Below are 210,780 nucleotides of genomic sequence, written 5' to 3'. Positions count from 1 at the left end.
ATCTGTATCAACGTCACTTTTACTTCTGCATCAAGCGACCAATTTCTCATTCCATATGTGCTTCGACAAGTGGAGGGTGTACCAATCGATGTCCTCCACCGGCTAGACCTCAGAATGTCTAGTTTAATAAGACCACGAGAGCTTTGTCAATCGTCACCCGGATCGCGATTGGGCCGCCTGCCTCTAGCTTCCAATCCGTGCTAATTCAGTGGCTGCCTCCTTTCGCTCTTCCTCTTCCATCGCCACTACTATGGGGTCCATGATGATGACGACATGATCATGTGGTGGGGCAACGGGTTCGGGTTGAAGACTTGTCACGTTTGTAGCAGGGATGGCTACAAGTAGCAGGTCGAGGTTGTTGTCGACAACTTTCTCGGTGAGATTAGCATAGCAAACGAGGCAAATTACGTGGGAGGCGAGCCAGGCGACGCAGCTGCAGGACGATGGCTGCTCTACATCATCCTGCAATTGCGTCAATGCCACTCTACATCTGTGTCGACGAGAGGTGAGGCAAAGGCTTTGTGTCTCGTCAATGTAGATGTAGAGCAACACGACGCCGATGCAGACTCCTCACCTCTCGTCGACGCAGATGCAGAGCGGCACAGATGTAGAGCGACGATAGAGGAGGAAAAGGAAGGAGAGCAACGATGGGAGGTGAGGTAAAGGATAAGAGAAAGAGGACGAGGACGATGGCTGCTTTGCATCGTCCTGCATCTGCATTGTTGCCACTCTACATCTACACCGAGCAGCCAAGATCTCCTTTCATATGTGCTTTAGAAGTGAATGGTGTACCGATCGATGTCCTCCACAGGCTGGACCTCAAAATGTCTAGTTGAATGAGACAATTGGAGCTTCATCGATCGCCACTAGGATCGCAACCAGGCCACCTCCTTTGGCTTCCAATCCATGCCAATTCTATGGCTGCCTTCTTTCGTTCCTCTTCCGCTGCCACCACTATGGGGTCCACTAGAGATATAATGCAAATGCTCATTGGAGAATGAGTTCACTAAATGATCTGTTTGCGTAATGTTGGATAGTTAATGATACCTCATTATTAGACAGCAATTCTGTGGTCCCAATTATGTGTCTAGTCCTTAGACTTGAGACACCAAGGATATCCTATATGAGTACTCAACTCTTTGATACCATACTTAAATTTTAGATCTAACATAGCTAGTTATCGGGAGTGATAGCCAACCTTACGAGGGCAATTGAGTATTAATAGAGGATCATTCGCTCTCGATGTCATGAAAGGAATGTCCCGTATGTTCTCGCTCAAGCAAATCCCTAGCTAGGGCCATTCGGATTAAGAGAAAAGTTCTCCGGGAGAATCCGATTAGTGTAACACTCGAGTAGATTCTATATGGGTCTGACAGCACCATGCCCGGTATATGGTCTCTGAGATATTAAATATATAAGGAACTATAAATACACGGTAGCTGAGGGTAGATAGGTCCAATGGATTAGATTCTTCTGTACCATCTGAGGACTATGGCGTAGTGACTTAGTACATCCATAGTCGATGAGTTGAGTGAATTATTCTGTGGATAATAATTCATTGAGTCAAAAAGAATTCTAACAGGTGCAACTCACGGTTAGCTCAGTATTGGGCATAGAGGGTCACACACGTATGGTGAATGATGTGACGAATAGAGGATTGGACATGAGATGTCCAATGAGCCCGTATTTTAATGGATCCTTGGGTGAGACCCAATAGAGTTTAGAATAGTTATTAGATATTGATCTGATATACTTTAAGCCCAAGGTAATTAAATGAAGATCTAATACCCATTATGACAAGATCAATTAGGGTTAGCAGTAAGAGCCCTATATAAATAAGAGTTGGGGCTACATAAGTCATAGGCTGGACCCAATAGCCGCCACCCTCTATTCTTCTCTCATTGCTTCTTCCTCAGCTGACTGCCCCTTCTTTGGTGTGAGAGGGTAACAATAATGACTGCGTCTGCTACGTGATGGTGGTGGTGTACGAATGTAAGGAAAGTACGCATCACAAGAGGTGGTGTGTTGTCGCTTTATCCACTATACAGATCATCACTAAAGAGGAGAACGCGAGATCCCCTTCGTCCATGGATTGAGATATGCAGATTGAGGATATACGATCTCCCCTAATTGAGAACGTTGTTTTCAATTTTATGAGTTTTCGCTCCCGATCGTTGCACGTGATTCGATATAAATATATTTTTAACAAATCGATTTTTTTTTTTTTCCGTTGCACATGTGATACTCTCTTGGGTTTCCTAACACCATAGTGTGGCAACGTCTTCATCCGCCACCATCATAATAATCGATTGAGAAGTTTTAATTAGGACATAACAAAAAATATATAATTAAGATGTTAAAATTATCTTTTTATCATTCATACACGTACTGTCATGTCACGTGCTGTATCTTCCATCGGTAAAGCCGACAATATTAGGACAAATGAAATTTAAATTTGAACTATAAAGGTTTCAATATAATTTTTTTTAAATTTAAAAGTCGAAATACTAAGGTCTAAATATATAATTAGTCATTTTTTAGCAGATGAAAATAACGTTGATAATCCTTAAACTAAATAGTTGCAGGAGATGAATGCATCACCCGTAGGACGACAGTCTGATCTTATGCAGGAAAGTGGTTGCGTGCGATGCGTGCTTCTCTGCCTGCATCAATCGAAAACTCGCTGTCTGCTTCCATTTAGGATCGCAAGATACTTCGTTTTTGTGTAATCAAGATTTGGTGTGGAAATGAACCTGAAGAATTTATCAAGCTTCAGTTTGCATTTAGTAGTATTATGAATCATGATTACACATTCAATTTTTTTTTAGAAGGTAGAATAATCTTATCGATCCAGTTTGAAATTTGTTTCGGATAACTCGCGAAAGGTCCAATCTTTCAACCATGGCGTCGATATGCTTGTTTATTCAGAATTCTATTTTACAAATATTTTTTTTGACATTTTCATTTGGCTTAGCTGATTTAAATTTGGTCAGATTATCTACCTTTGTACTACTCATCACTTGTTAAAGAAAAAAAACTATTTTTTGTTTTTAAATCAAAGACCCAATGATCGTAGAGGAAGAGGCTAAATATCTCTTATTTTATTTTTATTTTCACTAAATTTATCTCTCTAATTGTATATAAAAAAAATATATAATTGTGTCCTCAAACGTAATGAAAATAAATCGCTTTCTTCGACTGCATATTAAAATTATTCGTTTAAATATTAAAAATAATATAATCGCTCAACTCAAGTTAGATCAATCCAAAGCCCAAGATACCATTTCTGGATAGATCCGACGGTCAAAACCAAAGCTCACGAGACTCCGTGGCATTTCGGTAGTTCTTCCCATTACTTTGAGCAAATGGAAACAACGACCGTGAGCGCCGCTAGGGTTTTTGACTATATTAACGTCGCCTCTGACGTCCAAGAGAGCGCTCGGAAGGTCGTCCGCGGCGCGGCGTTGTTCGTCTCAGGATCGATGGGCAACTTCAGGGTAATCCCATCTGAACAATGACTCTCTTCTTGCTCATCAAATCCTTCTCCACCGGCAATACCCCGATCCAATCAAACGAATCGCGGATCGTTGCTTCGGTTCCTCATGTTGTTTGATTCGAACATTTCAGAGTTTGTTATAGAAAAAAGTGACCTATTATTCTCCATAGGATCGATTAGGGTTTAGGAGAAGATGGATATATCAAATGTTGCATTGATTTTGCCTCTTCAGATTTCTTTCCTCTTGTTGTTGCTGTATTCTTTTTTGGTCTGTAGTTGATCTGTTGATGTCTGTCGATGGTGGCAGTTTCATCAGTACCAGGTGGTCGGTCGAGCCCTCCCGACCGAGACGGAGGAGCACCCAAAGATTTACCGAATGAAGCTGTGGGCGACGAATGAAGTCAGGGCTAAATCCAAGTTCTGGTTAGTTCTCGTGGTTCTTTCTTCTGCTTTTACGTACTGAATGCCTAATGCCTCCTTATGTTTGATCATTATTGTTAATCGTTTCATCCTCAGGTATTTCTTGAGGAAGCTGAAGAAGGTGAAGAAAAGTAATGGCCAAGTTCTCGCGATTAACGAGGTTTGTTGTCTTCTTCTTCAGCAACCGCTTTTGCAGAAAGCATATGATCGGCGGCCTTTTGTTTCTTCTTTGGACATGCCTATGTGCCTTCATATAAAAGTAGTCCTTTTCTCTTGCTAACATGGTCAATCTCTCATTACTTTGATGAGATCATGGGAGGCCTTCATGGTATAAGTACTCAGAAAATTCTGATCCATTTGTTGAATCGATACAAATGGGAAATGTGATTATAATCGTGGATAGTGATTGATAATTTAAGCTGATTTGTTGACAGTCATATTAAGATGGGCATGCATATTCATCAAATGTTAGTCAAATCAATTTATCTGCTGAATGTAATATAGCAAGTGTATGAGGTGCTAAATTTTGTGTCATTCTAATTTATGATGCTTGAGAAGTATGTTCAATAAGGAAGAATTAAGTTTCTACTTATAAAATCCAGCTACACTAACCAGATTCATGTATGCCTCTTTTCTGTTTTGGTCTTATTTTATTTTTAATTGTTCAATGTTTCTGTTTTTTCTTTTACTTCGTTGTTTTTGGAGTGCCTGTAACTTTGTCTGATTTTGGTCATATAGTTGAGAGAAGATTGGCATGACATCTGTCTTTTTATATTTATAGTAACAAGTTTCTATCTTACTTATTACCAAGATTAATAGAGGATAGGTAATGCGTACCTAGAAGCGATATTGCTTGAACAACTAGGAAAAAATTTGTGGACAATTTGATCATCTTCTTTTACATGCAGACATAAAAATGAAAAAAAAGGAACTGAAATTCCAAAGTGAACTGCTTTAATATGGATAAAATTCTTGTGGAGGTTTTGGGCAATAGTCAATAAAGGAACACCTTGTAATTATTGAACCAAAATGTTTATTCTTCATCTTTGAATTGATTCTTGCTCTTTATTTTGTGAATTTGAGCCAGATCATGTTCTTCATGACCCCACAAGTTTTTCCTAGACTTCTTTGTCAATATCTGTATACAAACCAAATTTAGATTTCAATTAACAAATGTATTGGACATAAAGCAGAGAATCCAATCTGACTATATGAGATGCAAATTACTTTTCCAGATCACATCAGGATTTAATCAAACAATGGACAGGCAATGAGAAAAAAATGGGTTAGTACCTGAATTTTGGTTGATTACTTCTATTAACTTAAAAATGAAATAGAGGGGAGGGATTGCTTTTGCATTTTATCACAATAGTTTACAACCCCTTAAATGCCATTTTTCTCCACTGAGGACTCCTCTCTGACTGATACATTGGATGGATAACTGCCATATCTTGAATTAAGCACCACTTCTTTCTAGGAAGAAGTTGATTTCCTTGTGCTGGTGGTATACTAGTTTCTATTGGATTGGAGACGTTGTAATCTATAGATTGTCATTCTAGTTGGTTAATAAATGGTAAGCAGAAATTTTTTGGGAAGCATCATCACCTGTGCAATCAATAGTGTGCCATTAATGCTGACAATTAACCTTTTAATCTCTCATTTTGTAAGCTTTTTATTATTTTGTTAGTTTTAGAATAAATAGGATGTTTGGATAAAAAATGCACATTTCTTTTGAACAATGTTTTTGGCTTTTGGTTTTCTTCTAGGTTGTTTTAACTTTTCCTCTAGGACTGAATTTTTTTTATTATTATCAATTTTTGTGGTTAATGTTTCTTAAATTTGATTTTTATTTACTTCCAGATCTTTTCTATTGTTTTTTCTAGTGCTGAATGTTTATTATTGTTTCCATTTTTCTGGGTTGATGCTTCTTTATCTGGTCGATGGGTCTCCTCATTTTGCCCATTCGATTCGTTCCCTTGAAGCTATAGTAATGTTCTATTCAATCTTGTATTATATTTCTATGCATCTGGAGTTGATTTGGGCATCTAGATGTAGCAAGATTGAATACACCTCAGTCTAACTGATCGGTTGTGGGGATGCATTTTGTTGTCTGATCTCTGTTTCCTTCTAGATTTTTTTCCCACTGTTTTCTGTCTGACTTTTTTTTCCCCCATTTTTTCTAGGTTAATGCTTCTTGATGTGTTCTTGGTTTTACTTCTCTATCTTTTCTACTATTTCTTCTAGTACTGGAAATATATAAATTTTTTTTTTGGTGTTGATGCTTATTAATCTGCTTGATGAGTCTCATTTTGCCCATTCAATTCGTTCCCTTGAAGCTATAGTAATGTTATATTCGTATTTAAACTCTCATATTGTGTTACTGTGCATCTGGAGATGTTTGGGCATCTTTAGATCTGGGGAGATTGAAGACACCTCACTCTTAATTGATCGGTTGCGGGGATGCATTTTGTTTTTATACATTGATGTTACAAAGTCTGATCTTGCCTCCTTCTAGATCTTTTCTGCTATTTTTTCCAAAACTGATTTTTATATTATTTTCAATTTTTTGGGTTGATGCTTCTTAGTTGGGTCTTGATTTACTCTAGATCTTTTCTATGACTTTTTTCCTAGAACTGAAATATTTATTGTTTCCAATTTTTTGGTTTAATGCTTCTTAATCTGGTCGATGGGTCTCCTCATTTTGCTCATTCGATTCGTTCCCTTGAAGCTATACTAATGTTCTATTCAATCTCATATTTTCTGTGTCTGGTGATGATTTTGGGCATCATTAGATGTGAGGAGATTGCATACACCCCAGTCTAACTAATCTGTTGCGGCCATGCAGTTTGTTTTTTTATATTGATGTCACCAAGGTCCTACAGGTTTATGTTTGGTCTTTACAAGCTCGTAGTTACTTCTTGTAGATGCTAACTGTGCTGCCTAGACTTTCACGTGGGTCCTTGATCGGCCATTTGATGTGAAATGTAGCTCCCTAGGCAACCTTAGGCGGCCAAAAGTTTCTGCTTAAGACAGCATTGCCTACTAATGATGCAATGTTGTGCTGGAGCTAATTTTATGCTGTTTCGGCAGATATTTGAGAGGAAACCAACAAAGATCAAGAACTACGGTGTCTGGCTGCGGTACCAGAGCAGAACAGGTTACCACAACATGTACAAGGAGTACAGGGACACCACTCTGAATGGTGCCGTGGAGCAGATGTACAATGAGATGGCATCCCGCCACAGAGTCAGGCAGCACTGCATCCAGATCATCAAGACAGCCACCATACCTTCCAAGCTGTGTAAGCGTGAAAGCACCAAGCAATTCCATGACTCAAAAATCAAGTTCCCTCTCGTCTTCAAGAAAGTTAGGCCCCCTTCCAGAAAGTTGAAGACTACCTACAAGGCTTCCCGCCCTAATCTTTTCAAGTAGGAGAGGAGGATTGGTTGAGGTGGCCTCTTGTTTTACCTTGTTTTAAGCATCGTTGGATTGTTTTGGTAGTTCACCAGACTTTGAGAGCTTAAGCACTGCAATCAGTCTGTTTATCTAATGGGCTTCTGCAGCACAGCCTATTTATGATTTGGATTAAAGTGGACTTAGTGCAAATTTGGAGTGTTTTGTTTTTGGATATGAAGTACCATGAAATGCTATTAGAACCTGAGCGGGCCGTTTTGATGATACCGTCTCATGGTTGGTTAGGATCTCTTTGTTTAAAATTTTAAAATAATAAAAATCATGCCGATTATTTATGATTTATAAGCAGTATAAACCAAATTGTTGTTTTAGACGGGTGTTTTCTGTTGTCATTTCTGAAGAATTAGCTTCACTTAAAATATTCTTTCTTACCTCTTAAACCAGGTTCTCGCTAAGCAAACATCGTTTCTATAGGTTTTCGCATCATTTATATTAATCAGTTTTAATTATAAAAATAAAATATTTAATTTTATTTATTTAATTATTTATAATTTTATCAACGATACAATATACGATAACATGTATAACAATGATATAAAAATGATAAATAAAAAGATAATTTTAATATTAAGTTGACGATGACTCTATTAGGGGCTGCGGGTGGTTAGTCTTGCTGATGTCAATCTGAAAATCGACGATTGATGTGGAGGCAACGACCATGACAACAATGACGGTTTGATGATGGTAGTGGTGGGTCTCAGGAATGTCCTTGGAGACAGGTGGGGTGGAATCTTGGAGGTGGAGCTTGAGGGCGACGAATGGAGGTGAGGCAAAATGAGAGGAAAAAACGACAACAACAAAAGTGTCACGGAAGAGGATGAGGACATGACTGAGGAAGGAAGAGGACGAGGACTCTACCTCCTCCTTTTCCTTTCTCTTCCCCATGTCTCTCTTCTTCTTCCCCTCCTCCACAATGATAGTGGCGATGGGAGAGGATAGGGACGAGGTGAGGGAAGGAATCAGGCATCTCGACATGGCCAAGGGAGGAAGAGGATGAGGATGATAGTGTCATAGAAGAGGATGAGGACCATGACTGCGTTGATGCTATCTCTCGCAACACTATCATCTTTATCCTTTTCCTCCTCTCCATTTGTCTCACTTATCGTCGTTGCTCGTCCTTCTCTTCCTTCTCTCCTCGCAAGAAGTCACAGAAATCTCTCAAGCTCCACCTTTAGGACGCCATCCCGCCCATCTCTAACAACATTCTCGAGATCCATCATCACCATCATCAAACTGTTATCGCCCTTGCCTTGGTCGCTGATGTTTGGATCGACAATGACAAGGTCGACCATCACATGGTTTTCATCGCTTACCACTATAACGATTAACTAAAAAAATTTAATTAGAGTATAATAAAAATTATTTTTTTGCCCATCATCTTCATATCATTTCTACATGTACTTTATCTTTCCATAAATTTGATGATATTAGGATAAATAAAGTTAAATATTCTACTTTTATAACTATTGAGATTCTAATATAAATTTTTTAAATATATGAATTGGGATACTAACAAATTTAACTTCATGGATAACCTGGAATTAGCCCCCGTGTAGCTCCACCCTGCACCATCGATTGCCACGAGCATATAGGAATCCTACGAGAGAAAGCACTCTCATCAAGTGATGATGGGTGGTGTAATCAGCAAGCGTCGCATGAGACGAACAAAAACTGACAGGTTGGACTTGCGAGCAGCATTTAGCGGTGTTGGCCTCCGAGGACGAGGAGCAGAAGCACGAAGAGGACAGGAGAAGACTAACGGAGCGGGAAGACCAGGAGTGTGTTGTTTGGGTACCGAGTGCCTAATGGAGTGCATGAGTCGATGGAGGAGGAGAAAGTGCGACGAGAGGTAGCCGTGCACAAGTGGAAGCATCTCTACCTCACCATAAAGGCTGAGCTTGATGATCTCATACAAAGGACTCAGGGAGGTAAGTCGCTAACGTTCTGACATATTTCTCTCTACGATTAAATCAAGTAAGGATTCCACGGTTGATTAAATCTTGCACACGCACTCGTTTGTGCAAGTTGAAGAACCCATGAGAATTCACCATTCTTGTCAATCACCTCCTCTTCCTTTGTCCGTTTCACTAATTTAATTCCTACGCCATATCTATAATTCTCATGACACCATGAAAGAGATACTACCAGAGATAACACAATAGTAACTCTATTTCATTTATTTATTCAATAATTGCTCAAAGCCATTTGGCTAAACTTCTTGGATACGATCCGTTGTTCTAATCATGCAAGTCATCTGGAACTGTTACTTTTAGCTACTCTTTAGCTTGTCAACATACATGATTTCTTTTCCAAGAACTTCATCCAGATCTTCCAAGGAAAATCTATTTTTAGCAATGATAATAGGCATTGAGACTGTTTCAGCAAATACATGTGTATTTTCCTAAACTTGTGACAACAAATTCCACAATTTTTTCCTACCATTTACTCAAACATTCATGTATTTCTTGCAATTATTTGAACTGGTAATCAGTTCGCAATTTGCAAAGGCTGTTAATGTGGCCTTTGCAGGGGAGAGATTTGCTTGGGGAGGTCAAGAAGGCATGATAGTACGTCTTCGGCAGGAGTTGGGAGACAGGGAGGAGACGGTGGAAACACTGAGATCACACAACGGTAATGCGAAAGGTGGTAACAAAAAAGGATAGAAAAATCGACATGCAAAGGCAGAGCCCGAGAATACTCAGCAACACTAAAGTGCCTCTCAGCAGATAGAATGCTGCAGGATTATGCTAATAAGCTGGCAGCATAGATTTCTTGCTGAAGGAGATCTAAACCACAAGACTCGAAGAATGATAGTGCTCCAACGAAATCTTATATCTGAGACACATGTAGTCTTTAAGTTCCCTATATATCCTATGAACATCACATTGAACTTATAGTGGATTGCGAAGATTAAAATGTAGGTTATTATCATAATTCAGAGCATTAAAGATGTTATTTTCACAAACACTTTAATGATCCTACTGATAAATTGACATGGGAAAACGTACCTCCTTGAGTAGTTGATGATTTTGATTTATTCATTCGGAGAATGACATAAACTAACAAGCAATGGAAGTGTTGCATTCACATCTTTAGATGACCACTAAAATTGAAGGTTAAAGGTTAAAAAAAAAAAAAAACTTAAAATAAGTTGGACTACAACTTTCTGATTTACATCAAAAAGAATTTTTGAGGTGCTACCACGTTTTGGAGATGCCTCTCTCAGTGGTCCATCTGTGGACCCAACCCCTGCTAGAAGATGGATCAAGTCCCAGTCAGTTCGATAAGGGAGCAGGTGCTGGCATCATTGAGCAGGAAGGTTCAAGAAAAGAACTTTATGTTAGTAGGATAGAATTGAAGCCAGGTCTTCTTTTGCAACAACTCTGACTAACACATGTTTTGACTATTGGGTGCAAGCATTTATAGGGCTTCTTATGTGGGAGGTCTCCCACTTTATGCTGATTGCTATTATAGGATGTGGTGTTTTATTTTGATATATGTCTTTATTTTGGTGATGCAGATGAATTAAGGAATTATTTAATTGTGGTCACGATCAGATAACCCATAAAGGGAGGGGAAGAAATTAAATCAAGTAGATTGCTAGAATCATGTGATACTATAAGCCCTGAGACATATAAAGTAGATCTTAACACTAGACTCTCTAATAGTTATGATTAGTGAAGGCCACAGAAGAAGTTTCCAATGCAGTGAAAGCTTAATAGATGAGGCAAACATTTAACGAACCAAACAAATTGAAGAAAAATAAACAAATCAAGATAAAGTGACAACGTACCTTTTGTCTCATCCTAGAACAAACATCAGTGAGGACCTTTGTTGTCAACCATGGCTACCAACAAAAGTGGAAGTGCCTGTACATAAAACAAAAAAGGATAATACAAAAAAAAAATTCAGACAGAATTTAGATATTTTTCTAAGAATATCATAGTCAATATCTTAACTACATGATCCAATACCAACATTTCATATGAAATATACGATTAAAGAATTTTACCACGTATAAGAGAAAAGGTTATACTTTTATTGTGGATAGTAGAAACACATCCATATTTCAAAAAGTATTTTCATCTAAAACTAAAACTTCGCTGGTTTTTTTTAACATAAATGGTATTTAAAATGAATCCGGATGGTTTTATACAAACCTACCAGGACAATGTAATCAACAAATAAACACAAGATTATTAAGAAAATCAAATCAACCCAACTATCAAGCATAAGTAGTTATGCATTAGTTTGTATGAACTGGCCATAAGTCAAAATGGGATTGGGCAACAACTTGGAATATGTACAAGGTGCTTTTCTAAATAGCAATCAGACTAGCAACAAATCATTCAAGATATATCCATGTCAACTAAAATAAGTGCACTTGGATATAGGGACATACAGAAAGTCATACAAAACAATGACATATTTAATAGTGTTCTTACCATACTAGAGCAGCTTTTAGTACAATAGGCATGGCGGTTCATATTGCATTTTGTAGTTTATCTAAGTAACATGTATAGTTGCTCATGGACATACCCAATGCACAAGACTCTCGTCAATGCAGGCTTTAGGGAGGATTAATATATGCAGCCACTTAGAGAGAGGGGGTTCCGTGACAGGAACCCTGCTCTCCCAGTTGCAAAAGAACAGCCTTGCCATCGTACCAAGACCCAACCTCTAGGACAAACACAATAACAGGGTGAATGTAAAGTTGCTCATGAGCATGGATAATTATTATTGTGCTAAAAAAAAGTCCATCTAGAACAAACACATCAAGATAATTGCCGGAGCTTTGTTTGAAAATTGCACTCATCAACAAGAATGGCCATGAAAGACCATATAAAGGTGAAAGGTAAAATGACCGCTAATTCTCCACACAGTTTTCTTAGTCATTTTTTGTTAGCTCCTATGTTTTGAGTTATGAAATCAAGAAGGAAGACTTACCCCAAACAACATTCTAATTGTCCATAGTCCATACACAATGCTAATGAAGGTGGCAATGTGGCTATGTTGACTCTTGTCACCACTAATGACCTTATTTAGGAGGTTACCTACTAAAGCTGATAGCTTGTGATGACAAGAGTATTAAAGAAAATTTTCAAAAAAAATTCGATGGTTTGATGTCAAAGATGTCTAATCAACACAATGAGGACATTTGCAAGGAAGATTTTGTTTTTACATTGTTTCAAGACACAATAGGCTATAGCAGAGAAAAGGACATTCGATCCTGTTCTCCAATTGGGCAAAAGTATTTTGTGCATCCAGGTTTTCCACACCATTATAAGGCAGGTCAGATAAAAATGAACTTCGAGAGTGGAAGGCAGATGGTTATAGTTTTCAACTGTCATGTTTCCCTAGATGTTGATAATCATTGTTGGCTTCTTTAGTATATTTGCAAGGTATTTAGTCTATCCCAAGCTGGTAACTATTTCTTTTCCCTGAAAACAGAATACTTATATAACAAGGAAAGCTACAAAACAAACTTTTGGCACAAAATAAAATAAGTGTTCTCAGACACTAGCTGGGGGGAAGGCAAGCAAACACTAAATATAAGATATAAACATCTGTTTAGTGGAATGGCATAGTCAGATATGAGGATAACTTGACTAGAATGCTTGAATAATGCAAATAACTTTACATGTTTGTGGATAAAGATAATTGCTTCCAATGAACAATCTAGTAGTTGTAAGATTGAATACTTTGCATGAGTAATTGTGAATTACTCAAAAGCTACAAGGAGGCTAGTATGTGTTATAGGTATGGTTTTAAGAACTAGTTGGACTGATCAAAGCTGACTAGTATTTACCGGTCCAATCAAGAACCGACATTCAGATTGGGCAATTTTGTTTGGTCCAGCTCGAAATTAATTTAATGTTATTTTTGAGTTTTGATAGTGATAGTTCTTCAAGTCCTTTAATTCCTCTCTCTCCCCTCGATTCCATCTGCGTCGTTCCACCTGTTGTCTTGTGTCGCCTGCTGCCTCATCATCTTTGGTATTTCTCCTGCTCCTCCACTTCCATCTCCTCTCCTCCTCTTTTATCTCCTCTTCCTCTTACTTCACCCCTCTCCTTATCCTCCCACCTTCTCAAAATCAATTGACATATTGGTACACCATGTGTCAGTATGCTGCATATATTGGATCCATGTCAGTCTGACCAAGGATGACTATGGGTCCAGTATCAAGATTTAAACTCATGGTATAGTGCCTCAAAGGTAGAGCAACCATAAAGCTTCCCAGAAAGGACTTAATTGGTGGTTGCTATGTGATTAGGTTGCTAAATTTTGCCTCCTCTGGTGGTTCTACCAAAATAATCTTGAATCTGGCTTAACTAAATCGAACAATATAACACAAAAGGTAACGATGCTGAATAGAACATGTTCAAGAAGCATTCAAGCCATCGATGGACCTATGCATGAGCTTCTTCAGAAAAAAATAACGAACACGAAACAGAGGCAGCAGCCATCCACTGCCTCTGCAGCGACGTGAAGGCAATCGACGAACCAAATCGCTATTCTTTCCTACCTCGAACACACACACAAAGTCATCATGAGAATCTCAACATCAAAATTAGACGACGCCTCTAATCTCTCCTCGGAACGTCCGCTTAGATTAGCTTGAAACGGCAAACAAGAGAAGGGAGCCTTTGGATTACCAGAGAGCGGCAAGGAAGGGGAGATCGAGGCCGAGCTGCCAGTGGCGGCGGCAACTATTCAGCACCCATTTGGAGTAGGTCAAGATGGAGGGGCCGAGGAGAGTCTGCAGGAAAGATCAAGGCAGCTCCGTCCAAAGCAGGGGACGCGGTCTCTTCCTCTCTTCTCTCCTCTCTCCTCTCTCCTTCCTCTTCTCAGGAAAGATCGCGAACAAGAACCCTAGAATTTTCCCAGAAAGCCGAGGAACTCGGAGTTCTCTGCCAGCTTGGTTAAGACGCGAGGGCGGGAGCCGACGATTCGTTGCTTCGAAGAAGTGGCAACGCCTCGTCCTCTCTCGAGGCGATTGGTGAGCAACGTGGGTCCCATCGACCCGCCGACGTCGCCATTCGCGCGACTAAACGACAACCGGTCGCCTAAAATTGTATTTCTCGAAGCGATTCTTTTCTTGAATAAATAATTTGATTTTGTTACAGAAAATAATTAAAATTTTATCAACTTCGGAAGAAAACTACTCAATTACGCAATACCAAATTAAAATAATAAGAAACTAAAAAAAAAGAGTAACAGATCCAGTAAACAAATCTGTTAGCTTTGTTTATGCGTGGTGACAATTTACCTAAAACCTCATGCTTGGAGTAATTCATCACATATCCTCTTTGAAGAGAAGCCATCACCAACGGTAGAACACCTCACAAAAGTATTGCCCATAGTAGATCAAGTTCCAAATTTCCTGGCACATCTCAATCAAGTAAAACCATTCAGATAGATGCTTCAAGTAACTCGGTGCAGATTCATCTAACATAAGACTCCAACATAACAGTGAACACACTCGTTTTGTTACATGCGATCAAACACACAACGACGCAGCAAACGTACTCCGCTATGATCTCTCGAGAAGTAGCTTTCATGTCCAGAAGGATAAATAAAGATAGAGATCTTAGTACATCCATATTCTACAAAACTTGATAGGCAACCCATCCGAGTAGCCTGCATCGCGGTGTCCTCTTGGACTAATCGTCCAAGAAGACTACTTAGCAGATTTCGACTTCCATGAAGTTCTAGGGGGTTTTGATTCAACCAGTCAGCCTGAAATATAGGAACATCTGTGAATGCTATGCTAAGATGACAGATAAAGAAGAAATTATCATCCAAAGCAGTATTTAAAGCCTAGTGTCACCTCAATGAACAATTCTCATTTATGCAAGATACTTTGTAGTCTTGATCAATATGAAATCAATGTATGCTGACTCATGAATGGATTCGAGCTAAAACTTTGAGTACTACACATAGACTGATGGAAGAGGATACCTAAAAACAGGCATATGAATGCATATATTCATATCATGGCCAAAACATGTTCAACAAATACGAACAAATTGCTGTGTTCACCTATAACAAAAAGACCACAGCATATATGCAGCCTATATTCTCAAGCACAAAATCTTTAACAAGTTCTGCAGTCTGCCAATTTAAGCGATTGATGAGAAATAAGAAAAAAGTTACTCATCATTCAGAAGGTACAGCATACCCATTGTTGCCTTCGACGTTCCCATTCCTGTTGCTGGTTCCAGCTTCATCCAGCACTTGACTCTGCAAATTGCAAGTGATACACAGTAAGTTTCTGATAGAAATGTGATAACAAATATATCATACTTTTTATACATATTGGTAATCCTCCATACTAGCATGTAGAATCTACGAAAATGGATGTTGATATAATGAAAGACGGACAAAGATAGGTACCTGGGATTGCACTAGAGGGCATTGAAGGTTAAGAAAATGATGAAAAGGATCAGCAACATGTGGCATTTGACCCATATTTGGGCTTCGTATGTTAAGTGTCTCGGACAGATGATTTTGCTGATTGATCGCTTCGAATCTGGCTTGATCAGCAATTGGCATAGCAGGCGATGGATGGAACGATGGCATTAATGGTGTTGTGCATGTTGGTCTTGGGCCGAATTGAACTGGTGGATGTGCAGTAACTGGCGGGCAAGGGATGGGTCCAAATGGCAGTATTGGACGGGGTATATTGCCACCAGCCATGTCAGTTCCCATTCTCATCCCCAGACCCATCCCCATGCCCATCCCCATGCCCAGTCCCATGTGCATGCCCATTCCCATGGGGGGCATGTATGTTTGAACGCCCGGAAACATCACAGCGCCAGGGTTGCATCCCATGGACATCATCTGCAGTGGTTCCAGACCATAAAAATCCCAGTCAGATAGCATCATGTTTAAAGCAAAGGGCGACATACTTCAACATGGTAGCAAAAACCCAAAGCTGAATAGAAAGATATTGTTTGCGGTTCCTTGTCAGTGGCAGTGGACATGTCAAACTCACAAGTACACTAACATATGACAAATGAGAAGGAAGACAAACACACTGGGTGATCTGGAACCTGATTTGCTTAACATTAGGAGACCTATTCCATGCTTGAATAAATCTTCACGAAAGTCTAAGAAAATAATTATTAATCAGTAAACAATCGAAAATGGCATTGGTAAATGCGGCTTAATGAAGAAGAAATCAAGTAACACCTATTCCACCAAGAGATCTATTGCAGTGCAACAACTGAGAAGCAGGATACTACAGTGATCTATCCAGAGCATACTTTTCCCAGATAAAAGTCATTGCAAAAAACCAGTGTAGTAGATGGCCATAAATTTAGGTTCCCAGCATGATAATCTTGCTTCTTATACAAAGCTGAGCATAAACAAGTTTTAGATATCTAGTGTGGTCAAATTATCCTCGGCAATTAGTAGCAATATGATCTAGCATGCCTTTCCAAAATCCCAACTTGCATATACCAGGATGATCAAGCTAAAACTATAATATAAGATTCAACAGGGAGATTGCAAAATGTTATTCAGTCGATGAATACGCGCGAGATATGACAACAAGATCACCGTAGTATACGATCATTCAGTTTCTCCTAATCTCTTTATTAATTTGCAGTCGTAATCACCATCACAACAAGAGACTAGAAAAAAAAACATGTAACGTGAAGCTCTGATGCTCGAGAGAGAGCAGACGAATCTGAACTGATCAACCACATGACGACAAACTATGAGATTATTCATCATCATGCATATAAAAGATACTCGCAGGCAGCATATTGTGGATGCCCCAGTAGGACACAGTTTCTCCTGGCTTCCTTGAGGCTTTCCTAACCAAAAGAGGCTTTTCCAGTTACCAGTCAATTATTTCATGCTCAAGTTATACCTGGACTTGGAGTTGAAGAGATTTCATATATTCAATGGCCTCATCTAACGTCGAAGCTTTGTCTGACTGAAATCAAAGAGAAAGCAAAAGGACTTTTAAAGAGAGGACTGCGTGAATTTTTCAGAGTACATTAAAGCTCTAAGGTTAGGACCTTGTTGCATCTGGGTATGAGTTCCTGCAAAGCCTTCATCTTCGCATTGATCCTATCCCGACGCCTCTGCACTTACAACTCATATGACTAACATACTGTATAGCCTAGAAATTGGTCAAAATTCATGCATTCATGTGGGCAAAGCAAATGAAAATAACTGGTTTAGATGAGCACCCTCTCAGAGAGATTGTGGATCTCTGCGGCACGTAGCTTTCTCACTGGTCTGTATCGTGTAGGGCGGTCTTTCCTTCTTTCACCGGATTTAAATTCATCACCCTTTCATTTAATAAAATAACATGACATATGAATGGCAGCTCAATAGCCCAGTTAAAGGTCATAGGGAGGGGAAAACAAATACAAGAGTAAACTTGGCTTGAAGATACGCATTTGGACATCATAAAACGTTTGCTTATTGCTTTTTCATGGAAAGATGATAAAACTTTGAAGTATAGCAAAATTAAATCGAGATGATGTGGAACAAGCAAATGGAAAGTATTTGTCAATCAAGGCTAAATAACAAAATTTTTTTGTATGAACATCCAGAATTCCTAGTGGTCGTATGAACATCCACAAAAACCCCACACCTAAACACAGTTGATCGAAAACCTTTTTTTTCCTTGCACATGTCTATGCTGTAAGAAAGCATAGCTAATCTTCTACATGTCTATGCTTTTAGTAAATAACATTCTTGCCCCAGAAATTAAGCACAACACACATGACTTCAAATATTAAGTGGAGATTTATATTCATCCAAGAAACACAAACCAACCATTACTGATAAATAATTAAGTTAAAAACAAAAATATAAACATCTAAAATTATAATACTCTAAAGAAACTTCTTAGAGGAAGTAATAAATAATCAACTAGAAAATCACATATATACGACCAATTTAACTACAGGTACTAAAATCAAATAACTCGCATGTGTATATGCGTGCAATTTTAAGTCCACAGCAAACGAATCCGTGTGAGCCTAATGGGTCATGGCCGCCAATGGAATGTTCAAACAGACGGTTCTGTTACGTCCAACGACCCACCGTACGCTTACCGCCAAATCAATTGCCAACGAAAGTTCTCCAACTTACGATCAGGAAGAAGCAGAAAAAGAACAAAACGAAAGAGGAGGCGGTGAGCTGACCTGCTCAACCTGGCGGTCCGTCTCTTCCTCCCGCGCCGCACTCACCTTCTTCCGCTTGCGCTCCGCCGTCCCCGACGACGACGCGGACCCCCGTGGCTGGTCGTCTTCCACGATCACGACGGTTTCCGGAGTCTCGCTCGACCCCATCGCCGTCGACCCCGCCACAGGAGTCTCGCCCGGCGTCACCACCGTCATCTCCTGATTCGCCATCATCGCTTCGAGGTCGCCGCCTCCGCTCTCCGCGTTCCCGATCTGGCAGTTCAGCCACGAAGCCATTTCGTCATCCTCCATGAACAGTCGGCTGGCCGCGTCCGCCCAACCACCGCCAACGGCGCTTGAGGAGCCACAAAAGGCCACCTCCGCGGCGGAGCGATCTACCGGATGGGTCATCAAGCCGGTTTGCCAGATTAACTCCATCAATTCGTCTTCGTGGCTTAAAAAAATATTTTCCCTTTTTAACATATCAATCTTACAATAGAATTAATTCCTTCTTTCTCGTTTCATTATAATAAACCTTAAGAGGAGAATATGAAGGACCCACCAGGTGAATGCTTTACGGCGGAGATTGGCGGCGGCGGAGGAGGCGTGGGGCTCGTTGCCGTGCTGGAAGTCCGGAACCATGCGATTCATGTCGAGAGAAAGGGAGGGATGAAATCTAAACTACGAGTGAAGAGAGAGATATATATATATATATATATATATATATATATATATATATATATATATATATATATATATATATATATATATATATATATATATATAGAGAGAGAGAGAGAGAGAGAGAGAGAGAGAGAGAGAGAGAGAGAGAGAGAGAGAGAGAAGGAACAGAAGACAAAAGAGCTCTCCCTCCTGCTTGCTTCACTCATATTCCCGCCCTAAAACCCTGCTGTTATATTAAAGTTTGGGTTTTTGGGGAAAAGAGAGAGGGGGACGTTTGTTATCTTCTCTTGGAAGGACATGCAAGGAGGAGGCGGCGACAGAGTGTTGAGTCTGGTTGTAATGGACGTAGAACAGTTGAGAATGGGGGATCCAGAAAGTTCCATCCTTTCTAGTGTTGAACCAGGAGGTAACAGTGCGCCGTATTGACTATGTACTGTGAGGGAAGGGGGGAGAAGCGAGGGGGGCATAGAGTTACGGGGTACGTACAGGACGGAGCTTCGAGTCAGTTGAGGCGATACTGTGGACGGGCAGCTTCATTGGGTTAGGACATTTGTGAAGGAAGCCGACGACGCCATGATGAAGATTTTGGTAGCTTCTGAAGGGGAATTCATAAGAGAGATGTATTATCTGATCAGTGTCCTACCCAAAAAAAAGATACTTTCCCCGGTTAGAACGGCGAGTCATCTCCCAACACTTGCAACGAAAGTTACCGCAGCATGAAGTGGCTCAAAAATCTACCAAATTCCCCACAATTTGTATCTTAAATAAATATCTTCTCTAGACTTATCTTAAATAAATTTGTATTTTAGTGAAAAAACAATCTCACACCTCCCTCTTCCCTCTTTCTAACGTTGCCACGACCTACCTGCCCTAAACTGTCACCATCTCTTACCAGGTTTTCTCAGTCCCACCGAGGTTCGAGCAAATCAATAAATGGTTCATACACGACAAACACAGCAAGCAAGCTCTTCCGAACTACAAGATTTTTACTGATATCTAAAATATCTTATCATAATTAAATTAGATAAGATAAATAATTAAGAGAGTTTCTTTTATTAACAGGATATCTAAAATATCTTATCATAATTAAATTTATTTTACTGATAAAAAAATAATAATAATAAATAATAATAATCAAAATCTAATCAACGACCACTATTCCACACGATGGTCGCCGAGGTGGATATCATACATCCTACCACTAGTGTGCCTCCATTGCGACTGTATTGACTTCTCTGTCCTTCGACTACGTCAGTTCTGTGCAAGTCCGCCCAAATTCTCTTCCGTAGGACGTCTTGGGGCAGAGTGGGTCGAGCGCGAAAGAACTGTGGAGGCGAAGGAGATAGGCATGCGCTTGCGATTTGCACTGCAGGGAGACAAAACAAGAGTGGCGGGAGACAGTATCGCGGTGCGTACGTGGAGGAAACAGGGGATGGCGCTCTGTTTCGGAGGTGAAGGCTAAATGTCGGTTTCCGATTCTCCTGCCGTCCGATAAACGCAGGATTTCTGCCCTTTCCCTATTTTGGTTTCGGGAAGGAGCGGTATGTCCTGTCCTTTTCCTCGGGGGTTAGGGATTAAGAGGAGGCGACACGCGGAATCCCATCGTCTTCTTCTTCTCGCTGCCGCCTTCTGGTTTGGGAGCAGTGAAACCCACCCGTTGTCGAAGACGGGGAGTGAATCCACAAGGCGGAAGGGGAGTCTCAGCTGCAACGGTTCTTAGCACACGACACGTATGCCTTCGAGTCAGTGCTGATTCGATAATACAACACGTATGATTTCATGTCAGTATGATTTCTGATTTAATGATATAAAAATCCCAAAATACAAGTCCGGTATCTCATCTCTCTCCGACGCTACACTACTGATTCGATGATACAAAATCTTAAAATTCAAGCTCGACACGTATGAGATGCTGATTTGGTGATACAAAATCCCAAAATATAACTCCTATGTTTCATATCTCCGCAATGTTACATTATCCGAGTCAGTCAGTGTTGATTCGATGACACGACACGTATGATTTCAAGTCAGCAATGATTCAGTAATATAAAATTTTAAAATATAAGTCCGACACATATGAGATGCTGATTTGATGATGTAAAATTCCAAAATATAAGTCTGACATATTGATTCGATGGCACGACGATAAGCATAAAAATCTATAATATATTATATTAAAATATAAAAATAATTTATATGTCAAGATTGAAATCAAATATATAGATCTATGTGTATCTTTTGATGCTTCAGTTATATTATATATCTTATTCAATTATAAAGAAAGTACCATAATAATCTAACAGACACGTATGATTTCAAGTATGTGATGATTTAGTAATATAAAATCTTAAAAGATAAATCTCACACATCATATCTCTATGACGCTATATTATCGAGTCAACGCTTGAGTCAACGTTGATTCGTAGCATGACACGTATGATTTCAAATCAGTGATGATTTGGTTATACAAAATCTTGAAATACAAGCTCGATGATAGAAGATAAGATTTCCCCAATTGTAGAGGAAATTTCTTTCTGTTTAGAAAAATCCTCTGTTGAGGAAAATCCTTTCTCCTAATTTGTATAAACAGGAGAGGGAACATGTTAATGTATTGAAGCATTTTTATTTCTTCAATAATTGTTCTTTATCTTCTATTCTTTTCTTCACTCGACACGTATGAAATATTAATTTAATGATATAAAAATCTATAATACAAACCCCGTACATCATATCTCTGCAATGCTTCATTATCCGTTAGGATAAATCTATAATAAAAATAATCATAGACGTTCCTAACTATTTGGAACCAGTAGCATATTAACAAGTGTACTTTTCATAATATTTATCTTGAAAATATTTATTCTTCAAGTTACATATAATTTTATCTTAGGATAAAAACAATTATATATATTTATCTATTTTTTAATTGGTAGATCACTTTCAATAATTAAAATAAAAATTACTTACCAAAATATGATCCATCTCATATTCATGATTTTTAATATATCTAATGGGGATTCTTTTGATAAAAAAATTAAACCTCTAAAAAGCGATATGAAATTAGATCGTTAGAACAGAGAAAGAATATAGATATTAAGGATATCGAATGACATATTAGATCATTCATTATTTAACTCACATAAATTCATATTTATATATAAAATATATATATATATATATATATATTTTATATTTTTATTAATTAGTTATTTTTAATATAATTATAATATATTTCTTTTGGACCTTTCTCTTATTTGGTTAAAAAAGAATTAGGGTTTGATCTATATCGTTGGTACGTTATAGACTCTCGCATCATTAGAATAGATGCTCTGAATTATGTATGATGTTGGATCTGATGTCCCTTTCACTACTATTGATTATGTCTTTTTGTAGGCTATACAACTTTGTATCCTATTTGAGATTAAACAAAAGTTTAAAATTTATGATTGACGAACGGTATGGTATTTAGTTATCCCTATTTAAAATTAATTATTTTGATGTGACATTCTAAGTTTGGTATTCACAAATTTGTCATAATAAAAATTATATATATATATATATATATATATTACAAATGGTAAGTAGGGTAAGAAAATTTTGATCTCGAACTCAACGATATTAAAAATTCTAAGATCCGAAATCTAAAATAAGTTAATTAGATACCCTATCAGTGCATAAATGTGTGTTAATCATGTTGACCGATATTCAAACATTTGGCTTAGTATCCATTTTTTTGACTCAATGTTTACCCTTTGATAGTTTGTATTTAAGTCAAAGTATCTCTTATATTACCTATCTAAAAAATATAATTAACTTAATATTAGTTGTTTGAATTAATTAATTTTATTATGAGGCTTAACAACAATAGGTTTCAAACTCTTAATCCTTGAGTGAATATGATACACCATTATGAATGTAAAAGTTTGTTCAAACTTGATAGAAAAATTATTAAATAGTTAACACGTTGTCGCCACATGTCATCTAAGTTATCTGTCTACGTATACAAAGTTTCAAAGCAGAGAAATACAAACTCCCTTATCTTTGCTTCCTTTATACCAATGAAGGCGATCATAAGCTTTTTTTTCTCTTTATGATAAGGAAGGTAATCCTAGACTCTCTTATCTTCGTTTATGAAGAAGAAGGATATCTTAAACTTTCTTCCTCTCATTCAAAATATAAAAACACATCCTGAATAGGAAAAATAGGGAGGACTCACTCCTTTTGAAATACTTTAACTCATATTTGGGGACCTCCGATGGGGTCGAGGAGGAAAACCCCTCAGTCACCGATTGCTTGTGTAGGACTCTGACTCATCTAAAGAGTACCTTAGGATGACCCATAGCTCCCTTTATCAGATAAGTTACACCCTAGGAAGACCCCGACCTTCATTCAATAGGCAAGCCGCATCTCGGGATGACCGTAGGATCGTCACCGTAAGTCGACAACACATCGGGAGTCCATCTATCATTTTAACTCCTCAAACGAGTTGAACCGTCGCTCGAAGAGGGAGCCCTCGAATGGATCTTTGCCTTCAAGATCAAACCATGCCATGTTAGCTCCCAAGTCAATGGCATCAAAACAATAACATTTGGACTCAGGACAAAATGTGGCGTATCAAAACCCTATTTGATAAGTAAGTTTAATATAACATTATAAACTAATATCTTAATCCTCAACCTTAGTCAACCACATATTAAGTCTACATATCGACAAAATGCAACAATATCCACGGTATGATGATGTGGATACTAACTATATAAGATGAAAAACGTCCATCCTCAAAGTCAACTATACAATACTCATGCTCGTGACAACGACGTCACGGCGCTTTCCCCGTAGAACTCTATTCATACATAATCGATAATGCGTAGATAATTAAAACACCAAGAATTGAAGAATTATAATTTTAAGTGATATTTTTTAACCACTTTTCGAAAGACTTGTAAGTAACTATTTAGTTTTAGAATTATATCCACACGATTTAATGCTACAATTATCGAGATAGCAACTAATTCAAGATGAGAGAATCTCAAATTGGATGAAAACACAATCAAGCACTATCAAAATTGCATTGTCCAATCGATGCTATCACCACGGAGACAAATTCATGAAATGCTGATTTCTCTAGCATCATTCAAAAGATGCTTCTAATTATAGTAAAACTTCATGCGATAGTTGCAAGATTAAGTCGGATGCCCTCTGATCATCGTGGTCAAATGCATGTCTTCCTTTGGCTGTGATTTTGCCTTATCGATGTCCTCCAATTCATTGTCAAACCTTTTCCATTCATTCAAGTAAGAAGCACATCAACTCTTAATCAACAAAATAAAAACGAAGACCATGAAAGCCATTTGCAACTCTTACATTAGGGGTAGCTCCATTGGTGGAACCCAAGCATGGTGGGTTGCTAACGTTCGGCTCCCTCTCCTCCACAAAGACTACGAACATAGAGACAAAAAATATTTGGTAAATCAATCGATGCAAATTTATTCTCCTCTGTAGATGGCTTGATGGCGAGAAGTGTGAAGGGTAGAGATGAAGATTGAAGAAAGAATTTATCATGAAATGAATGATATAATTCATTAAGGTAATATGTATTTATAAAGGTTTTGACAGAAAGATTTTTTTAGTTATGTTAAATCATATAATCAAATCATATACTCAATTGTGTGATTGATCTTCAAATCATATATTGATTGATCAGGTAAGGTAAGGAATACAAAGTTGTCATTCCATATTTATCTTTATCATGATATTTTATCATGCCATTACAAGATTGAACTTCCATCAATGATGTCAATTTTGAATTGATGCAATTGAAATATCGAGAGTCATTGTGAGGGATTCGCTTGTTAGTCTGAAATATGGATATGAGAAACACGTAGTTAAAATCTAACAAAGTAAAAGTCGATGATAATATGTTTTATGCGTGAGTGAAATACTAGATTGACCCATAGATGAGTGGTACCGATATTATCATAGTATATTATAGGAGTGGATCGGGAGGTGATGCCAAGTTTGTGTAACATATTGGTGAAATAGTGATTGTGATGATTCAATATTCATCTTTAATGGTAGATTTTACAATTGTGTTCTATTTTTTTAAAATTTTAATTGATTAAATTTATTTCAAAAAAGATAATATAAGTTACTGTAGATGTTCTACCATTCCTATTGCCTACTCAATTAACATCGACAAAAATATAAAGATGAAGTAATGAGTATTTAGCAAGAAAAAGTTCATGATTAAAAGTCCCTTTAAAATAACGTAGGACACATTTTAGTACAAACCAATGTATAGTGGACGATCGATGAATGAATTGTGATAATTTATTGACTACAAATAAAATGTCTAGACATATGAAAGATAAATATTGTAAGGAATCAAACACTTGTCGCTATTGTATAATATCCATAGTAGGACTATCATCATAGAATTTGAGTGACTTAGGAGTAGAGAGTAGGGTGACGATTTTTTTTGACATTCTGCATGTTTGTTTTGATAATGGATCTCGAATTTACTTCTTTTGTGATAAGAAAAATCCAAAAGATATAAACGTTAATTCCAGTTACTTTCATTTCTAGAAAATAGCTTAAGGTTCCTAGGTATTTGATGAAGAATCGATCTACCAATTAGTTAAAAAATTACTTGATCTTCATGGAATCATGGAATTATTATTTGTGATGATAATATCATTTACATAAACCGGTAGATATATACTATATCCCTTTTATTATCGTAGGAATAAATATGTGTCTAGAGTTAACAAAGTTGATTGACATAAAAAAAAGAGTCAAGTTCGAGCTATATGGGAGGATTACTGTATAAACATATTCAATTAAGGTCGCATATAAGAAAGCATTTGAAATATGTGGATTAGTCTCGTATCAAAATTGAGTAAGATCAAAATTGACTTATAAGAACTTAGAAAAATATATTATTATTAACTTAATCTTAAATATTTTGACCACACATACCAAGAAATCTAATACTCACAACTATCACCTCCTACAAGTTTGTATGGGTTTCTTTCGACAATCGCACGCAACATGAAGGGTAGAGAAGCTAACACACTGCTGCCATGATGGAAGGATGGAGATTACTTTTGCTCTTTCTTGAGAGACGCACGGATGACGTTGCAGAAGACATTGAAAATGACGAATGTATACGTACTACTGGAGTAGTAACTCGAAGGTGAAGTGAGAATCTTTTCGTTTGTGTTTAGCCATTTGGCGTTACACCGAAGATCTCATGCTAACCAAAAATTATTTTAAGTATTATTATACAATCAAAAATTATTGCCAAGGAGCAATTTCCAACATAGAGATTCCTCTTAAAAGCGCATCAATGAAACTTTATATGATAGTAGATAAGATTTATACGAGGAAACTTTTTTGAGAAAAATCTTCCCTTTAACGAAGCTTCTTCAATAATTCTTTTATACGAGGAAACTTTTTTGAGAAAAATCTTCCCTTTAACGAAGCTTCTTCAATAATTCTTTTTTCCTACAATATTATCTTCTATTCTTTTCAACAATACCATCGTTCTTATTTATATAATATTTTATAAATAAAATTATCCTCGATATTTAGTAAGTGAGTCTTATAAGATTTCAAATCCATAATTCCTAATAAGTAAATATAATACATCACAATCAAATCAATATTTTGATTATAAAAATTTATCAAATGAGATTCAATTTTTTTTTTCGATCTCATTGAAACATCCAAGTTAATTAATACAATTATTATACAAATGATATATCTCAATTTCAAGTTCATGTGTGAACCTTATACGTGTTATTTGATGTAATAAAAATTTATTTTTGTTTTTTTAAAAAAAATTAAACCTTTTTGATAAATTAGTTTAAGACATCATCATCATACCATTATCTTAAGATAATCCTAAACATATTTAAATCCTCAATCTTGACAAAGTGAACTTGATATAACACCATCAAACTAATATTTTAAATACTTTTTCTAATATACACTTTCTGACAACATTACACCAATGACAACCAATAATTCAAGTATCAAATTATGGATTCATGCGCACTAAGAGGCTCATCTGTACAATAAGCAATGCTTTCTTCCGCAGCAGAGCAGAGAAAATGGTCATACGTCCATGACCTAAGCAAACATACCAAAAAAAAAAGAAGAGCCATCATTCATCGTTCAGTTTGATTTGCAACCTATAATAGAATACAATGTCAGAAAAATACTTGAGAAAGAAAAAAAGTCGCAGCCAGTAATCTTAGCAAAAAGACATAAGGCGGTGCAAAGTCACTGAGCTAAAGGAATCCGACGCAAAGTCACTGATCTAAAGGAATACGACGGATCTTGCAAACCAGGTGAGCAGTTGGAATGTCAAGCTGGCTTCCTCCATCCGACTTGAGGAAAGCGGGAAGCAGGTCTCTTGGAGTTGCGAGGCATGTGTGGAATGTTGCCAGAAATGGGGGGATGGCCATGGAGAGAGCTGAGAGGACGTTGCTCAAGTACTCGATATCAGCCGATAGCTGCTGAGCACCTCTATCACTAATGTATTGAATTCCTCGCAGCTGCTCCATGAAAAGGGCAGTTGCACCCTCGGCCACCTAAACAAAAGAAAGTGCTTAAATGTGTTAGGACCTGCATCAACCCAAAAATAATCTCCAATGATATTGACATTAAATCCAAAGAGGAAAGATTTGTGTAGAAGTAATGAACAAATCAGAGATCTATAGTCTTTACTTCAGTTTTTCCTAAATCCGAATTCAACTAGATCTCAGGAAATGGAGATCTACAAAAGTGCAGAACAAAGAAGATCAGAAGTTATACCTTGAACATCCATTCTGTAGCAAAAAATTGGGCTTCCTCGGTTCCGGACTCACTGCTCGAGATACCTTCAGCCAGTGGCTCTAACTGCTGTGGCAAAGTAAGAAGATATTCTCCCACACTAGTGACATAGGCCTGTGGATAGGCGCTAAAGCTTGGGAGGGGAAGAGAACTTTGCTCCTCTACTGATGACCAGATTGGCAGCCGTGATACGTCACTTAGACGTTGCCGCACTTTTGATATAAGAACGTCATAAACAAGCTCATTTACCGTATCAGAAAATGCTGCCACCCTTTGGGAGGTGAGAGGAAGGGCATGAAACCTTGGATCTTTTGACTGCAAGATATAAAAAGTAAGTGATTTTGGCCTGTGAAATCACTTTATCTTTCTTTACCCTTGTACAGGAAAAAAATGAAAGACTGAAGGAAAGATCAGTCTAGTTATAATTTCATGGTCCAACATTATGAAATGAGTCGAAAGAGAGGTCACACAGTTATGTATACCTAACTAGAACTTTCTTTGAGAGAGAGAGAGAAATCTAAGTATGTTTAGTTCCAGCAGTCAAGTTGCACATTTAATCCATTGATTGTTTTGATATACCAGTTGCCAATGATGACAAAAATTCACTGCTAAAGTTTGTTGGTCAGACTTCTAATGCGTTAGCATTCCCCTTATCCTTAAAATGAAAGATCCTCTCTGCGAACTCCAGTAAATATTTCTAAATGTTTGTAAAAAAAAATATTGAGAAAGAAAATTAAACTTTTAACACAAGCCCAAACTAAAGGATAATAAAGATCATTCGAGAACATATCATTTTGAGATTACTGTTCACAACAAGTGTTTCTATAGTTGGAACATTCTAGAAGAAGTTAGAAATGTATGGATTAACAAATAATTATCCTAGAGCATCATATATGATATGCACTGTGACCGCGAAATACTGGCATGCAAAAACATTCTGTACTGTGGCAGTAAAGGCATATGCATGGCAACATGCTATGATATTTTAACCATTGAAGCAAAGTTGTAAGCCTGAATCATGACATAATTGAAATTAAATATGGAACATGTGGTTAAAGAAGACATGTGAAAAAAATAAAAAATAAAAGTAAATCATTTTAATTTATGCCACTAAATAGAAAGTTGTTGAACATACATTCCTTAGAAGTTTCCTATTTGTAAGTATACCACTTTAAATTCATGCTATATTTTCATGTATAATTCTGTGAAAACCTAGGGAATTTTATAAGCCATTATAATCCAACTAGTGAAGTTCACTTATTCTGGACTCTGCTAAATAAAACTAGAAACAAGTAATGAAAGATACTTCTTAATCTGCTCAAATAAAAAGATATAAAATGCATTAGGATGAAGAAAGACATGGCTAAATGAATATGGTAGAACTAAAGTATTCAACAACAAAGAGAGAAAAGAGAAACCTCTGAAAAACCCAAATACCTGCTCCAGAAGATTAAAAAGCTTCCTAGCTTTATCAGGTGCATCAGCAAGGCGCAGAGCTGCCACATCCAAACCTGCCCTTGTTGCAAGGTTTACATCATTCTCACCAGTGACAGCTACATGCGATTGCTCCAAACTTGATCCAAATACAGAAAGAGACAGGGTTGTGCCAATCCTAGCTAGAGTAGCTCGTAAAGAAGCTTCGAAAACAGATGTTCTGCTCGTTAGGCAATCAGCAACAGTAAGAATCTGTAAAGATCCTTGGACAATAGACCACTCCTCCTCTTCTGAGACCATATCAACAACCCGTGCTGCTCCTTCCTTTTTAAGACCATCACTTTGTGCAGGACTATCAACCCCACATATAGTTCTCAATGATTTTAATGTATCTTGCAAATTCGAAAGATATTGAAGCATTATGTCATCAAGGGCCAGTATAAGCTCATCAGCCTCAGAACCACCAGTGAAGTTAATGCATCTTTCAATGGCTGCTTCGAGAAAAACAATAGTTTGTGGGATAGATTCCTCCATTCTTCGAACTGTTTCACTGAGTTCTATACCTTGTGCGCCCACACCTCGTGCAACAGCGCCACGGATATCTATTCCAGCAATCTCAGAAGAAAGGATAGCACGTTCCATTTGACCATACCTAGAAAACAACCCAATTTGTCCCTCGGATATTAGTTACTTCGGATTTGCTTATGCAGCAGATACTCATCAACAAATACAGATTAAAATTTTGCTGCAAACTGAAGCAAGGTTATAAAGGTAAGAACACAAAAGACTTAAAAGTACGCACTTCAGTTTAAAGGTTTCATAAGGAGAATAAACAGCCTTCAAAGTTTTTAATAGAATGTGAAGATCAGATTCTGAAAATAAATGCTGAATATTCTTTGCAAAAGCTCCAGTCATGTTGTGCAGTTCAATTAGAGACTCAAGATGCCTGCTTAATATTTTAGTACCCTTTGGCACGTCTCCAGACAGGATGTCTGTTATACCTGCATGCAAATAAAGATAGAAATTGTTATCCATAGGTCAATTGTATGGTAACAAAAACATTGCTTTAATCTGAAAGTAGTTGTCAGAAAAAAAAAGCTATTTTGAACCATAATAAGAAACTACAATGTAGTGGTTGGTAATGCTTTTGAAACAAAAACAGGTAACTACAACCTTAATTTGTAAACCTGATCTCAATCTTTTAAGCAGGTGTTTGATCCATAACCTAGACAAATTCTACACAAAATTGACTTGCATAAACACTTTAAGTCATCATTGCAGATAGAAAGATCTACAAGAAACTTGAGCAGTTAAAGCCCATGCAATCAGGAACCAACAAATAGAAATTACTCTAAGCCTACTAGTGTCTACGAAACAATGAAAATGACAAGCTTTGCAATCGAAAGCTTGACAAAAATTAACCAACAGCCAAATAAAAAAATACTGGCCAACCAACCTCAATAATATCCCACTTGAACAATGAAAAGAAGTCCTAGACCAAAATTTTTTGTCTCCTCATCTAGGTTATCATGCAAGCCAAACTTGGAAGCAGCAAAAGTTTTTTTTTCAAGTCAACCTTGCTCAAAACACTAGTAACATCACCACCAACCTAATAAGTTCATATTCAAAATTAATGTTACAAATCTAATGTGGATATTCTGAAATCTGAAGAACAGATCAAATATAATGTGACTAGCAAGAATTAAATAACTTAAACAATACTATAGATTTGCAAGTTGCAACATCTTGCCAAAGCTAAAAATACATAACATTATGTGCAGGTGGCATCTAATTGTCATTATTCTGAAAAAAAAAAGATCATATGTCAGTAACCTTTACTCAATGCTTTGGTTTCAGGAACAACGTCACCAGTTGAAAGGTTGATACAAGCCACAAAACTTGCGTTCAAATCGGACATGGTCTCCATTAGCAGTTTTGGAACAAGAGAAAAATAATCATCAGGTAAAGCATTCATGCACCTGCAAGTGCCATACTAGTTAGCTCATAGCACATAAAATAACAATTTTTGTGAGCATGACTTGGAAGTAGAAAAGATTAGCAGTGACTGCATGAGTAACAAAATATCAGGGAACGCCACCCAAAAAAGCAAGAGAATATCAACCAAACAGAGAAGTAGAATTCTGACCTTCGCTTCATTTTTAATTTTTTTGTCATGTACATTTTTGTATGAATAACATCAGAGACGATTATTAAAATGTTCATACTAGAATTTGCATTGATATTATTAATGTGACTTCTCCCTCTAAAGGTGTTATTTGATGCAGGACTACTACAGATTGTCTAGCAAGTAATAGCTCGCCTAGGGGAAGAGACATTTCTAACTCAAGGGTTTTCTTGATTACAAACAGAATTGAACTATCTTGGTTTGAAAGGAAAACATAATAGGTAATAGACGATGAAGGAAAAAAGAATACAGATGATGCAGGAAAGAGGATCTAAGTGTTCTGAAAATGATCAGGCAATTCATTTGACTTACAGGGGATGCAGGGAATCCTGATATCTTCAGTAGAAATTAGGGTCCTTAAGAAATCAACAACAAGCTATTTGGGCCTATTAAATCTTGTATTACCTCATATGCCAACTGAACAAATCATGAAGATAAAGGCAGCTATGACACTTAAAATAAGGAGTATTATCAGGATTTCATTCCTTCTAATGTATGGTAATTCATCACTTGATGCATAAAAAACATAGCCAATCATCAGGTTTCTGACAAATATTAGCTTGCTGATTTCATATTCACTTCTTAGTCAGAGAAGTTCAAGGAAGCACCTAATCATATAAGGCAACTTTGTGATGTATAACCATCAAGCTTTATAAAAAAAATTTAGAAAAGTTTATTCTAGGAAAAAACATAAACAAAAAGTCATCAATTAGTTGGCCAAGATATTCTAAGAGTTGTGTTGAAAAATGAAAAGTTCTTTAATCTTTCTAGGGACTCCTTTTTGTATTAAGTGCACTCATTTACTATTTAGGTATCCTAAAAGTCACATTTTAGATTTCTAAAAGACATACTAATTCCCTAGGAGATTACTCTTGGGAATCATTATCTTAATTAATTGTATCAAGGCTTCTAAACCCCTATAAATAGTGGATCGAACATTTCAGATTTGAATACAAAGAATTGCATTTTCTCTAGTCTCTTACTCTCCTCTCTTGTCTCACACTTCTCTTTCTTTCTCTTCCTCTCTGTTTCTCTCTACTTCCCTACTCTGTTCTACATCACTTTGTCAATATTCTGTTAAAACACTACCAAATTTTAATAGTTTGCAGTCAAACAGGCTGTCACTTTACAAAAAGAAAGCTTTCAATCATAAGACAAAAAATGATGTGATAGGAGAAATTATCATGAATTTGGAAATAGTCCACTTAAAGTATTTACTAGCGGACTTCATGATATTTACTACATAATAAAGTTAAAGAATTGGATTATAACTTACACTCTAGTTTATCAACAAATAATGATAGTTCTAGAAGGGCTATGTCACAATAAGGTTACTCCTTCACAACTTGGGTGACTCTGATTTGAGCCGTGGAAACAATATTCCTACTTGCAAGGGTACGTCTCGATTGCTACCTTTCATAATTTTCACACTGTTGGATGCATTTGTTTTGAGAATGATGCAAAAGTGTTCTATCAATGAAGAAAAGAGTCAAATGAATAGATAATGATAGCATCTCAAATCCCTTCTTGAGAAAGAATATAGAATTAAGCCACAATGTCTAGCAAGGTCACTACACCAAAAAATATTAGAGGAAACTTAGGCTAAAACCAAGGAATTAGTTTCCTACAAAATAATAAAAGTAGGAGTTAAAAAGTTCACCTATAAGTATATGCTACAAATAACGTTTTTTGTTTATACAATAGGATAGTATGATGGATTAAAATAAGCACTAGTTGCACTTTAACATATCGATCTACATAGTTCCTTCCAAGTTCACAAATGTATAATGTCAACAACTGATACATCAAAAGTTCCAACAGGTAAACTGTAATCTCACCAAGCAAAAAGTTCCAAATAAGAATGAAATCATACCACTTCCACTCTTGTTCGAGGTAAAGCAGAACCTCATCATAGAAACTTGGTAACCAGCTAGAAAAAGAAATAGGATTTGTATATTCATGATGCTTTTCTGTTTCAAGCCTGTGAGCTTGTTGTCTTGAGTCAAACCTTTCCCAGAGTTTTTTCAAGGGCTTGATGCCCAACTTAATATACTGCAATTCCAACGACTTGAATCTTCCAATACGAACAAGTATTCGCCGTAAATCTTGAACAGCGTCAACCTTAAATCATATTTCACAACATAGTCTAATATAAGTGAGCATGTTACATATGCAATTTAGAAACCATAAATCAAATATAAATGCACATAAATCAAATCAAAGAGAAAGGTGAATGGATACCTTGCGATTTTGAAGAGCATCAAATAGACGAGGTTGGACCATTTCTTCTAGCCTGTCTTCCAGGACTTCAAGTTGCTTCCTCACATTAGCAAATTCTGCAACCTGGGATCGAGTGCCTTTTAGATGTATGTGATCCAACACAAAACATGCTCAACCGAACAAAATGATGGAACCATGCAAAAAGACAGAGAAGTTACCTCGCCAACAGCTGACAAGCAATGCCTCATGTTGGCCAAGGTTTCTGCTGCCCGTGGAAGATCCCCACTTGCAAAAACATCCTCCACACTGGCACTCAATTGTGTCAAGCCAGCAGCATCCTGCTCTTTCAGAACGAATATAATTATTCATTCTGCACCTAATAAACAGTTGAACAAGTAATAACTTTTCTCCCCGGCACACGATAAAATTAACTAGCCATATGGCTCATACCTGCAGCGTCTCATATGCTGCTTCCATCCGCTGCTTGACGATATCAATCTTAGCAATAGCAGCTATAGACTCAGCAGAAGTGCCTTCAGCCTGCCACCAAAACACACACACACACACACACACACATCATCATCATCATCATCATCATCATCAGATACAAATCGTAAATCCACAATCCGTGGTTTAACTCCTCGCCAAACTAAATTTCTGGTGCATCAAGTCACTATAACGGGTATAGTGCAATTGACATATCGTGTATCCAGTTAAAATATGAAGTTCTTAGGTGGAAAAGCTTTGCATATGTTGGAAATAAGTACATTTTATACGACGTCATTATATTCAATTAAGATCTGCTGTATGAATGTCGCCAGATCCAGACTGAAATTATCCAACTCCATAAATAGTAAAGGCACTACGAGTTGCGTGAGAAGTACGCGTGATGGAGTGAAGATGAGAGGGTAGAGGGGAGAGGAAGGGCAATGACCTTGCTGAGGGCGAGGAGGATGGAGGAGACGAGGGAGCGGAGGGAAAGGGCGTCATCGCGGAGGCGGAGGACGTCGCGGCAGGCAAGCGGGACGCGGCGGAGGGCGTCGGCGCTCTCGCGGTCAAGGGCGTCGGCGATCTTGTCGGCGGAAGTGCGGAGGTTCTCCTCGAGGTCGGAGAGGTAGCGGTCGAGGGGGTCCTGCGGGTGGCGCGACTCCAGCGCCGCGTTGATCCATCGCTTCGGATCGAAGCCCTCCTCCCCGAACTCCCCCACATCCACCACCACCATCTTCCCCCTTCCTGTGTCTCTCTGCAGCTCCGACGCACGCCGCGAAGCCTCTCTCTTATTCTGCCGGTCCACTCGGTTCCGTTTACATGGGCCGTGTACACCGATCTTGGGCCTTCCGAACGGCCCGCCCTCTGGTAACAATTTGAGCTCATTATATCAAATAATGCGTACGTTGACATATGGATTCCGATTTAAGACTCCAACTTCGGTAGAGATACGTTAGGAGGTGATGTGGGGTGATGTGGGACGCCGCACGCTGCACACAAACCCTTCAGCATGTATTCTGCTGGCAGAATTGTTTTCCAACTTCCGCAAACAAATCTGAAGAAAACAGAAACATCACTTTCCCAACAGGAAGGGAGGCGAGACGGACGGCGAGGGAAGTTAACCTCCATATCTCAGGAATCCGCGCCCCCCACCTCCCCAAATGCTGCCGCCCCTGACTCGTCCTGTTGTGAAACCCCCGATGGCCGTGGCCGCCGCCGCCTTCCTCGAAGTTGACCGCTACGCCCGCTTCCCACTACACCTCTCCCTTTGCGCCAAGGCTTTCCCCCTCCCTCGCCGCCCGCCGTCCGTCCTCCGCTTCCGGCTCCTTCTAGTCCGCCCCTCTCGCCGCCTCTCCGCCGCCTTCCTCCCCATCGGCGGTTCCGCCGCGCCCAAGGTCGACCACCACGACGAGGACGCTCTCGAGGTGCTCGTTGATCCCTTGCTACTAGTTAAAGTTTCGGTTATTGGCATCAATTCGATTGTGGTGTCCTTAGATTTATTGGCCCGACGGTCCAGGGAGTGGAGGCTACGGTTTCGGAGCAGCACGGGAAGCAGGGGAGCCAGCTGCGGAAGCGGGTGGTCTTCGGGCTCGGCATCGGACTGGGTGCGGGAGGAGTTGTGGTGGCTGGGGGATGGGTGTTCACGGTGGCGGTGGCGGCCGCGGTGTTTGCCGCAGCCCGGGAGTACTTTGAGTTGGTCCGGAGTCGTGGGATTGCTGCCGGGATGACACCGCCACCAAGATACGTGTCGAGGGTTTGCTCCGTCATCTGTGCTCTCATGCCCATTCTCACTCTGTAAGTTCCAAAACTGTGTTGTCCCACAGTCTTTTCTTTCTCTATCAAAGCTCTGATTTCCTTTATTGGTTAGAAGGGAAGCAATGAATTGATGCTTTCTCTTAGAACAACACGAAATGACCACGAAAGAAATAAACTTTTAGCTGCTTTTGTGGGGTTATCATAAATAAGCTTGTTAAGATGTGGTCTTTCAATAAAAAATTGAAATTATGATTTTAGTGAAAATTTCCAGATGAAATGCACTCTCCTGGACTGAGAATTACATGTTCACACTCTTCATTTTTTGTTTATACTTGAGTTTATCATTTTATGAACTATGCATTATCATGCTTGACTTGTGCTATTGTTTTCTTGTGTCTGCTATAGTTAATATTAATCTTCCGAATCTAGTTGTTAAGATTCAACCATGAGGAGTAAAGACATCTTCTGATAAAATCTACATGTTGAGATTGATGGAATACCTAAAATTTTTATATAGCTGCAGGTATGACCTTAAGCCTTTGCTTATCAAGATCATCATCTCAATTTCATCCAATGCTTTTCATCTCATTGTGTTCCTCTGTGAAGCATGAATATTGATACAGCTCTATATAAAACGCTGATGCATTAAATTTTAAATATATAGGATATGCTACTACGTGGTTGATATTTTAAGTATTCTGATTCCCAAGTAACGTTTACGAGTGTCACCTCACTAGTACTCTTCTTTCCAAATGATTGTTGAAACTTTGAAGCGTTAATCATAGGCTGTAGTTTGCATTAGCTTATTACTCTTCTATAATTATTTATATGATTTTTCTGTGATGGCCAGGTATTTTGGTAACATAGATGTTTCAGTCACATCATCCGCTTTTATTGTTGCAATGGCATTGGTACTACAGAGAGGAAATCCACGTTTTGCACAACTAAGCAGTGCTGTTTTCGGCCTCTTTTACTGTGGTTATCTTCCTTGTTTCTGGGTGAAGCTTCGTTGCGGTCTGGCAGTTCCTGCATTAAACACCAGTATGTCATTGTTCTTTTTCATTATCCTTTCTTCTCTTTTGAATTCGTATTTAGTGCTTCATTTTGATATACTAGAAGGGGCCTCCTGAGTTATCATGCTATCTGCTTAGCAAGTGTTAGTTGCAATCAGATTCTGTTTTCTGCAGTTTACTGTTTTGAATGACATTAAGGATATTAGAGAAACTAATAAGATGAGAGCAATCTGTGTGTGTGAATTCAGTCGATTCTAAAATAATGCAAAAACCTAGATCAAATTGCTTATACATGGGCCTTTCTTTAGCACTAGATTCTATTATTATAAGATGCGGACCTACTGTTGGTTTGACTATTAAATACTCTAATGTTGTTATTAAATTCTCTAACATTGTTATATTGCGTCCAAGTTTCAAATATTGATAGTGGCACTCCTAAAATGGACATTTACTGTAATTGATAACTTTTAATGTTTGGTACCATGCAAATGAAAAAAATAAAGAAAGTGACACTTCTGAGTTTACTTTGATGCAAAAGAATTCTGAAGCTATTTACAGGATATTGAAACAGATGTCTTGTCCAAAGATTGTCATTTCATCACACAGGGAGTTGATATATCTTTATCATAGCATCATCTCATGTTGTCTGGTCATCATGCCTCTATGCCGGCCTCAACATGTCTGAAAGAGTTAACATAGTGCATGGTGACACAGTAGGCATGACAATCCTTGGTCTAAGGAACCCAGAGTGTCATTTTCAATGGTACCACTGTAAGTATCTGTATCTTAAGTTTCAGAAAGTTATTTTCCAATTAAACAAACACCAACAGGAAAGTCAAGTTCGATTTTATTATGACTTTCACTAAAATCGTAGTTATCAAAGAGACCAGGGGACCCTTGAGATGGACTTGTTGTATACCAGGCTCCTTGGTGGTAGCCTACTAATGAACTTTTATAAGGTTACCATCATATTCTGAAGTAGTTACACATAATGTGAGTTTCGTATTATTGGAAATCAACATTGCATACCTTGGCTGTAATAAAAGTGAAACTACAATATTCTAGAGTAACACAAAATGCTTGGATATTTATTACTTGTCTTAAAAGCAATTAAACCAAAAAGTACAAACAAGTCTATTTGTACAAGAATTATCTCAAACCAATCAATATAAGTGATATGTCACAACAATAACAACGAAGTTGTAAAATCCTAACTATTTGGGATCAGTCAGCTATATGGATCTTTTATCACTATTGAGGTTTGTGAAAAAATAAAAATTAAATTAAGAGAATTAGTGACAACTTTAGAAGTTAAAAGAACAATTTTCGAAGTCAATTTTGAAGATGTATTAGTGACAACTTACATACATAATTGTAGGACTATACAACCAAATGGAAAACAATCGACTATAAGAAGGTATAGCCATGAAGTTTATTTGACATCAAAAAAACCTAATGCATGGAGATGACCAATCTATGTGTGATTTACTTGACATTAGCTTCTAAGACGGAGAATGCTTTCAAGTGTATTGGTTACTCGAAATTAAATTTAAATGACTTTTCATGGGATAAAAGTGGGTGGTTTCATAAACTGATATTGGGAGGTCAGAGAAACACTCATTTGTATGTTTAAGGAATTGATTGCAAATTTGGCCCATTATATATTATTCTGATGTACTTTCCACTCTGTTTTATATGTTTTCTTTCTTAACTCTTCCAATTATTTCTTATATGATTTAATTATTTTTTATGATATTTTAGAGTTTGTTGACTTATTTCAATAGTTTGACAGAATTAGGACGTGTATGGCCAGTTGTCCTTGGTGGGCAAACTCATTGGACGGTTGGACTCGTTGCAACCTTGATATCTATTAGCAGCATAATTGCAGCAGACACATTTGCCTTTATAGGTGGAAGGGTACATTTCTTTAACTTGCTAAACATAATCAAATTGATGCACAACAGCACATTTACATGCACATTATTGTGCAAGTGGTAATTGCACACTGTTTGACTACAAACTTCTGTCATATCTAATTTTAAATTATGTATCAGAACTTGCATAAGAGCTTGTTGCTTGCTTTGCATTTCAGTTTTGCTTCTCTTGCCCCATACAGGAGGCAGAAGAATTTCCGTGTTTGATATAACATGCATACTTATCATATTCAGAAGCTACAAGGATAATAGATGCATTCTCTATAATTTGTAGGCATTTGGTCGTACACCCCTTACTAATATTAGTCCAAAGAAGACTTTGGAGGGAGCTTTTGCTGGTCTTACTGGCTGTATATTGACTGCTGCGCTGCTGTCAAAGATTTTATGCTGGCCTACAACATTATTAAGGTAAGATTGGAAAGGAATTGAAGTTGATATTACACTAATTTCATGCTTATTTTATCATGTGCTTCGTACGTACCCTGAATCTCTGAACTGGCTTTTTATCATCTAAAGACTGATCCATTTCCTGTTTAGTATGTCACTCGTGGCCTTTTTGTTATTTGGAAATGAGAGAAGACTAATTCATTTGATTTTGAGCTGCTGCCTTATCACTCTTAACTCTTGTTTGGTTTAGTTGTCGACCTACATGCATAGTCTCCTTGCACTATTCTCGTACACATTATTGCAGTCTACTGACACTTGAGACTGGGAGGTCCTGTTCCGTTGTATTTTCTGTACATTACCTTTGTGACTATTTTTTTGATATGGGATTCTTATTGCTGATTAACATAAAACTGGCTCACAGTTTTTATGTTCCTCAAAAGTTTCAACTGCTATTCCTTGGTGCACTAATTTGTAAGTTATGTTACATCTTTTTAACCCATTGGATAGTTTTATAAGATTTTCTTTTGCAAAATTGTGTCCAGTCACTGAAAAGGCGCCCAGGCGCTCAGGTGAGGTGAGGCGAGGCCCAAGCGCCTCGCACAATAGTCGGGCGATGCACATCAGTAAAGCACTATTTGGGCGCCCAATTCAAGCAAAGCAACCGAACCAGGTTATCAACTCTGGTTCAGTTGAACCAGATGATCAACTCTGGTTTGATTGAACCAACTAAGCAAAACAATAAAACCCTGCCCCCCGGCCCACTCCCCCTTGCGTGCGACCTTGACCCATAAACCCTACTTCGCTGCCCCGACAAACCTCTACTCCCAATACTGCCTTCGTGCGCAGCCGCTGTCGCCGACACATAGGTCCGACGCTTCCTCTACCATCGACGGATGGGTCCAAAGGTCTAGCTTTCAAGTTCCCTCCGCCGTAGTCGCTTTTGTGTGCAACTCCTTCCACCGCCAAGGGATAGGACCGTAGCTTCCTCTGCCATCAACAGACACATCTCAAGCTTCCTTCACCCATAACATTGTCATCTGCAACTTATACCGTTGTCACTGTCGCCGTCTGAAGCTTTCTCTATCACTATTGTCGTCGTCCACAACTTCCTCTACCATCATTGTCGTCGTCCGAAAGTTCCTTTGTCACCACCGCCCTCTCCTTTTGCACATTTCATCGTTGGTGACTCTTTTCTACCCCTCTAACTATTGTTAACAGTGGATTAAATACTATTAATAATAGATTGTTAATCCTTAACTGATATTAAAATTACCGTTAAGTGTTAACTACTATTACCATATAATAGTCCCTATTTAGCATTGTTATGTTTGAAAATGACAATGTTAATTATGATGCTGATTGAATTTGATGTAAAGCTTTTTTGTTTTGAGTTTTTTTGACATTTTTGTTATTAGAAGATCAATAATGTAACTTGATACTTTAGATCTTTTTAATTTAATGTCATATTTTTATTTATATTATCATATTTATCAATTGTATTATATTTTTTATATTTTAATATTTTATAGTACCTCACTTTGTTTGGGCGAGCACATAGCACCTCGTACATTTTTGGACCTTAGTTTAATGCCTAGCGTTTTTTAAAACACTGGGTAAATGTGGCTTGAATTGGCAAAATGATGACTTTAATGGTGCTTAGTTTGTCGGTTGTGTAAATTCTGTCATTTAGCAGTTGAACATATCATATAGCAGTTATTTTTTCGAAGAATGTCCTTGAGTATGCTTTAGTTTATTGACGTGAATCAATGTTGACCAAATTTCATGAGTGGTGGTTAGGTTTGGAAAGAACCGCAGGTTTTAGGATTGGGATCAGTAAAGATCAGCCAGGTCAATATGCATTTGGTTTTGGATTTTTATTTTTTAGTTGTCATTTTTTGGTTGGGATTCGTCAAAAACTACTGGTAGTTATTTGGTATCACCCTGAAAGTCATCAGTTATTAGGCAAGATTGCATTTGGTTTTCTACTTCCATCCTTTGTATAATTTTCTTTTCGCAGGTGATATGCCCTTGGCATTCATAGTAGGTATTCAAAATGTTGCTTCTAGTATGCCTTCCATGACATTTGATGAACAATTAACTCCAGAAACTTCAAGTTAATTAATCAGGAGGTTGAATGTTGTATTTACTCTCCTGCTATTTTCTCAATTCTTGCTTTTCATTTGGTTAGATATTTATTCAATTTCTTTAATTGAAATATGCATTATGTTAATACTTTTCATTGTCATCAGTGCATCGGGTTTTGGAGTTCTAAACTTCATGGGGTCTTTGTTTGGTGACCTGATCGAATCCATGATTAAACGTGATGCTGGTGTTAAAGATTCGGGATCTCTAATTCCTGGACATGGTATTGTTCTTTCTCAAAGATGCATGAACTTATTGTTGATAGCCACATCAGATTTAGCACCCAAAGATATTAATGATGCATCATCACTCGGTAACAAAACCCATATCAGGACTAGTATGCCTTGGACCATCTTGACTGGTTGGTTCCTTCTCACAAATCTGTATACTCTTCCAAACAACATTAGGCCCATTGTGCATGCGTGTTTTCTTTTTTTTATTTTTTGAGGCCTTCTGCTACAACCTTGTTGGAAAATGTCCCCCAACCCAATCCTAAATTTATTGCTCATGGGAAACGGGGGAGCACATGCTACCAATTCAAGATGTGGCAACAAACTCATTACCCACTGATATAACTCCACTCTTAGATAAGAACAAGAAAGAACAAGGTGTCCCAACAAAAACAGAATGAAATTTACTGAACAAGAAGTTAGAGTCTAGATAAGAACACTCAATTTGCAGAGCGTAAGATTACATCCATTCATCATTAAATCAGCTAAACCTTAAAGGTCCAAAGATTTAGACTGAAAAATTTTGCAGTTCCTTTCAGTCCAACTGCTAAGCAACGTATACTCATTTGATTATGTGACCTTGCGATGGACTGTCAATGTCTTTACCAGCCAAGTTAGCTAACATCTTTTGTGTATTACGTGAGATATTTGGTTAGTTGCATTGGTTCTCTAATAAGTTGTGCTCATCATCGTCATAGTGACTCAAGGATTGGAATGCCTCGTAGGAGATCCCTCATAACTTGTACCAAGAAGAGACAACACTATCTTTTCTGTTCTAGTGATTCTTTTTTCTTTTCTTACTGTCCACTTTAATTTCATGTTGTGTTATGCTATTAGTTCTTATGGTGAATTTAGAGGTCACTTTTATCATTTTTTTACTGGTTGCTAAATGCCTCCCCCTTCTTCATTTTCCTACTCCTTTCTAAATTTAATGACACATTTTCCACGGCTTGAGTCTGCATTGAGAAAACAAACAATCTGCTGTGATCCTTCTTCACCTTTTTCTTTTCACGCTCCCCTTTCCGATGTTTAATACAATGCAATTAAGATCTGGAGTTCCTTTACAGACTATTTTAAGACCTAAGAAAAAGTTTCTTATATGTGCAGGAGGTATCCTTGATAGGGTGGACAGCTATGTGTTCACTGGTGCTCTTTGTTACTCCTTTGTCAAGATTATGCTACCTCTCTTTGGTGTTTAGTCGGCAAGATTCAGATGCTGAGGAGTGTTCAAGTTTTCATCATGGAAGAAATCCAAGTGAGAATAAGCAACTGCTTCTGAAACAGGAAAGAATATGGCACTCTCAAGAGGAAAGAAGTTTTGGAACCAGTTTGCTAGTTGTAAGTACAATGTTTTGGTTGAAGGTAACATCTCACTGCTGCAGATGGCACATTTATTTTTTTCTCTCACATATTAGATTATTGTTTTCATTATTCTCCGGTATGACCCGGCTGCTCACAAAACCTGAGAGGATCACACTGTGTATAAACTCATCATCATCTAAACATCTGTATTATACAGTGAAAACGATAATGATGAGCTCATACAATATTTATTGCCAATACCGCAAATTATTAGTTAGCTTAAAATGTAAATATACTTTTAATTAGATGAACTGAGGGTCTATTTTAAGATCTAAAAATTACTGACTTGATTTATATCATGCATTTTTATTTTGTTGCATTTAGTATATTCTTTGGAAAATATCGAACCATATTAATCATACTTGGATGATCTTAATTGTTGATCTCTATATATCTTTTATGATTAGACTCGGTGAGAAAGAAATATAAGATAGATAAGAAAGTAGAAGATCTAAACCCCTATCTTGATTTATCTCGATGGTGTCTTTCGATAGCTTCCCCTTCTTGATGATGATGGAAAAGAAATAAACGGACAATTAGCAGCATATATCTCCAATTGGAGGGAATTTGATTACATGAAGCAACAAAGTTAATTTTAGACAAAGTACTTGTCCTGAAATCTCGAATCAAAAAGCATATCAATTTAAGTTGATGCTAAGTGGCACGATCTCAGTAGCATAGAGGACGAAACCTCATCATGATTCCTAGGTTTCTCGGCACAATCTGGGAGAAAAATAAGGATTGAGGATGTGAAACGGGTGATTTCACATTTGGTTTTGAGAATCCAAGGAAGATCAACCTAAAGAGGATGAAGGGGTCAACGAAGTCCCAAAACAAAGCTAAAAGGTTTCATAAGAAAGCGAAGGAGAAGTGAAAGCTCGTGAAAGGGTATACTTAAAGCCGCTCGATGGCTCAATATCTTTTTCTCCGCCTCTATCCATCAGAAGAGGGAGAGGGAAATGAGACATTCGAGCAATCCATAGCTCTCTCAATCGGGCTGTCATATCGGGCGTTTTATAGCCGGCAGAATTGCACGAGTTTTGACGTGATGGGAAGAACAGAGCATGCGACGCTCCATTGGGAATTCACGCGCACAACACTGTAATCATTTCTGTTGGCAGTTAGTTAGTTAACATTAAGAACAACAACTTCCTGTAAATAAATTAGAAGGGTTAACTAACAATAATGGAAGCCAATTGATGTTTTCCTTCTTCTATTTTCTGAGAAGAAAGATGAGAAAGAAACACTTGTGTCATCTCTATCCACAATAATTCTTGTTCACTTTCTTGTGGGAGAGAGCATTGTGAAGTCTTCTTTTAGTCTTATCATTGGAAGTGGTCCAAAAATGGTGGGATGTCATACTTTGAATGTGCTTATTAACCAACTTGATTCCCATGCAATCACTTTGGACACTTGAGCTTATAAGCATACTGATTTCTTTTAATTACTTCGTTCAGATTATTCATCACTCGATCCCTCTTTATTTTGTATGTTTATTCAATACTTGTGCAATCATCTTCTCTTTAATTGATTTATGCCACTTTTTCGAGCTCATTCACAGGAGAGAATCTGTCACTAGAATACCTCCTCCTTTAAATATCTAAAAAATAAATTACTATTTTTAAATTAGAGATAAATATATATTTAATACATTTTAAAAAAAAAATAGTATCATATATCTGACTTCGAGGAATAATTTTATAGTCCTTAATATTAAATTATTTATTAAAAATTATTTAAAATTTTAGATTATTTTTTATGTAACTTAAACTAATTATTATTATTTTTAATCAAAAACTCATATTAGACATTACTGCATGCGGAGGAGGGGGTGACAAATAGAACAATCTATTGGGTTCTCCTTTCCTCATCAAAACAGCGGCATCACGATCCATCGGAGAACGAGGAAAGAGAGGAAGAGGATCGGGTGAGGATGGCGCGGCGTGCGAGCTCGAGCTGGTCGGAGAGCTCCTTGATGCGGAGGTAGCAGGCACGGGCGTGGGCGACGGCCTCGGCCTCCAGCTCTCCCAACTGCGCGCACAGGCTCTCCTCTGCCTCCTCCGCCACCCTCAGCCGCGCCCTCGTCTGCTCCAACTCCGCCCGCGCCTCCTCCTCCCTCGCCCTTCGCTCTCTCACCTCCTGCTCCAGCTTCGAGTTCCGCCGCTTCAGCTCCTCCACCTCCGACGCAGGCGCCGCCTTCCCCAGATCTAGGCCTTGCCTTCCGGCGCTTTCGGTGTGTACCGCCATTGCAGGAGCCATCCCGCCGGGTTCTCTTACCTGTGATGACAGAAGGAGATGGGACGACGATTGGGAATCCCAATTTGGTGGTCGATCGAAATGAGGACCGATTTCGTTGGGCGATGGAGGGCGGAAGAGGCTCCGACTATATGGGCAAGGGGATGGGAACGGAAAACATGTCCCGGTTCAATGTATCCGGGGCGAAGGGAAGGACCAGGTGGGCACGTCACCACGTCAGAACGCGCGACTAGAACCGCCGAGGCCTCGCGAACGGCCCCTGAAGAGATCGGGTGGTTACGACGACCGCCGGCCCCACTCGATAAGAGATATTTACGGTCCCCGACTGAAGGCCCCACCCGAACTGGATCGCGGATGACGTCAGACAAGGCGTCATCTAGAAAACTATGATACATTGCCTCCGCCGAGACACCGAACAAAGTAGGTTTCGTTCTCATTGCTGCGTTTAGCGGGACCCACCTCATATATAGCAAGAGGAAACCGCAACATTCTCAGGCATGACAAGACCCCTCTTCGGAGAGCGATACAACACATGGCAAGTAAATTCTCAAAAAAATTCAGTGTAGAGCTTCCAACCCCAATATCAAAAAATCCAAATTAAAACACGACCACTTGGTTGCATTTGGTCCTACACAAAAGTTTGAGTGCGGGGACGCATCCATCTCAACCTTGGGATAAGCCAACACAAAGCTTTATATTGCGAGATAAGAAAAACTTGATCGAGCTGACATTAAGAACCTGACTCAAACCATCTTCTGACTTTATGACCAGAACTTGTAGCATCTTTCGTTTTGCTTGAATCATGGTGTGAAAATTTGGAACGGTACTGCTCGATTAGTATGTCCAATTTATCGACTATTTCTTCCCCTGACGAGTCCGTTCTACTCTTTGCTTTTCTAGCTGGCTTATGTTGTTCTGAACCACCATCAGGTTTGGTGTTTCTCTTCCTTTTCCGAGGAATTGTTACTGTTGTCTTGTCAATAGGCTTTTCCATCTGCAATGATCATATCATTATCTTTCGATTGCCTACAAAACTTAAAAGGAGAGAAAGTGTTGATATGCTAATTGTACCTGGTTCTTCTTATTTAGTTGCTTTTCTTTAGCATGTGTGCCTACTTGCATCAAATTCGATTGTGACTCTGACTTCATGTGCTTAGAATTAGAGGGTGAATCAGCCTTTCCACCTTTTGAAGCCTTCTTCTGTTGCTTATTCTGCTTACTTTTCCCAGCCTTGACTTCTGGATTAGTGTCCTCCTCAGGGGACTCTCGCTCCACTGTCGTCCCTTCACTAGGTTCAGATACTTGGGATGATATCCTTTGCATCCTCTGGTGCTTTGCATTTTTTAACTTCTTACCCGCTTTATCTATGTCTGTCTCTGTGGTTGGAGTCGGAAACCTTTGTTGCAAATTTCTTTTCCCATCTTCTGACTTAGCATTGTTCTCCTTTATAGAATCCAGTTTAGCTTTCTGTTGTCGTAGTTTCTGAATGTTGTCAAAAGCAAACTCTACAATAGGGCGATGATCAGGACCAAAAGTTTCTGAGCAAACAAAATACAAATGAAGTTAGTACAGCGACTGATGTTCAAACCTAAAGATCTGAAACTAAATAGAATCTGCATAAAACGCTGAAATATGGTCAAGTGGGTTTTTTGAACCTACAGACACCTCCCAATGGTCTGCATTTTGCTTCAATCGTATATGTGCTCTCTTCACATACTAAACCAACATCCGTACCAGGTAGTACTACTCACTATAATTGATATCACAAGACAAATGTAAATGTTGATAGATATACATGTAAATATACATGTATCTTTAATCAAACACATAACACTTGTAATTCCATAATTCGGAACATATATAGAGACATGCTCCAAATATTAGGAATATGATTCCTCCCGGTCTACTGAGCTTCGAAGAAGAAGAATTGAAGTCCACATGGAAAAAGAGAATTAAAAATGTGGCAGTGATCACAATTTTGATAAGATACTAGTTCCACATTTTTATATGGAATCTCTTTTAAAAATGGAACTAATATATGGAAAAATCACAATTTCAACTGAGATTCCATATACTAGTATACTAGTTATCTCAAGTCTTTTCAAATGTTATCTCATGTAAAAGAGATTCCATATACTAGTTCCAAAACAGAAGACACTAATCTAGAATGCATGAGATAACATTTCAACTGTCTATATACATTTAACCAAAAAAATCACAATTTTGCTACTCAGTAGGTCATTTATGCAACCTGCTCAATACACCATCATATTAAAGGAAAAAATTGTACACCATATTATATCTTACCAGGATTGTTATTCAGAACCCTCAGGGCCACAAGTGCATGCTGATGTTCTTTGAAATCAACAAAACCTACACCACGTGAATGTTTCTTTATAACAACTTTTCCTTTCTTCACATCCTTCAGAAGCTTTACCTGGTCAAACAGTGTTAAGGTTACTAAAGTAATATAACATACCAAAAAACTGAAAGCTTGGTAAGAAATAAAACCAAACCTTTTGAATGACAGGTTTCTGCTTGGAAGCACGGGAAACAACAGCATTTACACACAGTTTTTTCACTTCTTCTGTAGTCATAGTCTTTGGCAAATTGTAGATAATTAATCTAGTTCTTGATACATGGAATTTTGGAGATTGCAGCATTTCTTCCTTCTTCTTTATCAACCTGAATGAATGATTGTTTTAAAAACAAATTTGCTGTAGGACTAATTTTAACCTTGTCAAAAATTAGTTGTCACAAAAATCTGTGTTACATGATATAGAACAAAAGTCTAAATTAAGAATTAAACTATGATCAAGAAAGATATCGTTGTATCAACAGAGTGCATAAATACTGATGTGCATAAAGAGAAGGCAAAAATGTGCTTTGTGAAACTAGTCCAAAGTTAAAGCCCATTAAACTATGAAATCCACCATAAGATGCCTGCAAACAAGGTCACAATAATTTAAACTGTGGAATATATCTATGATATTTCTCCGTACTAATAGTGTAGAAGATATCAATAATCTCTTTCTTTTATGTTTAGTTTAGTGATTTAAAAAGCGTTAGGCGCCAAAAGACACCAAGGTCTTAAAACACCTAAGGTGCTAAGCGCTCGCCCGAGCAGGACGAGGTACTCTAAAATATTAAAACATAATAAATATATAATATAATTAATAAATATAATTATTTAAATAAAAAAATATGATATTAAATTAAAAACAAAGATTAGCAGTGTTAATCTAAATAGTATATTATTAATCTAATAAATAAAGATTATTTTGAACAGTAATTAATAATCTACTGTTAATAGTATATTTACTGTTAACAGCAGTAGGGACGAGTAGAGGCCGAAGAAGTCGCGGTGGTGAGAAGCTGAGTCGTAGGTAGCAGACAGCAACAAAAGATGCGGAGTTGGCACAACAGGAGGCAGCGGACAGCGGCAGCGACAGCAGATTCGCAGATGGCAAGAGGCAGGGAACAGTAGCAATGACAACGAAGTTGTGTCGCGGACAGCAGCAAGCAGTGGACAGAGGCAGTGACAGCGGACAGTAGCAGAAGCTGAGAAGAATTGGTCGGCGACAGAGGAAGACTCGGAGGCAACAGGAGAAACCATTGGTGGCAGAGGCAGAAATTGTCAGCGGCAAACACAAAGGGAGAAATTGTCGGCGGTGAAAACAAAGAGAGAAACATGCATAGGGTTAGGAGTCGGGGTCGCGTGCTGATATAACTGTGTGAGTTAGTAACGCAAATTTAAGCGGTTCGATCGCCTTATATCAACCAAGCGCTCGCCCGAAGCGCCCAGCACCTGAGCTCTCATTGAAGCGTGCCACCTAACCCTTAAACGAGGAGCTCGAGCCTCACCTCGCCCGAGCACCTTTTTAAATCATTGGTTTAGTTGTTTCACATGGGTGGTGGGCCAATGTTTTAATGCAAGATACTTGAACTATAAAATTAAGTCTGCAGGTAAATATGTTATATCAGTTTCACTCCAAAAAAGTAACATGCAGTAAGAAGAATTTTACTGCAATGGCAGGCTGACAGTTAGAGATATGGTACATGATATATCTGATGAGAACAACCAGAGGCAAAAAGTAAAATCAGACACTAAACAGAAATTGCCATGTAATCCAATTACCCAACCAACGGCAAAAAATCATCATGAACTAAGAGCTAAGGATACCGACTTACATCTCACGCTTTCTCATATCACTTTCTGATACACCTTCAGCAGCTGGTGTTCCAGCAAGAATCTCACCTTCCTGCTTCAAGAACAAGCAGATTAACTTACAGTAATATATCCATTAAAAGTCATGAAGTAAATTAACTTGAAAAACAGCCACACCTTTGCTAGATATAAATTACGTCTGTCATGGGCCTCATTCTTCAAATTTTGAAGTTCTTTCTTGTGAACTGATTCCTTGTCTAAAGCTTTCAAAACTTTAAGTGGTCTTCCCTTCATAATGATGCCTAAACCAAGTGCAGCATTTGCTGCAGAAATCGCAGCATCTGCCGCAGCTGGGCTATCAAATATTAAAAAGGCAGTTCCTCTGGGTCGCCTGCAGAAGCAACCATGACCATATTAACTTTAAAAAATAAAGCCATCGGGTGTTAAATATGAGTCAATTAAGAAGCAACCATGACATATTAACTACATAAAATATATAGGATTGGGTGTTCCATATAACTCATGTAGAAACATACATATTTCTTAGTTATTAAAGACACTGGTAAAACATAAACAACAAAATCAGAAATATAGATCTTTACATACTTGGTAAGTTTGTGGAGGACAGGAAAAAATGATTGCACCTTCCCAAAGGAAGAGAATCTCTCTTTCACCTCCTCACTATCAATTTCAAAGGGAAGGTTGCTTATAAAAATTGTTCTATCTAAATCCTTGTCTCTTTTCCCAAGTTCTTGAACTTCAGCTTCTGATCCTTTGCCAACTTTGTTTCCAACTATTCCATCTTTCTTTATAGGCAAGGGAGGTTCCACATGTCCAACATGATGTGAGGTCCAAGACTCGGTAATACTTTCAGCTGTCCTGGAATCTGAACCATGAGTTGCTGCATCAGATACGCTGGTGGATGATCTGATCAAGTTATCCAGGATCTTTCTAGCAACTTCTGCCTCTGACCTGAAATCAACTTCAATGGGGATAACTTCATTCTCATTAGTCTCAGTCAACTTTTCAATCACAGGCCCATCAAGATTGACTTCATCTGTACTCATGTCAACTGTACTCACATTATCTCTATCAACTTCACTATCACTTTCAGATTTACTCTCATTGTCACTGTCATCCTGGAATCCTGTAAATTAAATTTATTCAACAAAAGCCATTTCCAAATCTTCATTAAAAATGACAAAAATATCAAAAGATTTTGTTCTTATCAAATAAATAACCACAAAACCCCTTTCTGTAACTGAGAAGAAAAAGGGGAAAAAGATAAATTTGACAATCTATAGACAAATGTGTGCTGTCCTGTATCCTACCATAACCATGATAGGCAATCCATAATCATCAATTAGAAATTAATACTGCAAGAATATCACACTAATAGTCAAGAATGGTAAACTACCGAAACCACATGATTATGTTGATGATGAATGTAGTTCCTGCAGCAGCTCATCTAAAAAAACTGAGGTTATTCCTAAATAATGCTTCAGGTGTGAAATGGCCAACTTTTGCAGTCAGCAGCATTAAGTTGCATTTGATTTGTAGCAACGAGAGACATCCTGTCTACAACAATTTTAGAAAAAAGAGAGCAAGATATAAACAGCATGCAAAATTTGACGGCAAAAGATACTGCAGATAACAAGAGATGTGTACGCTTCCTAAATGAGGGAAATGACATGTTATATCTTCAATGGATTGGATAAAATTTATCCAGATCACATGCAACAGAATGACACCTTTATTTTATGTTGATGCTCATTGATCTATCACTTCATTATACCAACATCATATTAAATGAAGAGCTTACAATTGTTCATTCTTGTACAGCAAAACTAGAATATCTGTTAGTATTATGAAATTAAAGCAGTGGACTTACCTTCCCCTGAAGCAGCAGCAGATGCAACTGAATATACTCTTTTTGAAACTGCCCAATCAACAGCAACAGTTCGTTTTGCAATTACTCGCCCATTAATATTTTTAATGGCCTAATAAAGAAAGAATTTAGTGCTGAATTAACAGTAACATGCACTTAAATAACAGCAACAGACAACTGACCGTACATTTTCTGCATCTTGTTTGCATGTGAAAGAAACAAAAGCAAAACCTTTTGAAACTCTGAAAAGGGAAAGAAAAATTCAACATACTAATAGTCAATTAAATTAGAAAAGGAGAGAGAGAGAGAGAAGGAAATACCCTTCATCTGACTTATGTGGGATCAACACATCCCACACAAACCCTGCTGAGCTAAATATTTCTCTTATCTCACTGACTGTAGCCTGCATTCAGTTCTTGAATTACATGATGTTCAAGATAATAAGAAGTGGAAAATAGGTAATTGGTAAGCAATACAACATCAAGCACCTTAAATGGCAAATTCCTAACAATTACTCTCCACTTTCTAGCTTTTGAACCCTGCATCAAAACAAAATAAACAATTCCAAAAACTGCATCAGGAATACATAGGAAAAATAATAACAGGAAGACTTCATAAGTCTTGTTCTACACATATTATGCAATCCACATTCCATGTAAGACAATAAAAATCAATGACATCTTCAGGGTTTGTACAAATAGAATTTATACCTCCCCACCCAATTGGCGAGCCCAAACACATGCACCATTTATCTCTTGTTGATGTAACTTTGTAACAGAAAAACGTGCGGATTTGACAGTCGTATAAAGTACTGCTGCAGCTTCTGACTTACAACCATCTCGAGCAAGCCCTAAAAAGAATATCACCAATTACTTCTGGAAGTGAAGAACATCAAGCATTCCAACACCATGATTTGGTGTCCATGATTTAGAAGCTTTTTTTGTCATCAAAACAAGGTCGAACTCATTCAAAAGTTCTAGATGAGATCAGGCTTTGTACAGAGTGAAGTTCTATATATCCACAGAAATGAAATGTGACTTCAGACATCCAATTAAGATTCAGTGTTCAGTTGATCAGACCCAAACCAAAGATATGCGAAACTCATATGCTTTGCTTTACAGTTTAGTTATGAAGATCAGCCAGAGTAAACTAAATATAGATGTGTCCACATGAAATTGGTACACTGTAAACCTGAAAAATCAGATACTATCAGATGCAAATATTCTGTAATAGCACCCAGTTAAGTTCACACCCAATGCAATAACAAAAATGGTACATAAGAACACACCTGCAGGAAAACTATGACAACTACTATCAGTGATGTACGTTGGGATGCATTTACTATATCGACCAATATTTGATTTAGTATCTTCAGTTCTATTAACATCTCAGAATACAATGGAATTAACAATTGTTGCTGGATAACCTAGAGATACAATTAAATATCCAGAACCACCAACAAACATCCACATTCACTACAGAGCCCTTATATTTCTACAAATGTGCTCCAACAGACCAAGGCCTTTACTTTTTTGCATTGCCTTCTGATCTCTAAGGTCTATAGCATTAACACCAGGATCGATTATAGGATTTGGAATGAGGTTCAACTGAATAGAATAGTCAAATCCTATTTCTCCAAAATGATCTGGAACAAGCATGGACCAGTGAAATTTCGAGAAATCAAACAGGATTAATAGATTGGTAGAAATGATAGAAACTGGATTAACCAGTAAATAACTGGCCTTACCATTAAGACAGGCCTCAGGCTGGATTTGGCAAACCAACCAGAACAGCCAGAAACCAACCAAAAAATCAATCGATCCAATTAATCCCCAAAAAAATGAGGGTTTTTAAAATCGGGATCAATCAGTCTAACATGATCTTACTAGAAGAAACCTGACATCAGCATACCAAATTTTAAACCTGTACGAGTTGGAAGCATTGTAGGAACAACAACTCAATGTATGAAAGCATGACTTCTACTAGTTTAGAAAAATGATCCCACCTATATCTCAAATTAAGAATATGGCAAGGAACATCATGTTGTGCATACAGGTCACTACCGGTACATGGGTACATACCGCTATTCCGAAAAAAGGGACCAAAATAATGAGTCAAAATTTAAAAAAAAAAAAATGGACCTTATTTTAGGATTTTTTTCCCTCCTGATTTCTTGGTATTCAATTTCTAAATATTACATGCTCCATTTGGGCATCAATGTAGCTTCAAATTTCAGCTCCTAAAACAAGCACATCTATGACTAGCAAATGGACAAACATGGTCAGATCCAGATAATATCTTGTCCACCAAGTATCAGAATTTTCACTTTAAAATTCATTAGCAAAGCTTGGCTTGGTATAACCACTACTTTCCTAAGTTGAACACTTAGGCTTAAAACAGTTAACTTTGTTCAAGTAAAGATGTGGAAAATCATATTTTAGGTGTCTAATAATAGTTACAACTTGCAATAAAACTAACCATGATTAAAGAAATGGCATGTCACCATCAATTGGGAAGAGGTAATCATCCCCATCCGAAAGTTTTCCATCAATGCAGGTAGATTATAGAGCAAAAGATGTCAATACATGTATATTACAAGGCAAAAGTGGAGAGAATTTAACCACATGCAAAAAGCGTCACCTTATAGAAAAGCAAAAAAATATGTATCAGTCTGATAAAAAAAGTTTAAATGATCAATAAAATCATATATCGAAAACTAACTTTCTGGTGAAGGAGAGGTAGGTGTATGTGGAGAAGCAAAAAATCATGTTTGTTTGAACTTTGAAAACTTGAACCTATCATGCCAATGGTAGGGCCTTCACAAGACTGCCGAAAATGAATATTTTCTAGCATATCACGTGCAAACCATTTCTTCCATTTTAATATGATTCCTTGTATTACTAAAATTAATATAAAACTAGTAACAGTTTAGCATGAAATCTACATGATAATTTAGAAACACAATATTTGGCATGATCAGTTATTCAACTTAATAGAAACATCAATGTCATATAGAATTGAAAACAAAAAACTACTGACCATGTAGTTTTAGTTCTTCTTTTGGAAGAGGATAACTAATTGAGCATATGGTGCCGACTTCTCCAGCCTGCTGAAAGACATCGGCTGCCATCTCAGAGTTAACTAGATTACCAAATATTACTGTTCTAGCAACCCTGGTCCATTTCAACAAAAAGCAGATGATTGATACAATAGCTTACTAAAAAAGAATTGCAAGTATACTGAATTTAAGAAATTAAGATCATTAAAACGAAAAAAAAATCAGGTGTTCAAATTCAAAAAGGCAAACCAAGCTTATCACACTTTTAGTAATGCAATGGTTTTCCTTAGATTATTAATTCATATGTTCAAAGTTTAAAGGTCTCAATAAGGATTGCAATCCGAAATAAGGCCTAATAATTTTCAGAAACAATCTCAAATCACATTTAGTTTCAGGAATCCAACCAAGCAAATCTAATAATATTAATGTTGTTCTTCAATGTAATCCATCTTCACCCACTATTTCCACTAGCTCTAGAAGCTCTCAAGCTTAAACCTAGATTTTTCAGGTCATGAGAGAATAAACCATCTGATTTGATTTCCAGACAACTTGAAAGAACTTCTTTTAGCATTCTGGAATTTTTGTTCTCCAAACAAGTCAAATCTCAAAGCCAAGTTAATTGCTTATAAAACCAGCAACGATACCTTTTTTTTCTTTTTTCCGAGAAGAATGACAGTGGATATTTCATATGCTTACTACATAAGTGAAACCCATATAAGGCATTTAACTTTGATTAATGTGATTCCATTGACATACATGAATAGTATCCTATACGTCTCACAGTGATTCCATTGACATCCATTGACATACATTAATGTGATTCCATTTCATACTGCCTGGTACATGAATAATATACTGTCATGTTTAAAAGATTCACAACAAATTTGTCTGGTCATAGCACATAAGGTCACCCATGAGTTATTGAAAAGAACTTCTCTTAGAGAGCTGGTAGAACAGATAGCTGCAGGAAGGCTTTTACTATAGCAAATGATACATAAAAAGAAAGAACAGATTAAATAAAATTGATTGCTAGTATGAAATTTGCTTTTGAATTGTATTTGTATGGTAGTTATCAAACAATCCAGGATGCAAATACATGAGATCCTCAAGGTTGTAACACCAGCTTTACCTCTGCTTTTCTGAGCCTGGAAATTCAACAGCTGGGTCCTTGCTTGCTAACAAAATTCCTTTGCCATCATCTACAATGCTTCTTGGTGGTTCTACAACAGTTATCGATTTTAGACAAGACCAACGGCTCTAAGACCATATCATAGTAATAAAAGAATAAAGATCGAATACTTGTTGTATAACTTCCTGTGTCTTGTGCCCGTAAACATCCTTTATGCTCAGTCACACTTGTTGAATGAAGAATCTCATTATGTTTGGTATCTATATCATCTGAATGCACTGCAGAATAAGATATCATCAAGACTACAGTACTATGAACATACAAGAAACGAAACTGTTAAGCATCAAGTTCAGGAGAGTGGTGTAACCATTCTTTGCCTTTAGCTGGCGTTCCTCAAGAGGAAGGCGATGCTTTGCAAGTTTGACACTTATTTTTCTACCATCTACAGCCAATCTATTTTTAAGTTGAATTGAACGCTCAGCATCTTCAACAGTGGCACTGAAACTCATAAAACCAAATTTAGTAGTATAATGGATGATCAAGTATTGCATACAATGAACAGTGGTATTCTTTTTCTTTTTTTTTAAATTTAGACTAATGACAAAGACTGGTTGATTACAGTAAAACCTTTCAACTTCACTAAAGAAACTCAGCACAATTTAAGAGCCATCAGATAGCTTACAAATGCAAACTTAAAAAGAAAAAAAAACAAGCATGGACTGTTGTACCACCCAAAACGATATAGGATGGGTGGTACATACCGATCCGGGTGTCGGTTAATACGTGGACCACCCCCATTTCGGATAGTCCAGTTAAAATAATAAAAAAAATCATAAAAAGTGATGGGGCCATCCAATTTGACATCAAAAATTAAAAAAAACCAAATTAGGGCTCACGAACGCGAGCCCTCTTCTCGCATACAACGTTGCTGGCGATGTTCCTTCTTCTTCTCAGGTACGCTGCCACCTCTTCACCACCTCTTCTTCCTTCTTCTTCCATTTCCTCCACCACTTCTTCCTTCCTCCTTCCACCTCTTTCCTACTCTATTCCTCCACCACCCTTAACTCTTCTCCCTCTTTTTTTTCCTCTGAGAAACACCAGAACACACCAGTGTACCATGTGTCAGTACACAGGTATAGACCGGCCCGACAAATTGCCAAGATGGATCCAATACCCAAAACAGCGAAACTTGATACTAAGTCAATAATCATTTCACAGCAAATGAATATCTGAAAGGAAATAACTCATAGACCAATGGTGGCACAGGTTTTTAAGACACTGAAAAGACATTAAAAAAATCAGAATCATAAAAATTAAAATCATGTCCAGAACCCATGTCATATTAGTACGTCACTGTCGTATGTGTATTGATGTATTCTATATGAGGATTGGCATTCACTGCTCCTAGTGATTATGAATGCACAACAGTGCAAGAGCTTCAGGGAATCAACATGTCTAAGATAAAGTTTAGTTCAATTACAAGCAACTTATGCAAATCATAAAATAAAAGAAACAAGGCCACATTCTTGTTTGTTTTTTACCACCTACATGGATCTTTATCCAACCATTTATCTTTGAAGAGAACAAAAGCAGCAAAACTTTACTCCAAACGATTGATTTGCTGGAGAAATCCCAAAATAAAACAATATGCTGTTCATTTTACAATTCATTGATCCCAAAGATGGAGCTGTTCACTTCTACAAAAGGCCAAATAAGTTCAACCAGTTTCAAAGTTTTTGTCGATCAGGATCGTACTTAAGGTCAAACTTGGGCTTTAAGTTCCATACCAGCAGGGCTTTTTTAGGCTTTCGGTGCATGGTCTCCAACAAGCTACAGGTGGTTGTGACATGACAAGGCCAACCGTTACAACAAATTGGAAAGGAATAAAAAAAGGGATCACGCCTATAATATATGCCAAATAACAAATAATGGCAGTAAAAACAATGAGTAATTAGACAAGCTTTAAGTTTTTTGTTCAGTGGTAGCTTCAAAAGTTGAAGCAGCTTCTTATTGCATTGTACTTTAGCTAAAAGCAGCTATTAAATGCCAAACTTACAATTGGACAAAGCCAAAACCCCGGCTCACTTCTGATCCTGCAAAAAAGAGAAAGTACACAAATGTCAACAAAATTATTGCACTATCATTAATTCGCACAAAACATTAGCTGAGTAAATGAAGCTAATTTGAAATCATTAAGTAATTTAGACTCAAAAGCTTCAGTAGCCTACATGGGAAGACACCCCAATAATCTATCACTTCTCAAAAAGCCAGCTGCATCAAACATCGATCCCTAATGAACCTAGTTTCACTTACTTCCTTCTAATTCCAAACTATAGCAATCATCATAAAACCCAACTGGCCAGTCATAATAATCTAAATAATCAGTTACAAATATCAAGAATACAAGATACTTACCCTTCGAAGTGACCATAAAGCAGCGCCTCACAGGTCCAACTTCGCTGAACAATGCCTCTAGCTAAGAATGAACAGAAGAACCACAAAAACTATATAAGCTTCAGACCAAGATGCGGACAAGTGAGAAATTTCAACAAAGCTACAGCAAATTATTTACATGAATACCTCTGAGGACTTAAATGAGTAGGGGAGGTTGGAAACAAAGATAGTGGAGGGACAGTGCACACCACCTGCATTCTTCTGACCAGAGTTCTCATCCCGTTTCCTCTTCCCCATTTCTGCATTGACCACCAGAAAAGATTATTCTTTCCCCCTTTCAGGAGGGGAGGAGAAAAGGTAAAAACAGGATTTAAGCAAGTCCTAGAAGCTCACATGAACTTATTAGCCTGCTACAAGTATGCTATCCCTGTCATGCAGAAAGGAAAAACAACCAAGAAACTTGAAATAAGAAACTAATGCAAACATATAGCAGCAAATTTTGAAATTTATAACAAAAATTATCATGAAGTTTACATCAGGAAAGAAATTTATTGAAGAAACTAAACAGTATATGCTACTGATGAACTACATAGGCTTCAGGATCAGGGACCGGTATAGAATAGAGACCACATATTAGGGTTTAGTGTGTTGGTCAAGAGATTTAGTTTTCTTATAAGCAAGCATAGAAGAGGGCCTCTTCATGCTTGGGATACAATTGTAGTATCGAATAGCCCGTAAGGGTAAACCCAATCACACTAGTTCTTTTGCACATTAGAACGTCGAATCAAAACCTGCATGCTACCAAAAGCATTTCAGCAAACAACTGGCGATAGAACAGCTATCCCCCTTCCAGAGCTTACCTTTGAGTGCTCGTAGCCAACACACTGGCAACGCGGTTAGATGGTTGGTAGGAGGAGGTTAAAAGATCGGTAAAGATGGCAACGTCCCCAAAGTCGAAGCGTCGATGAGGTCGCGGCGATGCTGGGTAAACCAACGGTGCGTCGTGAATGGTAAGCCGATGATGGGGAGCAAGGAGAAGTTGCGGTGGAGCGCCGTGGGTGATCGCGGCCGCGAGGGAAGAATGACTGTCCGATGGGGCGTCGGGATAGCAGGCTAGGGCTCGGGCTAACTCGGCGAGTACATAAACCGCCCGCTGTACGACTGGTTCTCTCAAACCTCGCGGTTCAAAGGGTTTGCATCTTCCCGGTTCAATTACAAATCCAATGTCGACTGGATCAGGACCGAGCTCTCAGGGAACCTGGCTTCATATGGATGGGCCCGGTTCATTGACCGAATTCTATTCACATTTGACTGACTAACAGACGCATTGAGAAAACACCGAACCGGGAAATGGGATCGAAATCACCTCCGAATACCATATATATATATATATATATATATATATATATATATATATATATATATATATATATATATATATATATATATCTCTCAAAAAATATCCTAAGGTTTTTCCTAATTTTGAAAGATTATATTACATCCTCTTGAAATCTATCAGCTTCATGAAGTAACGTAAACTAAGGTGATGTACGCATCTCTTTAAATTATTTGAGTTGATAAACTATAATATGAAAGAAATCAAATGATTTGGTTTATTATCTTATATTTAATAGATAAAAAAAATTAATTATGTACAATGAAACTCTAAATAAATAATATATTACTCACTTAAGCTTGTATAAGATTATTATCACTTGAACTATTTTTATCTTTAATCTTTTTTCTATTAAGAATTTACTTTCAATATAATAATTATCTTTTTTTCATAAAATATCTTTTTACTTCAAGGTTTGGCCTTAGAGAAGATCCACAAATCCTGTTAGGTTCATCACCTCCTTATATTTCTCTAATTTCTTCTTAACTTTCCTATTGAAAGTCTAATTTTTATATCAGCTCCTCTTCTCTTTCACCATACAAACTGTATGCATATTATTTTATTATAATAGGTATTTATATCGTCAATACAAATAATTTTCAAGTTGTTTGGGCACCATTTTATTAGATTGCATCAGCTAAATCTCGAATCTCTTAAGTGTCTCAAGATATGTTTCACAATTTTTGTATTCATGCTATTGAAGTTTACATCATTTATACATATATTAGAGGTTTGAGTTACATAATGTATAATAAAAAATAAATTTAAATAAATTTATTATCTGATTATCTCAAAGAAAATTATAATTGGTATAGCTCGAAACATATCTTAGTAGTACATGGTCGCTTAGTAAGTCATAAACTCCTTTACCTCATCTATTAGTAATAAAAAGCATATGGTACCTCAACATCTACCTCATTGTCCGATACCTCAACATTTGGTGCCTCGTAAGAATGTAACTATGACTCTGCATGGTAAATAATTTAACAGTTTAATGATCTACATGTTGGTGTAAACAACTTTAAGCCGTGGCCTCGAGGCTGACGCGACTTGGTTCGGGTCCGAATGATGGGGATCTTCCCGGGACGGCCCTTGAGACCGCTAAAGTGGCCGATTGCGATGGTCCGATCGAGATGGGGTCGTTGTCTCATCCGGGAGGGAACTCCTCGCTTGAGCGTCTAGTGGGAGGCCTCCGTCTTCGCACCTGCACACAGGTCGAGTCGATGAGCTCGGCCCGACCCCTCCGACGATCAAATTAGTGAATAGTCGCAGGGGGTTTTTTATCTGTTCTTTGGTGTGCCTCATCTTTTCCCTCGGAGCGCGAGGGTTTTTATAGTGAGGGTTATCGTTGCCTGGTGCGCCTGCCCGCAGGGAACAAAATCGTACTTATGGTAGCGTCTAACATCGATGTTGGCGTAACGTGAGGGATCGAACTTGAGCAGGATTGTGCCTTGGTCGGAGTTCCGGTCCGCGTTGACCAGGTGCTGACAGGTCAACGAAAACGTGAGGCGTCATTTGTGGCAGCTGATGTCACCCGAGTTATCGTCATTATTATCCTCGTCACTACAAACAATAAAAATGAATCGTAAAGATATTTTTCCGAAAGAAGCTATAATAATATATATGAATTTGATTAAAAAAAAGGTATTTATCTTATCAGATCTGTCACCTCAGGGATAACTCTCGAGCATATATAAAGCCCCCACTATCGTTTTATATTTGATCTCTGAAGTCAATACCTTCCCCTGGCGAACCGATACCCAGAAGGAATTCTCCAGGTGATCCTGCTGCTTCTGTACGTAGTGCAGGTCGCCCTCAAGCACGCCACCAGAATTATCGTCTTCTCCATCACCTCTGACATGGTATTTCTATCGATCTTGCAGGCTTTCCTTTTGCTGCGGTAAGTATCAGCAGCCATGTGCTCCCAGGCAAACGGAAGTGGATCATCGTTATCTTAGGCTTTTGCCAAAGCTGCTTTGGTGATTGGCACCTGAACTCCCTGCAGAGACAAACGCGTGGAAACCATGCAATAGCTGTCGGCTCCTCCTCTCGCTCACACACTTTAGTTTTGGACCAGTAAACAACATAGTGAAACACGATATCACCGAGTCAGCTCAGAAATTACTTTTCCTCTTCTAGCGAATTCCCAGGTGAGGACTGATCATTCCTTTTTCCGCTGTCGAAGCAGTCATCTGTGATGATTGTTGTCACCATTACGAAGCCAATTCTTCCGAGTTCGAACCAAGGCCATACAACGCAGCCACTCCGAAAAGCATACAAATTAAGGGGAGTATCTTGAACGTACACACATTTCCATGAGGTGAGGTGCTCATTGCTCGGGCGAGCATCCATTGAGCGGAAAAAGAAATGGAAAGTAATGCAGAGAAAGATGTGTCGTTGCAGGCGATGATCCTTCAGCGGTGGCTATTCTCTCTCGGGGAATAAAGGACGGATTTGTGAAGCTAAACATATCGATCGGGTGTGATCGACGCAACGCCAATCTAAAAGCAAGTTGAAATAGATTAATACCCATCAGCTTTATTTAATCTTCCATAGAAAAGACGGTCGGGTTGGGCTTATTTATTCGGTATTTTATATATATATATATATATTGATAAATTTTGTGGTGTGAAAAAATAAGATCGTAAATCATAAATCAGCACAACTCGATCAACTCATTCATTATCCGATAATGATCTAAATTATTAAAAAAAATCACTTTACGCTTAATTACTCTATTTTTCTATTTTGAAGTATAAAAAATTATATTTTTTTAGGCTCTTCGACTTAAAGTATTATATTCCCATGAATTATTTCATTAACTATGACTTGATACATCAAACCCTAACTAGCGATGAGAGGTCACTACGGATGGCGGAACTTAGTAGGTCACTACGGAGGATGAACCAATAATAATTGCATATATTGTCATAATGAAAAAGATAAACTATCTTCAACTCTCATAAAGCTACCTCTATCAATCATAGAGTTATTCCAATCATCCACCTTAGGTGACCAACTTCATTATGCTCTTATCACCTTATAAATCTTCTACTAGTTAGATCAATATCATACAATCCAAGTGTTATAATTTTCAAGAAAAAGATCAAGGATCAAATGCTCCAAAGGACAAAGAAAAGAGAAATCCATGGATTACTTTAACAAAGAACAAGAGTGTGTGCAAGGACAATGGAATATATTGTTGTTTCCATCACTACCTGCACGATAACGAGTTGGTAACCTATTTGTTGCATCTCCAACTTATATATGTTGACATGCACAGATTTCAGCTCTCTCTCCCTACATATATACACTGATCGTCAATTGTAGTTGAACGGAAATATGAATTCCAGTTGCAGTCTCCATTGTGGTCAACTCCGGCCTTGACAGTCTCTTTGTTGATGCGACGTATACAGTAACAGTGCCGACTGATGAGCTCCGATCATATCTGATCCGACCCAAATCTAATCAAACATCGAGCCGAAAATGACCCGACCGGATTCAATTCCAACCGTTGATTATTGCGGCCTGATCCATCGAGGTACCGACTTTGTTTCTGTAATTAACTAAAAGCTTCGAGGACAGAGAGGACAGCTTCATGCTTCAACTTATCTTAAGAGTTTGAGGATCACAGATATATTTTATGTGCATATATATATATATATATATATATATATATATATATATATATATATATATATATATATATATATATATATATATATATATATATATATATATATATATATATATATATATATATATATACTAATTCACATGAGCTTTAATTTGGCGATGACATACACGATTTAGTTATTTGGGTTGAGGATTCGAAAAAGCTCAATATATAATCAACTTTTGTAGGTAAATGTAACGACTTTAACTAAATTTCAAGAACAGATGGGAAACAAACAACTGAATTCCCAAATGTAGTCATTATTGTTCAAGAAAAATTAAGCGGAATTCGACAAGCATCACTGCCTGATTTGGCAAGAAGAAGGTTAAGATTCCCAGTTGTATTGATGGGCCAGGAGTCACTGCCAAATTGGATTCGCGTGCAGGTTAACTTTTGTCTTTGCCATTTGATCTGTATATATAGGTAGCCGCCTCATTGACATCGGCATGTGCACAAGAAGAGAAGCATCATCTTCTTCTTCCTCCTCCCTCTGCAAATTCATCTACTAGTGCAACAAGTGGTGATGAAGACCAACACGGTGGGATTGCCCGAGACCTCCGCAGCATCCGGCGAGGTGCTATCCGACGCCTGGGACTACAAGGGCCGCCTCGCTGTCCGTTCCCGGACCGGCGGCTGGACCGGCGCCGCCATGATTCTGGGCATGCGTCTCATCTTTGCTTTGAATCCTTTGCAGGCTAGCCTTCCTTTCTCGTTTGTGCATGCATGGCGTCTAAACCATTTAGCTGCAACTGTTTGTAGTGGTGGAGCTGAACGAGAGGTTGGCGACGCTGGGGATCGCGGTGAACCTGGTGACGTACTTGACGGGCACCATGCACCTGGGCAATGCCGATGCGGCCAACGTCGTCACCAACTTCATGGGCGTCTCCTTCATGCTCTGCCTCCTCGGTGGTTTCGTCGCCGACGCCTACCTCGGCCGCTACCTCACCGTCGGCATATTCACCGCCGTTCAGGCTTCCGTAAGCACTAATACCACCACCCCCTGCTCCGTTTCCGGTTGTATCTCCTCCTCGCTCACAGACTTATGGAACGTGTCCCGTGGAAATCGCGGCTTAATCAGGGCGTGACCATTCTGACCATATCGACCGCTCTGCCGGGGCTGCACCCGCCTCCGTGCGCCGACACGGCGTCCGGAAGCTGCGCTGAGGCCTCCGGGCTGCAGATGGGGGTGCTCTACCTGGCGCTGTACCTGACGGCGCTCGGCACCGGAGGGCTCAAGTCGAGCGTGTCCGGGTTAGGCTCCGACCAGTTCGACGAGACGAACAGCGGAGAGAAGGCGCAGATGCTGAAGTTCTTCAGCTGGTTCTTCTTCTTCATCAGCCTCGGCTCGCTGCTCGCCGTGACGGTGCTGGTGTACATCCAGGACCACCTGGGCCGGCGGTGGGGGTACGGGCTGTGCGCCTCGTCCATCGTCGTGGGGCTGGTGGTGTTCCTAGCGGGGACGAGGAGGTACAGGTTCAAGAAGCTGGCGGGGAGCCCCCTGACACAGATCGCGACGGTGGTGGTGGCGGCGTGGAGGAAGCGAGGCCTCGAGCTGCCGTCGGATCCTTCCCTGCTGCACGATATCGACGCGAAGCAGGCGGCGGCGGCAGAGAACGGATCAAGGAAGAGCAAGGCGAAGCAGAGGTTGGCTCACACCAAGCAGTTCCGGTATGCACGTTCCCCCTTTCGGCATCTTTCTTTACTGTGCAAGAAGTACTACCACACAACACAGTTTATTGATGCTGCTCGTTGCTTCCTACTCTTAACAAGTAACAACGGAACACTTTTAGGTCGTGTTTGAATCACTAGTCTTCTTTTACCTCATCCAGTAGTTTGATGTGTGGGAGAGAGACTATAGCAGACGACTCGAGAATTCCTGCCATAGTAGATGAAAGCTCCGATGAATGTTAAGGATAAGCTCAAAATGTGTTTTTTGGCAAGGCTCCCCACCAAGGGCACCTGCCACCCAATAAATGGCCTTTACCTGTGCAGTAAAAGGAGGAGGCGAAGAAGAGAGATGGGATCCTGATATTTACTCGACAGACCACATGATCGACCAATTTAGGCTGCCATCGTTCTAGTACTGTCGTTGTGGAAAGCATTAGACTCTGTTGGGAAGCGGAGAAGTGAACTGAGGGTACCCATCCATCCACAAGCCAAACATCCTTCTGGTTTGTGCGGGACAAGCTGGCACGAGAGAGATATAGTGGCAGGTGTGAAGCATCCAACGAGATTACTATGTCGATGGCAGCATATTGACACTGAGTTTTGGAGGTGATGGAGATGTGTCAGTCCATCTCATGCAAATTGCAGGAGCATTAACATGATTTGGTTGTCGATCCCGACAGAGAGCAAGCGACATGTGCTCCTGTCGTGGCTTCAACTGGACGATGGACAGTCTGTGGAGGCCCGAGTCGAAGTGGAGGAGAAGAAGACGCAGCAGCAGCAACGTTGTGCGATGGCTTCTCAGTGGCCGAAAGGCCGACTTAATTACCTGAGAAGCGTCCACACCCCAACTATAGAATAGTGTAGACAAATATGCTCTGCTGTTGCAATGTCGGCTTCTCAGTGTTTGGTCGTCTTCTTCCCTTGCAGTTTCCTGGACAGGGCTGCCATCAACGTGAACACTATCGCGGACAAGCACAGCAAATGGGAGCTCTGCACCATCACTGACGTGGAGGAAGTGAAGACTGTGATCCGGATGCTGCCTATCTGGGCCACGACCATCATGTTCTGGACCGTCTACGCCCAGATGACCACCTTCTCGGTGTCGCAGGCCAACACCATGGACCGCCACGTCGGCCGCTCCTTCGAGATCCCGTCCGGCTCCCTCACCGTCTTCTTCGTCGGTTCCATCCTCATCACTGTGCCAATCTACGACCGCGTCATCGTCCCCGTCGCCAAGCGCCTCACCGGCAACCCCCACGGCTTCACCCCGCTCCAGCGCATCGGCATCGGCCTCGGCCTCTCTGCCCTGGCCATGGCCTCCGCTGCCCTCACCGAGATCAAGCGCCTCCGGGTGGCCCGGTCGGATCCGGCCGCCCTCGAGATGGGCGCCACTGTCCCCCTCAGCGTCTTCTGGCTCATCCCGCAGTTCTTCCTGGTGGGCGCCGGCGAGGCCTTCACCTATGTCGGCCAGCTGGACTTCTTCCTCCGGGAGTGCCCCAAGGGGATGAAGACCATGAGCACGGGGCTGTTCCTGAGCACGCTGTCGCTGGGGTTCTTCGTCAGCACCGCGCTGGTGGCGGCGGTGGATAGTATCACGGGGCAGAGCGGCCACGGTGCGTGGCTCGCCGACAACCTCAACCACGGTAAGCTCAACAACTTCTACTGGCTGCTGGCGGCCCTGTGCCTGGTGAACTTGATGGTCTACCTGGTGGCCGCCAAGTGGTACGTGTACAAGGACCAACGACCGGCGGTGGACGACGACAGTGTGGCCCGGGTCGAGCTGACGGAGGAAACCTTTCACCATGCATGATGAGCCTCTTCTGTTCGACATCAGCTCTCCCTCTCTCGGCGACCTCCTTTCTTTTTGTATGTATGGATGTATACAGTCCTAAAGGTCCGATCGATCGATGACCTTCACTGAGCTGCACGTGTCATTTCATTCCACCAATGCATCGCATTTCAGTTAACCTACAAAAGCAATCCTGCATGGCTTCAGCTTCAGTTTATTCCATTTGGTAAGAAAGTAAAGAATCTTTGCTGCAAGGCCTGTAGTAATAATCAAAAGCAAAGATTTTAGATAGAATGGCACTGATAAAATGAAAACATGAATCACAAGTTCACAGAGATTAATCTAACGACCCATTTGTTAGATTGCTCGAAGAACAAAACTGGTTGACTGCTAATATACTTCTCTGTTTTACCTTTTAACTCACATTGCAAACTACTTCCAGCACCGTACAGTGGGTTGCTGACAGAGTTCTGAAACAGATGCAAATAATCGAGACTGCTACTGTTTTAATATCAACACACAAAATTAGGGTATGCCATGTCATATGTATTGGTCCACTTTGCAACTCTGATCAACATCTGTAGCCAACATTTTGATAGCCAGGAAACAATTGGGAAGAGAGTGCAGCCTGCAATGACTGCAGAGAGGATAATGGTATCTTTTGAACGCTTCCATGGCACCTGCAAGCACCAAAGAATTAGGCAACCAGTATAACAAACATACATGAAGATGACAGCAAGTATCTCAAGACAGGAGGCTGCTTGGACACATATAAGGCCTCGTATCGCAGTCACCAAGCTGGTTCACTTTTCCTTGAGCATCGCCGAGTAAAATCCCTTGTGCTCCCAAAACTGATCTTGTCAATTGTGCTTTGACCAATCAACCCATCAATCTGGATGCAAGTAACAAAATGAGTCAGTTCATAACATACCTTGGTGTCGGTTCAAAAACTTTAAGATCATACAATTTATAGATTGAAATAGCATAGATGCTTAATAAGCATGCATACAGCAGGACGGTCTTTATATGTGGCTCAGATGACTATTCAGTTCATCATTAAAATAGGAGATATGAACTTTATACACATATCATTATGCAAGTGAGAACGGTAGAATAGGTTTCTCACATTAGATATCATGTGTATGATCCCAATCTCATTCATGCCGAATAAACTTTGAGTTTGGTAATGCCAATATATGGTCCTATGTGGATCTTTTCCAGGCTTCCTCTCACACCTCAAGACCGGATAGGGTTAAAGTTTACTTGCAGAATAAACAAAGAGTAAAAGGTAAGGAGTTAATAATATTCTTTATATATCAGTACTGGACAGTGCAAATTCTTGTGACCATAATTTGATTACTAGATGCCACCAAAGCATGTGTGGGTATCAAATAAGTTTGCAGCTGAACATGGATATGAAACCCAGTACAAGAGTAATAAAGAGAAATAGAACTTGACTAAAGAGAAGGCCTGAATTTTGGACTGGACTGTGTAATTAGACTTGTACAGGTACATGTATATATGTGCATGCATTTATGTAGAGTCTCAAAATTTTATAAGCTAACAGAGCAGAAATAGAGAATCTTAGAAGGTCTCTTCAAGAACAAAAGTAGAACCAATAGATACCAAAAATATAAAACTTTGCCCTCAGTATCCAAAACCTTAATACTAAAAATATTTCCCACCAAATTAATGAGCAAGGTACTAGAATTTTAGTGTTCAATTTTCTAGGCAAGTATTTCAGAAAAATTCCAAATAAAAAGTGAAATGAAGAAACAAAAGTGAAACATTTTCAACACTCTGAATATATAATAATTACATGAGGATTGCAGGCAGTCTCACTAATTATGTGTTACATCCTTGAATCGGTGCATATATATGTATATATGTATGTATGCACATGTGTTTGTGTTTGTATATATGAAGGACACGGAGACACAGCTCCAGTGAGGGAAATCCATTGTTGAAGTTCAAAGATTTCATCCAGTAAAGCAAGTTGTTTGGAGTTGCTTTTTTTGAAGCAGCTGCTAACAAGTGATGACAAAATCCAGTAGTTGATATGGCCAAAAAGTTAGACATGTGATAGATAATATTCATCTTAGGAGTAAATTAGTGATCAAATCCAGTCACACCAAAGAAGAATCTTACATGACTTATGCTTCCTTGAATTGCTGCTCTCTCTCGTAGCAAATTTACCCTGGGTGACATAGTCCCTGATGTCTATACAAAGCAACTGATTACAAAAGCATAGGTCATATAGAATTTTGACCATTGCTCATCTTGGATTCACTGATATAACCACTGAGTCAAGAAGTTCAGCATGCTCACTTGTGGAGTCCAAGTTCCCTTTAGTTCTTTTAAATTCCTAAGCCGAATTTGAGGAAAAAAATCAGAAAGAATGACCAAAGAAAGAAGAAAAAGCATCAAGAAGATGCAAAAAGTAACACAACAGACATGTTGATGACAAAGATGTTTTTTTTTTAACTTCCAACTTTTAATCATTAGCACCACAAGCAATGAACAGATGTAGTGTTCCTCTTTGTAAATGTTAATTATAGAATGAAGAAATATTCTGAAACAGAGACATTATACATCAGAGCCAGATATTTCATGTGATAATTGATTTCACACATAAAAAAAAATCTTCATAACAGTAACATCAGTAGGAGAGCAATTGGTACAATAACACTACACAATTCTAGAAGTTACGAACTTTGCATCAACAAACGTAGTCTTTTAATAAGCAAAATAAAATAAAACTTAATCATGGGAAGTAAAGCTATTTAAAGAATAAAGACTCCAGAGAATTGGCAAAGAACCCTCCAACAATCGGCTTGAATTAAGATACTAGGAAAACAATTCTGGAAGAAAATAATGAACTTTAGTCCAAGAAAAGTGAAGCAATAAACTAAGAGAACTACACATCCGAATAATTGAGCAAAACCTTGATTGCTTATATGATTAATCAGCAAACAAAGTTCTATGCAGAATAGACTGAAAATTATTAGACCTATACCAACGGAGCATGCAACACAACAATATCTCGAGCCCCAAGGTCCTCTTCCTTATGCAGGCATCGATTTTTTGTTATCCGGATCAACGAATCAATGATAAAAGGTCAGGCACAGAACTTGTCATCTCATGCACAAGATAGTATTAGAGCAAAATATTCCCTAAACATTACAACCATACAGAATGGTAAATAATAGCTCACAAGGTCTACAAAGAGTCATAAAAGTAACAATGTTGAGTTGCGGCCAAATTTCTTTTAGCTCTTTATTTTCACAGCAATTTTGTCCTACTCTGTCCAAATGATAATATTATACCTGCATGAACAAACATTATTTTCTTGCAAAAGCTTAGTTGGGTTTAGATTGACAGCTCAAGAAAAAAAAAGAAAACCTCAAATTTTGGTGGACTCTATGGTGATGATTCAGTTGTAAAATTAATTTAAAAGGGCTGCCAGGTTAGTATTACAAAACATTTGAAAGTGAAAGCAAAACACAATGACCTGTGTGATTCGGTGTAGCATGTCTCTGTACTTGGTAGTTTTTGGTTTAGTGAAGTTGTAGGTCTGCCGATGCAGCACAACGGCTCATGACATCATTAACATCCAGTAGCTTCTCAAGTAAGGATCGGATTTCCATCTCCATGGACTTCCATGATCTGCTTGATCCTATAATGGTGATTCAGTGTCTCCATAACCTGAAATATCCATCAATTTCTCTCAGTAAAAAAGATACTCTCAGTTGACCGTCAAGGACATAATAGCAGGAGAAAGAAGGAATATGTACATAAAATTATGTCTGTCATCTAAATATGTTTCTTAGGATATTTGCAAATGAGCAAGTCATGAGATAACTAAGCCACTTATTCAAGGAAAAAATTTTCTCATTATCTAGTAATGTCTATCTATCAAAAAATATTTGGCTGACAACCAAATGCACAACCCAAAACCTAACCTTCTCCTAAAACATTGTTACATACCCATGCTTCATTAGATGAAATCATCATTACAATTTATTTATGCTATAACTTTTAAAGAAATCTACATAAAATGAACTTCACAACCGTATGCACTGCACATACTTTCTCTGTCATCACATATTTTCAGTTTCTAGATCATTGTGCACATAACAGACACATGCTAAATGCAGCAAAACAATTCTAACTGATGATTTTATAACTGTTAGATGAATATATCGATTGACAATATCATGGAGCATGTGGCAGGCCTTGTGAATGCAAAGTATCTATTTTGGCACAGAAACTTGAAGAATGAACTAAGGGCAACCCCAAGAATAAGTCATGCAGAAGAGCAATTTCAGGCTATATGAGCTTAGCCATGTTAAGAACTCAGGCATCTAACACGGTCTTGCTAGGCTGGCCTCAAACATCAGCCATGTATATCGATGACAGCTCATTTAGGGGCACCTTTGGGGACCACTCCTCTTTGGGTACCACTCCCAGGCAAAACTGTGTAGGTCCTACTTCAGAGCAGTCAATTTCACTATTTTGCTACTATTACATTGATGATAGCTGCCAACTATAGTGTCTAGACAAAATAGGTGCTCAAAATTGTGAAAGGAGCCAATGCTATGCTCTGTCATCTTTCCCATCTCCCTTGATTCTTCTACTCTTTATTCTCCTATCAGTATGAATTCATCGTTTTGAAATTATCCCATTGCTAACATCTAATTCCATAATAGAACTATCTCCAAGTTGATGCTCTAAGAACAAGTTAGTCTAATCTAGATGCAAATAAAAAAAAACATATGTAAAAGAAAAAATAAACTTAGACAATCCTCAGACTAAGGTTTAAATACCGGTCCATTACTAGTTTTGAATAAAATATGGTACTGGTATACCAGAAGGTACCAATCTATACCACCGAATATCATTGAATAAAACAAAAAAAATAAAAAAATGATATATGTACCAGTAGGTGTCGAGAGTTTCTCAAAAATAGAGACCATAACCGCCACACTTGTTCAAGAGCTTCAAGACTTGCCAAAACATAGCTAGAAAAGCTTAAAATTTGATTCTAATGGCTGGTAAGATTGGGCTTCAGACTCCAAATTTTACGAATTTTTGTCATGATTTTTACATAAAATTCCTTCCTCCTATATCATCTGCAATTCTCAGAAGATATCCCATCCATAAATACCACATAACAATAGATATCCCCTATTCCTGATTGGCAGTTTATAAACATAGATAGGACAACTAGTCATCCTTAACCTACTCTTTATGAAGAAGGAGAAAAGGTTGTTTATAAGGCGCCAACTAAAAAAATGCACACAAACTCGTAACTAAAACTCCCTCTTGATTGTTTCATTGAAACAAATATCTAAGATACATGTGCAAACACAATCATCTAAACGGTAAATAGAATGTCCAATTCTAACTTGATCACAAAAATTGACTCAACCTGTTTAAACAGTGATAAATTAGTTAACAAGTCAGCCAACCAATTGGCTACACATCAAAATTATGTAACTCTAGTCAACTAATTATAAAAGAAAAAAAGGGCACTCGATTAGTTCTATAGGACGACTGATCTGAACTTATTTGCCACACAAATGATATTTACCACAAGTAAGCAACAATCTATACAAACGTCAAAGAATTTCTCAAATTCATCATCATAAACACCCTAGAGTTTTCCTAGCATTGTTGGCTGGGTCCATATCAACCATGAAGCAAGATTGGAAACCAAGATAGGTCCATGAGAGATTTGGCATTACCTAAACAACCTAGAAGTCTAGTTGAAGGACAAAGGATCTAACTAACTAGTTAAAGTTGAGTTCATATGATCATAAAGGAACTCCACAAATTCCGTCGTTACTGTAAGAAGCAACTAATCTGCAAGGCACAACGGAGGAAATGATCCGATGGAACACAACCCCCAATACCATAAACGAAAACACACACAAGGCACTAAGCAGTTGACAATGTTGGAAATTTTGATTAGGTATCGAGTCCGAGTCGAACCTCTGGCAATGGACTTCAGTCATTCCGTTCAAACTAAACCTAAAAAGAATCATTCAAAATTCGAGGATCAACAAGGACTTCCGATCTAGGGATCGCGGTGAATTCATTCATTTGCTCCAAACCTCAAATGAAATAGGGAAACTAAGAAGGAGAGAGAGAGAGAGAAAGAGAGGGTTTAGAGAGACCGGAGGACGAATTAGTGAATCTAGAGACGAGCTTGGCGTCTGAGGAGAGCTCGACGTCGGGGTCGCTCTCGATCTTCCTTGCTTCCATGCGAAGCTGCTCCCACCCAGATTCTTGGAGGCCCAGGGTCGAATCCCCCATCCCTCCCCCTGTTTTTAATATTTAAAAATATTAATATCATGCCTTCATTCTCTAATGCTCACCATACCATACCATACAAAATTGGACGGGCGGTGTCATGGTACAAAATTGAACTGATCCAGCATGAAAGAAGTCAAATTCAAGTACTTAATTGAACCCGATTCTGACACAATCAGAAGAGGCTCGAAGCTCAAACCGCAGCAACTTAGCTCAATCCAATCTTAATATTTGTGTTCGCACTACACCTATATATAATATAAAAAGAAAAAGGAAGAAAGCCTCGCGTCATTATGTCATGCGGAGGGGGCGACAAATAGAACAATCTTTCGGGTTCTCTCCTTTCCTCGTCAAAACAGCGGGATCACGATCCATCGGAGAACGAGGAAAGAGAGGAAGAGGATCGGGTGATGATGGCGCGGCGTGCGAGCTCGAGCTGGTCGGAGAGCTCCTTGATGCGGAGGTTGCAGGCACGGGCGTCGGTGACGGCCTCGGCCTCCAGCTCTCCCAGCTGCGCGCACAGGCTCTCCTCTGCCTCCTCCGCCACCCGCAGCCGCGCCCTCGTCCGCTCCAACTCCGCCCGCACATCCTCCTCCCTCGCCCGCCGCTCCCTCACCTCCCGCTCCAGCTCCGCGTTCCGCCGCCTCAGCTCCTCCACCTCCGACGCAGGCGCCGCCTTCCTCAGACCTAGGCCTTGCCTTCCGGCGCATTCGGTGTGTACCGCAATTGCAGGAGCCATCCCACCGGGTTCTCTTGCCTGTGATGACAGAAGGAGATGGGACGAGAAACTGGGAACCCCAATTTGGCCGTCGATCAAAATGAGGACCGATTTCGTTGGGCAACGGAACAGGCTCCGACTATATATATAGGCAAGGGGATGGGAACGGAAAACATGTCCAGGTTCAATGTCTGTTGGACGAACGAACGTGACCACGTCAGAACGCGCGTCTAGAAAGAGATCCGGTGGTCACAAGGACAGCGGACCCCACTCGATAAGAGATGTTACAGTCAATTAGAACCGTCGCCGGCTGACCGCCCCACCCGAACTGGATCGCCAGTGACATCAGACAACGCGTCATCTATAAAAGAATTTGATACATTTACACCGAGCAAAGAAAGTTTCGTTCTCATTTCTCTGTTCAGCGGGACCCACCGCATATATAGCAGAAGGAAACAACAACATTTTCCAACATGACAAGACACCTCTTCGAAGAACAATACAGCATATGGTAATTCTCAAAGCAGCAAAAATGCATATAATTTTAGGAAGTAAATTCTCAAGAAACTTCAGTGTACAACTTCCAACCCCAATATCAAAAATCCAAATTAAAACACCGCTAATGGGTTGCATTTGGTCCGACGCAAAAGTTGAGTGCGGGGATGCATCCATCTCAACCTTGGGATAAGCCCTGACGCAAAGCTTTATATTGCAAGAGAAGAAAAATCTGATCCGAGCTGACGTTAGGAAGCTGACTCAAACCATCTTCTGACTTTATGACCAGAACTTGTAGCATCTTTCGTTTGGTTTGAATCATGGTGTGAAAGCTGGATTAGCATGTCCAATTTATCTCCCCTGACCAGTCCGTTCTCCTCTTTGCTTTTCTAGCTGGCTTCTGTTGTTTTGGACCACCATCAGGTTTGGTGTTTCTCTTCCTTTTCTGAGGAATTTGTTACTGTTGTCTTGTCAAGTGGCTTTTCAATCTGCAATGGTCATATCATTATCTTTCGATTGCCTACAAAACTTGAAGTGTTGTTATGCTAATCATACCTGGTTCTTCTTATTTAGTTGCTTTTCTTTAGCATGTGTGCCTACTTGCATCAAATTCGACTCTGACTCTGACTCTGACTTCATATGCTTAGAAATAGAGGGTGAATCAGTATTTCCTCTTTTTGCAGCCTTCTTCTATTTCTTATTCTGCTTACTTTTCCATGCCTTGACTTCTCACCAGCGGGTACTTTATCTCTGTCTGTCTCAGTGGTTTTGAGTCGGAAACCTTTGTTGCAAATTTCTTTTTTCCATCTTCTGACTTACAATTGTTCTCCTTTATAGAATCCAACTTAGCTTTCTGTTGTAGTTTCTGAATGCTGTCAAAATCAAACTCTACAATGGGGCGATGATCAGGACCAAAAGTTTCTGAACAAACAAAAAACAAATGAAGTTAGTACAGTGACTGATGTTCAAACCTAAAGATACTGAAACTAAATAGAATCTGCATAAAACGCCGAAATATGGTCAAGTGGTTTTTTTGAACCTAAGAACAGCTCCCAGTGGTCTGCTTTGCTCTCTTCACATACCAAACCAACATCTGTACCAGGTAGTACTACTCATTATAATTGATATCACAAGACAAATGTAAATGTTGATAGATATACATGTAAATATACATGCATCATTAATCAAACACAAAACACTTGTAATTCCATAATTCTAACATATATAGAGTCATGCTCCAAATATTAGCAATGTGATTTGTGCAGGCCTACTGAACTTCAAAGAAGAAGAATTGAAGTCCACATGGAAAAAGAGAATTAAAAATGTGGCAGTGATCATATGTACGTAAAAATGAAAAGATAGAACTAAAAACGTGGCAGTGATCATAACTTTACAAAAAATTAGAACTCAAAAAGAAAATTAAAGAAGCAAAATAGCAGAACTATCTACAAATCATTAAACCTAGGAATGTGGCAGTGATCAAACAAAAAGTAGGGAAAAATTGTAGTGAAAGGAAACATATATGTAAAATATAGAATAAGATGAATGTGCAAAGATGTTCTCACAGCTTCATAGTTTTGATCCAAAAATTATTGTTCACACACTAAAATTAGAGGATGGATTCATGTGACAAGTATGAGCCATTAAAATTTAATGATATATCAATGCAGACAAACAACAGCTGTTCAAACAGCCAACCAGTCATGTAAAACAAAATGGAACAGAGGAGAGGGTGAGAAAAGAAGTGAGATATGGGAGGATAAAGAGAACTCTCTCTACTTAAAAGAGATACAAAGTGCTAATAGCTCAAAATACAAAAGTTTGATAAGGTTTCAAAAACTAGAATAACCCACCAATCTTCCTTCCTTCCCCTAGATCCCTTGTACATTGAATCCCTCAACCACCTAGATAATGAGTCACAATTTACTGAAAGTCAAGCACATATTACAATATATATTAAATTCAAGATGCATTGTACTTTGGTGGCTTTGAATTTTCATATTTATCTCAAGACAAGAACCATTTTCGTGAAGTCTGATAGGGTTGAATTTCGAATTTATTGTCTTGAAACTTGGGAGTATTCATTGCTCATCATGCATTGCATCAACCAGTCAGCTCTACTAAATTGTTCACTCCTAGTAACACATACATTATATGACAAATTACTGGAGGCACAACGCCAAACAATGATGAAAAGAAAGTCATGTTGCAGATGTTGAACACTTGTGGAAGGATATCCAGCATGAGATGACAATCATACCCAAACTTTCTCATACCATATGGGTCATATTGCCTCCACCAAACAATAATATAAGATTAATGATTTATTATGAATTAACATGCTACGTAAGCAGACTCTAACATCGGTTAACTCAGACTTGACGGAAAAGACTTATATGCTATGTTTTTGAAAATGTAAAGGTTATTTTAGATACGAGAAAATTATAAGAGCTTAAGAGGTCCATGGCCAAAACCACGGCTAAAATGGACCTTAACCCGATAACATTTCAACTGTTTATATACATTTAACCAAAAAAATCATAATTTTGCTATTCAGCAAGCCATTTATGCAACCTGTTCAATACACCATCATATTAAAGGAAAAAAGTGTACACCATATCATATCTTACCAAGATTGTTATTCAGAACCCTTAGGGCCACAAGTACATGCTCATGTTCTTTGAAATCAACAAAACCTACACCATGTGAATGTTTCTTTATAAAAACGTTTCCTTTCTTCACATCCTTCATAAGCTTTACCAGTCAAACAGTGTTAAGGTTAATAAAGTAATATAACATACCAAAAAACTGAAAGCTCGGTAAGAAATAAAACCCAACCTTTTGAATGACAGGTTTCAGCTTGGAAGCAAGGAAAACAACAGCATTTACACACAGTTTTCTCACTTCTTCTGTAGTCATAGTCTTTGGCAAATTGTAGATAATTAATCTAGTTCTTGATACATGGAATTTTGGAGATTGCAGCATTTCTGCCTTCTTCTTCATCAACCTGAATGAACAATTGTTTTAAAAAACAAAATTTCTGTAGGAATAACTTTAACCTTGTCAAAAATTAGTTGTCACAAAAATCTGTGTTACATGATATAGAACAAAAGTCTAAATTAATAATTAAACAATGATCAAGAAAGATATGGTTGTATCAACAGGGCGCATAAACACTGATGTGCATGAAGAGAAAGCCAAAAATGTGCTTTGTGAAACTATTCCAAAGTTAAAGCCCATTAAACTACAAAATCCACCATAAGATACCTGCAAACAATGTCACTAGAATTAAAACAAATGTAGAATATATCTATGATATGTCTCCGAACTAATAGTGTAGAAGACACCAATCATCTCTTTTTTTTTATGTTTAGTTGTTTCACATGGGTTAATGTCTTAATGCGAGATACTTGGACTATAAAATTAAGTCTGCAGGTAAATATGTCATATCAGTTTCACCCCAAAAAAATAAACATGCAGTAAGAAGATTTTTACTGCAATGGCAAACTGACAGTTAGAGTTATGGTACACGATATATCTGACGAGAACCACCAGAGGCAATAAGTAAAATTAGACACTAAACAGAAATTGCCATGTAATCCAATTACCCAACCAATGGCAGAATAATCATCATGAATTAAGAGCTGAGGATACCGACTTACGTCTCATGCTTTTTCATATCACTCTCTGAGACACCTTCAGCAGCTGGTGTTCCAGCAAGAATCTCACCTTCCTGCTTCAAGAACAAGCAGATTAACTTACAGTAATATATCCATTAAAAGTCATGAGGTAAATTAACTTGAAAAACAGCCACACCTTTGCTAGATATAAATTACGTCTGTCATGGGCCTCATTCTTCAAATTTTGAAGTTCTTTCTTGTGAACTGATTCCTTGTCTAAAGCTTTCAAAACTTTAAGTGGTCTTCCCTTCATAATAATGCCTAAACCAAGGGCAGCATTTGCTGTAGAAATTGCGGCATCTGCCGCAGCTGGCTATCAAATATTAAAAAGGCAGTTCCTCTGGGTCGCCTGCAGGAGCAACCATGACCATATTAACTTTCAAAAATAAAGCCATCGGGTGTTAAATATGAGTCATTTAAGAAGCAACCATGACATATTAACTATATAAAATATATAGGATTGGGTGTTCCATATAACTCATGTAGAAACATACATATTTCTTAGTTATTAAATACACTGTGGTAAAACATAAACAACAAAATCAGAAATATAGATCTTTACATACTTGGTAAGTTTGTGGAGGACAGGAAAAAATGATTGCACCTTCCCAAAGGAAGAGAATCTCTCTTTCACCTCCTCACTATCAATTTCAAAGGGAAGGTTGCTTATAAAAATTATTCTATCCAAATCCTTGTCTCTTTTCCCAAGTTCGTGAACTTCCGCTTCTGATCCTTTGCCAACTTTGTTTCCAACTATTCCAGCTTTCTTTATAGGCAAGGGAGGTTCCTTATGGTCATCATGATGCGAGGTCCAGGACTCGGAAATACTTTCAGCTGTCCTGGAATCTATACCATGAGTTGGATCAGATACACTGGCGGATGATCTAATCAAGTTATCCAGGATCTTTCTTGCAACTTCTTCCTCTGACCTGAAATCAACTTCAATGGGGAAAACTTCATTCTCATTAGTCTGGGCCAATTTTTCAATCACCAGCCCATCAAGATTGACTTCATCTGTACTTATGTCATCTGTACTCATGTTATCTCTATCAACTTCACTATCACTTTCAGATTTACTTTCATTGTCACTGTCATTCTGGAATCTTGTAAATAAAAATTATTCAATAAAAACCATTTCCAAATTTTCATTAAAAAATGACAAAAATATCAAAAGATTTTGTTCTTATCAAATAAATAACCACCAAACCCCTTTCTGTGACTGAGAAGAAAAACGGGAAAAAGATAATTTTGACAATGTATAGACAAATGTGTGCTGTCCTGTATCCTACCATAACCATGATAGACAATCCATAATCATCAATTAGAAATTAATACTGCAAGAATATCACACTAATAGTCAAGAATGATAAATTACCGACACCACATTATTATGTTCATGATGAATGTAGTTCCTGCAACAGCTCATCTACAAAAATATGAGATTATTCCAAAATCAGGTGTGAAATGGCCAACTTTTGCAGTCAGCAGCATTAGGTTGCATTTGATTTTTGCAGCAATGATAGACATCCTGTCTAGGACAATTTTAGAAAAAAAAGAGCAAGATAAAAACAGCATGCAAAATTTGAAGGCAAAAGATAATGTAGATAACAAAAGATGTGGACACTTCCTAATAAAGGGAAATGACATGTTCTATCTTCAATGAATTGGATAAAATTTATCCAGATCACATGCGATAGAATGACACCTTTATTTTATGTTGATGCTCATTGATCTATAACTTCATTCCACCAACATCATATTAAATGAAGAGCTTAAAATTGTCCATTCTTGTACAGCAGAACTAGAAGTTCAGTAGTATTATGAAATTAAAGCAGTGGACTTACCTTCCCCTGAAGCAGCAACAGTTGCAACTGAATATACTCTTTTTGAAACTGCCCAATCAACAGCAACAGTTCGTTTTGCAATTATTCACCCATTAATGTTTTTAATGGCCTAATAAGAAAGAATTTAGAGCTGAATTAGCAGTAACATATGCTTAAAATAACAGCAACAGACAACTGACCGTACATTTTCTGCATCTTGTTTGCATGTGAAAGAAACAAAAGCAAAACCATTTGAAACTCTGAAAAGGGAAAGAAAAATACAACATACTTCATAGTTAATTTGATGATTAAATTAGAAAAGGAGAAGGCGAGAGAGAGAGAGAGAGAAGGAAGGAAATACCCTTCATCTGACTTATGTGGGATCAACACATCCCACACAAACACATCTGACTTATCTGTCTCTCTCTCTCTCTCTCTCTCTCAAATGAAGGAAATGAACAGTATGTGGATGTAGCCTGACTGTAAATATTTCTCTTAGCCTGACCCAAATATTTATACCTCCCCATCATTTCTCTCAAATGAAGGAAGGAAATACCCTTCATCTGACTTATGTGGGATCAACACATCCCACACAAACCCTGCTGACCCAAATATTTCTCTTATCTCACTGACTGTTGTTAAATGAATAATTTCATTATATTTGGTACCAATATCCTCTGAATGCACTGCAGAATAAGATATCATCAAGACCACAATATTATGAATGTACAAGAAACTGTTAAGCATCAAGTTTAGGAGAGTGATGTAACAGTTCTTTGCCTTTTGCTGGCGCTCCTCAAGAGGAAGGCGATGCTTTGCAAGTTCAACACTCATTTTTCTACCATTGACAGCCGACCTATTTTTAAGTTGAATTGAATGCTCAGCATCTTCGACAGTGGCACTGAAACTCATAAACCAAATTTAGTAGTATAATGGATGATCAAGTATTGCATACAATGACAGTGGTAATCTTTTTCCCTTTTTTTTTTTTAAATTGAGACTGATGGCAAAGACTGGCTGCTTCCAGCAAAAAAATTCAATGTCACTAAAGAATCTCAGCACAATTTAAGGGCCATCAGATAGCTTACAAATGCAAATTTAAAAAGAAAAAAAAACAAGCACGGACTGCTGTACCACCTGAAACACTATGGTATGGGAAGTACATACCGATCCAGTTGTGGGCCGGTACGTGGATCACCCTGTTTCGGGTGGTCCAGTTAAATAAAAAAAAAATGGAAAAGCGATGGGGCCTGTCCAACTTGACATTAAAAAGGAAATAAAAAACAAATTAGGGCTCGCGAATGCGAGCCCTCTTCTTGCGTACAACATTGGTACCCCTACCACTGCCGATGTTCCTTCTTCTCAGGTATGCTCTCACCTCTACTCCTCTTCTTCCTTCTCCTCCACCACTTCTTCTTTTTCTTCCTTCTTTTTCCTCCTACATCGCTTCCTCTTCTTGCTTCTTCTTTCCTCCTTCCTCCTTTGTTCCTCCGCCACCCCTTCCTCTTCTCCCTCTTTTTCTTCCTCTGTGAAACACCGGTACACACCAGTGTACCATGTGTCAGTACACTAGTAAGGACCAGTCCGACAGATTGCTGAAATGGATCAGGTACCCAAAATGACAAAACTTGATAATAAGTCAATAATCATTTCACAGCAAATGAATATCTAAAAGGCAATAACTCATAGACTAACGGTGCAGGTTTTTAGACTCTGAAAAGACATTAAAAAAAACAGAATCATAAAAATTAAAATCATGTCCAGAACCCATGTCATATTAATATGTCACTATGTCCTATGTGTATTGATGTATTCTACATGAAGATTGGCATTCACTGCTCCTAGTGCTTATGAATGCACAACAGTGCAAGAGCTTCAGAGAATCAACATGTCTAAGATAAAGTTTAGTTCGATTATAAGCAACTTATGCAGATCATAAAAATAAAAGAAACAAGGCCACATTCCTGATTTTTTTTACCACCTACATGGATCTTTCTCCAACCGTTTATCTTTGAAGAGAACAAAGACAGCAAAACTTTACTCCAATTGATTGATTTGTTTGACAACTCCCAAAACAAACAATATGCTGTTTGTTTTACAATTCATTGATCCCAGAGATGGAGCAGTTCACTTCTACAAAAGGCCTTATAAGTTCAACCAGTTTCAAAGTTTTTGTTGATCAGGATTGTAGTTAAGGTCATTTTTTAAGTGAAGTGACAAGCTTGGGCTTTAAGTTCCACACCAGCAGGGCTTTTTTAGGCTTTAGGGGCATGGTCTCCAACAAGCTACAGGTGGTTGTGACATGACAAGCCCCACCGTTACAACAAATTGGAAAGGAATAAAAAAAGGGATCACGCCTGTAATCTATGCGAAATCACAAATAATGGCAGTAAAAACAATGAGTAATTAGACAAGCTTTAAGTTTTTTGTTCAGTGGTAGCTCCAAAAGTTGAAGCAGCTCTTTATTGCATTGTACTTTAGCTATGCGAAACTTACAATTGGACAAAGCCAAAACCCCGGGTCACTTCTGATCCTGCAAAAAGATAAAGTATACAAATGTCAACAAAATTCTTGAACTATCATTAATTCGCACAAAACATTAGCTGAGTAAATGGAGCTAATTTGAAATCAGGAAGTATTTTAGACTCAAAAGCTTCAGTAGCCTACATGGAAAGATGCCCCAACAGTCTATCACTTCTCAAAAACCCAACTGCATCAAACATCGATCCCTAATGAACCTAGTTACACTTACTTCCTTCTAATTCCAAACTATAGCAATCATCATAAAACCCAACTGACCAGTCATAATAATCCAAATAATCAGTTGCAAATAACAAGAATACACGATACTTACCTTTTGAAGTGACCATAAAGCAGCGCCTCACAGGCCCAACTTCGCTGAACAATGCCTCTAGCTAAGAATGAACAGAAGAACCACAAAAACTATATAAGCTTCAGACCAAGTTGCGGACAAGTGAGAAATTTCAACAAAGCTACAGAAAATTATATCAATGAATACCTCCGAGGACTTGAATGAGTAGGGGAGGTTGGAAACAAAGATAGTGGATGGACGGTGGTCACCACCTGCATTCTTCTGACCAGAGTTCTCAACCCGTTTTCTCTTCCCCATTTCTGTATTGACCGCCAGAAAAGATAATTCTTTCCCCCTTTCAGGAGCGGAGAAACGGTAAAAACAGGCTTTAAGCAAGTGCCAGAAGCTCACACGATCTTATTAGCCTGCTACAAGTATGCTATCCCTGTCATGCAGAAAGGAAAAACAACCAAGAAACTTCAAATAAGAAATTAATGCAAACATATAATAGCACAATTTGAAATTTATAACAAAAATTATCATGAAGTTTACATCAGGAAAGAAATTAATTGAAGAAACCAAACAGTATATGCTACTGATGAACTTCATAGGCTTCAGAATTAGGGACAGGCATAGAACAGAGACTACATATTAGGGTTTAGTGTGTTGGTCTAGAGATTTTAGTTTTCTTATAAGCAAGCATAGAAGAGGGCCTCTTCATGCTTGGGCTACAGTTGTAGTATTGAATAGCCCGTATGGGTAAACCCAATCACCCTAGTTCTTTTGCACTTAGATTGCCGAATCAAAACCTGCATGCCACCGAAAGCATTTTAGCAAACAACTAGCGATAGAACAGCTATCCTCGTTCCAGAGCTTACCTCTGAGAGCTCGTAGCCAACACACTGGCAACGCTGTTAGATGGTTGGGAGGAGGTTCGAAGATCGGTAAAGATGGCAGCGACCCCAAAGTCGAGCGACTGTCCGGGCTCGGCGTCGCTCGGGGAGTGCATAAACCACGCGCGGTTCGACTGGTTCTCTCCAACCTGGCGGTTCAACGGGTTTGCATCTTCCCGGTTCGATGACAAATCCAATGTATTGCTAGATCAGGATCGAGCACTTAGGAAACTTGGCTTGATTTGCATTTGCATGGCAATTGCAATGTAAGTCCGGTTCATTGACGGAATTCAGTTCGCTTTTGACTGAATAACACAGGCATTGACAAAACACCGAACCGGGATATTGGACCGAAATCACCTCCGAATACCACTTAATATATATATATATATATATATATATATATATATATAATTTTATTGGGCTTGGCCGTCGACCTCGGTACCCTCTTTTCCTATCCTCGCGTTCTCCGTCGTCAAGCACCGCCTTCGATCACAAGAACCCTAATCCTAATCCAAATCTGATGGTGGAGCAATCCTATACCAATCTCTGATTGCGAAGTCCCAATTCGGCGTGCCGATGACGGTCTCACTGCCGCCCGCGGTAGCCGAGGAACGGAGCGGCCCGCCATCGGCTCCGGCCTCGGCAACACCTCTTTCCCCTCGTCGCCGGAGCACAAACCTTCACTTACTCGGCTTCCCCAACGGAGACACCACGCCCCCTCCTCCGGTTTCCTCATCGTGGCTTGAGATCCGCCTCTTCTACGTCCGCGTCGCCCCCTGCGTCGTCGACACTGTCCCGCCCATCCTCACCCTCTCCCATCTCCGCCGCGAGATGGGCTCCGCCCTCGAGATCAACGGGGTACGCCTTCCGTCCTCCGAGCGGACCGCCGTCCCCCTCCGTCGCGACCGCGTCGATCGCGGCGCAGCTGAGGTGACCTACGTCAGCACCGATGGCGTCCGGCTCACCGGGGCCGTCGATTTCGAGGTCTGCGATGATCGGGGCAAGTTGATGCTCTGCGGCTCGCTGGAGAGGATGGAGGCGCCGTGGAGCAACGGAGCGATTGGGCTCGACCACCTCCAGGGGCCGTCAGATTCCAAGACCGGATGGAGCATGAATTGCTACGTGGCGGCATCCATTGGGTCTTCCGCTTTCGTGCAGCCAGACAAGGTCGGGATCTTGTCGACCCCTTCCATCGAGGTTTACGTGGCGGGGTGCTTCGCCGGGGTCCCCTTGATCCTGACGCAGACTGTTCAGCTCAGCCCCAGGCGGAGGGCTGTCAGGCTGGGAGCATTGGAGTCGATTCCCGAGGACGAAGAAACCACAGGTGGGAAGCAGGGGAGCAGCGCCGATTTGGTTCATCCCAAGCCTTCACCATCAACTGTAAGCACTCTGTATTATTATTATCTTGTTATTCATATGGATCTTCTCTTCTATTGTAAGACTTATATGCTTCAGATATTATTTTTCTTGATGATAGCATGTACATGATGATAGACTATGTTGGAGCTGTTCTTTTATTTGCATTAGGTTGAACATATCTCATATATGCTGCCTCAGTGGTATAATTTTTTAGATTGATATTATTCTTCTACATGTGCTTTCATGCTTGGCTGTGGTGGTTACTTAAAATTTGCCAAACTAGAGTACACAAATATAGAGATTATGAGAAAAGAAGCATGGATGTTATAGCTATTCATTCACATTTTTAGGTGACTTTTACTTTGTTTTTAAATGTGTTACGGACCAGAGACCAAAAGGAAAATATAATTTTCTGGTGATCTATAAATGATTTCTTATATGAATCATTGACGCAAAGAGTGAATGTGAAGCATGATGTTTATGAGTATGATAAAGGCACAGATCAACTGTGTTATTAGCCAAGTATTTTCAGATCATTAGAGCCAAATTTTTGGAACTTTTGGTGTGGTAAATCAAAGACTTCTGAACTGCAACTTCAAATTATTTTCCTGAAGGTTGTCTGGCTTGCATGATCACCAGTTACGACCATAAGATTATTTAGTCTTCAAGTTTGTATTCAAAACACTTTTGAATAACAGTGACATCTTAGTTGGGTTGAGATTACAATGATACCGGCATCATTTGCAGAAGAGGGACTTGATCGAGGATGTAGAAAGAGAGAGGAGAATGAAATAGGAATATGATAGAAAGAAAAGAGGAAGAGGTAGAGAAGGACCAATAACATGCTTTTGTCTTCAGTTGAAATTTCTTCCCAACAATGCTTTGGAATGCCTCACCTAAAAGATCTCTACATCATGCAATGTGTATTTGTGTTGAATGTTGAAGTGTATTACTTGCACCATTTATTTTCTCTTCTCTGTTCAGAGACACATCCAAGGATGGTGCAAGTTGGTAGCAACAAATTATCCCTTTTATTACTTTCTACTTTCACTTTTTTTTTTTAAATTTCAAGAAACTAATTTAGCTGAGTATCCTAAATTAGCAAGTGATTGATTAATGTAAAACCTTTCCAGGATGCCGAGGGGGAAACCAACGAGTACGATCCAGATCTAACTTTTAGGCACAGCTACTATCCTGAAGGTTGGTACTCAGGTGAAGATGAGCAACTATCATGGTTTAACTCTGGTGTCAGAGTTGGCCTTGGAATAGGCTTGGGAATGTGCGTTGGGATAGGGATCGGCGTCGGACTCCTCATGAACTCTTACCAGGCAACCACTCGAAGTTTCAAGAGGAGGTTCTTCTGATCAGTCTACAAACCATGCAAGAAACACTTTTGCCTCAGAAGAATCTGCTTCGTTGATTTCCTTGGTAAGTTGATCAGTCTGACCTGTGTCTTAAAAAATTCATTTCTTAGAGCTTTTATGCCTTGCGTTTATGTATATGAAGCCTGTGAGTGAGATGAAGATCTACGTAACCAAACTAGTTAGTTCCCAAGTTTGTTCTTTTTCAACTTCGTGACCAAATAAGCTACAGAACTGTTCTCCCTACCTGGTTGCTGCATGTCTCTGCCCACTAAGGGTTAAATCTCTGTAAATTGTAGAGCTGATCATGTAGGTAAGCATGGGTAACCATGGCGTCTTTGATGTTACTTTAAGCAATTAATTGTACTCGAGGACTTATCACGTGAAAATTATTGTGTTTTGTAAAGTATATTATATTGAACTTTAAGAAGCATGACAATATCCAATCTTGGTTTGGGTCATAAGAGTTGAATGAAATGGTTTCGTCATTTTTGTGAGCTCACATAGTGTTTGGAGAAAATGAGTTCCTGCAAAAAATGCATGGGCAGGTGTATCCAGCAGCAACACTCGCATGATTTACGATAATTTCGATCACCATTTGTACTGGCGTCTACGGAAGCTAAAGCGTGGGGCAGAGGTTGTAAACTAAACAAGAAGAGCAGTACCGTAAGCGAGAAAAAGGTTGAGACTTACTTTATTAGGATTAGATGAATGTATTATTAATAATTTATACTTCAGTTTTTTGGACTGATAATGTATTTTGTTAAGATATCCCAAAATATGTGCTTAAGTACTTAAAGAGGGACAACCTAATATTATTAATTCCTTTTCACAAGAACTTGGATGAGCTTAAAATGTAGATTGTTTGCGTCTTCCGACTTGCATTTTCGTTACTGGCCATATTCGACTCTCTTTTAGAGTTTATCAATCCTACATGTCCCTGAAGATTAAATATTTCTCTAGGCTAGTAAAGACTGACAGGTGATAGTAAGGTTTTGGGATCAAATCTCGCCTTCACCATTTGTAAAAATAAAACATAATTATTACTGATAAAATTATCAAGACATAGCATCCTGACCTGTATTTGTAGAGATGGAGTTCTTTTATCTAGAGAATACAAGAAAAAGACTTTTTTCCCGGCATATCTGATTTTTTTTTTATACAGAAAATCAAATCAAATTGCCATTAGGGCTGCTGAGGAGTCTACACCCTTCCTTTTCTGTCCAGTTCAGATGCCATCAAAGGGCTTGTTGTTCAAGTTGGTGTAAGTCAGAATCGTTGTCACTTCAGCCCTGCAGGTAATTGACTCTGATATAAGAGTAACTTGTTCTACCACTCATAAGAAGAATTTATGGTGAATAGAGGTAACCTATATTAGATCGTGTAAGTCAAAATCGTTACCACTTCCTGCCGGTAATTGACTCTTATATAAGAGTAACTTGTTCTACCACTCATAAGAAGACTTTACGGTGAATAGAGGTAGATCGTGAGAAAAATATTTTCTTAATCATCTACTCAAATCATATATTCAAATTTATGATTGATCCTCAAATTATAAATTGAACGAGGATTAAAGCAAAAGTTATTATTTCATATTTACTTATATCATGATCTTTTATCATGTCCTCGCAAGATTGAGTTTCGATACCAAGGATCGATACAAATAAAATATCCTACACGTGATAGGTTTTGTGAGGGAGTCTATTAGTTGGTCAGAAGAAGTATGGACGTGAGAAATATACAGTTAACGTCTGATAACTTTATCTTTAACAAAATGGAAGTTGATGACAATGTGTTTCATGCATCAGGGGAACATCGAGTTGGTATATAACATCATTACAATATATTGTATGAATGAATTTTAAGATGATATCAAGTTAATGTAGTAGATTGGTGACTTAATTAAGTTATACAACAGTAGTGGCGATGACTTGGTATTTAGCTTCAATGGTAGATCTCAACTGTGCTTTGTTTCTTGGAATTCCAACTATTTAGATTTGCTCCAAGGAAAATAATATAGGCTAATGGAGATATTCTATCGTTAGTGTTACTTGCTTAATCAGCATTGATGAAATCACAGAGATGAAGTGATGAGTTTTAATGAAGGAGAAGTCCATGATTGAGAGTCTCTTTAAGATATCACGATATGTTTTAATGTAGACCAATGCACAATGGAGGGCCAATGCATGAATTATGATAAATTGTTAGCTGCAAATGAAATGTTTAGATGTAAAAGATATAAATAATACAAGGAACTAAGTACTTATCATTACTATGTTGGAACCATAATAGGGCTGTCATTATATAATTTAAGTGACTCAGAGAGTGGGGTGTCGACTTCTTTGACATTTTACATCTTTGATAATAGCTCTCAAATATAATTATTTTGAAATAGAAAAAATCTAAAAGATGAGAACATTATTATCAATTGCTTAAAGAATTACTAGATCTCCATAAAATTTTTACTTATGATAATAATGTCATCAATATAAACTAGTAAATATATAGTATATCTCTTTTGTTCACATAAGAATAAAATAGTATTAGACTTTAGAGTTGAGGAAGTCGACTAGCATCAAAGATGAACCAAGTTTGGTGTATAAGGCTCTTGGAGCTTGATAAATCTCATAAATAGTTTTTTATAGTTTATAAATATGGTTTAGATATTAAGGATAGATGAAATCAATGGATTGACATAAAGATATATTCAATTAGAGTATCATATAAGAAAGTATTGTTAACATCTAGTTATTATATATACTAGACTTGAATGATAGCCAAACTCGGGATGAGTCTAATTGTCGTCGGTTTAACAACTAGATTGAAGTTCTTTGTGAAATAAATACTTGGTCATTGGTGAAACTCTTTGGTCATTTGATATGCTTTGTATCTAGCAATGATTCCATATGGGTTCCGTTTAATTCGAAGGATCCACTTACAACCATTGATATTTTATGTGATATGAGATGATAGTAGGATCCATGTGGTATTATGAAGTAGGATATCATATTTCGTAAAGATTTTTGAGCTTGGATGATGGTTATGGGTTCAATGGGCTTAGGTGGAGGGCTTAGAGTAACATAGAGATCAAGGACTTGACGTGATTTGAATATGCTATTTTTGGAGTGTATTGTCATATGATATCTAATGGTATTATTGAGTTGTATTAAATGTATAAGAATTGATGAAGAGTTAATGACATGTTTTTTAATTAAGTTAATACACTTTAGTGTCACTTGACCAAGGAGAGGATAAATGCATCATTTGTGGTGCCGAGTGCATAGGCGAGAGGTGCTGTTGAAGTAGAGTAATAAGAAAGTACATGTCTAGATAAGAACTACTGATTGATATGATGAGAGACACACTTAAGATGGTTTGAGATGTACTCATATAAATTCAGTGATAGATGATTATTATAGTGGCTCACATTGTTGAAGAAAAATGTAGACTCGATAAAAATAGTATGATGTGATACAAAGACCTTTTAAGTTTGAAGATTATAGCACTGAAAAACATACCCAATGAAGATGTAAGGTTTGGATCTTGGTATTAACTTGTGTGAAGCATAAAGGCATGGAATAACATAAACTATCTAATACTTTAAGTTTTTGAATATTTGAGGTTTTATAAAATAGTTTTTCAAATGATGATTGGTATGGTATGATTGGGATGAGTATGCAGTTAATAAGGTAAACTGTAGTTTAAAATGTTACTGACAAAAGGTTAATGACATGAAGGCTTGGTATAGGAGGGTGAGACCATTCTCAACTATATGTTGGTACTTTCATTCAATAGCACCAACTAGTTGATGTGTATATGGTGGTGACTTGAGATGTTATATATCGAATGATGAGAGGTAAGTTATTAAAACATAGCATTCACCTCCTTCATCAGAGTTTATTATTTTAATGGTCGATTGGAATAAGTTCTCGACCATCTTCTAAAATAAGTAAAGACTATATTGACCTCATATTTATGTTTGAGAGGATATAATCATCTATATTTAGTGAAGTAATCTATGAATATGATATAAAACATAAAATTATCAAATGAAGTGGTTGGAGTAGGGCCCTAGACATTAGTGTAAATGATTTCAAGTTATTTAGAATAGAATATGTATGACATTCCAAAAGATAGTACGTGACTTTTATTGCTAAGGCAAGCATTGAGTTATAATTCTACTTGATTTGGAAGTTAGAAGAGAGTAATAAAAAATTAGCTAATGTTGAATGAAAAATGATGACGACAATACCATATATCATCGGACACAAGGGTATAAACCAAGGATACCCTTGTGTTCATATATTTTACAAGAAATTAGTTTGGAAAGAACTCAATAAATATGTTATGTAGTTTGCATAATTGAAAGACAAAAATAAGATTTCTTTTGATGTAATGTGCACATAAAATATTATTTGAGTATAAAAATATTTGTGTGAATTAAGTATTATGGATCTAGTGTGAGTGATATGGATTCCATTACCATCACCAATAATGATGTCTTCATTGTCTCTATAGTCAGTATGGATAGATAAATTCTACAAATCAAAAGTGATACGATAAGAAGCATAAGGTTAGTAATCCAATTGTTTTGATAAGTAGTCGAAGTAGTCATGATGTTTGGTTGAGGCTAATTAGGTGTGGCAATAGGCTTGGGTCGAGATTGATAAATTTTTGTTGTGTCTAATTTTGTAATAGAGTTGGCAAATGATTTTTTATTGATTATTATTATTGGAATATTAGAACTACTTATAGTTGTAGTTGAAGTTATTTTTTGAGTTATTTAAGTTGAAGTTGGCACAATGGTTGGAGAGTTAATAGTATAATTAGATTACTCACGTTTCCAGGAGACATCTTGTTCGATCCTTGAAGTTTTTGTTGCTTTATTGAATTATATAACAAGTTTTTGTTGATTAATAGTCTTTTCCTCTGGATTTTTGATTAAATTGAGATATGATAGTTGGTCTCGTCTTCCTCGCTTTTCGTTTTAAATATGCCTCATGATCAATCAGCTTGTTATATAATTTTTCAAATGATGTCGATGAGTCACATGCCCGAATTACTACCACAAGTTTCTTATATTTATCTCCTAAGTCATTGAGAGTATAAACAATAACTTTTTCATCACTCAAGAGATGATCTATGAAAATCAAATCATCTATAATAATTTATATTATATACACTTTCCTCTTCTATTGTGTTTATGATAAAAGACCTAACATGTGGGTGCGAGGGTGATTTATAACTTAGACCATGCTTATGCTATAGTATTACATGAAGAGATTTATGGTGATATGAAACTGATGACTGAGATTTAAATCACTCGTAGAATAAGATGATCTTGTCGTAGCTATAAGGATATGTCATTAAGATGGATTTTCTTGATATTTAGAATTTTTTGATGGATAACTAAAATAATGATTGATGTATTCTAATAAATCATAACCAAATAGGAGATTGGATTTTTTTTTTTGGTGTTATAGACATGTAAACTTAGGATCGTAAGTAAGGCCAACAACTTTGGCATTTAATGATATGATAAACATGTGTTCCCTATACAAACACGCAATTGATCATGACGAGGTTGGCTATTAATAAGGCTATGTTATTGAGAACTTCAAATCTGAGATGAATTATTTGTGATAACGGGATGACCGAAGGACTTAGGAATGAGACTGAGCTCATACTTTGTGTGACGATTTGATCGATCCATTTAAACAAACCCTTGATTGACGCTATGTTGCCAATGAGCACGAGAACGTGCTGGCAGAGTCGAGGATGATGATTCCTGTTTGCCACAAACGTTTGGAAGCTTCCCAAAGGAATACTGGTGTTTGAAGTTTTAGAACAATTAGTGCTACTGCTACTTTGGATTTGGCTTTCTAATGCTTGTTTGTGGTCGCAGGCAGAGCTGAGGGAATTGAACTTGCAAGGAGTGGAGATCGAGGAAGCTGACACCAAGCCTTTTTCCAAAGCTAAAACGAATACAAGTGCTTAAATAACGTGCTAATTAATTATATTTATTATTTTGATTAGTATTTTTTTTAAATTATATTAACATTCTTATAGTTTAAAAGGCAAACATTTTGATCTATTTTCCTAATGATATTAGTTTTATTAGTGAAATACAAAAATAAAAGATAAAAATATAATCTTAATGTTCCAATTGGTAATGACGGATGACGTCAATGGTGATGGACGACGACGTCGTTGAAGGTCACAGGTGGTGGTTATCGTGGATGAGAAGAGCGGCGATAAGATGTGATGGTCATCGCTCGACATCTACATCAACGATCCTTTTGTAGTTCTGTATTTGCGTCGACATCTACATCAATGATCCTTTTATAGTTCTGCATTTGCGTCGACATCGACACAGATGTAGAGTAGCTCTCACCTCTTGTCGTCGCTCTCCTCGTCCATAATACTCATCCATGGCCCCCTAGCGATGTCGTCCGTAACCACCAATTGAAATTTTAAAATTATATTTTTGTTCATTATTTTTATATTTTTGTTAATAAAACCGATAACATTTCGATAATTTTTATAATTATAAAAATATTAATATAATTTTTTAAAATATAAGAACTTAAAGGAAAGTACTATATAATTAACCGTTAAAGAAAGCGGTGGATATCAGCAAAAGATCATTGTTACGCAGCCAAATCTTTTGGAAGACATCATAGGACGACGTTGAGAATCCAAATTGAGACGACTAAGGCATAGGTCCAAATATTTGATGGCTTCTTTGAAAATTATCTATGGATCCTTAATTAGCCTATATCTCTTGGATGAAGCTCCTTCGGCATTTGGTCTTGGCCAGAACCCAATCCTTCAGGCTATTACGTAAACTCATTTGATCGAACCTTGGGGTCAACACATTTCTTCCCTCTCGATCAATTAAGGAATCATCTCATATAGCTTCTTCTCAATGGAATAAGCAATACTTGATTTTGTCTCACTGTGGTATCGAAGATAGATCTTGGAACCACTCTTGCACTGATCGAGAGAAGAAGGAACCACTCTTGCACTGATTGATCGACAATGAGCGATAGAAGTGATCGCTTCTTTTCTTTTGTCTAATCGATTGATCGATGACGATCGAAAGGATCGATCTTCCTTAGTCGGTTTATTTCTTCGCTTTTTTCTTTTTGTGATACGAGGAATTCAACCATAATATACTATTTTTACCTTATAGATAGTTCTTGATAAATAGATGGTGACCTCTTGATGACCAACCAGAAAAAGGGCCATCGATGAAGGCCAACCAGATGAGGACTGAAGGATGGGGGGTGGGCAGCAAATTAATTGCAATATAAAGTTGTATAAAGGCAGCATCAGCAAATTAACAATTTCCCTAATGAAAGACAAGAAAGTAAACTACAGAATTGCAATTGGTAACAACTGCAGCAGCAATGCAGATAGATTGGATTAAAGAACAAGGAGAAAATCCCATTTTAATGTATTGGAGCAGAATGGTTGCTTGTGTTGCAATAAATTTCTATGAAAGCTGTAAGCAGGCTGCATACATATGTAATACAGTTCTGTGCTATTATAGTTCTCTGCTAGCCTGGATCTTTTATTGGAAGCAACAGGGTAGCATTGGTCTCGAGGAATGAATCTGAAGATAAGTACTCTCCAAAAACTGAAGGACAACCATGAACTTCTTATATGACTACAAAGCAGTGAAATGTGCAGTCTAAACACCTTGAGCCACTGCAATTTTGTCATACAATGTCGACTTAAGAGGAGATGATGGACATCAGCAGCTGGCAAAGCCTAATCAATGTCGCTCGTGAAAAGATCTCGTCAAATTGATCATGTGCCTAGACGGTCTTGCAATTCTTGCATTTCGGCCACTGCTGGTACACATTGCCGTTCCTATTGAAGAATGTGACATGAGTCAAAAAAAGAAAACAATCGACTCATCAGCAAAGTAGGGGGAAATGCTGGCACCCAAGTATGAAAAGGGATCATCTAATATTTTAAAAGATTGATTCAAGTAAGAACTCATGATTTTTTGGAATAGATCCTATCAGTACAAGGACAAGGACAAAATGATTCAATTAAACAATGAAGTAAGAAAATCAATAATAAGCATGATAATCATCACACAATATATGATGAATGTTACAATGATATTCTAACAAGTATGTATACTGAAAGAATTCAGTGTTCAAGTTTCCCTATTGAAAACATATTGGTTAAGAGCAAGATTCACCATATAATAAAGTTCCTTTAATTACAAATTAATGGTAGATTGAATAAATACAACGAATAGGAGTAACCAGATTTTATGCTATTGCCATTTTGACCATTGAATACCATGCTTTGGAGACCAAAACTCAGGTGTTGGGGGGTCAACCGTGATACAGGTACAAATGTATGTCATGCTCTTATAAGGAAGAAGATGAAAGTTGAAAAAGTAGACAAAATGTACGACGGAATAAAAGCTATATTCCAGGTTTAGCATAGTGGATATGTAATTCCTACTTCTACACCCAGTGGCCAGTACCAATTTAAACAAATATCGGGTCCAATCTCGTTCTACAAAATGCAGTCAACATGTATAACTTGAAAATAAATAAATAAAACTCTTTGCGCATTGCAAGCGAGATCAATAACGTCAAATAACAATGCACGACTACCTTTGTCTCTTTATAAGTACAAGGAGCAAAAAATAGCATTTACTGTGTTGACATTAAATATGTGATATAACCAGGAATTTGTTTCTAGTTGCCGTTACTATCAAGAAAAAAAGCTCCTAGTACTTTAAAGTACACAGTACTTGCATGTTCATCCCTCTTATGTAGACATTTCTTGGAACTTTCCCTTATATAGAGTAACACTAGCAGGTTTACAACCTAATCAAGGAAAGATTGGTCTCATTAGATCTTGGCTCATTTTCAGGCTGGCTTAAGTAGTTACACTTGAAACATGTTTCAAAGAAGTTCTACAATTCTCCCTGTTTTCTGAATGAGGTGAACAAAGAGTTCCTTTTCAACCTATTTAAACCCACTAACCTCATAAAGTGAGAAATCTGCAGCTTGCACAGGAGAGAGATTGGACCCCATTCTTCCCATAGTGGAGATCCATGATCTACCATCCATGTTTCAAGTTTTGTTAGTTAATTAGAGGAGTTGATTTAAGGTCATCACTTCAACACAAAACTAACCGAATTCGACTTTAATCACAGGGATAATAAACAAATTTTATTCTGGAGTTCCTTTGTCTTGCAATTTTGTTAAATATGCTTTTAAGTAATTGATGAATATTCAAGAAGCATTTTTTGCAGGAGTGACAGGGGTTGCACAGGAAAAATAAAAAGAAAAATACTTAAAATTAGTTCATCCAAAATAAAAAAGCCTCTGCCAGGACAGAAATTTAAATACCTATAGCATCTAAGGTGGTTATCAAGGCATTAACTAACAAACCCCTACAAACCATAAACCTCATATTCTCAATCATAAAGCTTCTAAAATTGACAGGTAACATGTTAATAAAGAGTGTCTGATGCGGTCACATATATAGATCTTTGGAACCCTTACCCCGATACTCCACAACTTGGCTGAGAATGTCAAAGGCATGAAACTATTGAAAGTAAAACTTTGAGCGCTGCGCCAAAACAACTGTTGAAACTGAACCTTGATTATTATATTTGCACTGATGTGATCCTCAATTTGGAAAAAGGATATGTTCAGGTCATCATGTTTGAGAATATGGAAATTAGAAAGGATGATGAACCTTTATGTATGCCTACACTCAGCAGCCTAAGACCTCATTTCTATACAATAGTAAAATTGAGTACCTGACATTGCAAACGATAAGTGCTAAAGATATATGAAATAAGAATATTTGAACATGGTGGCATTATCCTCCTGAAAACATAACTAGTAACTCTACTCCTCTCAAGCAGCAACCTATATGTTAAACTAAGAGAAGTACCATTTCAATGCTAATATTATGAATTCCATCAAATGACTGACTAAGGAATTAAATTGGTGCAAATATAACCATAACAAAGGGCATCGAAGAATCAAATCGAACCAGCACTCGTACCTTGCTAGCATTTCTCCTCCACCAGCAGTAATACAGTTCAACCTCTCGCGGGCTTCTGCAGCACGGCCGAGAGGTAGACCTGTGTCTTCGCCGTGTTCCTCGCATCAGCCTTCTCTCCCACCACCCATTTCAATTTCTTGTACCCAAATCTCTCTATAAGCTTGGTGACAATGCGCTTCCTTTCATCATCAGTGCAGAGGTAGTTGTCAAGCCATAGCAGACCCCCGGCCCTGAGAACCCGATCGATGTCAAACATCAGGAACTCCAGTGCCTCGGTGCGGCTGGCCTGCCCCAGTGCTGGAGCGCCACCCTCGTCGAGGGCGTTCAACGTGTGCACCAGATCGAACACTGAGTCATAGAATGGAAATCTCTGCGTCGGCGAGAGGAGCAACGGAAAGAGGCCGCGAGCTGCTACGAACTCATTCATCGGCTTGCCCCCTATTTCCAGGGTGGACGTGACGACCGTGACGTTCCTCTCGGCCATCCTGGCCGCAAAATTCCCAGCTCCGCCTCCGATGTCGAAGCCGATCCGGATCCCACCACTGCCGAGGGCCAGGACATCGTCGATCGAGAAATCGTTTTTTCCCCCTGGCGTGATCCACATTTGCTTGTCGAGGCCGTACATGCCGGCACCCGGGTTCTTGACGCCGGGGCTCCAGAGAGACCGGGGAAAGGGGAGGCGAGGAGCGGCGGTAGCAGCGGGAGCGGTGGGGCGGGATAGGCAGCGGCGGCGGGGGAGGGGTTCGCAGGCCTTGGCGATGAGCTTCTGGGGCAGGGAAGGGTCGTCGGCGGGGCAAAGGGCGGCGGGCTTGTAGGACATGTAGCGGGCGAGGAGGTCGGCAGCGGGGGACCGGGAGCAGGAGTGGGCGACGGAGGCGACCATCTCCGTGATTCCGGAGCGGGCGTCGCGGCCGAGGGGGAGGCGGTGGCGGGCAAGGAAGAGCCTGAGTTCCGGTGGGAGGGAGGGCTTGGCGGGGTCGAGGGTGTCGTACCCGGCGAGTTCGCGCTCGATCTGGTGAAGGCGGCGCTCCGAGGCCTCGATCTCGCGGACAATGAGGGCGACGTGCTCGGAGATGACGGAGAGGTTGCGGTGGCCTCCGCCCACGCCGGCGCCTGGGTGGGGGACGGTGGACGGGGCGGATGAGAAGGACGGGGACGGCGCGGCAGTGAATGCGTAGAGAGCGAAGAGGTTGGTGGTGATGACGGACGCAAGCATGAGGAGGTGTACGGCCGAGGAGCAGAGGGTGGCTCGCCGGAAGCGCGCAGTGCCATCGCCGATCTTGAGGGAGACGGAGCCCATAGCTGCAACTGGCAGCAGAGTGAGTGAGCTCTTTCGGCTGGTGCCGCTGCTCTCTCTCTCTCTCTCTCGTGCGTGTCTTCGACACAGAGAGTAGAAGCTAAGACTGGCTCTACCTTAGCCGCGGTTTCAGAGGGAGGAGGAGATCGTTGTCGGTCTCCTCGTCGCCGTCTCCTCTCGAAAAGCGTCGTCACAGGTTGAGAATTATTACAGAGCACCCGCTTGGGACACCTAGTACGCTACCCATACGCATTACGCTGGTCATCACAACACGTTGGAAGACTTCGACGGTCCTGATCACCTACGCGGATCTCTCGGCTTACTTTTCGGGTACCATAAGCATTTCCACATGACGCACGAGCACAAACTTCTTCTCTCGCTAGCTACCCGAAATGTAATTGGTCCAGGAGCGGGACCCACCAGTAGAAGCGCATGCCTGCGTGGATTAGATCCGGAGGGCATGAAACAAACAAGCCAGCGCAGTGGGTATGTTGGGGGTACAAACGAGACTGGTTGTGGTGGGCGTAAACGAGAAAAGAAGATGACGCACGGAGGCGAGAGCTGTCGTCCACCGAGTCGCGACGCGGAGTTATCCGTCGAGTGGGGGTTCACATGCCACCGTCACGTGCCATGCTGAACAATGAGCTCAGATTGAACGACCGTGCCACGTAGGCCGAAGAGTCGAGTTCGATCCTTTTCTGTTATGCGAATCATCCATTTGGAGGGCAGTTCGAACCGGTTGTTACCCAACTGTTTAGGTCCAACCGTAATTAATCAAAAATTTATTTGATTCTGATTAAATTAAAGTATGATAGGTTTGAATCAGAATCGATTTAGATTTATCTAATTAAACCACTTCCAAACAAATTAATCTGATTAGATTAATCGATTAATTAATTAATAATTTTAAATTATATATATATATATATTTATATATTTATTTATTTAAAGAGAAGGTTTAGGATTGGCCGAAGAAAGAAGAAAAATATATTAGATAACATGTGGAGATGGCGGGACGAAGGAAGATATGAGACTGCGATTGCTTGCGCGCCAAAGGGAGGGAAGGAGGGAGGAAGGAAGAGGAGAAGAGAGTGGTTTGAGGCTCCAAATCACGGACACTAGCACATGACGAACTCGACTCGCAGTGTTTCTTTTAGTCCGGGATTTGGCCTGTCGTTTGCTGAGCACCAGAGCACAATAATTTAGGCGACATGGCTCCCTCTCTACTGTGGACGTTGAACTCTCACCTGTTCCAAGCCTTCGTCCTCGACAAGCTCCGTGAGCGTGATGAGCAGAACAGATCCAGCTAAGCCTAAGCAAAAAAGCTTTACCGTAGTTCTACTCGACCTCGTCGAAGCTACCTAAATTGTTGTCCGTGCGTTCAAGACGGAAGCAATTGAGATGAAGAACTATGGAATAGAAGAATCAATATCGAAGTTGTCATCGCAGTTAGAGAATGTTCTCTGTATTTGAATGGTTATCGGGAATATAAGACCTAAATTGCTTTTTTCAGGGTTCACCTTTTATACATGCGTGCCAATAGGTTATCTTTCTGATTCTAGAAAATCGATTTTAGTTTCGTAAAATTAGATTCGAAATCGTCGAACTATCGATCCGATTTGGTTTCGGCAATGGATCGATATGAATTGATTTGAATCGAATCGGGATAATCCTATCGGCGAAGACACCGTCAAACATTGACCTAATTTGATTTTAATTTTGATCTGATTTGGGGGGGATAACGCTACTAGCGAAGACACCGTCAAACTGAATTGCGACCAGCAACCGCAGCTTGTTAGCAGTCTTCGCCAAAAGTAGTGACGGTGAACACCAACTCTCCGTTGCCCGTTCTTCTGCCCCAGTGCATGGGTAAAGCAGGAAACATCCAGCAGCGGAGGCGACGCTCGTTCCAGGGCCAACCATTCCGGCAAACGCAGCACGCGACGCGTCGCCTCGCCTCCCCTCCCCTCCCTCCCTCCCTTGCCCAAAGTAAGTAATACCAAGGTAAGAAAGAGCAGCACGCAGGTCATGTCAGAAGCCATGGAGACGGACGGACGGACGGACAGACAGACAGATGGGAGGCGAAGTGTGTGGGAGGGAGTCGCTGCACGTGGGTGAGGAATCATCGGTGATTCCGCAGCACTAGTCGTCTCGGTCGATCCCACGCATCTTCCCATCTCCATCCTGCTTTTTTTCTTCCTTACAGCCGAAAGGGGTCAGCTGGGATCGACCCTTTCATCGGCAGCAATGGCGTAACTGCTGGCGTAAGCATGAAAGCTCCACCTTTTTCGTGTGTGGAATCCGTGCTGGATCCTCTCTTGCATCAGCTTTTTCAAGTCGATGGTTTCGATTTCGATTCGAATTATTAATTTTGATTCGATTTGATTCAAACTTAACCGTCCGTGGAAGTAACCCGTCACCTTCACCAACGCACACTTGACAATGTCGAGAGCTGACAAAAGCTATCTGAACGACAGCTTAGTCGATATCAGTTACCATCAAGCTGCAGGAAGATTTACTCGCAAACTTCTTCGTAATGCATCGGTTATCACTGTCCGGCTTATCTATGATAGATACGTATGCCTCTAATCTCTCTCCGGCCATGGGGAGTTTCTCCCTATAAGACCCTGTCTCTCCCACTCTTCATCCCTCCCCTCCAGTACCACAGCAGGGGAGAGGAAGAGAGGAAGGAAGCGATGGGGAGGTGCAGCAGGGTGAGGCACGTGGTGTGGCTGCGGCAGATTCTGCGGCGGTGGAAGGTGACGGCGGCGGCGGCGATGACGTCGTCGAGGAGGAGGAGCGGGTGGGCGGCGCCGTCGGACGTGCCGTTAGGGCACGTGGCGGTGTGCGTGGGGAGCAGCTCGCGGCGGTTCGTCGTGCGGGTGACCCACCTCAACCACCCCGTGTTCCGGCAGCTGCTCCGCCAGGCCGAGGAGGAGTACGGCTTCCCGTCCCGCTCCGGCCCGGTCGCCCTCCCCTGCGACGAGTCCCTCTTCGAGGACGTCCTCTGCCTCATCTCCTTCTCTTCTTCTTCTTCTTCTTCTTCCTCCTCCTCGAGATTCGCCAACGGCAACCTGGAGGACTGTGACTTCAACAACATCTGTTGATTTGATGGATCGGAGAAGAAACGCTTCGCATCTTCATCAACTTTTCTTCACGGATCCTTATTGCTGGCATTTCTTCTTCTTTGTATGTCACCATTAGTATCTAATTCTCTGGATTCTTGGATCAATGAGAGACGGGCAGCTCAACCGTGCCACCCGTTGAATCGGATCACTCGCACAGCGTAGAGTCATGACATGTTCTTTCAACTCTACTCGAAGCTCACCAGTGTTCTGCATTTTGTATTCTACGGCTCTCTCTCTCGTAAATATTATTGTTGTTATTATTATTAGCAATATTTCTTTTATTCTGCTTGATGATTAGTGTGATAAGCTTCTTTTCTTCGTTTTGATTCTAAATAGTTGAGGAGGACAAAAGAGTTTCAGAGGGGTTTGGGGATGAGTCCACAACTAATGGTTAGTGTTTGACTGGGTAATCCCTTTCACTATCTCCTAGTCAATTTATGTGATAGATATTATAACAGTATTTCATATGTTCATAAAAAAAATTCTTCAACTTTTTAAGAATGTATCCCAAATTTTTATTTTTAAAGATGATATCCAATTTCATGTAATTTTGTAAATGCCCTTTATCGCCTCCACCCCGTTGTCATCATCATTGCCTTTGCCTCATGTACGAAGGTCTCATTGTCTCATTACCATTCTTGTAGACCCTCACGAGACCTATTTTCATCATCCTCGCCACCTCTACCCTATTGCATTCACATGGTCACATTCACATCGTCTTCTTTTCTTCTCTTCTTTAGGGCACAAGTGTAGAACGAGCATTGGAAGCAAGAGGTACATGGTGAGATACGGATATAAGGCTTCTCTTCATCGTCCTCGTCACCTTTGCTCTATCACCTTCGCATGTCCACTTCTACCTTGCCTTCTTATCTTCTCTTCTTGAGGGCATAAGCATGGAGCGAGTATTAGAAGTAGGAGGTGGATGACGGAACAAAGGTGTTCAAGGAGGTGCTAGACGATAATATCTTGGGGGCGTAGATGATAGTGAGGATGACGAGACCTACACAAGCAAGACGTATGTGATAATGATGACAACGAAAGATCCTAAGAAACAATGAGAATGACGACGATACCTCGATGGTGAGGACAACAATGAGCGGCCGCAAAGCTCGTAAAGATAATGAGTATTTTTTTGAAAATTGAGACTCCAAATAAAAGCTCATAAAATGAAGTTTTTATTTTTTGGACAGATCATCCAAAAGCTAATTCCTATATGATTGGTCGCACGTAAAATATTTAATATTATACAATCATCCAACCAAAACATGTACTATGATATCAAAATATTTAATTAATAGATTTTTTCACTAATTAGCTTACAGATTTAGTTTCACGTGTTAGTCAAAGTTTAACATATATTATATGCGTCCTTAACAACTTAAAACTTTTAAGATTCCCAATCACCCTCAAACAAAATAATAGAAAGAACAAGAACTAAAAGGAGCATGGAACTGTGGTTGTCAACTAAAGAATAGGAAAAATGAGGCTAAATGAATTGAACTGATATGAACAGATACTCGCGTGAAACAGCAGTGAAGAAATTAATGCAGCTAAAGTACAAGCTTGGAAGTCTTCTAATTGTTCAAGTGCAACAAACAGCATTGGAGCAAAACCATAACCACAAAAAGAATTATAACACAGTAATACAGAGCACTGATCCAAAAAGCCTTCAAGGTTGGAACCAAGTTCATAAGGTTTGGACCAAATCACTTGTATCAGCATCGAGTTCAAGATCAAGCAAGCCAAATATAGACATCCATTCACAAATTCCAGTTTGCTACATTGTCAATCAAGTTTAAAGATGAGTTTTGATTCAAATCTCGGGCATATTATTTTTCTCTTGCCAACAAGGAGAATTCGAAATGGATCATAGTGGCTTCTCATAAGAGTTCTGATCCCTAAATTCCGAAATCTTGCTTCGGATCATCTCGGCCACATGAGGCTGCACAAACATGTGTGTATTGTCAAGCACGTGTAGGATGAACCTCTGTGAAGGAGGAAGTGAAGCATTGAAGCTAATGATGAATTGTGTCATGGGTACATCACTGGCAAGCAAAAGTTACCAATGAGTAACACAAATTCGATGCTAGAAAAGTCCATATATACTGTCTGAAGTCTGAACAATGACATAAAATGGACAATATGAAACTTGGAAGTTACCAGGAAATCAGGAGGCCCTTCATCGCATTAACCATCTTGTATTAGTATTCAAAAGCAATAACTTGCACACAAGGAAGTGTAGACAATCGCGCTTGAAAAAATTATGGGGTAGGATAATTCGACCGAGATAGAGTAATCTGCACGAAGGAAAGAAAATGTCAAAAGACAAGATAATAACTCGCTGTAAATTAAGTGCAAGAAGAGCAACTTATGCTTCTATATGTCTGCACAGATAAATGACATGCCAATTCCCATTAAAAAAAGCTTGTTGTCAATTAAGTGGAAAAAGTGCAGCTTAAGTTTTTAAACATCTGCATGCAAAAATGGACATGCTCGAGAGGGAGCAATGCTGGTGCTGCCTTGTGCAGGCAACAATTTCTGTCATGAAAGTTCTAAATATAGACAATTTAATTTTTCTTGTCAGTAAGTTGTACCTTCCTCACAATGAAAAAAAAAGTACATTCTAATGCAAAACAGAAATCAAGGAAGCATGACCCAACAAGCACCAGTAAAACAGAAGACAATAAGAAAGAGCGGCCACCTCGATTACCGTGTTGCATAACACAAGAGGAGAGTTGAATTCAGGTGTATCTGAGAATCATGTTCTCAAGAAGAAATGTAAAAGACACACAGGCAAGTCGACGGACTAATCAATTTTGTAAATAATAATCATGATATACTGTAGAGTTGAGACTTGAGACTATTACACAAATGTTCTTTCTACGATTATCAAATAACTTTGATATCTTGTGCTACTTTGTTAACATAATCATGATTTTGATGACGGTGCCATTCGGTGTTAAACATTTGAATAAATCGGTGTGTTTTATCATGCGAAATAGGATAGTGCCAACTAACTAAACAGACCTTTTTCTACATCAAGAAAATGTTTCATGTATAACAAATGGAATATAACATCTATAACTTGCCGATACCTGGAAAGAAAAAGAAAAAATAATCTTTTTGCTAAAACCACATACAAAGAGTCATTCTTTGGATAAGGAACAAATGATAATATCAATTATTTTCCTGTGCACATAATGAAAGAACTGAAGTAACTGCTCTCAAAGTTCATGATGTTCCCTATCAGAACATCAAACTTAGCTTAACTTCTAAGTTTTCTTGGAAACTCCTCAAGGAAATAAATGCCCTTTTATGTCATTATAGCCATGCCTTGACAAGAAGAATCTCATAAACAAGAAGAATGTCGTAGTGAAATAGGGATGGGAGAAGTAAAAACATGAATAAGAGAATAGACAAAGAATATGGGATATCAAAAATATGCTGAATCCACAACGGCAAAGTTCTATTCAAAATGACTGTCGATTCTTTGAAAAACCTTGAACTTTCACTGAGACCATTTTATATAAAATTAAGCAACGGTGAGCTAATTAATATGTTCCAATGCCAAAAGGATACCTCATTTATCAACAATGCATAAGGGATCAACAATAACAAAGTTCTAACTTTGGATCATTTTGACACCATTCGACAAGAAATAAGACTTGACAAAATATGTCAGGTTCTCATTGAATCCCACGACTGCTCTCTCCAACTCGTTCCTGTAATCAACTCTCAATTCATCTGAGTTGCTTTTCCTAGGGTTTTTGAAATCCAATTTGCTACTCTGTGGTCAAACCAGCACGAGTAATGGATGATGTAAAATGTAAGGAAAAGATACAGAGATACTAACAGCTTCCATCTGCAATAAAGTCCACTTCACTTTTCATCTTGGGAAAGAAAGAAGATCACAGAAATAAGATAAAACACTGAAAGCAATTAATCCCGATTTACCATTTACATCCTCATTGCATAACGCACAACCTCAGAAAGGAAAAGTTCAGGCCTCAAGACAAAAGGAACACAGTACTGTTTCCTTCATGACCAGAGATGGGAGGAGGCGAGAGAGTGTGGGAGAGAGGAGAAGACACGAGAAAGGAGAAAAGTACCGGCAAGAGGAGGCGGCTTCCGGTAGTGGCCGAGAGGAGGTGAATCGGCCGGCGACGTTGGCAGAGAATCTGCTAGGGCTCGCTCGTCTCGTGGCTTCCCGTGCACGCCGCCTCCGCTTTTGGTCTTTTATACACGAAGACGTTGAGTCGACGAGATAATCTCGAGCCGACTCGGACGGGTCGACCGCCTGTGCCGAGCCGACTCGCAAGTCAACTGGCTAGATTTGATCTGGACCGTGAGAGCGCATGATCCTGCGGCCCAGATCAAGCCTAGCTTCGGCACAAGCGGTCGACTCGTCCGAGTCGGTTCGATGATTACATGTATTTTATAAAGTAATATAAAGACATAAAAATAGGTAAAAACTAACAATGTGGGACGAAGAATAGTGCGACCACTTTTCCCTCCTTCGAGAGTTTCACGAACCAAATGGTTTCGAGAGAGAACACAGGCTTGGATAGTGTATCTGTCCGCCTATTTTTATTTTGGAGAAAGAATTCAACTGCATTATAAATGAAAAACTCCTTCCTACTCCCCCTCCTGAATGATATATAAATATTTAGAAAAAAACTATAGTTTTCAAAAATTCTCCATCTTAACTTTTAAAAATTTAAACAGAGTACCTATTTTTGTCGGATTCATTACTACCTCAACCATATATCAATGCTCTAACTCTTTTCCCCTTTGCCAAGAACAATAATAAAGTAGGGGGCCACAAATCCTTAGCATTTTGTGCCTACACACACGAGTTGACTTACGCACTTAACCATGCTTTTATCTCAAACAATCATCCATTACTCACAGCGTATCCATTACTCACAGCGTTGTTGGTCATCTTCACGAGTGGGCCCAGCCAAACTCTTTCCTCACCTATGATCGATAACGAGGGGTGCTTATGAGCGATTGCGAGGACACACGACCTGCCTGCCCTCCTTCCTCACCCACGAACGATGATAAGTGAGGGCATAAGGGTCACGATCCTTGATTATTCATTTGCAATCGACAATGATAGAGTTCAAATATATATTGTATAGCTTAATATTTTCGAAGTTACGATTGCCTAATATTTTTTAAGAATATACATATTTGGATTTTTTTTAATCTAAGATCCATATAATATTTATTTATTTTTAATTAGTTTAGTCCTTCCATTCAAAGATATGAACTTGAATAACGGATGATAAAATAAAAGACACAATATCATGAAAAATAAAAGATCGCGAGGTCGATAACTACGCCCATACAGCGGTTATAAACATCTTTATTGCTAATGAATCAAACTTTGTACTCAGAAATATAAACACGCTGCGTATAACAACAGAAAGAGCCATCACAAAGCAAGGGGTGACATGAAGCCAACAATATGATACTGGTCTTGGTATAATTCATCAGATGTCACTGCCATGGAATGCCGTAAAAGGATGCACAGCACTAACTGTCCACAAAATTTCACATCAAGCTTCATTGTATGATGATATTTAAAGGCTGATGACATGTTAAGCTGATGTGATGCATGCACCTGTGATGATCACTGCTAATAATAGTTCATCGACTACTCTGAAGAATCCTCCATCTTGATTGGGAGGTTTTTAGCTTCCTCTTCTGTTAGATCACTGCTCAAGGAGAAAGATCAAAGTGGATTATCAGAAAAATCAAAAACTTCTTAACCATACATAAAAGAGGTAAGTAGGTGTACAATTCTATTTATAAAGAAAAAGAAAAAAAGAAAAAAACCTGTCGGCTGCTTCACTTTTGCTGATCAATGTTATCTTTTTCGAATAAAGAAGCTCAAGAAAGTCAGCTAGGTCAGATCTCCGAAATTTCTTACAAATATCAAGCATAAATCGGTTAAATTCCTTTGGCTCCTACACAAACAAAAACCATGGCTTTTAATTAACAGGTGCAAGCTTGCAAAGGACTAGAATAAAACAAGATAATGATCAAGTGCACATTACTTGCACTTTTTTTCAGATAAAATAAAGAATAAGGGCCAAAAGTTACAAAGATTGCTAAAAACAATAAAGACGTAAACCTCCCTTGAACTTATCAAACTAACTTGCTTCGTTTAAGAATTAACATTAAATTGAGAACTTTGTTCCTCCACATCACATAAAGAAGTTTGTCATAGTTAACAAAGCAAGAAAAACTTTTGACTGCATGTATAATAATCAAAATATCTTGTCGACATTAACAATATGCCCTTCATCGCTTTGATGGAATAATCCATCCAGGACCCTTAATAGGAATTGAGAAAAGGGCTACAGGGAACCGTCAGCTCCTAAATTGCACCAACCCAACAATGGATATGATGAAATATGTTCCCCAAAAGTTGTTAGTCCATTAAGCAAAGCAAACTTTGTCTCTAGATTGCACCAACCAAAGGATATGATGAAATATGTACCCCAAAAGTTGTTGATCCATTAAGCAATGCAAACTATGTATCTCAGTGGTGTATAAAGAAGATAGGGCATGAAAAAAATTTCTGTTTTAGTAACTTAATTTATGTTGATCAACAAAGTTGATTATATCTCCACTTCTAGAGATGGTTGCTTATAGTCTAAATGAATCATGGACGATAAGTATCAAATAGTACACTTAATCTAGCCAGATTAATTAGTTTAGCTGCAATTTCATTGATCACACGTTTTTGTGTCTAATGCATCCTAGTGTCCAAACTGCTCACACATCCTTAAAGCCATTTATTTCCCTATTCTATTGAGATAACACATCCCAAATATTAAGTTCTACTGAAATAGTGCTCTAATTCCTGCTTGATTTATGATGACATTCACTGAATACTTTCTAGTGCTGGTTTAGAAACATAAGCCTGATTTCCTGAAATATGTCTAATCTTTTCTGGTCAAGTATGACAGAGTCGATCAGTTTTCTCTGCTTTAGCATGGTGACAAAATTCTTCAATAAGGATACATGATGAGAGGAAACATTTAGATCTCCTTTCTTCTCTCTTCCCTCCCTTTTTTTTTTATTCTCACTGATTCTCCTGATCAAGAGAACCCAAATTTTCTAATCGTATGTCATTTATAGCAGCAAATACTGCAGATACAGAGACAGATCTCTAACAATGTTCAGACTAACATGTTTAAGCATTTTAGAAACTCATTTTCAACAGAAAATACAACCGTAGTTGCGATGAGAATTAATTATGGCAATAATCTTTCCAAAACACTGGGAGGATGATTAGGTTAAAGTAGTTACCTGCTCAAGAATACAGCCTTTACGAAGTGCCATCAAACATTCAATTGCCTTGGGATAGGAATTTCCTTCATAAGAATTTTCTAACAGGTGATAAATATAATGTTGCATATCTTTAATTGCTTCTGTGATCCACTTTGAACTGTCTCTGCGTGCCATCATAGCTTCAAAATCTTGGACAGGATTCAAATCCCCAATTTTTTCTACCTCTAATGAAGATAAGCTTTTTTTCAAACTAGAACTCTGAACCTTAGGAACCACACCATCAACACCCACTTTCTCATCATTTGAAGCTGATGGTTTTTCCCTCCATGCTCGTCTAGACAGCTTCTTTTTCTGGAAAAACACTATGATGTCAACTGAATATGTGACCTACTGAGAATAAAATTTATAATCATTCCCAAATTATAAACCTTTGGGTTCTCCTTCAGCTCAAACCGTTCCTGAAAATTGTTAATAATAGAGTTGTGTCTTGAGAGGAAATCAGGGTCAGGTTCAGCTATCCGCTTAAGACTTCTGTTGAGTTGAGGTACATCTATCTCTGGAGCCTTTGACTTCAGGTGAAGAAACTGATAAAATCTCTGAAACAAAATTATAACATGAAATAATGGTCAGAACACCAGAGTTCCTTGTCATATATCAGGCACAAACAAAATAGCACAGGCATATATCTAAAATTAAATGCTACTAATGTTTCCAAACATTATACCAATATCATAAAAAATCTGTAAATAACTACCATAAAAACATGTTGGCTCATTTTATCAATAATCAAAGTGATATCTTAAGGAAAGATGGCAAACCTCCAAAACTGGGTTTGGAGTATAATCGGGTTGAAGCACTTCTTTTCTATCAAAAGGTGCAAGGTCTAACATCCTAACAAGGTCATCTGCTGCTTCCTGCTGCTGTTGATCTGGCTGCCATGATGATGGGAAATTGCTAAAGGAAGGAAACTGGAACTCTCGAACATCCTCAGCAAAAGGAAGTATGTTGAAGTAAAATGAATCTGGCTGAGCAAGTAACCAATATTTCTTACTATGGATGAGTGATTTAAGATTTATCATAATACAGAATTAACTTTCAGAATTCAAATTTAAGAAAAGCAGATGAATTGAAATAAAATAAACTCACAATGTTATCTATGGAAGATAAATTAGGTGTCAATACCCCAATAGAAACATTTCCTTGACCTTGTCTCCATACGCACCGCAAAATTGCAGACTTATTCATTTCCTTCATTGCTTTAGCCAAAGCTGAAACTGCAATAATTGCTTTCGTGTTCCCAGGTTCAGGAATAAAGATGTACACATCCCTCATAAAATAGTGCCTTCACAAAGATAGAACACAAAAGATAGTACAAAAGCTATCTAGTCAAAAGCAAGTTTCAGGTATTGCATGCAGGTCATAGTTTTTACCAGAACCAGAATCTGTCAAATCTAACAAATGCCCTGATCAGAATAGGTTTGTTAAAACCATGGTCTGCAGTACCGAACTGTACCGCTCGGTATGGGCGGTACATACCGGTCCGACAGGTTGCCGGTACGCGAACCGCCTGTTACCGGTCCGAATGCACTGTTGTACTGTAGCAGAACTACAGTACTCGGTACACCTGAGTATACCGCTCGGTACACCTGGGTGTACCGCTCGGTATACCATACCGTACCGGTATCGAGCCCAGGTCAAAACACCGGTACGGTACGGTACGGTATTACGAACCTTGGTTAAAACAATAAATATTAAACTTGAACCCCAGATTCTCATATATTCAAGCAACAGTTACCCTAAACCTTATAAATGTGGTTAAGATGTTCACATACCATTTCCAAGTACATAAGTAAAACTGAATAAAGCTCTACATCAGATGATGATATAAACAAAAAGGTTAACGTCCAGGACATAAAAAGAAAAGAATGAAAGGTTAAGAAAAAGGGCATCGGTACGGTATGGTGTACCGCTCGGTATACCATACCGTACCGGTATCGAGCCCAGGTCAAAACACCGGTACGGTACGGTACGGTATTACGAACCTTGGTTAAAACAATAAATATTAAACTTGAACCCCAGATTCTCATATATTCAAGCAACAGTTACCCTAAACCTTATAAATGTGGTTAAGATGTTCACATACCATTTCCAAGTACATAAGTAAAACTGAATAAAGCTCTACATCAGATGATGATATAAACAAAAAGGTTAACGTCCAGGACATAAAAAGAAAAGAATGAAAGGTTAAGAAAAAGGGCATCGGGTTGCTTTGATAATAGATATTAATATAGCTAGTGATGTCATCTACAGTTAACCCTATTTGGTCATTGCTCCTATTGAACCTCACATGTTTCAGCATGGAAGAAAATGACACGATGTCAGTAGATGACATAATATATAGAAGTACATGCAAAGACATTAATAACTTGGACCCATCCCCCATTTGTTCACTTTTATTTGTCCTAGATTCTTATGTTTTTTAGACTTGATAGGGTCCTTGCAGAACCATCCCAGCAATTCCTTTGAAGCATATTATCTCTTCCTTTGATCATGAACTTTTTTAAATGCATGTAAAACCCCAGCAGAGATCATCCTTGACAAATCAAAAAATGGCAAAAATTCTACCATAAGGGAACCGATTCCAACCCTGCCTGACCTTGGAGTTAAGTCTGGGGTTAGATTGGCTTGAGTTCGACGTCTAACCTGGGGTCTCCTGCCTAAATTGCATTAGCACCTAAGTGACTCTTTAGAACTTCAATTGACAAGAATATGGTGTTAGAACATTAAAGTCTGTCATAAGACTTCTTAAATTAAAGAAAAGTACCGCAAAATATTTGAAGCATCTGTGAATCCTAAAAGCTTGACACCCTTCTCAGGTTTAAACTTGACTGCCTCCCATTCGGCAGATGATATAGGAACTACTTGTGGCCCATAACGATAACCTTTAATTCTTTGTTCTGGAGGGACAACTTTATCAGGATCCTGTGAACTTTTATATTCAAAATCCACTTTAACCTCGTGGGTAGCAAACTTATCACTTGCAGGCGCTTTATCAGAATACTTTTTTAATGTAGGAAATTTCTCTTCGGATGTTTTTTTATATACCCATACCTGCATAGACAAATAAAATATGAAACACCAGTAAAAGTATAAATCTAAATAGTAGTAAATAACACAAATAACTGTATTGCAGCAAGCAGAATGCTAAACTTTATACAACTTGACAAAGTTTGAAGTTTGAACGATAATATTAACAAAGTCTAGAAATATATGGAAGCCTATGTCAAACAACTAAAGGTTCATGTTCATATACAAGGGTCAGTAAATTGCAAAAGCCCTACTCCATAGATAAGAGATAGAAAAGATGGAAAAGGCCCTAAAAAAATCACATGTAAAATTCGAAAATTTTAAAATAGTCAAGGGATAGTCAACTAAAGGATCACTTTGATATACAAGGGATAGTCAATTGTGCAAAAGCCCTACTCAATAGATAGGAGATAGAAAAGATGGAAGAGGCCCTAAAAACTCGTATAGAATTTCACATGCATGCAAAGACTATCTTTTATGAATAGAAGTTGATTACTAACCATCTGAACCCAAATTCTAAATAGAGAATCTTGTTATTTATTCCGGTAATTAATATGGCTGTTCACATTATTCAGATCCAAAAATGTTGGCACCTAGGAACATGGAAAAGCAGACAATGAAACAAATATTCATTCAACCACCAGTTACTATTGAGTATCAACAAATCTATACTACAGCCTTCCTTGAACAAAGTGGAAATAACTAATTAGAAAACATGATTCTGATTCAATTACTTTTTTATATTATAGATAACATAAAAAAACATATAGAGTAATTATGAGTCTGTTCATGTTTACTACAGCCTCGATTGAACAAAGTCGAAATAACTAATTGAAAAACATGGTTCTCATTCAAGTACTTTTTCTATTGCAGAAAATAATACACTATAGAGTGGAAGTCTGTGTCGTATGACCACTGGACCTATTTATCTCGTCTGATAACAAAACGTATAGTCATTATGAGTCTGTTCATGCTTATTAAATAATATCTCGATCTCACCTTGATTTTCATCATTGAGCATAGTTCCAAGTCTCCTCTGAATATTGTGACAGGGACTACATTTCGTGTTTTGATAGCACCCAGCAATGATGTTGCACAATCTACATGTACTGTCTTTGCCATTGCTTTCCTTGAGAATTGATCCAAGAGTTTGTCATTCTCATCAATTGCTCCCTGATGTTCAGTACTACATATTTTTTCTCTGATGATTAGACAATTTAGTCTTATTCCAAGAACTTTCATCTGTTGAGAGATAGTGTCGACCTGATCTTCTTTTGTCCCTTCATAAGGCTCTTTAGTAGAAAACCGTGCATCAGTAATGAGATAAAGACGTTTTTTTCCTTTGTCTGAAACTCCAAATTTCTTGATCAGCATATCCATCCCAACCACAATGGCATCCAAAACTAGCAACAAGTCAAGGATCATAGAAATTGCAATCAATATATGATCCTACAGCACAAGATTTCTGCCCAAAGAGATACTATAGATTTTATTAAAAACAATTAAACAATAACTACACAACAAAGGAAACATGGGTATCCCCCTTAAAAAATAATAGAAGATGACAACCTTAAGTAAAACATGCCATCAAAATCAGAAAGATCTCAGAAAAAGTCATCCAAGATTTCATCTTCTTGATGATTTTATGGCTATCTGAAGATGTTGCATTTGCCTAAAAAAGGAAAGAAACATAATAATTTGCAGAAGACAAAAATAAAAACGGTAATATTGTTAAAAAAATCAAATTTGTGATTCTTGCACATGTTTGAAATGTTCCACAAATGCAGTTTCAGAAAGCGCAAAATAGTTCCTCACAATTATTTGTATTATTGGAAGCATAAGCCTATATATGGATATGCAATCACCTAAGCCAGATAAAAGAGATGAAACTAAGACACTAAGACAAGTAAGCATTACAGTGGACTCAACATTAGCACTGCAGTAACCATTCAAAAACAAGAGCTAGAACAAAGACTAGAGCAGAAAGGAATGCCAAGGATGCCCATAATGAGCTGAATTAGGATACAATCACCGGGGAAAGTTCCTTTGGGAAGATTTTTCAAAACCACCACTGCATCATCATCTACAACTCTAATATCACGTAGAACCGCCACATGTTCATATCCACCCACTTCTTTCTCAAGCTCATTGTTAGTATCTGAAAATTCCATTCTAATATCATCAAACAAGCTTTTCAATTGATAGCAACAAAAAATAAGAAAAACAAAATAAATAAATCAAGAAAAAGATAAAAAATGACAAAGAGAAATTATTTTTGTCTAAACGGTAATACCACTATTTTGCTCATTATAAAAATCAGGAAAATAGAAGTCAGAATCTGTGCTCCATTTGGATGTTTCATATCAAATGAACCTCAAGCAAATTGGTAAAAATCAATTTGATGCAAACTGGTAAAACCTTAAGAATCTAAGCTCTTATATGCACATTTGATGCAGTGTTAAAGATGAACCTAAAGAAAATTGGTAAAAACCATTGGTTAAGCCAGGCTACCAAAATTTTGAGTGATGCAACAGATGTAGGGGTCTTAGAATGTGGTGCAACAACTTCAATGACTGAATTGTGAACAAGTAAAACCACATTCAGGTAAAGATTACCTTCAGTTCCAAACAGAACAATTCCAACCTCATCACTCTTACTAAAAATTAACTGCAAAAATGGAAAAATAACGAACAACATTAATCTGGATCTCATTAAGAAATAAAAATATGAGAATGAAATTACCTGAAATTTTAAAAAGAAAATCATTCGTTTTTTCCATACATGAGATGAATAGAAAAATTCAGTACTGAAGAATAAACCAAGGATGGACTCATATAAGGAAACCAGTTCGTGAAGTTACTGTGTCTACACAGAGAAAAAATAAAGCCTTGACTCTAATTCCTTACCTTCTTTTGCACGAGCATTGAGCAAACACCTTCGACGTCCTGAAGAACACTATGTATCGAGGGACCAACGTCAATCAGCAAAACCAGCGACTCCTATGGGAATGGAAGGACACAAAAACAATGTGATGCTAGAAAATCAAAGCACACATAGCATGCTAACCAAAGTTGCAAAATCCTATCTAATAGCAAAGCCAGCGATCTAACGGCAGATTCGAACATAAACTACTGGCACATATTAGCCACGATCAGCAAAGAGTTCGGATATCGTTCAGATAGACATCGGATGCGAAAATATCTAAAATTCGTAGTCACGATGAAGCTCGAGCTCAAGGATGTCACCTTTTTGTTTGGATTTCAAACGGAAGACAACATGAGAGAAAGGTAACCAAAGGTAATTCATGCAAAGACCAAATCGATGATAACTGATTATGCAGAAGCAAAGAACGGATCAAAAACACTGCTTAAGATTAACTATGACGGGCCTAATTGAAGATGCTAGGGTTAGCGATTGGGTGCCTACCTTGTTGCGAGCCATTGCGGAAGAGGATTCGAGGAGAAATCGTGGGGAAAGGAGAAGCGACCTGAACGAGGAAATTGATATTAGCTTCCCAAACAAGCGCCTGGGTTCTCTACAGAGAGGGTTTGGGGGAAGAGCTCTGCTGTTTGCTCTCCTTCCCGCCTACGCTAACCCAGCACCAGAGCAGGCCGACTCGGGCCGGGCAAAATCGGACCGGATCGAATCCTGTGGGCCGACTACGCGTAATCCGTGAGGCAAAACATTCGGATTCGGGCTTGCACAGTTATTGATGATAACATGCGGGTGCACATCCGGCGCCCAACGCGAGTGACAGGGTCAAACGGCTGGTCACGGACGTTGCGCGTGGGAGGCGATCATTTGGCTTCTTGTTGTGGCAGCCGCGTAAAGCGAAGGGAGAAGGGAGGGGAAGGGAAGAGCAGAAATGGTGAACACCTTCTTCGTGTTCTGCGCCTGCATCGACCAGGCGAGCATCGGCGTGGTGGAGAAGTGGGGGCGCTTCCTCAGCCTCGCCGGCCCTGGCCTTCACTTCTTCAACCCCTTCGCCGGAGAGTGCCTTGCCGGCGTTCTCTCCACCCGCGTCTCCTCGCTCGACGTCCGCGTGGAGACCAAGACCAAGGTCCCTGTCCTCCCCCTCCTCCATCTCATTTAATGAACCTGATGTGTTTCTTCGGTTTGATTCAATGCGCTTCGGTAGAAATCGATCTGATTAGGATATTTACCTAATTGAATCGCATGCATGGTCTTCTAATTCCTCCCTCTGTCTTGCTTGATCGCCAATCATGGTCTCACACTAGTATGTAACGAATTCTATGATCATAGTGGCCAAAGATTTAATTTTTCATATTTTTCTTCTTCATTTTTACTCACCTCTTTTTTCTCCTTTTGATCTTCACTCTTTTGGTGGAACGGAGAGGAGATAATTGTGTATGAAGATGCCATTTGCAGTAAGGATATCTATGTTACCTGTTGGTTTCTTCATGCCGTGTCGTTGGGATCGGTACGGCTTGGTCCGATCCCGATCGTGCAACGGCGTCCACGTGGGCGTCCGAGATGGGGATGGAAGGGCGAGGTCGGGTTGGAGCTGGCATCTCCGGGGCCGCCCCGCGGTGGGACTTGGATTCTTGCTTCAGCGTCGCCTTCTTGCACAAAAGGTCAACGTCGGGAGGGAGATTTTTGACTTGACCCTCCGAAGCTTAAGTTAGTATGAGGTGGATCTGAGGGTGTTTCTTGTGTCCGAGGTTCGATCCCCTGGCATTGACCATGGGTCGATATTTATACCTATTGCAGGGAGTCAGCCATACTTAGGTCGTTAATGATCGTCGATGCTTCGGGCAGTGGTACATATTCTTTGGGTGGCGCTGGTCAACCTGTACTGTTCCACGCCATGCAGCGCCGTCTTCTATGACCTCAGGCGGTATGGGCATGATCTCACGTCGCCGCATGGGCGGTACCAGAATATTCCCTATCATTCTCTCCCCTCCCATAGAGGCGTGCCTCGAGTTCCTCATAGGGGGCTCAAGATACGTCTTTTTATGCTGTGGGTGATCAGGGTCCTTGCTTTTCGGCTGGATCCGTGGTGCCTTCAGGTGCAGGAGATTTGTAGTGGTAGGCCCTTTTCGGGTCGGGTGGTTCGTCTTCGTTTCCTCGGCTTGTTGTACTGTAAGTCGTATGTTCGTCCGGGCTGCGTGACCCGAGCGTATGTCTGTCGTGGTTGGTCTTCCGGCCGATATGCCCGACTCGGGCACACGTCCATTGTAGTGAGTCTTCTGGTCGAGGTACACGACTCGTGTTTTGCTTCGTCGAGGTGCACGACTCGGGCTTTGCTTGGCCGAGGTACACAACTCGGGCTCATGTTCGCCATAGCAGGTCTTGCACGATTGAGGTGCACAACTCGGGCTCTACTTGGCCGAGGTACATGACACGGGCTCACGTCCGCCGTAGCGGGTCTTACACGACCGAGGTGCATGACTCAGGCTTTGCTTGGCCGAGGTGCACGACTTGGGCTTTGCTTGACCGAGGTGCATGATTCGGGCTCTGCTTGGTCGAGGTACACGACTCAAGCTCACGCCTGCCGTAGCGGGTCTTGCAAGACCGAGGTGCACAACTCGGGCTCTACTTGACCGAGGTGCACGACTCGGGCTCTGCTTCACAAGATGTGCCCTCGTTTTAGCGCAAAAAATGTTGGTGTCTTCACGTCATGTCTTGGGGGTCAATACGGCTTGGTTCGGTCCTGATTGTGTGAGGGCATCCACGTGGGTGTCCGAGATGGGGATGGAAGCGCGAGGTCAGGTCGGAGCTGGCGTCTCCGGGGCCGACCCGAGGTGGGACTTGGATTCCTGCTTCAGCGCTGCCTTCCTGCACAAAAGGTCAATGTCGGGAGGGAAATTCCCGACTCGACCCCTCCGAAGCTTAAGTTAGTATGAGGTGGATCTATGGGTGTTTCTTGTGTTCGAGGTCTGATCCCTTAGCACTAACCAGGGGGTCGATATTTATACTTGTCATAGGGAGTTGGTCGTACTCAGGTCGTTAATGGCCGCTGATGCTCCGGGCGACATGGGTCGACTTGTATTGTTCTACACCAACGACGCTGTCTTGTACGACCTTGGGCGGCGCGGGCATGGTCTCACATTGTCACGGGGATGCTATGTCCCTTCAAGTCTATACCCACGCATGCGCCTTGGCACCGAGGCGCCATGTCGGCTTCGAGATGCCACACCAACTCTGAGGTGGCTACCGACCGTTATCGCGTGGGCGACCGACCAAATGGTCCCTTATCATTATCATCGTCATATGTGAATTGGTGTTTCCATCAATTATGGTACACAGGATCAAGGTTTGCGATTTCGAATCGTACCGCCCGTATCGGGTGGTACGTATTGGTTTGCCTGTGAACCGGTACGCGGATCGCCAGCTACTGGTCGGTCTGCTCAATTTAGCGGCGAGGCTGAGGGAGAAGCGTTGAAGAAGGAAGAAGGAGAGGGCGTTCGAAGAAGAGAGAGAATTGGGAGAACCTCGACGCGAACTTGTTTCCACGCCCTTTCTCGATCCCGATCCGGCATCGCCCTCCCTCGATGATCCCGATCTAGGAGGTAACGACGAGAAGAGTCGTAAAGAGGAGGATTTGGAGGCATAGGGATCAAGGGAGGCGGCGGCTAGAGCAGCGGAAGAGGCTATCTCCTTCATTGCCTCGTCTATGACTCTACGACCTTCTTTGCCGAAGGCCGGAGACGTCTGCAGCTTTCGTTGCATTCTTTGCTGAAGGCCAAAGACGTTTGCGGCCTTCGACGTCTTCGCCGAATGCCATAGACGAGGCAACGAGGAGAAGAGGAGGCAATGTCATCGAGGCTACGTACACCTTTTTTTTAATATTTTTATATTTTTTTTAATATTTTTATATATTGATTTTTTATTTTTTAATATAAAAATATATTTTATATTTTTATATATTAATTATATATATATATATTTATTTTTATTTTTAGGTGTACTGTTTGGTATGTCATGGCGTACCACTCGGTACGACATACCGTACCATATCGAGCAAAGCTTAATATACCGGTACGGTATGAAATTTCAAACCTTGCACAGGATTACTATAAAACTCAATGTAACGAACTCATCTATGTATGGAAATCGGTTAGGACATTAGGAAGGTAAGTCCAGCATTTTAGATCTCCTAAAGCACTGGGAATTGAGTTGAAGAGTAATGTCAACCACAGCTTATTCATATTCAATAATGTAAGACTATTGATTATATACGTAAACCAAAATTTTGTCCCATTGGCCTTCTAGGCCTTGTAGAAAATAAACCATAAAAATTGGCTTTCAGCAATGTCATTTGCATATGCACACCTAGCCTAAGGTTTGAAGTTCAAGTTTCATTCAGGTCAATTTGAATGATGAGATCTCCACACAAAAGTTCCTCTTGGTCCTTCTTTTTGAGGCAAAGTTTCTCTTAGTATCAAATTTTTCGTGCATTTTTCATTATTTCTGGAATCTTCGATTGGTTTCCTATATGGTCTCTATGTTGGAATATTTTGGTTACTGACACTGTATGTTCTGTGCAACAGGATAATGTTTTTGTGCAACTGGTTTGTTCGATTCAGTATCGCGTCGTTAAAGAAAATGCTGATGATGCTTTCTATGAGTTGCAAAATCCACAAGAGCAGATCCAAGCTTATGTTTTTGATGGTGGTTATAAGTTTTTGAATTATGTTGTTTCATTTGTAATGGTCGTACACATTGGTCTAATATCATGCCTGCTCTGGTTGAAATCATAGTGGTCCGAGCCCATGTTCCAAGAATGACTCTTGATGAGCTCTTTGAGCAAAAAGGTGATGTGGCAAAAGCAGTCCTTGAGGAGCTAGAAAAGGTATTTATTACAAGTATCTTAGTGACATCCATTCTTCTTTCAGTACTGGGAACTGTGCAGTTCTCCTCTAAATACATTAGTTTACTTGCAATATAAAACATTATTTCCTCTCTTGTTCTTCATGTTAATAGTTTTTATTATTCTGGGACCAAATTTTGATACAGATGTTATTCTTGCAAAGTACTAATTATATGTGCTAGTACTTTTATGTGATTATTATGAATTCTTCAGTTGTAAATTTCCACCTGTCTGCACTAATGTCCCTGGTTATTATCGGGCATTTTTGTTGTTTGTTATCCTCATTCACTTCTGTGTATTTACATAGTCATATATAATATTAGAGGGTTAAGTATTTTTCTTGCTACCATTTCCATACCATATCATATCTAAGCTTTTGTAGTTTTGATGCTTTAACATGTGTGCATCCTGTTTGTTATTTGATTGCATTTTTCAGTTGATTTTACACATTCTTTGAAATGTTATTATTTTCTATTTTGAGCTGTTTTTGCATTTTCACCAAACTTACCTATTGTTATGGTGATTGGATTCCTTCCTTTTGTTGCTTAGTTATTAATAAATCTGCAATGTTATGCACTTGATTTGAAGAAGTAACCAATGTTAAGCACTGAATTTGAAAAAGCAAAGTTTAGATTGGTTATTTGTTGCTAGAATTGACTTTTGCATAACTATTGAACTTTATAATTGTTTTGGTCTGTCATCTCTTCTAATCAAGTGATACTAGGCAGTCTTTACTAATCATAATGATTGTGCAATATTCCTATATTGACAATTATGTCCTTCTGAATGGAAATTATGTTCAGGTGATGGGTGGGTACGGTTATAACATTGAGCAGATACTCATGGTTGATATTATACCAGATGCCTCAGTGCGTAGAGCGATGAACGAGATAAATGCTGGTATTTAATATGCTTGGTTTAGTATTTCCTCGTGCATATATAGACTACTACAATTTCTATAGGATATTCCGTTGATGGCTATGCTACTTATTGTTGATAAATTCTTGTAGTTGCATCATATAAATTTTTTTAGCTGTTATAGAAAATTCCTGCCATATTGTATAAATAGTTTCATTGTGAAACCGACCTGCGACTTAGGAGACTAGAGTTCGGGTCATGAAAACAAACTCTTTAAATATTTAAAGATAAGAACGTGTACTTTGACCGTCCCCAGATCCTACATTTGTGGGAGCCTCGTGCACTGAGAACACCATTTTTATTATGAAACCGATCCGGTAGGTTTTTTTAGTTTAATCATGTTCCAAAGTGTAGTATTTTTTGATGACATGATTACTTTTTTTTTTCATTTAAGAAGAAGAGACTTCTTTTGCTAGCGTCTAGGAAGATAGTTCTCATCGCATTAGTTTTGATTATTGCATTTTTTTTTATTTTTATATAAAAGGGTGATTTAATGTAATCCAATCATGCCACCTTAACAAATTATAAGTAATGGAACCTATATGTATGTAGAACCATAACAATCCCTATTTATAAATTAGAATATCATTTTGGCCTGATGCTTTGGAGATTAGATCCTCTCAAAGACTCCTCAAAGGAAACACCTTGTTTTATCTCTATACACATATGATTTGTATTATATATTAATTTGTCATGAGAAGGACCGATTATTGTATAGTTGTAAACTTGTAATAGTGCTAGAAGCAAACATGGTAACTGATCGGTAACTGATCTGCAAAATTGACATCTTTTGACAAATAGGTTGTAAACTCATTCTAATGACCCCAGAAATTATTAGAATGGATTACATTTCCAAAACCTTAAGAACATATGGATGACATGTTTGCTAGCTACCATGCTCTTGTAGATATTAATAGTTGTTTTAAGTCCATGATTTTTCTCCTTCCTATTCCAGCATTCTCTCAATTGTTCTTTCTTAATTGCAGCCCAGAGGCTTCAGCTTGCTAGTGTCTACAAAGGAGAAGCTGAAAAGGTCCTGATGGTGAAGAAAGCCGAAGCAGAGGCAGAGGCCAAATATCTTTCGGGTGTTGGGATAGCAAAGCAGCGCCAGGCTATAACCGAGGGACTAAGGGATAACATCTTGAACTTCTCTAACACAGTGTCTGGCACTTCTGCTAAAGAGGTGATGGATCTAATAATGGTCACACAGTACTTTGACACCATCAAAGAGCTTGGAAACTCATCAAAGAACACGACCGTGTTCATTCCTCATGGCCCCGGCCATGTGAGAGATGTAACTGATCAGATACGTAATGGAGTGATGGAAGCATCGAGCTATCTGGTCGGAAACTGATCTCTTTCCAGTGTTTCATTCTCTGAGTGTCACGACTCTCTGCTAGTCATACAAGCTGTGTCTCTGTTTTCATCATCAATGTTTGGGTTTCATAAATTTGGTGGTTGTCATAATGTAAATAAATAATAATGTGGCCATAGTTAAACAACTTTTCTATTTACTTTTTAAGAGTCAGTCACTAGTACTTGTATCATTACCTGTGGTCTTTGAGCATGAAACTTCAATAACAGGATTTGTTTCTGGACTTCAAATATTGTCCCCTTCAGTGTTTGTCATTTTTAAGTGATCAAGGAAACTAACCAGTGATCTCTACCATCTGCAGTCAATAGTGATGATATTCATCAGGGAGAGTTCTATCTGTCCTTACCGAAACTTTTTTCTTTCCTTTTCCAATCTCTGTAAAGTGATGCTCATCCGAAAATGTGACTATTAGGTGTTAAGATTCAGGTAAGAAATTATTTGTAAGCTAACTAAATCAGAATGGAGTGAGAGCTGCATGCACAAGGCTCCAATGGGATGAACATATGAAAATTTAGCACCAGAGTGGGCAATATTGTACTACATTTAACATCCACCATCTTATTTGAAGGTTTGGAATGCAAGCAGATAAGTTTTTGGAGCTGCTTGAATGGAATAACTATAATTAAGTGGTCACTAAGAATATGATTAAACACATATTAATACTGGCCAGGATCAAGTATATCAAGGTAGATTTAAGAGAAATTTTATGCTTGCAAACATTAAGATAAGGAAGAAAGCAAAGTTTAAATCAAGATTTCAATAAAAAGAAACTCATGCTAGGAGGCATCTCAATAATTTTATTAAAACAATTCACTTTTTGAGGACTGTTATCATCCATCCACCGAAGGTAATATCGTGTTCTGTACAAAAAGAATACCTAAAACCTGATGTCCAAATGGCCACTGGAACTTTTGATTGGCAGCAAATAGCATTATTTTCATTTTGCTCCAAATCCTCTTCATTCAGTTCATTATCTAATTACCCAGGTACACCTCTCCAGTAGAATTTGAGATGACTCTGGGCTAGCATTCAATCATGAAGCTGATGAAAAAGGTACCACAAGTTTCTCTAATGATTTCAGTATTTTAGCATCTGTGTATGATGAGGGCCACAGCAATTCATGAAGATCTGCTTGACCTAGTCAAAAGAACATGCAGGTATTTGATAATTATTAGTAAAAGTCAAAATTTAATTTCAAAAAAGAAAAGAAAACAAAATAAAACATTGGTTGAGTATAATGAAAGTTAATGCTGTAAAGTTAAAGCTCAATATGATATGAGGAGTATGCAGTGACATATATATATATATATATATATATATATATATATATATATAGGTTGAGTATAATGAAAGCTAATGCCATAAAGAGTATGCAGTGACCTATATACATATATGTATTTATATATGTATATATATACATATATACATACATACATACATATACATATATATATATATATATATATATATTAAAACACGAGAATCTTGTGAAGTGCTTATCTTAAATGAGCAACAGTAAAGTGTCACATCAGTTCAGTGACGTAAAAAAGATAATATCAGTTCACCTTAAGATCTATCTGCAGTAAACCTGTCTTGCCAGTTGACTTAAGCTAATTTACAATCTCAATCAAGGTTACAGCAGCAAAGACTAGAAAAAGAACTCCTCCAACATAAGAAATAACCTGAAATTGAAAGTATTGTCTTAGATTATGTACAGGTCAAACTTAAACAAAAAATTAAAAGCATAGATATAAAGAAAGCTTAACAAACTCATGAAATTTGTCAGTGCAGTCACATTAACAGCTTTATATTTCCGTTTCTAGGAAGTAATATGCCTGGAGTTAAATCTTATTATTTTTTGTATTATTTCAAAATTGGCTTAAATTTTTTGATGCTCTATCTGCTCATATACAAGACTTATTAGATCATTTTTTAGGTAATCTAAGATAAAGAGAAAAAGAACATGTTTCCTTTGTAATTATAAGCATGGCTCAACTGAGCCAAAAATAAAAATACAAGGAATCAAATTTACTTCATATATCACCAGGTCACATTTGCAGAAATTACAACATTCACAGGACCACATTTTATAAAGACATTGCTTAAGTAACTACCTTCTCAGAGACAAATGTTCCTAGCAAAGAACCACCGAGAACTGCAAGCTGCAAGCATGAAAGTATCCATTTGTCATGTTTCATGAAAAGGGGAAGAAACTTCAAAGCTACTTATTTAAAATGAACTAAACCTAGATAATGAATAAAAGATCCATTTGCCACACATGAAAGGATCTTTCAGATATATGTCATCCCCTTTGAGCTAAATGCAAATTGAAACCTATTCTTTCAGTATTTGCAAATCACTCCACCTGATATTATAACCTTTTTTTAATTAAGGGCATGCTGACATGGCAACATCTTGTGTACATTACAAAATTTACCAGCTTGGGTGAATGATTTATGCATGAATGGTGTTGTAGAATATATTGGAGAGAGGTAACTATTTATAAAGGAAGAGTACAGTTGTTTGCACCAAGAAGTAAAATGAAGTGATGAGAAAAAAAAGAATATAAGATAAATAAAAATGGATAATAAGATACAGATTAATAGAAAAGACAACTGATGAGTTGAATAGAGATTGATATAATCAATATGTAAGTTTGGTTAAATTTAGTAGCAAACAAGTATAAATTTCCAACATTTATTTTGTAGTTGCATATAAAAGTGAACCAGAGTATCCTTATCATATATAAAGAATAATATTTTTAACATATATTTGAGAAAATTGTAAAAATTATTACATCCTGTCTCAGTTATTTACCAAAGTTGCAAGAGCATGACCAGCAGTTGCCCCTGCAATGACACCTAGAGGTGAAGAAGCTGCAGCAAGTGCTGTATAAGAGACAATTCAGCTGTCATTTTTAACATCACCAGACATTAGTGAAAACCAAGTAATAGATAGATATCACTATTCACCTATTGTGGAGAAAAAGGATTTGTCACCCCATTCAGCAACGAAGACCAAGACGAATGTGCTGAGAACAGTACTGGCTGCAGCCATAATTCCTGCACCATCTCCTGAAAATTCTGAAACTGCTAACTCTGCCTGATATGAAATTTGAAAGACATTGTTTCATAATTTCATTAACCACAAAAAGGAGAGCACTAATTTACGATTGGCTAAATGTATAACAAGGAATAAAAGGATCATTCAAAGATATAAAACATGCACATACTGCTCGACATAAAAAATAACTTCCTCTTTGTAACATGCATAGAAAAATGACTAGCATCACAAAAGTGCTAGATTTGACCCGTGGATTTGGATTTACTCAAGATGAAGTAGATTAGGTAAGATGTGAGTCTAGCTTGAATCGATTTAATGTTCTCAAGTGAAATTAAACAAGTGCCCTTTTCCTTTTCTTTATAATTTTCAGAAAGATTTTAAATTATATATTAGCCAATGATTTGATTTAATTAGGATCGGTGTTAGTTTCAATGTCCATCCAACAACGACACCTAGTTTTGCATTGGCAATATCATTGTGAGTTCATTTTACCAAATTGAGTACATCTAGAAAAGGCCAGTCAAGCTAAGGACTCAATAACTCATAACTCATATGGACACTTGATTTGCAGAATGGAGAAGAAGAGGAAGACCTACAAATAATTGTGATAAAATCTGAAAAACCAAATAAAAGATTAATAGGCAAAACAAGGAAGAACTACAATAACTGATTAAGAAAGGAAAAGGAATAACAGAAAGTGAAATATAGGGGGATTTATAGGTGACTCCAGAGATTATGCAGTTCACAGACACACAGGTGTCAGTCCACATGAATTGTTGACATGGGAATTTATAAGCCAAGAAGTTTGTCTGAATACAATCGACAAAATATTTTGGGCAGCTCAAGGATTCAGTTGGAGTTAAAAAAAAAGAGAAACTTGGTCCTTCATGTGAAAAAGAGGAGATGAAAAGAAACTCCACTAGGAAACTCTCTCTGAATATGTTGGATAAGGGCATCATTAAAATTCAAGGATCCAGTTGGAGTTCAAAAACAAGAGACAAAAAGTAAATCATATGTGGCAAAAGATCAGTGTTGTGGAGAACACATCAAAAAAGACCATGATGGGCACTGCAGTAGGATAGTTTTTAGTAGTCCAGAATACTGAATATCCATTCATATAAACAGAAAATTCATGTCAATTTCATTGTAAATATGATAACAGGCTTGCGTATCATATATCAAATATTTTGGAGTTGAAATAGATCTATTTGCTTTCATCAATAAAGATATTTCATAATATCTTAACCATGTTTCTTTTTTTAAGATTAAATTTCCAAGGGAATATCTGAGTGCGGTCAATAGGTCACCTCCTTTTGTTCATCCGTGGTTTGTTGTCCATCATCTGAAGCAGCCTCAAGCAATGTAGTAACTCCAAAGTAAACCTGAAATTATTTGAGTCAAGCAAACATGACATTATGGAGTTGTATGCACAAAATGTGCAAATAACATCTAGGGGTCTAGAGATTTGGCATCTAACAAAAAGGTGAAAATTGTCATGGCTCTACTAGTGTCCACTATTGTTTTCTTTATTATATGACAGCAGGAGTTGATGACAGTTACCAAGAGGCAAACTGCTGCAAAATCATCAATTGGAAAGTCTGTGTCACCAAACCTGCACTAATAGAATTTTTAACAGTGTCCAAGTGTACAAAAAGATCATCGATTCTTCATAGCAAGAACACCAGAAATACCTAAATGGAACAACGCCGTCAATATAATGAAATGTTCGTCCCAGAACAACCGAAACAACTGACATTGCCCTGTCAGATACAAAAAATATAAATGATTACAACTGGCTACATATTCTGAAATGCTAGATCTAGAAAATAGCTCTCCCTTGGAACAAAAAGCAACAAATAGTTTGAAGAGAATCTATTTACACCCACCAAAGAAACCCAATGAAGAAACCCAGATGATTGTAATTGTCAGACCATCAATCACATGCCTAAATTGTCAATGCCTCAATGGCAACAATCCCACTTGTTAAATTGTTATTTGCCACATTTTGTGATGCCTAAATGTCCATTTTGGGTTTCTGTTCTGGGTTAATAGAGCATTGCTATTTCAAGGAGTTCAACTTAACAGAAATTTTCAAACTGCAGTTGCTTAACCTGACAGAGTTTCCAGATTTTCTGTGCCATTACAAACTTAAATCCTGGCAGAGACAAAGCTTTCACAGAATCAAGTCAAAAAGCCAACATCTACATATGTATTCTTTCATTAGATCTCATTAACAAAGAACCATAAATGGGATCATGTTATGAAAATGACTATAAATCAAGGAAAGTGGCACAAATACAAGTAGTTGTTAGGTTCTCATTTTCAAGTCATCAAAAATCACGTGTAATATATTCTCTCAGAAATAACCTTTTATCATTAGAATATCTCTTCTCACAAACTGTAACCTGGCCCATCAGATATAGCAACATGTCAAGGACCTGCCAAGGTTATCCAATGACTGAAACATAGCTAATGATTCAGCACAAGCTATAACATCCGAACTCTTTGGTGCGCACTTTTACTTATATACTAAATTTATGAAAACTAACAGAGGCTATAATTTTCTTCAACCTGAAATGGTGCTCTCTTCTGTTGATGAATCCCCCATGCCACTCAAGAAACAGTACTATTTGCTAAAATTTAAATCTATGAGCACACAAAATGAACGCAATCAAATTCTTCTGAGATGAATTTACAGGTAAGAATATGGAAGTTTCCTTCTTTTAGGATTGTTGACAATTTGAAGTAGAATGACAGAAAACAGATCCACGGGTAACAGATAAAAGGAGAACTTTAAAGGAAAACTGTTGCAAGTTGTGTACTCACGCAAGTGCTCCAAATGTGCCTAGAAAAACTACAAGTCCAGAGTTTCTAGCTGCCAAAAGTGCCTACAAAAACAAGCAAAAATGTAGCATAAAATAGTTAATATATCTCTGAAATAACAGAAATCACAAATTTTGTCAAGCTAGGAACTTCGTATGTTTTATATTCCATGGTAGAACAGCAGACTAATAATTCTAAGGTTGAAACAAAAAAAAGAATTCATTGCTCTCAGAGAATATAGTGCAAGAAAGTGGTAGAAGTGATCAGTTCAACTTGCTGAAATCCTAAGAACATCTGGAGTGGTCTCACACTCTAGGTAAAAGAATTCTTCCACTAACTTATTGAAATCATTCTCAGTTGTTTTTTATACAGACAAGATGCCAACATTTAAATACTGCATATTTGGAGCAGATTGACATGGTGTACAAAATTTTATAATTTTTAAGTAAACATGACATGATTATCTCAAGAAAAAAGATGTTGTTCTTGCAATAGAATCCATGATCTTCAGGATTGTGATTGCAGATTTGTTAATGGTTATGGAATTAAATTTTTTTAGGATATCTACAGAAAGCAATTGTGTGTTCATGACAAGAGTTGTGTATCTATACATATGGCATGAAATTCATGTGTAGCATTTGGCTTTCGGGTTTGATGAGCACCAATGATGTATGAAAAAATAGTAAGAGGCCAAAACCTCATTCACAGGTAGCAAGCTATACCATTCTATACACTGGCAGTGGGCAACTTCTTCATTCAACAAGGTCATCATAATAATATTATCTTATTATCTTCAGAAATATCTAAGTTCTGGCTCAATAACACAAACATACAAGTTTTCAGTCCATGCTTTCTGACTTGTATGCCATAAAGAATCAGTTGAATCTTCATTGCTAACAATGCTTTGCAAGTAGGAACATTCTTCTTGATAACTTTGTTAGGAGGAATTCTGGTGCTGCAACCTAATATTGCCAAGCACACTACTTTACTATTTTTTCATGAAGAGCCAAAAAGGCAACATCAATGAGTATTATAAGGGGATCCAATATGGAGAGTTTTCAGTAACTTTTATGGATTAGCTATATGTTCCCTTATTAAATCATTTTAAGAGACTGAACCAAAAGTTGAGAGATGTTAAGTTAGGTACACATATACAAACAGTTGCTACCATGAACCCCAAGCATTATCTAATTTTGTTGATAATAACAGGTCAACTAATGCATTCAGCAAAGGAGACCTTACAGCAATAAAAAATGTTTTGTCTCCCAGTTCAGAGAAAAAGATCAGCAAAAATGCCTGCATAAACAGTGTTATAGCACATTAGATGTAAAGAAGCCAAAACCAAAAAAATGAAAATAACCATAAAAGAAGTGTCAATTTGTACAATCACATCTTTATTCTGTTTTGCATACATCAGTAACATGCTAAAACAATATACTGAGTGACATTTTAATGCATTTACGAAAGGACCAACATTTCCCGTTCTTGATGATGGAAAATTTTAGACCAAAGCAATATGATAATTCTTCTCCCGAGCAGGATAACAGAGTAAAATGGTGAACCCAGTGTATGAGATTCCAACCAATATGGGAACTGAGAATGGCATACGTAGAGAGACCATTTCTATGACCCAAACCCAGTTACCTAGGTAGCAAAGGAACAATCTTAACATTGTACCAACAATTACATGGTGTACTTTTGTGTTTATATGTGCTTGGGCTTCCTGAATGTGTGGTTGTGTTTAGACTGGTAAGTTCAAAGAGCAATTATCTGTTCGAATTGTTTACTTATGTTGCAATGTCTTTCATGATCATATTATCAACAACATGAAAGAAGCAATATCTGACATATTCAGATTTTTATAGGATCCAACTATAACAGGACCAGCGTTGTTTCTCACTTTCAAAAGCTTAAAAATTATGCATGTAAAGAATTTGAGAACTTCAAATACTGAATATGTGAAACTTCACTACTCTGATTATGAAGAAATCAAGAAAAGTTGTTTTACATATCCATCAGTTAATGCAGGAAAGTTATAAATCAATACATGAAACTGCCAATTAGTCGGTATGGTTGTTGTGTCTTTATGCTTATCAATATATTACAGGACTTGAAAGACATAAGATGCTTGGACACTATATAATATCAGCCTGCATGGATAAGCACCACAAAGCTAGCCTTCTTGCCTGCATCAGTCAAAAAAGTATTGTTGGATCTTAGCAAAAAATTTTGTGGTTCCATTCTGCAAAGGGTACCAACAGCTTAGGTTGTAACAAACTTTTTCAAATATTAGAGAAGAGCTGTATTTAGCTACTTTTAACTTTCCTGAGAAACCAAAACAGCCTAACAACAGTATGAACGGTGAAATGCCTCAAACAGGTAGATAACTGGTTAGGAACATTCAACTGAATTTACCATGATAAGCCAATTACTTGTTTTGAAGCCACTTGTACAAAGTTGATTATCCCATGAATGCATTATCCAAAAAGAAATAAGGGTCATTGAGTGGAAATTTATATCACTTATGAGTACTTATTCAAAATTCTGATAAATTCTTGAAAATGGATTATCTGGTTGCTTCTTAACTAGAATATATTGCAATCACATTAACCATCATGATCTGGTTATATATGCAAAATTAGAAGTATCAGAAAAGGAATTCATGCATCGGTTTTTCTACCGTTATGTTAGGTCAACAAACATAGAGAGTTTTTCAGTAATATAGAAACCTAAAATTGATGTTGTTCAGTAAATAAAAATGCAATATCAAGTATCGATACTCTTAACTTCATACGCAAGTTAAAGATAATAATACGATGCCACTAAGTACCAATAACAGTTCAAACTTTTAGAACATGAGTACGAAAATGTTGATATCAAAAAACACAAGGAAGATTTCCTACCGATGCAAATCCTGTACTTAGATCACCAAGATCTCCTATATAAGCCGTTGGCTGAACTCCGGAAAAATCTGTACCAGCAATTGCCTGCTGAGACACTTGAAAGGTGAGTAGACCAACAAGAAATGTCAACTCAATTCCTTTCCAAAGATCAGAGAGTGGAGATTTGCTTTCTGGCAAGAATGGGTTGTGCAGCTCCTACTCTTTGTTTCCGTAAAACTGTTATCATCATCCCTAGTTTCCATGGATCGGAGAGTTGCTTTGCCGCTATGATTGTCTAGATATCTGAGCCCCTACCATCAGATCGAGAGAATCATACAAAAGCTTAATCCGAGAGGATATCCATATGCACACACATATACTCCTTACCGTTCCATTTCCCGGAATCCGACTCCTGCACGGTCTCCCCGATCTCGTCGGAGGAGGTGTGGGAAATTGGTGAGAAGCACGAGGGCGGACGGCATTGCTGGAGGCGGGGGCGATACGGGACCAGGTGAGGTGGCGGTGGAGAGGGGCTGCGGCCGGTGCTGGTAGAGAGGGGAAGGAGGAGAGAAGGGAGGAAGATGTCGATGCTCTAGTGAAGCTGCCGCAGCGAACCATCGTTACCCCTCTCCGGACCTGCGTGTGGAGCCGAATGGATATGAGACGATGACTTCGGATCGTTTCCCTCCACAAACCCGAGGCTGCTGATTCCCTCTCTGAGCCAGACAGGAGACAGCGTATAAAACTCCATCGGAAATGGACAATATGTACGATTAGCTTATAAGGGTCTGATGAGTGTACTACATTAACTCTCACTTAAGCATTTTGGTCCGTAATTGAATGACCAAAATGGAGTTGACTCATCAGACCTGGGTCGTAACATTTGGTACATTTGGTATCAGAGTCGACATAACATTTGGGCAGGGTGAGAGGAATCAAGTAGGAAAGGATTACCCGTGGATGAAGTATTCAGATAACTCATCATGACCACTACTTAACATCCTATCATAATCAGACGAGAATGACAAATGTCATACCTCTCATGTCATCATCTATTTATCATTCATAATTTAATGATTTGGTTTGCCAACTATATTATGAATTTAAATTATGAAAAAAAACTTAAATAAATAATCCCTGGTCTGATTGGGTTGTCACTTCTCCAAAGCACACGGGTCCCGACCTCAGACATGTGTCCCTCGATAGGTCTGCTTTGACATGGTCTAATTTGAACTTGCCGAGTTCGATAACGTCGATCCAATTTATGATAGAATCAGATTGGACTCGTTTTGGTTCGGTCGGACCCATTCATTCATCTTACATCCCTAGACAACACCCCCGATCTCACCCGCAAATCCAAATGCCGATGATCGAATCGGACGGTCCTAATGCCACCAGAGTGCCAACTAGCCGTTTCCTGATTCCTATATATATGGTATGCAAACAAAATCCCCTGCTAGCGCTTCGAACCGTGGACTAGGGTTTTCGCTCTTCCCTCCAACCAAAGAAACACCCGTCGCCGCCTGCGCTGTTGTCGCCATGGGTCGCATGCACAGCCGCGGGTGATCCAACTCTCCGACTCATATCTTTCCGCTGTTTTCCGTTCTCGTTCTATCTCTCTTGTAATGGAATCGTTCTCTGCGTGTTGGGCTGCAGAAAGGGTATCTCCTCGTCGGCGCTGCCGTACAAGAGGACGCCACCGAGCTGGCTTAAGATCTCCGCAGCGGATGTGAGCTGTCGCCTCCTAATCTGGTTCCTGTTTTTGTTATTTGTTCTGTTGGGCTTTCTTTTGAACTCTGTCGATGCGGTCGCTTAGGTGGAGGAAAACATCTGCAAGTTTGCGAAGAAGGGACTGTCGCCGTCGCAGATTGGTGTTATTCTTCGTGACTCGCACGGTATCGCCCAGGTCAAGAGCGTCACTGGGAGCAAGATCCTTAGGATCCTCAAGGCTCATGGTACTAGCTTAGTAGCTTTCTCATCAGAAAAATTTCTTCTCTTCTTCTAGGGCTAGATTTTACCTTTTGTAATATGTATATGGTGCTGTCTTGAATTTGTTTCTGTTGTTCTGTTAGATTTTGAGATCGATTTTGATCATGGGGTTGATGTAGGGCTTCAACCGGGGTTACCAGAGGATCTGTACCACCTGATTAAAAAAGCAGTAGCCATCAGGAAGCACTTGGAGAGGAGCAGGAAAGACAAGGACTCCAAATTCAGGTTGATCCTGGTGGAGAGCAGGATCCATCGCTTGGGTCGGTACTACAAGAGGACCAAGAAGGTCGAATCTACCTGGAAATAGTGAGTAGCTCTACCACTTTTGTGCCGTTGCTACATGCTAATCACAATTTCATATGGTGTTTGGTAGCCGATATTTGTGGATGCACCACATTTACAGTGCTTTCTCATATGCAGGATGACTTGTTTGATAATTTATATTAGTAAATACATCTGACAATACATTTGTGGATCTCAAGAAAAGTAGAGGGATGATGCAAAATAAATAAATTTAAATGACACTTTCAGTATAATTTGCTACTCTGCATTTTTGAATGTGCAAAATATGCATTTGGGAGATAAACAGGCTACCACATCCATCCTTCATTGTGTCCACTATGCATCATAGGGCAAAGAAGTCAATATACTGGATTCCCTTTTAGTTCAACATCTAGATTCTCTAGGACGTTATAGCGATCAATAGGTTTGTACACTAAAGTGTAACTAGCAGCTCTCTGAATCCATATATATCTGATCATATGGTACATCAGTTTTGATGCATAATTTTATCAGCATCTTATGGGCTTTGATTTCAGAAGCTAGGCATTATAGTTCTTTTAGTAAATTATGGTATTTACTATGATGTCAATTTTTTGGTTTCAACAGAGAATTACAGGGAACTACGTAATGGGTAATTGATGTATTTAAAAAATTTAATTGTACCTAGGTTTAAGAAGGTGGTGAAACCATTATGTATTATTGTAGTTTTATCATGATATCGATGCCTTCAGATCTTGTAGTTGTATCTTTAATACACAACTATCAAAATCTGATCAGGCACTGACACAATGAAGCCTGTTTAGCTTTCATGTTTAATAAAAGGTTAGCAACATAAAAAATTAATAAAAATTTATGCAATATGAGAATAACATTTTAAAATGCAAACACTAACAGTCGTTGAAAGTTTGAAAAATCTTGAGGACTAAAAATTTTTAAATACTAAAACACATTTAAGCACTAAATAATTATTCTTTTAAAGATACATTAAACTAAAATAACCAGCATGTAATCAACTGTATACATGAACTAAATTCGAGCGAAGATAACACTATGTTGGTGAATCTTATAAATGTAATTTAAATGATATTATGAATATAATTTAAGAGTGATAAGCTAGAGCTCAAGAAGGTAGTAGAATCGAAATTATAATTGAGTTTCGATATGAGCATGATGTTTCTGTTGGAGTAGATAGAAATGAATATGAAGTTATTGAACATGGCACAAGGGGGATAAACATGTGATCAGTCTAATAAGTGTCATGTGTGTTTTCAGTATTCTAATTATGAGTCCTATAACTCATGAATCGTATCTGTCTGACTGGCGAACCCAAATCCCTGAGGTTTTGCAGCAGATGGCACAAAATTTTTCTATATAATTTGTTCATTTATTAAAAAAGCGAGTGTCTTGCATGCATGAAGGAAATTTGTTCAGATGATGTTGCATGGACAACAAGTGATCATAAGATCCCAACTAATTGTGGCTAGTCATGTAGGTCTTTTCTCACCATTGAGCTGTTTGGGGGCAGCATCACTAGAAAACAAGTAGTCACAAAATATATCTTTTTGTCATTTTTAATGAAGCTTGGCTCAATCTGCGTCTCATTCTAGCACTTCTAATTCTAATTGGCTCTTATCTTTTCACTGTTACATCTATGGGTCTCCTTTATCATGTTTATATCATTGTTCAAAAAAAATCCTTGTTCTATGCGTTTCGTAGCAAATAATGTTCTAATGAAGAGTTCTTGCCAATTCCATGACATGATAAAAAACAACAGATTTTTCATTCAAAATAATAAGCAAATAAATATATCTTCATGGAATCTTTTAATATTCTCAGGGTTACAAGAATAGCTATACTCCTTGGGACATGGACTCTAATGAATTTTGATATCTTTTTTTTTTAATGTTTTGTCTAGTATGTCAATTCAAGCTTTTTCTCAATGATTAGACATATTCTATTAAAGGGCAATAAACACAATTTTGATCATTTTATTCAAAATTTCTCTCATGCATGCCCTTAGGCATTCTTATAGGTCACTAGAGGTTGTTTAATACATGTTTTCTCCAAATTGTACTTTTGCAGCTTACAAGGTTCTTATCCTCCTATCTTTCTGTTATTGCCATTTATCCACGATATTAGTCTAATGACTACTTCGCTTTATTTGCACAGTGATGCCAGCATTGCCAGCACTATGGTGTCTTAGGATTATGCTTACCGTAAGCAATCTGGTTCTTTGATTAGCTTGAAGACTTCATTTGTTAGAGCGGGGCCTTTATAATTTTCAAGAGAGGACAAACTTTTTTTATTGAATTATCAAATTTGTGTCAGCTGGACGTGTTAGACGTTTAGCATCCTGTTTTATTGAACTTGTGGCATGAGAATGTGCTCAAGATATGATATTTTCTATGTTCTTTAGCAGGCAAGCGTAGATTAGTGTGTGTTAACTACAGTATTTCTTGTTTGGAGATCACAAGCTTGGATTTAGCATGGAGCAGAGAGTCAGTTTGCTATAAACTATCGTAACGAATGGCTAGAATTTTGGTTACATGTCTGTCAAACAACGTGATTGGATTGTGTATCGAAATCTTAATAGTCATGGTCGGGCTCAAAGAAGCTGATTGGCTGTACACCTTCAGTTTCTGGGCTTAAAAGATTAAGTTGTCCATAAATTTTATATTATTATGATATTTAACACCTTTATTTGTTTTATAATTTCTGATGTATACAATGTCAAGGTGAAATCGAAATAAGTATATATCTAAGGCCAATTTTTAACATAACAAGTATTTATAAAAATCAAATTGATATGGTCTTAAGAAAGATATAGTGTTGGTTGGTGTAATTTTAATTTATTGAAGAAAATAATAACTCAGATTTTAGTATCCGAGTTCAAATCACTTGATTTAGTTTTAATTATAACAATTTAGTTCTGTTTAAACTTTTTGATTTTAAATCGAATTTCAACTACCACATTAAATATTTAAATATATATTTGCAAGAATTAGCAGATTAAGTAATGTAATATTCGAAACTCCTCGAGGGTATGTTTGGAATTGTGACTGCATGATAAATCGTTCGCCTCGAAACCCCAACCCTCCTCTTCTGTTCAGCCAGTGCTGTATTTATTCGAAGCGCGGGAGAGTAAACAGATGCACGCAGCGGCGGCGAACGAGAGGTGAAGCTTGAGTCCTTTCCCAGAATCATCTCTCTGTCAATTCCTCCTGCTATCTGAAGTGATTTCTAGTGTTAGGTTTTGATCCGTCGGAATAGATGGTGGCGGCATACGGAGCGATGAAACCGACTGAATTGGGCCTGGAAGAGCCCCAAGAGCAGCTCCACCGCATCCGGATCACCCTCTCCTCCAGGCTCCAAGAACGTCATGAATCTCGAGAACGGTGCATCATGTCTATCACATCACTTGGATCTGGTTCTCTTCTTCTTATTTCCTTATTTCGAATTGGTTGTCCAGTATGTGCGGATCTGTAGAGGTGAGCGAAGGACAAGCGGCTGACGGTCAAGGTTGCCCACCAAGGTACTCCACATCTCTGTTTTGATATTTCCCATGTTTACTTAAATTCACGATGTCCAGCAATGTTGCTTGTCTTGATCATCAGCCTGTTATTGACGTATTGTGTCCATGGCATCAGTTTGATGGCCTCAGATTAATCTTCATCAGCGCTTTTTATAGCTTTGATTGCATTGGACGCTGATCTTAGTTTTGATGGCTTAAAGCTGACTCAACGACTTGCTCACCATCTCAGTTGCAACTGGTAGTGTATTAGTTTAGAATACAAAAACATGGACATACATTATTAACGAAAAATGAATAATACATTTCTATGATTTATTGGTTAGTATCTGTGCTTATTGATTATATAATTTTCTGCACATAAGTCTTCATTAAGCAAAGACTTATGCTAATGATGTGCAGCTTAGGTCTTAGGCTGCATCAGTTGGCTGAGCAGATAAATATCAAGACACAGTTGGCAAACTTCTGCTCTATGATGTCTCAGAGATTGAGCTTTTTTAAAGTTAATGCTTAATTAAAATGGCAGCCTTTTATGAGGAGAGTGTCTGTACACATGTACCCAGATGTATCATATCTACTGACTAGTACCCAAGAACTAAGGATGCTTTGCTGTTTCCCTTGAAGAAACCTAGAAAAGTTGTGGGCCTAATAAATAAAAATTTCAAAAATTGATAGAATATCTTGGTTTCAAAATGGTTCAGCGGTTCAACTCAACTTATTATGCGTATGACTATAGAAATTTGGTTCATTATACTTTGGGTAGGCTAATGTATCAGGTATGGGGAAAACAAAAAAGAATAGTATTGCAAATCTTGACCTTTTTCATGTTATAGCATGTTCCAGAGTTAACAAAAGGTAAAATTAGCAATACTTTTGAATGCCTTTACTTATATCTCTTAGGTGCCTATTTATTGTATTAAGTTTTGTAACTTCTACTTGTATTTTGTTTTACCAGAGGCTTTTGGTGAAACATTGATTGGGGAAATAACTAATACCAAAGATGTAGCTTTTAAAGCTTAAGCTTTTAAAATTTTGTGCAAAATAAAAATTGTTGTTTCTTTGCACTAGGATTTTCTTTTGGATGATTTCCCTAAAAAAAGCTCCTAGTATTGCCTTTTTCTTGTAGAAGGCTCCATATTGGACAAAGGTGATCTCAATCGCCCTTTTGTCATTTTCTTCATTTTTCTCTCTTTCTAGATACATTCAACTGATATAATATTGGTTCAATTGGATGAAATTAAAAAGAGAGGGAAATGAGGAAAAAGACAAAAGAGTGGCTGAGGGTATGTTTGTCCAGCTGCAAAGATAGGGTTTCTCTATTGGAAAAATCTAATATGCTCTGCGGGAAAGGCAACAATAAGGGGTTAAAAGGAAATCATCTTTTTCTTTTTACTTTCAGGATTTTCATAATAAGGGTAGTTCTTGAGGAAAAATAGAAATAAAGTTTTTAAGTGAGTCTGGTACACTACTGTTGTACTTATCTTTCAAGTGTTTGAAATGCAAATTTGAAGTTGAAAAAAAGTCCATTAATGTATATGATAATATGTGTTACACAAAAAGTTTACAGTTTCTTCTTTCATAATTGAGCATCTTGTATGGGGTCACCAACAAATAATTTGATTGTGCAGATGAGTTTGAGTTTACAAGTAAGAGAATTAGTCTATGCTGAGATCTTCTCTATGAAGTCTTACAAAACAACTTTTTAAAACTGATGCTCGGTCTGGTTGTCTGTGGTGACCATTAGCCTAATATGACAGCTTGAAATACTAAAACAGGATATTCCAATGATTATTGCTTATCAGTGTCCGATTTGGACTTGACTTTGAAGATTATAACAATCATAAGAAGGCTCCCTGGAGTACTAGAGCAGAGCTTTCACCTTCTTTGAGAAAAATGAAACTTTCAAATGACCAGGTTTTAAAGTTTACTGTCCTCTTTGGATCTATGTTTAATGAGGTTTCCGGTTTTCTGACTTCATACTGTTGGTCTGGTTAATTTGCATGGTGGTATTGCTTGGATTGGCAAAGGCATGTTATCTTACGGGTTTGCTTTAGACATGTTATCTTGTAATTGGAGTCATGCCAGTATCATGTTGATACAGTTGAATCCACTAATGCTTTGATCTGTTTCCAAGTATATCATCATGTTATCTTAGTCTGCAACTTTTCTGGAACTTGATGGTGATCTTTAATCGCATGAACCAACACATGAAATCGGTTTGAGCTCCGTGTACCCCAGAGTAATTGATCTTGCCAGCTCTTCCGAGCTGGTGAAGCAGATCGCCTGGATCACCATCGAACCTGGCTTGGACGTCGAAGTGACAATTGCAGAACCATAAGTTTATCTTGATCTGTTAATCCAAGCATCGCATGTCATTATACAATCTTCTAAATGGCCTATTTTACATTCAGATTTTTCTTGATTTCTACGGGTAAGTGAACTGGCTGTTTAGAGTGTTTTTCTTTTTTTCAGAATGATATCTTATTCCTCTTCAATTCACAGCGTTTGGCTTAATCTCTGAATCTTATAAGGATCTTTATTTTCTTGACAGACTCACCTCATGCCTTGATTCGCCAAGCAACTGTTTGTGACAATACTCAAAAGAAGCTAGCACAAAAGAAACCGTGTGATTGTTTATCCGATGGCTCCCACGCAGTTGCTTCGTGGCTTGGGACCAAATAGCAATGCTGCTTTCTCATGTATGTCATCCTCTTCCAAGACGCCGGACCAGTTGGCCCGCCATGTTTCGTCGCCTTCTGCTCCTAAAAGGCAGCGAGAGTACCGAAGGGGCAAACCCGATCGCCAAATTTCCCGCTGCTTAAGCATCGTTAGGACTGCAACGTGGCCTACGGCGACGCGCGTTCGTACTGGTAGTCGGCATGTGCTGCGGGATCCATATCCATCGCTACTCTTCTCGCGGATGATCGCCCATCAGAAAGACAGACTATTTGATGCGAGGGGGGCCGGTCCCGAAGAAATATCCCGCCTGTGCAATCGATGGCACGCGGTGGGGGTCATAATTTACGTCTCTGCTGGTCCACCACGAGAGAGCCGAGGAGGCCCACCACCTGTTCGACGATTTGATTGTTGAACACGCACGGCCGCGCGGTAAAAAACCAGGAAGGTATGTATTATTACGCCATATCCATTCGTTGATATCTGCATAGTTAATTGTTGATGGAAGACCTTTTTACATTGTAGTCAAGTAAGCCGAATGGATTAAGGTTAACATTATGTTTTTTTTTATTGTCATCGTAGTACAGAAACAGATAAAGATGAAATGGAAGCAGAAAAGAGAAGGTGAGGGTTTCCCATGAGGCATGGAGGATTGAGTGCTTGTACAAGCAATGGCTTGAAATGTGTGTAAGGGAGGCAAGTGGGGCCTGCACTGGCAGCTAGGTATAAAGGTTCCAACCTGTCATCCATTATTTACGACCATGGCCATTCAATGGCGCGCTTTCCCCCCTTTCTCTACCACTTCTCTTCTTCCTCCTCCTTATAACCAGGCAATAGAAGAGTAGTGTCTGAGAAGGAACCCCACTTCCTTCCTTTCCACACACTCCTCTCTTGTGGCCTTCTTTAGTTATAATCTCTTCTGCTACAATGTCCGTGTCGAGCTCCTGCTTGTTGCTCCTCGCGCTCGCGGCTTTGGCGGTCGCTTCGCCACACGCTGTTGTGGCGTGGCGGCCATGGCCGCACCACTTCGTTAGCAGAAGCGCCGTCAATGCCACCGCCGCCATGAACACTGGCGGTGGCAGCGGTGGGAGTGTAGACACCGGGGGCCTCGGGGTGTCGAAGAAGTACGAGGGGTCGTCGGAGTTCGTGAAGCTTCGGTACCACATGGGCCCCGTGCTCACGGCCAACGTCACCATCCATCCCATCTGGTACGGTGCTTGGGCACCGGCTCAGAAGCACATCCTCCGTGCCTTTCTCCGCTCCATCTCCGCCGCGTCCGCCCCTCACCCTTCCGTCGCCGCCTGGTGGCGCACCGTCCGCCTCTACACCGACCAGACCGGAGCCAATGTCTCCGCCACCGTGCTCCTCGGCGCGGAGCGGTCCGACCGCCACTACTCCCGCGGCCGCGCCCTCACCCGCCTCGCCATCCAGTCCGTCATCCGCGACGCCGTGACCGCCCCCCGCCGCCCCATCCCCGTCAATCCCCGCGGTGGCCTCTACCTCGTCCTCACCTCGTCCGACGTCGCCGTCCAGGACTTCTGCGTGCAGGCCTGTGGCTTCCACTACTTCACTTTCCCGGCCATCGTCGGCTACACCCTCCCCTACGCCTGGGTGGGCAACTCCGCCACCCAGTGCCCTGGCATCTGCGCCTACCCCTTCGCCGTGCCGCCCTTCGCTGTCGGCCTCCGCTCCGCGGAGCGCCCGCCCAACAGCGACGTCGGCGTCGACGGTATGGTCAGCGTGGTGGCGCACGAGCTGGCGGAGATGGCCTCCAACCCGCTCGTCAACGCGTGGTACGCCGGGGAGGACCCCTGCTTCCCCACCGAGATCGCCGATCTCTGCGAGGGCATCTATGGAACCGGCGGTGGCGGAGCCTACACCGGCCAGCTGCTGATCGACTCTCATACCGGCGCCGCCTTCAACTTGCACGGGGTGGGCGGCAGCAAGTTCCTGGTGCAGTGGATTTGGCACCCCTACTTGAGCTACTGCAGCGGACCCAACGCACTCGATCACCAGTAACCTTCCTACCACTGTTACCAGCAGGAAGTCGAAAGAAGATGAAGCCTGCCTCATGCGCTACCTAAATAAGAAAGTGGAGGAAGACGACTGAGGAGATGGTGTAGGAGTAGGGCTTTGTGTACAGAGAGGGAGGTGGACGAAGGTGGGAGACAGAAGCTGCTTGCTCATGCTTTCGCTGCTAGTGTGTGTTGTGTTCATAGTGTCTTGGGCTTCTCACTCATTGCATCGCTTTCCTCTTCCATCTCGCTTTCCCCCATACTTATGCTTCTGCTAGGAATGCATTTGGCGTGCATTCTTAGAGCAGCAATGGAAGAGCCGCTTATGTTTAAAGCTGCGTCATGCATGCATTCCCTTTCCGAGCCTCCGACCTTGTCCAAGGCGTCAGCTTGAAAGGCAGTGAGGGAGGATGATAATACGAAGGGGGAATACGAAACCTTAGACGTCCTTTGATCCGTAGAAAACAGCGACATCTGAATTCGAACAAGCCAAGCGGAGGAAAACGACGACCGTCCGTGACACCACTCCTTCACTTTGTCATGGAACTTTGGTCGAGCGTCCATGGCCTAAGTTTAGCTTTCGAGAGGCGTTAAACTTGAACAGAAGAACTCATCTGATTCTATCAATGGTCCTGGCTTTACCTTCCCAAACCCAAATCGCCTAAAAATAGGTTCCACGCATGACGCATTTGCTTTCCACTGTTTTGGAACGCTCATGTTCGTGTACCACTAAGTCATCTGACTAGCTTTCGAATTGGAGGCCCCAAAGTGATGTCAAACGAAATGAGAGGAGAGAAGCAATGCACCAACGCACTGTGTTAATGTATACTTAAGCTTCTTAGGATTTATGATAATCTAATAAAAAAATCTCTCTCGTAATATTAAAATAGTTTTTTTTTGTCGATTTTTAATAAATATTTCTGCAATGAGCAATCTAAAATTACTCTGAACCGCGTGAAAGCCCTGTTTGTTCTGCTTTCAAAGGCAGTTTGAAGCAGCTTTCTATTTAATTAGCAGCTCTTCTGCTGTACTGGATTGCTATTGCTGCTAAAAGAAGTTATCAAAACCTTTGATTCCTTTTATTTAATATTTTTATGCAGTGTGTAATACCTCCGTTTAGTTCAATCGACATGTGATCTATTGGGTATAATACTAATGATTTGGATTAATGGTTCAAATTTATAAAAATTAGTTTGTTAATTATTTCATCAGATCGAAATATGATAAATGGTATCAGATGCGATCCAGAGCCATGGTGAGAGGTTGAAATAACTATATGGGAATATGATAAAATGGTGAAGTTTTATATTAGGATTTGATTCATCCACACATGTTAAATCTTGTAATATAAGATTCATAGAAAATAGCGAATTAATGAGAGTGAAAATCTTAAAAATTAATCTTGATATTGAGAAGATATAGATTGATGCTCCTTTATCATTTTTGAGAGATTATTGTTCCTTAAGCCACAAAAACAATTGATAATAGTGAATAACAAAATAAAATTTAGTGAACTCCAATATAATATTGATATTGCTACTGATGAAATATATACCCAATTAAATAATCATTCTTAATATATATATATATATATATATATATATATATATATATATATATATATATATATATATATATATATATATATATATATATATATATATTCTAACTTTAGGAACAACAATCATTTTTGAGAGATTGTTGTTCCTAAAGTTAGTTTTCTTTAAATTACGTATGAAACCATTAGACTAGTCAATCCTATTTAATTGGATTAAACATTAACTCAATTAAACTAGTCAAAAATTAAAGTTGATCAAAATAAAAAAAATTAATTAAATTTTAACTTTTCTTAAATTCAATCAAAAACTTGATTGATTAAATCTAAATCTAATCAAGCACTCAAAATACAGTTATGATTAAAAAATTCTGCCTTACTTAAAATATCATAAACAGTTTCAGTAGATTGAGCGTCCTTTTCAAGGAAATATAGAATAGCGGAACGTTTAAATAAGTTTGATTCTTTATCGGATCATAAAAACCCACTTTTCCAAAATCTCTTCCTTCTCTTGGGGATCGGAGTATCAATTGCAACGATTCGATAGATGGCTCATTGGGATAGATGTACATAAAGATCAAAATATTTTAACTAAAATAAATTAATTAATTAATTTTATAATTGAAGATATAAGTTTAAAATATTTAATATCTAAAGGGTAAAACTATATTTTTTCATAAGATATATAATGTAAATATTTGATTTCTAAAGGGTATAATTATTAAAATGATATAATTGAAATTAAAATGATTTATAAGGGAAAACTATAAATTTAAAATAAAACCCTCGTTCTCTTGTTGTTGTCGCCACTTGTGTGTCACCCGTGGTGGCGCGACTATTCTCATTTGGTTAATCCGCACTTCACCGTCGCCATGCCCATACACAAGTATGCACATGTGCCACCCAATGACCCCCTAAGGTCACCACAATGCACAGTTATGCTCATGCTTTCGCCCAAGCAGCCATTGGTCTTCAACGTACAGTTGATGTTGGCCACGACCAGTAAATGCCACCGCAATGGCATTGTTGCAACCGTCATAGGCAACGATGTTGCTGCAACCACCATAGCTACCTACAACCAAAGCAAGCTAACCGTCGCAAGGCTATTGCACACAGGTAGTTATGCATACAACTACCATAGGCTATCGCATCCCATGACAATTTTGCTGCATATGCAATCATTGCCTATAATTGGACTGGCGACCACACGAGGTCATCGCCCTCAACAATAATGTCACCAATAACAAGCTATCGATATTTGTCCATTGATTAAACACAAGGAACCTCACATCGCTCGTAATTAAGTAACAGGACAAACTAGATAAAAAAACATATTGACAACAAAGACGGATTGTTGAAGTATCATAAATCAAAAATAAATAACACTTTTTCACAAGCGAATTGTGCTAATAAATAGGTTCATATATAAAATAGATTTGAAATATTTTTATAATATAAAGTATTTGATTTAAAAAAACAGCTCTAATAGCAATTGTAAGTATAAAAATCATGATTATGCTTCTATTATACAGAAAACTTTAATATCAGAAACTAAAATCAAATAGTGATAGATCAAATTTATGAAGCGTATATTTTGATATCATTCAGAAATCCTTTATTTGATTTGCAGATGCATTATCATCGGAGCCAAAAACTATAGTGATATCAATCTACAAGGAAAATTAAACTCGCATTCTTCTCTCTTTCTATCATTCACAAGACCGCTATAAGTGATGAATTAAGGACTAAGGAATATCGGGAATAGATCTACAATCTCAATACCTTTACGTAACTAAAGCGAGATGAGAAAAAATTTGTAATATCTAAAAAATATCATATCACGTATCCATGTTAAACCTCTAAGAGGTCGTGTCTATCTATAAATAAGAAGGTCTATGATAAGTAATCAATTCTTCCTTTCTTGTTCACAGCTATGACTATTTCATTCTTCTATTTTTTTTCATTTCTTTTTTATTGTTAGCATTTGTATTGTTATCATCCTTGACATTTGTACATATATATGGAAAATCTCGAAATATTTTAGCCAAATTTTTTTTTTCAAATAGTAAATGTTTAGGAGAGGTTTTTGTCTTTGGACTTTGCTAGTAATACTCTGATGTTTACTGGTTAAGATAACTGAAAATTTTAAAAATAATTAAAATTTAGTTTTGATCATTTTTAAATGATGGGCCTTAGTACAATGGAAATGCTAGGTTGTTCTTTACGATCTAGAAATCAGAGTTCAAATCATGAAAATAATTTTTTATATAAAAAAATTTAGATATTTAAAGATAAAACTATGTATTGACTCTCTTCAGATCCCGCATATATAGGACCACTTAATGAGCAACACCCCGCACATATAGGACCACTTGATGAGCAACATGATGCTCGTGAGCAAACTTTCTGCTCAAAAGAAACATAGCATTGTCAGAATAATCATCGCATATCTTGCAAATATATGTCAGATGAGGTCCAAATATAATACCTTAAGATTGATGGCCTCACACAGCTATGGACAAAGACAGTTGTAAGCAATAGTATCATGGATGGCTTCGCCAATAAAGTGCAACAGTAACTATATACAGCACCACCTCTCCAAGATGTTCTCCAGAGCAGACAACATACGGGGAGCACCTGAACATGAAGAGGCTTGGATTTAGTGTGAGCTTATGCTGATTTCAGCAGTATTGTGTCGATGGCTAATGCTTGTTAGTCCTTCGATAATGGTGATCACATTCAAGGAGTAGCCACATTTTCCTTGGCAAGAGGAGCCATCTCCTCGCGTTGATTCCTGGTTCACCACCAGCAACTCCCAGGCTCAGAAACAATTGCTCCCACTTCTTAGCTGGTCCCTGGGACAAGCAAGCAACAAGTGGACCACACAAGTATAAAGAAGCGTGAGATGTTTGCAGCATATTCATGGGCTGTTAATATTTTCCTAGCACGAAAAAGCTAACATGTAGAAATCCCAGGAGAGAGGATCAATCTTTTGTTGCTCACCTTCCAGGAGAGATCTTGGTCCATGCAGTTCTGAATCATCTTTGCGAAAGCAGGTGTTTGATAGACCTCGAGCACCCTCTTCGTCATTTTCACAACTTTTTGTATGTCATCCTTATCGACGACATCACACTGAAAGAAGAGGAATTTCATGCTCTGTAGAATCATGTTGACGCATTGATATGATGATTCACACAGGAAGCATGTCCTCACGTCGACATTGAAAGGACGCATATGGAAACCAGTGATGCCTTCTTTGACAGTGTCAACGAGTCCGCCAGTGGTGGCACACATGGGAGGCTGCAGAAAATTTTCACAATGGTCAAGATTTTCTCGCATGTCTTTGTTCAAAGAGATAAATATAGAATGAGATAACAGAATGCCTAACTAAAGCTGCAAAATGATATGAAACATTTCCACTCTAAAACTACACTGGAAACTAATCGAGCAGATGGAATTCCATTCGAGAACTGCCACAAAAGGAATGACAAGCTGCCATGATCCCATGAGCCAGAGGAACATTGAACTTTAGATGTGCTCTAACTTTGTCTGGAAACATATTCTCAAACAATTGAAGCTGTTGCTCCAATTTCTTCTTGCCGGTACCCTGTAGGTGCACTCATCAGTGTCCTGCACTAAACAGAAGCAAGGTACAAACCATGGGGTTCAACACTTACAAGAACTATAACTTGGAACATTTTCATCAATGAATTCTGGAATTGCTGCAGCTAGAATGTCTGAGCCTTCCTTTCTGCTCTTCTAGTCGTCCGATGAAGGCTATAACAAGGATGTTTCGGTGGACAAGCAGCTTAACCTCAACTTGCAAAGCTTCCTTGTTGATTCAGGTTTTGCATCCATTACCTAAAACTTTCTTTATAAGTCTAATGTAAAGTCAAAAGTAAGGTCAAAATCGGCTGGCAATGCTTACTGTTGTTGCATCATAATTTGCAGATATATATTTGTCTGTCGATGGATTCCACTCATATTTGTGTCCATCCCATTTACTATTCCAGTGATGCCTGTCAGCAGGATGTTGTCAACTCAACACCCTTTTCTTCCCCTGAGACAAGCACTTGGGCGTAATATGGGCTTACAGTCACAACCCTGTCTGATTCTAGGATTCCAGCTTTCATCCTAATTTTCCTTCCTTTCACAGGTTTGTCATATCTGCAAATTCAATTTATTATGTGATTTTGTCTGTGACGAGAAATTCATTTACAACAATTTCAGATTAATAACCAAAAAATATATAATTGAAAAGCATACCCATCAATAAAACCAAAGGAAGATTTAAATTGGTTAGGGAGATTAAGACAGGCAAAATCCGAGTAGGCAAATCGACCCTGGTAGGCAATGTTACGAATGCAGAAAGCAACCTGAAACCAAGTAAAACTATTGCTCAATGAATCAGTTACCTATCTATCAGTAGAAATTCCCAAAAACTAAGAATAAAATCGGGTAACATGGGAAACACACCTTCGCATTCTTGTAAATGCTGTGTGATTGGTACATGGTTTCTAAGTAGCATGGCAGTAAAGCAGTGTGCCAATTATTGGCAACAAGCACAACATCCTCCCCTGGATAAAAGAAATCATTGACAATAACAAAAATCATTGGTAGAATTGATCAGTTCAACAGAATATTATGAACAAAGATCATTCACATACCACATGGTCCAGAGAAGTGTTAACTGTTGTTGAGATGTAGAACTCTTGGAGCTTGCAGAGCTGCCTGAAAAAGTCATCCGCATCTTTGTGAAAACTACAACAGAGAGAAACTTAAAGTTTACAAGCTTCAAGGAAACCTCCTGATGCTGGTAATTGTTTGATCACAAAATGCACAAGTCCCTCAGTGCATCTATAAGTATCACTCACCTGGCACAGAAGGCTGAATCTTATCTGGTTGTCTTCATAATCAGTTCCTGCGAGAGGACCATATATCTTTCCTCCAGTTTTTCCCCAAACCTAAGGCGTGCAGATTTATGGTGAGCTTTATGTGGACAAAACAAATTAACATTATCGGTACTCTTAGAAAATTATTTTCCAAGGTAGATATAAGAAAAACCTTCTCAAGAAACATAGGGTGATCAATAAAAACCCTATCAACCCCATTTTTGTGGCAGTGGAAGAAGTGAACAGTTTCGATGCTGTCCCCGACTTTTAACTGCATTCAGGAATAGAGATCAAGCAGTTTGGTTCAAAAGATTGGAAACGCTTGTGGCATCAACTAAATAGCGTACCTCAACCATGATGCTCGTATCCCACGCATCTCTGTATTGATCATACCGTGGTGCGACAGTCATGACCCTGTGTCCATTAGCCTACAGGAGGATCAGCCCCAAATAATCGAGTCAAAATAGGTTCCTGCTAAGAGAATTGTTGATCACACAAAAAAATCAATGAGTTGCATGAGGCAACCGTGCAGCATTGAGCAACAGTATAAGGAATACCGCCATGGCCGGTGGCAATCCTCCAAGAACATCACCGAGACCCCCAGTTTTGCTCCATGGAGCCACCTCAGCACCAACGAACACCAAGTTCATTCTACTTCGACACACAACAACAGCCCAGGGCTTACGACTCGAACGCCGGGAACCCCTTGTAGCTTTCTCAGAAGATGCCTTCGAGTTCTGCTGCATTTGAAGTGAATCCACCACGTTCCTCGATCTCAGCCCTTCATGAGCGGCGGCACGGCTACTCAAGTAGGGAATCCTGAAGCTCTGGAACTTCACCGGCTCGGAATCAAAAGCTTCGTTGTAGGCGGAGCGTGAGCGATTCGAGACGAAGTGCGATGCCGTCACAGCAGCCATTGGGGAATACGTCGCTGCAACTGAATCGAAGATATTTGCATTTTTTTGGTGAATTCTCAGTGTTCTTTGTACCAAATTTCGTTCAAATCATATGTTGAATTGATTCCCATGAACTCGAGTTTAAAGATCGATCAGAGTAACTCGAGAATTAGAGAATCCGACTAGTAAAAGAATGGTCCAAAGTGGATCAATAATTTCTAGTACAAGAATCCAAGAAACTCAAACCTAACATTGTAGAAGCAGAAACTCCACGGTATCAAAGAGATCGCGACAAAACAAGGAGATAATGCTACCGATTTCGCTCACAGATGTTAGAACAATATGAAAGCCAACAGAAATTACCGTTCTCTCTTCGATGAGAGAGAGAGAGAGAGAGAGAGACTGGTTTCTCTCCCTCTCTTTCTGCGAGCAGCGAGGGTTGAGCTTGACATGGGAAGCAGCGGAACCTCGTACCCTGAAGGAGAGGAGACGAAGCGCCGCGACGCGTGGCGATGTGACATGGGAAGGGCGTGCGTCCAGGGGTGAACCAAGAACATAAAGCGGAATATGCGAGGGCGTGCGTCGCACGGGTGAGCCGTAGATCCCGCCACGTCAGCAGACTGTTCCATCTTTTTTTTGGCGACCGATTACCGAAATTGCCCCCGTTGTGGTAGTTAGCGGGTTGACTCGATATCGGATCTTGGGTCCAACCCGACAAGCTTTTGGAGTATCTGAATTTGAATCCAATAAGAGTTTACTAGTATCATATAGTCTTATAATTATTACAATAAGTTCTCAATTAAAGGGCATTTTAAGTACTTTAAAATTTTGACACTATTGTAAAACTCATTTGCAATCATGATTAACACAGGAAAGCATGAACACATCGAAGGTCTAAATATATTATCGAGTAGCAAACATGCGTTATGAAGAGGCCATCTAAATGTGCATCAAACGTAAACCAAGCTGCACCAAAAATATACCACGGTCGCATATTAATAAGATCCACATCCATAATCGATACGTTGTAGGGATGCAGAACAGCGATTCGTAATGAAGGCTGCTCCATAGATGGTGCCTTCATATGATGACAAACACATTTGAGCCCTTTGACACAAGGAAAGTAGATATGATGAACCTTTCAAGAGCCAGGGACACTTTTGTACTTGGGAATTGGATCTCATGATAACCGCTAAAACACTGGGACCATGTATAAAATGTACATACACATATGTAGCATATACACAAAAGATCAGAACAAAAATTTACATGCAAGAGTGCATCTGCTTGTCCACATCAACTACTTCTGATACATAATATGGGAACAATAATTTATAACAGAATTGCATTTTAAATTAGGTGATTGCATACAATTCAATTGTGCAAAATGATATATATACATGCATTCATAGTTAGACCATGGCCGTATATGCATAATTACAACTGACCTTCCTAATTCTTCATTTAGTTGTCATATCTGAGACTGAATGATGATAAAAAATAAAAGGTTTTATAAGTTGATGACATGGTATCATTTAATACAGTTAAAGAGTAATTCATGTTATCATTTAGGTATTCTAAACCATGAATACAACAAATTACTGTGATGATAAATTGTCTAACAATTTACTGTGATGGAGAATTGAAATCGAAGAATCATGAAAGATCAAAGAATTCAACAAGAAAATTTTGTGATCAAAGAATTAAGTTGGAGCACTTTGCTGCTGATAATGATAGGAAGGGTGACTATCTCAACGCTGAGAGGTTACAGTAGAATGGAAACACCAATGACAAAGATTTAAGTCTATATGCATATCATATATTGGACTAATAGCACACAGTTAAATTACTACTGTTTGTGCATGGCAGCAACCTTCAAGACCTTAATACTAATTGAACAATGTCACGAAGACTGAAGAAAGTGGCACCAAAACTCATTGCCAATGGTGAATGGAAAAGCGTAACCTTAATTTTGTTTTTTCATATACAGTTGCAACCAGAGAAGGGCAATCATCAATCTACAACAAAAGGCAGAGTTTTACAGAAAGTCTAAAAAGAGAATGAAAGGTTACAAAGAGGCAGAACCATCAAGAACAAAGACAGCAACAATAACCATGATCTCATGCTATATACCAATGATTCCACTAATAACAGATGGTTAAATTTATACAAGGCTCTAATACTTGTAGGCGCAAATCCATTGATATTATAATCGAACAATAGATCAAACGTTGAAAGGATGGCACCCTAAACACCATAATGGCTAGTCACTAATGGTGAATGAAAAAGCATAACATTATCGTTGGTTTTTTCATCCATCCTTGCAAAACAAAACCAATTGTCATCAATGGGCACCAACCATCACAGTTTTTATCTAGACTCATTATCAATTCAAGAATGAATTGGGACAAAATATAAGAAGAAATATTGGCTCTGTAAGCATCAACCAGAGTAGCTGTCTTGTGTGCAACAAGTGAAGAAACAAAAAATATGTCACATTTTATTGCACTCGCACCTCAGATTAGATATACTATACAGACACCGAACAAGTTCATGCGTGCCAGAGTAACACAGCAATATATGCATCCGGTCAAGCTAAAGAAAGATCAGTGTCCACAAAATATGCTCGCAAATCATGCCCATAGCAAGAATAGAACAAAATAAAGTACGAACACAACAATTCGCTAAATAGAAACATCATATACCAACATGAAAAATTCTTACATTCCATTAGAAATAATCCTGCCACCTTGAGTTGACATACGCAAATGTGTTAGAAGCAAAATTGAACGTCATAACACCAAAATCAGAAAAAGACATAAGTCGGCAATAGTACTAAAGCAGTGCTCTCCCTTTCTCTCTAATCAAACAAGCTGAATCCCATGTCGTCGTCGCTCTCCTCCTTGGGTTCCTCCTGCGGCAACAGAAGGGAAAATAAAAAAAACAAATGAAACCCTTTGCCAACTCTTTACAGATTAAATTCCGATGTAGCGAACATAAACAAACGCAAGGAAATTAACAAATATCTCACCTTTTTCTCCTCAGCCGCAGGAGCGGCAGCAGCGGCACCACCACCACCCGCACCAGCAGGAGGGGCAGCAGAGACTGCAACCGAAGCACCGCCACCTCCTGCAAGAACATTCAAACATTATGCACAAAGAACTTAAAAATCGGATTTTTCTTGATAAGAAGAGAAACAAGATCGAACCGGATCCAACGCTCAAGATGAGATCGTCGACGCTTCTCTTCTCGAGGAGCTTGGCGAAGAGGGGCGCCCAGTAGGAGTCGATAGTCAGATTGGCCGCCTTAACTACGGTTAAGATCTTCTCCGACTGATCATTCGACAAGACACGTAAAGAAAGAAATAAGAATGCACATATAATCGCTGCAAACAAAAGAAGAACCCTAGAGGAACAGAGAACGAGGGAGAGAACCGTGATGGGTATGCCGTCGTCGTGGAGGATGAGCGCGGCGTAGGTGCAAGCGAGCTCTCCAATCGACGACATGGCAGCGATAAAGTGACGAAGGACTCCGCCGCTGACCGACGTGAAAGAGAGAGCAATCACCGAGAAGAACACCAGAGGAAAAGAAAAGCTTGAAGAAACGGAGGGATCGAGAGCGGAAGAGAGGAAGCTTGCCTAAGAGACTAGGGCGGATCGTCCTCAGCCGCGCTGAAGGAATTATTGGTAAGGAGTTAGGGTTTAATGGACACGCAACATGGCGTGCGGGTCTGTCCAACACCAGACAGGCTTTAGTAAATAGGAGCCCCCGGTTGGTAGAATTCTGGGTGTCGTTGACTGGGGAGTCCTTTGATTCCGTCTTAAAAGCGTAAGTTTGTCCTATAGGCCCACATGAATGACGCAAGAGGTAGTTGAAGTGGCGAGAAATCCGATCGATGTAATCCCGAGGTATCATTTGTTCGTGCAAGTTGGACTCCGCATCGGATCGGGATGTGAGATTTCTCGGCGTTCCAGAGATGGATCAGAATATCTACATAAGCGGTTATCGTCGAAGGAATTCCCTACCTCATCATTTCGATGATAAAATTAATAATAAAATAAAATTGGTAGAGTTTTTTTTTTTTTCGATCCTCATATTGAAATTGATTTTTATACCTGAACGATCGATGATGGGAGGTTGATGGCACTTTCCTCGATTCGTACTCTTGTAAGGGTTTATTTATGTTGACGATTGGTTGGTACGTTTTTTATGACACATCATCAACGAAGGACGATCGTAGGAGTATCATTTGTTTGGGTTGGTGTTTGCTACAAGCAAATGGTGATCGAGAAAGGGAGAGATGGGCCTCATTGCTAGGGATCAATGGTCCCTTTAGGGCATGTGGGCGGAAAAGGGGGAGATGAGTTCCGTCGTCGGGGATTAATGCTCCCTACAGTCGAGTGTGCGGCCTTTGGGTGAAAGTTTGCTTCCCTACTACTCGCTACAAGGAAGGAGAGGCGTGTGGGCTTTTTTGCCCTCGTCACTACCTAAGTGGCAATGGGTTGCTGGGTGAGTCAACTGGTCAAAGTTGACATCACCTTGTTCCCTATCATTAATCCACCCTAGAAGACATGCTTTAGGGCTCCAATAAGGGGGTTCAAGGCACATCATTCAACCATTTTATTTCGTTGGGGTTGATTGGGTTGGGTTCCACGATTTTTATGTTTTGGGTGTATCCCATTTGGTGTGCTTGTAATTTTCTGACATGCTTGTCTCGAGTACATCATGCCTGACGTTTTGTCATGTTTATCTCCATTGTAACGGATCTTTTTTCTTGCCCTATTGGGCTGAGAGTTCCATCATAGTGTGATGGGGGCTCCGCCATAGTGGGCCTCATCGTCTGCCATAGTGGCCTTAAGGCTCCATCATAACGGATCTTATTGTCCATCATAGTGGGTCTTCCTCTCGTCATATCGAGTTTAGGGCTCCACCATAGCGGGCCTCATCATCCATCGTAGCAGGTCCTCCTCCCGTCGTAGCAAGTGTAGAGCTTCATCGTAGCGGGCTAGGAGCTCTGCCTTAGTGGGCTTCTCCAGAGCATATTTGAGTGTCCCTAACGGATCCTTGTCTACTATCGCATCACATCATGGTGGCAATGTCCTATGCTTCAATGGTTCAAGCAGGGAGAACCTCAACCATCGGGTGGCTCCTTCTTGTCGTTCAAGCTAAAGCTAACTTGGACAGTCCATCTGCTTAGGCATTGTCCACCCGTGGGATCCTTTATACGGTAAGTTAGAGGAAGCAATGGGCAAGTTGGCACACCTTGGCCAAGTATCTTGCCATCGGTGCATATCAGGTTTCATAACTCCTGTCAATCTAGCTAAAGACTAGCTACGAGTTGTTAAACACATTCCAACTCTTGCACATGGAGTTCTCATGCTAACCGAAGCTCAAAAAGGAGAGCTTTATATTCAACTTCGTTGTTAGTTATTTTGAACTCAAACCAAAGAAGACTTTGTTGTCTAGGCCCCTCAGTACAAGTCCAACTCTATCTCTTTCTGAAGTGGTCGAACTGTTGACGAATAAGGTCTAGGTCGGGATGACATGCTCTCCTCCACCTTCAGGAGAGGGTGCCAGCTCTGATATGAAATCTGCTAGCATATAGGCTTTGATGGCTATCCTCGAGATATATTGTATGTCAAATTCTCCAAGCTCCACTGACCACTTTAGCATTTGCCCTAAGATGTTGAATCTCAAGAGGACTTGTCGGAGTGTTTGATTAGTGACCACTCGTATCGGGTGTGATTGAAAGTAAGGGCACAACTTCCTTGCTGCAAGTACTAGAGTGAACGCTAGCTTCTCAATAGAGGGATAGCACTCCTCGGGGCTATCAGAATATGGCTAGTGTAGTACATGAGTTGTTGTGCTCTTGCATCTTCTCAAAACAACACCGAGCTGATAGCTTAGCTAGTGGTCGTAAGGTATAGGCTCAGTGTCTCACTTGGGGTGGCTGAAGTGAGTTGTGACAATTGAACGAGGTGGCACTTCGATATGTCAATGGCTTCTTGGTACTCCTTAGCCCAAATAAAGTCCTTTAGGTTCTTCAATGCTCGGAAGAAGGGGAGGAATTTGTCGCTCAATTGGGATAAGAACCAGCTAAGTGTGACTAGTCACCTGGTAAGCCGCTATACTTCTTTCATAGACTGAGGAGGTTACATCTCGATTATGGCGTGGCCTTTCTTGGGGTTGACATCTATTCCCCTTCGATGGATGATGAAGCCGAGGAACCTCCTCGACCCGACTCCAAAGGCACACATGGATGGATTTTAGGTGCATATTGAACTTCTTCATAGTTCAGAATGTCTCTGCCAGATCTACCATATGAGTGCATGATATTTTGCTTTTTACTATCATGTCATCCACGTATACCTCCATGTTTCTCCCGATCTAATATTTGAATATTTTATTAATCATTCTTTGATAGGTAGCTCCCATGTTTTTCAACCTGAAGGCCATGACCTCATAGCAGTATACACCTCGGCCAGTAATGAAGGAGGTGTGCTCCCGATCCTAAGACGCCATCCTTATCTGATTGTAACCTAAAAATGCATCCATGAAGGTGAGGAGCTTATGCCTCAAGATGACATCCATCAATTGATCAATCCAGGGGAGTGCGTAACTATCCATTGGACAGACCCAGTTAAGATTGGTGTAGTCAACATGCATCCTCCAACTTTCATTAGCTTTCTTAACCAGGATGACATTGGAGAACCATCAAGGATAATGGACTTTAGAAATGAACCCTTCTTCCATCAACTTCTCCACTTCATCATAAATCGCTTGTTGGCATTCGAGAACGAATCTGCAGGGCCTTTGCTTTACCGACCGAGCCCCAGGGAGGATATTCAAGTGGTATTGTGCGACCTCTGGGTCAATGCCCAACATATCTTTGGGTGACCAAGCAAAGATGTTGGTGTTTTGCCAAGGAAGTCAATTAGCTAGATGTGGCATTCCTCAGGGAGCACTGCTACAATCTTAATGACTTGGTGGGGTTGGGCTTTGTTAAGGGGGATCTCGACTAGCTACTCCGTCGGCTCAAGATGTGGAGGGGCCTTGTTGGGATCCCTGAGATCCATAAGTGATGCTTCAATCTTTGTCTTCTTTAATAGCGAAACTGTTATCAGATAGCACTGTATGGACTCCCAAGGGTTCTTACTTCGCCAATGTTAGCCCTGGATGGAATCTTCATTCACTATGTGATACGTTGACACTAATGCCCTCAGCCGATTAAGAGTAGGCCAACTGATGATGCCATTGGAGGCTGAAGGGATGTCTCTCGTATAATCCTGGTCGCTAGGGTCTTAGAGTATGGTTGTTCACCAAAGGTAATATATAGGTTTATCATCCTGAGGGGGGAGATGGAATCCCCGATAAACCCGGTCAACAATGTTGTCAATCCCAACTTCTAGAAAATATTAAAGTGGAGCACATCGACGTAGCTACCCGTATCAAACATGACCCTCTTCACTTGGGCGTTGGCCATCCTGACCGAGATTACCAATGTGTCGTCATTTGTGGGGTCGAGGTGCTTAGCCTCTTCTTCTTCAAAAATGATTTCTAACCTTCCTCATGCCTTGGGCACTTTTCTATGATGGCTTGAGCATAGACCTTGCGTTCTGAGGAGTTGTCCCCCCTCGAGGCAAGTCCGCCAAAGATGACATCCATCTGCTTCTCGACAAGGCCCTGGGGCTGAGGGGATGGTTCTTAGGGTTTGTAAATGAACTTTCCAAGGTGGCCCCTTTATATGAGCTCCTCAATCTTGTACTTAAGGTCATGATATTCCTTTGTGTCATGGTTATAATCTTGATAGAAGAAACTGTACTTCGATCTATCCCTCTGTTCTAAGGGGGTTCTCTAGGTCATTAGCTCCTTCAAGAATCATTTTTTCCTTATTTAGAAAAAGATCTTCATCTTCGTTATGTTGAGAGGGACTGGCTCGAGCCTTGAGTGTGGTGCCCTGGGTCAGGGGTGTCTCCTCTACGGCGAGCCTGAGGTTGGGGTTCGGGATAGTTCTTGGTATGATCTCTTGTGGGGCTCCTTGCTCTGGCATGAGATCATGACATTTACGATCACGTATTGGTTGGCTCTTTAGAGCATTTCAAGGATAGTCACGGGTAGCCTCCTAACCAATGACTAGAAAAATCTTGAGGGCTGTAAATCTATTATGAAAGCTTGTATCACTAGAGAGGGGTGGGCGTTTTGGACCCCTTGGATCTCATTGGCAAATGGGAGAGGGGCTCATCCTCCCTTTGCCTTAACTCAAGCAGCATGGATGTTGAGGGCTTCATGCACACATTAGTGAGAAAATGAAGCTCGAACTCTTCTACGAGCTGGACAAAGGAGGAGACCGAGTATGGCTTCAGGTGGCTATACCATTCTCGGGTTGAGCCCCTTAATGTCATTGGGAACACTCAGCACATTAGAGTGTTCGACATATTGTATAAGGACATATGGGCTCTAAAGGCTATAATGTGCTTTTTTGGATCAGAGCTACTGTCAAATGCCTCCAACTTCAGGAGGAGGAAGTTGGCTGGAAGGGGTTCCTTTTGAATGCTTTGGACGAATGGAGAGCGACTCAAAGCATGGTCATAAGCTTCTCCCTTCAAGTGCTAGAACTTGTTGGGAAGGAAATCTAGGAGAGCATTACATGTGCAGGAAAAAATCAGAATAGAAATCGATTTTTAAAAACTAGATTTATATCGAATAGTGTGTGACGATTGAGAGCAAAAAACTAGTGATATCAAAAACTGCATAAGATGTGAGATGGTCTCACCTAAGGGAATTTGTATATCTCTGATATATATATTTCAATCTATGGATAAAGGAGATCTAATGTTCTCCTCTCTAGCGATAATCCACATGGCGGATGAAGTGACGACGCACCTCCTCTTGCAACGTATTCTTTCCTCACCTTCGTGCACCACCACCATATAATAGGGGTAGTCCTTCTTGCTGCCCTCTCGTACTGTAGAGGAAGTAGTCGATTGAGAAAGAAGCATAGAGAGAAGGATAGGGGGAGACGATTGGTGGGTCTAGCCTATGACTCATGTAGCCGTAACTCCTATTTATATAGGGCTCTTACTACTAACCCTAATGGATCCTGCCATAATGGATACTAGATCTCCATCTAATTATCCTGAGTTTAAAGTATATTAGATCAGTATCAAATAACTATTCTAGGCTCTATTGGGTCTCACCCAAGGATTCATTAAAACAGGGGCCTATTAGACATCTCATGTCCAATCCTCTATTCGTCGCATCCTCTACCATGTGTGTTATCCTCTAGGCCCTATACCGAGCTAGTCATAATTTACACATATTAGAACTCCTTCTGACTCAAAACTCTTTTCGACTTAGTGAATTATTATCCCTATAATAATTCATTCAATTCATTGACTATATATGTACTAGACTACTACGTTATAGTCCTCAAACGGTATAAGGGGATCTAATCTATTGGACTTGTCTACCTTTAATTACCATGTATCTATAATCCCTCGTCTATCTAATATCTTATAAATCATATACCGGGTATGGTGTTGTCAAGCTCATATGGAATCTACTCGAGCTCTAATCAAATTCTCTCGGATGAACTCCTTCTCTCTAAATCCGAATGACCCTGACAAGGGATTTTCTTGAGTGAAAACATACGAGATATTCTTCTCATGACATCGAGAGCGGATGATCCTTTATTGATACTCAATTAACTTCATAAGGTTGGCTACCACTCCTGATGACTTGCCATGTTAAATCTAAAACTTTCAAACTTTTAAGCATAGTATCAAAGAGTGGAGTGCTCATACATGACATCATTGATATCTCAAGTTTAAGGATCAAATACACAACTAGGACCATAGAACCACTATCTGACGATGAAGTATTATTAACTATCCAACATTTCGTGAGCGGATCATTTAATGAACTCATTCTTCAATGAGCACTTGCACTATATCTCTAGTGTCCCTATACATGCAACTATGAGACTAATTGTCTCCATCATATGGACAAGTATATAATACACTAGTCTATCTGGTTATCTCGATGTTCAACTCGAGTAATCCATGATTGAGAATATTTATGGTATATGTTTATCGACGAATTGATCTCATTATCATGATCCAATTCCCATTACACAAATCCAAAGACATCATAATATATTTATTATCCAATATAAAATACGAAAATATCATAATAATAATAATAACCAAAAGTGTCATCACTCATGTGATTGACTTGTAAGGCACTTGTAACTAGCATAACTTACGTTGTACCCTGTCCAGGCATTGGTCGACTTAGCAAAGTTGAGCCCTGAGTAAATCCTTCATCGAGTCAACATATTGGGTTTCTAACTCAGGCAGGGCAGATCCACGATGAGAGGGTAAGCTAAATTCCACTGTGGGGGACAATGGTGCTCCAAGTGACACGTTAGTTTGTCGGGAGTAGTCTGGGGCAATCGATTGTGGATCTGTTGGGAGGCCCCGAGAGGTGTAGGAGCAAGCGAGGGCTGGACCATCGATCATAGTGTTGGAGATGGGGTTGATTATTGGGTCAGTTGGGATAAGAGAGGAGCAATGACCTACATCATTCCAACCAATGCTTATACCTGATGTGTGAGGCTTAGAAAGGCCTTAACAGAGATGTTTAGGTGCCCCGCATTCAATTATGGATGGGAGAGCCTTAGGTCGTTGAACCGACACCAATAGTGCCCCAGAGTTTGTACTGAAGTGGAGGCGTCTACTTGTGGAAAAGAGGGTAGTTGCCCTCTCTGTCCGAATGCACTATGTGTAGGCGGTGGTGCTTCCTCGTTGGAGTGCTCGTTGAGGGGGTTTACAGGTGAATATTCTTGTGATATTTGGGCCCTTCCTTTTGCACTAAAATATTATTGTCTTAATATTGTTGATGGGGGAGTCAACACGGCTTGATTCTATCCCGAAGGCACAAGCTTTCCCGGAGGCTATGGATAGCACGAGGTGCTTATAGTGGGGAGAAATCCAACTAATGCAATCTCAAGGTTCCACTGGTTCATGCTAGGCAGACTCCGCGTCTGACTAAGATGGTATGAGATTCCTCGACGTTCTGAAGACCCTGAGGCTTGCCTTGGTTTCATTAGAATCCTTGGGTAAGTGGTCAATGTCAGAAAATTTTTTAAATCCCTACACAAATTAAGAGTGGAATGATGATTATAGAGATTTTTTTTAATCCCCTCCTTAGGTTTTATGGGTCAGCGTTTATACTTGGTGGGATCGGGAAAAAGGGAGATGAGCCTCGTCGTTAGGGATTAATACTCCTTAAGGGTATGCAATTAGAAAAGGGGGAGATGGATTCAAGCGTGCGATATTTCCCAAAATCGTGATCGGCAAGGGGTGAAAGAACGCTTCCCTACAGCTCCACTACAAGGAAGGGAACACGTTATTCCCTATCACCGTGGGACCCGCATCTTCATTATTATGAACTCATCCCTAATTTTTTATCCAATCATGTCTTACGAAAGATCAATTTGAAATGGATCGAATTGCCCGGGGGATGGACCACGTGCAGCGATCGTGACTTTAGTAACACCAGCCCAAAGACAGTGCGACGGGAGAGACCGCTCAATTTTGAATTTCGTGTTCTTGCTAACGTGTTTGTGGAAGAGGAAGGTAACCTTTTGAGATCAGGAAGAGCGGATGGAGGAGGAGGCATCGATCGCAGCAGCAGAGGTGGAGTTGGTGGTGACGGATGTAGACCCGGAGACGGCATTCTTGCAGAAGCAGCGGCGGCGGCTGCGAGAGGCGGAGGTGGAGGATGGAAGCGCAGTGGCGACGGGTGGGTTTGAGTGGGAGGTGTACAAGGAGAATGTCCGACCTTTGAAGCGCGGCCGCAACGTGAAGCTCCTCAACCACGCCCTCCGATCCCAGACCGACAGGCACCTCCAGGCCTCCCTCCTCGGCACCCGCAGGCACTCCTCCCTCTCCTTCCCACTTTTCTCTCGTTCTCTCCCTGTAGAGATCTAGATGGGTGCCGTCTGAATGATTCGCCTTTTCTGTTTTTAACTCTCGATAATCCATCAGGAGGATGATAGAGGCCATCGATGAGTATCAGGGCGAGGATCCTCTTCAGCCGTGGCTTGAGTAAGCGCTTCTCACCTGGCCAGTTGTGCTACTGTTCTGTAATTAGGATTGATATTGATCTGCACATTTCTACTTTATCTTCCTCCATCGGATCTAAAATTAAGGTGCATAAAATGGGTTCAAGAATCATTTCCCACCGGAGGAGAGTGCTCCGGGTTGGTCGTGATGTACGAGCAATGCGTGCGCACCTTTTGGCATGACGAGCGTTATCGGGAGGACTTGCGTTACCTCAAAGTGTGGCTGGAATATGTGGGTGTCATTATCGCTTTCTTGATTCCTTTGTCTTTCTTTCCTCGCCTAATTGGTTAGAGCATTCTCTTCTTCACTTCTGTCCTTTGTGACTTTGATGGATCGTGATTGCTCCCATAGGCCGATCACTGTGCTGATGCTGAAGTCATATTCCAATTCCTGGATGCAAATCAGATCGGACAAAGCCATTCAATCTTCTACACGTCCTATGCCATGCACCTGGAGGCAAAGAACAGGTTGAGAAAGGCTGACGACATCCTCAATCTCGGTTTGTCTAGGTAAGAGCCTCCTGCAACACTTCCAATCGAGATATAGGATCATCAAATTAAGGGGGGTTCGTAGATGTATCTACTTCACCAACTAGATTTGTTTATTTCTAGTTGAGTAAATCTCAAGCCTAAATTTGTCTTGGTTAGACATGGCTTAAGCATTAATCCTTGATCTAAGGTCAATACTTAGCTGTAAAATCCATCTTACCTTCCTGGGTCGTCCATATTGATAGAAAAGGGCTAAGATGACAAAACTCTTTGAGGAAAAAATGTCCTTTGAATATATTCTGATTAACACAAATGAATTAGTTTGGACTGGATGTCAACATATAGATAGCGTATTGTAAGTGTTTGTTGGTTTGTTTTGTGTCTAAGAGAGTATTTTAACTTTGTATTGTAGGAAGGCAACACCACGAGAGAAATTAGAAGCTGCATACAGGGAATTTCTCATCCGTTCATCACGAAAAAAGCGTGGCAATGAGGCAAGTTGCGTTGAATTTGATCGACCGTCCTTTTGTTCCCCAGATACTTATTCTCCTTATAATTTTTTTCGTACAGGACGATCTGCTAGATAATCCCTTGCCAGTGCGGAGCTTTGGAACTGTTTTAACTTCGGCAGAATCAAGTAAGGAATCTCAGTGTCTGATTGTGTATCATGTGTACTGCTTACCTATCTCTTAATGTGCCAGGAAGACAGACAGCAGAAAATTTGGTCTTTTCTAAAAGGATGGCCACTCTGCAGAGGTAAACTACTTCACTTTTAGGAGCCAAAGTCGGGGATTTATGAGGTGGACATGGTTTTCCGTGCTATGGTGTAAATGAGGAAAGGCATTGCTAATTATCCAGATGTATAATTGGAAGTTCATCATAGTTTGTGTTTATGCTATGCTTGTTTTCTGCATTCAATAATATCGATGTAATGATCTAAATGTATTCTGCCTAATTGCCTGTTAATTATTTATATATTCTAGATAATTCCACTTTGTGAAAAGAACATATTGTTTCTCCACTACCGAAATTGATACTATTTATGACTTGTCTATGTTTGTTTCCACAGGGTTGATACCAATAGGCACCTGTCTGTATACAAGGATGCAAATTCTGGGACAAATGATCACCTCCCGAACTTAAAGAAAAATGAAATGCCATGGAATACTTTAGGATGCCGGTCTGATCGAAATAAGGAAAATGCTTCAATTCCTACCAAATGGTCATCATATAAGGTCTGTACCATAATTTTCAAGTCAATCTCTCTTTATTCTTCATAGTTCACTGTTGTTATTCTTGAGTAATATTGCCATTCATGGTGTCAGATCCCTCAAAAAATAGGACACAGTGCAGGTTCAGCAACTTCAAGTGCTTGTATTGAGGTGTATGTTGATGACGAATGCTCAGAGTACGTCATCCAAAGTTTAAACCTTTGCATGCATGTGAAAAGCTTTACCCATTTTCATAGCTAAAGTTGATACTTCTGAGCAGAAAAATAAATCCTTATCAATTCGAATAATCCATAGTACTCTTCGAAATATAATAATTTGGATTTGCATGGACATGACAGTTTAGAACATCAATACAAGCAATTAATAATTGTGTTTGATTATTGACAGGATATTCTATATCACTCACTACAAGGACGGGGTTTATGTTTCTTCATCTATATTCATCTAATGTGCAATCTAGTGATTATATTATTCATGTGAAATCGATTATTATTTGAAGGTGTCAGCTAGCTTGGTTGGAAAGGACCTTAATAGTTTATTATAAGATCCTGAACTCGAATCCTACCCTCACTATTTACCCTTAGTTAAAAAGAAGAAGGTATATATCATGCGAATCAACTCTTTCCCTGCTAATTCGATTTTGTTTTTGCATCAGGTTGCCATTAGTTCAAGTTACCAAGAACCCAAAATCTTCCATATTGAAACTGAGGCAAGCAACTAGCCGAAACCTAAAGAAGTAAGAAATCCACAAGTTTTGAATTGTTTTTAATATATGTACGTATATTATCACTCAGCTTGGTTTTGCTTCATTACTAACCTCTCTGACTTGAACAGGGAAACAGAAATGCTTAAAGCCAATCCACTGCGCAATTTTCCTCCGAGTAGTCTTAGATAGTATCCCCAGAAACCTACAGTTGCATTTTCTTATGGTGTGGGCTGGATTTCTTTCCCCAGGCTATAAATTTGGCGTTGATTGCGTTCAGATGTGTGCTGCAAGTTTTAAACGGAGATTTCCTGCAATTGAACTACATGAATTATTGTCTTTTCGTGTCCAAGCAGCTTTTTCCTCCAAAGCTTGCACTGATGCCGTGGAAACATAAGAAATTTATGTTGAGCTCCAGATAAGAAACTTATCGATGAAGTGGCATGAGGTGTTAGCTTATGGATCAAATTGTCATGACAGTGCTTGCGACGTAGTTGAAGTCTGTAATTGATGTGAGAATTAAATGTCGTGTGACAGTTTATTATTGCATATTGTAGCGGATAATTTTATCATCCCATCGCAGATGTTATCCATAAAATGCGTCATGTAAATGTATTGGATTTCAGGAGTTTCACCTTTTCGAAGGATAAATTGTGTCTTCGTATTTTGTTGGGTGATTTTCCTAAAAATGCTCCTCTTTATGAGTTAGTTTACAAGTGTCCATGTTTTTAATTTTATTTAAATGATACCTCTTTTCCTGTCCTATAATTGTTCATCGTCATTTGCAATGTACTGTTTTTAAAATTTTTTCAACAATAATGCATCACCTGGGAAAAATTTTCTCTCGGTCAAATTTTCTTGCATATATTGTAGACTTCTTGAGAAACCCAAATGTGAAAAAAACATTACATGAATAAATTATAATTTTAAAAATAAGATGAAAATAATAAATTACTCTGGATAAGTATTTTTCTTATAAAGAATACTTAAAATATTAATAATAAAATAATAAATTTTGAGAATACTATTTAAAATAGTAAACATCAATACAACTCTATAACCTTAGCTATACAATAAACTAGAAGTTCGGATATCCTAACAAATATTTCTATAGAAATGAAGACATATCTTAAAGAAAACTCTCGAAGCTCTATTATGAACAATATGACAGGGACGGAATATAATCCTAAACATAATGAAGCATGAAGTTAATGGACCGAACAGAAACTCAAAAAAGTCGATATCATTAATGGCAAAACTTAACGTTTGTAAATGACATAATATAATTCTAAACATAATGACACACGAAGTCAATCGAGGTTGAAATATACTATGATAACTACGATGGAATAAAAAGAAGGCAACACTGATTTAAGTTAAATCGATTTTTTATTTGGTTTAATCTCATGTGAACCCAAGTGATTTTTTAAAGTTAATATTATATTTTTAAAAAATTATGAGTTCTGTTTGGATATTTTTAAAAATATAGGTGTTCTAAGTTTTTTAAAATTCATCTTATATATATATATATATATATATATTTGCATATTGCTCTGATGATTATCTCTTTTGCGTCCAAAATAAGAAGGGGTATATGTCAGTGTCAAAATTCTGTATCAGCTCTGCGTACTCTGTGGGTATCACGTACGTCTCACCTTTCTTTTCAGTCTACGTTCCAGTAATACACTGCATCGGGATTTGAGCTCCATATTCCTTTGTTGTATTTACTCCATTATCAGTACCAAAGTTGTATGGTAATAAATTAGATTTCCTTTTTATCATATTACTTAATTAGAATATAAATCGGATTCGATCTCACACGATTTGGTCATACCAAACCCACAGATACGGCTCGGCTCAATTTGACGTATTTTGTTACGGATGGACTTGTATCCACCGTATCGGACCCAATTTGGTCAACGCGACGTGACTCCTCCCACGCAACACGGGTGATGCTTCTCTTCCTCGATACGCCTCCGTTAAGGCCCTCGCCCATTGACGTCCGATCTCATCCGCCCAACGACGTGGGCCCACCGAGCCCTACGTCGTTTGGGCTGCGCGCACAAGCGACAAAGAATTGGAGGACGCCTTTAAATTTGAAACCGTTTTACACTCCCGACATCCCCAACGCCTCTCTTCGACTTCCCCCGTCTTTTCTTTTCTCTCCCTTTTCTCCTGCTTCCCCGTCTCCGGCGAAAAGAAGGGTTTCCCCCGCCTCCCTCCCTCTCTCGTCCTCTCAATATTTAGCTCCTACGGAGAAGCGTGTTCTCGGCCGGGAAGGTATCTTCGTGTGCGTTCTTCTCTTCGAAATTCCGGTTTTTTCCCCTTCTTACTAGCTCGTCTCTTCGGTGCTCTACACTTGGATTTTAGGGTTCAACTTTGTTGGACGAGACAATGTAGAAGGACCTAAGATTTAGTTGGAGTTTCGCTGCCGTTTCGAGTTACTTGCTAAGTTTTCTTTCCCCTTCCCGTTGCAGAATACTGTGTGGCTTCTTCGGTGGTCTTGTAGGGTTATTCCGTGGATTGCGCTTTCAGTACGTGATACTTGGTGGGGGACAGGGTAGCATCGGCGAAGCGGATGTTGAACTTGAACGAGCTACCTGGCAATGACGGTGAGTGGGTTTGTTATGATCCTACCCTAGTTTTTCTGATGGCATCTTAATTTGTTAAAGGTTAGTTTTCTTTTGTGATTCAAATAGAGGGGCCTATTCAGTACGTGATGCTGACAAAGGATAATAAGCCTATTTGCCGCACCAAATCTTCCAATCTTCCATTTGATACGTAAGTTTTGTTTTTTTTTCCTTGTCTGACTTCTAGTTGCCTGTTTGGTGTTCATATTCTTTTTTTTGAAGGAAAATTAAGAACCGAGTCTTTAAATAATTACTTGCAAAAAAATTAAAAATAGTCATTGTGTTATCAAGATCGTTAGAAGAGAAAAGGAGAAAAGTTTATAGTTTTATTGATCTAATTCTGGGTACATCATAACCCTATTTATAAGGCAAGAGAAAATCTAATCTATCTCATAAACTGAGAAATCAAGGGATGTCAAATCCCTTTTATTTGATAGGAATTAAGGAAAATATATGACGATCATATCAAGGGATATGAGATCCCTTTTAAATGGTAACTTTAACACGCCCCTGCAAACTTAAAGATGGTTTAGTAGAAACCAACTTAAGATTGGAAACTAAGAAGCTAAATTTGTCGTGAGTCGATTAGGCAAGATTTTGATTGTGCTCAGCAATGGAGGACTGTGCTTAACGACGGAGATAAAAGGCTGTACTTCCCGCTTCTTGGATGGAGATGTTATGATTCTACCCTAGTTTTTCTGATGTCACCTTAATTTGTTGAAAGTTAGTTTTCTTTTGTGATTCAAATAGAGGGGCCTATACAGTACGTGATGCTGACAAAGGATAATAAGCCTATTTGTCGTACCAATGTTCCAATCTTCCATTTGATACTTGAGTTTTTTTTTTCTTTCCTTGTCTCACTTCTAAGTTGCCTGCATGGTATTCATAATTCTTTTTTTGAAGGAAAATTAAGAACTGAGTCTTTAAATAATTACTTGAAAAAAAATAAAAAATAGTTATATAGTATTATCAAGATCATTAGAAGAGAAAAGGAGAAAAGTTTATAGTTTTATTGATCTAATTCTGGGTGCATCATAACCTATTCATAAGGTGAAAGAAAGTTTAATCAATCTCATAAACAAAGAAATCAAGGGATGTCAAATCCCTTTTATTTGATAGGAATTAGGGGAAATATATGATGATCATATTAAGGGATATGAGATCCCTTTTATATAGTAACTTTAACATGCCCCTGCAAACATCAGATGGTTTAGTAGAAACTAACTTAATATTGGAAAATAAGAAGCTAAATTTGTCGTGATTTGATTAGGTAAGATTTTGATTATACTCAGCGATGGAGGACTTGCCAAAGATAAAAGTCTATGCTTCTGCTTCTTGGATGGAGATGTTGTGATCAAGAGGAAACTAAGAGGAAGATACATGATCTGTAGTAGATGAGGCACGCTGTGTGAGGGAGGAACATCATGTAGGGCAGATTAGTGATGAGCGAAGGAAGATCGTGGGCCCATGGGAGAGGGTCTTAGGTGACGACACGCTTGAAGAGGGCCACGTGAGGAAGATTGTCCTGAGTTAGAGAGAGGACCTTCTGTCATGAACGATCGTCGTGCATCCGCAACAACTTCATTCAACGAACCGTTCGTCGCTTTTGCATGCTTGTACAGAGACATGTCAGCATGTTTTGCCTTGGTTTTATGTGTTTTTGCTTGGAAAATATAAGTAACAAAAGTTCGCAGCGCTGCAATACGACCCCTCGTCGCGTTAGGTCAAACTGCTCCAAAATGGCTCCGTTTTCGCGTGCCACAATCTGTTTTCTGCAAACCGCAATTGTACGTAAAACGTCAACCATATTAGCACCCTGGAACCCCCCGGGTGGCACAGGGCTGGATGGGGCTTCGGTATACTGTCGGGCGTTGAACAATCTTCATAAGTTCGCACGTTAATTTGATGGGAACTGCCTTCGCGCCTGGCACCCGGTGAGCAGTTGTTTGTGGATTTGCAATCGTTCGTTCTACCTTCGAAAGTCCCTGATTTCTCCTTTCTCTCTCTTGCTCTCTTGCACTCAAGGTGCTCGCTGAATTGCTTATAAAGCTTCCCTCTTCGCGAGATGTTGGGACTTGTCCGTCGCTCGTTTTCAATCCAATCAACTTTCTGTTCGTAGGTCCTTCGGGACCTGTACGAGGTTGTAACTAGGTTGACCTTTTGCGAGCGCATATGTCGCAAGGGCGCCTCATGACTTAGGCAATCCCAGCTAAGTCCGAGGAGTTGGTGTAATGGTGCTTCACGACTACTCCAGCTAAGTCCGTGACTTTGTAGCAAGGGTGCCTCACGACTTAGGCGATTTCAGCTAAGTCCATGACATTATGGTATCAGAGCGGGCAAGCAATTCGAGCAAGCAGCGAAGAAACTTCGCAAACTCGCCATGGCAAAGCATCATGGTGAATCGAGCAAGACGAGGCAAGCCGGACCTTTGCCCCAAGCAACCGTAAGCGGGCTGCAAGTGTAAACTCGCTCTCATGTTGGTGGAGCCGTTCTGGAGGATCGTGGCAGCGAACATGATAAGCGAGAAGTTGGCTATTCTCTGCAAGCGGAGGAGACACAATCTAGAGCGCTAACCGGGAAAAAGAGCCATAAGGAGAGACTCATAACGGTGGAAACCCACCTAGATGTTCTTGAAGCGAGCTTAGAGGAACTCTACGAAGGCCAAAGAAGGCTTCTTAGTGTAGAGAGCTCACAAGAAGAAGCTGTTTCCCGAATCGATAAGGTTGAGGTCCTAGTCGATCGATTGACGGACGATACTAAAGACTCCGTGCAATGTTTGCACAAAGTCGTGGCAGAACTCACTTCCAGCGTGACAACGCTCACAAGGGCACTAAATGCGGGAGGGAGCAACACCCGCGTTGCGTCGCCACAAAACTTGAGGGCACCTGAGCCTCATTGCTATGGTGGTGCTAGGGACGCAAAGGAGCTTGAGAATTTTTTGTTTGACATAGAACAATACTTTCGAGCTACAAGGCCCGATTCTGAAGATACCAAAGTTTCAATAGCAACCATATATTTGAATGAGGATGCAAAACTTTGGTGGCGAACCTGTTGGGAGGAGATCCAACAAGGTCGATGTCGAGTGGACACATGGGAGGACTTGAAGCGGGAGTTGAGAACTCAGTTTTGTTAGAACCCTCCCTTGGAGATTCTAAACTTGGGGTTGATCTCTTCAGGGGATCAGCCTCCTTGGAACTCTATAGGGGTTCCTCTCTCCAAGTTGCTGCTTAAAGGCTGTAAAAAAGATTCATCTATTGCTTATCAAAAGAGGATGAATACATGACTATTTATAGGGTTTCTAAACTCTAACTCATAATAGGACTCATACTCAAGACTCCTACTCAAGACTCTAATAGGAATCCTACTCAAGACTCCTATTTCTTTACAACTCCTAATTCTTCTCTAAGAAATAACCTCCAAACCCTAGTCGGCCTCTTCACCTCTTTAATAGGGGTCGACTTAGGTAGGTTTTGTATGAATGCCCCTCTCAATTAGGACTCTCCTAGCTAGAGTCCTAACAGACCCGCCCTCTTCAAATCAGCTTTGTCCTCGAGGCTAACAATCTATGAATTCTGGGAATTTGATCTTCAAGTCGTCATAGTTCTCCCAAGTGGCACCTTCTGCTGGTAAGTTCGCCCACTGTATTAGCATTTCAGTAGTGGGTCGTCGTCATCGAGTCACGATCCGTCGATTAATAATGACACTCGACTGGGTATGAAGTTCTCCTTGGGTAGTCATATTTGGTGGGTGACTTTGGGCTGTCTCCAAGCACCTGTTTACCACTTCCGTTTGGCCATCGGTTTGCGGGTGATATGCCGTACTCCTTTTCAATTTAGTGCCCTTATAACGTAATTCTTTTGAGTCCCAATTGTAATGAGCCACGGAGCTTGGTGCTTCTTCAATTTTTTATTTTTATTTTTTATGATCTTACTGGTCTCCGGATCTTCCTGCCATTCCCTCTTAATATTCTCAGGGATGTTGCTAGTCGAAAGTGAAATGATCGAAAATTCAGCTTGCTTGGGTAGCCGTGAAAGCGCATCTGCAACAATATTTTCTTTCCCCTTTTTGTAACTTATTTCATAATCATATCCAAGAAGCTTTGTTACCCATTTTTGCTGCTCGGGGGAAGATATCTTCTGCTCCAAGAAATATTTTAGGCTTTTATGGTCGGTCTTGATTTGAAAGCGATGCCCGATCAAGTACGATCTCTATTTGGCCATCGCATGCACAATCGTGAGCATCTCCTTGTCATAAATAGTCATTTTGAGATGAGAAGGAGATAATGGCTTACTGGTATAAGCGAGGGGGCGGCCATCTTGCATTAGTACAACACCAATTCCGACTCTGGTTGCATCGACTTCAATAACGAAAGTATTGCCGAAGTTGAGTAGCGCTAGTACGGGCGTTGTCGTCATTGCGGCTTTAAGTTTGTCGAAGGCGGTGGTGGCTTTGTCTAACCATTGGAAAGCATCTTTTTTCAGCAAGGAAGTAAGTGGTGTACTAATCTTTCCATCATTTTTTACGAACTTGCGGTAGTAGCCTATTAAACCGAGAAAGCCACATAGCAATTTTATGTTCCTCGAGGTCGGCCAGTTCTGCATTGCTCCGATTTTTGAGGGGTCCACTGTCACACCTTCCTGTGATATGATATGCCCAAGATATTCCACCTTTTGTTAAAGAAAGCAAAAATTCGTAGTGGTCGTTGTGTGTTCAAAAGGTGGTTTTCGGTATGTCTTCTTCGCACACTCGTATTTGATGATACCCGGATCAAAGGTCCAGCTTTGTGAAGATTTGTACTCCCTTTCATCTAGCAATTCATCTACTACTATACCTTCGATCCACTTTGGTGGAGCAAAAAATGCTCGAACCAATCTTGTTGTGCAAAGATGCTCGTCCACTGTTCATTACTTGATATCCAAGTGGAATCATGAGTCTGATACCACTTATTGGGAAGTGCTCCTTAAAGAAAGCACATAGCAGGCAACTGATTTAGTAAGTGAACAGTGTCACAATAAAGAAACTTAAACTACCAGGCTATTGATTAAAACTAATGTACTAAGATAATTTTTATTTTCTTATTTATGTGGTATAATCAATCTTATACATCACCAACTGAGGTGTTGGAGCTTGTGTTGATTGCTTGACCAAGGATTTAGCACCATTTTTAATTCTTGTTTACTAGAATATATTTTGTTTTTTTTAATGGTGAGAGGACAGCAAATTGTTAAGCTACTTCTTTTATATTCTTCTTTCAGCTCCTTGTTTTAGGAGCATGAGCAATTTATTTTCTTTTATGCATTTGACAGGCCTAACCTATGGCCAATTACCAAGTTTAGACCAAGCAAACCATTTCGGCAGTCGGAAATGCCTCGATGTAGATTGTACCCAGAACCAGAAGATTCTCACCAGAGCAGAGAATGGAAAACCTTCTTGCAATTTCTTTGGAAGAATGAGAAGGTAAGTTTTTTGTCATTTGGAATGAAAATAATGTTGTTTTGTAAATCTACTTATGTTAGTTATTGTATAAATTAGTATCCAGTATTCACTAATTAATTCCTATGAAGGTTGCAGTTGTGAATAGTGAGTGTTGCGATTTTTATCTACTTCCTTCAGATGACTGGCCAGAATCTACACATGCTGTTGTTCCATACCAGATGCGAATTTCACGTCCAGCATGTTATGAACAAGAAATTGCAACATCAGGTGAGAGAACTTGACAATATCTGTTACCTTTTTGATGATAAGATTCTGTCATCTTATGCAAGTGCATACTTAAAACTGTTCTATGCTGGACCTGACTTAGCCCTGTTGACATTTTTACACTGCCTCCAGGTGCTCAAGATTTTGGACTTGTTTACTTTATTAGTTCATTTTGCTAATTCTTTTTTATATGCTTTTCTACATAGCATGCAATGCTGAAATGTTTTAAACTAATATTTGTTTTTTTAGTTATTGACTTAGTATTGACTGAGATATGCTGACCTCTGTATGGGCATCTGATTGTCGATCTTTTATAAAAAGCAGTAGTTTGATCTTGGGCTTTACACAAGCAAATATTTTGGTTCTTCATATTCAGATAAAATCCATCCTGGAACCAACAGTACCATGAGAAATGTGGCTGAGAAATTCTGCAAAAGAGGATTTCTTGAGCAAGTACATCAAGTTCCGAAAATGCCTTCTTCTCCTGCAAAGAGAGTTGTGCACTCTGAAGAATTCAGTGATCATCTTGGAGAAGAGATAGCTGACAATGCATGTTCGAGTGTGAATGCAATTAATACTCTGCACCAAGAGAAGAGCTCTTTTCACATGAGTGATGATACTCACATAGCAAAGCTTCAAAGAGTGTCTGTTGAGCATGCTTTTACCAATTCACCAATACCAAAAGTGCAAGATAATGCCCTTGCTAAAAATTTTGTGAGGACAGATCCAAGTTACTTGAGAACTCTTAGTCAGACTCATGCAGGATGGATTTTTGGAGCTATCGCTGAGCTTGTTGACAACTCTAGGGATGCCAAAGCGAGTAGGTAATTGGCCGCCCTTTTCTCAAAGCAATGGCAACTGCCGATTTTCATAATTCTTTATTACTTCTGTGGCTAAATGTATGCAAGCTACAGCTGTTAGATCTCAAATCACAAATTTGTTTTACTCTCTAGCATGGTTTGTCGGAAGGATTGGTACATAGCTATCAGGTATTTCGTGGTATGGACAATGACTGCTAACCGTACATATAGCTCAGTACCCCTCGGAGTTCTTTTTTTAAAATCATTTTTCAGTGATATCGAACACACATGTTGTAGCTTGTGTCTCTGTTCCTTACTTTTAGATATTAAAACTGGTTTTTAACTGATGTTTGATTCAACCTTGAATACTTTTCCATGGTCACTTTTAGCATTCTGATAACTAATCAAAGTATTATTTACATATATATTTGTACCCTGAATTTTAATAAGAATGCTTATTTAACATTTTGCTTCTTCCTTTTCTGACTATGGAGAAGTTTGCTACCATTGTCTGCCATTTTGCATTTGTTGTAATTTTGACAAAGTCTTCTATTAGCTTTGGGTCTAGTGTGACATTGTGGTGATTACCTAAACTTTGTTTTTAAAAATCTATAGAGCATGAGCTTTAATTTATATTTTTAAGAAAATTGACCTTAGATCTGGTGTGCATCTTATTTTTTATTAGTCTTGCCATATCAAATTTGTTCTTCCTTATGTTCATTTTTATGTGGAGTTCTTCCTTATGTTCATCCAGAACTATAATTGATTCTTCAGATTTTTTTTTGAGATGTACCTTTTAGTTGGTAGATTAAGTTCTTTGAATTTCTACAGGTTGGACATATTCGTAGAGTATCTGTATTTTAAAAAATCAGGGGACAAAATTCCTGTTCTGTCAATTGTTGATGATGGACATGGTATGTCTCATACTGAAATAATGAGAATGCTTTCCTTCGGCCATAAACAGCCAGAAGAAGATCCAGATCAGATTGGCAGATTTGGCATTGGATTTAAGGTAGGTTATACTTTGTCAACTGCTTATTCCGTGAACTTCTTTACATAGTTTTCAAATGCGTCTACCCTGTCCACAGGTATTTTTCAGCTGCTATAGTTTGTCTTGATGGATAATGGGTTAGAACTTCGAAAGTATTCCAATAATTAGTAACCTAAGTTTGGGAATAAGCTCTGATTGCCCTCATGGTCATGGTCATTTGTTATTTTCAAGTTTATGGAAACTTTTCTTATGGTTGGTTGATTGACTTGATTCATCTCCTTAAACCATATCTACAGGGCCGTAAGATGTTTGCATAAAACCTGCTGCAAACTGTTGTTTTATTCTTTAACTGGTAGAAGATTGTTGTTCTAGCTTTTTATAGCTGTTGATCATACTAATGTTGAATGTTATCAGAACAGAGATATAGAAGTCTCGACAAATATTTTTCCGATGATGCATGGAGAGAAAGTAAAACCATAATCTGTACTTTTTATGTTGTTTATTTCAAATTTCAACATGCTTCTTTTATAGAATAGCTCCATAAGTGGTACGAAATGCTTGTTGCAACTTTGACATTTGTGCACCCTTTTTCCTGAGACTCTGCCTCCTAAGAATAAATATGTCTGCTTGTTTGTAATGGATCTGATGCTGCCTGGGAACTAGTAACTTGTTTATATCCTGAAGAAGGTGATGCACTCTCTTGTAGTCTCACCACTGCAATGAGACACCTAATTTTTTAATTCTGTGGGTTTGTTTTGGGGAAATGTAGAATTTCTTTGAGGGCTTTGCTTATGTTCCAATTTTAGTGATGCATCTGTTTTTCATATTTGACTTTACTTTTTATTTTAATTTTATCACTATGCAGACTGGATCTATGAAACTTGGTAGAGATGTCCTTGTTCTCACGCAAACGTCCTCCTCCAGATCTGTCGCTTTGTTATCTCAATGTTACAATGAAAACAAAGAAGTAAGTTATTTTGATTGCTCTTCTGTGATTGTGATGGTCTCTTCATTATTTCAATTATTCATGTGTTTTTTGTAGATCCTTGAGATTCCAATCATCACATATTCAAAACAAGGGCGCTATATGGAAGTTGATTTATGTATCCAGTCAGAAGAATGTGCAGCCTCCAACTTGAATGCTGTAAAGGAATTTTCTCCTTTTAATGAGTATTTTATTGGTGAGAAATTTGGTCCATTTGGTGAAACTGGGACAGGAACACAGATTTACATGTGGAATTTAGATGAATGGGGTTCTAACTACATTTTGGAGTGGGATAATGCAAATAGTTCTGGTAATACACAGCAGAGCCGAGGGGATATATTAATTCGTTCTCGGAGAGTAAGATCACGTCCAGGACAAATTAGCCAGAAGGTTGTTCATTATACTCCTTAATATGTCATTGTTCTTTAACTAAAGTTGATTTATGGTATATATTTTAAACTGATTAATGTGAAGATTTAGGATTCTAGATATATATATTTTGTAATGTTTTATTTTACAAGTGCATATAGATAAGATAGCAGGGTGTTCCATTCGATTATATATGATCTTGCAGTGATGCACCTGCAAAAATTGTTTATGTATTGCTGGTAGTTTCTCTGTTTAATGAACATATTCTTTTTGACTTATTCTCTTTCTTTACTGTTTATATTTTGGTTATATAGGTGCCATTGGATTATTCACTACAAGCTTATTTGGAGGTTATATTTTTGAATCCTCGAATGAAGATTTACGTCCAAGGCTCTCTGGTAATTGTTTGCATTGCTTGGTTTCTAGTGGTTTTATGCATACTTATCTATGGGCTATAAACCTTTTATTTTTTACTCTGCCAGGTTAAAAGCCAGCCATTGGCGAAATGCCTAAATAAGACTGTTCAGGTACTTGGCCAAATCATGGACAGAGAAGTTCTACTGACACTAGGTAGGAGTAAGGTAGAATGGGAAAGAATGAACTGTGGAATGTTTTTGTATTGGCATGGCAGACTAATTGAGGTTATCTCTAGCTCCTGCTTTATTCATTTTATCTTTATTTATTATGAAGGCTACTTTTCACTTTATATTTATTATGAAGCACGAAAAAACATTGTAGAAGCAAATTTTAGTACTCAAGTTGTGGAAAGAGATAGTCACAAAGTTCTTGATGTTAAAACTGCAATTAGGTTTTTTTTAATAAACTGATTTTAGACCCTTGACTTAGAAATGATCTTTGTAGAGGTGGCAAGAAAAAGTTGCAGCACAAGATCTGAAGTTTTAGGCTATTATTTATCATTTCTTGTCCAATATTACCTGTGATTCTAGTTTCATAATGTCTTGTTGTTTCAAGGGATGTATGATATATAGCTTTGTGTCAATGTTATTATGTTTATGGTCATTGAATATGAATGCTTTTCATTTTCTGATCCAGGCTTATAAGCGAGTTGGTGGGCAAGTACATAATGCGGACATGGGGCGTGGTGTTATAGGAGTAATAGATGTTACAAATCTAATGGTATGATTCCTATGTGGAATACCTTCTCTGAATATTTCTATGAGAATTAGACAAGATGCTATTATATTCATTCATGCTACTTGGTGTTTATAATCTTATGAATATCTTGCATGTCGATCTCTGTGTCTGTTGTGCAGGATGGTGGTAATGGAGGTGCCTTAGTACTTAATAACAAACAAGGGTTTCAAGATTCTGAAGTATATGCTAAATTGGAGGAATGGCTGGGAGTAAAAGCAGATGAATATTGGGATAAGAATTTTGACATACTTGATGTGGTATTTTTTTTTCAGAATTATGTTCCTCAATCCCTGAGTTTCTGGTAGTAGTACTTGTTCATATCAATTTCTAATTTCTGAACTGCTTGAGAAAATGATAAATATTCTTTTTCGAGGTTGTATGCTGTATGCACTCAAATGTACTTTTTCAATAATTTTTAATGTTCACTTAAAAAATCTGTTGTTAGTTTTTCACTATAATTTATCAAGATATTCTTTTAGTGGAAATTAAGGCAGATATGAGAAATCAATCAATATGTCTATAATAGAGTGATACTGAGTTGGTCCCCATCTCAGGAATTCCATATTTAATTTGTGGGTTAACGGCTTCAGTGATACAGCGGATCCCAGGAACCAGGTCATGCTGCTGCAATTTTAGTTGATTTAAATGCAATTTAGGTTTGGAGTCATCTAGTATTCTAGAACTTAATTCAACTCATGCTGGTTTTTTTTATTAGTTTCTTTAATGTAACAGTTGATCTTGTTATTCTTTTTTTGGTTTATTTTAAATAATCCTAGAAGTGACAGGTTCATTTCCTTTATTCAATTAGAAAGATTTTTTGTCATGTTGTGGAACAAGTTTTGTTAGTTTTAAACTTTTAATTACCTTCGAGATATATGCTGAGTAGTTTTCCAATAGTGTCCAGCAATGACTTCAAAGGCATTCTCTATTCGGGGTAATTTTAGGAGTAAAATTGTTAAACTTCAAGGTAAACTACTGTTTTGCAGTGAAGTTTAATTGTGTAAATCGGGAGTCAATGGGGTGCCGACCAACTTATGATTAACTATTGATAACATATGGATAGAATATTCTCTTGTATGGTGGGTCACATGCTACAAGCCTTTTGTTTCATTTTCTGCCATTAGGTGGATTCTGTAGGTCTTATTTTTTTGGTACCCTTTTTTTCCCTGTTTTGACTTCTATTTTTTACTCTCATACTTTCTATTATGTTTAAAAATTTATAGTTACATGTAACAGGGACATCATAATTTCATCTGTTATTTTTTTATTTGAATCAATAATTGAACTTTTATTTTTTTTTCCGGGAATCTAGAAGAGAAAACCACAAGAGCATTAATGTTAATCTAAATTAAACAACTTCTTTCTTTCTTTCCTTTCTTCTGAAGAAGTTTTATTGCTCCAGAGAAAAGTGGATGAACGCTATAAGCCTGATCATGATTGGGTTCAATGCAACAAATGCCGCAAATGGAGGATTTTGAGCACTGACTTCGATTGTGAGAGCTTGCCCCCTGAGTGGTTTGTGTCTTGTTCCTTTTTCACCTTTTGTATTACGTGAGGATGATATTGTTCTGTGCAAAATGGTTATGCAATTATAAATAGTCATTACGAAGTATAAGTGAAAACGGGCAGGCCCAGTGTGCTACGCTCCTGCCAATGTAGCGTTGGGTGAGAATTGATTTATGCAGCCTTGTCATATCTTTGCAAACAGAAAGATTATTTTCATGACTTGAACCCTGGTCACTCAAGTCATAAAGGAGCAATTTTGACACTGTAAAGGCTCACCCTGACTATAAAGTTTAAGCGGATTTCCTGAAATCAATTTAGGGTGAATAGATTGTGCTTAGTATTTGTGTGCACATTATCATGATCAAGCTTCAAAAATGCCTTCTAGATGGACGATTGTGATGCCTTGCAATAAGGTGCAATTGTCATTTTCTTGTGATGCCTTTTATTATTTCGTGCATGGATGTCTCTGGCTCCTGACATGTTTCATTTTATGTGTTATATTTTATTAATAATCTTCTTTTCAAAAAGGTTCTGCTATATGCCACCATTCAATGGAAAATGTGAAATTCCTGAACAACAAGTTTCACGAGGAGTAATCACAACAGCTGCCAAGCGATCTCATCATGAAGTCAAGCAAAATGTCAAACAACATGAAGGAGAAACACCAAAGGTAAAAAAATAATATGAAGCAAATATATAAATTTTGGATGCTTCTCTCAGCTTTTTTTTCCCCCTCTGATAACAACATTATTCAGAAGAACAAAAATTCCTCTTTTACCAAAAATAACTCAAAGCAACACCCAGATGGTACTGCACTCAAGGTTAAGAGATCTTCTGAAGGTAATGTATCTTCCTTCAGAATATAACAAATGCTGTATTTGTAAGCTTTCATTTTCTAACTAATTGTTCGAGCTTGAGTGAATTTGTGCTTCGGTACAAGCTGTAAGTTTCTAACTATTTGGTGTTAACTACATGAGTTTTTTTCTCATAATTAGTCTTTGTTGAGGGCAATATTGCTAGTCAAACTAAGAACTATATTCTTCCTTTAATATATAATTTTAGGTTTTTCTGTATTATTCTTGCATTGTAAATTATAATTGACTAATGCCATTTAACTGGTGCATCTGTTGGTCTCTTTTGAACAAGTTCGTGCCACCTTAATTGATTTTGCCCATTTCAGATCAATCAAAATGGCTAATTGTTCATGAATGTACATTTTTTTATAATTTACAGCAGGTGGTCTGATTTATATTTGAATAGTTGCTGATCTTTTGTCATGATTTTTATATGTTTCAGTCCAAAGTTCTTTTTCCTTTATTTAGTAAATATATTAAAGTTCGTCTGCACATGGTAGGTTGCATAGGCATGGCAATGCTGATCTCCTTTTGGGTATCCGCACTTTCCTGACTTGTTTATGCCAGCTTAAATTAAGGTGCTCATTGGTCTTGCATGGGTATAGGTAAGAAAATAGGTATTTGAGTTGGGTTTAAGAATGAGTAGGATGAAATTCACAAGTATCCATCTGTTTCCATTCTTAGATTTGATTAATCTACATTAGTGGACTTGTTAGTCAGGTTTGGAATGGGTATGAGTAGGAGAATATGTATCAAAGTCTAGTTTGGGTACTTGGTTGGATCTGAGAGTCAGTAGGGTGAAATTTGTATATACACTATTTGTTATTATCTCAACGCATGTGGCATTTTCCATGCAAGTGATGGAATGCCTTCCTAACAATAATTATTAATGCTCTCTGCTCTGCTTGCATATCTGTTCCCTCTTTATTTTTCTAAAATATATGCTAGATACTACTTTAATATAGTCGTACTGAATGCTGCTTCCTTTTAAGTGTAAAATTACAATGTCAGAACCTATTTGTTTTTCATTTTCCATTATCCTGTTAGACATGAAAATGGAACTTGATGTTGGGATTCACTTCATATATCTTAAGTTCTTATCTTTTCTTGCATGTCTAAGAGTCTAAAATGTGTGGTCACATTTGGTTATTTGTCATTTGGCAAGATGTGCAAGGCAGAGAGAATATTGAGGCAACACACTAAATTTCCCTCCATACTATCAGGAGGCTTCTGCCCTATACACTAAGATATGATCTCCTGCATTAGCAGTCAATTATTGGGTTGCTTCCATATTGAATAAGACATTTTCATAATTAGGGTTCATTTCAGATCTTCTACCATTAATAAGAGGCATTAAGATCTTTTATATGTTTTTGCTTTATTAATCTTGGTTAGTATGTTTCTTGTGAATATAATGCTAAATGTGATCTGCAGATGGCAGCGAATATTATTCTTCGCAAACTGAGGATGACGTGCCTCGACATAATTTGAAAAGATTACGAAGGGGTCCATCGAGGAGTAAGCGTCGTAACATATCTGGGTAAGGAGTTTTAACTTTCTTTAAGTAACAGAGTTCTCTTTTTACTCTTTCTTGTAAACTGAGATATCCTTTTCTTGTAATTCGCTTTGTTTTCTTTTGCTGAGATTTTAATATAGTTAACTCAAAAATATTTGACTCCCAGTAGTTGAAAATTAGGACCTTATGATTGTTTTATTTAGTTTTTCTGCTGATGCCGGTCTTAATCTTTGCAAAAAGAATATTACTGTATCTGTTTTCATATATATGCTTATCTTTTTGGCTTTTTTTTTCTTCTAATCAAGTCAGATTTTTTTACACTATTTTCTTCCTGTTTTCATTTTCATAAATATTTATTTGTTTTATGCAGCCTCCACATCATTGGTGCCTCACATCTTTAGAAAATAAAGATTTACCTATTTTGTTTCTGCAAATGGTTAATATAAGATGGTTTGTTGGTAAAAATGGAACAAATATTTGGAAATCCATGTTAGGGTACATTTTTAATTATTAAATAGACTAAAATTTTGGCTATTTTTTTAAAAAATCTCAGTTGGGCATTGTCAAAATCAAAACCAGCCACTTTCAATTGTTTGTTTTTTATTGCATTATTTGTCACTTCATCCCTAAATTATGAAAAGCTCTGCAACAATGACATTTGCTTGGCAATCCTTTCTAGTGTGGCCATGTCAGGTAATTCCTTGTTAGATGCTAAAGGACAGAAATGATTATCATATTGTGTTAAATGTTTTGCCTCATCATTTCACCCACCTTATTTTTTGATCCATCATTGATGAGTTGTTATCGTTGGTGGGCCATGGGGTGGGTGAATTTTTGAGTTTGAGTTTCATTTTTGTTTTCTCTTCTTGTGGGTTTTAACAACTTTTGATGGAAGTTATTCTCTTGTTTTATTAGGTTATATTCTGTTAATTTTTTCAATTAGTTTTCTTACATTTTATGTGCCTGCTCTGAGTATGGTTTTTGTGGTGTATTATTGGATTATCTTCTTCGTAATCTTTTGTTTCTTAGTCGGTGTTTCCCTGTTTTCTTCCCTTGCATGTTTACTCTTTCGTTTTGATCTGTAGTGAGTTTCTTTATTTTTTTAATGGGGTGTTCTCTTAATGGATTCCTATTATGGTGTTTTACTTTGTGGAATTACTTTTGGATTTTTTAGTATTAAGTTTGGCTGATGATGGATGAAGTATTATATGGAGATGGATGGAATGGTATTTTGGCCATAATAATTTAAAATAACTTAATATACTTGAAACATTCCACATCCATCAAGGTCTGTTGATGATGCATGCGTACATTTCCATTCTCTTGAGATTGGGATGCATCAAAATGCAAGTACTTATCTTGTAGGGTGTTTTCATAATTTACAGGAAGGCAAGGAAAAACATTACATTTGTCAACATTCTACTGAAAAATTCTGGGATTTATATTTGTTGCTTCCAATTCCGATCATTCTCTTTTTCTGCTGATCAAATCCATTTATTTTCTTTTTCAATTTAAAATATTTATATTTTCATCAGCAAGACATGTTTCAAACTTTCAGGATCTTATCAATTATAGCTAATCTTTGTCTGCAGATGATGCTACTGCTGTTTGGACTAATGAAGGTAAATACTTGAGTCTGAACATGACTCATCCAATTTCTGATTCCGAGATTTTTGTCAAGTCCCCTATGGTGAGACTGGAAAGTCTTCCTTTTTGAGAGCACCCAATCCTTCCTAGGGATGTCTTAGTTCACTGGTCTTGAGATCTCATATGGATTCTGGAGGGAAAAGTTTAGCTTGTTGGATAGCAGATAGCAGAATCATGACTCAAGGAATGTTGATCAAACAGCTAGATGGTCCTCATAGTGGACTCTGCTATTGAGAAATTAGTGTATTCTGGTTGGGTATTGATGAATACTATGTTGGTCTATCGAGGCACATCTGATAGCTGGACAAGGCATGGGATGGCAAGATGGTTTGATCCTTGTGTATATGCTTTCTCTTTTTCTCCTTGGCTACATGGCATGCATGATGTTGTAGGAGTGTGGTAACATCTTTTATGGTTAGATATTGCTAGGTTATACTTTTCTTTATTTTGTGGAACTGCATTTACATCTCTTCTGATTTTTACTGATCGTTAGCAGGTTAAGCGGAATTGTGAAGGACCAAAAGGTGTTGTTACTCTTATCGAGTCATTAGTTGTTTTTTTTGTTTTCTATGTAACTATATGCTTGTTTGTATGCATGCATGCAATGTGACAAGTGTCTCTATTTATCTGCATGTACTACTTTCGAAGATTTAGAAGAATGATCACAATGCAAAAAGTAACAAGCTGCTGTTTCGGCCTCTTGTACAATCCTTTCATCGCTTCTGACTTCCTACAGTGGCTCATGCTTGCTGTGCATGTTTATTCTCTCCTTGCTGAAAGGAGTATAATGTGTATATGAAAAAATAAAGAAAATATTGTTAGGTTGATATTGAAAGTGCAGACGGAATGGGTTTGACCGAGTGTTTCATCCAAGAATTTCTTATTATTCTATGAAATGATTTATAGTTCTCATTCTTTCCACAACAGTCTCGTCTCCATGTTTCCATTAATGTTGTATCAAAACTTGCAGTCTCCTACGGGGATGTAATGTCAATTGAGGCTTTTGGAGCTTTTTAAGTTCACTGCAATTACTTGGTTCTCTTCTCGTTGATCTGATTGATGGATGGATGGATAGATCATGTCGGCGAGTATAATCAAGACAAGGGTACCAGTCCTATTGCTTCATTTGAAGCTCCAGTCCATTAATGCATTCAACTAAGATTATTCCTTCAAGAAAAACAGATGCAAGACAAAGTACAGAATATGGAAGAACATACCGTTTATATAGATTAGAATATATTTATTGAACTGAATAATAGAATTATTTGATTTAATAATACAAGGGAGAAAAAAAACACACCACATTAAAAGTTCATCTAGACAACATAAAATGCAAAGAGAGAATAAAAAGGTCCCACCGAGATTTGAACTCGGGTTACTGGATTCAGAGTCCAATGTCCTAACCACTAGACCATGGGACCAAGGTGTTGTGTAAGAAAGTAAAAATTATATCAAACCATTTCTCAGCCGAACCGATATACCATTACAATTCCAGTTGCCTGTTCCTTGCAGATGACCAACGACCGAAGGTGCAGGTTTTCTCAGAGAGAGAGAGAGAGTTTTTATTGCGCTTCCGCTTGGGGAAAAGCCGACACGACGGTGGCATGTCTCAGCTGAAGAGGTAGAAGATGAATCTGACGCTTTCTTCCCTTGGGCACCCGGCACGTCAAGAGCCCCCTGCGTCGCCATGCGTCCTCTGCTTCCCGTGCACCGCACGTAACCCCTTCCCCGCCTTTATATACGCCGGTCCTCCTCTTCATCCTCGAGTAGCAGCAGCTGATCTGATCGCGACAATGCAAGCCGGGAAGAATGCCATGGCGTCCGTGAAGGAGACCGCCGAAAACGTCGCTGCCTCGGCCAAGGCCGGCATGGACAAGACCAAAGCCACCGTCCAGGAGAAGGTTGCCGCACGTCCCCCTCCCATCTCTTTTAACTTTTCTAAAGGAATCCGTACCGCATCGCCATCGTTTCGCTGTCTGCCGCAGGTGGAAAAGATGACGGCACGCACGCCGGCGCAGAAGGAGATGGCGGAGGAGCGCAAGCAAGAGAAGATCCGGGAAGCCGAGGTCAACAAGCAGGAGACGATGCAGTCCAACGCGGTCGAGAACCAGCAGACCCTCGCCGGCGGCCAGGTCGCCGATCCGGGATTCTACCCTGTCGAGGGAGCGGCAAGCGGCGGGACCGGGGCGGCGAGGCCGTCCGCGGCCCACGACCCCTTCCTCGGCCCCCGGTAGGCGGCCGGGGAGATCGCACACCACGACCAACTTCGTTGTCTCTGTTTCAAGTTATGGAAGTGTTTGCGCCTTGTCGAGTCCTACTTCACGTCTTCATCGTGCTAGTGTGCTTCGCGTGAAGCAAGTCCTTGAATTCGACATTTGCTTGCTTCGTGGTGTCGATGGGATGATGAGCTAGCTCGTCATTTGGATTAAGCACCGCCGTGTGTCGTGGCTTAACGACGACGACACCTTCGAGTGCCCTTATCGTGCTCTAAACGGTGTGTCCTCCGACCAAAAACGCAACCCTCGCTGCTGGATTCCGATCCATTAATGGCGATCGATGATGATTTAGATGGTGGCTTAATCTTTTTTTTTTTTTTTGTAAAAATAAAAATTTTATCGGTGAAATCGAGCGTCTTTCATCAGTACAATAAATAGGCATTAGGAAAAAAAGAGATAAATTATCTTAATTTTATAATTATAGAAAAATCCAATATAATGTTAATTAAGTTTATATTTACAATACAATTATTTGTCCTGTTATATATACAAATACATATACATAATTAGCCCCGTTATATATACAGAGAAATAAGTTTATGTCGGCCAATGATTCATTTGTCCGATCTGTCGATCGGCTGACCATCCCGAATCCCTTCGACGGGAAAAAGAAGGCGAATCTTACGGTTCTTCTTCCTCGGCCTCTTCCGTCGATCTTTCTTGCCATGGCTCCTCCGGGTCTGCTTCCCGTCACCGGTGAGCCATTTTTATTCAAGCTTTCTACATCGATTATATCGCTAAGTTATTTGAATGTCTGGTGGTGGATTTTTGTGGCTAGGGCCTTCGAGTTTCGCCTTTCTCCTGTTCTTGGATTCGCACCCTTTGTGTTCCGCTTGGATACTCGAATTGGTCTCTTCTTTCCTGGATCCTCGTAGGCGACAATCGGTAGACACGGTAATCGTTGTCATGGCGAAATGCCTTCTTGAGAGACAGATCGGGATGATCGGGTTGCAGTCACGTATATCTAGGCAATTTGAAGCGAAAGAGTAGGGTTACATGGAAATCAACAGAACAAGTCAAAATCTTTAGCAAGGGTATTAGCGAAGGCCACACCATGATGCTCATCGGTTGACAAATTAGGAGAAGGTTGGTAACCTTTTTTATTTCTGGTTTACAACGTGGAAATGAGATTGAAGATAAAAGGCATCGTCTTACTGAAATCAAGTGGACGTAATGCAACACAACATGTTACGAAAATTCAAATCACAAATCACAAATTGGTGAGCTCCAGATACCATACCCTCTTAGAGCATACTGTCAATCCGAGATGGCAATCTCCTGAAGAAGTTGATGGGCACTGAGGGCAGTTTGCTGCGGAATCTGGGATGGCGGAGCATGTAGAGGCCAGCAACGAGAGCCACCAACCTGAAGGGCGCAATGTACAGCGCCACAGCTGCGCATAGACAGAACACCACAAACATGCAAGTAGCTCTTGGATCCCTCCAGCTCAACAGTGACTGGAGTCTCTCCCCTTGTGTTGCCATGTCTCCTGCCACAGTTTGTATCCTCCCAGCCACACTGCGTAACCGGTCATACCTCATGTGGACTACGTCGTGGGGCTTCGATGTTGGGAAGGTGTCGAATTCCTCATCGAGCTCATCCGGATGCACAGCCTCCGCCCATGATAGCTTGGTGTCCATATGAGGTGGGTGCCTTGGCCTGAATCTATAGTTCCAAAGCCCGATCATGAACATGTACAGAAATATAGTTGGTAGAATCAGCTCCGGGTACCAGACCAGTATCAGGAGTAGCACATGAACTAGCACGGTTGTGATTGGGTTCTTCCAGTGGCGCACATCGCCGAACCACTTGAACATGCTGATCAGACCTGAGAGCAGCGACATGATCCTGAAGAAGTTGGCCTTGCTCCTCCTCATGCTCCACATGTGAGACTCCACATCCAGCATATACTCCACCACCTCTTTCCGCAGTGGTGGCTCTGCCCTTCCGAGCCTCGCAGCGACAATGTTCATTGCCTGGTACCTGAGGCTGTCCAGTTGGTTCACTGTGAACGGGTGCAGGTAATGCATCTTGGGAAGCAGTGGATGGCCATAGAGATAAATCATGTTGGCAAGTGACAGGCAGGTGAAGCGTATGGCCAGCTGAAGCTCTCCCATTTTCTTCACTCCTGAAGATTGGAGGACGATCAGGGGGTACGTATGTCTATACAGTCTGTCGGTTTCAAGTGTTGAGAGTCTGATTCTGACCTTCCCTATCTTTGAATCTCTTGAAGCAGGTCCACCTCCACCGTGCCGGTCACTGCTACCAAGGTGGCAATTGTCAAAGACACCAATGGTGATCACTGTGCTTGGGTCGAACACGTCCCAGGTGTACTGCTCATTCCAGGTTGGAGCGAATGTGCCGACCATGGTTCTTGTCCGGATCCACTTCTGCCCATACTTTGCAACACAGTAAGCATCAGTGGCTCCTCGGCCTTCCCTCATCTTCATTGGAAGTAGCTCATTTGCACCCAAGATTCCAACCTCCAAGATGCCGACCGGTGGCTTCCAGAGCTGGCGAGCTGTGGGTTGTTGATCACTAATGTACATTGTTGATTCATCCATCACATGATAAGCTCCCTCGAGGCAAACTCGGAGGTGGATCCTGCTGGAGAATCTGAGCTCTCTTCTTGTTTCACCTTCCAAGATTCCTATTCCGAACTTCTCCAGGTCAAACCACCGTGAATGAACCACCGGACGGTGATCCAACCTCTTCTCAAACAGTGTCAATGGCAGTGATGCCCTTCCCAGCACATCGTCCTTTCTTGGGCTCACACGGTCTTCGACGGTGAGGGCTAGTTGTTCTTCAAATGGCTCTGCCGCCACAAATATGAGATCTTCATTCCAAAGTGGATTTAGTGTCGCCGTTTGGCATATCTTCGTTTTGAGCACCTGGTTACCAACTTGGGCCTTCACAAAGACCTCAGGTGCCCGGCCCCTGACATTTGGTTGAACATCTTGGGCTTCAATGACATTAACTCTGAGGTACCAGAGTTTCGGGGAGACATAGACCTTTGAGCGGATGTTGACTACTCCTTCCCCATGGACGGAAGCTGCATCAGAGTGCCATGCCTCTGGGAAGGCTTCATCTGCCTGTGTCCCAACCCAAACTGCGAGCATGACCTCCCCCCTAACCTTCCCTTCCCCTCTGCGATCCTCCAGCCGATACCACTGGGGGGCTAAGGGACTGTCAGGGGGAACTCTGGTGGGCACTTCATTGAGATCGAACACCACCTTCCCCAGGTAGTCATCTCTTCCAACCATCTCCTTATCCTTTACAAAGATTTCCAGTAGTGATGATTGGATGCGCTCCTTGGAGAATGCAAACACCTGGTTCCACTCTGGGTTGGTCTTCTTATCAAAGTGCCTGGTGGTGCCTCTGTAGTTGCCCAGCTTCACCTCAATGTAAGGATCACAATTCATGGTGATGGGGTTGCTTAGAAGGTCTTTGGCTTTGACGACTCGCACATAGAGGTAGTACATCTGCTCCACCAAATCGTAAGTGCTTGTGAGCTTGTCGGTGCTGCCGCTGAGCCAACCAGGGACTCCACTGCGGGTGGTCCCTCCGGTTGGCCATCGGTCGCCAAGCAATGGATTGGTGTTCTTCAGTTCATTGTGCTGGCGGTGGCTCATTGTTGTTGTTGCCGTTGCTGCTGAGTTCTTTGCCCTTTTCCTGCTTCCTAGTGCTTGTTTTTTTGGCAGAGGAAAGAGCTGGAATGTAAGTGGAAAATAGAAAAAACTATGTTTCTGGTGAAGATCTCTGGAGAATTCTGTCTACGTACAACTACATTGGAATCATATGAGTCTTACCTTATAGAAGATGTTGGAATCAGTGGACAATCTCTCGTTTTGCTAAAATGCTTCTGAGGCAAATTGGTAGCATCAGATTCAAATGTAGTGGTTTCGGGTTGCTGAAGTTGAACTCGATGGAAGTGGGTCGATTTCTGTCTCTGTCTTCGAGTATAAGTATCTTTGGCATCCAGTACTACCACATGTTGGCTTCATGTTTTCAACTTTCAGGCCACTAAATTCTGATTGAACTTTACCTTCAGTGGCTGCAAGGAAGCAACTCATTGCAAGCAATTGTAACCCTGATTCTGAAGCAAAGTTGTTCCTGATAGCATTCCTGGGTAGCCTGATATGAAGGAAGGAATAGAAACTATCCTGGATACCTTTCCTGATGTCTTTCTGGAAGGAAGCTTTGCCTATAGGCAAGTCACTTCTTTCACAGAGAAGCAAGGGTTGTTTTTTCTGGGGCTGTGGCTCTAGTAGGGTTCATCGATAGATCTCATGTTACTCTTGGAATATATTGAAGGAAGAAGAATGAGTTATTGAATCGTGGGCTTTCTATTCATCTTGCCTTTTCCCGTAATCAGATGAGTTGCTGGAAGACTTCCAGGCTGGTTATGGCAATTTGAACATGCCTTGCTATCTGTCATAAACTTTCTAGACTAACTCTGAGACAGCCCTAAGATGGGTATAAAGGGGTACCCATGTTCTTCTAACCAACATCCTTCACTGGACTGCAAAAGCAAAACAGTCTACCAGAAATAAAAAGAGTAAGTAGATATAAATATTGAAAGAAAAATAAAAAGATTTTTGCAGCTTTTCTCTCATGTTGACCTTGGTATTGCATGATTGTGTATCAGGCTTGTTCATTATAACCTTGACGGTAAATCTTGTAGTTTCAATCAGTTTTTCATTATCAAGTTATTACTTGCTTCAGCTTCCCACTGGCTTTCTTTGCTCATGCAACTAGCTATTTCTTACCATGACTTTGTGTGCGTCACTTAAAATTTCAGCGCAATGTACTGTTTTATTCTAAAATCACAATGTGATTGATTGGAGCTTCTCTTGCAAGCCTTTTTTTGTTGCTTTTTCTTTTTGCAGTATGACATTTGGTGATTCCCTGTCTTTCTCGCTTTTAGTGAACATTCTGTCAGCTTAAACTCAAGGAGCTTTCAATCCCGTAACAGTAGGCATCAGATAATGATTTTCATTATTCCATCTAAAGCATCTCCAAATTATGAATGGTTTACCATACTCATGCATTATGTCAAATCTTGGATCTTATGATATTCAAATAAAAATTGAAACATACCTTATTATTGTTTTGTGTGTTTGAGACAGTGAAGGTGTTTCTTATGTGATTTTGCTTGGGAAACCTCCATGGTCAAGCATTTTACTGGTTCTTTTCTTCTTGTTTGTGGTTTCGTACTCTCATTAGAACGGTCATATGGTTATGGTTTAGAATTTTCTGATACCTTTGTTGTTACCCTCCTGATGACAAAAGGAGTTATCAGACATATCATGTTGTACTTGATTGTGTTTATGGTTACCTTTATTCCTTGAAGTAGCATCACTCATGCTAAGCCTTTTTCTTCTTGTTCCCTCTTGATGACTGCGGGAATGATCTGATGTAATACTTGGCCAATCCACTGACTTTGTTGCCTTTATTCCTTGCTGCAGGAATATATTCTTCTGAGGACCACTACAAACTCTAGAAAAAGGTCTCAGTTTCCATCCGTTGTCAGATGTGATCTTAGCCATGATACTTTCTGAGATACTGAGGGCATAGTCGATGAGGAAGGAATGCATGCCAAGAACAGTGATTTTTGGAGAGGCAAATGGGTGTGATTAAAACAACTATATCGCTATCTAAATTTGTTGGTCTACCAGTATCTGTTGTCGGTGATACGGCTGTCTGTTGTTGGTTGCCCAATTGTTGATAGTCTTAATTTGATTGCACAATTGAACATAATTTACTCATAGTGGAAACCGAGAAGCAGGGATTCGACGATGTATTTTGATCATTTCTAAATCATGCCGTGGGAGTTTTGTGCGTTGAGCCACCCTTTAATAAGAGTTTTATTGTTTAGTCAGATCTAATCTAATGATCCTTTTCATGGAATCCCAAACTTACACTTGAATTGGAAGATGTCTGGTAATTTGATATTTGATGTTGTGCTATAAAATTTTGAAATCTAGGTAGGTAATGGTGGTGAAATTGCTTTTGCCAGCGAGCTTAGAATTTCTGTGGCCCATCAGACTAATTTGACCGTGTAAAGAAAGCCATAAAATATCATAGGTGGTAGTTTTGGTAAACAAATTTCTGATCCATATGCCTTGTTCATTTGGAAGTTTTTTTTTTTTTTATATATATGTTCTTGAGAATATCAATTCTCTATCAAATCCAAATTGGGTAATTTAATTGGCCTATTAATTTATTGGATCTAAGCCAATCGTTTAAAATGATTAAGTTTAAGTTAATAATATTATACTCATGGAGGTTTTATAAATTAATTTTAAATTTTTTTTTTATCAACTTGGGGTGTAATGAAAGTGTCACAATCCTCCCTATCCGAGGACTTGGTATATTTATCAAGAATTAATATAATCTAAAATAAAAAAAAATCTATTGTATCGATAGCTCTACGCTATGACATGCATATGCTCTCTTAAGTTGATGATAATACATTCATCAAATTCTGTTCTTACAAAGTAATTCAAATATTTATTAGTTTCTAATATGAGATTAAATGGGCGTGTTGCCGTTTTCTTTGATAAAAGGAAAGTAGGATTTAGATAGGTGAATATAATGATCGAATAAAATATAAAAAGCAGCTTCAGTGCATCAAATAATTATTTGTGTGGAATATCTGCAAGGGGAAGTAAGAAGGGTAATCTAATCCGACTCTGTCAACAGATCATTCTAGCTCAGTTATCTAGTTTAATCTACTTTTAAGCCGGTTAAGATAACCAAAGTCAAAATCTAAAGAACACCAAGCAAGAGGAACTAAAAATAGCTAGAGTTCAAAGCTACCTATGGTTTGTCAAATTTACAATTACTGCTGCTGCTAGATGATCCAATATGATCTTAGAGCAAAATAGAAGGACTTCATGCAAGAAAAGTTTCAATCGAGTCATAGTTCAGATTGACCACCGCACGACAGAATAGAGCTGTGAAACTGAGGGAGAATCTATTGCTACTCAAACCACAGAGGTCAATCCATTGCAAGAACTGTGAAAAGCTTCAGACTCTATAAAATCTTTTGCCGTGTCTACAAAAAAAAAAACTAGAGAGGCAAAAAAAAATCAAAATCAAAATCTTTTTATCATTGCAAGAACATGAACTTTAAAGACAGTAGTAGAGAGGAGAACATGAAGCACCTACACAGAATCCAATCGACAAGCAAATAACAAAAGATGCACAAACATGCAAGTAGACGATTCAGGAGGAGGAACAGCATGTGGCTTTGTTGGCACTTGGAGGATCCTGCCCGGGGACTACTATACTGGTTCCCTTGAGCAGGCTGGAGTTGCCAGCAGACTGTGCCTCATCATTGGCAGCGAGGGACTTCTTGCTGACGATCCGATGGATCTCAGTGAGCACGGTCTGGAAAGCACTCTCCACGTTGGTGGATTCAAGAGCGGAGGTCTCCATGAAGAAGAGACTCTCACGCTGGGCGAACTCCTTGGCGTCCTCGGTGGGGACTGCGCGAAGACTTCCCAGGTCGGACTTGTTTCCGATGAGCATTATTACGATGTTCCTGTCGGCATGGCCACGCAGTTCCTCCAGCCACCTCGCCACATGATCGAACGACTGGCGTTTAGTGATGTCGTACACCAGCATTGCGCCCACTGCACCTCTGTAGTATGCACTTGTTACCGCTCGGTACCTGTTGCAGATCACCATCCCACATTCCTAGCGTTAGAACCCAGGAGAGTATAACCATAAGCAAAGACAACCCAGTTTGTCAGTGGAGATGCAATAACAACAAAGTCACAGTTACATGGATTTTTTTACTGTCAATGAGTTCCATAAAAATCATATTTAAATCCTTATTTATAATTTCTGATAAAATCCTTTTAGTCCTTTCTTCTTTTATCTCTCCGATTATCACTAATATTAATTGTTTCATATCTCTTACCTAAATATAGATCTTGGCAAACATGATACTCAAGACAAATGTCAAGAATCTATTTTGTTTGAGCATCCATTAAATCAGTATAAATTTGTTATACAAAGTATCAAAATCTAGCATGGACATATATATATATATATATATATATATATATATATATATATATATATATATATATATATATATATATATATATATATAATGCTATTGCAAAATGGCAGAATTGAAGAGAAATAAGCCCCATAAAGATCAAGCAAAGAAAACCAGTACATTTCATCAATATGAAGAACGTAAACTTCACTACACCTCCTGCAAAAACAGTAAAGAATGTGATATTCTGGTTTTGACGATTTGATAGAAGACAGGTTGATCCTGCTAATATCCAACCATTTTATAGATGGTCTTAACTGCCACTGATGTTATATATTAAGAAAAACAAGGTCAGAAGCAAATGCTCAGATTTTGACAGATAATATCAGGAAAGCATGTCATTGTCTCCCTTCTACTATTTGATACACAAGTTTAAACTTTACCATTTCATAAAAGCATGAAACAATTTAAGACCAAAAAAAAGAACTAGGGTCATCTGCAAATCTTATGGAACCATCTTGGGATCTTGATTTCCAGTAGATCTTTGTGTCATTTGAGCCATAATTGAGGTGATATCTCAAGACAAGGACAAGACTCGTATACACCACAACTTAATCCAGAGAAGTCTTAACATCTACTAAAACACCATTTAGGAGCCTTTTTCACACGGATGATCCTGCGAATTGATGTATTTGAGTGAAGCATTTTTCATCAAAGATTCACCGCAACAAAACATTCTTCACTTTCAGATTAACTAAGTAGACAAGCGTGTGATCATTAGAATGTTGACATAGAGTCCGTAAAGCATGAACACCAGCATGGGATGGAGCGTGGATATGACATGATATGCACATTGAAATGTCAAAACTTGCAGATGTAGGAAATGGCACGGGTGAACACAACAATAAACACATGTATATGACATGATATGCACATAGGAATGTCAAAACTTGCAGGTGTAGGAAATGGCACGGATGAACACAACAATTAACACACAATGTCAAGCTTATTATGCTAAAAGTTCACAAAATACTTATTCTTCTTAATCCTGGAGCTGTCAACTACGTCTTGCATCCAATTAGCACCACTCTTTGCCCTGAATTACCATGGAAAATGATCCAAATTGCAAAAATTGGAGATCCAGTATCATAAACATTATAGGTTATGTAACTAGAAACTAAGTGAAACAAATCCAATCAGACAATTCTGCCTCATGTCATAGAGTTCTAAGCTTTCAGAACCACCATGGTTTTAATTTCAATTGAATTTACGACTTAGCAGCAAGAGCAAAAGGTTCTACCAAATACAACAGCTTTAGTAAGGGGTTCAATTAACGCATACTATAACTCCAAACAATCAAAATAATTCTATTTCCATGTTATTAAACCTAACAAGAAAATAAGCGGTATGCATCTGGATTTATAGATTTCATTGTGGATCCTCAAATGCCCTGTTATGGCTCATTTAGGGTTGACTTTCTTCGGTCTCAAAAATCTAGATCTCTAGTTTATTCCTTTGTTCCTCTTTACACTGCATTATTCTCGTCAGATCTCATAAAAAACCTACAACAAGTAACTATGAGAGGCTGGAACGTCTTCTAGTTTCGATAACCAACAATGGGCCAAGTACCCAAACCAGGGTGGCGAAAAAAGAAGAGAATTGCATTAGATGCTTGATACATTGTCATAGAAGAACAATGCGAAGGCACAGCATAGCCAAGAAAGATCCAAATGCAACGTCAGAACTAGATTCGAGGTTGACACAACATGGCGGAACCAAACATCATCGATCAGCAGTTCGCATCCGACGTAAATCAATGCGTAAAAGATGCCCAACCAAAGGATCGAACAATTATTGATGAATTGATCGGTTGATCAATAATATCGATCAAGAAAACATAGTTGCTGTCATACGATGATCAAATAGCGTCATTTTGATCGATAAAATCAGGGTTGGATGACCCATATAACGAAAAGAAGGGAAGAGAAGGGGAAATTGATTGAAGAGGGCACCTTTCTTGGCCGGCGGTATCCCAGATCTGGGCCTTGATGGTCTTGCTGTCAATGGTGAGGGTGCGGGTCTGGAACTCGACGCCGATGGTGGCCTTGGAATCGACGCTGAACTCGTTACGGGAGAAGCGGGCGAGCAGCTGCGACTTGCCCACCGCCGAGTCCCCGATCAGCACCACCTTGAACACGTAGTCGATCTTCTGGTTGAACTCCCCGTAGTAGTTCCGACTCCCCGACGACATCCTCAATCTCTCTGACTCGATCCTACTCGACCGACCGATCGCTCGCTCAGGCGAACGAATCACCACGGCGATTATCGCCACCAGGAATAATAAGAAGAAGAAAATGACGAGATCGATCCGAGGGAAGAAGACGACGATGACGACTTCGTCGGTCACACGAATGAATCTATGCCGAACTCTATCTCTTTCTCTCTCTCCCTCTCTCTCTCTATATCAGACTTCCTTCGGGCGCCAAAGAAACCAGAGAACAGAATTGGCTGAGGGACAAGAGAGAGATGGAGCGCGTTTAGAGAGAAAGAGAGAGCGTCGCGATTCGCGAATGATGTGATCGCCGCGTGATTGAACCATGATGGAGGAATGCCACGCACGCGACTGCTTTCTTTTTTATGCTATTTACTATTTTATAAAAATAATTTTATCATATGCTAATTTTAATACTATATATACTGTGACAATAGAGTTACATTCGAAAGATTTTGTGCTTTATTTTCTTTATTTGTATTTGATTCTGTTTTATATTTGGTGATCTTATTGTTTAGGTTTCATAAAATGATTTAAAGAAGTAGATTTATAGTTAATCTTAACTATATATATATATATATATATATATATATATATCTTAGATATTATATTATTTATTATAATGATATTAAAGAGCGATATAAGACTTTTCTCAGCACAAATCTCAAAGCAGCTACATGGGTTAGGCTCCTCTACTCAATCAAACATCGATTAAAACAGTAGTGGGATGGTAATGAAAGCAGATTGCTAACTATCCTTATATTGGGCTCATGGCCCATCAGTGTCGTCTAAGATGAGCTCAACCATCTCATAGATCTTGGGTTCGGACCGGTCCGTCCAAATTAAGGCCTCGACCGGAATCGAATCGCCGGTTTATTTCGGTTCTCCATCTTCGGCCGACCCACCCTTGTCAGGGAATCGGCTCGGAGCTCCGCAACACCCTAACGGTGGCGACGGTCGCAAGGAACGGTGACGTCATATGGATCCGCTCCCTCCCTTCTTCTCCGTCCATCTCTGCGGAGCCTGTGAACGGCTCCGTCGGTTAGTTTCCCTTGTCCCCGGTCGATCGTCATTGCCGTCACATTCGTCCAAGCCTGGGCTTGATGATGTGGGCGAACACATAGTTAAGCAGAACATGGATTTCCTTTGAAAGCAACTACTAGCTTGAAAAAATTTAATGTTATTTTTCTGAATTTTCATGCTATCTCGATTGAAATTAGATAATGCCAGACAACCATGATGGAATTCATTCTGTTGAGACCTATAAGTTAGATGGAATTACGAAAATATTCGTGTATTATATTCATAGATATCTTTTTCTTTTCCTGTTGTAACTTTGTCGTATATTTATTTTTATTATGTTAATTCTAGTATGAATCATTAAAAATATTTACTGTTTGTGGACTATGGAAGTGATTCTGGCTCTGGCTCTACTGTGTCTGTTTGCCAAACAAATCTTAAGCCCTTTGTGACGTTTAATCATACTTCTTTAGTAGAAGGACAGGAGTGATTCCTTTATCGACCTTATAAAGTACACCAAGGCTTGTCTAGGTTATTTAGTTAAAAGATCACTAGCAATTTTGATGTTGAATTTAGCCAATGGTTTGTGTTCTTGCTTCGAGTTAGCTTATAAGATCATGTTGTTAAATAAAAAAATTCCCAACATCAGCAATATTTGATGTCATTGGATCGTGTTAGACTGTTGGGTAGTGTTTATGTCAGGTTATGATGCATTTATTAGACCAAAACTTCCACCCAAACTGCTAAACTTGAACCTAACCCACCTAATACATGTGTAACCTAACCTAACCTTTGGGCTTAGATCAAATTATATTATAGATGATAGATTTAAACCAATTTAAATAAAAACCCTTCACTGACAATTTAATCAATCCAGTAGTAGAATTTGACCTATTTATAACCAATAAGCATGATATGATCGACACTCATTTGAAAATGATACATTGATGTGCTTAATCCGATTATTACTGATTCAAGTGGGTTAGTCATGACAGTTTCCTAAATTCATTCAATAAGAGTCTCTCTGCTTGGGACATGCACAAAATGCTAATAGTTTCGACTTTGAAGTTAGTTATCATGACCAACTTGTGATCTGCACTCAGCCATTAGATCTGCCACATTGTGGTTGTTAATTCAGTAACTTAGGTTTGTCAACTTGTTGTAAATCGATCAAGTCATAATAAAATTTATCTTTTCCTTTCTATTTTCTTTTTCTGTATTCAGCTGATGTTATGCGGATAATTTTTAATCATCTCCACCTGACATCATCGGAGAATGAGGCTGCTAACTGTAAGAATTTTGCGTATATAGGGCCATATATTAAAGCTCATAATTACATTTTTGTTTGATAACTGGAGAGAAGCATACAAGTTTCTACTGCTCTAAAAAAAAATTCCAAACAAACCTTGGTCATATTCGATATAGAATTGGTTGTGTTTGCCATCTCTCTGTTGGATGTTAGGCCTGAAAAGTTGATGATCTATCCAACTGTAGCTGTTAAGATGTACTGGTATACTTGGTACATAAAGTAAGATATGCTTGCTGTCACCCTGTTAGGTGTCGGGCCTGAAAAGGTGATGGTCTAATCCAACTGTGTCCTTTAACAAGTACTGGTATATTTAGTACCCTGAATTTTTCCTTCAGTTGCTTCCCTGTTAATCAACACATTGACTGGTTACCATTCTTGTTGGAAGGAATGATACATCATCCTAAATTTGTATAATGTTTGTACATATGGGGCCTTCATTTTTAAGTTTCAAGTTCCTTTTGTCTTGTTCTATGTGTTATTTGAAGAACAAAAACTTTCAACTCAGGGCAGAAAAGGGTAGTGAATGAGATTCTTGGCAGTAGAATTGTCCAATTGCTTTATAGAGATTAAACAAGTTCTTCCATGTGCAACTATGTATAGCATCATCCAGTTACGGGCCAATCTATTTCGTAACAAGGGACTATTTTTTCGTTTTCCATCTGATGGTCATAATTACTCAAGGAAACAGTAGGTAATGCTTTAGATAATGGTGGAACACTTTTGGAATAATTTTTCTAATGGATTTCAGCCATCTCTTCTTCGTTTTTGATATGTATATGTATATATATTTATTTACATATTCTTTTTCTTGTGATTTACATTAGCCATGAATTTTTACCAGTGTATGTTATGACATATGCCTCGTGGTTGTAATCATCCTTTTTCTGTTATTGTTATTTTATGCACATATGTTTACTTGCCCAACCTCAGTAGCTTTTAGGTTGGGTTGTCGGTGCAATGACTTTCAAGGCATCAGCATATCTGGTATAGATGGCATATTTATCACAGATCACTTTCTGCTTACACTTCAGCTAGGCCTCTACCTATTGCAGCTCAGAGGTATAACAACCTTGCTTGCAACCCAATGCTCTTAGCCGTGTGCTAGGCAGTTTGTTAGACCCCTTGGTGCTTCTCCTTTGGTTTCTGATGATCGTGATGGTTACGCAAATGAAGAAGAATGCTGCGATCTCCAATAATGACTCTTCAGCTTCATGGTCTCTCAAACAGGTGGTTCATTTAATCTGATAGTGAAAGCTCATCCAATTACACATGCTCTTATGAGGCACCATTAAAATGCAAGGAGGGCTTATTTGATGATTCATTTTCTTAGTTGTGTTCCCTTGCTTGCTGTCCCTGATTTAATGAGAATGGCAGATTATTGATTAACAAGAGAAAATATGTGCCAATCGGAATACGGTGTATTTGATTTTCTGGAGGAATTTATCATAAACTGGCGTCTTGCTTAATACAGCTAAAGTTGACAGTCAAATGAATAGTGTTTGTCAGTCCATCATCGCACAATTTCTCAAGGTTCTCAGTTTGGTGATAGCCCACGTGTGATTCATTGGACGTGTGAATTCAGTCTTCAGATGTATTCCTTTTTCATTCCTCATGTCTTTACATTGTCATTCCAGTAAGTGACTCTTATAATTTGTTTCTCATGTATTTACGTTGTTATTCCAGTAAGTGATTCTTATAATTTGTGGTAACTCCGTAAACTAGCTCTCTTCTTACACCTCCTCTATTATTGAAACCAAGGGACCACTCTGCAACATGGAACCTGTTGGATCTAAGACATGACGTTGGTTGGTGGCTATCATGAAGCAACCGGCTGGTTGCATAATCAAAGCCTCTTACTTTCTAGGTCTTCGGTGCATTCAATTAGCAATATGGAACAAGAAGGGTCTACATATGAATGTAAGTATGAGAACGATTTACTTATCACTTCCGACACCTTGTTGCTGTTTATTCATCCTTTTGTTGCTGCAGTTCTTGCAGGGATAACATATTGTGCTCCATGTCAATAATTTCCACCTTTTTGTTTCAAAACAAAGAACAAAGAATTACATATGGTGGACCTCAGGAACTTGTTGCCTAGACTTGGCCTGTGGGTTGTGTTCAAACGTGTACAGAATGCTTTGAGTTCAAAAAAAAAGCATCGAGTTAAAAGAATATGGATGTTAATATCATTCATGCCTTTAATTGTGGGCAGATTTCCTGTGGGATTTTTATCTTTTTCCCCTCTAATCCAAATGTCCAACTTCCAGTTTTGGCTGAAGCTCTGTAGTGATCAATGTAGACGTCAGGTTTTTAAGCACTACAAGAAGGTTTTATTCTTCACCAAGTACCAGAATAAACAAGCAAGTAGGCAGCAATATGATGTTTTAGCTGTTTTTTTATCTTGCTTTTCCAAGACTAATTGAGACTTCATTTAAATTATATTATGCAGGAAGTCAGCTCGTTCCACTCTCAGCTACTCAACAAAGGGGATGATCAATAATAAGGACCTTGCTTCTGAGCAGATTAAAGCTGGATAATTAGCTAGTACAGCAACTGCAGTCATTCAAATGGCCATCCACACTTCAATGGAATTGAAGGAGACGGCATGCCACCTTGCTTCAACACCACTATTCCACCGACATTGGTTTACCTACCCATCGTAGGTCAAAGGTGGCAGCTCTGTGTTCCCTAGTATGTGTTCTTATGACTCCAACCACCCCATGCATTTGCTTTATCTCCTTCATTTACTACTAAGATGTAGGGTACCTTATCATAGCTTTGATCCCCCTCAAGCATCACATGACTCTCTCTCAGCTTTTATTGCAGTGAAACTACTATATGACAAGCTCCCCATCCCTTCCTCACTTCTGGACTAATTTAATGTCGTTGCTGCTTGTTTATACCTCGAACACCAATTGTCGGTTGTGCATGGTGCCCTACAAGTTTAATATGCTTCTCTGGATCCTGTAGCCCTAGAAAACATTGGAAGTATTTGCATTTATTAGTGGCCGTCTAAAAAAGCACTAGATTCTAGGGCATGTTTGGCAGGCCGCCACTGTTCATGGACCTCTCTAATTCATGGTGAGGGACCTGTTCCTTGTCCACATATGCCTTTGACATGTCACTACGACTACTGCTCGTGCTATAATAATTTGTTGGCATTGGAAGGATGCATGCACATGCATGGATCCATTGCCAGGCAAGTTCATTTTCCTCTTTGCTGTGATGATCTGTTCATTTCATCTCTGTCACTCAGGCCTCGTTCTCTCTTATCCATACCTATCAGGCTTTCAATTGTTTTTCTCTCTGTGTGTATGTATAAATGCCAAGTAATTCCTTCACAGGTCCAGGCTCCATCAATGGCAGACGCCTTCAAAGGAAACTCGTTTGCCTTCACCAGCTATACCACTCGGTTCCAATCATCACCACTCACTCCTCTCAGAGAAGCCCTTCCCCTTCTCAGCCTCAGTCCTAAGAAGCACCACCACCACCGCTACCATCTGCAGCAGCAGCAGCAGACTTCCTGCAGTGCCTTCGAGGAAGGCGATTACAAGAGCAAGCGGTCAAATGGCGGAGAGAATGTGGAGCAAGTTGTGAGTGTGGCACTCCGCATAGGTCTCCCGAGCCCCAGCGAAGCCGATCTCATCTCCAGGGTCTCTTCTACTTCAGTGAGTGAAGACAAGGAGTGCCAAAAAGGAGGAGGTGGTGGTGATGGTAATCCTTTTGCTCTCTCTAGCGTAGGCAAGCTCACCAGAGGCCAATATTGGATTCCCACCCCCTCTCAGATCCTCATTGGCCCTACCCACTTCTCTTGTCCTGTTTGCTGCAAGACCTTCAACAGATACAACAACATGCAGGTAGAGAGCCTCTCCTCCATCCGTCTTTTCTGCTTCAAACATGCTTCTTCTCGTCGAGTTCCAAGGTTTACTTGTGCCTGCTTCAAACATTGTTGGGATACGGATGCTATTGTGAGGCTGAGTTCAGCAGTACTTCTTATCCTTTGTACCTGTGGTGCATGCTTGCTTGTACGTACGTTCGTGCAGATGCATATGTGGGGGCACGGGTCGCAGTACCGGAAGGGACCGGAGTCGCTGAGGGGGGCGCAGCCCACGGCGATGCTGCGGCTGCCGTGCTACTGCTGCGCGCCGGGGTGCAGGAACAACGTCGACCACCCGCGAGCCAAGCCGCTCAAGGACTTCCGGACTCTACAGACTCACTACAAGCGGAAGCACGGGATCAAGCCATTCGTGTGCCGCAAGTGCGGCAAGGCCTTGGCTGTCCGCGGCGACTGGCGCACCCACGAGAAGAACTGTGGCAAGCTGTGGCGCTGCACCTGCGGCTCCGACTTCAAGCACAAGCGATCTCTCAAGGACCATATCAAGGCGTTCGGGCACGGGCACGCGGCCCATGGTCTCCACCGCTTAGACGTGGAGGAGGACGAGCCGTCATCTGAGATCGAGCAACATAGTCATCAGGTTCAGCAGCAGCAGCAGTAGGGAAGGAGATGATAGAGTCCCAAATCCATCCCTTTTTATGTTCTTGTTCTTCTGCAGAGCTGAGATCATAGTCTGATAGTATTAATCCTCAGCTAACTGCATCACGTTCCCATCCTCTGCACTCACTCAGCTTTTTGTTCGGTGGATGTGATGCTTTCGTGCTTTTGCATGTTGGATATGTACGTCGGTTCATGGATGGAACATAAACCATGAATTATTCAGATCGAATGATTAGTTTGCTGTTAGGAAGAGAGAGAGAGAGAGAGAGTTATTCTTGACATTGAAGGTCTTCACATAGAGAGAGAGAGCGACCAGTCAAAAGAGGCTTCCTGAGAGAGCATATCAAGCACAAAGTATCCATGGAATGTACAGCGGTGCCAGTATGCACCTAAGAAACCCATTAAAAAATGACTCACCCGCTCTTTCTCTTCTTTGTGTCCTCACTTTGATCTCGACAATTAATTAGCCATTATTGCTCCGTACTTCACAGAATAAAGCAAGTTGTGTGACTTGCTCAGGATGTTATTTCTGTAGCTGTAAAACACTATACTTGATCAGATAGCTACGGAAGAATGGTTTATTTTTATGTTGGAAGATCCCCTTCCCTCGAATCTCTTCAAATATCTAACAAAAACATAAGAGTATACTTTAATTAATTAGTTTGATGAGTATATTATTATCAATCTTAGTTTAAATATTTTAATAGTGATTTAGACTAAGTAGAACTATGAATATATTATTATCAATCTTAGTTTAAATATTTTGATTAATGATTTAGGTCAAACAAAATTGATACATCAGTCATCTTATCATACCATCGATTTTGTATTGAGTATAATGAAAGGACTAAAGTAGAATAAGATTATTTATGACTGGAGTTAGAAGATCGACCCATAACGACGTGAAGTCATCACTGAATTAAGATTTGATTTTGATTATACTAGATATTGATAACAATATTAAATAAGGTGTGAAAAAATTTATAACATCTCAATTAGTCTGATGGGTGTATTAGTATCAATTAATTTAAATATTTTGATCAATGATTAAAATTAAATAAAAATAATAAATTAATTATCACATCAAATCGGATCAATATAAAATCATAATTTATCATCACACCTCTTAAGTCCGTTTTAACCCATAGAATCAAGAGGGAGCTGGAGAGCGCCATGCTCGCATTTCGTTGACCATTCTAGTACACCAAAACGTTGCAATTGATTTGAGTACTTGACGAAGGTGATGATGTATTCTTGTCAATGTGATCTGTCAATTGCCGCAATTATGTAGACTGTGGGGCAGATTGGTACAAGAGATTAAAGTGTTCGTCCTTCTGAGGTAGTAAAGAAGAAAGAAAAGAAAAAAAGCTGTCACAAGATCTCCATCCCTCTTGCTTCCTGTACTTTTCCATCAGTATACAAATTTATACCTTACTGGTTAGATTTCTTGAGAAGCGCAGATCAGATCCTTGGGACCAATTTAGAGTTGTCTGGACTGAAGACAAATTGTGAAGGTTAATAGATTATCATGCAATAGTGACGGCTAAAAATCCAGAGAAATTACATCACAACTCAATCTAGTTTCAGCTTCAAAGAAATGGGAAAAGAAAAAGAAACAAGTTTCAGACTTGGTTTAGATCTGAGGATGTATTTTCACCTGTAATTTGACAAAGAAAGACAAGAGATGCTTTTTGAGAGACTCTTCGTTTGAAGCTATTCTTAAGAGAGAAGACTGGAGGAACACATGCACATATGATCAAAGATAATTATATATACATATATGCTTATCTAATTATATATTATTCTCGAAAATAAACTAAACTACACATGTTCACAAAACTTATCTAATTGAGGATTCTGCGATCAAATGTATTTCAATTTAAAATCGAGTATATTTCATGAACTTTGTCTAAAATACTTCAAACTTGTATATCTATACCCACACATGTGATTGTGATACTGATTCATGCATATTTTCCTTTCTTGGATTTTAAAAGAATTATAATGTAAATTTTATAAATATCTTTTGAGGAGAAGGAAGAGGAGATTGAGGGGGAGGAGGATCAGGAGGAAGAGAAGAATAAGGAGGGGGAGGCAAAAGGATAGGAGGAGGAGAAAGTGAGCGAGGAGATGGGGGTGGAAAAGGAGGAAGAAGTAAGGAATTGGAGGTGGAAGAGGAATAGGGGGAGAAAGGAAGACAGGTTGCGAAGAAGGTAGTAAACAAAACTGTCTTTCTAGATTTTAGCTACTATATTTTGGAGTGGACTTGTTGTTTCATTTGCTGGGAAAACTTGCATGTTTTCCTTTTTTTTTTTCTTATACGGTGTTATACATTGGAAAGTAAGAGAAGGAAAGAGTGAGAAAGAAGAAAGAAGAAAATAAAAGAAATTCCTATTCATCATTTTTGCCTCACAATTCAATAATTTACAATTCTGGTCTATGATGATGGGTAGTAGATATTGTTCATGATGATACTCTCGAAGATGAAACTGATGGTCTTCCTTCGAGGAAGACGAAAAAGATTTTCATGTCTTGATCCTTATTACATTTATTGTGCCGATAAAAATGAAGCTTCTCATTGTCAGCTTGAGGACATCTTTCTCTCCATGTTTTTGTAGAGGTTATTGATGCTAATGTCATGGGTGGGATTGTATAACATATTGAAGATGGTCATATTAGTACAATCTAGAATGATGGAGGCACTATCATTGTCGATGCTAATAACCAAGTTGGTAATATAGATATTAGTCGAATCGATGATGTGGATGCCATTAGTATTGGGGTTGCGAATCAAAGGTAATGTTGTTCTTTGATTACAGACATGCAAGTGGAAGAACTTGCTATACATGGAAAAATGGTTGCATTCATCACAAAATTGAACAACCAATGGTTGTACAATAGTATTTCAGCAATTGTGAGTGCAAAGCAAATTGAGAAAGAATCAATGTTAATTTGTGCGTGGTAGAGCAAGGAAGGAAGACAAGGAAGGGAGGACTTTGTGGTTGCTTTTCTTGGGGCATTAGTTGCAAGGCCACACAAAAGCTCCTTGTCCATTGAATCTTCCACCACTTGAGATTACCAATCAGTTCATCAATGTATTAGAAATCAATCCAATTTTGTGTAAGCTTCGAGATGATTGTGAAGGTTACTAGACCAAGGAGGTACGCTCCCTTTGGAATCACTATCTTCTGTCTTTCCTTTCATTGTGCATGCATTCTTTGTCGTTTCAAAAGCTTATCATGTCTATATTAGTTACAACCATAAGTATGGAGCAATCATGATTACAATCATAAAATATAATAACTGATCATGTCAAACTTTTGACAATTTTTTCCCAAGTTCATGAAGATGTTTACATTGACAGAAAATAAGGAAGACGAGAAAACTATTTGATATTACATTACTAATCCTCCACATTATAAACACCTGCAGCCATGTTTGCACTTGCATGACTTAGATGAAAAACAAAAAACCAATCAAGCATATGCTTGATTCTAAATTTATGATCAATGTCTTCTTTGAATCCATAGCTTGTGCCTGTGCATGTCAATCAATCTTCTGAATTAAGTAGTTATTTATAGTGAGGGCATGCAAAAGGTTAACTTCTAAACATGTTTTACGCAAATTTTAGTTACCAAGTTAACATTCACTTGCTATGTGTGCTTGCGGTTAAGAGAGACTTACAATTGTTGGGTTGTCATTATTCTTAGCTACATTCAACATGAAAACAACCTCTAATTAAAATTTTTGTGTTGAGATATATCCCTCAATCTAATTTATCCATACTTTTTTCTTTAATTGATATGCACTGTGCACTTGTTTAATTTCATGTAAATTTTGAATTATATGAACCAGCATTCATTAAAAAAAATATTGACTGATTAACTCAAACACAGATACTTTAGAAAAAAAATCCAACATGATATCAGAATTGGATTAAAGAACACATTGACTGCATCAACTCAAACTCTCCTACCTAATGGTTGCAAAATCCAAATGACTTCCATGTTTTTGGGGGAAATATATACATGCATCGATTTTCAAGAGAAACACCGAGTCTCAGCAGCTAAAATTGTGTGCCCAACAAAAATATGGTGACATATCATACCAGTAGTGATCCACAGAGCATCACCAACGATAGAAAGATCGAGGCAACAAGGTGTCGCCCGTATGAAGGCTGTGAGGGTGGTAGCCCAGATTCTTCTCCAGCGCCAAAGGATGATGGTTTGGGTGAAACAGCAGGGAGTGGTGGCTCCACCACATCCGCAGCATGCAGGGAGGGCATTGGAGCTAAGGTAGGGGGCAGAGCCTGAGGATCCATGATCTGCAATAAGCCACCAATTGGGACAGGACTCATGTAGCTAGGAGCTTGATCACCCAACTTTGAACAAGTATTTCCTGCATAATGTGAAGAACACTAAGATTGTAGCAACATATGGTGAATATTAGATTGAGATGTTGGTTCAATGTTAAGTGGCATTTCTTTTAAATGGCATAATGACCATGAACTTCTACTTGTGCTGGTTAAGAAAAGAGGTACATTAAGATCATAAATAAAAGACAACAGCATAATTTGTATTATGATACAGCGGCAAGGTTGCATCTGCGACAAGAATAAACTTGAAGCGTGACACCCAAAAGACAGTGAACTTTTTATCCCTATGACATAACTCCAACGCACTTTGCGGAATGGAGCCATCTATTTAGTGTAAGGTTGCATTTGTAATGAGAATATAACTTTAAGAGCGACATTCAAAAGGCAATGCATTTTTTATCCCTATGAGGTAACTCCAACATACTCACTTTGCACGATGGAGGCATCTATTTACTGTAATAATGCATATATAATAGCAAATCAATGCATGCAAATTACTTACGCTTGCTAACTGTTAGGACCCTTACGTTTAGCTTATGCAAGCACAGAAAGTAGTTTCTTTGGCAGCTACAACTGTTTCAAGTGAACAAATTGCCTCTGGGAGTCATTTGCTACAAACTCAACTCTAAAGAAGGGCTTAGGAAGAACCCCTCATATAATATAGTACATTAACTAGCATATTGCTATGCTTTGCGGCTAAAACCTATGAAATGCCCTGGCAAAAGTAAGCCTGCAATTCAGCAGGTTCTTGGCCACATGAATGATCGGGTGTGAGAAACAATGAGGCTGCCAAAAATTAACATTACCAGCTGATATTCATATTAGTAATATCTTGCAGGTCTGCAATTTTTTTTTTCTTCTTGTTTCGACATATTTTGATCTATTAGAATCTTTACATCACCTATCTTCACTTAAAAAAAAAAAAAGAGATCAAGGCACTCTAGTTAAAATTGTGTGGTATGTGTTCGACTACGCAGGTACAAGAAGGGTCTTATGTCTTACCGCATTAGTTTCTGAAAGGATACAAGTACTCGTATCCATGTCACTGGATTTGACTGTAAAATGAGGACTGGTCTTGACATTCAGAAGACTTGTGACCATTACAATTAAAGAGCAAAATCGAAGCATTTAATCCAAGTATTCTTATATCAAAATATTACTAATAAACTATATAAATGAAAATTGAGCAGATTCTGCATGAATTCACAACTATACTATTATTTTCATAAGCTACATTAACCATGCACAACCGTAAACGTTCCAAGGGAAGAATGGACAGTACTTACTTCTATATGCTGCAGCTGTCCCAGGGTACTCAGTGATGATGCCATCCACCGCAGCTCCTTGGACATACATATTTATCTCCACTGTTGGATCTGACAAGAAATCCCATGGTTGAGAAACAAACTCATTCCTAAACAAATATACATATACAGCAAAGCCAGCAGACTGCAACTTCTGGACAAGTTTGGTTTGACCAGTAATGAACTGCTGGCTTACGGGATATACAGATTGTTTGCTAATAGCAATCATATGAGCAAACTGTTTGATATCCATAATTGAGGAATTGACCATGTCACTTATGGATTCATCAACCATGTAAACCAGCTCATACTTAGTTTGTTGCCTAAATTTAATCAAAACAGAGCTATTCTTTGACAGTATCATGACTTCCTGACCAGTCTGGTTGCTGTAACCTGAGTCTTGTAGTGCTCTCATCACACCATCAGTCACACTATATCCCAATTTTTCTGCCAGAAATGCAGCATTCTGTGACAATGAAAAGAAATTAATGCAGATGTTGCTGCATGTGGAGTTCATGAATGAAAACACTTGGTAATTTCAAGATTTTTCATGTAGATAACTATGCTTGGTTCAACACATCAGCTGGAGCTGGAGATGTGTGACAAAAAAATTGCTTCGGATAGAATGAATGTGAATAATCCATGCATGCAATTATTATTTCAGTCCATGAAACACCAGATGAAAATCAGGTTAAAAAAAAACTGATCTAGTGACTGGTACTACCTGTTGAAGTTTTCATAACTAGGCAAACTTTGAGAATAAATGAAGTCTGTCACACAATTTTTGGGAAAGAATTAATTAAGTTTGTCACAGAATATTCTTTTGATGATAAGTTCATAGCACATTATGTCTTAGTACATGAAACATGTCAGACAGCCTCCTGGACATCTTATGTTCTCTACGTTTATTATGCCTGACCTAGTATCAACTTCAACATGTGAAATTTTAACTTTTCAAAGAAAGTCAGATCATTTTCACACCAAGACTACAAATTTCAGAGCTATAACGTGTTAACTACATAACTGTATAGGAAAAGGCCTCATACTATTTCTTCCATAACCGATAGCTAGCTACTTCTTCCATCTGTATTAGGTCTAGAACCTAGGATGCTTCCTTTGTGCATGACATATTTGCCAAAATAAAAGCATTTTTTTTGCACATGGACAGGCAGCAGTATGCACTAAGCAATCTTATTTCTGGGTCAAAAGGTATAATGTTACTTCACAGACAGAGCATGAACTTCAATGGTTAGTACTCAGACATCCAGTCAAGTACCTGATTTGCATCTCATTCAGGACACACATGCTTCTAGAGAACCTCAAGTAAGATAAATCATGATTGTTTACACAAAGGAGACACTTTTTCTGTGAGATTCAATAAAACAAAGATGCTTTTTATATCCCTCAATACAAATACATCCTTATCCAAAGGTGTGGGCAATCCTGTAGGATGCAGAAACTTACATCCAGTACAAAAAAGCTGCCTGCCACCAGATGATCTGGTGCACCTGATATAACTTTTTTTTTGTCTGGATGAGAAACTAGAGCAAGCTTCGCTTCATAAGTTCCTCAGTTTTATCATGAACTTATACAACAATGACCGCTTATATCTTACATGTACATATTTATGTATATTTTACCTGTGATTTTAATAAACATATGTATACCTTGCATATGAATACAGTGTTGTTGGTGCCTCCAGTGAAATGTAACTATCACATGTATGCCAATGCATCAACTGCATGAGGTTCCCTTTGCAGTGTCACATGTTGCCACAAGGAGAGGATTTCCTAAACATGTATTTGATAAAGACCTATATTCATAATCATTCAAACAAAATTATGATTTAGTACATTTATTTAAAGAATTGTTCTCCTTTCTCCAGGCTCTGGACTGGAGGTAAGGAGGACATTGAATTATGACTTCCATGTTCATAGATGTACAACAAAAGGAGGACATAAAGCTAACTTACACATACAAGATCAGCATTTTCTTTGGTTTTATCATATGAAATATAAGCATAAGCAGTGACATCATTACTGGGCACCACCAGGCATAGTGAACCACCATTCATCATCTCTTTATGTAAAATGTCACTCAATCATACATACCTCAATGCTGATCAGTATGCCAGATAAGTCCTTGTCCCTTCCAAAAGCCAAAAAATCACCTAAACTCATGAAATTTCCATCATTTTTGTATAGAGGATTTCGGTATATATTGTATTGTATCTCAGGATTTGATATTGCCGCTGCAATAGAATGAGAGAAATGTCACCATAAAAGATTCTTATCAAACAGAATTAATAGTTGCTCTGCATGTTAAAATCAATCTCTAAAACAAATTATCATTATAATAGTCAAGTACAAATAAAAAACTTACACAATGAAGAGTTTTACAATCAGAAAATATTAATTAACATAAACAAAAGAAGTTACATACTAGTAGGTGATACATCGAAAGAAAAAGGCTCCAAAGTGATGACAATGTTTGTCGAGTAGTGGTAACTTCCAGATTAAAAGAAGGAACATGATTATAATTTAGATTTATAATAGAGAAGTGAAACAGGCCAACAATTTTAAGTTTCTAATATGAGATTTTTTATTTTTCCTTTTCTGATGCACAAACACATGATTAGCTTGAAAGTTTAAAATATTACAATACTTATAGCTGAAGTTTCCGAGACACATGTAGCACTCCTGGTGAACAGAAGACTGTGGCCCAACAACTTAATTTTCATATATGACATGTCTGTTTCAAGTGAAACATATTGCTTCAGTGAGAAAATGTTTCACTGAGTGATCCCTTTGGACTATTTTTCTGCAGGCACATTTGTAAGCTGGACTGGTCATAAAAATCACTGAATTGGTCCAGTTCAAACATTAAAAGAACTCCAGCTCAAGTTTTAGTTTTCTGGTTTGCTCTTTGCTGCCTACGTGACTTTTGGCAGAGATCCCTCCAAAGGGAGAATAGTTTCATGTTAGTTTGGATTTCCTTTGGAAATTTTCTTTTTCGAGTTCCTGTCACAGGCCAGAAGTACAGCACACCATAAATAACAAGCTGCCTGATCTCGCCATGGCCTATGGGCATGTTAAGAAATGTCAAAATGTATTATCCATTTTTCTAATCACTAAGTATGGAAATAATTCATATATACTATATAGCATAAAATAACAATTGTGAGTTCAGATACTTCCATCTTTCTAAACTTGCATTTGCAAGAGAACCATTTCACAGAAGGAAGACATAATTTGATATGCCTGAACTTCAATATGTTTATGAGGCACATTCTCATGAATTATTATGTCTTGAACTTGTTAAAAGAAAAAACAACACAGTAAACACAATAGATACATGGAGAAAATAACAGTGCAGCATCGTATACTAGCAAAGAAATTAAAATCTTGGAGATACTGTGATTTAGAATTTTTTATATACTTCATGTTTTCACAAAAACGGCAGTATGCATATGGCTGTGTCAACATACGCTTTAAATTCTTCTGAATTTCTTCCCAGGTTAAGTTAAAAGTAAAAATTCCAGGACCATCATGAATTTCAGGTATAACAGACAAAAGGGAGCTGAAGGGCGAGGTTGTGACTGTAGTAACTTCCATGAGGTTGATGGAACTCATGCATATGAGAATGCCATCTTTTGTTACTTGAACAGGACAGTCAATATAATCAGCACCATCTGTAACAGCTTGCTGATAAGAAAGATCAGTACAGTCAGGATAGACTCCACTAGCTCCATTGTGTGAGATTATTAAAGGTTTTCCTGCAGCAAAAGCATCAAATGATAATATGCACTTTGAAAAATAGGAAACAGACAAGGAAGAAAAGCAATAATTACCCACCATGGTCAGAGTTGCTCATGTTTATATGAGAATAGCAACCTGCAAGAACAATTAAGAATTCAGTAAAACACTCCAGGTGATTCCGAAAAGGCATTTAAGATCTCATTAATCATCATCAACCACGCTTTGCTAAATTTCCAAGAAAAGAATTATTCTGGAACAACTGAGGGTGTAACCTGAGACATGTAAGATCGTTAAGAAAAAGAAAAGTAGCATACAAGAAATGGATGATGAAAGAACATACGAGTGTTACAACCTTCTTTACCAACTTCTATTTTAACAGGATTTGACACGTTGACATCTGAATGCCATGTCACCTCCAACTCGGCACCTATTCAAACACCCTCTTAGGCTGGCACATAGGATGAGTGGCCCATGTGGTCAACAAGATGATGCCATCCGCAATACCTAATGGGTCAACTGACTCTTTATGTCTGAGTCAAGCCTGATAATCCCAACTTAATAATCCCATGAAATCATTCTTGTGGATTAATTCTCACTTAATCCCAATGGTTACCAAGGCCATCTACAAAAGGTCTCAGGTATGCTAAACCCACCCAGATTGCTCAGATTTATGTGAATTCTACATCGTCTTTCTTCCAAATGACTTAGGCATGGGAGGGACTCCTGTCGACCAATGCCATGATGCAGTTTTTTTTTGCAGGTGCTCCGCTGAATCGACTCAATTGCTAAATTCAAAATCAAGAAATCAAGCTAATGATAGGCTCTGACAAAAACCAAGGTTGGCTTTGAAATTCCTAACACCTAGCACCAAGGATTGAAATATCGTACCATACCAGAGTTTCGAGATACGCTCGATATGATACGATATTGTATACCGAGCAGTATATTTCGATATACCGCTCGGTATATATATATATATATACCGCCCGGTAGCGAGCGGTCCGTGTACCGATCTACTGGCGGACCGATACGTACCGCCCGTACCGAGCGGTATTATTCGAAATTGAAGACCTTGCCTAGCACCACCTATAACATACAGTTTGTCATAACGTGAAACCATAGAATTGGATATATGGTAGGTTTCCTTCAACATAACTTCACAGCATTTTTTTTCCTTTAATCAATTAACAATGTTTCTCATTGTACTTCCTTTTAGAGATAAAAATGTCCAACAACATGTATTTGGATCTTATGTTCACGACACTTCTATATGCATATACATAAACAATAGCTTTCACTAATTACCCATAGAAGGACCAATCTTTACTAGTACAATCATTATGTTCATAACAAGAGAAACCTTACCAGAATGGAGTGTGATACTAAATAAAAAAGTGAAGATATATATGGGAAATAATTATCTCACTCAATTAAAAAAAAACGAACGGAAATGGAATGCTAATTTAGAAAAGAGGCTTCATCAGCCCTTATTCTTTTCTTTTCTGTTTTTAAGACAACATCTCTTTTATTAGCTTAACTATTTCAAATGGGCCCTGA

At 39.0% G+C, this 210,780-nt stretch overlaps 25 protein-coding genes, 1 long non-coding RNA gene, 1 other non-coding gene and 3 pseudogenes across 37 annotated transcripts in view; 12 read left to right on the top strand and 18 right to left on the bottom strand.

Moving 5' to 3' along the window:
• The first annotated feature begins 3,364 nt into the window (after positions 1 to 3,364).
• On the top strand, positions 3,365 to 7,544 carry LOC135643928 (large ribosomal subunit protein eL20-like). The gene is made up of 4 exons (XM_065161280.1): positions 3,365 to 3,497; positions 3,804 to 3,919; positions 4,013 to 4,076; positions 7,007 to 7,544. Exons 1-4 carry the CDS (start codon positions 3,366 to 3,368, stop codon positions 7,346 to 7,348), a joined length of 654 nt encoding a protein of 217 aa, XP_065017352.1. The 5' UTR covers position 3,365; the 3' UTR covers positions 7,349 to 7,544.
• Positions 7,545 to 10,402: 2,858 nt separating this feature from the next.
• On the bottom strand, positions 10,403 to 14,344 carry LOC135643797 (uncharacterized). Its single transcript, XR_010498356.1, has 3 exons — positions 14,047 to 14,344; positions 11,184 to 11,259; positions 10,403 to 10,688 (listed from the first exon to the last, which is right to left on the bottom strand). It is a non-coding gene; the product is annotated as an uncharacterized LOC135643797 (long non-coding RNA).
• Positions 14,345 to 15,550: 1,206 nt separating this feature from the next.
• On the bottom strand, positions 15,551 to 19,191 carry LOC103989179 (transcription factor PIF1-like). The gene is made up of 7 exons (XM_065097432.1): positions 19,103 to 19,191; positions 18,562 to 18,994; positions 17,596 to 17,697; positions 17,422 to 17,487; positions 17,271 to 17,336; positions 15,788 to 16,234; positions 15,551 to 15,634 (listed from the first exon to the last, which is right to left on the bottom strand). Exons 1-7 carry the CDS (start codon positions 19,189 to 19,191, stop codon positions 15,551 to 15,553), a joined length of 1,287 nt encoding a protein of 428 aa, XP_064953504.1.
• Positions 19,192 to 27,249: 8,058 nt separating this feature from the next.
• On the bottom strand, positions 27,250 to 35,167 carry LOC103983780 (conserved oligomeric Golgi complex subunit 7). The gene is made up of 10 exons (XM_009401057.3): positions 34,836 to 35,167; positions 34,352 to 34,441; positions 34,120 to 34,239; positions 33,923 to 34,024; positions 33,555 to 33,802; positions 31,330 to 31,475; positions 30,299 to 30,497; positions 29,500 to 30,148; positions 28,045 to 28,377; positions 27,250 to 27,821 (listed from the first exon to the last, which is right to left on the bottom strand). The coding sequence occupies exons 1-10, from the start codon at positions 35,121 to 35,123 to the stop codon at positions 27,540 to 27,542; spliced, it is 2,457 nt and encodes an 818-aa protein (XP_009399332.2). The 5' UTR covers positions 35,124 to 35,167; the 3' UTR covers positions 27,250 to 27,539.
• A 186-nt stretch (positions 35,168 to 35,353) lies between these two features.
• Positions 35,354 to 43,411, top strand: LOC103983786 (phosphatidate cytidylyltransferase 5, chloroplastic). 2 transcript variants are annotated; one of them, XM_009401070.3, is made up of 7 exons: positions 35,355 to 35,814; positions 35,907 to 36,184; positions 36,996 to 37,186; positions 38,951 to 39,075; positions 39,367 to 39,500; positions 41,729 to 41,844; positions 42,959 to 43,411. In XM_009401070.3, the coding sequence occupies exons 1-7, from the start codon at positions 35,551 to 35,553 to the stop codon at positions 43,048 to 43,050; spliced, it is 1,200 nt and encodes a 399-aa protein (XP_009399345.2). In that variant the 5' UTR covers positions 35,355 to 35,550; the 3' UTR covers positions 43,051 to 43,411. The 2 variants fall into 2 exon arrangements, with proteins under 2 accessions (XP_018678851.2, XP_009399345.2); XM_018823306.2 differs by lacking the exon at positions 41,729 to 41,844 and having other exon boundaries at positions 35,354 to 35,814.
• Positions 43,412 to 45,045: 1,634 nt separating this feature from the next.
• LOC135643626 (protein RESPONSE TO LOW SULFUR 4-like) lies at positions 45,046 to 45,591 on the bottom strand. The gene has a single exon (XM_065160843.1). It carries the CDS (start codon positions 45,470 to 45,472, stop codon positions 45,098 to 45,100), a length of 375 nt encoding a protein of 124 aa, XP_065016915.1. The 5' UTR covers positions 45,473 to 45,591; the 3' UTR covers positions 45,046 to 45,097.
• LOC135643404 (uncharacterized) lies at positions 45,046 to 59,270 on the bottom strand. Of its 3 annotated transcripts, XM_065160399.1 has the most exons (21): positions 58,967 to 59,268; positions 58,500 to 58,533; positions 58,293 to 58,405; positions 58,128 to 58,188; positions 57,769 to 57,805; positions 56,080 to 56,210; positions 55,883 to 55,990; positions 55,713 to 55,803; positions 54,565 to 54,698; positions 52,236 to 52,375; positions 52,014 to 52,064; positions 51,846 to 51,928; positions 51,713 to 51,767; positions 51,529 to 51,637; positions 50,244 to 50,784; positions 49,815 to 50,028; positions 49,661 to 49,731; positions 47,986 to 48,154; positions 47,777 to 47,906; positions 46,541 to 47,007; positions 45,046 to 46,463 (listed from the first exon to the last, which is right to left on the bottom strand). In XM_065160399.1, the coding sequence occupies exons 3-21, from the start codon at positions 58,401 to 58,403 to the stop codon at positions 46,200 to 46,202; spliced, it is 2,967 nt and encodes a 988-aa protein (XP_065016471.1). In that variant the 5' UTR covers positions 58,404 to 58,405; positions 58,500 to 58,533; positions 58,967 to 59,268; the 3' UTR covers positions 45,046 to 46,199. The 3 variants fall into 3 exon arrangements, with proteins under 3 accessions (XP_065016471.1, XP_065016537.1, XP_065016405.1); XM_065160465.1 differs by lacking the exon at positions 58,500 to 58,533 and having other exon boundaries at positions 45,046 to 46,454; positions 58,967 to 59,270; XM_065160333.1 differs by lacking the exon at positions 58,500 to 58,533 and having other exon boundaries at positions 58,967 to 59,267.
• A 4,292-nt stretch (positions 59,271 to 63,562) lies between these two features.
• Positions 63,563 to 66,822, top strand: LOC135643500 (protein NRT1/ PTR FAMILY 6.3-like). The gene is made up of 4 exons (XM_065160557.1): positions 63,563 to 63,837; positions 63,938 to 64,155; positions 64,257 to 64,846; positions 65,774 to 66,822. The coding sequence occupies exons 1-4, from the start codon at positions 63,702 to 63,704 to the stop codon at positions 66,654 to 66,656; spliced, it is 1,827 nt and encodes a 608-aa protein (XP_065016629.1). The 5' UTR covers positions 63,563 to 63,701; the 3' UTR covers positions 66,657 to 66,822.
• Positions 66,823 to 67,139: 317 nt separating this feature from the next.
• Positions 67,140 to 72,974, bottom strand: LOC103983843 (Golgi SNAP receptor complex member 1-2-like; annotated as a pseudogene).
• A 169-nt stretch (positions 72,975 to 73,143) lies between these two features.
• LOC103983852 (protein RESPONSE TO LOW SULFUR 4) lies at positions 73,144 to 73,801 on the bottom strand. Its single transcript, XM_009401169.3, has one exon. It carries the CDS (start codon positions 73,687 to 73,689, stop codon positions 73,315 to 73,317), a length of 375 nt encoding a protein of 124 aa, XP_009399444.2. The 5' UTR covers positions 73,690 to 73,801; the 3' UTR covers positions 73,144 to 73,314.
• A 355-nt stretch (positions 73,802 to 74,156) lies between these two features.
• On the bottom strand, positions 74,157 to 83,519 carry LOC135587064 (uncharacterized; annotated as a pseudogene).
• A 268-nt stretch (positions 83,520 to 83,787) lies between these two features.
• On the top strand, positions 83,788 to 86,540 carry LOC135643365 (uncharacterized protein At1g01500-like). Its single transcript, XM_065160244.1, has 2 exons — positions 83,788 to 84,754; positions 85,867 to 86,540. The coding sequence occupies exons 1-2, from the start codon at positions 83,951 to 83,953 to the stop codon at positions 86,095 to 86,097; spliced, it is 1,035 nt and encodes a 344-aa protein (XP_065016316.1). The 5' UTR covers positions 83,788 to 83,950; the 3' UTR covers positions 86,098 to 86,540.
• Positions 86,541 to 93,485: 6,945 nt separating this feature from the next.
• Positions 93,486 to 97,656, bottom strand: LOC103983867 (probable methyltransferase At1g29790). Its single transcript, XM_009401193.3, has 2 exons — positions 96,151 to 97,656; positions 93,486 to 93,972 (listed from the first exon to the last, which is right to left on the bottom strand). Exon 1 carries the CDS (start codon positions 97,448 to 97,450, stop codon positions 96,188 to 96,190), a length of 1,263 nt encoding a protein of 420 aa, XP_009399468.2. The 5' UTR covers positions 97,451 to 97,656; the 3' UTR covers positions 93,486 to 93,972; positions 96,151 to 96,187.
• A 2,094-nt stretch (positions 97,657 to 99,750) lies between these two features.
• LOC135680364 (protein SMALL AUXIN UP-REGULATED RNA 12-like) lies at positions 99,751 to 100,872 on the top strand. Its single transcript, XM_065194246.1, has one exon. It carries the CDS (start codon positions 100,027 to 100,029, stop codon positions 100,552 to 100,554), a length of 528 nt encoding a protein of 175 aa, XP_065050318.1. The 5' UTR covers positions 99,751 to 100,026; the 3' UTR covers positions 100,555 to 100,872.
• A 1,429-nt stretch (positions 100,873 to 102,301) lies between these two features.
• LOC135583974 (general transcription and DNA repair factor IIH subunit TFB5-like) lies at positions 102,302 to 104,805 on the bottom strand. 2 transcript variants are annotated; one of them, XM_065194232.1, is made up of 3 exons: positions 104,685 to 104,805; positions 102,736 to 102,872; positions 102,302 to 102,620 (listed from the first exon to the last, which is right to left on the bottom strand). In XM_065194232.1, the coding sequence occupies exons 2-3, from the start codon at positions 102,768 to 102,770 to the stop codon at positions 102,443 to 102,445; spliced, it is 213 nt and encodes a 70-aa protein (XP_065050304.1). In that variant the 5' UTR covers positions 102,771 to 102,872; positions 104,685 to 104,805; the 3' UTR covers positions 102,302 to 102,442. The 2 variants fall into 2 exon arrangements, with proteins under 2 accessions (XP_065050304.1, XP_065050310.1); XM_065194238.1 differs by lacking the exon at positions 104,685 to 104,805 and adding an exon at positions 104,155 to 104,302.
• Positions 104,806 to 105,907: 1,102 nt separating this feature from the next.
• Positions 105,908 to 114,537, bottom strand: LOC103983894 (ATP-dependent DNA helicase 2 subunit KU80). Of its 3 annotated transcripts, XM_018830221.2 has the most exons (13): positions 114,394 to 114,537; positions 113,874 to 113,966; positions 113,583 to 113,634; positions 112,994 to 113,125; positions 111,967 to 112,370; positions 110,705 to 110,991; positions 109,027 to 109,222; positions 108,699 to 108,905; positions 108,309 to 108,476; positions 107,899 to 108,231; positions 106,417 to 106,547; positions 106,202 to 106,295; positions 105,908 to 106,117 (listed from the first exon to the last, which is right to left on the bottom strand). In XM_018830221.2, the coding sequence occupies exons 1-12, from the start codon at positions 114,406 to 114,408 to the stop codon at positions 106,235 to 106,237; spliced, it is 2,079 nt and encodes a 692-aa protein (XP_018685766.2). In that variant the 5' UTR covers positions 114,409 to 114,537; the 3' UTR covers positions 105,908 to 106,117; positions 106,202 to 106,234. The 3 variants fall into 3 exon arrangements, with proteins under 3 accessions (XP_018685766.2, XP_009399523.2, XP_018685768.2); XM_009401248.3 differs by having other exon boundaries at positions 105,908 to 106,295; XM_018830223.2 differs by having other exon boundaries at positions 105,908 to 106,295; positions 109,063 to 109,222.
• Positions 114,538 to 114,754: 217 nt separating this feature from the next.
• On the top strand, positions 114,755 to 121,324 carry LOC135643178 (hypersensitive-induced response protein 4-like). Its single transcript, XM_065159875.1, has 5 exons — positions 114,755 to 115,027; positions 118,482 to 118,602; positions 118,692 to 118,783; positions 119,605 to 119,701; positions 120,706 to 121,324. Exons 1-5 carry the CDS (start codon positions 114,833 to 114,835, stop codon positions 121,071 to 121,073), a joined length of 873 nt encoding a protein of 290 aa, XP_065015947.1. The 5' UTR covers positions 114,755 to 114,832; the 3' UTR covers positions 121,074 to 121,324.
• A 530-nt stretch (positions 121,325 to 121,854) lies between these two features.
• LOC135586598 (GDT1-like protein 1, chloroplastic) lies at positions 121,855 to 130,480 on the bottom strand. The gene is made up of 12 exons (XM_065095709.1): positions 130,250 to 130,480; positions 129,884 to 130,078; positions 128,223 to 128,276; positions 126,984 to 127,045; positions 125,849 to 125,917; positions 125,718 to 125,769; positions 125,465 to 125,539; positions 124,067 to 124,196; positions 123,912 to 123,982; positions 123,209 to 123,256; positions 122,660 to 122,776; positions 121,855 to 122,231 (listed from the first exon to the last, which is right to left on the bottom strand). Exons 1-11 carry the CDS (start codon positions 130,478 to 130,480, stop codon positions 122,705 to 122,707), a joined length of 1,059 nt encoding a protein of 352 aa, XP_064951781.1. The 3' UTR covers positions 121,855 to 122,231; positions 122,660 to 122,704.
• An 846-nt stretch (positions 130,481 to 131,326) lies between these two features.
• Positions 131,327 to 134,582, top strand: LOC135643138 (small ribosomal subunit protein uS15-like). Its single transcript, XM_065159780.1, has 5 exons — positions 131,327 to 131,424; positions 131,519 to 131,591; positions 131,679 to 131,817; positions 131,971 to 132,157; positions 134,303 to 134,582. The coding sequence occupies exons 1-5, from the start codon at positions 131,402 to 131,404 to the stop codon at positions 134,334 to 134,336; spliced, it is 456 nt and encodes a 151-aa protein (XP_065015852.1). The 5' UTR covers positions 131,327 to 131,401; the 3' UTR covers positions 134,337 to 134,582.
• A 4,522-nt stretch (positions 134,583 to 139,104) lies between these two features.
• LOC135643092 (protein EXORDIUM-like 3) lies at positions 139,105 to 140,598 on the top strand. Its single transcript, XM_065159695.1, has one exon. The coding sequence runs from the start codon at positions 139,266 to 139,268 to the stop codon at positions 140,355 to 140,357; it is 1,092 nt and encodes a 363-aa protein (XP_065015767.1). The 5' UTR covers positions 139,105 to 139,265; the 3' UTR covers positions 140,358 to 140,598.
• A 3,699-nt stretch (positions 140,599 to 144,297) lies between these two features.
• Positions 144,298 to 148,363, bottom strand: LOC103983949 (granule-bound starch synthase 1, chloroplastic/amyloplastic-like; annotated as a pseudogene).
• A 1,854-nt stretch (positions 148,364 to 150,217) lies between these two features.
• Positions 150,218 to 151,382, bottom strand: LOC135680341 (large ribosomal subunit protein P1-like). The gene is made up of 4 exons (XM_065194223.1): positions 151,131 to 151,382; positions 150,905 to 151,028; positions 150,728 to 150,825; positions 150,218 to 150,610 (listed from the first exon to the last, which is right to left on the bottom strand). The coding sequence occupies exons 1-4, from the start codon at positions 151,200 to 151,202 to the stop codon at positions 150,557 to 150,559; spliced, it is 348 nt and encodes a 115-aa protein (XP_065050295.1). The 5' UTR covers positions 151,203 to 151,382; the 3' UTR covers positions 150,218 to 150,556.
• A 7,830-nt stretch (positions 151,383 to 159,212) lies between these two features.
• On the top strand, positions 159,213 to 162,908 carry LOC135680331 (mitotic spindle checkpoint protein BUBR1-like). Its single transcript, XM_065194214.1, has 11 exons — positions 159,213 to 159,634; positions 159,747 to 159,806; positions 159,911 to 160,055; positions 160,176 to 160,333; positions 160,725 to 160,806; positions 160,883 to 160,949; positions 161,014 to 161,068; positions 161,382 to 161,547; positions 161,638 to 161,720; positions 162,200 to 162,280; positions 162,379 to 162,908. The coding sequence occupies exons 1-11, from the start codon at positions 159,363 to 159,365 to the stop codon at positions 162,437 to 162,439; spliced, it is 1,230 nt and encodes a 409-aa protein (XP_065050286.1). The 5' UTR covers positions 159,213 to 159,362; the 3' UTR covers positions 162,440 to 162,908.
• Positions 162,909 to 164,384: 1,476 nt separating this feature from the next.
• On the top strand, positions 164,385 to 181,268 carry LOC103983975 (uncharacterized). 5 transcript variants are annotated; one of them, XR_001977153.2, is made up of 20 exons: positions 164,385 to 164,527; positions 164,725 to 164,859; positions 164,947 to 165,028; positions 170,184 to 170,334; positions 170,442 to 170,580; positions 170,954 to 171,401; positions 172,209 to 172,389; positions 173,234 to 173,335; positions 173,411 to 173,743; positions 174,037 to 174,120; positions 174,205 to 174,363; positions 174,776 to 174,859; positions 174,997 to 175,134; positions 176,280 to 176,392; positions 176,912 to 177,053; positions 177,139 to 177,223; positions 178,672 to 178,777; positions 180,346 to 180,375; positions 180,897 to 180,924; positions 181,049 to 181,268. XR_001977153.2 is itself a non-coding variant. In XM_009401361.3 (19 exons), the coding sequence occupies exons 2-18, from the start codon at positions 164,826 to 164,828 to the stop codon at positions 180,347 to 180,349; spliced, it is 2,385 nt and encodes a 794-aa protein (XP_009399636.2). In that variant the 5' UTR covers positions 164,385 to 164,527; positions 164,725 to 164,825; the 3' UTR covers positions 180,350 to 180,375; positions 180,897 to 181,268. The 5 variants fall into 5 exon arrangements, 3 of the variants coding, with proteins under 3 accessions (XP_009399636.2, XP_009399626.2, XP_009399645.2); XM_009401361.3 differs by having other exon boundaries at positions 180,897 to 181,268; XM_009401351.3 differs by lacking the exons at positions 180,897 to 180,924; positions 181,049 to 181,268 and having other exon boundaries at positions 180,346 to 180,845.
• Positions 181,269 to 181,749: 481 nt separating this feature from the next.
• On the bottom strand, positions 181,750 to 181,821 carry TRNAQ-CUG (transfer RNA glutamine (anticodon CUG)). Its single transcript has one exon. It is a non-coding gene; the product is annotated as a tRNA-Gln (tRNA).
• Positions 181,822 to 181,942: 121 nt separating this feature from the next.
• LOC135680324 (late embryogenesis abundant protein 46-like) lies at positions 181,943 to 182,920 on the top strand. The gene is made up of 2 exons (XM_065194207.1): positions 181,943 to 182,301; positions 182,386 to 182,920. Exons 1-2 carry the CDS (start codon positions 182,029 to 182,031, stop codon positions 182,632 to 182,634), a joined length of 522 nt encoding a protein of 173 aa, XP_065050279.1. The 5' UTR covers positions 181,943 to 182,028; the 3' UTR covers positions 182,635 to 182,920.
• Positions 182,921 to 183,806: 886 nt separating this feature from the next.
• LOC135642806 (FT-interacting protein 1-like) lies at positions 183,807 to 186,308 on the bottom strand. Its single transcript, XM_065159280.1, has one exon. It carries the CDS (start codon positions 186,306 to 186,308, stop codon positions 183,921 to 183,923), a length of 2,388 nt encoding a protein of 795 aa, XP_065015352.1. The 3' UTR covers positions 183,807 to 183,920.
• Positions 186,309 to 189,770: 3,462 nt separating this feature from the next.
• Positions 189,771 to 193,213, bottom strand: LOC103984000 (ras-related protein RGP1-like). The gene is made up of 2 exons (XM_009401392.3): positions 192,703 to 193,213; positions 189,771 to 190,354 (listed from the first exon to the last, which is right to left on the bottom strand). The coding sequence occupies exons 1-2, from the start codon at positions 192,939 to 192,941 to the stop codon at positions 189,907 to 189,909; spliced, it is 687 nt and encodes a 228-aa protein (XP_009399667.1). The 5' UTR covers positions 192,942 to 193,213; the 3' UTR covers positions 189,771 to 189,906.
• Positions 193,214 to 193,885: 672 nt separating this feature from the next.
• LOC103989207 (zinc finger protein WIP2-like) lies at positions 193,886 to 200,008 on the top strand. Its single transcript, XM_065159099.1, has 6 exons — positions 193,886 to 196,924; positions 197,050 to 197,208; positions 197,281 to 197,655; positions 197,741 to 197,982; positions 198,636 to 199,148; positions 199,335 to 200,008. The coding sequence occupies exons 5-6, from the start codon at positions 198,651 to 198,653 to the stop codon at positions 199,785 to 199,787; spliced, it is 951 nt and encodes a 316-aa protein (XP_065015171.1). The 5' UTR covers positions 193,886 to 196,924; positions 197,050 to 197,208; positions 197,281 to 197,655; positions 197,741 to 197,982; positions 198,636 to 198,650; the 3' UTR covers positions 199,788 to 200,008.
• A 3,659-nt stretch (positions 200,009 to 203,667) lies between these two features.
• LOC103984009 (glycerophosphodiester phosphodiesterase GDPDL3) overlaps positions 203,668 to 210,780 on the bottom strand; it is a 10,361-nt gene continuing 3,248 nt past the window's right edge. The window contains exons 6-10 of the mRNA XM_009401404.3: positions 209,320 to 209,358; positions 208,953 to 209,240; positions 207,577 to 207,716; positions 205,448 to 205,931; positions 203,668 to 204,184 (exon numbers count right to left, since the gene is read on the bottom strand). Coding sequence (XP_009399679.2) covers positions 203,889 to 204,184; positions 205,448 to 205,931; positions 207,577 to 207,716; positions 208,953 to 209,240; positions 209,320 to 209,358 — 1,247 coding nt within the window. The 3' untranslated portion in view covers positions 203,668 to 203,888. The remainder of the gene's footprint in view (positions 204,185 to 205,447; positions 205,932 to 207,576; positions 207,717 to 208,952; positions 209,241 to 209,319; positions 209,359 to 210,780) is intronic.

Source organism: Musa acuminata, chromosome BXJ1-1 (assembly GCF_036884655.1).
Source record: "Musa acuminata AAA Group cultivar baxijiao chromosome BXJ1-1, Cavendish_Baxijiao_AAA, whole genome shotgun sequence".
Taxonomy (NCBI): domain Eukaryota; kingdom Viridiplantae; phylum Streptophyta; class Magnoliopsida; order Zingiberales; family Musaceae; genus Musa; species Musa acuminata.
Note: the sequence above shows the minus strand (reverse complement) of the source record. Positions and strands in the feature narration are given on the sequence as shown.

Bases quoted from the DNA above. Each gene is read 5' to 3' on its own strand.
- LOC135680341 (XM_065194223.1), bottom strand. From the start codon at position 151,202: ATGTCGTCGATTGGAGAGCTCGCTTGCACCTACGCCGCGCTCATCCTC. The intron at 151,029-151,130 runs GTTCTCTCCCTC...TCGAATGATCAG, and splicing joins ACGACGGCATACCCATCACG to TCGGAGAAGATCTTAACCGT. The intron at 150,826-150,904 runs GTTCGATCTTGT...ATGTTCTTGCAG, and splicing joins CATCTTGAGCGTTGGATCCG to GAGGTGGCGGTGCTTCGGTT.
- LOC135643928 (XM_065161280.1), top strand. From the start codon at position 3,366: ATGGAAACAACGACCGTGAGCGCCGCTAGGGTTTTTGACTATATTAAC. The intron at 3,920-4,012 runs GTTAGTTCTCGT...TTTCATCCTCAG, and splicing joins AGGGCTAAATCCAAGTTCTG to GTATTTCTTGAGGAAGCTGA. The intron at 4,077-7,006 runs GTTTGTTGTCTT...CTGTTTCGGCAG, and splicing joins AAGTTCTCGCGATTAACGAG to ATATTTGAGAGGAAACCAAC.
- LOC103983786 (XM_009401070.3), top strand. From the start codon at position 35,551: ATGCTGCCGCCCCTGACTCGTCCTGTTGTGAAACCCCCGATGGCCGTG. The intron at 36,185-36,995 runs GTAAGTTCCAAA...TGTGATGGCCAG, and splicing joins CTCATGCCCATTCTCACTCT to GTATTTTGGTAACATAGATG. The intron at 39,501-41,728 runs GTAAGATTGGAA...CATTGTCATCAG, and splicing joins TGGCCTACAACATTATTAAG to TGCATCGGGTTTTGGAGTTC.
- LOC135643365 (XM_065160244.1), top strand. From the start codon at position 83,951: ATGACGGTCTCACTGCCGCCCGCGGTAGCCGAGGAACGGAGCGGCCCG. The intron at 84,755-85,866 runs GTAAGCACTCTG...AAACCTTTCCAG, and splicing joins CCAAGCCTTCACCATCAACT to GATGCCGAGGGGGAAACCAA.
- LOC103989207 (XM_065159099.1), top strand. From the start codon at position 198,651: ATGGCAGACGCCTTCAAAGGAAACTCGTTTGCCTTCACCAGCTATACC. The intron at 199,149-199,334 runs GTAGAGAGCCTC...ACGTTCGTGCAG, and splicing joins ACAGATACAACAACATGCAG to ATGCATATGTGGGGGCACGG.
- LOC103984000 (XM_009401392.3), bottom strand. From the start codon at position 192,941: ATGTCGTCGGGGAGTCGGAACTACTACGGGGAGTTCAACCAGAAGATC. The intron at 190,355-192,702 runs GTGCCCTCTTCA...GATCTGCAACAG, and splicing joins GATACCGCCGGCCAAGAAAG to GTACCGAGCGGTAACAAGTG.
- LOC135680364 (XM_065194246.1), top strand. From the start codon at position 100,027: ATGCCTCTAATCTCTCTCCGGCCATGGGGAGTTTCTCCCTATAAGACC.
- LOC103983894 (XM_009401248.3), bottom strand. The intron at 112,371-112,993 runs GTATCCTAATTC...ACTTGTTGCTAG, and splicing joins AGGAACTTTCCCCGGTGATT to TTTTGGATGCCATTGTGGTT. The intron at 108,906-109,026 runs GTGAGTTTATTT...TTACTTGCTCAG, and splicing joins TATCTTCCATAGATAACATT to CCAGATTCATTTTACTTCAA.
- LOC103989179 (XM_065097432.1), bottom strand. From the start codon at position 19,191: ATGAATCGCATGGTTCCGGACTTCCAGCACGGCAACGAGCCCCACGCC. The intron at 17,337-17,421 runs GTCCTAACCTTA...CTTTGATTTCAG, and splicing joins TCATACCCAGATGCAACAAG to TCAGACAAAGCTTCGACGTT. The intron at 15,635-15,787 runs GTACCTATCTTT...TGCAATTTGCAG, and splicing joins GCCCTCTAGTGCAATCCCAG to AGTCAAGTGCTGGATGAAGC.
- LOC135642806 (XM_065159280.1), bottom strand. From the start codon at position 186,308: ATGAGCCACCGCCAGCACAATGAACTGAAGAACACCAATCCATTGCTT.
- LOC103983867 (XM_009401193.3), bottom strand. From the start codon at position 97,450: ATGGGCTCCGTCTCCCTCAAGATCGGCGATGGCACTGCGCGCTTCCGG.
- LOC135583974 (XM_065194232.1), bottom strand. From the start codon at position 102,770: ATGGTTAATGCGATGAAGGGCCTCCTGATTTCCTG. The intron at 102,621-102,735 runs GTAACTTCCAAG...TTTGCTTGCCAG, and splicing joins AAGGGCCTCCTGATTTCCTG to TGATGTACCCATGACACAAT.
- LOC103983780 (XM_009401057.3), bottom strand. From the start codon at position 35,123: ATGGTGGTGGTGGATGTGGGGGAGTTCGGGGAGGAGGGCTTCGATCCG. The intron at 34,442-34,835 runs GTCATTGCCCTT...TTTTGGTGGCAG, and splicing joins TCCTCCTCGCCCTCAGCAAG to GCTGAAGGCACTTCTGCTGA. The intron at 34,025-34,119 runs GTAACTTCTCTG...ACTCGATCCCAG, and splicing joins GCTTGTCAGCTGTTGGCGAG to GTTGCAGAATTTGCTAATGT.
- LOC135680331 (XM_065194214.1), top strand. From the start codon at position 159,363: ATGGAGGAGGAGGCATCGATCGCAGCAGCAGAGGTGGAGTTGGTGGTG. The intron at 160,950-161,013 runs GTAAGGAATCTC...TTAATGTGCCAG, and splicing joins TTTAACTTCGGCAGAATCAA to GAAGACAGACAGCAGAAAAT. The intron at 161,548-161,637 runs GTCTGTACCATA...TCATGGTGTCAG, and splicing joins CCAAATGGTCATCATATAAG to ATCCCTCAAAAAATAGGACA.
- LOC135643178 (XM_065159875.1), top strand. From the start codon at position 114,833: ATGGTGAACACCTTCTTCGTGTTCTGCGCCTGCATCGACCAGGCGAGC. The intron at 118,784-119,604 runs GTATTTATTACA...AATTATGTTCAG, and splicing joins TCCTTGAGGAGCTAGAAAAG to GTGATGGGTGGGTACGGTTA. The intron at 119,702-120,705 runs GTATTTAATATG...TCTTAATTGCAG, and splicing joins GATGAACGAGATAAATGCTG to CCCAGAGGCTTCAGCTTGCT.
- LOC135643500 (XM_065160557.1), top strand. From the start codon at position 63,702: ATGAAGACCAACACGGTGGGATTGCCCGAGACCTCCGCAGCATCCGGC. The intron at 63,838-63,937 runs GCATGCGTCTCA...AACTGTTTGTAG, and splicing joins CGGCGCCGCCATGATTCTGG to TGGTGGAGCTGAACGAGAGG. The intron at 64,847-65,773 runs GTATGCACGTTC...CTTCCCTTGCAG, and splicing joins GCTCACACCAAGCAGTTCCG to TTTCCTGGACAGGGCTGCCA.
- LOC103983975 (XM_009401361.3), top strand. From the start codon at position 164,826: ATGTTGAACTTGAACGAGCTACCTGGCAATGACG. The intron at 171,402-172,208 runs GTAATTGGCCGC...GAATTTCTACAG, and splicing joins AGGGATGCCAAAGCGAGTAG to GTTGGACATATTCGTAGAGT. The intron at 172,390-173,233 runs GTAGGTTATACT...ATCACTATGCAG, and splicing joins GATTTGGCATTGGATTTAAG to ACTGGATCTATGAAACTTGG.
- LOC135643404 (XM_065160399.1), bottom strand. From the start codon at position 58,403: ATGGGGAAGAGGAAACGGGATGAGAACTCTGGTCAGAAGAATGCAGGT. The intron at 55,804-55,882 runs GTATTCGATCTT...TAACTGTTGTAG, and splicing joins CACAGGAAGTTATACAACAA to AACCACCAAGAAGCATTGTA. The intron at 48,155-49,660 runs GTAAGTCGGTAT...TCATTCATTCAG, and splicing joins GATATGAGAAAGCGTGAGAT to GTTGATAAAGAAGAAGGAAG.
- LOC135643138 (XM_065159780.1), top strand. From the start codon at position 131,402: ATGGGTCGCATGCACAGCCGCGG. The intron at 131,425-131,518 runs GTGATCCAACTC...GTTGGGCTGCAG, and splicing joins GGTCGCATGCACAGCCGCGG to AAAGGGTATCTCCTCGTCGG. The intron at 132,158-134,302 runs GTGAGTAGCTCT...TTATTTGCACAG, and splicing joins GTCGAATCTACCTGGAAATA to TGATGCCAGCATTGCCAGCA.
- LOC103983852 (XM_009401169.3), bottom strand. From the start codon at position 73,689: ATGGCTCCTGCAATTGCGGTACACACCGAATGCGCCGGAAGGCAAGGC.
- LOC135586598 (XM_065095709.1), bottom strand. From the start codon at position 130,480: ATGGTTCGCTGCGGCAGCTTCACTAGAGCATCGACATCTTCCTCCCTT. The intron at 127,046-128,222 runs GTAAGGTCTCCT...TTGTTTTTGTAG, and splicing joins ACAAAACATTTTTTATTGCT to GCACTTTTGGCAGCTAGAAA. The intron at 123,983-124,066 runs GTGAATAGTGAT...TCTCTTATACAG, and splicing joins ATCCTTTTTCTCCACAATAG to CACTTGCTGCAGCTTCTTCA.
- LOC135643626 (XM_065160843.1), bottom strand. From the start codon at position 45,472: ATGGCTCCTGCAATGGCGGTACACACCGAAAGCGCCGGAAGGCAAGGC.
- LOC135643092 (XM_065159695.1), top strand. From the start codon at position 139,266: ATGTCCGTGTCGAGCTCCTGCTTGTTGCTCCTCGCGCTCGCGGCTTTG.
- LOC135680324 (XM_065194207.1), top strand. From the start codon at position 182,029: ATGAATCTGACGCTTTCTTCCCTTGGGCACCCGGCACGTCAAGAGCCC. The intron at 182,302-182,385 runs GTTGCCGCACGT...TGTCTGCCGCAG, and splicing joins AAGCCACCGTCCAGGAGAAG to GTGGAAAAGATGACGGCACG.